The following is a 288,358-nucleotide window of genomic DNA, read 5'->3' as shown; positions in this document are numbered from 1 at the left end:
GGTTCACATGCTCAGGAGCTCCTGGATTCAATTGTGCTCCTACTAGGGCAGGCTAAGCCTCTTCAGTTTTTCGTGGTAATTGTGACAAATGGGAATCCAGGGGCTCTGCTCTTTTCATCTGAAAGTCAAGCTTTCTGTGTGGGTGGTTGATAAATGAAAGTCCTGAGAATGTTGCCTTCTGCTCTTCTGTGCCTTTTATTTTTATTTTTTTTTACCTGTAAAGGTAAACCTATTTCAACATAGCTTTCTGATGACATTCTGAAGCTTTTTCCTGAACAATCAGCAGGTGTTAAAATGTATAAGTTGTAAGAAAACAGTATTTTAGTTGTAAGAATATGAACATGAAAATATTTCTATGGGTGCCCAAAAGAAAGAAAAACCAATTTAGCCACCACTGGGGCTGGGAAGGCAGAAGTGTTAAATGTCTTTTCTGCTAACCTTCACCCTTCTGTGCTTGTAGTTAAATATTGTTAGTGACAAAAAGATGAGAAGTAGAGCTATGATAGACATAACGTTGAAAGAGCGAGTCATTAGCAATCCCCTTCCAAAACTGGAGGGAAAGTATGTTTAAGAAAACTGTAAAAAGGAGGTTTTGTGGTTTTAGGTTTGTGTGGGTGTTTTGTTTTAATATGTAATTTTGATACGTAATTTTAAAAAAATTTTTAGTAAGGTTTTTGTGTATGATGACACCTAAGTAAGGGAAATATGGGTAAGTATCTGTTGAGCAATACAGGTATGGATTCTGCTGCCTCAGAAATGGGAAGGGCAGATAAGTGCATGAGAAGATGCAATAGTATGATTTTTATGAAACACTGTAGAACTGGTAGGGCAGAACTCATTTGATATTGTTTTTTACACATTTTTCCCAGGATATGAGTAAAAATATAGGCTCTTTACCTACCACTTCTGCCTAATCAGGGTATAGCTGGAGGGCTTGCTGACTATCCAATCGATTGTTTTTGCTCATGCTGGTGCTCATTAGAACATAGTTTGGAAATGCTGCTGATGCAAGAGAAGAGAATAAAAGCCAGCTCACACTCTCATGGCTCTGTGGACTCAGCACTGTTCTGTGTATTCATACTGTCTTTGATGCAGCTGCAGATAGCCCTCAGCAACATAATAGCCATATAGCTAAAATGAATATTAGCCACAGGGACTTGTCCCTGTTGTACTCATACATCAAATGCTCCATATTAAATAAAATCATATTAATGATGAAATTGTGGTGGCTAAACATGGGCATCTGACAAAGGTTATACCTTAATGCTTATGGAGATCAGTATCAAGTGGAAATTAAAATGCTGATATGAAATCACTGTTTAAAAGGGCAGGTGGTTTGGCTCTGTACTTTTTCAGGGAAGAATGTGATCTGTCCTTCAATAAACCTAGCTGTGTACCACCTGGTGCCTTGCTTTTCTGTGCTGGCAGCAGTGATAACATATCTCCCAGGCTTTTGACACATGAAAGGTCCAAAGACATCCAAGATGTGCTTTCTTGGAAGAATCAATAGAACACAATATTTAGAATTATACATCCTCCTCACTTTTTTCCCCTTACAGTTGAACTCAATGATCTGGGAAATCTTTTCCAATCCAAATGTCAGAATGATTCTATGTTTCTAAGTTGGTTTAGTTTTGTTTTTGTTTTGACTTGTTTGTTTGTTTGTTTTTGTTTGGGGGTTATTGGTTGGTTGATTTTGTTTTGTTGTTGGAAAAGTGGAAATGGCAGAAAAGGAGAAGGTAGCTCTAGGACTTTTGACTTTCAAGACTGCTTAGCTGAAGCCTTTCCCATGTGGGGAAAGAATGTACAGACTGAATTCTGAATTTCTATGGTAGAATGGAGATGACAGATTTCTCTGCCAGAGTAACTCACAAGGTGTCTAGTCCAACCTGTAGCATGCAGTGGTCAGCCATAAGGGCCCAACTGTCTGCTCAGAACTTTATTCCAGCTGTTCTTGAAAACTATTAAGAACAAAAATCTCACAATTTCACGATCTCTCTGGGCAACCTCTTCCACTGTTCACTATCCTCACAGTGCAGAAGTTTATATAGCCAGCTCGAGTATCCTTTATTTCAACTGATGATTGCATTTCATCCTCCCAGTATGCAGCATTGTGAAGAGCCCAGCTCTGTTCTATTTGATAAGCTCTTTATAGATATTGCACAGTGTTGTAGTGCATCTAAAAATCTTGGTACCTCCCAAGGGTAAAACTCACCTCTAGTTTGTGTAATGTTAGTTCCTACCTGAGAACCCTCTTTCCCTTCCCCCTTCCCATTGGCTGTGACCTTCCTGCATCCCCTAATCACCCCTGCCCCCTGGTATAAGAGATATGCCCCTGAGCATTTCGGTCTCTCTCTTGCCCCGGATGGAACACAGACAATAAACCCGGGATTATTCCAGCAAGTTTGAGCCTCCTGTGTCTAGATACTTTGAGTTCGTGTTGTATCCACTCCAGGACCCCCTCCGCCGCCTGTGCCTTGAGACCAGCAGGCTCGCACCACGGGGGGTGGGACAGAGGGGTCCCACCGAGGAGAAGGATAGCAACAGAGTGGCGCCCAACGTGGGGCTGCACAAGCCCACGTAAAGGCTTATCGGAGCCAGGGTGAGCCGTTCTTTGGAGACTTTGGATGCGGTTTAAAACAGCAAAAAAAGTTTCTGAAAAGGAGTCGAAAATCCTCCAGCACCAGAGGACCGATTCCAGGGCAACAAGTATCCTTCCACACTGCCAGAAAACGACAGAAAAAGGTAAGATTGAACTCCGACACCGGGCTGGGAGGGGTGGAGAGTGAAACAGACCCCGGGGGTCTGTGTTCAGTGTAACTCCTTCCCAGCGGCAGCAGCCCCGAGCGTGTGGGGCTCCCCCAGCCGTGGGCAGAGACGGGGTGGGGGGAGGGAGAGGGATTCTCCCCGCTGCCTGTATTGTGTGAGTTCAATTGTAAATCCTTTTGGTGCGACTTTGTTTTCTGTGGTAGGGAAAATAGACAGATTGTGTGCAGAGCTGCTTTGACCTCCAAAATGGGAGCCCGGCTATGCACACAAGAAAGGAGTCATAGACAAAAAATACAGACATTTTTAAGAACCACAAATGTAAAAATTTCAAAACATAAGATAAAACAGTTTGTATCATATTTGACTCAGCAAAGTGAACAGATCGAATTGTTGAAATTAGATTCAGTAACTGCCTGGGATAAAATTGGAAATTTATTAACCTTAAAAATAGAAGGAGGAGACAAATTGGCCCTAAAATTCCTCCCGGTTTTTCTTTTAATTCGAAAAGAATTAGTTAACAGAGAAATAAAAACGGAAGACAAACAAGCACCACAGTATCCATCTAACTTCCCTAACTTTTCCCCCAAAACCTCTATTCCCCCAATAGAAAAGATACCCGAGACAAACAATACAAGTTCTAGTCCGGTGTGTCTCTCTCAGTCACCCAGTCCTGCCTCACAAGCCGTCAAGGCTCCCTCCCTATACCCTGTCAGTGTTACAGAAAATGTATCTTCCTCTCCCCACATGGCAGAGAGCCAAAATGGCACTTGCCACGTGTTACCTGGCCACATGGTGAATCCCCCTGTGTATTCCCTTTCTCCTACCCATGATCCCGCCCAGCCCTGCTTGGCCCCACCCTATGACCCTGCCCCCCGAGGCTATAACCCTATCCCCTATCCCTCCGGCCCCTGTCCCGTGGGGAGGAGGGGCGGGGAGAGAGGGAGTTACACCCAGTGCTCCTGCAGAGGGGCAGGGGGAGGGGTGTCCCGGCCCTGTCCCCCGATGGGGGAGTGCCTGTCTGCCGAGCCTGGAGAGGTGGAGCACGGATACTCTCCCAGCTCCTGCGGGGGTGGGGCTGGGTCCCTCCACAAGCCCGATGAGGGAATGGGAACCCCGGGACGCGGCGGGGGCGGATCTGGACCCCCGGAACCCGGCGTGAGGGGAGTTGGACCCCCGGAGCCCGGCGGGGGCGGGGGCGGAGCCCCGGGGCCTGGTGTGCGGGGGGGCGGCCCCCCGCCCGGCTCCTGCGGGGGAGGAGCTGTGTCTCTCCACAGGTGTGGGGAAGGAACAGGCACCCCGGAGCCCGGCAGGGGCGAGCAAAGAAGCCCAGGGAATGGCAGCCCTGGAGAAAATGAAGTTATAGTAACAGCAGCCCCTGTTGTATACAATCACAACAGAGGAGCAATGAGATTACAACATCAGCCTTTCAATTACCAAGTAATCAAAGATATTTGTAAAATTAAAAATGATTTTGGTCGTGACAGTGAAGTCTTAAGGGGAATAATAAGAACTACATTGAAATCACTGGATTTAATTCCTGCAGATATTAAAAATTTATTTCGGTGTTTGCTAACTCCCTCTGAATATGATCTTTGGGAAAGTTTATGGAAAAGATCGTTAACAAAACTCCTAGCTGAACTCAAACAAAGTAATCAAAATGCACATGATACAGAGAACAATGAAATCACTTTAGACCATTTATGTGGGGAGGGAAATTGGATTAACCCTGCCGATCAAGTGAGAATATTAACAAAGTTTGTTGCAGATAAAGTCTGTGATGTAGCTGAAAACATTTTTTACCAATTACCAACAGCTGATATTCAAGTCAATTATGTTAATATTAACCAGTTTCCATGTGAGAGTTTCTTACAGTTTGTAGATCGTCTGAGACTACAGATACAGAGACAAGTTAAAGAACCAGTGGCCCAGATGGAACTGCTTAAAGAAATAGCCCAAAGAAATGCCAACGAGGCTTGTCGTCAAGTAATTCTGAGTCTACCTATTAACCCTCCACCCACCATAGCAGATATGATTGAAGCGTGTGCCCAGAAAGCAGACTTGTACAGTGTACACGACAAGAAACCGGGCAACCCAGAGACAGTGGCAGCAGTGACAACAGGAATGAACAAGCCACAGATGCCACCAGGACAGCTACAGCACATCATCTGTTTCCAGTGCAAGAAGCCAGGACATTTTGCAAGGAACTGTCCTCAAACCCAGCAACAAGGGAAACAGCAGAAAAAGGACTCTGTTTTAATGGGAAAAGGGGAGGAAAGGGAGCGGGGTGGGAGACTGCAGAAATATAATTGTGAGGAATGTTTGCCTAATAAGGTCTGGCAACCACAAAAGCGATTCAGACTTGTAACTTCTAAAGCTTTTTGTTTCAGATCTGACCGCTGGGCTGTTGGTGAAGTAGGTTTGCAGGAAAATTCACAAGACCTGGCTGGACTGGATAATAGGTATTTTGTTATTGGAGACACAGCACACACACCAATAGAGATTGAGGTGGCTCCCATGACAATTATGGGAGAGCTAACACATCTCATTCTCTTAGCTAGGTGCCCTCAACCACCTTTCTATATAGACAAAGGGCAGGTGATAGCCCAGGTGATCCCTGTTCCAACAGAAGTCCCAGCAGATGACAAAGCACCAGGAGTCTACTGGGCAGAAGTTCTGGGTGAAGATAAGCCCATTATGGGGTGTAATCTAACACATAAATCAGAACATCTCCATGTAGAAGGGTTAATTGATACTGGGGCAGATGTGACCATCATACCGGAGAAGGTGTGGCCCTCACATTGGGAATTACAACCGGTGGCAGGAAAAATACAGGGTGTTGGAGGAATGAAACTGGCAAAAATTGCTAAAGATATCGTCCAGATCGAAGGTACGGACGGTAGAATAGCTAGTGTCCGACCTTTTGTAATTGACTACAAGTGTCCCTTGTGGGGGAGAGATACCATGTCGCAGTGGGGGGTAAAATTAACAATTCCTGAGACACCTCAGGATTTTTGATAGAGGCCACTGTAGAGCGTCCGGTCCAAAAGTTATCTTGGCTAGATAATGATCCAATTTGGGTGAACCAGTGGCCTCTCAGCAAACAAAAACTTGGGGCGCTAGAAAAATTAGTGGAAGAAGAATTGGCTAAAGGACACATAGTAGAAACAACCAGCCCTTGGAATTCCCCGGTGTTTGTAATAAAAAAGCCAGGGAAAGATAAATGGCGTCTCCTTCAAGATTTAAGAGAAATAAACAAAAAAATACAAGATATGGGATCTCTCCAACCAGGAATGCCATCTCCCACCATGCTGCCACAGAATTGGCCACTAGCAGTAATTGATATTAAAGATTGTTTTTTTCAAATTCCCCTGCACCCAGAGGATGCACCAAGGTTTGCCTTTTCCATTCCTACAATTAACTGGGAAGCTCCAATGAAACGGTACCACTGGACAGTGTTACCTCAGGGGATGAAAGCCAGCCCCTTCATCTGCCAGTGGTATGTGGGGTCATTGCTGTCCTCAGTGCGTGCTGAAAAGAGAGAAGCTATCATTTTGCATTACATGGATGATATCTTAATTTCATGTCCCAATAACAACATACTGAAAGACACCCTTGACCTAGTGGTTAAAGTTTTAACCTCTGCTGGATTTCAGTTGCAGGAAGACAAAGTTCAAAGGATGCCACCTTGGAAATACCTGGGCCTGGAAATTACTGCACGGACTGTTGTTCCACAAAAATTGGAAATTATTGGTAATCCTAAAACTCTAGCAGATCTCCATTCTCTATGTGGGTCACTAAACTGGGTCAGACCATGGCTAGGTCTCACAAATGAGGACCTGAGTCCCCTACTCAATTTATTGAAAGGGGAGAGAGAGTTACTGTCTCCCAGGGAGCTGACTCCAGAAGCAAAAACTGTAATTGAAAAGGCACAAAAGGCCTTGACAGAAAGACAGGCACACCGCTTCAAACCTGAGCTGCCTTTCAAATTTATTGTCCTGGGGAAGTTACCACACCTACATGGGTTAATATTCCAATGGGCTGAGGGGCAGAGAGATGCACTCTTAATCATAGAGTGGGTCTTCCTCTCTCATCAAAGGCCCAAAACTATCACCAAGCCACAAGAGCTGATGGCTCAGCTGATTCAAAAGGCCAGAGTAAGGCTGCGAGAACTAGCAGGTTGTGACTTCATGTGTATTCACCTCCCAGTCAGGCTCTCTGGAGAAAGCAAACACTCCCCTGAGAGACTGACCAAAGAGATGTTTGAGCATCTGCTGCAGAGCAATGCTAACCTCCAGTTAGCTCTGGACAGCTATAGTGGGCAGATTTCAGTTCAAGCACCATCACACAAATTGTTTCATGAGGAATTCCACCTCATTCCTCGTGAGAAAAGGAGCCGAAGGCCACTCAAGGCGCTCACAGTGTTCACTGATGCATCTGGGACATCCCACAAGTCGGTGATGACTTGGAGAAATCCACAGACTCAGCTTTGGGAAGCTGATGTTGAGTTTGAAGAGGGGTCACCCCAGATAGCTGAACTAGCTGCGGTCGTGAGAGCCTTTGAGAAATTTTCAGAACCAATTAATTTAGTTACTGATTCAGCCTACGTAGCAGGAGTGGTGTCCAGAGCGGAACAAGCAGTTCTCAGAGACATTGAGAACGAACATCTCTTTAGATTGCTTTCAAAACTGATCTACTTGGTCTCGAATAGAGAACAACCTTTCTATGTGATGCATATAAGGGCGCACACACCGTTGCCAGGTGAAATTTCTGAGGGAAACCGGAGGGCTGATTCCCTTGCTGCCCCAGCGGAGAAGGTATGTCTCCCTGATGTGTTTCAGCAGGCAAAAATAAGTCACCAGCAATACCATCAAAATGTGCCAGGACTGATTCGTCAGTTCCAGCTGACACAGGATCAGGCTAAAGCCATCGTGGCTACCTGTCCCAATTGTCAGCTCCAGGCAGTGCCATCATTAGGCCTGGGGGTTAATCCCCGAGGCCTTAAGAGCTGTGAGGTGTGGCAAACAGATATCACTCACATCCCCAGTTTTGGCCGCCTTAAGTATGTACATGTGAGTATTGATACATACTCAGGAGCGGTGTATGCCTCTGCTCACGCAGGAGAAAAGTCTGTGCATGCTAAACAACATTTAGTACAGGCCTTTTCTGTATTGGGAATCCCTAAAGAAATTAAAACAGACAATGGCCCAGCGTATAAATCCAAGGAGTTCCTGGAATTTGTCCAGCAGTGGGGAGTGGAACATAAAACTGGCATCCCCCACTCCCCCACAGGTCAGGCTGTAATCGAGCGTACCCACCAGACGCTCAAACAAGTTCTAGCCAGGCAAGGCAGTGAAGCAGTGTGGATGTCTCCACAACAGAAACTCTGTAAAGCTCTGTTTACCATTAATTTCCTAAACTGCTCATTTGAAATGAATCCTCCTGTAACTCGGCATTTTAACAATGGTAGTCAGTTTAAATTGTCACAGCATCCACCAGTGTTAATCAGGGACCCTGAAACTTGGGAAACCAAGGGTCCCTATGAGCTTGTCACCTGGGGGCGTGGTTACGCGTGTGTATCCACCCCCACAGGCCCCCGATGGATTCCTCAGAAATTTGTTAAACCTTTTGTTCCAAAGAATCCAGCACCAGCAAGAAAAAAGGAGAAGCAAGTGGCTGTTGCTTCCAAGAGAAGACGCCGCTGAAGAGAGCAAGAAGAAACCTCTAGCTTCTGACCTGCATACTTTGGCTGTGAATATGTTTTAAAAAAAAAAAAATTCTGTTCCTTTTTTTCTTTTTGTAGAAATAACCTACCTTTTACTCAAATCCATGTTTTTCATTTTTATATAACAGGAAAGGGTGAGGTGTTGTAGTGCATCTAAAAATCTTGGTACCTCCCAAGGGTAAAACTCACCTCTAGTTTGTGTAATGTTAGTTCCTACCTGAGAACCCTCTTTCCCTTCCCCCTTCCCATTGGCTGTGACCTTCCTGCATCCCCTAATCACCCCTGCCCCCTGGTATAAGAGATATGCCCCTGAGCATTTCGGTCTCTCTCTTGCCCCGGATGGAACACAGACAATAAACCCGGGATTATTCCAGCAAGTTTGAGCCTCCTGTGTCTAGATACTTTGAGTTCGTGTTGTATCCACTCCAGGACCCCCTCCGCCGCCTGTGCCTTGAGACCAGCAGGCTCGCACCACGGGGGGTGGGACAGAGGGGTCCCACCGAGGAGAAGGATAGCAACAGAGGCACAGCACTTTTTCTATTAGTGTTTTTTCTTTCCATTTTATCTCCTATATTTGTCCTTGAGTGTCAGGAAATTATTAATACATCCATTTTCACAGGTAGACAACAAATCTCAGCCAAGTAAACTCGTTAACGTATTTCTATATCCGATTGATCTGTTAAGTAAGGTCTAAGTCATCTCCAGATTTAGACCCATAAGTTTAGGTTGCCACATTGTGCATGCTTTCACTCAAAGTGTGGAAGCCCTGATTATACTCACCGGAGCTGATGTCAAAGCTGCCATCACAGTGAAAAGGTCATTTGTCTCACACCTTGTTCTGTTTAGCTGTCTTGGTCTTGGCATTTTACTGGCTATAGTGGCCCTAGCCACTTGTACTGCAGAGACCTGAATTCCACAAGGAGAAAATGGCTAAAATTGATGCAGAAGTCAGCAGCAGAACATCATCTGAACTTGCATCTCAAGTGCATGCTGCATGTCCTACATGCTGGAAGAGATGTTCTGTTTCCGAGGAGCTGTGTGACTTTGTTCTGTGAATATCAGAGAACAGAGAGGCACAGAGGAGCAGCTTAGAGAATGGTGAGCATGTTTCTTTTTGTACAGAGCTTTGTTTGGCAGTTCTGCAACACATTCTCTGTGGTTTCCACTTCAGTGGCATTGGGACTAAACACTGTGATTTATTATCTCAAGTAATTGAGATAACTTTGAATAAGTTTGAATAACTTTGACAGCCTCTTTTTGGACTGGGATGTGGAAATGACAGTGAATTCAATATTGAGTAAAATTAATGCCTTTAACAGAGGTGAGTTCAATGCACATGAAAGTAGAGTGACAGTTGTAATAATTTAACACTTCTAAGGAAAGTATAGTTGCTCTGATCATGAAAATCCTTAGAAATTCTAATTCCTTTTGTGGTTACTATGATGAGAGCACACTATTAAATACATGAAATGGAAAAAGTACCGACAGAGGTGCCAAATATCCTTTCTGTTCAGAGGATTTTGCTTTGTGGCATTTATCTGTGCATTGATGTCTCCCATTCTCTAGCTCCTCAGACTCTATCACATTGCATTCCCCAAGACCCATCAGACACTGATGGTTTGGATAATATTCCAAGGAGCCTCTGTCTTTCAGGATGAGGATTTTTTGTTTAACCAGGCCAGGAAAATGACAAATAATCAACTGGAAATGAACACAGATGGCACTGGGCTTTGCTAGTGGTCAGTGTGATGATTGCTGTTTGGAAAACCTCTGGTCTTGGAATTTAAATGGTTCTAAATTACTTTGAAAAGAAAGCTATAAGGAGTCAGTAAGTCTTCTATAAATGTGGGGAGAGAAGAAAAACTTTTGTTTTACATATTTAGTGTCCCAGAAAGATAATGATAGCAGAAATATGAAAAATGAGAGTACTTAAAACTGTAACATTTTAATAATCAAACCTATTAATTCTATCATTTCTTCATTACTTCTAAAAGACCCATGCCTCCCATTTTGGTTTTATTTCCACTTCTTGTTCTTTATGACAAATATTCTGGAATGAAAAAGTCAAAAATATTGAAATCTTAATATGCATAAAGCTAGATGTCTGCACTGTGCTTTGTGCTGCAGTAGTTTCATCTGTGTACAGTTCTGGTTGTTCAGCAATCTACTAGATTGAAATCCAGTGGGCAAGAAAAGGATGGCTGATCCTTTCTGATTAATCTATATTCCAGAAGGAAAGCAAATCCAACTTTTCTAGTTTATTCCAGACTGGTGTTCTAGTCTACAGATGCACCATTTATTCTTGCATGATTATTAGGAGGGAAATAATCTCTTCAAGCATGATTCTCTAAGAAGACAAAACTTACTAAGTTTATACTGGTTCTATTCATTGTGGACATGAAATTCTGAACCTGTCTTCCAGCAGGAAAAGACCTACATTTATGGGGTGTACTTGTTAGTCATTCAACCTGTCCAACAACAGGAAGAGTGTATTAGGGGGAGATCTTGCATTTTATTCCACGTCAGAAAATTGTATCTCTCTTTTATTCTTTTTAAACTTGGAGGGCAATGGTTTTCCTACCCTTTCCTAGAAAGCATGTAAGCTCTTCTAAAGCGTAACAAGCCCCTGGATTTCTCTGTGGCTGAGGCAAAGACAGAGCTGGAGGGCTAGTGGCCAGCCTCATGGATAATAAATGAGAAATGGACAAGGAACTGGGAAAACATCTTGAAACCTTGACTTTTCTCTTTTCTCCCCCTTTTCATTAGTTCTAGTCCATGTTGATGAATCACACTCTTGGGCCTGTGTGGAAGCCCAGAGGCACTCTGCTCAGAGAGAAAGGAATCCTTGCAGGGTTTCCCATTAACATTGATAGGAGAGCAATTGTAAGGCCTTCCCACAGGGAAAGGGCTCCATTAACCCCTGCATCTGGGAAGGGCATAGACTCACACATAATTTATTGTCTGCCTAAGAGTTAAAACAACAGTGTAGCCTGAGTATGGAGTTTTTCTCAGAGCTTCTAGCTCTGAAACATAAAGCAGTGAATCCCCGAAGTTCTTCCATTGTTCCACTGCTACCTCTCAGGATCGATTGTTACCATGGGCATGTGCAGCTGAGGAAGATGTGCTACTGAATTTCATTTTTGAGCAGCTTCTGTGCCACAAAGATTTATATTAGGCTGTGACATTTATAGCTCCCTTTTTCAAAGGCTGAAGCTTGTTCTAGAATATTTTCCAAGTTTTTCCTCCTTTTTAAACTATAAGAAACCCAGTATTTTCTATTTACTAATTTTATCAATTCAGTTTTTGAAAAACAGAAACAGAAATAAAGGTAACTATCTTCTGCACTCTTTTCTTTAAACAAACTAATAACATATGTAGTTTAACTAGCCCAGGCATCAGGTACCTGAAACAGAATGGTTTTAGTGATGTTAGGTAAAATCAGGAAATAAGCTTATTGATGAAAACTATGAGTAATGAGCTATTCTGCTCTATATGTATATTGATGCACAGGGAGTGGCCATTTTGTGGGTACCTCCTTTGGGATTAAAATAATGGTTAGAGCATCTGACATTCTGGAAGGGGAGCATGTGTTTCTTATGATTTGTATTTAATGCAGATCTAGAAATAGATTGGAGGAGTTTTAACTGTAAAATTTTAATGCTACCTTTATATCTAATCCTGATTTCTTATGTATGTGTTTGAAAGCTAAAGGTTTACAGCTCACAGTCCTTCTAAAGTCCTTTATTGTTCTCTTCTCCTCACTCCTATTTTACATGAGGAAATTTTCCTTATCAAATTATACAGATTATCTAGGTGAAAATTGCTGCAGTAGATAAATGTATTTTAAATTCATATATTTGTGCTTGAAATTCTGTTTTCATTAATTTTGAAGGTGTAAGGATTTTAAGGAGGTTAGGAGGGAAGTGTTTTCTTGCAAAAATAAAGCAAAAGCCACGTTGTTGGGGGTTATATCTACCTAAAATTCTAAATTCTAAATGCTAAAATTCTTTCCTCAGTCAGGATACTCAGTATGCATTTATATAACATGATCCTTCAGAATTATTTTGTGTTTACTTCAGAATTTTTTCAGAGAGAAAAGAGCACCAACATGCTTTCTTTTTTAATCAAAAATTCTGACAACTTTGTAATTTTTCATTTGTCTTTGGGATACTTTGTCTATTTGTCCAAGTAATTCACCTTATATACACAGGCCAAAGATTAATTTATTGACTTGGGGATTTTACAGAAAATATCTTCTTGGATTTTAATCCTACTTGACCAGACAAGGAATATGTTCTTATTTGTAGTGCCAGGTGGAATGCAGTAGCTAAGCCCCTCCCTTGCCATTTGATTACATTTAAATTCACTATTCCTGCTTTAATTTCTTTTTTTTCCAAATGACTTGAAGGTTCCATACAAAAAAAACCCCAAAACAAAAAAAAAAAACCAACAGTTTAAATTTTGTGTTTATTATCTGCTAATATGAAAAACACTCAATTATCAATTTGTCTTATATTTCTTAGGCCAGTAATGTTATAATTTTTGTCAAGAGGGGTGAGCAGTCCTTAGGAGGAGAAAATCTCAGAGTCCAGAGGCTTATTTGCAGTGTCTGGTAGGCACACAAGCATGCAGGCTCAGTCCTGCTCTTGTGTAAGCAGCAGTGAATTTTGGTCTTGGAAAATTCACTGGAGAAACAGATCCTCTGTGGGAAACCAGGTCTCTCTGAGAAGAAATGAATACAAACAGCATTGCATGATAAGCCAAACCACATGTCTGCAATATCCCACACACCACTGACCCCTTCAGCAAAGCCTTGACAAGCCAGTTTTCCAAGGGTAACTGGTAAATGTTTTTCTTAACCATGTTCAATGATCTTTCTTCCTGGACCCTGCATATTTTTTTCCCTACCAGGTGTATTAACGGGGCTTTGGCCCTACTGAGATTTTTATGTGGACCAAAGATCGTCCAAAATCTAAGCTTCCATACAAATATGCCCCTAATGTATAATAAATCTGTATACAGGCACAGTATACAGGCCTTTTTATGCATGTTTTTCATTAGCCCAGTAAAGCTTTTGCAGTATCAAGGGAGAACTCATTCATTTCATCTAAAACTCAAATGTCTTGTCAAAACCAGCTGCCTGAGCCTGGACTCCCTACAGTCCATGGGGGGATAAAGGTACCTTCGAGAGGTGTTATGCCCTGTGCCTCACACACCCACCTTAAGAGGAAATGAATGACTCCCTCAAGGCACCAATTTCTTTCTGTTGATGCTACAGGAAGCTTAACTTCCACATCTAATCTTAAACACCCACACTGATCCCTGAAACATTTTCCTTCACTTTCATTAGCATCATAAGTAGTAATGCTGCTGCAGAAAAAAATATGGAGAATAGAGACATGAGAAAAGGGCATGGGGGGAAAAAAACAACATGACAATTTTTCTACAGACAATAAACAAAATAGTGAAATGAAACAGAGGGTACAAATAGCAGTTTCCCTAAAAAGCATTAATTTTTTCTGCTGAATGAGGTGGCAAGGCACAGAATAAATAGCAATATTTAGTCATTATTTTAGGGCAGTTTCTATCCTTCACTTCTTCTCATGTCTTCCATTGATATCTTTAAGGATATATCGTGGTTTGGTCTGAAGACTGAAGAGCTCCACATTCTTAAGAATCTTTCCTCTTTGGTAACTTGGATGGCTCATTTCTATCTTCGCTAGAATGATCTTCTGTCTCCCTGCTATCATCTCCAAAGATTACATGTGATTCCCCAGTTTCTGTTTCTGATCTTCTCTTATTTTTGCAACCGTGCCTACAGAAAGTAATAAAAGCCACCTGACACTGATTGAAGCGACCCGTTTCTCTTTACTCTCATAGTCCATCCTTGCTCATAGTTTCTGAGAAGTTAAATTTAATTATTCTGCTAGAAAGCAAGCCTCTGGAGTGCTCTGAGAGCTCTGTGAGGCATCAGGGTACATCAGCTTCATACAACAGTTTACAATTAATCATCCAGTGTGATGCACCTGGGGAACTGACATAGTCTCACTCAAAATAGGCCTTCACAGAGCCAGGCTACCCTGTTCATGTCACAGAGGGGAGAGCATGTGCTTTACCAACTGTTGTGTATCTCTGATGGAGGACAGGAAAAGTGAAAAGAAATTTCTCCCCTTAATTACCCCGTGTATTTCTAAACCCCAGCAGAGCTGAGGGGGACTTGACATTTAGAACCCAGATTCTCATTACTTTGGAAAATTATACTTGAACTGAAAAACTACACTTGAGCATGTTGTCCTGAGTCAGTGATGTTCTAAGGAGGAAAAAGCTTTTGTTCACAGGCTGTGTCAGTACTTCAGCCATCTCCTGTGGTGTGTGGTGGAGCTGTACCCACACATCCCACCACACTCATCAGCACTGCTGCCTGCCTTGGTGGAACCAGTGTTCTTCCTCCTACCTGCCTGAGACACTGATTTTTGCAGTTCTCCACACTTCAATAAAACACTGTGCTGTCTCAAGGAAAGGTTTAATTACAGGTTTGGGTTGTTTTGCTTTTTTTAATCTTTATATTTTTAGGATCATTAATACACTTTAGTACCTGAAGTCTTTGTTCTTTAGAACTACTGGGCAGGCAGTGGAAGACTGCAGAAACAGTTTCTCTGCCTTCCTCATCTATGCAGAAAAGAATGAAATGTCATCTTTTCCAGTGTGCCAGAGTGGGTTCCAGTAGGTAACCTCTCCTCACCTGGCTTTGCAAGCTGGCTTTCTGGATCTACTGAGTCTCATAAGATGCTATTCATAGATCTTGAGTTGGTGACTGTTACGCTACCAGTGATAAGAGCTGCTCTTCCCTCTGGCTATGAATCCAGGAGGGTTCATGGAAACCACAACTTACATCCAGAATGTGAGCAAAAGATGTCATTTATTGATCCAAAAGAAGCAATTAATTTGTATGGCAATTGTAATGCCATACCAATTAAGTGTATTGCATTTTATGCCATTTCTGATGCTAAGAGCCCCAAAGTGATGATATTTTATAGAATTTATTTTCTCCCATAAACATCTCTACATTTGGATATTTTTTCTGCAGACTTTCCCCTGCACCTTTTTAAATATTAACCTTAATTCAGAAGCTCAGAACAACAATTACTAATCTAAAGGTAACCCATTTTTTCGTTTTTTACAGTAGTTCTGACTCTAGATAATGTTGATGTGTATGTGAAGAAGACAGAATAAACTCAGGCTCGCTGGTATTTTAATACTGTGACCATCCTGAAGGACACCTCATTGCAGTCTATGACTTCTTTGTGAGAGGAAGAGGAAGGACAGGCACAGATCTCTTCTCTGTGGTGCCAGTGACAGGACCCAAGGGAATGGCCTGAAGTTGTGTCAGTGGAGGTTTAGGTTCTTCAGCCAGAGGGTGTTTGGGCACTGGAAGAGGCTCCTCAGAGAAGTGGTCACAGCACCAAGCCTGACAGAGCTCAAGAAGTGTTTGAACAATGCTTTTGGGCACACGGTGTGACTCTTGGGGTTGTTCTGTGTAGGGACAGGAGCTGGATTTGATGGTGCTTGAGTTTCCCTTCCAACTCAGAATATTCTACGGTTCTGTGACCGTGGAATTGCTTTGGCTGTGTTTTAGTATTTTGTAATACGTAAGACTTTAAAATTTAAACCTTCATGCTCAAGAAAATTATCTCTAGGTTAAAAATGGATTACAATTAAGATTCCTTGAAATTGCATGTTATGCTGAGATAACCCAGACCTCAAGTGTGGTTTGTGAACCAATTGTCAGTGACCTGACAGAAGTGTTATCTCACATGAACACAATCCTTGGGGTGTGCTGTTGCAATAGTTACCTGACAACTAGAAAAAAAATGTTGTGCACAGAACTACCTGCAGCTAGTCTTTTAAATAGCATAAATTAATTTTCTATTAAAATTAGTTTAACTGAAACTTTTAAATTTTGCTTAGGGGAAAACATGTATATGTATTAGACCAGATTCTTGAAAGTAGACTATGGAGGCTACTTTAGAGCAAGCTGCAGGCCCCATGGCCTGTCAGCCCTGCCTGAGAAGCTAGCCTGGGAAATTCATGGGAGGATTCAAAACAATCCTCAAAGACACAAAACAGCCTGCAGGTGCTGTTTGTCTGTCCCCGTGTTTTCCTTGCAGGAGAAGGTCAGGGGGTGGTAAACCCCACTGACCAATGATGGTAATGTAGCACTTTACTAACCAATAAGAGTTTCCTTTCTGTACTCTCGATGAACCAGTCTATATAACATAACTGTAGCAATAAACTAGAGATTCTCTCCTGTTCTGACTCCCTCGAGAGTCCGTGTCATTCGTCCTGCCGTTCCCAATTAGAACGACAGTAGACAGTTACTAGAAGGACAAGGAAAATCTGGCTCTCAGTCCATGTTTTTCTGTGGAAATGCAAAATATGTAAGTTATGTTCTGTTCATATTTGCATTATTACATATACACCCAAGGAATGAGCTTTAGTAATTCCAATTTTGCTTATCAACTTCTTAGATAAAACATTTAATCATAAAGTTGAGAAGAGAGTAACCTTTAATCACCATTAAAGAAGTGGGAGCTTTAGAAAAGGGACACCAATGGTGTAGGGACACTGATCACCTGCAGGGCTATTCACCTTTGGTTCACTCTTTCCTGTCAAGGTCTCCTTGGGAATAACCAAGAGTAGTTCCTGCATACTTGAAATGAACTTGTATCTCAGGCCATCGCCTTTTTTTCAGCTGTGACCTGGCAGCTTCAGAAGACAGTCAAAAGTGTGGCTGGCTGCAGAAATATGAAGGCTAGCTAGAGGAACTGGTATTCCCATCACAGAGGGAAGCTTCACCTGTGTGTGGCTGACTTGCCCCATTAAACTCCCTCTCTGAACAGCTAGAGAGCTCCAGTTCTCACCTTGCACCAGCAGCCTTGCCACATCAGCTCTGCACTGGGATTTATATTGTCTGAGATGCTGTGCTGATAGTCATGGATGTAAAAAAACCTCCAACAACCACACATTTTTGCCCATGGCTGGTGGTATTGACAGGTAAATGCTGTTTCCTCTTGTCTATATCTGCAAAACCATAATGTCAGCCTGTCCCACAGCTGTACTCATCAGAACCCTGCAAGCCTGTCAGTGTCATCCCTGATTTCCCAGGGCAAGGAGGCTTTGCACGGTTTATGTGTGAGGGGCAGCCGGTGTCTTTAGCCAACCCATGCAGTTGAAGGCAGCTCTCACACATACAGAACCCTCTCACAGGTCTTGCTTAAATCTTTGGCTGGGTAGAGGAGAGAAAGTGTATGTGCCCTGACTGTGAGAAAGGCTGCCATCAGCCCTCTGGTGAAATTGCTTCAGTGATGAGCCAGAGACACTCTTTGATATGTCTGTGTGTATTATGCAAGTCACACTCTGAGCTAGTTAAGACAGAGGAAGAACTTTGCTTGGTATTTTATGAATCATACTACTTAAATGTATTAAATGCTATCAAACACTTTCCATCATCAAAGAAGCACAACATTATTTTTTGATCTTCAGAAATAACAGATCCAAGGGTAAGTAAAACAAATGTATTTTCTTAATGCTGAGCCAAGTGAAGCACGCTTTAAAGGCTTTAGAGCTGCAAGTAATAGTTGTACAAAATACAAAAAGTTTTGTTCTGTTATCTGGCAATATGGGTATATCACATAAACTCAGATGAGGTCAGTGAAATTGAGACACAGTTAAAGAATATAAGACATATCAGAGAATCACTTACACTGGGAAAAAATCCTTAATATCATCACTGTCATGCTGCAGGTTCTCCAGTCCTCAGAGTTACATTTGATGCCTTTGCCTCAAAGGAGGAAAAGTCCAAGTTTGAAGAATAAAGTTATCTGAACTATAAAAGTACTTTTTAACCTGTGCCCTTTCTGCTGTACTGAAATGAGGTAGCATTTGTGTAATTCTAAAATCATTGCATTTTGATGTATGGGTGAAATGAGCTGAAACATGGAAGTACATTTTCTTCTGTAGTACTCTGGAAAATAAGCTATTGCAGTCAGTTATTTTCTGGAGGAAAAAAAATCTTATTATGTTGAGTTACTGACTTGAGGCTGAATTAGTCTGCTTGGCAGAATTAATCAAACATTGATTCTTGGACTAACTTTCACTTTACTGTGTGAATATGTGATAGCAGAGAGAATAGTCTTTACTGATGAAGTATGCACATTGGCTTCCTCTCTCTGTCTTTGCCTTTGCAAAGCTTGGAAAAGCTTTGAACTGAAGCCACAAGAGAGCTAGAAGGAATTAAGAAGCAAGCCCTGTGATCAGAGGCAGCAGATAGAAGTCATGTGCAGTCCAGACATTTTTCATGTAAGTATTAAGACTGGGAAAAAATCCTGTGGCTTATATTCTTTTGTGATGTGGAAGCCTTTCGTGGAACTCTGCATGGTTATCAGCCATAGCTTTTCCTCTTTACAGGAGGGAGGATAATTCTTCCTGAGAATCACAAATCGTTGAGGTGGGATTGTTGGAATGGCACTCTGAGGTCTGGCCACTGCTCTTGGATTAAAACTGGGCTTCTGTCCTTCCTCAGTATATTCTGGAACTGGAAGATGTTAAAACTGAGCAGGGTTCTGTTAGGTAACTTCTAAGAGTAGCTTAAAAGAGACAAACTTGCTTTAATGAGATGTAAGACTAGCTGAAATATTCCCAAGTGTTTGTTATATAGTTTATGAAAGTTTGTTTTAGAAGAAATACTTTCCTCCCTCAGTGAAGACAATATTTTCAGAACTCTTAAAAAATTAACTAATAATAAAAGTTGTCATGACCGGACATTGTCCAAGGAGAGGTGAAATGCAAAAATTAATAATTGGACAAAAAGCAAAGATTAAATTTCTTCTCATTAAAATAAAAAAGAAAAAAAAATCAGGAGTTGTTAGTTGTAAGATTAAAAAGATGTCTCTTCACCTGTCAAAGATTATTGTCTTTTCAGGTACATAGACCCAAATCAAGGGTTTGCTGAAGTTCCTTCATTGTAAGAAAGATATTAATAAAGTGCCTAGTACTCTCTTTCAGTGCCTGTGTTTCTGTAATGCTAATAATTGTAGGAATGTTCTTCCATTAGGGCATGAGGGACTTAAATCCATAAATAACTTGAGTGAATAGAATTGACTTCTTATCCCTCAAGTGACCAAATTGATTTTTTTCACAATGCACAGAGAGAAAAGGTGCCATTAATATTGCAGGGCAATACGTCTGAACGGTTCTCCTGTGATTTCTTCAAGAAAAGGCAGCCCCTCTCTGAAGCTAGTGAATGTCTGCTGTACACTTCACTTTACAGCCTTTATGTGCTAAGGTTAGTGGTAAGGGCAAAAGCAACAATCAGTACACTTAGTAGGTTATATAAAATGCATTTATTTTTGTAACAAAGTCAGAGCCTCACACTGCCAACATTTTAATGAAATACCACAGTTTCTTTAACAAATAAACCCAGTGATCTGTTCTGTAATATGAAACTAGAAACAGATGAAATGAAGAATGTGGTGGAATATCTTCAGCAAAAAAAGTGTGTTTTCATATATTTTCAGATATATAAAACTGTGTGGGTTATTCATCCATTTCTCTGCCTGTACACAAGCATGATGGAAGAGTGGACCCCAGGGAACTGGGTTTTGTGTCCCTTGCTCTGTTCCATAGACACAGGCTGGCGGTAACCTTGAGATGTAGCTTTTGGAGGACAGTTTCAAGATCAATTTTTCCAATTCAGCTTCCCTAACTGGAGCCTTAGCTGATATTACCTGACGGTCAGGGTTTGTTATACAGGGTCTTGCCAGCCGCTGCTTTGTTATGAAAGGTGCTTTAAATGAAAGCCGAGTACTGTATTTCGTTCTGAAGCCGTCTGTGTGGAAGGACAGGTAATTAATTAATTCTGCATGCAAATTAAAAGGGAGAACTGGAATCTGTTGGAGAAGAAAACAGCCCTGCTCTGGCTGCTGCCCGGGCAGCACAGGGAGCTCCTGCTCCCAGCACCAGGGACACCTGGTCCCCCTGCAGCCTGCAAGCCTCCCATCACCGGGGCTGGGCAGGACCAGCTCCTCCTCAGCGCTCATCAGCCTTCCCACGCCGCACAGCAGCCTCTGCTCTGAGATCAACCCTTCTGTTTCCATGAAGACAAAGTCCCGGCATCTAATAAGCAGCTGTGAATGGATGTAACACAACAACACTGACTCACCTTCATTTGCAGGCTGCCTCTCGCTAGTTTGTTTTCGTTGCTTATTTGAACTGCTGTCATTTCCTCTCCACAAGCCGGCAAAATCCACACCCCCCTGCTCCTGGTAATGAAGTGCACAGCTAGACTAGCTGACAAGGGATTTTTTAAATGGAAGGCATTTGTGCTCTGGAATGGACTTGCACAGAGGGTGGCACGGAGACCCAGCTATGAGTTCACTACTATTAAATAACTGAAATGCCCTATGAAATGTCAGTGGAGATCTTCAAGTAATTATACCCACTAAACCCCCCCAGTTCAGATGTTACTTTCCACCAGGGACTACAGGCCAGATTCTGTATCCACGGTAACTCCACAAAGCACGTTAGAGACTGTTTTATGCTCCAGCAAGAGATAGTAGAATTGATACTATTAATTTCCTTGTATGGTAGTAGCCCACCAAAAACCTGAAAAATACTTGTCAAAATTATTTATATGGTAAACTGAGGTAAGATGAATAAAGATTTATTTTACGGGCCAAAACCTCTTAAGGAGCATTCACCAATGACTTAGATTTCTCATACTGGACAGAGGCATCACTGCTGCAGCAGATTTGTTGGATTTTGTCTATCATGTTCTTTGCTGAAACTGAAATCACTGCAGTTAGACATTTAAAAATCTGGGCCATGACCTTTTTTAACTTACTGTCACAAGGAAGATGCAAAAGCATCTTCAGCCTTCACCTTTAGAGCATGTTCATAGTGGCAGCACACAGTGTAGATCCATTACATTTTATTTATGTACAGCACAATCCTTAAATTCCTGACCTCTCATTATAGCCAACACAGTAAATAAAAGATATATATATAACCAGATGAGACATATGGAGGAAGAATGAGAAGAATAGCCAATATAAACCCATACAAAAATGATGCAATCTTCATAAAACCTGCATACCTGTTTAATAGCACTCTACACAATGGAAGACCTTACCAAGACCCTAGAGAACAGGGTATTTTCACAGTTTTGCTAAGGTGGTTCATATTCACAAATAATTTTTTCAGTGGAAGGCTGAGTCACGCAGGACTCAGTGTCCATGATGACAGACAGGGAAGCTGAAACTTCACAAGAGGATGACGATGTTTGGTGACTGAAATTAATCCATGGCTCTTCTACTGAGAGTGTAAAACTGCTCTTAGCTACATGCAAAATATACATCCTTTTATCCCACTGAGGTTTATGGAGATCAATTTCTTAATTCCCTTTCTGGTGGCCTTTCAATGTCCTTAAATCTATCTCTAGAGCTCTAATGCTCTGTAGTTGTACCAGTGAGATTGTTGTATTTTCTAATAAAGAACATTAAATATGTAACATTTAATATATAATAACATTTTAATGAAACAGAAATCAGTAAACTGGAAGTAAAAGGAAAAAAAAAAGTCTACTGTAACATTTTTTATTTAAAGGGTCTACAGGCACAGTTGGCATTGTTTTCATGGCACTGTATTGCCACAGCCCACAAAGCTGCAAGTGCACATTTTCAGGACACACTTTTAACCTGACACTAGTTAAAAGCTTCTCCCAATATTGTGTTGCAATGTTGTTTTTTTTTTTAAATAAAAGAAAGAAAAGAAAAAAATTCTTACTATGTTTTTTACTTTACAGTTCCACAGAGCTGTTGTGATTACATACCTGCTAGTGATATGAAGGGTTTTGTGGATACTGCTAATGTAAGGGATCAGCTCAGAGTTTACCTGTAAGGTGTCTAGGAATATGTTCATCCTGGAGTGTTGCTGTATCAGCCCTAGTGACGTATCACACCCCTTGGCTCTGGAGCCTGCTATGCTCACTCTCAGTTACATTTCTGCAGCAGCACTGGAGGCTTGTGTCCCTCCTTCAGCTGCCAGCTGGGTGTTCACAGGGCTCTGGTGTCTCAGTGGAAGGTGCTCGAGTTTCTATCAGTTTGACATTTATGTTTTACATTAACAATTACAAATTTGGTTCAAGGTTCTCTTTTTACATGAGGTATCAATAACATTCATTGACAGAATTATATTGTCCCCCTCTAAAAGATTATAGCTCTTTTGGAGTAATATCAGGTGTCTGGGTAAATGCCTTTTGTTGATATTAACACCACTTTAGGTTCTTTTTTTCACATACTTTTCCTGTTGCAGAGAACCTGCAAGATCATGCAGAAGACTACTCAATTTCCAAAATGCTCTTTTGTCCTATAGAAAATCAAATGAGAAGATGAGAACTCAAACACATTTCTTGCTTTCTCTCCAGATTCACCTGCTGTCAGAATCAGTGCACCTGACACAATCACAGCACACTCATCCATGGCAAAAACTTTGGATGATCTTCACATAGTGGGACAGGACAGTAGCTGATCTCCAGTGATGTTTACACTGAAGAGCCTGTAAGGCCTGGCAAAGGGATTTAACCTGCTGTGACACCTATATTCAAATCCTAGTTACAGTGACAGAATAAAAACATTTAACATGTTTTTTATTTAACGTAGGCTCATGAACCAGTGCTTTCCTCTTCTATCTTTTGACAATAATTTTAATCAGGGTAACATTTGATCCTATGAAGCTGATTGTCTGCAGTCCTAGAAATGAGTACTTAATTCTTTCTGTTCTGTCTTTCAGCATATATGTGCTTTACATTAGAAGAATGATGAGAGCTGGTTATTTTAGCCCATGAGGCCACTTGCTTCCAATTGCTTTCTCATCTTTGAATTAGATAATTGCAAACCCTAATCCTTGATACCACTAATCACCTACTTGAAGTATTGATCTGAAGCCCTCAAATCTCCTAGGGTTGAGAAATGACCACATAATGACATGATTCTTGCAGAGAAACAACTGGAAAACATGACATACTGACAGCTTTGTATGGGAAATGGCATCATCAGTGGCCTTACCTGCCTCCCAGCTGTGCCTGGATTATAGAAAACATCCTCTGAACCCCCAATATATACCATTCTCCAATGGCTGCTGGCCCTGGCTTTTGGATCATATCCCATTTAACAATTAGCAACACTGCCTTTTCTCCTTCACAGCTTTCAGAAATTACACATGAGCAATCAGAACAAAACCCTTGATGTTTTCTCGTTCCTGTTATGTTTTCAGAAGAGTTTCATTAATGGGTTGGAATCGCAATCTGCTTTTCTCTATCATATATGCATTCATGTAAATAAATCAGGGGGAAAGAGGAGTTCAACACAGGGACTAGGTCCCACAGATAGCCAATTAAACCTTTCTGGGTTAGGTTTCATTCTGGAAAAGAAAATCAATCAGTCACAGGTTTTCACAGCTGAACCACAAGCATATTTTCATAAAACATATGTGTATACTCTGGGCTTTACAACCTAATTGTCATCTTTGGCATAAAAGATTCACATGTTGTACTGAAGTCTGCATTTTTAAAGGCATTTGGGGGGGGGGGAACAAAACAAAACAAAAAAGCAAACAATTAAACAATTCAGCAGAGGCTGCAGAATCAGAAATGTTATCAAGAACAAATTAGCACCAAAATTCTTCTGCATTGTGCCATGCATTATTGAAGAGTAATAAATGCTTTGGAATGTCTCACTGCTTAATTATCTATTTTGAAAATGAATTATTAGTGAAACAGAAATTTTTAGCTTGGAGACCATTTGTTGTGAAGACCTCTATGTTAAGTCACCCAAGAGAGTGCTTTTGCATGTAGTTCAGATGTAAGTACCTGCCTTTCCAATTATCTTATAATTTGTTTCTGCTGTGTAGTCACCCTAGGTGCAGGCATTACCACAGGGTAGAGACAGTAAAAGGGAGTGAGAAAGCACCAGCAAAAGGAGAAAAACACAATACAGAAAAGAAAAATAATGGGGCAAGCAAATCCTTAGTTTCTGTATTAGAACATTACCCCATGATTCCAAGTCACTATCTGTAGGAAGCAGTAATGCCATGTCAACAGCCTCACCACATCCTGCCAGAGGCTCACAGGCCAAGGTGTAAATAATTTCCTGCTGGAAATGATTCCCCATTTTGCCTTTGGGGAAAGAATTGAGCAAATGGTATCAAAGGATCCCACCCAAGCCACTCTAGGGAGGTATTATAGCAGCTTTCTGGTGTCTAAAGAAGACAATGGTAAGACTGGAGAGGGACTTTTCAGGAGGGCATGTATTGATTGAGCAAGGGGAAAAGGCTTTGAGGTGATGGCCTTCAGAGAAATGGCTTTAGATTAGATATTAGGAAGATATTCTTTACTGTGAGGGTGGTGAATCACTGGAACTAGAGATGTTGTGTACTCCCCATCCCTTAAAGTGTTCAAGGTCAGGCTGGATTGGGACCCTGAGTAACTCAGGGTTTAGTGGAAGATACCCTAACCATGGCAAAGTTCCATGTTGGAGCTAGATGGTCCCCTCCAATCCAAACTACTCTGTGATTCTATAGTACTATGATTCTATCCTGTTGTGGAAAAATCAAGTTAGATGACTGGACCATGTAAGAAAAGAAAACAGACAAAATAGGAGAAAACAGATTTTAAGATGTTGGTGTAAAACAAAAAAAGAAACAAGAAAACCCTGTTTTCAAGTTAATCACTTCAATTATGTTGAAAATATAAAGTCTTCCCAACACAATAATCTCTGTATGTGAGTATCTGCATTAAGGGAATTGTGTAGCCTGTAACTTCTGTCTGCAGAGAAGTAGGTGTGCACAGACAAGAAGTTGTAATGATAGAGCTACTGATCCTCTAACAATTGTGAAGGGAAACATCTAAACCTTATCTTGGATTCTGCAACGTGAGGCTCTAGCCTTTCTGCTCTCGTGATGTCTAGAGGTAGCCAGTGTTGTAAACCTGCATCCTCTTCCTCTCCTGTGAGATGCCTTTAACAAGAGATATTTGTTATGGCTTATAGCTTGTCTTCCTATATTTTTCAAGTACATACAGGAAAAAAGAGAAAAGACCAAAAAAAAAAAAAAAAAAAAAAGGAAAGGGTTCTCATTCTGACTTACACAAATATATCTAATTATATTCTGTGCCATTAGCATTAAACAAATTGCTGCTTCTGCTGGGAGTTGAGAGCCCGCAAGTTTCAGGGCTGTAGCTGTGCCTACTCCATCAGACAGGGGAAATTTGTGTAGAAAACAGCAGCTGCCTTTGATGAGGTTCATAACATGTTTATTGGTAACACAGCCCCTTATGAGGTGTGTCTTGTTATGTATCTTAATATAGGAAAATACTTTAGCCACCTTCACCACGAGCTGAAGGAACTCACAAGGGCTTCTGAGGTCATCACATTAGTGATGTGCCCCTTTGCTTCAGACTGGTATCCATGTTATTCATTAAATCTACAACTTCTTGAGCACTTGGGTCTTAGTACTGAATTAATGTGGATAAGAAGAGAAAAATTTAATTTATGCCAAAATTTTATCAACTAACTGAGGTGTTTTGCTCCTGGTCAGCATTATTTAACATTATGTTCCAAAGCCTGTGATACCAGTTTGTCTTTTCAAAGCCCTTAGGACTTGAATGTCAGTAGAAATACTAAAATCTCTCCAGTTATTTTAAAAAGACAAAGATTTCGTATAATCTTAACACTGCAGAAATAAGAACATTTCAGATTTTGGCAGTATACTCATCTATTTATTTATATGTCTAGGAGTTTCCTTGTTCCAGTCCTATCATGAAAAATCAAATCTGCTTAAGCTTTTAGACAACTTCTCATGTTTTATAAGAAGGACAATGGAAAATTGAAAACATCAGTACGTTGTTACATTGACCAAATGCCTGACATTGACAGGGATCCTGGTTTTTTTTTCCTCACAGGATCATTCTTGGGTACATTTTCAGGTTAGCCCTTAGGCTTTGCTCCCAGGGAATGGAGGAGGTGTGACTGACTCCAAGCATCCCCACACGAGCTTTCACCTACTGACCCTCATCTGGAGACACAGGCCAAAAACTGATACCACAGGGAAAATTTTTTGCTCATACCAAACCCTGGAAGAACTGTGGAAATGCACAGTACCAGGCCATTTGGCAGCATTGTTGCTAAGCAGGTCCTCTCCTGTAGTTTGCAAATCCCTGAATCCCTCCTCAGCTCATAGAGGGGAGCAGATACAGCAGCATCGACCAAAAGACTGACAGCTGTGATTCATGCTGAAGTGTTTCCTGCTGGGGCAGATTGTAAGCACTGAAAAAATGCAGGTGGCCTCTTCAGACAAAAAAAGGCTCTTTTTTCCGGTTTTTTCCCTCTTCCCCTCCCACTTCTGATATGTCCTTCCTGTAGTGGGCACAGTTAGTCTTATCTCTCCTTGTTCATTAAGCTTGTTGGAGATTTAGCTCTAATTTGAGATGAAAATTCCTATTATAAGGGTGAGTACCCCAAAGAGGTTATATTACCTACACTGCTGTTTGTAGAGAGTAGAAACATTGTGAAAGTAAGAAATTCTGTCTTTCTGGAAGGGTACTGTGCAGAATGCAGAGCCAGGATCACACAAAGGGAAGTTGGGCAGAGGGGTCTGGTATCATCCTTCTGAAAACCTGTGTTTGTAAGTAGGATTTAAGTCACCTCTACCAGGGATTTTCAATCCCTTCCTCACCAGTTGCAGGTGACTGCTCATCTCTGCATTTATTGGACTAGAAAGTGAGATAATGATACCTGACCTTGTTTCAGGGCTAGGAAATAGCATCTTCATAAAAAGTTCTGTGAAGTACTTTTCAATAAATAATAAGCGCTAAGGGAAAATAAATTCTGAAGTTACCAATCAGCTTGATCTTAGACAAATACATTTTCCTTGAGTAGAAAGGAAAAAAAAAAATCATTGTCTCTAACTTACAGAGACTGAATGGGATCCCAGAGGCTATACAAGGTGAAGGTTAACCTTCCTGTGCAGTAATAACACACCACAACTTCGCATAAATGAGTAACTTCCTACACTCATTACATGTGAGAGCAAGGTGTTTTACATCAGGTCTGACCATTTTCATAGGCTGTTGCATTTCAGGCAGTCATCCATGCATGAAGACAATTCGTTTGACTAAAGTACAGCTTTTAGAAAAATGAATAAGGCTAAGATTGAAAAGCCCAAGAGGTAGAGGATCTTGCTCCTCTCTTGGTTATCCATTTTAATGGGAAATTGTCCTTATATTTAAGCATGTGCGTATAATTTCTCATTGTAATGTGTATAGTTTCAGCTCCCAAATATGTTTATATACTCTTCTAAATTTGCCTTTCTTTACTAAATATAAAATTTCTTGTATATAAATTGTAGTTTGGTAACTGTCCTTAAAATGACAGAATACTTCCTTTTGATGATTAAGGAAAATTATTATAACATTGCATCAAAACTTTAAATATTGCAGAGTGAAAAAAATAATTCTTAGTAACAGTGAAACATGAGCTCTCTCAAAGTATACCAAACAAATAATACAACATTTTCCTTTGATGAAGATATAAGTTATCTTAAAACAGGAACAAGGGGCTTCCTGGCTGGTTAAACATCTTCAGTGTAGTCATCTATACCTGAATTTGACAGCTTTGGTTACCCTTGGGGAAGCAGGGAAAGTCACAGGACATGTATCAAGTAGTCCAGTTCCTTCAGGACAAATTAATTACCTAGATGACAAGTTCAGACATAGAGGGACACATTTTCACATGTGTATGTTTAGCCCCACCACCACTATCCTGGTCTCTTTATCCTCCACAATATGCACAGCTTGAACCACATCATTCCCTTTCCCTTCCTCCAAATATTCACCAAAGCAATCTTGCACACAATTTGTCCCTACATGATAATAGTTGTGGCTCACAAAGATTTTCGTCTTGTTGACCTCTGTGCTCTTGAATGTATTACTAATGTGCATTCAGTGACTTGGCAGGAGCAGAGAAAGCTGCTTTCCTAAGCTGCAGGCCTGCTTTGGGTCCTAGGAAGTGAATTGCCTTAGCACTGTACAAATTCCTTTCTGTTTTAGCTGTCAGTGCAAACACTTTGGATTTGGCCCAGGGGATTCACATCACAAAGATCATCTTCAGCTTTTTTGCATGATAGCTTACCTGCAATACTTGTCAGAAGAGATAATTTTTTATGGTATATGGCCTGAGTATCTTTCATCTCTCAACATAAGAAAGTAGATCGTAACAACTATGCTTCAAATATGGTGCTTCATGTCCTTTTAGGGACTTGCAAAGAATTCTGAATTTCTGAATTCTGCAGTTTCAGAAAGTAATCTTGCAAGAGCTCCTGTGGTTGTTGAATTTGTAAAGGTTCTGTTCTGTGAAAGAAAGAAGTGTTTCACTTCCCTAAGATTTTCTTGCCTGCAAAGGCACTAACCTTGAAAATCAGTGGAATTTGATCAGTATCAGCTGCCCTCCCAGTCCCCAGGGCCACCTCACCTTATCAGTACTGAAAAACCTGTTCTCTCTGCCAAACCCAGGAGCACCTGCTAATTGTGGTTATTCCTGCAGGTACCAGAGTCCATGCAAATGACATCTGCCTTCCTTTGAGATGGTGGCTGAAGCTTGATTTTCTCACCATGATTTTCACTAGCTTGAGGCACACAGCAGAAGCTGGCACATTGACCTTTAATGCAGACTGGGGAGAAAGCCATGACTCATGCACACCTAGTTCATCCTCTTGCACCTGACAAGGACAAAGTTCTTAATGCCTATCTTCTTTGCTGCAGCATTGTACATATGTATGTCTGGGCATCCATCACTTCACCACTTCTTGTCCCTACAGACATTTTCTTTTTTTGTCTGAAAATATGTTTTGCTGTACATGATTTACACTTCTCAGACATCTCCTGGAAGTTTCCTCTCTGACAGAGTAATTGCCGTGTTCTTTCTTGAAAAAGTATTGATCACAAGTTAGTTCACTCTAAAGTTGTTGTGACATTTTGATGATCAGTAAGTGTTATATCAGCTTCATTCAAATTTCTGAAAATGCCAAGGACTGGCTCACAGTGGCAAATCCAGGCAGCTCTCAGAATACTATCCCTTCAATATACATCCTGGAGGGACAGGTGTGAGGCACTGGTTCTCCTGAAGCTGGTGAAATACCTATGTTTCCTTTCCTTCTCTGGAAAAGTTTCCAGTGGCTTGCCATTCTTTAGGCCTTTATATTTACAATGAGAGTTGCCTGTTTATAATGAAATACTCCTTGTTTCTCTCCTATATTCTCATCAGCATCTAAATAAACAAAAATGAAAAATAAACAGCAAAAACAAACAGAATGAAAAATTTTCACAACATGGTAGCATTCCTCCTAACAGAAAAACCAGCACTAGAAGAGTGACTCCCTCGATTAACATAAGAGAGAAGGTCCTCTAAGATTTCACCAGATATCCATTCTCCTCTGGTCCAGGAATGGTATATTATTTTATTTACCATCTCCTGAGAACAAGACCAGAATTAGGACAATCTTTACATATCCCATGTCTATAAAATAAATAGTAGCACTTCAGCCACACTGTATTTGTTTTAGGAAATAAAAAGGTTTTCATTGCTGGCACCACAACGAAAATACACTTAGCAAATTTTTTTTACATGCTAATGAAGGAACCATTCTATTTAGCAGTTCTAAACTTAGTAGTGGTTATAAATCTTCTGACTAGCCTTCCAAAGTGTCAGGGAATGAGTGTTTCATTTGGTCTTCTGTCTGTGGAATAGCAGTATTTGTGATCTTCCAGTGGTGTGTAAGCCTATGTATCATTTCTTAATGAGAGAATATGAGGGAGTCATGCTGTGATCAAAATCATTCATGTCTTCTACTCTGCATGTCAAGAAATTAATAATCTCTGATGACTTTCCTCTTCAGCCATTGCACCACAACTGAGCCTTAGTTTGTGTCCCTCTGAAGCCTCTCAGGGAGTCCTTTCATTGCCATTTTCTTTTCCTGAGGAATTGCCAAGATTTTCTGAAGTGCCCCCACAAGCACAAAACAGAATGAGCTCACTGAGCATCTGCTTTACTCAAGTGATTCTCCTCCTAAGAGAGAGGCAAACCTTAGTGCTTGCAGCTGCTCAGCACCAGGACTTCCCATCCTTCCCACCTCTACTGGATTCAGCCTCTGCCAACCGGCAAATTTAATTTAATTTAATACTTTTTATTAATTAATCTCCAAAAGAGAGGTTTTACTTTTAGCTGAGATTATTGGTCCCATGAGTTTATGCTGACACAAATTTAGGAGGGTTGATTTGTGTTAGGTTGGAAGAAATAAGGATGGAGAGATGGGAAAAAGGTATTGTTAGGTTCACCCTCCCCTGCCAAGACTACTGATGGGTGAAACCAGCTGCTCTGTAGTTAGCTACCTATTTCCATTTACTCTTTCTGGTTTTCTATCCTTGTACTTTTGTTGCAAAGTTTTTGCCCCATGTGTTTATAAGATGATCAAAGTTAGTCGGAGTTGCACAGCTCCAAACAATAAATGAAGCTTTATTGCCCCGAAGAAATACTTTGATTTCAAAGCAGTTTCTATTGACTTCAGCTCAATGAAAAAAATCCAATAAAACAACTTCTGCAGCAGAAAAATTTTGCTTTACAAAGACCTCTCAAATTCTTACAAAGGCAATTATGAAAAATAATAAACAAATCACTGGGTTAAATTTAGAAAATTACCTGGTGATTAAGGATAAATTGCCCAAAGATTAAGCAAATTAAGTATAGTCTGTTCAAGATCTGTCTTTGAAAGTTATTTTGATCAAATCCACAAACAAAATGAGTGTGTTCTTCTGGATTTTGAAAAACATAACTTTTCAAATAATATATGTTTATGTTCTGTCCTCTATCTTGTTTACATGTACATTATATATATATATATATGTGTGTGTGTGTGTGTATATGTGTATATGTACATATGTGTGCATGTGTATAATAGGATTCTGGTTTTATTAATTATGACTAAGGTCAATAAAATTCAGATTATGTTTTCAGAGTAATTTAATTTCACTTATTTGGTAATTATTTAATTTCACTTGTTTGCATTGGGGTAGGGTAAACAAGTTCTAACAAGAAATTTATGAATATTCTTTCTATTCAGGAATTCTCTGTGAACAAATCCTAATTCTTCTCAGTGTAATTGCCATTCATAATTATTTCCTCAATAATTCACACAATTTGCAGCCTAATTTGTTCTTAAGCAGGTTCACTGAGCCCATTTGAATTCTGAGCTGAGGTGGTTAGAATGGTTTCTATCCTTGATGGCAGAGGCAATTGAGACAAACTTTTCCTTCAGCATAAGCACTCTTCTAAATTGGGATGGATTATTGTGTGTGATTTAGTACTGTTCAGTGATGGAAGCTAATTGACTTCAACTCTCTTGATCAATTATCTGGTGCAACCCAAAACATTTGATGACTAAGTTCTTGAATTCAATAGTCAGTCTGAAACAAACTGTGCTGTTAATCATCCTGACTGTAAGTATGCTGAAAGATTGCAAAAAAAAAAACAACAATGTTTTGAAAATCAAAGGAATCTTTTGAAAGGTTGTTTTAATCTGCTCTTGATAACATTGGAGGAGGGACAGGGAGAGAGACCTTCCTCTGTAGATTTCAGTCACAAGAATTTAAGTGACCAAAAGTGCTTGAATTGGACAGAAGGAAAGAAAAATTTTAATTAATTTCTACTTGAGATGACAACTTAGGTACATTTTTTCAGAAAACAGGAGTTTGGGACTATTTTGTATTAGTTTTCTCCATTTGGATTTCCTTTTTGTTAATGCTTCCAATTTGCCAAGCTCCAAGTTCTTACTAATAGCCTTATTGCAAATCTTAGTTTGTTGGCACGTAAGATGATAAATAAACTGCTTTAACTCTGACGTTGTTCAGCCGAGATTTCACCAAGTTAGAACTGGTGTAACATGGAGGAACAAGTCCCAGTGGAGAGATGGAACTCCTTCTCACCTTGGGGGCACTGGTACCAACATCTGAACACAAAGACACATTAGGATCACTGAACACCAACAGCTGCTGCAGAAGAGTGCTAAATGATGGATGATGGTTGTGACGACTTCCTCTCCACTCCCAAAATGCAGGGTAATTCTTCAGGTTTTGCAGTCTAACACATGAGACAAAAATTCTGGCAAGTGGTTGCTCACTTGTTGTGCTGTTTTGAGCAATTTAGGAGCCAAACTGGCATTTCAGAGGCTGAGACCTCTTTTAAATTGCAGGAGCCCTCTTCTTGGAGAACCTTCACTGAAACACAAGGAGAAAAGCAGCATCTGCACTGCTGATAAGGGAGAGCACCAAAACCATCAGTGTTTGTAAATACATACATACATACATATATATATATATATATATATATATATATATATAGGGTTTATTTTAGAACAATTTAGTTGCAATGGAAAGAAGGTATTTCTCCATTTTGGTTATTGCTATCTATGTGGCAATATGAAGGCATAAAAAAACATCACTCACTTAAGAACATGTATAAGGGAAAAGAAAGGAAGAAAGAAAAGAAGGATAAGAGTAGGGAAACATATCATCACACATGGATCTGTGACAAGACTTGATTGCTGCCGTTTAGATGTCCTATGGTCATGGTCTTGATGCATCAAGAGTGGGGGAAAGGGTCATGTCCCTGTTTATTTCAGTTTCATGTCCCAGTTTACATAATTTTTTCAATAAACATTTTAAAACCACCTCACATTTGCAGTAAATGTGCTAAATTTGACATTTTTATTCATCAATAGCTGCCTGAGTGCTTTTGTGGTCAAAGTCCCACATTGAGAGGGCAGATCTGATGGAATATAAGTCCACAACTACCAATTATTTTCTCATTCTGGTTCTTTGATTATTATTTTTAATCTTGTCAACAGTATAAAGCCTTGCTCAGTGGATACTTGCTGTGAGAATGAACACAGAGAAAAGACCTAGACAATCATATTTTAAAACTGAAGAGACAACTAGGGCTAGGACCACAGGCAGAGAAGAGCACATGTAGTAGATATCTATAGCATTTAATTCTCATTTTAGTAAAAGCTTATGTCTGGAAGTTTCAGAGGAAGTTGACAGATTCCAGCTGAGGTCTTTACCAAGTGGAGGTGGATCTTAAACACCTATCTCTCACCTGACATTGAAAACATGTTCTCTGAGGTTGGATTCAGAGATCCCACTCTTGGCTGTCTGGTAGCAGCTGTACATGGCTCTGGGATCATACTGGATACATGGAGTTTCTGTTATTTTCTTTAACCATCTTTCTGCAAAATGTATGCTCCCAATCAATGCTGCACCGCCCCACCCCAATGCTATTAGGACTTCTGTTTCTGGGTGATCCAATTAAACAAAGTCCTGCTCCAAAGAGCTAATCAGACAGCGTAAAAAGGAATCTGTTCAACAATGTCAGACACTCCAAGTGAGCCTTTTTGTAGATTTCTGTTTACACTTCTGACAGCAGCATCTTTAATAGATACAGCCTCTCACGATCTCATTCAAAGAACATTTCCAGGAAAAGCAGAGATGAGCTAATGTCATGGGGTTACTTTACCTTTAAGAAAGTTAAAGTTGCTGGGGACTCCTGGGAGTCTTTTCTCTTGACCAATTATCGGTCATTGCTGAGAATTGACAGCAGTTTTAGCCATTGAAAAGTAGAATCAACTTGTGAACCCCACCTTAAAGTGTACAACCAGAAGTTTGTGGTGCTCTTTGTTTTCTGGCTGTGAAAGGTGAGCAGAACTTCGGCTTCTCGCTCTGCCCAGCCACGTGTGGCCGGGCGGGGGTTGGGCCGAACCCGCCGCGTCTCCCGTCTCCCGGCCGGGAGATGGGGCTTGCGGGGGGTTGCCCCGGGCCAGGTCGGGCTGGGCCGGGCCCGGCCCGATCTCTGGCTCGGCTGCAGGTTTTGCTGTAACTACATTCACTAGAAAACTGTCGAGTGAAGAAAGAGAGGGGCTCTGAGCCTGCTGCAAGCAGAGACGGAGACCACGCTCTCCAGAGCAGCTATGAGGAACTTTCCATCGCAGACGGCTCCAGCTCCTGTTCAGCAGAGATCACCGAACCATCTACAAAAGCTTGGGCAAGATTTTAACTCTTTCTTATTCAGATAAGACTTGCGGATTAATCTTTTTATCCAGAAAGAGAAGAAGAGAGTGATCAACATGAAAAGAGACTTTATAAACTACTAGTGGCAAGAAAGAGACTTCAAGAAAGGTAGAGAATTAAGAAGATGCTTTAATTAAGCTGAAATATCTTTCTGTTAAAACTATGGAGATAGACAATAAAGCTCTGAAAAGAACTCCTTTAATTCATGATAGAGTATGGGGAGGAATAGAGTGTTCAAAGTGTAAATTTGAGTAAAAAGCAGAGTAATTGTGGTATAGTGAAGTGCTGGGAAATTTGAAGCCTTGAGAGGCAATGAGAAAACTGTTTTCTAGTGAAGCGCACAGAAACAGATGAAGAATACTTTTTTGCCTTTGACTAACTTATCCTTAAAAATGCTATCCCCAAACTAATGACCCATAACACATTTCAGAGTGATGTGAAATAGGAGGAGTGAGCTTTGATAACAGCAGCTCTGAGCAGCTGATATCAAAGAAACAGAAGACTATAACAAAATAGCTTTCTTGTGAGAAACTCCATAAATTAACAGAAAAAACCTTCTGTTTTTCTACAGAAACTGAGGAAAAGACTATAGAAAAAATTGAGACTGTTTAAACCATCAAAATTCTGAAGTTTTTGTCTCTGTTGTCATGTGAACAAAAGAATGGTGAGCAGTGAGAAATGAAAAGGTTTTTCTAAAAGTTTATTCTGGTGTTCTTATTCTTGTAGTTTGTCAATAAACTTTCTTTATTCTTTTTAAGTGTTATGCCTGATTTGCTCTTGTTTTAGTCCATATCTCACAGCAAAAAAATAAGTAATCCTTTTTTCCCCTTTTTGTTAATTACTGGTTCAAAACCACGACAGCTAAACATATACAATGTCAGGGAAACACCTCTCCACCTCTACTGAGTCTCCTCCTCAGCTCTGCTCTCATGAGACCCCATATGGAGAGTTGCATCCAGCTCTAGAGACCTCAGCATAGGAAAGACATGGACACGTTGGAAGGGATCCAGAGGAGTGACACAAAAATGCGCATCTATGAAGCCAGGTTCAGAGAGCTGGGTGTGTTCAGCCTGGAGAACAGACAGCTCTGGGGTGAGTTTTTTGCAGCCTTCCAGTATCAATCTGAAGAGGCTGTGAGAAAGATGGGGATGGATATTTTAGTAGGGCCTGATGTAACATGACAAGGGGTAAAGGTTTTAAACTAAAAATTATTAGATTTAGACTAGATGTAAGTAATAAATTTTGCACAAGAAAGGTGGTAGAACACTTGAACAAGTTGCACACAAAGTTGGCGATAGCTCCATCCCTAGAAACAATGAGGGCCAGGATGGATGGAGGTCTGAGAAACCTGACCTAGATGAAGGTGTCATTGCAGGGGGTTTGGAATTATATGACCTTTAAAGGTCCCTTATAACCCAAACTGTTTTATGATTTTACAACTGGCTCTGGCTACACAAACCTCAGCCGTGGTTGTCACCTTTCTTGTGGATTCAAGGGAAGGAACCAAACCAGAGACCAAATCAGGAGAGGTGGTCACATGCTTAGTGTGGTTAATAACATATGTCTATTCTATAAGGTATTTAAGTACCTAATACTGCTGAAACACTGAAAACATTTTTAAGGGTTCACAGGACTCTGCCTTGGGCATTGCATTGCTTGCAGGTGTGCAGCTGTGCTATGGCAATTTGGTGGATTATGGTCACAAAGCATTAAGGGATCCTCAAGCCAAGGCAAATGTGAGTAGGCTCCTGGGACCCTGGCATCCCATCAATGCCCACTTGAAGTGCATCAGCATTTTATACAGACTATCAGATGGTCAGTGCCTGGTAGAAGAACCTTGAACCCTTTCTGTTTTGGGATGAATTTCAACTTGCCATCTCCAGACTGTCTCACAGATTTCACTCTCTCTTCTGGCTATTTGCTTTCTTCTCCTCCTCTCTGCTGTTAAGACACAATGAAATTCATGTTTTCCAACACTGTATTGAACCAGTGGGAAAATTTTCATTAAACCCAGAGCTGAAAGCTGTATTGTAAGCACCAAGGTGATGAAAAGTCAGGTTTTCAAGTCCAGGAGATTTATAAGGTTTTAAGAGTCTTTCACTGACTTTGTGCTCCTGGAGAAAAGCTTTTAAAATCAACCAGAGAGATATAATTTCTGTCTATATTTATGCACATATACATGTGTGGTTTTGAGTTCTAACCAAGTCATCTCCAGTTATTCTCAGGAATGCTGGGTATAATCCAGCTTGGCTTTCTTTTTCAGCACTTCCAATCAAACAGAATACAGAATAGCTGTGGCCTTAAGCTATTGTCTATTAGAACACTTGCCAAACTAGTACAGGACTTGAGCAAAATCTGCATCTGATGGATTTCTCGCTGTGCTCTGGAGTGTTTCTGTATCTCTTCTTCCCCTCTTTTTAAGAGTTACAGACTCAGTCCTTCTTCTCTAATTGCTAAAAATTCACCTCCCTTCTCCCTACTTCTCTTGGTTCTATGAGCTATGAATTAGCAAAGAGGAAATACAGTCATAAATATTAGAGCTGACAAAAGCCAGGGGATTCTTGCTTTTCAGAAGCAATTTTTTTTTCTAATAAAAGATATTTTGGATAATTCTTAATTGCTTCTGAAAAATAGATTTCTGTTGATACTGAATGCTTTGATAAAGACAAAATTATTTGCTGAGTGCACTGCTGGTCTGGTTCATTTGCCATATTGCAATGTTGTTCTTCTGAAACTCTGCTTTCTAATTGTCTGTATTAATAATCCTCTGAACATTCTGATATACAGCTCTAAGTACTTCTTAGAGAAAGAGTCACTCACTGGGAAATGTTTTTTTCTTTTTTCTTTGGCATCCTGGGGACACTAAACCTCAAATGTATGAATACTTGCTACCAAAAAGCAAAAGACCTCATGCTTGCAAAAGAAAATATGTCACTCAAGATCTTTGTTTTATCCTTTACTTTGTCCATGAAGTGAACATCTGGGCATTTTTCTGAGTTACACTCAGCTGTCTGTGGGAGGCCTAAAAAGACAATATAAACTACCTCGCTCCAAACAGATTCTTTCAGTTTTTGAACAGATTCTTTCTTGGTTTCTCATTCACTTTCATTTCAGAAAAAAAAAAATGTAACATTTTTGAACTGAAAACTTAGTATCCCATTTCTGTATTCCATAAAAGCTGAATATCTTATGTGAAATGACAGAAAGAACCAGGGCACTAAATTATTCAGAGGCTTGCTGAGAAGATACGGGACTTACCATAATGAAGGTTAAATCCCTGTCCAGGTTGGTATTTGCTGAAAATTGCTTCTATCTGTGTCAGCAGCTGAGGTGAGATGTGCTGGTATTCTCAGCACAGTGCCTTTGTCTCCAGTTCTCTATCATATATGTCTGCTCTGTGCAACGTACACAGAGTTTTGTGGTACCTGCTGCAGTCTGAAATGAAATTGTTTGCACATCAGCAAGTGTTGGGCATGGGGATGGGTTCTTCCCAGGGCTTGCTGGCATAGCAAGACTCTTCCCAGCACTTGAGCTGCCTTCAGAGGAGGAGGCTGCTCAGCACAGAGGTATTTCAGTGTGGCTGGCAGAACAGAGGTGAGTGCTCCGCTGGAGTTTGCAGAGGGAGTTTGCACATGTGCCCAGAGGTGATCCCAGCAGTAAAAGCTGTTTGAATAGCTCCCCACATTGTGCCTGTTCTCCATGCACTGGGTGTCTTTCCCATGAAGGTGGTAAAACATTTTTTAAAATACCATAAAGAGTTAAAAAGCAAAAATAAAAATTCTTGACAAACAAAGAAATTGTACCTTCCATTTTTTCGTTTTACTTTTCTGGAGAAGTGTGGATAAAAATGACTTAGACTGCTTTCTGGGAATGCAGTTCAGTGATCTCCTGGAGGAAAGAGACTGCAAATTGAGGGGTTGTAAGGAATGTGGTGTCTTCTCCATAGGAACACTATTCCCTCACCTCACCAAAACTGAACCTTTAAAAAGAAGTAGTGAACCTCAGTGTAATATTTGCTCCACAATTTCTGCATGTAATTCCATTGTATTCTGACCCTGTTGACATAATTTCAGTTATCATAATCTCATTTAATTTTGTTATGGATATCTAAGAATTTCTTGTACAGCAGAGTTCTGCACTGGCATTTACTACAGGATGTCTTTTTTGTGTCATAGAAAGGGGAGTCTGGAAGTCTGGACTCTGGCTCACAAAGCTTCTTGGTTTCAAAAGGGAGGAAAATGGCTAGTGTCATTTGCTACCTCTTCCAGTTTGTGAATTTAACTAGGGAGAGCTTTTATTTGTTTCAGGTAGGCCCATGAATAGGAAAGTAGAACAATCCCTGAGTGCAGAGTGTTGTGGAAACTGTGGCCAGTGGGTGGACCTGACATGATGGCTCCTTTGTGGCAGTTCCAGGTTTCACAATTTTTGTCTACATTACCAAGTGGGAGACAGCCAGAGAGGAAACATACAGTCTTGAGGCCAAGGAGCATCAGCTGGCTCTTGCCTATATGGCTTAGGGCTCACCACAGTGCAGAGCAGAGCAGAATATCTACAAGCTATAAGTCTTTGGCTCTAAGCATTTCCTAGGTTTTATGCAATGTCTCCTGGCTTTAATACCTGACTACACTCTTTTTCACACTTTTTTTCAGTTCATTGTACTTTATATTGATGTTGTAGGTCACCAGAATACTGTTTCTATAACCTGAAACTGAGGACGTGTTGCATATCTTTGCACAGCCAAACAAGAGTTCTTGAGAGTCTATAGGCAGCTGGGATGGATCAGAGGATGGTGTGGGGCACAAGGAGCCCAACCTGCTGGAGTCTCATCCATAACGTTTTTGGGCTCTTTCTGGAGTAAAGATTACTGGTATTTTGCCCAGGAGAAAACTGGGTGAAGTGATCTAAAGCCCAGCAGGAAATGAGCTATTACTTAAGGACTGTGGCAATATTAAACTATTACTTAAGCACTTAAACAAGTTGTGCTGTTCAAGCTTTGCTCCTGGTTTGTTCTCATTAGCAGTGTTAATGTAATTATTGTATCTAGCTTTTCAGGCCTCCTATGGGCTCCTGGTGATCCACAGAGTTTATGGAATTATATGTCCCTCATCCTGCAAGGAAATAACTACCATCACACAGGGAACCACAGCAGGAGCTTTCCTTTAGCCCTCTTCCTTCTGTGAGATTTACGTCAGGAGGTGCAAGACCCAGTGACCATGCAGCAGCCTTTTGGTTCCCGAGTGTCTTTTTTTCTTTCTTGGTATTTAAGAATGTGATATGTGATGTCTCACAACACAACAGCGACTTCCACCTCTAGTGACAACCCTCCAGTGCTCCAGCCCATGATGGGGAGGATCAGCCTCCATACATTTGATGAAAAAAGGAAGTCAGGATTTGTTTCAGTTCTGCCCTATTTGCCTTTAGGAGAACTGAAGCCTAAAGCCTAAAGCAGATTGTTAAACCCACTCTGAGAGATCAAAATCAGCAGCAGTCCTGAAAATAAGGCCATGTTAATGCAGTAACCAAACACTTCTAGGCTTGCTGTGTTTGAAAAATCAAGCTGTAGAGCTGAACTTCCTTCTGCATTCCATTTTGCAGAAATACTTTTTAATACTGAATTGCACTTCAGAATCCCAATGAAACGTGCCTGAGAATGTTGTGTCCACTAATGGCTTCTTACACATTTACAGGGAAAGGCCTTTGGGCTTCCCAGAACCACTTTTCAGGTGCCTGCATCTTACAATCCACAAATTCTTCTATAAATGCAACTTTCTTGAACTACAGATGCTCTGAGATTACAGGTATTTTTCTTCTGTGAGAGAAGAGATGTGACTTCTCCATCATGGCAGACTCCTACCTTCAGTAAGCACTGCACAGCCAAAAGCATTTAAAAGCACCTCAGATGCTTTTGTTACTTTTCTTTTATCACCTTAATCCAATTAATGAACATAAATTTATTTTCTTATTTAACCGTCACAGTTTATTTTAAAATTAAATACAACGAAGGGGAGAAAAGAGGGACATGTAACCAAAATTTCAAGTCTGCATGATGGTTGTCAGTCTTCCAGTAAATGCTTCCATTATGAGTAAAGGTAGCAGAATTGGGATGAAATTTGGAGGCATTTTAATCAAATTACTCCCTGCAGGCACAAACTTTGAAAGAAAAAAAAATCCAGTCTATTTATCACAGCTCTTGCCACAGTTTCTGACCAAGCTTTTGTTTTTAGTTACCTATTAATATACCAGCATTCACCTTCTATTGGGTTCCCAGAGTGAGGTTCAAGTAGTTGCTGCAGCACATACTTTTAAAAAGGGTTTTTTTCTTAGCACCTCTCAAGGGAGAGAAAGTTCACTTTAAGGAAACAAACTGTGAGATGAGAAAGTTGGTTTTAACCTTATACCAAATAAATATTTGGTATTTTGCATTGAGACCACTGCAGCAATAGTAATTGTAGTTTAGTGGTAGAACTGGAAACTGGGAACTTGGAGACCTCAACTCTTCAGGATGAAAGCCAGTGTAGTACAAGTATTGATTCTGGGTTCATCTCCCCTCTGCAGGAATTCAACAAGGATGCAATATAAAATAATTGCAATATAAAATAATTCTAAACAACAGATTTAATGTGGAACAGAATTCTGATGAAAATACATCTTCTTTAATTGTTGCTGATGTTTATGATAAGAGCACTTCTAACAGAATTTAATAAAGGAAAGACAAAACGAGTTGTGAGTAAATATCTTGAAGAGCTTCTTTGAAGTCATATTTGTTGAGGTAAATCGTTACACTTACTTTTGTTTAAATTTATTTTAAGTCTGAACTTCAGAAGTTTTATTTTTCATCAATTTACTGCATTGGGTTTTTTAAAGAAGGATTATTTTATAAGTGTCTTGACTCAAACTGTAACAGCCAATAGACAGTCTACATTTCACAGGTAGCAAAAGACCAGGTCTAGTAAACTCCTCTAGAGTAAGTGTTACAATCCAGTCATTAAAATTATTAGAGGTGCTTCCGCCCAAATTAAGGTAGAAATGAGACCATATGCTGAAGTCAATAATATGGATTTTATTTACCAGTAAATGTGAGGGAGGGAGAGAAAAAGAAATAGAAAAAGAGTGAGGGAAAGTGACAGAGAGACAGATTTAGTAGAAAATATCATCATATGATCCTCTTCTTCTCATCTTCTTGGTGGTGAGGGTCCCCCATAGCATAGAATCCAATGGATTAATGTATGTTTGGGCCAGGTGGGAATGCCCAGGTGCCTCCCCAGGGAGACGGCAAGTTTGACTCAGTCTCTAGCAGCAGACTCTGGATCGATTGCACCACTTGGATCCTGTGCAGTCCTGTGGTGCAAGGCCTCAGGAATCAGTCTGGGGGGCACTTCAGGGGTCCTTTATGGATTACAACACCCCCTCAGCTGCCCCTCACGTGAATATCCTGTGGATGTGGCCCTCCCTGGGTGAGAGGTTTTACAGCTGAGCCAGTTTGTGTAAGGGAGGATGGCTGTTCACTCCCTCTGACCAGAGGTTACACCACAGCCCCAAAACTCTCCTTCCCCCTTGGTCTGGGGGGATGTGTACAAACCTGGACTCAGCAGATGGGTCTGTGGGCTATGGCCTTGCCCACCCCAAACCCATCCAGAATGGATTTTCAGGACAGCTGCTGGATTTGCCTTTCTTGTGGATGCATTGTTCTCCCTAAGCCCGGTTTACTTCTTCCTAGGCCTGGGATAATGGGAAGGGTGTCTCCTTTATTTTATCTCAAGTTCCCTCAGGCAGCTTAACTCAGTCCAAAGTTCCAGCCAGGAGGCATCTTCAGGGAGGGGTGGTTTCAATTTCTTTATACAATTTTGCCATAATGGGCAAAAGTCCTTCACAACAATGTTTAAACCACTAATGAGAACATTTGAGTCTCCCACAGTAGGCTGGGAAAACAAGGACTGGGTCTGTTATTCCATCAATTCTTAGCTGGGATACAAGCCAGCATTAATATAGGTGCTACTGGAATAAGGAAGAATTTTGTGTATCCTGTGTGCAATCTTAATATATTGGGTGCAATTCTACTACGGTAAATATAATGCTATTAGAAAATGCTATACTTATACATGAAAGTGCTATCTGATTGCTGACAATGTAAATTAATTTTGTTAGTAGTAATTTGCTGAGTATCAGTTGGAAAACAACTCGGGTTTCTAAAGTAAAGTACCTATTGTAACCTTACCAGGTCAGTAGTGAACATCTCACTGAATATTTCAAGTTTGAAAAGGTTTGAGTGCTCCTGAAGGTAGGAGAAACAGTAGGAGCTCAGATGTTTGCAATGCAGACTGCCTGTTCAGGGGTCTAACTTCTAACATCAATTTTTAAAGCTCATTGGCTTATACAATGAATGCTCTGCAAAGTTTCCTCTCTTATAGGGAAGTCGCAGAGGGTGAATGTGAAAATATTACTATATTGGAAGAACAACTTAAATCTCTGGGTTTGTCTTCAGGAGAAGGGAGAGGGAGTAGAATAGTCTCCTTTCACATCACTGTGGCATAAATCTGCCTAACCCTCAGCTTTGCTAACAGCTGCAGAAGTAAGGAGAAGCTGCAGGTATCTCACGTGTAGTTGCAAGGGAATTTCAACTGGACCTGGTCTTGTAAACTTAACATTTGCCCAAGCAGTCCATTTAACTCTGTAGCTGCTCTCTCACAGGGCTGTGTACCAGATCAGAGACTGGTGCCACAGCTGGGATTTCTTCTACCACATGGAAGCTTCTCCCTGATATCTGTCAGTCAGTATCTAAATTATTGAAAATATCATTGAGGATCATTTTGGGGAGGACTGTTTATTTATAGTTGCAGATGTTCTTGCAGTCCACATAGATGAGATCTTGGCTTATCTTCTGTTTCAATGAATTCCACATGTTAATTATACTGTGTGCTAAAGTTAGAAATACAAAAAATTATGTTGTATTTTCTTGAAAAAGTTCTTCAAAGGCCTTTACTCAGCTCTTCAGACATACTCTGAGAAATGCATTCCAACGGGAAATGTCATGTATTTTGAACTGTTGGAAGTGAAAAAACCCCAAAAAACAAACCGCAAAACAGAAATGACAAAAAAACCGAACAAAATACACAACCCAAACAAACCCACTGCAACAAAAATATAGCTCCCATTGCATATGGGTTTGAATCCAAGCTGCAAAGCTGAATTGTGCACACTCTCTGAGACAGGCTGGAATCCAAATGCTAATCCTGGTTCGGCTTCTGGATGAGCTGCACCAAGTCAGACGTACAACTCTGTGCTTGTCAAGGAAAGGCTGCTGAAGCCAGATGGGAGTGATGAACCTCCTGAGCAGAGGGTTTGTGTCCTGAGGCACACAGGACGTCTCAGCCCAGAATCTAGCTCTGTTCCAGAATTTCTGGGTCCTTGGAACCAAGTCTGCAAGTGTTCAGTCTTTTTGACAACCAGTCTTGGAAGTTCTTAATATTGTGATTCATTCTACAAAATTCAGCTTATGGAGCATCAATATCACTGCTTTTATTTCTGGTGTTCAGGATTTCACATAGTGAAGCCAGGGATTTTGCTACTGAAATTTCTTGTCATTTTCTTCAGGTAATTTTAGCAAATAAAGGGATTTGATAAACTTGTACAGAGAAATATTAAGAAACAGATTTATATTTTTTTTTCTCCTACTCTTATGGTTCTTTTTTCCCCCACACAGTTTTACATTGCTGAATCTTTCATTATCACAACTCTAGGTCTAGTAAAAATTCCTAAAACCAGAAGTGAAAAAACAAAATAAAAAAACCTTCACTCTTCAGATAAAGAAAAGGAAATCTTTTAAAATCTGGTTCTACGGAAGGCCTCACTCTTCCTATATGTGAAATCAGTTATTCAAATACCTTGCTGACAATCGATATAATTATTTCTAATTATTCTTGATTAGAGTCCTGGAATTATGTGATTACATCTAAATATATGCATCATAAATGTAAGAAGTACAGCCTAAAGAAGGAAGAAATTTAATTTTATTTTACAATTTATTCATTTTTACTAGCTAAAAGGACTCAGAAAGTTTAATTTTTGTGATGCTAAACAGAGGCTCACTGAACTCATCTTTATTACATTTCTTTTTGGTAGATTAAGTAGTAGAACTTCTTCAGTTATGGAGGCAAAATTCCCAGTGTTTTTTTTAATATTTAGGAAGGCTAAAAAACACCTTAGAGTTATGTGATTGACATGTAAGTAATGTGTGTGTGTGTATGTATTCTTTCAACAAAATCAAGTCTGTAGTGCTATAATAAGTAGGTTATTCCTAGGAGACTACAACCATTGGGAAAGCAGCAGTTAATTCAAAGTTAACTTGTTCATTCCTTTCATGATAGAAATTTAAACTTTGTGTTTCCTTCTACTGTAAATTTAACTGTATTCTTGAGATTGTTTAGCATTTTACAATTATGGTGGTGCTTTGAAGGTTTTAATATGTATCAGATAAGCATCTGAATTTGATTTTTTTTCTTTTTTACTTATTTATTAAAAGCTGTGGCACAGGTACTGGGTCCTATTCTGCTGTAGTGGAGTGTGGTGTAGGCTAGGATTAATTGCTAAAATCAAATAATTTTGCATTCATCAATTACAAAATTGATTGTAAAATCTTTGGTTAAGACCATTTTTATTAAAACTGTGCATTCATTTAATAATAAGGGTGTTGTGTCTAAAATTGTATCATCTTATGTGAGAAAATGCTAGAGCTAAACCAAATAGATCCTGTCCACCAACAGCTTGCACTATTGGATAAATTTCCACAGCAGCAAGCAGGAACTCACTACCAATTCAAGTCAAGATTGGAAGTATCTCGCAACAAATTACTGTTGCAGAAATATTCTACTGGCTAGATAAGCTTTAGTGAATACTTAAATGACAAATGTATTTCTGTTTATTAATTTCTTTTGAGTTAATGAGGAAATTACTCTGTGTGTTTACAAACCTGTAATTGCACTTTAATTTATATCCACTTTCATTGTATACATGTCAGGCTGCACAAATGAAGCCCTTCAGGAAAGAGGTGAAATTAGGTGAGACCTACTGAAACTCCTCTTGCATTTTCTTTTCTCCAGAAGCCTTTCCAATGTATACAACTGGCCCATCACAGGAGCTCATCTGTCTAAACAGAATCCATTAAGCCAAACCATAACACTTTTTTGGAGGTGGATACCAGCACTAGATGTGCTCTGGTGCTAGAGGTTCAGAAATTGAACAGCAAAGATTTCAACATGCTAGAAAACAGTGGCGTGGCCTCTGGTGGCAAAGGAAAGTTCTTGATAGATTTTAAGGCTCAGAGTAATGAAACCTCAGCTGAAAAGGACCCTCTGCAAAGAGGCTTCTCACTAACTTATGCTAACCAAGAAGACACAGCATCTGTTTCTGAAATCTCTGTTCCTCTTAAAGTTACTGAAGAACCTCAGGCACAGATTTTAAAACCTGATTTGGAGATACCACACCAGGCTCTCCTATGAGCCATTGAATAGATTGTTGATAACACCTGGCCATCTAACACCTACTTCCTCAGTGGAGGAAGCCTGAAGGTTGGCTTTTCCTTTTGTTAGGATCTGCAAGGCTGAGCCTTTCTGCTACAAGGGGGACAGTCTGGTTGCTGCCATGACAAAGGCATCACCTAAGATCCATGTCCTTCTTCTGTGTCTCTGAAATGGCTTGTCCCTCACGTCTGCCAGGACAGATTGCAGGGACTGCAGTTGTACCTGGACACTCTCAGCAGAGCTGTAAACAAAACCTTGTTCTCATCCTCTTCCTTGACAGTTGCACCCTGCACTCATGAAGGGCATGAAGGTACTCAAAGGTACAGAAAGACTTGTGCACACCCTTCCCACACACATTTCCAAGTTGTGAGCCAGCTCTAGAGATTCAACCACCCTGCCACATAACCTGCAAAGAGGCCCTGTCTGTATCTATCTATCCAGACAAGCTAGGGCTGTCTGTGACCTTGCTCTTGATACATTAAACAAGCACTTCCATCACAGTCATTCTGCTTCCAATTCAATTCACTGCTTCAGCATAAATTTTTCAGGACTAATTACATCTAATCATGTGTGACTTAGACACGTGAGCAAACTAAAAGTTCAACAGCAAGGCGTGAGATGAATGAGAATTTGTTTGGCAAGGTGTCATGGCTTTACTCTGGCAGGCAGCTAAATATCACACAGCCACTTACTGCCATCTCCAGTGGGATGGGGGATGAATTAGAAGGGTTAAGAGTGTGAAATATCTTACTTCAGGATAAAGATGGGATAATAGGTAAAAACCAAACAAACCAGCAAATCAAGCAACCAGCCATAGCACACAAACCCACCCCCCCCCTTCATTCTCCACCCAAGGAAACACCAACAACGCACCAAAAAAATAGAAGGGAGAAAACAAAACTAAACTAATACAAGCAAGAGATGGAAAAAAAAAATTCCGGTTCCTCACCACCAACCAACTGCTGCTCAGCTAGATCCCAAGAAATAGAGAAATAACAGCTCTAAACAACCTCCCCCATGCTTTCTTTCGCTGCTGAGCATGACACCATATGTTTTGGAATATCTTTTTGGCCAGTTGGGGTCATCTGTTCCAGCTGTTCCTCCTGTCAACCTCTTGTGCACCCCCCAGTCCACCCTCTGGCAGGACAGTGGGGGAAGCAGAAAAGACCTTTCCACTGTGTAAGCACTGCTCAGCAAAACCTAAAGCATCAGTATGTCTCTTTTAATCACAAATTCAGAACATAGTATATGGGAATAAAAACAACTCTATCCCAGCTAAAACCAGTATACAAGGACAAAAACACTTGAGCTATGACCTAAGAAAAAATAGAATGTAACCAATCCCAAAGAGACTGAGTAAAGCACAGAATGTTTCCATGAAAGAAGTAGAACATGCAGCACATAGTTTTAATAAAAAAAGCTAGATGTGAGAGGGGAGATTATCTTTGTTTTCAGCCAAGGAAAGGACAAGATGCAAGGATGCAGGATGAAACTGCTTCATTTCATGAGGGAGAGCAGGAAGATAAGATGCCCTTTGAGGAAGAAGATTTTGATAGACTCAGGCAACTGGTAGTAAGATCTTGTGGGAGGCAGTTAAACTGAAAATGGAGTAGATGGCTGTTTTTTTGAGGAAATACTCTTAAAAACAAAACTGCCAACTGTCTCAGAGAGTTGGAAGTATGCAAAGTTTAGAAAGAGGTGAGCGTGTCTAGTTACTGAGCTTTCATTGATCCAATATCAAGGGGCACATAGGCAAGAGAGGAAAGATTGCTGAGTGCAACTGTAAAACAGGGAAAACAGGAAAAGAAGGGCATGATATGAGATGCCTCTATCTCTGGTCATAGAATTTCTTGTTAACTTCTGTAGGAACACCAGTAATGAGGAGACAAACAGAAAATGTGTAATCCCTTATAAGTAGAGGTGGAAAACTATTAAAATACTAATGCCCTTTGCTTGCAACTGTTAAATGATTTTATTTGCTCCCTTTAGTAAAAAGGTTAACTGCAATCAACTGACTAATCATTTCATACCCATGACAAAGGGACAAGATGCACCTCAGGGTGTATCGCAGCTGAAGCAAGGGAAGAGCTCTGTGAAGCCATGAAATAAATGAGCTCCTGCGGGGCTGGGAAAGGCAGGAACACTGCTGAGCCTGTGTGAGATGTCAGGGAAGAGCCAGGCAAATCCCAGCCTTTAGGTCTCAGAAAGATCCGGCAACAAAAAAAGCTTTCTGGAAGCAGTTAGAAGCAAGCCAGACGCATCAGCTGTCATGGGTTTACTGAGATTACTTGGGAAAAAATGTTCCAAGACCGTTTGGTAGAAGACAGGTTGAGCTACAATTACCTCTGAATATGAGAGGTATTTAAATAAACCAATATATAAACCAATTGCATGGTTTTGAAAAGTAAAGCAGACAAATATCAGCCCTCAGCAGGTAAATAGCATACCAACAAGGAAAGGAGTTGTCTGCTTTCAGCTATGGGATGGTCAGTTCTGGATTTCTGTGACCAATCTTTGGTGGTGGAAAGACCAAATAAAATTATTGGAGAAGTGGGAAAGATAGGGCTTATGAGGATCAAATGAAATGCGGTTGTTTATTCTGCCTAGAGGTGGTGTAGGTATGAGACTGAAGAGAGGTGACTGCCAAAAGGAAAAGAAGCTGATCTCTGCTGTGTGTGATCTGGTGAGAAGTCATGGACTTGCACTGTTCCTAGGAAGCTGAGAGCTGCCAGGACCATTACAAGCTGGGAAGTTCTTGTCCACTGCCCTGTCCATCTTTCAGCTCCGTGTCCTCCAATTCTCTGTGAGAGCTGCAGCCCAAGAGACCTGGCAGCCAAACAGCCCAGTGGAAGCAATGTGGGTGGGTTTGGGTGGGCTGGATGAGATAAAACAGCATTTCGCCTTCAGTGCTCCCTGATGGCATTGCAAACACCTGAGGATGGGCTGTGTTTAATAACTTCAGTGACAAGCTGAAAAGTCTTGCAGGGTTTTTTGGTACAGCTGCTTGGAAGCATTAGGAAACACCAATGTCATTGAGGAAATGCAACACAAGCAACCAGCCCTGCATCTCGAACCAAGGTCCCTGTGCCCCACAGCTCCTCTGCCTGGAAGAGGGGCTTGGAGCTGAGATGCTACTGAACTCCCCAGAGCTTTGCAACCTTTTTTTCCAGTTGCAGCAGTGACTCTGAGCAGCTTCCAAATAAAAAAATCACACTTGCATAAATCTCTCTAAAGACCTTGCCACTGCTTTTCTCATTTGTCATGAATATGGTGCTGATGCTGAGACAGGAGATGGGAAAAGCAAATGGACGTTTGCAATTTGTCAGAAATATCTATGCAGCTGAATCCACTGCTACACAAGGGTCCCCATGGAAATAGGCCCTTGTTGTGATGTGCTAGTGCCAAATTTTAGCTCTGATTATTGAATTTCAGCCTTGTCAAATCATCTCAGCCAGTGAAGCCACATATTTAGCAGACAGCAAGATCAGTTCCCTGCATGAAAGGCTGGATCTCTGCGCTGCAGATGGATGGAGCAGCCACAGAATGAGGCCTCTTCTGCAGCAGTGACATCAGTGCACAGAAACTGACATCCAGCTGTCATTCAAGTGGCTAAAGCCTCTGAAATGTTAAGATAAATAAAGTGGGAAAGGTTTTTTTGGGCCAGCCAAAGGTAGCTCTGAGGAGTTGTGGCTCAATGAAAGTCTGCAGCAGCAGCCATACAGGATGGATCCAGCTCAGAAGATGGGTATGAAATAAATCTAAATTGAAAAGATAGCTCAGGTCCTTGTAAAAGGCCAAGTTTACCATCCTGGCTGCAGTGTGGCTGATTTCCATAAATCCCATGTGCATTTTAGAGGAGTCATTGTTTGCTATACTGTCCCTACTTTAGCAAGCTCTGACAGGATTTTACTTACATAAAATGCACTTTCAGCACAGGTATGCTGTGAAGATAAGACCAGAATGCAGAGCAGGGTAATTGCAAATCAGGCATCATCTTTCCATGTGCCTTTGACACACAGCAGTACCTTTCCATTTCAGTATGCAAAGTTTGCTTTGGACAAACTGCTGAGCTGAATAAAACACATATGCCACCCTCAAAGCTGAGAAGAAACATTGGCAATTTTACAAGTGCTTAAACTAAGCCTAGAGGACTCTTGCTTTCAGAGACAGGGACTAACATCTTTAATAGGTCCTTTCCATCTCTGGCTTTTCTGAAGCTGTGAGTCTTTGAAGACTGTGACTGACAGGCTCATTAACACTGAACAGCCTCAAATGCACACTGAATAACTCAGAGAGCTAATTAGAGCAACGCTGGGATAGAGAGAGCATGACAATAAAATATTTCTGACGTTAATTAGTGGAAGGAAAAATGAGAGGCTGAACTTCCCAAAAGAAATGTGAATTGAGAATGAGTAATCTTGAAGGATGCCAAGTACTCAGGGCAGCTTCAAGGCACACTCCCAGGGAGCCATTGCAGCAGGGCACCAAATGGGGATGTTGGGGTCTGCACATGGCAAAGGGATGTCTCCCAAAAAGACATCTGGTGAAAGAATGGGAGAATAGCTTGTGGAAAAGACCTGCCTGAAAGAAGGAGTGATTCCTTTCTGCCTGTCTCCAACATGATACGCAGGCTTTAACTCATGCAGGCTTATGAGAAATGCAGAACAATGGGGAAGCATGTGAATTTAGCCCCAAAATAAGCAAAACTTGCGCTAGGAGTAAGGAACTACTGGAAAATAAAAAAGAGCAGCTGTGGGGCCGAAGTGGTATTGACATGTTGCTGCACATCTAAACTGTTTCCCACATTGTTTAAAATGCACTAATGTTTTTTTTTCCTGTCTCTGTCATTGTCTTTCTCTAATTGCTTCCAGCTGGATATCTGCAGGACACACGTTTTCCCAGGTGTGCTCCTACAGATACACACACTCATCTTCCCTTTTGCCAGTCTTGATAGCAGTGGCTCTGGTCCCTGCAAGGTTCAGGGTCAAGTGTAACCCCCCAGGGGAAAAGCATCAGTGTCTGCTTCCACCCCAGCCCTAATCCAGCCCAGATTGTCTGTGCTGATCCTACTGCTCTGCACAGACACAGAAACAACGATTTCAAGTAGGAAAAAACTACCCAAAAGTACTAGCATCAATTTGGGAGAAAGCATTATGGGGTGATTGCCACTGCAAGGGTGTCCAAGAATCTCAGTGTGGTGGGAGCACAAACCCAACACCCCAGAGCGTGGAGATTCTCCAAAGAGAAATGCAAACATACCTGCATATGTCTTTCTATAAAAGGAAAAAAAATATAAATAATAAAAAAATAATATAATAATATATATCATAAAAATATAAAAGAGAAGGAAAGGTGCTAGTAAGATTCAGAGACTAATCTTATGGATGGAAGCAGATGTTCAGTAGCAGATGCAATTGCCATAGAAAGGCAGTACAATTCCACCTCCCACACTTAACACAAATGGAAAATTACGTGTTTTCCCAGCTACTGCTTTCTTCCTCATATCCACTATCTCATTTGACCTCAGCATGACGTGCTTTCATCCATTGGGCTTACATTTAAGAACTTTTCTTCTTTATGTAGAATTAATGTATGCATTTTAACTTATGGTGGTATTAATATCTTCTTTGTGGTGTCCTTGTATTTACTCAAAGGACAAAGAGTTGAATATCACTCTTCTTTAGTATGTAAAACATTCAGTTTTTTTAAAACTGAAAACAAAAACTAAATTGCTATTCCCCATACAATTGACTGCAGCATTTGTCATAATTTTTTTATGATTATTTCTGATGAAATAGCTTGGAAGAAGCCAGATAGAATGATTTGGATAGGGATTAGAACAGTATAAATAACAGAAAAATCATCCCAAAAGGTCACCGGTGTATTGTGTTGTTTTTTTCTAAAAGGCTTTTATCACCATCACATCCAAGCAGTGTTTTTATATTTAATGACCACGGAAAAAGAGTTTTCTCCTTCAAGGTGTAGTATCTGTGTTGCATAAGACTTTCTGAAAGCACAGGAGATGGTCAGCCAGACGTCAAGGTTATATCAGGAAACCCTGTCCAAAGAAATATGGTCTGTATAAAGCTTAAAAGCTGGGGATGTGACAGCCTTCTGGTGAGGGTGAATTTCAGCAGGAAAAAAAAACCTTGTCACCTCCCAGCATCTGCAACGTAGTTCGTCCTGGCTGGGGCAGCCAGACCCCTCTTGGCAGCTCCAGGCACTGCCATGGAACCTGACAGCTCTTCCTTTCAGGGATATAAGGAGTGACTAAAACTTTGCAATTTTTCTTCTGAAAACCAGGAAAAGTCAAGAGCTCAGATGGTAGCAAAAGCCTGACTCGGGGAAACAGAGCAAGAGATTATAGTATAATACTATAGTATAGAGTATATATATAATATAGAGCATTTTCATTTCTTTTTCTGCATTACTCACCTGTTTTGCTTGCAAAGAAATGGGCTCTTGCTTTTACTCAGAATTAGGAGTGTGAAAATTTTATCACACTCCCTCCTGGGGTAGTCACTGCTTTGAAATAATAATTAAGAGATTGTTGATTTTAACAGCGGGCAGAGGATAAAATTCAGGAAAGAATCGTCTGCAAGTGTAATTAGTGCCTATGAAATACCCTTTTTCTTCTTTGTTTTCACAGCTCCTCTGTGGGCAGTGCATGTGGATGAAGAGCTGCATTAGTGTAGGTGCATGCTTGGACCAGGAAAGAGCATGAGAACCCTAGCAGCCACTAAAAGACTCCTAGGGAAAATCATGCCAGGAAACAAAAATAATTGCACAGCCTCCAATGCCGAGTGCTGCAGGAACCAAGCAGTTTTGTTTCTCTTAGCGCTGGAAAACAGCACCTGCAGGTCAGCACCTCTGGCAAATGGCAGACCAGTCTGGTGTTCAACTGAGGAGGAACCAAAAGGGAAAAGTGATAAAAATCACTTGTTTAGAGAGAACTTAGTGAAAGAATACACTGCGGGATTTTCAAGCACAAACATCTCCTGACTCCTGCCCGAGCCCAGAAGAAGGGACACTTTCAAGAAGACAAACATTCTCAAGGATGGCAGGCACACCAATTACTCATTTCTCAGGTGCAAGGAGGGCAGCAGCCTCACCACAGTGCACCGCACAAAGACTCATTCCTGAGCCTCTTCATAAAGAATCAGTGCCTTCCCCCAGCAAAATATCGGCAGTACTGAGCATCCCAATTATTTATCTGCCTTGGCTTCTTCAGCTCCTACTATTCCTTTTCTCAAGGAATGGTTCATACTTTCCTTATTTTCCTTTTAGTAAGTTTCCTATCTGTTTTTTTTTAACTACACTGCTATTTTTAAACATGTAAGGAGCCGTAAATACTTGCTCTATTGCAAAATCATGGGAAAAACCTCTTACCTTCAAATAATCCTAGAAGCAAATATTAAAATGTGAAATGCAGAAACACAAACACAGGTTACCATGTCTCCCTCCAAATATGGAAACATGGTGTAAAAGAGGGAGACTAAAAGCTTTGATGTGGGAATTTTGATTTATGGAAAACAAACTAACTAACTAAAAACAAACAAACAAAAAAGGCAACAGCCTAAGTGCTTAAATACATAAACTATTGACTCAAATTATTTGGGGTAACCAACATTTTTTCTGAAAGTGTCTACAAATCATGACTTTCTTTATGTCATAGAAGACTGCTTCTCTGTTTCTGGAAACCAAGAGAGCAGGACAGTAAAACAAAGGAAGCTATTTCAAGGGATTTGACAACTGAACTGGAGAAATTTTGTTATAAATGTGTTTCCAGAGACTTTCTGCTAGTAAGAGGCAAAATGCTTTCAGGGTAAAATACACATAAAAAAATTCTGAGAGAATGTATTGGAAAACTATAGTCCTTCTACACCTTTTGAAGTAACTTAAAAATACTTATATGAGTCCTGTTCAAGCTTATAAATTCTGCTAGAGCATGAAATGAATACTCAGAAAAGAAGATAAATCCCCTGTTCATGTTACTTAAAAACATCAATGCATATATATGAAATATTGATTTAACGTTATCATAATCTAATGTTGTAATAACCTAGGTCAATATCTACTGACTTCACCAGGTTTTCAGGGTAGTTTCCATAGTCTCTCTAAAATGTGACAAAATTCTGAACCTCTTGTGTTCCACTGAGACCTTTCCACGTAAGAAACACTCTAGATAGGTGAATATTTAAGATTTTCTTTTTTTTTTTTTTTTCCCTGTTGTTCTTCCCAGTTATGGTAAGGACATTGGAGTTCATTCATACTAGGAAGGAAGCTCTAAGGCTTTTTGGCTGTACAAATTCAGCTGTCAGCAGCTCCATATTGACTAACTCTTAATGGCTTTCTAGCTATGTATGTGCTGGAGCAAAATTCTGGTTTTCAGCATATGCCAGCTATATCTAGATAAGGATAAGAAAAGTAGCAAATAGTTACACAACCCTAAAAAAAAGAAAGAAAGCTATAAGGCATATGTATAAAATGGGATTTCTCTCAGCCACCTCGAGTTGTCAAAGGGTATCAGCAGACTTCTTTCTCATTTAACTTCGTTTCTAAGAGGTTGCTTCTAGTCAGAGAAAACTGTCTGGACTTTCTCAAGTTAGAGGAGATACTCAAGTGCCTCCAAAACCTGATTTGTCTGTTTAGCCAAGGGTGGGAAGACCTGAAGAGCCATTCTCCAGCAGTACCACTGAGGCAGCCCCATGGTCTTTGGATGACTAAAGGTAAGAGAGATCCTCACTCACAGTACTGCACCAGCTTCTTTCTGTCCATATCTGCCCTGTTCTTCTCTGAAATGGATAATTTAATCTGCAGGTGCAAAAGGACATTTATTGTGGAAAGAAACAGGAGCATCTTGACCTTCTACTGCAAATAAATGCTGGTAGGTGAATGGCAACTGTTCCTACATTCTGTAATTCTCTCCATCCATTTTTACATTTGCTAATTAGATAATTGGCAGCTGATTAAGTGCATTTATTGTACCATTCTCTTCCCACACAGCATCCTTTGTCATTAAGACCTGTGGGATTCCTACAAAAATAAATATGATCTCTATTCATAGTCAGGGACTTTTACGGGTATTTTATCTAAGAAAAAAGCCTGTGAAACAGGTAGCAAAAAAACATGTTAGGATTTTAACTAAGTCCCAGACCACCTGTCTGCCTCAGACAGGACTGAGATTATGGAAACTGGTTATCACTTTTGTTTTGCAAGGCTTCTAGTTTTGGCCACTAACTTTGAATTTACCACAAAACCCCAGGAGGTAAAAGTAGCACTCTTGATCACTGACATTTGAAACAATACTTTCATAAAGCAAACCTTAGGGAGCAGCTTGTCATCCCTTCCCAATCTGCAACTTTCTTGATCTAGCAGGGCAATATATCTGTCATATTTTAAAGGTATTGTATCTGGGAAAATGCCAAAGAATCTCTCCAGGCACTTATTATTTTACAACATAGATGATGTAACTTCAATATGTATTTCTCTGCTGTCATGTATGCCACAGTGCATTTGGGGAACCTCATTTCTCTGATTAAACATAGACTTATTTATATTTTGGCATTTCTACAATAAAAAAAATATTTGGGTCCCAGTGAGCTCACAAGTGTATAATGCACCACCCCAGCTCCCAAATGACTACATTGTTCAGGCTAAGCACATCCTGTCCTAACAGTTATGATTTTATCACCCTCTCACCTGATTAGCAGAGACAACTCAAGCAAAGGGAACTGAATTCTTCTCTGTTAAAAACGCCTTTCTCCTATTTCTGTTATGCAGTGTATTCCCAACCCACCCAGTGTCAGGGGTCTGGGTCCTTTCTTCACACACTTTTACAGCTACCAACCTAGGGACAGGAGGCCAGAGCTGACTCTCTGCCCTTCCAACCTAAATGATTCTAAGCATGGGCCAAATTTCATTTTTCAGTCACCTCATACAGCACATGTACAGACTGGACAGTACACGGGGTAAGTTACCTAACCATGAACCTCCTCTCAGCACCATTTGTATTCATCCTAGGCTCTGGTGGGGAAAGCAGCTAGCAGCTGACTATGTAATTTCTGGGTTTGCATGTTCTGCTGTGGCTGAACATGAAGCTGTGGCTGATGAAGCACAGCAGAACTGTACCTATGCAAGGTACAGTCAGTACAATGGTCTTTGAAAGCTTGTCAGCAACTGACTTAAAGACATCAAGTCAAGGCAGGCGTGGGAGAGATCTGCAGCAGTGAAATTAAATGTTTCAAGTGCCATAAACAAATGGTATATAAATAGGAACAATTCTATTGGAAAAAGTGAGGACGTGAGCACTGCAAGCATAATTCCCTTTAGGTAATGTATGGAGATTTAATGTTGATGTTGAATATTAATGAATAATAATTGATTTGACTTAGTTATTCAAGAGATAAACCCACTCATTTTTCAGCTACGGGAGTTGGTAAACCAGCTAATGTGATTATCACCTTGGAGAGCTCCTGTCTACCAAACTGCATAACAGGGATTGCAGCCTAATCCTAGAACGTAGCAAGAGGACTCCTGCTGCAAGCCAGCCTACATCACATACCTAACATAATCTTGCTGCCACGGACACTGAACACCTGGGCAAAATATATTAGCTAGAACAAAATGCTTTGATAACTAATTGGCTTAATTTAGTTCTGTGTTAATGTAAAATGCCACCCAACACACCAAGAGCCAAGCTACAGGAAGACAGAGGAAGGATGTGTGCTGGCTCTTCATTTTCTAATGTGGACAAAAGACACCAGCACTCAGAACTGGGCACAGTTAGGAAAAACAAGCCCTAGAAACATATTTGGTCTTCCAAAACCACTAAACAAAAGAGCAGGTGGTAGCTGGCTCAGGGATGTCTTTTGTGACTCTCTTGGTATCCAAAGAGCACAAATAAAGAACAGGGACATGGAAGTGGCATGGAAGCTCAAATGAAGAGAATAGACAAACAGTGAATAATAGTAATGAGCAGTAAATGTAGCTCAGGTCTCTACAAATCTCTGCACAAACATTGGGAAAATGAAAGAAAGGAAGAGAATTTTCTTGAGTTACATAAACTAGGATGAATGCAAAAGTCACAAAACCAGGACAAGGCAAGTAAGGAGAACCTTGCTTATGTCCACATGTAGGTAAATCTGAGCATGCAGTGTGAATACTCTGTCAGGTTAATTGAAACAGGACAGAGCAAGAGAGCTTCTTGCAAATAGAAGGCTTTTATTTAAATTTGGATGGGAAAAAAATTAAAATAATGGAATGTATGCACTAATTAATCCTACAGGCAGGAAAGTAGTGCTCTTTTTTGCATTTCATCAAACAACAGAGCACAGTCTGCTCTGCCAGTTGGCTTAAGAGGACTTCAAATCACCTGCAACCAAGCTTAGTTATGGTTAAAGAAAATCCCTTATATGAGAAAGCACACTCATAATTATTTGGATAAATTTAAGCAGAATTTAATTTAGGCAAATGCACAGACTGTCAAAACACTTATAATCCAAACCAAAGTTTTAGAATTAATTTTAGGATCATCTGCACCTCATGGTTAACCACTGGAACTGACAGAGCTAACTTGGGTGATAATAAGCTTGGGTGATATAAGCTCATATATATATATGAGATATATAATTATCTCATATTATACAACATAATATGCCACCTGTGATACCTTACTTGCTGAGGTGTAAGAAAAGTCTGGACAGAGAAAATCTTGCCTTCTGCAGGCAGGCTTGCTTTTTCCCAGAAATCTAAGCCAGTGTTGTAAGTGTTGCTTGAAGTAGACTCATTTTTCTATACAAAATTTGTTGCCCTCACATTTTTCATGTGGTAAAATAGGTCCAGGAGAGTTGATCTGTTGAAGTGAAATTGAACCAGAGAACACATTTAAAGGAAAACTGAAAGCAGTTAATCCATGAAATAGAACATGTTTTATATCTTTTTCTGTCCTCAATCATCACAGCAAGTAGAAAGGCTGATCTGCACCACCAGGTTTTTGTTGAAAAGATTTCTTATAATGAATGTGAAGGACTGAAAATGCGCAAGTCCCTGAAGCCTTCTGAGACTCAGAGCCCGTGACTGTGACAAATAGCACTTCCATCAAAGTGATAAGAGGGTGAAGAAACAAAAATTCTCCATCACCTGGGGGGAGGAAACCACCTGCTAAAGAGACATACATGGAGGTTTTTATATAAAAAAGTGTTTGTTTGCATTCTGTGCAGAATAATTTGAAATAGGAGATCAGCTCTTCACTAGTGCTCTGCATTGCAAACATAATTTCTGTAATAGAAAGGCTGAGTCCCCATTTTCTATTTTAGGCAAATGGCACTTTTTTTTTTTTTTTTTTTAGAAATGAGGGAGTCAAAAGTAATAGTAACATTTAAAGAAATGGAGAAGCATTTTTGTAATGTGAGACTGGAACAGATTTCTCAAAGAAGTTGTGGATGCAACATCTTTGGAAATGTTCCAGGCCAGGTTGAATGGGGCTTTGAGTAACCTGGTCTAGTGGAAGGTGTCCCTGCCTGCATCAGGGGAGCTGGAATTAGGTGGTCTTCACATTCCCTTCCAATCCAATCCATTCTGTGAATCGGTGACTGAAACCATGGGATGTTTAATGCCAAATGGAACCACCAGCAAACACCTGATCAGGATATCCTCTTCATACAGCACTACCTGCAATTAGTTATTTGAGAACAGGATTTTTGATATTGGAAAGGTGGATGCAAGTTTCACTAGCAGGACTAGATACTGGGATATGCATCTGTAAAACTGGCTAAATTAGCTCTAGAAGATATAGAGAATTGCAACACAAAAATGTGCTTGGTGTTAGAGAGAAAAAGAAAACTATGGTATTAACAAATAAATAACACAATCAAGAGGGGACTCTAATTATCTAGAATTTACTCTTCAGCCCTGCAGTGTTTTACTAAAGGGAAAGTAGCTTAATAGCTATTATTTTAGAAGATATAGGTCTTCTTTGTTATAACATCCTTACTCCAGAATCCATTTTCACGCTCTATTATGAGTTAGTGTGGGGTGAACTATAATTATGCCTTTTTCAGTTTCTGAAGCGCAGCCGTTATCCAAAGAGAACCCCACTGTGAGAAGTTGACACAGTATATAAATAAGTAAGCTTTTGACATAATATATGACATATGAACCTACTAGCCTTAAAACTTATAGTATTATTTGATTACAATGAGTTAAATAGGCAATGCACAAAGGAGAAATAAAAAAACTCAAGATTATATTTCATGTGATGTTGATTTAGAAACATGTCTCTAATATTTGCACAAAAAATTAACTGTAGACTTCTTCACACACCATAATACTCTGCACACCAAAACACTGAAGCTGCACCACCACTTGGACTAGTGAAAGTATGTATTTCTGCACTATGGAATTAGGGCAAGAATGTGTTCTCCAGATATATGACTGAACTTCACAATTTGAAATCCTTAGGTGCTAGAGTAAATTTAAAAAGAACGATAAATTCAAATAATGATATGCACAGTTTACTGTGGTTATACCAACAGAAGGACCAGGAGAATGGCAGAAGTTTTTGTTTTTAGTGAATGAAAACTGTGAGACATTGCATTTAGTCCTAAAAATAATGACATTCCACTTCTAGTATGTATTTACTTGTATTCCTGCAATTTAATCCCAGGTAAGATTCTACATAAGCCATGGTGCAAAACCACAGCTATACTTCATTGATTCTTGTCTTTCATGCAAAGCATTACACTACTGAAACTAATTAATAGTTTAACTTTGTGATCTCAGTTCTTTGCATGCAGAGGTCCAGCAGACACAAGAGGCAGCTTTCTGTGAAGCCGTGGGAGGCAGAGTTGGCACAAGGGCCTTTGGAAGTTTGATAAAATCTGAGGTGTTAGGAACAAAAAAAAAGAGGACAAAAAGGTAGGTGAGATTTGTAAGACTGTGAAGAAATATCTGATGAAAACAAATAAACAAAACTGACAGTTTAAGAAGAAAATTAATTCATAACAATGTGTAAATTTTCTCTCCTGTTGGTAATATAGGGACCATTTTGTAGCTACTGAAAACCATTAAATGATAATGGCATCAATTTTCTGAATTATCAAACCCTTTTTGTTGCTGATCTGGAAATTCTTTGAGACAATTCCTACCTATATATATATAGTTATAATCCTACTAGAAGTCTACCCCATTATTTGACAGGGATATATAGTCCTGTTCCAGCCAAAATATGGTCCTTTAATACTTACATTGGGAGTTAAAGCAGCAATGTTTCTTACATTACAAGAAGGCAAATTTTACAGATTACATGCCTGATTTCATATGGAAGTAGAGCTGACACAATCTCCTCTGTCTCATCTGTGTATAATTTCCTGCCTCTTTACATCTTTTCAATGTTGGCCAATTTCAGTGAAAAAAATTTCAAATTTACTAAAGTTTCTAAATCCCACTAATGTAATGCAAAGAATGTGATGTGGGGAAGGGAACAGGGAACAGATTTGAATTAGTTAGTGGATGGAGGGAAAGCCTGCTCACTGACCCCACTCACATTATCAAACACTGGAGAATCCACAGGGCAAGAAACCGCAGAGGTGAAGGCAACTGTTAATGTTTTCTCATTCAAATCTGAACTAAAGCTTCAGGAAAGAGGCAGCCACTGGGCCAGTATCTGTCCTGTTGGGGCACAAAAACGCTGATACTTTAGACCCCAGACTGGCAAATGGCTAATATGGTGTTCTCTCATGTTTTGCATAAGCTACACCTTTGTAACAAATGCACGCTGTCATTTTGCATTTACCCGTGCTGAGTCTAGTCTTTTTATCATCAGTTATAATGACCTGAAAAATTAAAGAATCCGAGACATGCTGTTGATAAGGATTAGAAGAGGGAACAAAAAGTGTCTGAAGATAAAATAATCTGAGATTGCTGTGCTCAAGAGAAGGGAGAACATTATAAAAAGGTTCTGCTTAGAAGAGAGCTTCAGATTCGAAGATTTGTCAGAGCATCTACAACAAGCAAGTGGAAAACTTGTCTGCTGTTCTGAAATGGGGCTGCAGGGAATTCAGAGAACAAAGTTTGCTGAAGGTCTGGAGAAAATCTTACACTAGTTGAAATTTTGGGCACAATTTCTTCTGTCACCATTAAGATGTACAAGATGCATTATGAAATTGTTCTGGATTTCAGCAAATGTAATGTCCCTTTTCCATATTCAGTTGAATGAAAACATGAGCACAGGGTGCATCTTGAGAATAAAAAGCAACAAAAAAACTCTGATAGTCAGCAGAAAATATGAAAGAATACAATTTTTTACACATTAATAAAGGTAAACATGAATCTGTTTCACATAATTAAATATTAAAAATACTTTAGCACTTCACAAATCTTCACTTGCTTTATGTATGCATGTACATACAAATGGAACCATGCAAAAAATTCTCAGTATGCAACCTCTTTTTCTGGTTTCAAATAGTTAATTTCTGGATTGGAAAAAAAAACAAAAACAAACAACAAAACAAAACCACCACAATATATTAGTACAGGCTGGAATGGTATATTCACATATGCATATATATTCATAATTCTCTGTATAATGCTCTTTAAGCACTACACATGTACAAACATGGATGTACCTGTGATGTATGTACACTGGAACCCAGGTATGCAAGCATTCATAAATAAGAATGGATTTTTTGTTGGTTTTTTTTGGTGGGGTTTTTGTTGGTGTTTTTGGGGGGGGGTGGTTTGGGTTTTTTTTTTTTGTGAAGAGGAAACATACTAGTGGTCCAAATACAACGTGTAAACCAGCAGAAAAAAGATGAAACAGCTTCCAATCTTCTGAAGGTCTGGTTAATATCTGACACATTTTTTGACACCTTTGCAGGGCTGAGTTATCACACACCTTTGACATACAATCTGCTGCTATCTCGGTTTTATTTCTGGAGGGTGCTGATGGGGGTTACCTGCAAGAGGTGGGGAACGTGTGGTGCCCGCAAAAAGGTGATGAGACCATTAAGACTCTGGAAGAAATCGATACTGGATTAGCTGGCATCAGCATCCTTGCAGGTTGGGCATATACACACCTCTTCCCCTTTGCTAATTCCTTTCTCAGATCTGTGTTTATCAGATTTTTCAGACTCTTTTTGACTCTGACTTGAAGTTTTTCTTAACTACATCCAGGGAACAGCATAAACCATCCTATCCCAAGAACGCTACCACTAACAGATTTGTTTTCAGCCTGAGAGAACACAAGAAAACCCACAAAACAGAGGGGGAAAAATCGGCCCCTGCACAAAACTATGGCTTTTGCCACAGTTGTTCAAATGGAGCTGGAAACAGAAAACAAAGGGTCTTTCACCTCAGTGGTACCCTGTTGTACCACACAAAAACCTCAGCCTGATTCCCAGGGCTGAATGCTGAAAGGGAAAAAGCTGAAGTGTGGATCAGTCAGTGCGCTATATAGCAGCAAGTATAGGAGCTAATGTGTATCTCAGTGTGTTAATTAGCAGAACATTGGTTGCGAGCCCTGGGAAATGACAGAAGAAACAGTTTCTCTTTGAATTTAAAAATATTGTAAGCTTGTGCCTGAGGATTATTTAACAACAGATTTCTTCTATCAGATAAGTAATAATTAAACACTTTTAAAAGCAAGAAAAATTCAAAATTTTAAGCATTAATATCTGATTTAACTGGGTAACTCTAAAGCTCCATACATACCCTCAAATGAAAATACTTTGGTTTTCACAGAAGAAAAAAAGAATACCACTGGGAAGAAAGGGAAAGGTTCACTTTGGAATAGAATGATCACCCTCTAAAAAGATTTAAAATTCAGTTCACCTATATCAGGGCCCAAACAGCTGGAAGAAACATTTTCATATTTGTCCTCAATAGATTTGAGTTTGACTTTTAACTGCCTACAACCTGAGGTTGCCAGCAATTCTAACTGACTCCCAAATGTGAAGCACAATGTCAAATGCCTGAGAGATGCCCTCTGGTTTCTCTGGCATTTCCTCGTGTCTCGACACCACTCCAAGAACAATTTACCCAGGATGGCAACCCTCTGGCAGTGCTCCATCTGCACCAGGGGTGAAAGATACTCCTCATCCTCATGGCCAGCATACATTTTTTCCTGGATACCAAACATACCTGTACAGCTGATCTAATGGGGAAAGATTGGTTCCTTCATGAAAATCAATGCCTGAAAAACTCCGCAGAAAAAAAATGTATGATTTCCACTCATGGTTTAACTGCATTCTACATAGGAACCTCAGACTCCTAAATCATGTCAAACTCACCTCTTCCTGCCAATACATCCTGAAAGGATATATGGAAAACTCCATAAACACTTGGCACCTTTCCCACTTTTTCTCTTCTCCTGAAACAACTCCACCAATGGGGTATCCTGCTGTATCAATGCTTTGTGTTTCCTTCCCCAGTACAACATAGACCAAATTGCACAGGGAAAACCCTAAAAATGAATGTAAAGAGCTACCTTCATCTTTAACTACTCAAATATTCATAGTGGTGGTGTTGCTCTTCAGCCTCTTTCCAACTCGTCCCCTTCTCCCTTCCCCTTGCTCTAATATATCTCAGGCTTACAAATTCTTGGGATAAAGAAGTAATAGATTAAGGAACAAATAGTTCTACCCAAAGAAGCAAAAGCTCTCAGGAATGGATATCCATTATTTCTTTCATACCATCAACAAATAAGTGTGCCTAGTGTTTCATGAAGTTGCTTTAAAAGTGTTTGCTACATGACTTTTACGAAAAAATTAAACATCCATTACACTAACAGCTGTTAGTACTTTCATATCCTGTTTTCAAAATACTTTGTAGGCATTGTATTATATTAATTATATGGTGCACATTGAACTCCTTGCAACAAACAGATAAAACTGTTGTTTTCTTTCAGCTAGAATAGGGATAGTATGAAGACAAGCATCCACAAAGCAGTGACTTCAAGGAAGGTAACAGAGATGCTCAGAGAGCTGGAGCACCTCTTCTGTGAATTCAAGCTGAGAGAGTTGGGGATGTCCAGCCTGGAGAAGAGAATGCTCCAGGAAGACCTTATAACACCTTCACCAAACCTGAAGGGAGCTTTCAAGAAAGTTGCAGAGGGACTTTTTACAAGGACGTGTAGTGATAAGACAAAAAGAAATGTCTTTAAATGGGAAGAGGTTGGGTTTAGATTAGAAAATTAGGAAAAAACTCTTTACTCTGACAGTTGTGAGATACTGGAACAAGTTTCCTGGAGAAGCTGTAGATGCCCCATTCCTGGAAGAGTTCCAGGCCAGGTTGGATGGGACTTTGAGCAACCTGGTCTAGTGGAAGGTGTCCTCTACCCATGGCAGGGGCTTTGGAACAGGGTGATTTTTAAGGTCTCTTCCAATCCAAACCATTCTGTGACTATGGTTCTAAGACTTTCATATCATCTTTTTTATTTTTATTGTATATTCTGAATAAAATCTCCCAAAAGCCAACCTCAACCATAGCCTTTTTCACTCACCTGTTTCTCTCAAAGGTAGAATTAATGTGTGTGAGTCATCTGGACTTGGACATTTCTGCTCCTTAGAAAGTGCAGATCCATAAGGAATTTGGGGTTCACTCCCACACCCTTAGATTCCACTGCCATCCTCCCAGTCCCTCCTCCTGCATGCCATCATGGTGTTCACTGGGAAGAGGGGCTGCAAATCCCAGCTGGTGCTGCCACTCCTGCGTGTAGCAGATACCTGAGTCTTACACGGAGCGCTTTGATCTACCAAGCTATTAAATTATATTTGCCTGTACTTATGTATGCAAAACACTGGGAGCAATTTAGCTTGAAGAATATATTAATGCTAATTAGACTTCATATTATAAGAGATTAAATTCTGTCACCAGTTCATGTTTAACCACTCTGCTGTTCCCATTGTCATTGCTGCTGACTCTTCTGTTATTGACATTTTTGAGGATCAAAAGTGACAATAACTCTGGCCCAAAAACCCTGAAGAAGACAAAAAAATCCAGTTTGCTTTTGAATGAAATTTTTCACTGAAATGTGGGAGCTGGACCACTTGAGTAAAATTGAGTCTCTTCCCTTTGATTTGCTTTGAATGGGTGGGGATTTATCCATTTAACTCCCTTAAAATTCACGGTTGAGTGACTGCCATATAACCAGCAATTTTACCATCAGCTACCATTCTGCTTATCTTTTAAGTAAAATAACCCTAAGTGACCCTACAATCAGGCTTTTTGTCTCCAAACCTGGAAATACTCACAAAAGCCTACAGCTAACATAAGCTTTATTACTTTTTTGCATCCTACGTCCCTTTCTGCCTACAGAATGATACCTGTAGATTAAAAATGCTATTAATTACTATTCTCTGCATAGTTTTCAGAGACTAATCTAACTAAGGGAGACAAAATGTAGCTTGGAGAGGAACAGTATTCAATATTATAGTAAAAGTATCTATTAATAGAAGAGTATCATATGAGACTGCTTTGACAGCTCTTTCAATTTCAGACCTAGCCTCGTTGTCCTGACACATACAGAGTACTACAGCATTAAGTTACCCCATCTTGTTCCTCCTTGCAAGTTTTGATCACTAAGACCGTAGCTATAATTTTAGTTACTGCAGTGATGAGTTTGGAAATAGTCCATGGTCCTTAAAGCTGGTATCAGGGCATTTCCCTCCTCTGACTTGCATCCAGTAATTTAATTTTTCTACTTAGGTGTTTGGGCTGTGCTTTTGTTTTCAGAAAAGCTAATGAAATTAAGTGACCTCTTAGAAATGCTTCAGTGTCTTTCAGGATAAGATTAAATGAATGAAAGGATATTCTTAACATATAAAATAGGACAGCTATGAGGGAAAAACAAAGAGCTGAGGCATATTCACACAAGACTGTTGACATCCTATAGAAGCAAACACATGTGGACTCCAGGTTGGTGACTGTCTTAGACGAAGATGGGAGTTTTAAGTACTATAATTATTTCCCAAATTCAGAACAGTGATCGACTACAGAAACTCATATATCCTGGTCAGGTTTAAGGGATAAATTCTGGCCTTATAATCCTACCAAGGATTGCCATAGTGCACAAAAAAAATTTAAAAAAATCAGAGAATGGAAGCAGTTTTAATGCCTCTTGAGACTTCTGGCAATGTGTCTCTGCTATACCTGTATCTCTGCAGCCCACAGAAAGGTTAGAAATAGAGGAAAATAACACACTTCCATAAGGAAGTGATAGAATTAATTTGAAATGTGTCTTTCACTAGCACAGCTAATTTTTTTTTATTACCTGGACCTTATCTTCCTTGTCCTGATTTCAGACCTCTGTCCCTTCACCAAGCACAAAGATGCTATTTCAGAGATACATCAGCATACAGAATTAGTGAGCACATTATTAAAGTAATGAAAAAATATCGTCCTCTATCAGTTTATAATTTAGTACACTTCAATGAATAGGAAGCCGGGAGGCATAATGTCACAACTTGCATGATAGAATACACGAACAATAGTTTGGTAAGAATTTATTTTGGTGAAAAGAGTGATGTCTTTGTTTTAATTCAAGTGATAACTTTGACTTTTTATGTCTCTGGTACTTGAATAAAGAATATGTCAAAGCACTAAAACAAGATCATAGGCTCCAAGTCTCCACGGAGTTATTGCTAAGCCTACTGAAAGTACACTGGTACAGTTTAAAGCTATAATACACTTTCAGTACTGTTCCCTTTGTGAGGTGATTTGACATGAAAAGAGCTGTGCTAATCCATTCAGTTTGGCATGGGTGACATTTTGAAACAATCAGTCATCTTTCAGAGACTAGGAAATAACTAGAAAGGGGTAAAACTGAAGACTTTGGTCATTACTGCCCTGGGCCTTAATGGAAATAAATTACCCTGGGAGAAAGGCTTGAATATATGCCTCACATTGAATACTGGTGAATTTTTAAAACTAATTCTGATACTTTGCTATTTACTCGGTGGAAAAAAGGTAATAATCAAACTCCTATATGTAACTTATTTTCTGGGAATTTATTACTGCTGCGCAGCAATAACTCATTTATCACTGTTAACTATTTTGTACATATTAAAAACAATTACTTCAGCTTAAGGGCAACAGAAATAGTAAATCAAATCCTTTTTTCATTTGTGATATTATTTGCTGAGGACTTTGTACCCATTACACTACACTTTGTCCAAAACTTAAAAGGTTGACTAAATAGCACTCTTTGGTGTTTTCATGCTTCCAAATGTCAAGTACTTCATAGTTCATGTGACCATAACCTGGGATGAGTTTACCTTTTTCTGACAATCAGGACTACAGACCAAGAAACCCAGCAATTTACTAAAATGCATGCGTCTATCTATGTGTAAATTATGAGAAAGCAACAACAGGTCATATCTGAAAAAGCTAGTGGAATTTTTAATTTCATTACATGAAAAATCAGATTTTAAGCAGTGATGGATTTGTTGTAATGGCAGAGGGTGAAAAACTGGCACCAGCTGATCTCTTTTAATTAATTTTGAAAGACAACTTGGAACAGAAATTATAAATAAACCAAGTCAAAAATTCGTTTTCCATAGCTCTTCTGCTAACAATCAGAAATAGCTGCCAAACAGAATACTTTCATGGATTTCAATATTAGAAACCTGGCTCAAGATAGCTGTCTTCCATACTGAGCAATGGGAATAAATCAATCAGTTTGTGGCACACTTCTCCTTGTAGGGCCTTTTTCTGCCAGTCATGTGAATCACTGCTGCCCATGGAAGTGCACATGTGTAAAATTGTACGAGAAGTGAATCATCCCCAGCATGCAGCTATTAGCCCGCCATCCTGAAACTGCTAAACCATCTTTCTCAGTCATCCCTTGAACCTTCGCAACAGTCCTGCTTTTAGCCTTGCCCCACTTGATTGGGTAATAACAAATCATTAGGAAATAAAATCTTTTTATGGCATCTTTCATTGAAAGAGCTCTCACATAGCCTACCACAGAAGAGAGGACGTTGGGAAATGCCATGAAGAAGGCACTCATCAGACACACCAAGTCAGGTCCTGTTCTTCACATGCTGCCTGTCTCTCCCACCGCAGAGCTGGCTCTCCATACACCTTGAGTGGTTTTTGAATAGAAAAGGTAGGTTTTTCAAGATAGCAAAAACGGAAAATCAGGAAAAGGAAAAAATAATAATATTAGAATTAATCAGACTCACAAAATATAGGACATTGTATTCATGACACAACCTGCATATGTCTAAGAGTTGCACTATCCTCTCTGTGCTGGCTAGTCTTGTTTGTAGTTGGCATGAGTCTTGGCTGGAGATCACAACGCAAAAATCTAACATGACCTTGTTGGTCTGCCTTTCACAAACTAACCCATCCCTCCAAATGGCTGGGTCAGGCATCTTCCCTTACTGCTCTGGTTTACACTTTAGCAGAGCTTTGAGCTTCCAAGCCTCAAAGGTGCAGCACAGGAAAACCTTGTCTGTTAAGCTTCCTGTGATCTAAAACACAGTCAAAAAGGAAAAGCAAAAAAGAATTGCATTTTGATAGGTACACATTAAATCGGCTGAGAAATTGTAACAACTCCAGTCTTGAGTTTTCTGTTTAAAACTTGAGAGACTATAAAAGAGAAAACCTAAGGAGGCAGGAATAAAAGAATTGTGTAAGTGGCCTGAAGCACAACGGCATAACATAGGATATATTAAATGCTTGCTTTAGGGTAAGAGCATAGAAAACTGCAAAGCTCCACTTTCAACAAAGAGATAAGCACGTCCAGAGAAGATTTATTTGCCTCTCTATCAGTGTTATGTTTTAGCACCCTTGCCTGCAGTCAAGAGATTCCAAAGGCAAAGGATCTGATGTCAGTGCCAAAAGAGGACTCTCCTTATATATTTCTAAGCTCAAGAACATGTTTAGTACTCTCCAGAATCAGATCCAGCTTATTGAAACACTCTCAATTCAAAGGCCTATGAAAATTGCATTTGCCATTAACATGGCTGAGTTTTGAGACTAAAAAGAGCTGAAGTCCCTTTTGTGTATCTTTGGCATTTCTGTCCACAGATAACCTGTGATTATTTGCCTTTGATATTATAAGACTCTAAACCAGCAGGGAATCCACTTCTTTTTTCACTAGAGCTTCAAATGTGAATAGATCACAGAAAGAGGAAGGAACAGCTGCTATTTCTTCACTCTTGGTTGGTGAGAGAACTTGCATTTTATTATAGGGTTGGGATGAAAAGCTGATCTCAAAGTATATGCTCCTGGATTGGTACGTGCAGATGGACTCGGGAGCTGATACGTTATCAAAATTATTCTATCTCAGTGCTGATGGTACCGCATTTTATGCTACCAATCTGAATAATTACCTAAGGATATCACACAGTTCATAGATTTTCTCCGACTTTGATGAAAGAGAGAGACTACAGAAAAAGGCAATGTTACCTCAGGGACAAAAAGAAGCAGCAGACATTGACCTTCGAGATGTAAAAATTATCAAAAAAACTCCCATTTGTCAGAATTATAATGAACTTTTTTTCCTTACACTGCTTTTTCTTTTTTTTAATCTCAGCTCAGAATTTCTTACTGTATCAAAAAATAAAAAAAAAGATGCCTTCTAAAGAGAGAGAGGATTCATTTGGGAATATTTCATCTGACATAAATATATGGGCTGCAGTAGCTGTGTTTCATCCCCTGGGTAAAAAGCAGCCCCACATGAGATCCATCTTGTGCTTTGGGTTTGTTTTCCCTTCTTGCTGTGGGCTCTTCAGCTGGCTCTGTAGGCTTCAAACAGGAGGCCCTTGAAGAAATTTGTTTCTACTGTTGCTGCTTCTGCTATTTTGTGGAGATGAGATTGTTCTTTCAGTGGAATCATTTATCTTTGTGATGGAGGTCCTGATTTTCAATTATACTTGGGCCACTTTGGAGCACTCCAGCAGTGTAATAGGTCTTAGAATCATCTCAGATCACATTTGTACCCCCTTTAAAGCACTTCTGCTCTGACAGAATGGTATTAGATTATTGTTGAGTACATGGGCATCAGATCTGTAATGGTTTGATTAACTGAGATGTTATGTAACTATATTTTGAAAATTACTTGAACATTAAGATGTCACAGGTAAGGATACCAGGGTAGTTGTGCCTTGGATATACCCAGTATTCATAAGTGGATCGTCTGATACAGCTGCAATAGCAGACAATAGAGTGTGCCTGTGAACAGACTAAATACAAAGTTATGCCTCAAATAGCATAACAGTGAAAACAGTGGTTGTACTGACTGATGCAGTGATGTGCTTTTGGAAGAGATTGTGGGTTGCACTGAAGGCAAAGGTACAGAACAACAGTAGAATTTGGAAATCCTGGCTTGGCACTTAAAGCTTTTCTGGCTCCACAGTGAGACCTATGTGAACAGAAAACCCTTTCCAGATGGCAGTCACTGCTCCCCCCCACCAACTTAAGTAATAAAATAAAGTGTATATTTACATTTTTATTTAAAAAAATAAAAAAAGGGTGGGAGTTGGCTGGTTGGATTTTTTTTTTAAGTATGTTGTATATACACATACTTAACTGTATGTGTATATTTGGAGATGAGTGCCCAAGATTCCAATACAGATAGTGGAGAACTGGGGCTCAATGGCTCAGTGCCATTTGAGATGCCCCTAGGCATCCTGCCTGCATCCTAGTTACCAAGTAAGAAATCTGAATGCTTCCTACAGGCCCTGTTCATATCTACCAGCACTCCACAATGTCTCAGATACCCCATGACATCTGAAATGTCATGGATGGTATCTGTGGGCAAGATGCCCTGGTTTAACAGGTTTAATCTGATGTTAACAATGCTTAAGTAAACCAGAATCAATTTCATTGAAACAGGGTAATTAGACCTTATGAACTTAGGGCAAGAAACATCTTGGTCCTTCTCACAGAGAGACAGACCATCAGAAAAACCACACATACACACACACACACACCACCTTATAACTGCTCTGCCTAGGAAAACTTTAAGTGGAGCTTGTGTCTTTGTGACACATATATAATAAGAAGTAATTAGTCACAAGACACAAATCCCCAAGAAGACAAACTTTTGCAGTTGCAATACTCACAGAACTATTTATTCCTCATAAGTTTCATCATAAAGGCAATGAATTTCATTGCCTTTAAAAATCAAGTGCAACTTTCTCATCTGGCTCAGTACAGGATTTGCTGCTGGCTGTTAATGAACCCTGATTCCCAGAAGAAGCAGCAGCCCCTGGACATGAGAAGACACCACCATTTGACCCTGGGCATTACCCATGTACTTAATGTACCTCACTGCAGATATGTCCTAAACAAAGAGCCAACTTATAAAAATTAAAAAGCTTCTATGCTGACTACTAACAGACAGAGCTGATCCAGGCCAAGGTTTTATATCACGGATAAGCAGTGTATGAGGCACTTGTCCTCTTATTAGAATATGAATCTATTAATATGATGCAAGTGACATTTAGGGAAATGAATAGCCCATTATTCCATAGGGGTCTCATTAAAGATAGCCTCTCCTGAGGTTGCTCGATGGCAAAGTTTGTAAGTGGATTAGTAGGAAGCATGGAGAGAATGAATGAACTTCAGTGACTGCTCCTTATAATGACTTCAGGTAATTAAAAAGACCAGAGCTATCTGGAGAATTCTACATCTAATAGTGGTCTAACAGTATTTTAAAAACATCTAACGATGGAGTTAATTGAGCTTTAGAATTCATTTAGCTGGTCCTTGCATTAACAAGTAGCTTTTATGTGATGGAGGAATTAGAGGTTAAATATTGTCTCAATAAGACTTCAAAGATGTTTCCTATTTTCTGTGTTGGCCATTATTAAATAGTAAAGTTTATGCAAATTACAGTGCCAAAGCCTTTTCAGTATCGGAAAAGTTACCCTGAAAACTCATTAACTTTCAGCCACCATGTCCACAATAAAGTACAACACAAAATGGGTGCTGAAGGCAGTGCTACAAGCTGAGTGCCAATCCAGGCACTAGGAGCACATAGTCACGTTCAGGATGGCATTACCATTTGCTGCCTTCTCCTGGGAGCTTGGTGAAGAATGAGGGGAGGCACAGTATTCACTGGTTGTCCAAAGAGCAGAAGGTTTTATTTTTAACCTGGGTCTCAGTAGAACTGCATTTTCTATGTGTAAATGTTTAAAGTGGAGAGGTCAGCTGAACAGATGAGGATCTGATTTTCTTGGGTGGGATTTAGTTCATTTAACTGCTATGTTCCTATATCTTGGGAGTGTAATGAAGCAGACCTTTCTGAGGAAGTTCCTAAGTTCCTTAGATAGTCAAAATAAGAAAGAGAAATGGCTTTAAGGACACCTGAGAAGGTCATGTACACCTAACTCCTGAACTCAAGCTTGTAAGAACTCCCTCTGGAAGTTTTTACAGTCACTGTTTGCTTATACCACCATGTAATGACTATGAGCAGGTACAGGAAATCATATCAAGGACCATCAAATCAGTAATAATAACAATAACATGTAATTTTCCATATTTTTCTGTATTCTAAGAAAAGCTATTAAAAGCTATCCACTACAGCCATGCTGTCTTATAGACAGCCTAGTAAGCAGCAGGAAAGACACTGAACTCTGGAGGTCAAATCACACTAAGCATCAGTCAAGCTACATCTCCTTGATGTGCTCTTTCCAGAGCCTCAGGGGCAACCAGACCCATCCAAGTCCCTCAACCTGTTGCTCTGACTCCAAGGAAAAGTCAGTACTTATCTGACTGCAACTGCATATAAAAAAAAAAAATAATAATAATAAAGTGGCTCCATTTGTTACCTTTTTTTTTAAATTATTATTCTCACCATCTCAAGATTCCATGCATTTTTTTTTTCTGCTTTACCATCATTTTTCTTTCAAACCTTGTCTGAAAATATCTGTCTTCCCACTTCTCTGTTTAATACTCCTGGTATGCTTTACCATTGCAAAACATTTTGAAATGCATTTTGCATGAAAGACACTGTCCTGAGGAAGGGCCAACTCACACTGTGCTGTTTGCATAGAGAGCATGAAGGAGGAAGAGCAATAAAAGAGCAACTTAATTACTTTGGAGCTGCGGTGCTTCCTGCTGCCACGGCCTCTGCATGAGGTCCTGACGCAGCCACCAGTGCTGGTGAGAGGGGCCTGATCTTGTTGACAGCTCTGGTGCAGCTTTACCCAAGGTCACTAAGCAGATCACAGCAAATTAACAAGTCACAAAGAGTGGCAGGACATCAGTGATTAACCCTGATGTAGCGCAGGCTAAAAAACTTACAGAAACAGCAGTGACCTCCAAAAAGCACAAAAGCCTTTCTGCCCTGTTCCTCTTTCTGCCCTGCTCTGTCTCTTCTGCTGAACAAATCATAACCTCTTCTAGCAGCGTTGTTCACCTCCCCTTGAGAGGTGCTTTACCCAGGAAAAGAATGAAAAATCAGAGCACAGCTGCAAAAAATAATTCTCACTTCTTGCCTAAGTACTTGTATCTCTTGTACCTGAACAAGCTAGGATGATATGACCTAGCCTACATTGCACATGTTGAGATTGTGAGACGCAGTGGATAGATCTGGATCTGACTTCTCAGTTTCTTCCAGAGCCAAGGATTACCAGTGACTATGCCTGATGCTGTGGGGTAAGCACATTCATCAGTAGGAAGCATTTAGGAATTTTCTCATTCTTCAGTAGATTAAGCTTTGAGCAAAAATCCACAAAAGTAATACAAGTCCAAGCGATCATAGTTTGTTTCCTTTAGAAAACACTGTTTTTTTCTGGCCAGTCCTAGCAATAACATGCCTGGCTTAGCAGCCACTTCAGCTCTGTTGCATTTGCCTTTCCTTCTGTTCTTCTCCCTGCTTGACCTTAGGAAAATTCTTGCTGTCTGTCCCAGGTTGCAATTCCACTGCTGGAATAATTGAGCTATAACAGAAACCTTTCCACTGACTTCTTTTTTTTTTTTTCAAGATTCAAACATTTTTCTTTACCACTTTTGGCTCTCATATTTCCTTAGAATTTTGTACCTGGGAACTTATCTATATGCAAAACCAATGTTGAGAACTTCAATGCACCATCTGTCTCTGTTTATATCCGGTGACAACCCAGACACAGGGCTTGTACCAGAAAGTCTCTGCCTCTAGTCTGAGTATACAAATAAGAAAGGATATAGCAAATTCTCCGTATTTTTTCAAAATGGTTCCAGCAGGATTTTTCACCTCTAATCTAACCATTGCCAGTACTGTAGTAAGTGTCTACAACATTTCTTTCCCCACAGCTTCAACAGGCTTTGTGTGCTGTTTCCACAGAAGTTAATGTAATCAGCAAGTCCACTGTCAAATGTGCCCTTTTCTGCAGTAACTACAAGTTGAAGTGAGCCAGTGGTCTGCTTCCAGGTTAGGAATATCATAGTACTAGCTGATACTCTATTCTTTTTTTGTTCATATGCCATGCATGTGACTTTCCATTCTGAAAAGCCAAACATAAAAACTCCAAAAATAAAAACCAAAAAACACCCAAAACCCACAAAAATATTGATTTCCTTTTTCACAGGTGAAGTATGGAGCATTTTTGCCACTTGAAAGCCAAACCCACCTCTTGTATGCCTCTGCACTCACTGGTTATTATCAAGGAGAAATATGGCTCATCCTTGGGAATGATTATTCCTTTAAGCTTTGTCTTTTTCCTTCTTATTCATATGTCTTGTTCTTCCAAGACTGACTGCTTCATGACATTCCAAGTTCCTCTTCTACTGAAACTGTGTAGACTGTACCAAACAAAGCACGTCTCACAGAAGTGCCTCCGCAGCACTTTATGGACTGCACAGCTCCCTAAGAGCAATTTAAAATGAAGAACAACCTTTTCCAACATCCTTTCAGAACTGCACATGGACATTAGCCAGACACAAGACTGAGCTGCAGAGGGTGCATTAAACTCCCCATCTGCTCTTCACAGTGCTCATCGCTGGTGTCTAACTCACAGTAAAGTCATTTGGCCAAAAAATGCCATAGTGGATGAGACAAGTGTACCAGAAGCCAGATGAACCTTTCCTTCCTCAGTGTCCATGAGAGGAAATGTGTCTAACCCAGCCAACATATTCTCAATATTTCATTCCAGAGCATGTGATATCTGTAGGTAAGTCATTCGCCAAATGAACTATGAACTTTCTTCTCATTTACACTACCTTATTATCTCAGTTGATCTTAGCACAATTATTAATTCACTTCAGTGTACATGATGTCAGAGTATCCCCGAGGGTCTCAGCAGACAGACTAAAACTTGGCAGAGTTTTCGGAAATCATCTGCAAGTTTCCACTCTATAGGAAGCCTCTTTTCTAACCCACTCCTTCGCTAGGTCCCCATTATGGTGCCCGATCTGACCGCTCTGCACACTCTCTGAAGGAGCCCGCATTTCCCACCGGCAGCTCTGCCCGGTGGGATACGAACTTGATATGGGATTGTTTTTTTTAAGGTACCTGCCCCGACTCGTTTCAGGGGTGTATGCTGCGCGACAGCCGTGGGACGGTAAGAGCCAGGTGTCGATGAGGGTTTGTACGATGCCCGTGACCTCCATCCCCTCCCGCCGGTGAGGGGGGGCTGGCCCCACTTGCAGGTGAGGGCAGCGCCTCTCCCGGGCTCTCACCGAGGGTGCGTTCGGCCGGCCCCAGGCCCTGGCCCAGCACAGGCCGGCCCGTCGGGGGCTCTGGGGCCGCCCCGCCCGCCGCGGCCCCGCAGCCCTGCCCGGGAGCGGCGGGGACGGGCGAGGGGCGGGCCGGGGGCGGCGCTGCCTCCGCGGCCGTGCGGGACGGCGGCGGGGCCGGGGCTGGAGCCGCGCCGGGGAGCGGGGCACCAAGAGCGGAGCTGCCCCAGCGGGGCGGCTGCGGGGAGGGAGGTGCCGGGCTGCCGGTTGTGCCTGAACCGGAGTATCCCGAGCCGCAGCATCCCGAGCCGGAGCATCCCGAGCCGGAGCATCCCGAGCCGGAGCATCCCGGCGGCGTCGGCCGTCTGCTTTTCGAGGGAGGTCGACGCTGCGGCTGTGGGGTGTTTTCTTCCGCCCCTGCCCCTCGGCCGGTGCGCGTTGTTGGTGCTCTCGGTGCGAGGCAGCCGAGCTGGCCGGTGGCCGAGCGCTGCTGCTCGCCCGTTCCCGGCGCCGGGGCCGCTCGCTCCCGCTGTCCGGCGCCGAGCCGTGCCGCGCCGCCTGAGGCGGGTCCCGCCGCGTCCCCGGAGGGTTTGGGAAGCTGCTGAGCGGCCTGGAACAGCTCCCGCCGTGCCTCGCCCGTGGTGCTGCTCCGAGGGAGCATCCTCAGCGGTTTGCCCGTCCTGTGCTGTAACCAAGGGCATTTGATTTTCACAAGCCTTTAAGCGAGGTATGTGTTTTGTGGCCTGTGCTTGATCTTTCACAAACGTCTTTTGGAAAGAACCTGTATTGAGTCTAACTCGCTTCGCGGGTTGGCAGAGTGCTTGAATTGAACGAACGCTCCTTGGGTTCGGAGAAATTGCTTTCGGCGGAAGCAAAAAGGGGAAAGCTCTGGGAGAGCGTGGGGACAGCGCGGGGCTGCACAGCTTCTGGAAGGAGGGATGTGGAGAGAAGGGAGGCACGGGCTGGTTTCTTTTGCTGAAAGATGCTGCAGCCCAGGGCTATGATAGCGCAGACCATTGGGTCTGTGCAAGCAAATTCTTGGCTCAGCGGGCATGAGCACAGCCTGCCACCCGTGTGCTCTTTCACATTGTTTGCAGAAAGATGACGGGGAGAGGATTGCTCCCTCTGCAAATAAATTGTAACGTGCCTGTCCAATGTAGTGTGAGAAGAGCTGAGCTCAGACAGCACAGCCTGGAAAAAAAACAGAGGATGGGTGCACAAAAATGTGCCATTTGCAAGCGCTTAAAAGCTGCAGGCTGTTTCAACATCATCTTGGTAGATGTAATAAAGTTTGAAACAGAAATCAAGTGAAGCAAACTCTTCCTACCCTTGCAGATAGAGGGAAATTGTGAAAATTGTGGTAAAGGGCTGAGAATTTGCCATGTCGATTAACATTTATTAAGCAAAGACAATTAGGAATGCATACTAGCTATTATTAAATTAATTCTTAACTACTTATAGCAGAATAGGAGAAAGATGAATAGGAAAAATATGTAAAATCTGGACCATATAACATGCATACTGTGCTGGGAGTTTTATTATGATAAGGGATCCAGCTGGAGTGTCATGTCCGTTTCCTTGTAATTTTACTTTTTACAGTCATTTTGAACCCACTCTTAACTTTCCTGTGTCTGAGCAGACCGAAACAAAAGGCAACCTGAAACCACCAGCTGCCTTCTCTCTGCTATTACGGCTCGAAGGGCTCACTCCCCTTAGGGATGGTTTCTGGTTGTCATGTTTCCCCAGCTTTCCTGTGCTCTGGCACACAGGCCGACCTGCCTGCAGGCTGCTACTTGCTATATCCAGTATGTGTGCTTTGCTGTCAACAGGATACGTGCTGCAGGACCTGGAACTGCTGGGAAAGGGGTGTTGGGCCACTCAGCATCCAGGTCTAATCTAGTACTATCACCATGTATTTATGTGAATATATTTGGCTTAGGAAGTTACTGCCGTGGGCATTTTTTAACCTTTTCAGCTGTAAAAGGCTGAACTGGGATAACTCACCTCTGCCAAGTGTCTTTGTTCATAATTGGGTCTTACTGGTGCAGTGCAAATTTTAAGTTGTATTCTGTAAATTCTTCATCAGAGGCAGGAAGCAACGGATGCAAGATTCCTCCTTGCACCTCATCTACACAGAAGCAAAAGAGGAATTATCTCAATGACAGAGTACATTCAGAAGATGCTGAAAAATCTGATGTTTCAGATACGTCTGAGACTTGGAATCTAAATATTAAAAAGTCAGTATGTTTTCACCTCTACCTCCTGCACTCTTTTGCAAGCAGTCCTCCCGCTGTGTCTTCATGACTGCGGTTGCCTCCTCTTCCTGGCTTGCACAGAGGAAATCCTGTTACAACATAGTCGATCCATGGCGCTGCTACAAAACCCATCTCTTAGCCTGCCACTTCATCTGCATCTCCCCTCTTTGTCAGTCCTTCTGCTGCTCCCTCTTTCCTCCTGCATTGGACGCGTCAGTCTGAGGCTTTGCTTTCAAGTGTCCTTGACAGTCACCCTGTACATGATGTACCAAGTCTCCTCTTTTCCCAAGATGTACCCCTGGGTTTTGATCAGACTTTGCTCTCAGCATCTTTCTCCCTCACACCATCATCTTTGCATTCCTCCAAGCTTGACCTTGTGCTTACTTGTAGCTTCATACAGGCACTTTGTCCATCACTTATTTTATTTCCTTGAAATGTCCCAGCACATTTGCTTTGGTTTAATGCCTTCAGCAGCCGTCTGGTGAGATGCTAAGACAATCCCTCACCCGTGCTGTCACCACCCCTGCCACTGGAATTACTCTGCATTGGAGCACAACAGTGTCCCCTAAAGCTAGGACATCTGAGAGGCAGGTGTTGAACAGATCACTCTATCTAGCACCAGCAGAAACTCTCCTTCCATAGCCTACATTATCCTCACTTGTTCTTTTTTGGCATTTCATGTGCAACCCTGCCCCCTTATGCTTGCAGAGCACAGCGTGGCTCGCTGCAGCTCCCTTTGCAATCGTGTTGTCTCTTTGCCTAAGTTGTTGCAGGCTGTTTGGCAAACAGGGACAATATGTGAGTATTAGGCACACAGATATGCCATGGTTTCTTTGTCAGGGGAGGGCATGCATGCAGCCCGTGTCAGTAAAATAAGGAATGGTGTGAGGGATAGGGATCTTCTGTAACAGCAGTGGGGGGAAACAGAGAATCAAAGGAGAAGGGTGACTTCCTACTTTTCTTGGTAAAACATGCCGAGGTACCCGAGTCAAGAGGAAGAGTTACAGTGAGCAGAGTTACTGCGATAACACATATGTGCCTAAAACTCCCTTGACATTTAAGTGTACAGGATGTAGTTGATACTGAATCTGCATTTTTTGGGAGAGAAAAAAATAATCTGAAAATGATGCATGAACAGGAATTTCTGTTAAACCAAGTGTAAAAAATTGTGTTCTGGCTTTATATTGTGACAAGGTTCTCAGGAAGGTTAAAATGAAATCTGCTTGACATTTTCGGGTGCGATATGAATTTATAAAATCTGTGATTTATAAAAATGTGTGATTTATACCTGGGGATTTTATAAAATATATTGAAATCAGTATATCAGCTGAATTTTGCAATAGGAAAGTGTTTTCTTATTGTTCAGGATTCTACTTCCTGGGTCATGGCTTCATTAGTAAAGACCAATAGCCATTGACTAGCAAAGTTACTTATTGCTCAGCAGAGCTCTTTGCTGTAGTCTGCCCAGAATTCTCCCAAGACAGGAGTGGACGTGCCCGCATGGAGTGTGGGAGATGCGGGCTCTCAGGTACGCTGGTGCGTGCAGCCACGTCATCGGCATCGGGCAGGAGGATGTGCTGCAGCTCTGGGAGAGACAGTAGAGACCTTAAATCCATTCTGTTCCAGATTTAGCCACGCTTTGTCCTAAAGGGACGAAGATGAAGGGGATATGTGTGATATTTTTGAGGGGTTTTTCCCTCCTCTACCTGAAGCTGAATCTGAGGGTCTAAGCACTGCAAGTTTTTGGTTTCACGTATGAGTGTGATGCAAAATGAAAGCAAGCTCTGATAGCAAGAACTACTTGTCCTGGAATTTGGTGTTTTATCTAGTAGGTTTTGGTCTGAGTAAACAAGATGCAGGAGCTGAAGCACTGCCCTATGAGAAATGTGGTGGCTTTAGGAAGGGCGAACACAGTGCAAAATCACTTCACTGCTCTGGCCACTTGGCCTCAGTTGTGGAGCCCAGTGCTGCTCTGCCTGTGTCAAATAAAAAAAGCTGGTTATTGGGAGCTCGTGTGATGAGTCAGGTGTGAAGTAGCACAGCTTAATTAACTTTTGTTTGTTCAGAGATTAATTACATCACTGCTCTGCCACACACACGTGTGCTGGATGGAATCTCCTGAGAGGCTTATCAGTTGGTGGGATGCTCCACACAGCCTTTGGAAAGAAGGGGTAGCAGGAATGGGATGATTCAACCATGAAAGAAAGCAAGGCAGAAGCAGTTGAAATACTTTCAAATACTTGTTCCACTGAGGAAAATGGGTTTTAATGGAATTTTCATTTCTCATTAAGCAGCCATTCCACACTACACTAAATTTTCTGTTCAATCAAAACTCCCAAATCAGGTGTTGCAGTAAGTCAAACAAGAAGCCATTACACAAAACACAGAAGTTAAGGATTCCTGATGACTGCTGGTTTCTCCTCTTCCCTGGCTAACTTGTCCTGGACCTCCTTTCCAGCTGGGCACCTGGGTTCTGTCACTTTGACAGTAACACCTTAGTGGCTGTTTTTGACTGTAGAAGTCAGTTACCAAGATTTAAAGCTGTTATGGGCAACCAAATGGCTTCATGTCTTCTCTGCCTGATCACCTACTGTCATCAAACTTTAGGAGCTCAGATCTCTTTGAGGTTTCTGCCTGGGTTGAATTTGGCTGAGAGTGGCAACAAAAGTTATTCAGAGTGTCAATAAGGGGAATAAATTTGGGATGGACACCAAGAAATCAAATACAACCCATCACTGTGGTCAGCAAAGAGTGGGCTGTTGAGTTTGGGGTGGGTTTTTTCAGCAACCTATATTTTTTCACAGGAAATTTTCCAAACAAAAAAAAAAAAGGGAAAAAAAGATTTTAACAAACCAGCACAGGAAGGAGACTGATTTCCTTGGTGACTGTGTCCTTTGGGTAAGATTCAGATTGATGGTCTCATTGGAGGTTAGACCAGGAGGGTTCCATTTCTCTATCTAAGGTCTCAGAGGCACAGCAGTGAGACTCCTTACCCCTCTCCAGGTCCTGAGACACACAGGGAACAGATAGATTCCTACTCCTCGCATATCTTACTGGCACAGTGAATGAATACACTATTTGGGCCCAGTCCTTCTGTAGGCTACTGCTGCAGCTGAAACAGTAAAAATAGCTGTGAGGGACATTAGAGTGGTGCAGGAGGATGAAGGGTTATGGGATACAATTGTCTATGGCAAGGGGTCTTCTGAAGATAAGCTTGTTGATGTTCTGTTCCAAGTATTTCTCTGTTCTTCAAAGATAATTAAAAGCTCTGCCCTCCCTGCCTCACTGTGAGGCGTTTGCCATTTGAATATGAATGCCTGCATGTAGGAAGCCTGGAGGTTGTCTTGTGTTTTTCACTTCATGTTTAATCAGCCCAAGACTTGGTAGGCTCTGGTCCCCTTGCCTTGCTGGAGATTGTGGCACTGTCATATTGAATGAAGGGCTAGACTGGCAAAGTGCTCTGTGTATCTGGGGGGAGATGGACTAACAAAGCAAGAAAAATAGAGCAAAATAATTTGTATTTGCCTTGGTTGAAGATAAAGTCCTGTTGCAGAGATCTAGGCCACTTTCCCCCAGTAAAGAAATAAAGGGAAGGAAAAGGGTGTCTGCTACAAGCAGACAAAACTGAGGGGCATAGGGTAGAGCTCTTGGCTGTGTGAGGCATTTGCCAGAGCAAACATATACAGGGGCTGCTGTACCCCCTCTCCATCCTGTACCACACCTCTCTCAGCCTCAGAAGCAGTTCTGGACAAGGTGACCAGGGTGAATGCCCTCACATCCAGAGCATATGCTGGGTCCATCTCTGGGGCAGCCGACTTTGGGGTTCACCTACAGCCTCCTACCTCTCCTTCACAAAGAGTTGTTCAAGAAGCTGTCTGACTCCCTTTGGGTGGAACATTAGTATAGTCAATGTTATCAAAACATTTGGATTTCAACAATACTGTCTTCTAACAGATGCACTAGATAATTTTCTTTATTGAACTTGGAGAGGCTTCAACCAGAAGTGATTCAGTGACTGAAGGGATGAAAGCAATACAACAATGCATCAGCATCCGTCCCCAGAGATCTGCTTCTCTAATGCAGTCAAACCAAATGTGCTGAAGGGGCAGAGCTCTAAGGTGTACAATGATTGCGAAAGTGTCTTTTCGCTCCCAGAGGTGAAAATCTGTCTAAGAGTGGCCCCTCTCCTGCTTTAATCTGTATCATCTGGGACTGTTTCTTCATACACAAGAAATTTACTTTATTAAAACACAATTCAGGGGCTATGTTTTAATTTTAGGTATTGAATGCATGTAGCACACAAAATTCTTCTAGCTATTCTTGTGCATATAACATACTCAGCTTGGATATTTCAGGTATGTGAAAATTTAAACTGCAGATAGTCGGAAATAAAGAGAATGAATAAATAATAGTATGTAATCCAAAAGACCTGATTCCTGGCAGGAGTCCTTAGGGTATAATGTGAAATGAATTGGAGAGCAGATATTGTGCTCTAGTGCTTAAAAAGGTGCCAGGCGACAGATGTCTGTCTTGGTCCTGGAGCACATGGCAGAAGAAGAGAAAGCTGTTATCAAAGTCTGTCTGTAAAGCAGAGTTCAGGATCGTGGTTTTGATACTGTACATGCCTTGCTGTAACTGGGCAGCAGAAGGATGTTGTTAGCAGGAATAAAACACAAGCCAGGATTCCAGTTGCTTTGGGGGTTTTTTGTCTGAAATTTCTGCCGGTAAGAGCAGTCAAAATTCAGCACTTGTCCTTCCTTTATTTTATTATTATTATTGTAGTTATTACTAAACTCTTCCACTTTTATTTGCTTTTTTATAGGGGCTTTTCTCAGCATGCAGTTGCTTTAGATTTGGGAGTGATCACCAGCCACATCCTCCGCATTGGACATTCAGCTTCTATTTCCATACCTTCTTCCTGCTTGTAAGTGTTTTATTCTTTCTCCTTGCTCATTTTTCTTTTATTTTTAAAGACCAGATTTAACTCATGGGTTCTGGGACTGATCCCAGGTCATGATGTCTTTGATTTACATTGATATAAATGACTCTATAATCCGCAGATCCATGGGAAATGTAAATTAGAGAATCATTGGAGACTATCTGAATTAATCTAAGTATCCTAATGGCTCAGAGGGTTTCCTTTTTCCAGCCCCACACAAACCCCCAAACAAAATATAACTTGATTTTAATCTGCAACCACACCATCTGGGTATTTGTCATCTTGGATTTTCAAAGACATACATTTATATAATATTAAATCATAATAAAAAATGAAATTAGATCATAAATTAAAAGGAAAACTTTGCTTGTGGCAGGAAATAGTTTTTTTTTCTCTCCTGACTCCTTTATCGAGTCAGTTGGCAATTGATCCTGTTTCCCAGGCAGAGTGGAAAAGGGATTCTCTGCTCCTGGAAGGTCTATCTGTAATGGGAAATAGAAGCATGCTACTTACTTGTGGTTTTTTAATTGCCAAAGGCATGTATCTAAGAAGAAGTATTAAGGATCATATTCTTGGTAAACCCCAAGCTAGAAGTCATTTTTTTTGCCTTTCCTACCTACATTTTCAATGAAATAAAATGTTGCTCACATATTTTTTTTCTGCCTAGAGCTACTGTCTTATTTAGTTGCATGATATTAAACTGCTACAATTTTCCAGTCTAGAGCATTTTGCCTTTCAAGGCTGAAGCATTCCTGGTACATAAAACTCATTCAGTCCTTTAGCATGAGCACGTAATCATATTTTTATTGGCATTAAATATTTTGTGTTACATGTTTGCTGGAAGGGCAATATTGGTAATATAGGAAGGAAATAAGTGTAGAAAACAAAGGTGGTGAGGGGGAAGATGAAAGAATTAAACCAGGAACTCCCTGGCCTTCATACATATATCAATCTAGTGAAAACTTGCTGCCAGCTTTTGGAACCAATCAGTATGATAGCAGAACTTGGGAAGGGGGCAACACATCTTCAGGGATGAGATGAGTATGTCTTATCTTAGAACTGGCATCACCATATTGGCATCACCTGGGAAGCTGCACAATCTCCCTCCTGCTCTTCCCACCCTGTTACAGCATATTGAGGTTTGGCTAGACGAGGGGCCTTTCAGTTGTAACTATGCTAAAGGCAAATTAAGATCTCATCTGTTAGGAGATGTTTACAATAAAGGTTTTCTAGGATACCTTCTACCTGTAAAGAAACAGTTCATAGGAGATTGTGACAAAAGTGTTAGTTTATGTAATATACAAACACTGATTTTCTTTGATGTCAGTTTGTCTCTCTGCTTAAACATTTTGAAGACACTGAAACAGCCAAGGTATTTTCAGCTTGTAGTCACAAATATACAGGAAGAACCAAGAAAACAAAGTGGTGGTGGAATAGGAGTGGTTGTCTTCGCCTGTGAAAGGTGTTTATACCAAGGACATGAATGAAGAAACAATGCACAGCTGAGAGAATATACCAAAATAGTGGCTCTGGTTGAAAAGCCAGGATGTACAAATGACACTGTGTATCTAGGAGAGCATTTCCTTTAGTGCCAACGCTCATGTTTGAGGACCACAGTAGCAGAATAAAGTTTTGCCATTTTCTATATCTAAAACCAGCTGAATGTGGAGGCAGAGCCTGTGCCTTCTTAGACTAGCAAATTGTTTTACAGAAATGTGTGAACCTTTTAGGCAGATTGCCCAGCAGAGCAGCAAGGCTGTGTAACAATGGAGGAATAGCTGCAGGAAGACTCATCCATAGTCAGAAAGGCAGAGTATGATCTGGGGCTTCCAGCAGTGAGGCTGGACTGGAGGACTCAGGGAGCCTCCTCAGGCCCTGTCCTGGCATTGCAGAGGTGCTTCTGACAAAGTAATCCAGATCCCACTACACCACAAAATCTGAGTCCCCCAGCAGACAGGTGCTGGTTCTGCTGTCCCAGGAGTTTCCAAGAGTGGTTAATTGGAATGCTGGCTCCTGTCAGACAGAGTTCTCCATCTGCAGTCATTCAGGAACAATACTTGCAATCCATTCTTTGCTTTAAACTAACTCAGCTTTCCAAAAACAGATGAGGGAAAGGCAGGGACCACTACAGAATGTGAAAGCTTTACCTCCATTGTTCATTTCCTGGGTCAGTTTACAGCTCTCAGAAAGACAACAGATTTATTGCAGTTTATCAGCTTTGCCATTATACTTGGAAGTCAGTGGCAAAATTCCCAATCATTTTCTGGGACTAGATTTGGGCTAAATGTTATGATATTGTATTTAGTATTCAGAAATTAAAATAAATAAATAAATAAATAAAATTACCTCTCAAGAAGGTGAAGCGGCCATCTGATTCTCTGGGGGTTATTTCTTCAGGAGGATCAGGGTAAGAGAGACAAGCAGTTCATGACACTTACCTTCTTCTCCCAGCAGAAGCAGGAACCTGAGCTGAAGTGGTTGCTGTGGTGCTCTGAATAAAACTACTCATGGCTTCATTTGGAATCAGAGTTAAGAGTGTCTCTGATCTATACTGCAAAATACTCGTTAAAAATAGCCTGGGTGATATCGTAAGACCTGTAAGAGATCTGATTTAGCAAAACATTCACATCTCTGCTTAACTGAGGTCCTGAATAGTCCTATTTAATACCATAAATTTTCCACTAACTTAAAAAAAATTCCCAAAATTGCCAAAGTTATTCCTCATACCAGAGTCAAGTGCTAGTAGTAAAAGTAGAATGTAGCAGATTTCAAATCTGTGAAAAATTTAAAGGCTTTCAACTTCTGCCATGTTAAAGAATTCATGTGAATTAATTCCTTAAGTTATTATAGAGCAATTCAATTAATAATGGATCTGATTTTCATTATGACAAGTAATTAAGAATAAACATCTTCTATATCAAAGCCTATCTTTTAAAAAGGATAAATTAGCTATAACACATTTAACTATTTCCAGAACATGAAATGAACGCATATTGTTCCATTAGTTAATTTTATATCACTAAATTAAGGACAGTTCAAAAGGAGTATAATCTCATAAGGTTCTCTCTTTGTTCAGTCTGTTGTGACTTATTTCACAAGTTACAACAAATATGGTTTCCTGTGGGGCTAAATACTATTAGGGTTACAAAATGGTTTTAGTCTAGTATATCTTATGCATTACTATGAGTTATATACCACAACGGTAGGAATATTTTTATCTGATATTTGCAGATGCAGTTTTGTACTCCTGCATATCTTGCAGGCTATTGGGATGCTTGATTAACACCACTAAAAGCTCCACTGTAAAACAGCAGACACACTAAATAAACAATAAAACAACATCTGGAATGTAACCTTTGGTCCAAAGCCCTTAGATAGTCCTCACATGCTTGCTGGGCTGGCAGGGCTGCCCATTGCTTGGGATTTTGCTTGTAGGTGTCAGAAGCTGCATCACTCCACTGAAACACGTCTGCCATTGAGATCTCCATGGCAGAATTACAATGAGGCACATTTTGACATTTGAAACCATTCAAAACACTACATAAATACACAGTAAGAAAGCAAGTCTGGCAGATTTTCTAATTCTGGGTACCTCTGGCAAGACACTGTGGAGTAAGTAGCTAATGGATTCATCATCGACATGATGTTGAGTGGCTTTGCTCATCTAGGTTGAGGAGCTGAATTTTTGAGAGTGGGTTTCATTACTTGATTAGATTTTTCATCACAAGATAAATTCCAATGGATTCCAATACTTCTGTCCCATATAAAGTATGTTTTTGTTTGTGCTGTTCTGCAATTAAACAAGCCATGGTTGGGAAGAGACAATTTTAATCTATTAGGATTCAGTAGGATTTCTCCTAATCCCTGCATTTTGGAAAATTGAGATATAAAGATAATTGCCAGCTAATTCTTTAAGAATTGCATCTTTGAGCTAAGAAATGTAACTCTTAAGACCTAAATTATATCAGGTGCACATTATCTGCTAGTAAATTAACCTTACTTTTTTTTTTTTTCCCCCCCTTGTAGTTCTGAAGAATAAAATCTTAAATTGTCCTGGGCTCAAGCAGTAAAGGATAAATTCATTCACTGGCTGACTTGTCATCTCACCATTCTGATGGAAAAATGCTCCCTTAAAATAAACCCTTTTTATGCCACTAAACTGCCTTTGAATACAAGATCTGTTGCAATTTTTAAAACACAAACCCAATAATGTCAGAACCTGACCCTTCATCTGGATTTGTGGGAAACATGGAAAATGGGACTTTCCTGGAGCTGTATCCCACATCCCTTTCAACTTCAGTGGATTCATCTCCTGGCCGTTTATCCAACGTCTATATCTATGTTTCTATATTCCTTAGTCTCTTAGCTTTCCTCCTTTTGCTACTCATCATTGCACTTCAGAGGCTGAAAAACATAATTTCTTCCAGTTCCTCCTACCCTGAATACAATAGTGATGCTGGAAGCTCGTTCACTAATTTAGAGGTTTGTAGTATTTCTTCCCAGCGCTCTGCTCTCTCAAACCTTTCTTCATGAAAATAAATGAAAGGAAACACACAGCGAATGGAAGAGCTTTGTCTAGCTTCTTGGAGAAGTAGTGCATGTAACATTTGCCTTAGAAGACTATTATCAAGAGGTGTTTTTAAAAGTTTCCTTGTTTTTTTCCCTTTTAACTAATTTTCATTTTGGACAATGGATAATGATACCTGATCTTCATTTCTTGCCTGTAATAGTGATGCTGTCTCTTTCTCACACATAGACGGTGTTCATTGAGAGTATTCCTGCCATATTGTAATACAGTTCTAACTGGATGTGTCATTTCTCTGCTCTAATTGTGACCCCTTCCCTGGTCTTGTGTCAGCAATATGCTGACTATTTTTCTTTTCCTTTTTTAATTATATAAGGACTTCTGGATGAAATCCCTATTGCTAAAGTACAAAAAAATCTGCTTAAATTATAAATATTGGGACAATTTAAAGTTGTTGATTATTTCCTTTCTTACTTTTTAAGTTTCACATATTTTTCAGTATTTATTGATGTTTATAAAACACAACTAATTCTTGAAGAATGTTGTTTTTGTTTATTTGTACTCCCGTCTTGTTCTGTATGAAGTCTGTATTTCAGTTTTTGGGTGTCTTTGGTTAACTTAGTAAAGTGACTACAATAACGATGCTCATGGTTGAAGGTGTGGAGGTATTTTTGCAGTTGCATCTCATTATCTCATTTGCCTAATGACATGTTCCTCCAGGGGGCAGCTTTTGCTGCTGAATCATAAATACCACACAACTCCTTCTCATTGTTCGCTGATACTGCAGCTTATTCTCACTGGATACCAGGACTACCCAGTGGTTTCTTGTAACAGACCTGCATTCAACAAATACAGGTAGCAAGTGAAGAGCTCCTAAACTGTCCTTTAGGCACATGATGTTTGTACTCAGGTGGGCAGGACCAGCAGGGACAGAAATTGCTTATACTGATGAGGGCATCCTGGGCCAGTCTTTGTCCTGTGGCTTCAGAAATGCACAGTGGGTGGAGTGGGACACACAGGGATCTGCACAAGGGCCAGGAGACCTGTGCTCTGACCTGCAGGAAGTGCAAGGTGTACCTGCAGAGGGTAGGAGGGGATGGGCAGGAAAAATGGCAGCAGCTCTGCCACCTTTCCCCACCAGCATAAGGAAAGGCCAGTGAGAGGGGAAGAGAAATGGATTCACAATCTCACTCCTCTTTGCTATGCCATTTTCTGGGTTATCATTTCCCCTGCTCAAAATGTAACATGTCACTCAATTTCTGCAGTAAAATAATAAGCAGCTTTGTGAACTGGGTCCTGTGGTCAGCTGGGCTTTAAACCAAGCCAAACATTCAAATTAGTGAAGTACCAAGTGTGACCCAATAGAACTGCAACCCCAGACTGGTGCAATTCCTTGTTGTCCTTACTGCACTGTGTGAGCACAGCTCCATCCTGCCACCCAAGCCCATGCAAATTTTGCTCTCATGGCTGGATCCAAGCCACTGGAGAGACCTAAGAAATGGCATTGTCACTGCCATTTTTGTTACTGACGTAACACAGACGTAACTCTGGGAGATGGGATGATCTCAGCAGCAACAGCTGCCCACCCCCACATGGCACCACTGCCCAGCAGGCCAAGGGGTTAGGGAACACTTCCCAAACACATTTATACCTCTTGCCAAGCTGTCCATGCATTCATAAACAAGACAGACTCTGCCATTAACTACACAGGCTTTAAAATACAAATTTGGAAAATTGGAAAGTCTGGTGTAAATATCATCATTAGAAATGCAGCTGCTGTTGCCAAATAATACAGATGATGATGGAGTTGGTATTCTCAATTTTTAAAAGTGGACATGTGGTATGGTAAGTGGGAATGACTTATGGTGGTCATTAGTTCCTTACAGAGGCCAAAGAACTTGCTGACTAATAATGAATGTAAGTCTGCAGGTTCCCTGAGCCAAATTCATTTGATGAACATATTTACAGCTTGGAATATTTTATTCATCTAGACAAAAGTTTCTTGCATGTCACTTTTCACTGTGTTTGACAATTGGCCTTGAAAAAAGAGGGAGCTGTTTAAAAGGGATCAGGAAACATCATTTCCCTTCTGAAAGCTCTTTGAAATCCTAAACCTGTAACAGAATGTATTCAATGTATGTTGACTGGTAGAAATAAATGAGCTGTAAATCAAGACAGAGCAACTGTTTGACTATCTTCCCTCACTGACAAAGTTGTAAATTTGTTGCTTCCTTTGCTGCAAATGGAGGAATTTAATCAAAAGCGGAGATGAGATCACAGGTTGAGATGAGTGTTTGTTCTCAGCAATGTGTTTATACTTGCAGATATAGAGACATTTAATATTAAAATTCAAACAGTTGAAACCCCATCGACTGTGTTCAGTCACCTGTTCTCAAACTTCATCAGAACAGAAAGTATTTATCTGACTGCAGAAAATAGCAAAGATAACTGAAAGGACACATTTGATTTTGCTTTGTAGTTTACCAGATGCTATTAATTTTTTTCTACTCTGCAGTGACATACGGGATTGTATAGTCATCACGATTTCAGCTGAGTTGCATCTGTTCTCTACAGGACAGATTTGAATAGAAACAAGTAGGTTCCAACAAAATAGCATCAGGAGAAGCCACAGGCGAAAAGCACAATGGCATTTTTGAGGATTGCTAAGTACCAGTTCTTCAAGGGGAAAAAAAATAAAAGAGGAAGAAAAGAAGTCCACCTGAGAATGTGAGCCTGAGTTAACCTGAGAACACTGGAACAGGCTTCCTAGAGAGGTAGTGGATACCCCAAGCCTGTCGGTGTTTAAAAGGCACTTAAACAGTGCCCTTTCCAATATGCTTTAGCTTTTGGTCAGCCCCTGAATGGTCAGACAGTTGGACTAGATGATCACTGCAAGTACCTTCCAGCTGCAAATATTCTACTATTCTATTCCAGCTAGAGCTGCAGGGGTATTTTTTGCAGTGTCCAGTTCTGGGCTCCCCAGTAGAAGAGAGAGAGATGTGAAGATACCACACCAAGCCCAGCTCAGGGCTGCTAAAATGATTAAGGGATTGGAGCATCTCTCACATGAGACAGTTTAGCTGGGACTGTTTAGCTGATAGAAGGCTCTGAAGCATCTCATCAATGTATATAAATAACTTCTAGGAAGGAAGAAGAAGAGGGAGACAGGGCCTTCCCAGTGGTGCCCACAGCAAGACAAGAAGCTGAAACACATGAAATTCCACAAGAAAATGTATTATTGAGAGGGTAGTCAAACACTGGCATAGGCTGTCCAGAGAGGCTGTGGTGCTTCCATGTGTTGACCTGCCTGCATCTGACCCTGCTTTGGGCAAAAGCATCAGATAATCCTCAGGCAGCCTGCTTCGTGTCAGTGCAAAAACTCAAGAGGCTTTGGCTCGCTGCCTCCTCCTGATGTGTTTTCTCATCCCTGGAGCTGAGTATGCAATACCTTTACCAGGAGGTAATTAGTTCACTAATTTGTTGCTGAAGAGCTGCTTGGCTCCCACTCCTCCCTGCAGCCACGTACTTTTTCCAGCTTTTCCACTGCCTTTTTGTGGAATGGGTTCACATTTCACAGTCAGCTTTTTTCCTGAGCCGTTTTCGGTTGTTACTGAGCCCCCTAACTCAAATGCCGCCATTAGCTTTGTTAAGATATGATTCCAAGACTGCATGGCATCAGGTAGCTGCAAAGTATACCTGGAAATATATAGAAAAAAAAATATGAATAAAACATGGATGAGGAAAGAATTGGAGGAGTTTCTGGAACACATAGAAAAATTATTTTGCTTTAGTTCAACAAATATGGTCCATTTAAGCATATTTAATTAGGGTACCTGCTGAAATCTGTGGCAGCCTCTCTATCTAAGACTCTCTTGCACTGTTGGTCACCTTAGCACTACTAATGGGTTAGTCAAGTTAACCTGCCCTGCAAATTACCACATCATTCCCATCCTGAAACAACCTCATGCTTTTCACTTAGCAACTCTTCAGCTCTGTGGAGAGTTTATTTCCCTGAAATTATTTTCTGTGTTCAACCCTTGTCTGCCAGCTCACCTGAAAATGTTTGTCTCTGTAAGCTTAAGTGTTGTCTGGAATTCCAACAAAAGTCTTTTAACGTGGGAGCACGGGTCCTCTCCTGTGCAGCTTGTTGGCCTTCCCCCCCACAGTCTAACCCCACGGTGCTTTGGCAAGGCTGAATCCACAAGGAAAATCCTGTTCCACTGGACTTGAGCTTTCTTCCTTCAATGTTTTTTACTTTTTTTTCGGTGAGAGCCTAGCAAAGACGTCTGCGTGGGAAGATTATTGACAAGGTCCATGTGCCTCCCATTCTTCTTGCCAGGCCTGTTTTCGCTGCATCTGCTGCAGCTGTCCAAGGAGACCGTATGAGTCTCAGCCCGGCTCAGTGACCTTTCCGCCTCCGCAGGCTCCCAGAGACAAGGGCCCCACTCTGTGGCTACAGCGGAGGATTACATGCCCCGAATGCAAGGCGCAAAAGTAGCCTGCAGGAGCCCTTTTTCCTTCTCTCCGAGAAAAGTGGGCTTGCTCTTGCCTGGAGCATTCCTCAAGGTGCTTTGCACTCGGCGATGCCGCGCAGTTTGATGCGCCAGCGGGACCCGCCTGCGGCCGCAGCCCTCTGCTCGCCCCGCAGCTCCACAGTGCTCCTGGCTCGCTCACACCGCCCGAATGGGCAGCCCCAGCTGTCCAAGCTCACTTTCCTGATGCCAGATGAAGGTGTTTTCCCGGCTCCTCCCAGCACTGTGCTTCGGAGATAAAAGTAGCATCAACCTCCTGTGTATCCACCCGCAAGGGCAGGAGAGGCCCTTTGGGGAAATCCCGATAATCACCGTGCAGGTGACAGCGAGGTGCGGTGAGCTGTTCTTCACTTCTGTTTTCTTCGGTTTTGATCAATGGGAGCTGATCACCCATTCTAAGTCTGAAAACAGCTGGTGTCTCGCAGGCTATCAATGTGTTCCAAAGTATAGAATCTCCAGGTGCCTTCTGAAAATTGGATTGGCTCCTTTGCAGAAGGAAGTTTCACTTCACCTTCTGTCCTATACAGACAGCAGCATTTGTTCAATCTGTCTGCATTTGGCTGCATTTGTTCCAGCACCAAAAGATGCAGTTTTAATGCAATAAACGTCCTTGAACAGCTTCAGTTGAAAAATCAGGACCAGAAAAGCAAACTTTTTAAAAGCAAAATCTAATGTATAGCTTTTTACAAACAAACTTAGAATTTTTCCTTTGTAAATTTATATTTTTTGCCAAAAGACCGATTTCTAAAGAGAAAAGCTATATGATTGAATTGTTTAAAATGGAGCATTTTATGCCAGCTGTGATGACATAATTATTTTTGCCCACTGATTTTTCTAGCTAAGACATTCTACTATGTAAGGGGACAAAAAATTATTCAATTATTTCTCTCCTCAATAAACAAGTGTAGGTGTCTGTCAGGGTACTTTTGCCACATATTTTTACTTATGAAGCTGCACTTCTAACACTGAATGCTGATCTTATCATGTAGACCTGGTCTCAGCATACAGTTACAGCTCACTTTTTTGTTTGTTTGGTATAGAGTATTATTGGTTAAGTATAAGATGGAGACTAAGCTTCTAGTAAATGAATTGTGCCTTCCTTCAGCACAGGGATCAGTTTGTCAATTGTTTTAGAATATTAGCCACAACCCATTTAATTCAATCATTCATTCATTCAAATAATTTGCAAGGCTTTTTCTTGAGCTTGGGCTCAGCAGTTGCTGAGCAAAATTAGTGTAAAGGACACATTTATGATGGAGATTGCCTATGCAGTTCATTCAGGGCAAATCCTGCTTCAGCTGCCTGGATGCTACTACGGAGCTGGGAACTGTATTGCGGGGGATTTCTGCCCAGGTACCCTTCCTTTTTCTAAACAGCTTCATCAGGATGCAGAAGGTGAAACTTCTTAAACTAGGACAAGCTAAAACACCTGCCAGGAAAAAGGAATGATGACACAAAAGCACCCTGGCAAGAACAGAATCATGGCAGGGAGCAAAAGGAGATGCAGCCTGAAAAACATACAAATGGATGTGTCTGGGGCAGGAGTAACTGCAGAAAGGACTAGGCTGGCTGGAGAGGCAAGGAGCAGCAGTGACAGAAGAGCATCTTCTCATGAGAGGTGTGATGAATTAGGCACAAATTGGCAATATTGCAGCAGAAAGTTAAATAAAGCTACCATCCCTCACAAAACACTTGGTCCTTTTTTCTGCTGTCCTCAGTGCCACTCTCAGGGACAACACAGGGACAGTTACTGGGCAGGGGGAAAATGAGGTTCATATCTGGGCAAGGAACTTCACTGGCCCACACATGGGAAGTTCCACCCTAGCCCCAGTCACACGCTCCCCTCCTGCTGCAGCTCTGTTCCTGAATCCCTCGCCTCTGGCAAAACATTTCCTGCCCAGGGCCTATGAGAGTCCCACTTTTTCCCAAATTCTAGTGCTTTTTTTGCTCTTTTTTTGCATCTTAAGGGTCCAAAGGATTGCCAAATAAATTGCACTTCATCTGGGATACTACACAAGGCTCTCCCAGGCTGTCATGGTGCCTCTCTGCACAGCCTGGGTTGCTGGGCAGGAGCTGGACAGGTACCTCCTCAGCTGAGATGGTGTCTCCTGTCCTGCCATGTGCCCCAGCTCTCCTGCTGCATAGCACACTTCAGCACATGTGGAACAAACTGCTCTTCAAAACTGTTCTTTACATGCCTAGAGAGGGCTTTTCAATGAGAAATGCCTCTATCCTCACAGTAATTTTGCATGGAATTGTAACATTGCTGGAAAACCCATAGGAGTGTGCCTAATTTCCACAGTAAGAAGTCTGAAGAATGAGTAACGCATTTCTTTAGTTGTTTCTTTAAAACAGAAGTTGCTTCATGGATTTCAGTTTCCATTCATCCTTTGAGGTTGGTTTTATTCAGGAGTTAACTCCTGAGTGAACATGTCACTGTATCTCTGCAGGGATAACTTTCCTTCATTAACACTTCTATATTTGAGAACCTCGCAAATACACTATTTCAGATAATGGTCCTATGTTGTGTTATATTCCTGAAGAAATGTCTAAATTTGCCATTTCAGCCATCACTATGAAAACCAGTGCTTGTGGGGGAAAAGAGTAACCCTGATATCTGCTCCTAACGGTGAGTTAAAGGCAGTTAGATCTTCCAGACAATTTTGTTAGACCCAGGTGGTCCAGACTTCATGGTATTTGTTGTAAGATACTGTCAGTCCTGCTGATGTCAAGTGAGGGGCAAGTCTGTGCTTCACACTGGGTAAAGTTAGATCCTGTGGTCCCATCCTGCCTCAGAAAGGGTATCAAGTACAGATTCCTTCCCATATTGCCACTGTCCCTCATCATCTGCTCTTGCATGGGCTGGTGGCCCAGGGAGGATCTGGAAGGACCACGCCTAGATAAATGTGTGCATTGAAAAGGGACCCTGCAGCCTCATGCTACACCAAAAAAAACTTCCAGAAAAAAAAAAAATCTTTATAAAAGTTTTAGAAATTTATTACAAAACATTGCAATTCATTCTGAAAGTAAAGATTGTACTGACAGATTTATAATTGCTTAGATCTACTGAGAATTCAGAACAAGGCATGTTGTTTGACCAAAGGCACTTTCTAGTGTCTAACTCATCGGTATTCATTCAGTGGAAACAGAGCTTGCTGTGATGAAAAACATATCAGATATTGTAACTTGAACTTTGGCAAGATCAAAAGCAATTAGTTGGGTACGAGAATCAGAGTGCTTTCAGCTGAAGTGGAAGAGAAGGAAGCAAAAAAAAAAAAAAACCACATGATTTTGCATTACAGAAAATTATAATTTTAATGCTGGATTATAATGCTGTAATCAAAGGGTTGTTGCAGCGGGAAAAAGAAGGTGGAAAAATCACAAAGACAGACAGACTGACCTTTACTCAGCTTGGGTGCTCCTATCCTTTGTTGTCTGGGTTTGTTCAGTGGTTATCAAACAGGCAGAACTCTGCTGTTGCTCCCTCCTGCGCCCTAGTCCATCTGAACAGCTGTCCTCTTAGAGTAATTCTGCCGGCATGATCTTCTGGGATGGTCTTTGGTTTTCTTCCCCAAAGACTGATCTCAGCAGAGGGAAAAGTGAAGAACAAAAACCAAGAAAATTTTAATGAGAATAGCACTGGATATATAAATAAATAGATACACAAATAAATAACCAGAGAATAAACAAAAGGAGTTGAAAATTGCATAGACAGAACAGAACTGAATTTGCACCTCTTCTGTCTGTCTATCTTAAAAGAAAAGCTTGCAGAAAAACAAGAGGAAAAAAAATAGCTATGCTTTGAGGCAAACCACCCACCAATTGCTTCCTATTTACAACTAGAAACCCGCCATGCAAAATAGATAAATGGAAGGGTAATTAGGAAAATGGATATGATTAAATGTTTGGGGAGCATGGTATCCTCTCTGCCCATGTGTGTTCAGCTGCTGCAGGAAATGTGCCAGAGAGGACGGAGAAACAGAGCCATCTCTGCAGACAAGGAATAATGGGCAGGTGGGCTCTGCCTTCGGTAGCACTGGGATCCATGAGCTCTGAGGAGGATTTGAGCAAGCAGGATCTGCTCCTCATCTGTTTCCACATACAGCCCCTCCAGCCAGCCTCAGGGACTGTCCTGGCATCCTCACTTGTACAGAACCTGTGGGTACCATCCACAGTCTTCCCCCTCCCCAGCAGCCAGGAGCTGTAGGAGCTGCTGGGAGACTGTGTGACTCCGGTGAACATCTGCGCAGTCACCAGCTGTAAATGCCTTAGGACAGCTTCGTGGTCACCTGAAGTAGCTATCTAACCTTTCTCTTGTCTGGCAGGATAAAATAAGAGGTTTGTACCACTCGCTTATATCTGAAGGTGCTGACTTGTGTTAGACTGGAAATGTCTGCTGCTGTGAGGACTGTGGCAGAGAGAATAAAGAAACAGAAGAGAATGAGAGTAAGTCAGAGTACAGAAACGAGGGACTGACTTTGCCATACATCATCCTCAAGAATCACAGGATTTATAGTGAAGCAACCCAGCTGTTCCCCCAGTCCTTCTACTACTCCATTAAATCTAAAGATAAGTTAAAATTTCTATGATTAAAACAATGCAGTTGCTTAGAAAGCAGGGTAGGAGGCATGGTTTTCAGCAGAAAAAAAAGATTAGATACCTGTCCTGTTTCTGAAGCAAATAATGTGTGGCAGTGCTCCTACTGGAATTAGCCTCCAAGCAGCCAAATCTGCAGCAGAGTCCTATGCAGATATTTCCTGTCTTCTCTGTTCACTGGAAAACACAGGTCACAATTTACTGTTATGAGCTTGATGCATTTCTGTCAAAATTATTTGAATTAAATAAACACCATTATTAGTTGAAATGTTTTCTTACATTTTGGAAAAAAGCACTGTTCTCACTCTGTTTTGCACTATATTTAAAGGTGACTTTAAAATTAAGTATTCAAAGTATGTAAAATTAAATGGAACGATCTTGCTTAACCTTTTTAAACAATCCTGTTTGAAGAGTAGATTTTAATTTTTTTTAAAAAACAGAATATTTTTTGTGAAGAAAATTTACTTCAAATAGGCCTGTGATTAATTTTTTCAATTATTTAATCAATCAAGAAAAAAAAAGTAATTTATTTATAAAACTGTAATCTAATTTTCCTTTATGACTAGATCCTAATGCGTGTTTGCACACAGACCTCCTGTTGACCTCCTTGGAAGTTACATATCTAAAGGGAATGCAGAACCAGACTCAGCAGACAAAATTAGTGATTTTCTAATTGCTCTAATTGGTGTTTAATTTTTCCGCTGTTTAGAGACCAAGTTACTCAGTTTTAATGGGAAAAAGAAATATATGCTGGAATGAGAATGTAATCAGATAAGAAAAATAGCTAACTTTATATTAGAGCTCCAGAAACAGAGCAATTGGTAAATGTGAATGTTTTCATTTGAGTTACAAATACCACCGATTGTCATTTCCATTGCCACTTCTCCTAATTTGTATTCAGAAAACCACGTCCCTGAAAATGTGTAAAACATCTGCTTTGAGAAACTGTCAACAGCTGAACCGTGTGCACTGCCATAGAGACCTTTGGAGAGGTACAGAGAAAGAGTAGGACATTTCCATTATGGACAGGGATTTGTGAGTTGTCCACAGGATGGATCTAATCACATTATCCATTAATTCAGCTTACATGGGGGGAAAGAAGAGACTCATAAACATCAGCAATGACGTAAAGCATGTTGGGTTTTATTCAGAAGAAATGTGACACTGACTTCAGCTGCCTCCCCTTGTATTGAGGTACTGCAGGAACGCCCCATTTTCCTTTTTTCTTTGGGGTTTCCTAGTTTCTATGTTTTTTCCTGAAATTACTGCCTGTCCTAGGTACTTTATGCTAAGCAATCTGAAACTCTCAGGTGCAGTAATAAGGTGTGACTTGGCTTCCCACTGATTTACTGAGCCTAGAAAACTTCTGCAATAAAAACTGCAGTGGAACAGTTGGGCAATTTGACAGTGGTAATACATGGCCTATTCCCTCTCACACTACCTTTATCAATACCCTTTACTAAGCACTGCTGACTTTCTCAGCATGCAACACAGGCCTTCTGCTGATAATCAGAAACATCTGCTTTAGATCAAAGGGGTAGGGAAAAATATTCCTTGCAAGCAGACTCTGCTCATCTTGGTCGTCTGTAGAAAATTTCAAGTGGAGCTGGCACATAACAAAAACCATGCTTGACAAGGGGTATTTTTAGCTACATACCTCTCATCTGGATATCAATATACAGAAGCTCATTTGGGGTTTGAATTTCTACCAGTAATGATTCTCCAAGCACCTCCTGAGTCCTGGTAAATTCAGTGAGCCTACCTGATGAGCATGCAATGGGAAAAGTCTCTAAAGTTAAATTGGAAAATGCTGTAACTACCATTTTGGGCAGTATGTTTGACAGGTTAAATAAAGATCAATTAGTTACAACTTTCAGAGGTGGTGCTGCCACAATTCTGAACCCTTTTATGAAAATGCCCTTACCAGTACTACATACTCTGTCACCATTCATTTGGACTATTTAATTTCTTCAGTTCGCTATTAATTTGTATTAAAGATAAATAGATAGAAGGATAGACAGACAGATAGATAGACAGACATCCCAGGGAGGGTGCTGCAAATAAAGCTCCTCATTGCTGAGTATACACATTGAAGGAATTGCTAAGTGAACTTCTAGAAACCTAGGCTTTATGGGATGGGATCACCTCTGAAAGAATTCTTTCCTTCTCTTTCTTGCTTGTGCTATCCTAAAATATGCATTCTGAATACATTATTTTATAAGTTATTTCAGATAAATTTTATTTTCTTTTCATACCTCCTCTGCCCCCCCGCCCCGATCTGAATAATTATACCTCTTCACCACTGCATCCTGGTTTTCTGGAAATGCCCAAAGATTTTTGGGTTTACGAGGTTGAATTACAGAATTTCAAGTAACAAGTTATCTTTATAATTTAGGGATCAATTTGCTGCCCTGCAAAATCCAGTAGTAAAGTCTGGATTAAAAACATTAAAGAAACACTTTCAGTGCAGGTTTTTGGATTTGCCAAGGCTATGATTTCACAAAGCTATAGACCTAAACAAGTTTCCCAGTGATAATTTTCAGTACATACGGATGAAGCAGAAATTTGTCTGACATCCTGCAAACATTTGTTGACATTGTGAAATGAGTCTATTTTACTTTCACTCTCACATACATATCTATTTTTGTGTGTTTGTGTGTATGCCACCAAACTCCTCAATCCTCCCAGTAACTTCTGTCATTCTTCTCTGAATTCTCCAATCTCTTCTAGGAAGATGCTCAGCATCCCACTCAGTGTTGTTGCTCCTGCCACCCCAGAGGCATGAACAGTATTTGCAGGATTCCCGCTTTGCAAAGGGATGCTTCTGCATAAACAGACACAAATTGTCTGTATCTTATAGTAACTTCACATTTAATAATTTCTTAGCTCCAAATCACCTATGTGAGTCTGCAATCAATCAGCACCATTGAAAACCTGGGCAGAGAAATGTTGTGCATGGTATAGTTAGAAAACTAGACCCTGGTCCAGTCCAATAATCCCAAACCATCTTTTTTTTGAAGATTCTTTCATCAGTGCTTTGCCTCCACTCTATTCATCTTGTTCCAGTTCAGTTCACCCTCAGGATTTCTTTTAATACTCTGTTTACACCTTCATTCAGATCATTAAACAAGCCTGCATGTAATACCAGTCTCAGCAGTAAGCCACCGAGCTCCAACCCAACACATTAATGTTTATCATTGCCCTTTGTTTACAATTCAGGGAGTTTTTATCTCAGTTAAAGTAACTACCAAGACAATTATCTGAGTAATATTTCATAAATTACTCTAGTGCATTACTGAAATGTAATTATATTGTGTAAAGTGTCAGAGCTATCAGCAGAATTAGGCATGTTACATTCAAAGAAGACATGCTGTGTTACATCCCCTTCTTTTCTTCTCCCCAGTTTTGCTTGTTTGAGGCAGAGCCAGGGCCTGGGAGCAAGCAGGTTCCTTGGGCAGCATGTGTATGGAGCCATGAGATACTGTGGAGCAGACACAGCTGGGTGTGTTACAGACTGCTGCACTGGACAGAAAATGTCTAGAGCACTGTCCTCAGTGGCTCCTGCTTTCCTTTCACAGATATCTGGGGTTTTCTTTCCTCAGAATTCCCTCCATTGCATAAAGTTAGATGGGAGCTTATCCTCATCCAAATGTAACTGCCAGGATTGTTCCTCTCTTCCTGAGAAACCAAACTACATCTGAATTTCTCTTCTTGTTCACACACAATTTAGAGCTTGAGTTGCCTTGCTGAGAAGTTTCCTGCACCCCGAGGTCGTCACCACCAACTAACAGGCAGTCTCTTCATTGTTCTTCATCCACTTCTTCCTGGTCCAACCCTTAAACCACTGTTGGAAGTCTCCTGCAAACTGTTCCTCTTCTGCTGTGTCTCAGCAGACAGTCTTTGTCTGGGAAGCACATCCAAGTCTGGGAGTGTCATTGAAGCTGCTTGGGATTGATGGCTTCTCCCAGACACCATCTCAGCTGGCTCAGGCTCTGCAGGAACCAGCAATGTGGCTGCTCCCAATTAAACCTTACATTTGCTGCATAAATACCACAGTCCCCATATGACCTGAACCGACTGTCTTTTTCATGTTTATATTTTCCGGGAGTCCATGTCTGGTTTGGCAATTAACATGGTCTTTTATTAGATCTCTTTTACTTCCTAAATGCTCCTATTTTCCTTTCTCATTATGACATAACCTTTTTATAGTCAGATAAAACTCTTCTTGTGCAAAATTTAGTCCCTTCACCAATTTCTGGATGTTTTCCTTTGTGACAGCCTTTTTTCAGGCAGGAAGTGGCCTTCATTAAAATAGTTGTATTTTTCATTTGTACTTCGACCATTTCCAACTACATTTCTACTGTTTTTGTCTACTTATACCATTTTCCTTAAAAGTCTTAGACAAATCTTTCTTTTTATTCTATTCTATTGTTGTAGATTTCTTTAATCTCAGTTCTTTTGTTTAGCTCATTAGTCTCAACCTGAAGATGGGAGGGATGGGGAAGAAGCAAAACAGAAAACATTCCTGAGATCTCAACCTAATCACAAAATTAAACACTTGATAAAAGCATGAGCACCTTCTGGTATGAGTTGCTTAACCATGCTAAGAGAAAACATCACTCCTGGCCACTGAAAGCACTTGGCTTCCCAGCTAGTGGCATGCAACCTCTGAGCACACAGCTCTGCTTTCATTCAGAGAGACTACTTGCTGAAATTGCTATTAAGCAGCTGGAAAAAATGTGAAAATCACAGGCTTTGTTTTCTGCAGAATCGAGAATTCAACTAATCTTCCAAGGTGTTAGAATTATTTGCTACTCTAAATTCTGTCTTACCTAAGTCATCAGTGCAATAAATACTTCAAGGTATTTTCTCATATCAGAGGCATTTGTCTTATCACAAGGTGTCATGCCCTGTGAGGTGACCAGAGCATAGCAGTATCGTGTTCTACTTTCCTTTGTTTTAAACACAAAGATTTTGACAGAAGACTACCTAAAAAAGTGATTGTCTTTCTAAACAGAAACTTAATAGAGCATCAGATACCACATTTCAAGCCTGACTGCATTATTCAAGGAGGAAAAAATGCTTTAGTTTTATTTAAACCACTCAAGGTGTTGCTTGTCTCAGTTATCAGCTACAGTATCTTCTGCAAGGACTTGCAAAGCTACCTCTTAGAGTAATAGATATTTTTTAATTGAAGAAAATTCTATGAGAGAGTAATAAAAGGAAAATATTCTTGAAAGGATTTTTGGAATATTTTGCAATCCAGCCTGGGTCTCAATGTGGATCTGAGGCATAAATATATTTGTAAAAAGGGAAAAGTAATGGGGGAAGGTCACTGAACTTACAGAAGTGTTGGGCTTACTGCATAGACTGAAAGCCTTTGCCAAAGCTTTAGCTTTGCACCGTTTCCCTGGTCATCCATTTCAGAAAGCAACAGTTTCTCACAGTGTTGAGTGTCCTTCCTGCTGCAACCAGACTGCGTAGCCACCACACAGTGCCTGCTGAGTCCTTGTGTTAGGCTGTGGAAACCACTGACTTTTGGGTGTCACGCTTAGACCTCACTGTGACGTGTACCAGACCAGGATACCTTTGCAATGTGTTCCAGTGGAGATATCTTCACCTCACTTTTTGTTCACCAGCACTAGTCCTGAAATAGAATTTCAGACTTGCTTTATTATACATGCAGCCTCAAATTAAATTGCAACAGTGCATAGGGCAATCCTGAAGTATGTCCAAAATAAACAAAATGAGAGCAGAAAAAAAAAACCTCCCACAGCTATTTTTCTTCTTTGCAGATAACTGATCAGATCTTTCAAGTGGGATGTTAAATGCCTTTTCCAAGGTCATATTAGAGGTATATAGCAAAGTTTGGATTGGACCTCATTATCTTGAATCCAGCACTGCACTGAGAAGGCTCTCCTTCTTTGAATGTTCTTTGAGCATAGATGTTCTTTGTGTGTCTAAGCCTCTGTCTAGAGGCCCTCTAACTGCTCTCCCCACAGCAAACAAAAGCTACATATACTCAGTTCTAAGTAGCCATCTCTGTTACACATCACCTGATAAAATGTGGAAAAACTTTACCTTATCAAGCTGTGCAACCGTGCATCTAAATTACTTTCAAGTATTTCCATTTTCATTTTCTCAGGGTGGGGTACTTTTTCTTTGGTTGGCTTTGGGGGTTGGCTCTGTTGGGTTTTTTGGCTACTTAAGTTAAGGGAGAATAATCATCTCCTACTGAAGATAAGACATATTGGCAGTCAAGGGAGTTCAGAGGGACTAGCTCAGGTTGCCACTGCAGAGGTTTACCCAGGGGCAGGTGACTTCCACAAACCTCTGCTCTAAAGGCCTTGCTTGCAAAATGATCACAGAGTAGATGTAGTGTATTAGCTTCGCTTCTCCCTTCTGTGCACAAATTTAGCCCTACCCAACAGAGATCAAAGATTTTTTTTTTTATTTTGTGCAGCAGCTGTAAACATTACAGAAAAAATATGAGGGTTTTTTTTAAACACTCTACTCTGTTTAAATACTCTTTTTTTTTTTATTTACTCACAGTGCAGCTTCTTCATCAGTGTGTGATGAAGCAAGTTCCATTCACTTTATACAAAGTTAGCCACTAGATAGTTAAAAAGCTTCTTCAGCAAACAAGAAATGAAAAGAGTTTTCTAGTATTATCATCCACTGTCCAAATAGTGAAGCAGGGGAAAATTGTGCAGCTCTCATAATTTAAGCCAAATAAGTATTAAAGCAATGTATTGATTTATTAATGACATATAACTCATCTGCAGTACATTCAGGATCAATACCAATAATACCATTATTGGTATAAATAAACCAGAGATAAACCATATCTCCTATAGGCTAAGAAAGGTCCCTCCACAAGCCCCTTATATGCATCTTGAGTGTGGGTTCCCACTTGTACCTCATCCAGTCATGCCACCTGTTGAGCACTGGCTCCAAGAGGAATTCCATAAGGATTGTGAGCTATTTGATGTAAGTGGTGGTAGCAATGCTGAGAGGGAAGATTCTGGCAGTGTCAAACCAGGTTTGACTACTGCTGGTTACCCTTCAAGATGTCTCCCCTAACCCCAAACCAATTTTTAGCTTCTTTTATACTTCTTTTTAGGCTGACTCCTCCTTTGTTTCAAAGCTCTCTTCGAAGTTCCCTGGAATGTTTAATCCATTGATGGTGTCTCTTCCTCTTTAACACCATCGGGTTGGGGCTTATGGTTGTCTTCATCTTTAACATGATCAGTTAACAAGGAGAAATGTCCTCCAGCCAATTTGTGTATTCAGCACATATACACACTTCACACTGTTGTGCTACCAGGTGTTGTTATTAAAGCCATTTGTTAAGTGTAAGCTGTGAAAGCACCTACACAGTTAGTTTGAAAAGTTCTGTGAATATTAATATCTTCTCTGGTAATTTTTTATTGTTTCATGTAGTTTAGTTTAGTATCTTGGGGAATACTTGAAACTCTGCACTCACTTGCACATTTGTTTCTCATTTAAGTAAAATTAATGAATTAAAGGTTGGTTTTGTAATTTCTTCTAATTATACAAAGAGAAACACCTGTGGCCAAGCCCACCACATCGAGCTGCTGAACTGTTGGTAAAACATAAGGCACAGATGCCTATTACCATCCATCAGCTTGGCTGCATCCTAGTGGACTGCACAAAGAGTGGGAAGCTGAGGGATCCTTTGCTTCCACACTTGCCCTTGTTTTCGATGTAGAATGGCACATCAAGCACAGAGCCAGTGTAGGCTGTCAGAAATCTACTGAAATCCCTTCAGCAACTTGAACAGTCATTTACAGCAGTGGAAGGTTATGTTCCAGCTTCAGGGAAACATCAGCTGCACCTGGCCTTTATAAACCTCTTTGTGCTTCCTATCAAAAACCTGTGACTCCAGAACTACCCCATGTCACGGGATTGTTATACTCTGCTACCTCATGATCCTCTGCCCTCCTAAGCTTGGCTTTCAGCTCCTTTTTATCACTACATGAACTAAGAGAAGGATGTTTTCCTTTTTGCTGGCTGGCTTTCTGAACCATGCCAGTTGTGCAGATTTTGTCTCCTGGTCCTGTCTGTTGGCCACATGGTCAATGCTGGGAAACCAGCACAGACTGCTCAAGCCTCCTGAAGTTCATTTGCAGTACTTCATCATGGGACAGGTCTGAACCCAAGGAGAGTGCACAGGCAATATTATGAATATTTTCCTAGGGACTTACAAATTATAGCTGTGGCACAGTAACCAGGCTGTTGCAGGTAGGAAGGGCAGAAGTCTGAATGAAAAACAGCCCAAGAGGGAGAAAAAAAAAAGAAACTGAGATAAAACAATTACCTATTGTCTGCAAAATGGGAATGTCCAAGCTCTAAAACAAGTCAAACAATGGTGTAACCATTGGTGTGACCAAAATCTTGCTCTCCAAGGTTATTATTCGTCAGCTTCCTAAAGAAATATAAAGAGTGACTTGTCAGCAACTGGTTGGAGGAAGACCAGAGAGACACAGACAAATTATATGATGACTTGCTTGGGTAAGTCTTGAGGAACCTAAATTTTAAAATAAAATTACTGAGTTGGGAAGGAAGGAAAAGGATAAAGGCTCTACTTGTTTCAATCTTGTTCTCTCATATTTCTATGAATAAATAAACCACAGTAGCCTGGGAAGAAGTTGTGTTGGATTATCTTCATACCAAAACTGGAGGGCAACAAATTGGTGTGATGCCAGTTTAGAAAACTCCTCTGGAGGAGATTTGAGGAACTCTAGGTCAGTAATCCTGATGCTTCTACTAGGCAAATTGAACAAAAGTATAATGAAGATTAGAATTAGTGGACACTTGAATAAAAAGGATCTAATTGAGCAGAATAATCAAGATTTTTATGAGGAGAAATACTGCCTTATGAACAAGGTCTTTGAGTGATTGAACAAAAATATGGATGGAGATGATCAAGGTCATTCTAACTACTTGGATCCAAAAGACTTTTGACTAAGCCCTTTGCCAAAGATCATTTAGGGAACTAAGCAACCATAGAGCAAGGAGGACAGTACTTTTATGGATAAGTAAATGGCAAAGAGATAGAAAAAGAAACAGGAGCATTTGTTTGCTTTTCAGATTGGAGGGAACTGTGGGGGATCATTTTGGTTTTTGACATAAAAAGGGAAAGAGCTGGAAGAGGAGGTGGGAAATAGGTTGGTGTGATTTCTATTTCTATGGTGTGATATGAAACTAAGTTACTTAGGGTTGTAAGGATGAAGTCAACAATGAACAAAGATGGACATCCTACAGTGTTATGTTAGGTGAATTAATAAAGAAATGAAGCAACATGGTTAAGAAAGTAGCCTCACTGAAACAAGGCTCTTGCACAATAAAATGTTACACTGGACAATTAGAGATTTATTTTACAGTGTTATTTGAAAATGGAAGTAATTTAAAATGGCATTCTGGGGTTTCATATTTGTTATAGCTTAATTACTTTCAGATCAAGCACATTGCCTCTATCAGACAGATATGTGCTCTGATAGCCCTGGAAATTCTGCCTGCCTTCTAAAATTCAGACTGGATTATCTTCTCATTATGTCTGCTTTGATGCCTATAGAAAATCAAGCTGTGAATTCACTCAAGATTCATCAGTTCTAAGATCCTCCAGCTGTGCTTTTCTAAAATTTGTGCACAATTCCATGACCCGAGGTTTGGTGATCACTGTGATGAGAATGCCCTTGGGGGATTCAATACATTCAGTTTTATTGATATTATGTAAACAAGGTGCTTGCAGAACTGAAACACATAAAAGAGTATTTCTGTCACAAAATAGGCAGATCTGACAGTATGCTCAAAAGAATCATCTGTGTGTAAGAAGATGGCATTTTTACCTATCTACTTTCCAGAGTATGACTACACAATAATTATTTTTGACAATACATCAGACTAATGCACTCTGACATATTCTGTAAAATTAATGAAGCCATAGCAATGGCAGGTAGAGCAGTAGCATTTGCTGTTAAATCCTCAGTGATTAGTTAATTATAGAATTAAGATTAATAATTAAGAACTATAGAATTATAGAATTAAAGAATTTTTCCATTCTCCTGCTAGTACAGATAAACTCTCAAAGGCTTTGGGAAAAATTATTTGGGACCTAATGAATCATAAATTTAAAAAATAGAATAAAGCTAACTACTAGAGTCCCTTTGTAATACAAGATGGAATTCTTTTATAGAAAGAGACAAATTATTCTATTTAAAGAATCAATATGTGTACGCCTGCTAAACTAATTTGTTTACTGTGAACGGTTTCTTTAAATGCCAGTTGTATTCTGATGATAGTCATAAAGGATGCACAGTCATTTTAGCTCCTTCACAGAGCTCAAGAACATTTATTCTAGCTGGTTTTTAACCCAAGAATGAGCTGTCTGCTGAGAAAGTACATGCTCACATTAGTAATTTTAAATGTGAGGATAAACCAAATTGCATATTCCTTTTTGTTGGATGCCTTCAAGTCAAGACATAATGTTCATTTCATCTTCCTGAATCAATAAATTTCTTTCTAAATGCAGGAGCACCTAAATTTTTGCCTTTTAAGTCCCTGGGGATTTTCTTAAGGGACAATTATTTCTGAAACTACAGGAAGGTAAATCCTGTATCGTCTCACCGAGAACCAAAACTGACATCTATCCAGTGTTGGACAGTTGAAACACTAAGTGGATGGCTCAGCAGCTTGGCAGACTGCAGGTTCATACTCTGTCAGTCTACTTTCCTAAGCTTTTTAACCCTATGCTAGTTCACACAAAAAGACATAAAACCCACATACAATGTTGACAAACCATCAGTGTACTAGTAGAACCACTTTGAATTTGGTATTTGACCCTAATAGAAAATAAGTCATCCTAACACCTTCAGCATAGGCTGGTGAGCCAGAAATTCTTTATTTCTCTTGCAGTGTTGCTGTTCTCTACATCCCTGCACAATTCTGCAGCTTTGTGTGATTAGGCCAATTTGATGTGTGACTTGACAAAGGTTCATTTAGAGCAGAGGACTAGAAAGGAACTTGTCCGCTCTTGTGCAGGGTTTTCTGCATAGTATTCACTGCTCTTTCACAATAGGTTGATGCTTTTCAGAGAAAGATGAAACCAAGTTGAAGAATATCTCTGTCCTTATGCACACAATTATTGAGAATTAAACCAATTTGTCCTGTTGAAATGCAGTTTTTGCTCATTACAGAGATTATATCCATTTCAGGTTTTAAATTAATTTTCTCACTGATTTAAAAATGTTAAATGGTCTGAGATATCCGTGGTGTGAATGTGCCTAGAATGAAAACAAGGTTAGATTCTTTCAGAGTAGGTTTACATCCAGTTCACAAGATGTAAGGTGGTTTAGTCATCAAAATTGAAAATAAGTGTCAAGGAGAGCTTCATTTCTCACTGACTTCTAAGCAAATGTGGCATATATCCCTTGTTGTAGTTTAGGGCATTGCGCTGCGGAAGAATTCGGGATTGTAACGGGAAGCTGTTAGACCCCCTCTCTGTTAGGATAGTAAAACCTGCAATTAGCCAATAGCACTTAGGTGTGACGTATGTAGATGGGAGTAACACAATGACCCTAGGTTATAAATTGTCAAATTCCCCTGCAATAAATGCCATTGCTTCGCCATCCATCATATTGATGTCTTGTGGGTAGATTGGCCAGGGTGGCCCTGGAGAGAGGCCACGGGCTGGCTCCTGGAATAAGGGTGTTAGCCTTGCTTGGAAAACCCACAATCCCTTCTTGGGTAAACAGATGAATAAACACTTGAATGTGATGATCAGTTGCTGGCAATTTTTACAAATGTTAAATGAGATTGTTTGGTTTCAAAGTGACAGCCATCAGAGGATACAAATGCTAAAACCTCATAGCATGGTCTCCCATCATGGAGCTATCACTCTGAGGAAAAAAAAAACCCAAACCCAAGAGACAAAAATATCTACTTCAAATCCAGACAGAGCTACACTACGTTGTGGTCACTGCAGTAATTGTGGTTTATTCCCAAAAACACTATAGACTGTATCCTTTTGTATAGACAAAAAGGATAACAAGGAAGTTATTGCCTCCTGCTATTATTCTTCAATTGAGGAAATTAAGGATTAATCCTAGACCACCAAAGCTGATTAATCATTAATTCAGTGGAAGTGTGGGACTAATTATCTCCTAGGATTGGAGCCAAAGTGGTTTGCTAAAGGTCATCAGGAAGTCTTTGACCAGTCTGTGCAGAAAAGAAACTTGGAATATGACAAATATGCATTCAAAAATACAAGCAAACACCATCTCTGATTTCTGTTTACAGCATTTAGGCATCCTGAGGAGACCATTTCAGTGTTAACCTCTCTGATACTTTGAATGCAGCAACACAAACAACTGACAGGCAGCACAAGCTGTGACTTTGCAACTGTAATGACTGTTCTTTAAATTGTGGTTAAGTGTCAAGTGGTCCTGTAACTTGGTGAGTACAGGCTAAGCTACCCACTTTGCTGTGGTTTGAAAACATTCTGACAGGCTCTCACAGCAAAATAGCAGCCTTGGTATAAACTTGCTCTGCGGTAACTTGCTCAAGCAGCCAGTCATTCCTTCTGCTAACTTCCAGGGATTAGGAGAAAATATGCCCCATGGGTGAAAAGCTTACACCTCTTTTTATTTTATCCCATATTTTTGTGATAAAGCATAGAAAAATATTTTTATAGGGGTCTTTTTGCTTGTCTAGTTTTGAATACAAAATATGTTTAGTGCAATTCTCTGACAGGAGTTCTGTCATTGCTAAGCTGATTAGAAATTCAGGAGCAGCACAGCTGAGCTCTAGTGTAAGCTATCAGTAAAAATCACCACTGGGAATTACTGTGTACTTCTGAAGAACAAAATCCATTTTAAATCAAAATGAGAGATGCGGGACACTCAAGCTTGGAAGGTGACTGGGTAGTGTTATCAGTTAAATGGATTTTATAAAATAGCAATTTTTCAAAGCTTTACTCATTCACATGATATAACACCAGGCCCTCAGGGATTCTGCATCTCATCAGGAGCAAAACAAGGCAGCAAAGAGAGAGCTGGGCCATAAATTGTTCCTGATGGCTCGGTTTCTTGAAAGCCTGCAGCAGTGTAACCACTGAACTAACTTTCCAGAGTACTTGATCACACAGCTGGCATGTCCTAAAAAAGGGTTCCAATAAAATGCCTCAGATATGCATTATCAAGCAGCACAGAAAACTGCTGCACATGCAGAACCCTTGGCATGAATCAAAGCTTTGACAGTTGCATTCAGATAATGAGGAACTTCATGAAATTTCTTCTCTCTCCTCACTGTTGCCTGACATCATTGTCACGATTCGGGTCTGGATGCGGGCCAGCTTTGTACTGCGTGTGGCCTGCCAGGGAACACACCAGCAGCTCTGTTACAGGAACAGCCCTGATGGCTCCATTCCTTGAATAGCACTGGGTGACCCTTTGACAGCACGTGGTGGTGTGGCAATGGCAGACAAGCAGAAAGCTGAGTGCTAACTGTCTGCATACATATATTTGTTGTAGAACAGCAAATCCAATAACTGCTGCTTTCTCCTGATCTTCATTTGCCTCTGAAATGAAGTGCTGTTGTTACCTTGCTGCTATTTAATCCTTACCATGATCTTGGCCATCTCCCTGGGCCATTATTTTGTCCCTTTAATAAGAAAGTGTGGTCTTATGTAAGCAGCTAGGTTATCAGGCATTAATGATACAACAAAATCTTTTTTCAGCTACTTCCTTCCTAATTTGGAAGAATTAGCTATGTTTGCAAGAGGGAATGAAAGACTCCTAATAAAACCATTATTTTCTTTGTTCAAATAGCTAGTACACACAGCAAGACAGGAGGTCTAGGGCTGAGGCAATTCCATCTCCACACAGACCACTAAATCCCTTGAAATTCTCCATGGCATCACTTTTAAAAATATATCGGATCATGTGCTTTCTTGTTTTTGAATCTACAGGTGAATGACTTTGCAACTTATCATAGAGTCATAGAATGGTTTGGGTTGGAAGAGGCCTTTAAGATTATCCAACCACCCTGCCTTTGGAAGGGACACCTTCCACTAGATCAGGTTGCTTCAAGTCCAATCTGGCCTTGATCACTTCCAGGAATGGGGCATCACAGCATCCATTCCACTGGAGCAACTTGTTCCAGTGCCTCACCCCCATCATAGGACAGATTTTCTTTCTTATGTCTAATCTAAATCTCTCTTCTTCTATTTTTAAAGTCCTTCTGTCTTGTCCTGTCACAAGAGTTGTCCCAAAACTCCAACTCCAGCAGCAGCCTCTTCTACAGTTCCCTACATCTGTTATCCCACCAATTCCACAGTGCCCTGCACTTGATCATGTTTGGCTTCCCACTGTGTGCTCTCCTCTGGGGACAGAGGCCTCGTTTTTTATGTGAATCCCTAGACAGCGAAAGCTGCCGTACCAGGATTCGGCACTGACTTACAAAGATCACTTGATGTGGCAGACAAGGTATGCTGTGCGGTGTGGGGAACTGAGAGTTTGGGTTCCTGTTCACAGGGTAACTTCTGGTTTTACCCAAGGACTCTGTAAGCTGATGATCACTTCAGAGGAAGGAACCCAGGTCTTTTCCTTATAAACTTCTCTGCTGGGAGACTTCAGGTGTCTTTGAGGATTCATCTCTTGAAGTCACTGTGCTTGCCTTCCTGGCTCCTTAGAGGCTTCACCTGGAGGGAGGTGCAGTGGGTACCCTGACCCTCTCACATGTACAGCACTAAGGCCAACACACCGTTGGAAGGAAGGGTAGATTTGGACTTGCCTCCTCTGAGATCAAGGAGGGTGTGCAATCTACTTTTCACACTTTCTGGATGATTTAGACTCAGAGAAGAGGTGAGTTCTGCTCTGTGAAGTACTTGAAGCTCAAGTTGATGGAGGCACTTAATGTGGACCCCTATATCTAATGGTGGAGAAGGACTGGAGTTCAACCAATCTTTCTCCATACACTAACTCCTGTGTTTTGTAGATTGCTCTTTGGAAATGACCCAGAAGATGCCTGTGCTTTATGCAGAAAACAGAATGAAGTGCTGGATGCTCTCCAACATTTGCATTCCACCACATCATTCTAACAGTGGTGTTAGCAATTCCTGCATTGCTTCATGTACTCCATGTCTCAAGTCTTCAAACTGTCTGCCTCGGCTCCTAATTTATATGCCCTGACTCCTTTGCTAAGGCTAGAGGCCTACTTCTTATTGTAATACCTATCTGAGAGGCATATCAGCAGATTCTTTGGATCTTTCTCAAATTAACTTAAACCCAGAAGTCTCATCAGCTTTAGTCACAGCACTAATCAACTTCACTCCAAATTCCCTGTAGTTAGATTCCTAATTTCCAGTAATCTAAATATAAGATTTACTTAGCACATAACTGCTACTGGGACCTGTATCACAGGGTCCTTCAAAATCCCTGTTCCCCAGCTTTTGAATGCATTACCAATACTATGAACCCATGGTGAGAGTCTTACTTTCTCACCCTCAGTCATTTCTGGGGTTGGTGTCAGCTGCATCTGTGAGAGAATTATGAGTCAATCATGAGTCATGACAAACCAAATGCTGTGCACAATTAATTGCCAACTTACAGTTTTAGAGATGCTGATTCTGTTAGGGTTGTAGTGTCTTATGAGTAATTACAATTCCTGGGATATATATCATGTTTTCTGAATTTACACAGTCAGATCACATCATCACAAAATCCCAGAATTGTCAAGATTGGAAAAGACAATCAAGATCATCTGAGTCCAACAGTCAACCTAACACCACCATAACAGACCTTAAACCAGATCCTCAAGTGCTTCATCCAGCTGTATTTGCAATACTTCCAGAGACAGTGACTCTCTTTCAGTGGGAAAAAAATTTCTAATATCTAACATGAACCTCCTCTGGTACAACTTAAGGCCATTTTCTCTCATCTTTTCATCCTGCCTTGATGGTAGTCTTACCAGCACAGGCCATTCAAAAATACGTACCTATCTACATTCTCATGCAGGAAAATCAGGTGCTACAAGCCAAAGAGCAATCTGCAGTTTACAGTACACACTTGTAATTCCAATACCAGCAGTTGAACACAGAATAGTTTGTATGTTCTGCTCTTTCTTACAAATGGCTCTTAGAGATTTGAGGCTCACCTCATGCTTTAGACACTGCTGATATTTACTGTAGCTGATAATAACAGGTCAATGATATAGGACAGTGTTTATATAGAAATGCTCTTTTGGATGCCAGTATTATTTTCCATGTAGTTCTATAGAAACACAGATTGGCTTGTGTTGGAAGGGACTTTACACATCACCTAGTTCCACCCCTGTCCCCATGGGCAGGGATGCCACTCACTAGGTCAGGTTGCTCAAGGCCTGATCCAGCCTGATCTTGAACACTTCCAGGGTTGGGCCATCCACAACTCACTCTCTGAGCAACCTGTTCCAGTGCCTCACTATCTTCACAGTAAAGAATTTCTTCCTAACATCTAGTGTAATGTCTCCTCTTTTAATTTAAAAATGTTCCCCCTTGTTCTATCAATCTGCTTGCGTAAAAAATCTTATTTCTCTTCTTTATAAGCTCCCACTAGGTACTGGAAGGCTGTGATAGGGTCTCCCCACAGCCTTCTTCAGGCTAAACAGGCACAACTCTCTCAGCCTACAATGTTTTAAGTTTTTCAGGTGAGAAGCCACCGAACATAAATTAAAATCTTTTGCCTACTGTGAACACAGTTGAACCTGACTTTACTCAAGGCCCTCAGGTCTTAAGGTACTCCACGTGGAATGTGACATTTGGGGAGGGGGGAGTGTCCCACCTCAAATTTTGCTTATGTCTTTGTTTTGAAGCTCTCTGTAGACTTTTTTTGTGTCACTCGGTGCCATGGTCTAGTTGTGGTGTTAGGGCATGGGTCGATGATCTTGGAGGTCTCTTCCAACCTAGTCATTCTGTTGTTGAATTCTGTTGAATTCCTGTAAGAATGATAACCTCTTCTTCAGACTGTTTTAGTGGAAGAAAATCTTCTCATACTGCAGTTAACAAACACAATAGACTTCAAGACCAAAAGACAAGAGAGGTCCTATTTTCCTCTTCTAAAATATTTTTATATTAAATATTGCATCAAAAACTACAAACCCCATCAGGTCCTATCATCGCTCTTATATTCCAAAACACTTCACATACTGATTAATAGATAGAGATCAAATGTGTTTCTTTTGGCAAGAACAGCAATCTACAAAAAGGGATGGCCAAGTATTAAAATTCCATAACAATGCATCCAGCATCTGCTACAGATATGATGCCATGCATTGCTTATTGCATATAGAAATAGGCACGGCCTACTGCTTCAGTACTTTGTTGGTGTTTGGTTCTTGAAGGTGTTTGAATCAGAAATCTGTTAAAACAGTATCCTAGGGTCTTTTATCTGATTCTATGAATTATAAGAAAAGACAGTCAGGTACTGCTATTTCCATTTTTCTCTTGTTTTTCCACTGAATTTTTCCAAATCAGTTCTCCATGGGAAGATCAAGTCCAAGACTTATGTGGAGTTATGCCAAAAGAGAATTTGGCCCCAGGTTTCTTTTTGTGTATGATGAATTGACAGTCTTGTACCTGTAGCCAAAGGAAGCAGATGGAAGAAATTATAGTGACAATTTCGTTCTAGTTGTATGCTTCAAAAAACTGCAAAATATTGCAAGGAAGTTTTTCCCTCATATGATTTTATATATCTGATGGAGGTATTAGGAAGCCAGAAGCGCCCATTTTAGCACAATTTCCCAGCACCACTTTCATAACAGCCTGGGCATTAGCTGTTTTGTTGTTCCTATTCCTCTCCAATTTCTGAAAAAAAAAAAAGAAAAAGAAAAAAGTAAAAAGTCTAGGAACTGACATTATGTTAAATTTTTTTAAACTACAGTGAGCTCCACTGATTACTCTGATTGTGGCTAATGCAGGACCCCTGGGATTCAATCAAGTCTCCTGCTGGGGATCTGGAGTTGTGGACGCAAGCCTAGTTTACAGACACAAGTCTGGAGCGTATTCCTTGCTGATCCAGCTGTAAATGGATATGGAATCATGGCCAGACAGGCTGCAAACTGCTGTCTACAATAACTACAATGTTAGTAGTTGTACTACTACTCCTCTCCAAACCAACACAGCAGCCTTTTCAAGATACTTGTCTCATAAACCTCATATTCACTGGGATATTTAGCTATTAGTCTGAATGAAATCTAAAAATGCTACTATGAAAGAGTCATCTTAAGAAGAAACTGTATTATGATCAGGAAAAATATTTTCCTCATGTTATTTAAGAATATGAAATTGGCCAGAAAAGTCAGAAGGGTCCAGCCAGCCCAGGATGCAGCCTTCCAAAGGTGTTACTGTACTGTTTGTCACAGGTAACACTTGATATGTGGCACATTTGGCCACATGTAGCCATGTTCCTCTTGGCAATAACTGTCTTTTTCCCAGAGGTATGGATCATAAGTCATTGCCAATATCCAATAACTGGTTATAGGACTGGTGCTTCTGGAAATTACAGAATCTGGGTACAAGGGCAGTGGTAGGCAAGGCACGAGGAAACCCCAGCACCTCCCTTCTTTATTCCCTTTTCTCCCATTCACTGACAAAAGCACCATCCAGAGGAGTGCAGCAACATTTTAGTCAATCCTGTGCACATGACAGCAGCCAAACTTCAAAGGTGCCAGGAGCAGATGGTAATATTCCCTAGTTACGGGATGTTTGGTGAAACACTTTATGGAGCAGATTGTGGCACTGAATTCAGTAAGGCTAGTTTTCTCTTGAGAGGAAAAAAAAGGAAGGAAAGGAAGAAAACAACAACAATCCCCAGGAGAACAGCATTTAGCATACTTGATGAAGGCCATAAGAACAGTACTCTCACAGTAGTGCTTCCTCCAAATGTTCTCATGGCAATCATCCAGCAAATAATCAGCTGAGGACTTCCTGAGCCAGAGATATTGTCACTATGTATATTAGAACTGCATTATGCAATTGTTTAATACAGTTGTGGTGTACACAATGGATATTTTAAACATATGTTGTACACTGTTATGTACAGTACCACTGCACATAACACAGTAGGCTCGCGTTTTACTTTGGCTGAAGTTCTCTTTCATGAAATTGTCCAGTCACTCTTTGAATTATGTAAACTTAGAGCAATCACAACTTTCTGCAGGGAACTTTTCACAGTTTTCAACTTTGATTGAGTATTGTATGAAAATTCACCTCTTTTGTTTGCTTTTATATAGTCATCTGCCTTTTTAATTTGAAGGTTGCTTTTGTAGTGGATGAAACAGTTTATAATAAAAAATGGTAATTGTCTTTTCTAGCAATTTGTTTTCACAGACCTTTCTACTCTCAGTAATCTCTCAGCCAGTCTGTTCAACTTGTCTATTTATTATATAGCAGTTCCATACCTTTGATTGTCCTTATCCCTTATCTCTGTACCTCTTCCAATTTTGTCATCACCCTTGAGATACAACCAGAACTGTACTGAGCACCTCCAAGAGGCACACTGTGCATGTTATTTTCTGTTTTGTTTGACATTGCTGTGTTAATCATTTTTAATACACTAGCTGCTTTTCACTTGCAAACAGAAAAAATAATAGAAAAATATTAGAAAAATAATAAGAAAATAGCCCAGATTATTCCTGAGCAGCAATGCACAGATGCAAGAGCAGCAAAGATGCTAGAGGTGCAAAGAAGTCATACATATGCTCATAACTCATGCTTCTTGCTGATCCCTGAGGAACTGTCTTAAATGAGAGGTTTTATTAGAAATCAAGTTTTGATTAACCTCATGATTTCCTTGACAGCATTTATGGTTCTCTGGAAGGGCTATGACATTTCCAATGGACCAGCATTTGAGCAGTATTTCAAGACTCACTGGACCAGAAGGAGGTTCAGATTAAGACTCTACAGTTCTCAGAGAGGACAGTGTCCTAAGGAGCTTTAATTACCTGGCTTGTGAGGCTGTTGTCCCCTGACACTGTTAGCTACCATCCCAGGAGGTGCCTCCAGCAATTCCAAGGTTTGTTTTTAGGAGGAAATGCTTCCACATTTTATAATTACAATGATTGAGATGGATTTAATTTTGATTCAGGAAAAGGTTTTGAATACTAAAGTAATTATTTTAGTTCAGTGTTTTCCATAAAGATTTGGTTGGAGTCAACACAAACACAAGGCACTATTTGGAAAACTGCACTGTGAGGAGGCTTCTTCTCAGAATATTCATGTCTTTGACAAGTAATTAGGGTTTGAAATTTGAGTCATGATAGGCAGAATTTTAATCAGGAAAACAAGAAAATGAATATGGAAAGAACATAGACAGGTTAGCATCAACTGAATGATAGCAAAACCAGAAGTGCTATCAGAGATCTAGAGATACTTTTCCGGCACACATAAGAAAACTGGGAAAAGACACATTTGAAAAAATGTGTCCTTTGAGAATGACCAAAAAAGGAAAAAGATGCTTAAGGAGAGAGGACTAATTAAAAACTAGGTATGGGTGATCCACAACATTTTTAGTACCAGGTTCAGCTTGATTTACTGAAGCCATTCAGAGATGCTGATGCTGAAGGGACGCTTCCAGTTTTGGGCCTTCTCTATGGAACAGATCTGTTGTGGAGAAAATGGGGGAAAAAAGTAAAAGTTTTAAAAGTACATTCACTTGTTCACATGTCATTCTCCATTTAGATTTGCCAAATTAACCTACCACAGCTCCACCAGAATCATGTGACATTCACACTGTCAGGCATCCCTTTCTCAGGAAATTTGGAACATTTTAATTTCCTGGAGAATCCCATGAAGTTGTCTGTAGACAAATCTAAATCCCTTATCTTCGAATCAAGAAAATAAGTTAATTTCAAATCAAGACTAGAGTTTATTATTTCAGTAATAGCTCTCTAGACTTTGCAAAGAAAGGAAACAAATCCTACTGGATGAAATTATCCTTGGTGGAGTTTCTGGTCATATAGGCGCCGTGAATGGTCCTCCTTCCTTACTGCACTGCGGTTTACTTCCTGACACCACAATCTCTGAGAGAAGCAAACTCTACTCGCCAGGAGAGAAATGGTCCCTTCTTATTATCACATTTTGATTTATCTAATTGATTCTTTGATTATTGTGTTTTGAGAGTGCTGAGAAAGGTTGATTTCTTAGGCTTTTTTTTCATTCAGGCATTTAACAAAGAGGTTTTCACCTGTATGTCTTTGGCTTTAACTTATTTAGCCTGTTTAACAGGCTTTTAGCTTATTTAGATAATTTTAGCTTATGTCATTTTCTTGTGATGATTCTTGGCAAAGTCAGTTGATGATTCTGGGACTTTTGGTAGGTGCAGCACGGCAAATGGCAGAGACAGTCTCTGTGTCACAGGAATTTCTGGGTAAGCAACAGACAGAACATTATCCAGTAGGTAAAACATACCTCACCCACATGAGAATAGGAACCTAACACATTTTCTTTTCAAGAAATTTTTCTTGACAGACGATACCTCATCCCTCTCCTCTCCTCTTTCTCTCTTCTCTGTGAAGTACAGGTGTCTTTTCTGCAAATAACCTCAAACATTCACAGCTAGAGCTGCAAAAACAGTTTTTCTCAAGCTAGAAGCTTTTAATCTTTAATTTTGGAACCTATTAATTTCTTTAAGAGTCATCAGTATGGACTGTTATCAGATAGTGGGACTAGAAAATAATTAGCTTTCATACAGAGCCTTTAGTGGGAAAACCCAGGCCAAAAATATTCAGAATTAGAATTTTGTCCAATTTCTTTCCCCTGGGCCAGAGGTCACAGAATGGCTTTGAAAAGTAGAAATGACACTCTGCATGGTACAGAGAATTGTGTCAATGTACATTGCACTTCCTGATTCCTGCCAGCTATAAACCCCTCAGCCAAGCCTTTCTGCTGGGAAGCCTGTCTACTGGCATACACACAGAACGAGCAAGATGAAATGCTATCTTAGGAGAAAATGGAACTCAAAGGATAAAAAGCTTTAGAAAGTAACCTCTGCTGTGAGACTTCTTTGTCCTTTCATGGCAAGGGCTGCCAGAACTAGCAGCATCATGGGGTTGCCTGGATCTTAGGAAAGAGAGACAGAAATTTTGCCTGTTTCTTCTATTTTTCCCACATAATCTACAAAACATATCCCTCATCCTGATCGTGTTGGTGTGGTCTCAGCTTGCTGGAAAGTCAATACAGCAGCAACTTCTCTGTAAGAAAATGTTCCTCTTTACAAAATCATTCAGGTTGGACTGTTTCAGATATAGAATTGGTCATATACAAAGCTACCAGGTCTTTCTTTGCTGGGCCTCTTTTGAAATGTGAAGTAGCACCATTGTCTGACATGAGCTATGCTTTGCTCCGTCTAGTTCATACAAGAGCAGATACAAATTCTCAAATTGCTGTCCAATGCGAAGAAATTTAAAAACCTTGTGGAAAGCCCCAGTAGTTGCACAGAAGAGCATTACTGCTACAAAACCATGGAGCCTGTCTCCACAGCTAAGGAAATACCCAGCTGTCAATATCACATTTCTTCTTCTCTCAATGCTCTAGAGACAAACAGCACAGGTAGCGGTGCTGACCATTGTCCTGATAAAGGGAATTCCTGTGAGTGAGTATAGGGAACAACTACAGAGGAAATATAAGGGAAGAGGTGGAAAAGAAGACAAGTTTCTCCTTTGCTACAGTGAGGAAAACACGACTTTACAAAAGAGAGGAGTGTTTCTTTCCAAGAATAAAGTGAAAGGAAAAGAAATCTCTGCAGAATACCTTCCCACTAAATTTGGTTTGACCGCTACATTTAAATAGCAGTTTTGCAACGTGTTCTAGCTAACATGACTGAGCTAATATGGTCTTTTGATATTAATAAGCTGAGTACTATCAAAAGTAAAATTTATGGTACCTATAGTTGACTGAAGGAGGTTTACAGAGTTTACCATGAGAAATGGGTATTAGATCATCTGATTTGAATCTCCAGTATTTCACAGGCTATTTCACACAGCGCCCCTTTTATTGTGCTATCTTGCATTTGGCTAAACACATTTTCCATCAATTTATCTAGGCTTGAATCCAGAAAACAGAAAGCTGGAGAATCTATCACTGTTTTATCAGCTTCACCCTTAAAAATTTGTGCCTAATGTCTCATTTGAATCTGTATGACTTTAGTTTCCAGAAAATGGTGGAGGATTTTTGGTTGTTTGGTTTTTGTTGTTTTGTTTTGTTTTTTTTCTCCTGAGGTTTTCTCCATTTAATTCAACTTTATTTAATTCACTTACTACTATTTTTTCTTCAAAAACCTACTTATATTGATGTTGTATCATGTGCCAGGTTGGTTTTTTTTGTTCTTGTTGTTGTTTTGTATTTTTTTTCGTGTGTGTGAACTTATATATCACTCTGAAGTCATTCCTGCCATTACATCTCTGCAGTAAAGGGTGTGAAGGGGATGGGGGGGAGGGGGGTGGGGGGGGGAGTTGGGTTTTGTTTGATTTTTTTTTTTGTATATATTAAATTTCTATAAATTAGTTTTAAAACAGAAAAGCTCATGTGACTTTTTTAGTCTTATTTCATAATGAAGTTTCACCAGTGTTGTAAATGAAAATGAATTTGTCTCCCTAAGTGTATTGAAAGTCATATTTTTACCTGAACATCACAGTAAGTGTTTAGTGAAATTCTTGCATATTGTGACCTTCAAATAATTTTCAGAACAGTGTTCTTGCAATAAAAGTTCACCATTCTGTAAGCTTGGTCTGAATTTCATGTTCTTAATTTTTACTGTGGCAAAGTAAATGTTTTGAGGTTGGCAGCAGCATAGGCACAGCCTCATTGTAATTTGCCATACCGTGTATCTTCATACAGTCTTGAAATTTCTTTGTATTTACTTTCACATAATTAATTCAAATGTTGAAAATATTAGGATTACTACTATTCTACGTAAAATCCTGCTACTGATGTTCATACTCAGTTTTGACCCTGTGTGGAAAATTCATGACTGTCATGAATTCAAATCACTTTCCACACTATTTTCTTACTGTTCCTTTACTGTTTATATACAATACTGATATTAATCCAAATGCACTGATATAATGTCAAATTACTTAACAAAGCCTTAACATCTTACATTTTGTACTTTTCTCAAACAAACATACACTATCTTAAAAATACAATTAAAAAACAAAACCCAAACCAGACTCAACTTTAAAAGTTGTATTTCCAAGGAAAAAGAAACTTCATGGGCACTTATTCTGTATTTGATATCCAACTCTTTTACAGTTATAATTCATGTCTAGTCTTCACTTCTGAAGATTTATATATGTGTGACTTACATCAGGATGCCCAGTATATATTGCTTTGAGCCATCGTCCCTGTCTCTGGAATACGGCTGCAGCATTGGTATTCTTCCTGCCTCTTGGAACAGCTATGGTAATCCAATATTTAGTAGAAGGGAATTTCAGCCAGTTCCTCAGATCTCTGGGTACAAATTATACAGGACTGTTGACTTGACAAAATTTTTCTTTTGCAGATGTTCAATATCCCCCTGAGTTGCTAGAGAACTGGAAAACACTTTTAATTTCTTCTTATTCTAGAAAAATCATGGTATATTTTCAATGAATTAAGAGAAATATTTATTAAGCCTCTGGTTTTTTTCCATCAAAATAACTTTATCATCTTCATTTAACAGCAGGCCTAGGAAGAATACATTTTCTAAAAATCTTCAGCTTCTCATATTTCCTATGTGATGCTAACATTTTTCTACATTTCATGATCACATATGCCTCCTTACCTATTTTTCATTACATATAATTTAATATTCCCAAGGCCTGCCCTGGCTTCATTACTGGGCCAAGATTGGCTCTAAGCCAAAGCTGTTCCTTCTGATAGACTGGAACTGTCTTTTTTAACCATCTGATAAAATCTTCCTTTAAATCAATTATTTTCTATTTTTTTTCTAAACTATTTTGCTCACATTTTTTTCCTGTTTCAAAGTTAACTCCTATACACATGATGTCTATCCTTATGTGTAGCATATATTTTCATAATTACTGTTTAGGGTAATTTTTTTTCCGCAGTTACTGCAATTAGTCTTGATTACTGGCTCCCTTATTTTATACTCTGTGATTAATTCTTCTTTATCATATTCTGGCACTTAGTATCCCTCATGTAAGTAAATTACTATCTCTAATTTTTAGAAGGTGTTAAAACGTCTTAGCAGTGGCAGTCTAAACCCTCCCTTGGTATCCTATGCTTTTAATGTAATAGGATGATGTATTTGTTATAAACTGATGAAAGATCAAAAGTTGTGTGATTTGCCTGACTGGGACATGCCTGAAAGACCATTACTTTACGTACAATCACTTTATTATGTGGGAGTCAAGAAGCCGATAAGACCAACAAGGCTAGACATGGGTTAAAGAGCAATTCTTGTGGATTACATTAATACACAAAGTCATGCTGGTTGTCTTGCCTGTCAGCAAGCTACCAAGAAATTAAGGATACTATATACAAGCTCAAGGCTGATGCTTGACTTGACGGTGGAAATAGGCCAAATTCAGTTGCAATTGGTCATATAATTGCAAACATCTGGTCAGGGGGAAACATCCAAGGTCATGGGGAAACTAGGACTAAACACAGTGAAATAAGTTATTAGCTTTTGGGAATCCCACTGCAGTCAGGAATGGTGACCTGTTTTTGCTTTAGTGCTTCTTTTTCTTTTATTTCCATGAGAAAGATGGATCTTCCAGACATTGCCTGAGTAAGTTAAAGCATTGTGACTTTCTTGGGTGTATGGCTTGAGTTGTGGAAAAAACCGTCAACAATTAAAGAGCTTGTAGACCCAAATTCAGCTTTGAGTGGTTTTTGTGCAACTGTGTGGAAATTGGCAAGGCTGACTTTGTTCTTACTGATTTGAATGTGGCTGTTAAAAGGCTTTAAATCAGAGCTGCATTTTGCAATTAGCCATTCCTCACACTAGTGCTTATTTAAAAGAGAAAAAGGGCAGACTGTAACATCTAGATTCTCTGTATTTAAAAATCTTTTGTGATACAGGCAGTTTCAGGGGAGCACAATGATTCAAACTTCCAACTTGTGTTTGTTATATAAAACACAGCATTGGCATTTTTCATCACCACTATTCAAGTCCAAAATCTGGATCTGTGTACTCCTTACACTGCAGAATATCAATTAGTTTTATCCTCAGAGCACTGGTCCAAAACTACCGGTCCTCATCATTTCAGTAGAAAAAAAAAGAGGACTCTTGATCAAGTGACAGTGCCAAAAAGAAGCAAAGAGGAATAAATTTACCGTTTTCAGATTGTGACATGTTTCTAAACATGAATTATAATTCTTTATTGAGAAAAAGCAGTTGAGCAAGAATTACCTGGTCCTTAGTCAACTTTTAAAAATTACTTGGAATAAGACTCTTCACTAAAGCTGTTGTGTGAAGAATAATTTATAATAAGAAAATAATACCATGGCAACCATTTTCTTTATTACAAAGAATCATCCAACAGTTGCAATATAAAGAGGAACATTTAGAAGTGGCGAGAATTTTTTATGTAAATAATTCTGATGAAAAGAGGATAAATCATAATTATCCTAATGTCAATATATGGGGAACTAAATAAAATGTTTTAATGGTTTGAATATTCAAATTGCATTATATGCCTCCTACTTTGCTTTCAATAATTTAAATGCCCAGCTCTATATAGGATGCACAAGTCTATGAAATTGAGAGCGGTGGACAGAAATGTCTAGATTGCACATTTTTCCCTTCCAAACACCATTCACACTATAACAGATTGTGTGGCACAGACCACTATGACACTCTTCACAAAGCACAAAAAATGATGTTGAATGCTAACAATTCAATAAGCCTACAAGTTGCCATCTATTTAGAACACAAAACAAACTTTACAATTACACATACAAAGTCCTCATGCAGGACTTGTTCTTACTTCTCTCAATATTTAATATGCCAGAACCCTCAGCACTTTTCCCACGTTTCCCATACAGTTATCCATGAACCTCTCTGCTTTCTAAGGTAGACTTGCAGACTCAACATTTTCTCCTCTAGGACATTACTTGTGGCCCTTGGGAGGTCAGGAATTTTTCTATGGTTACTCCATACCATTAATAATGTTTATTATCTATTTTCAGCTCATAAAAAACATTACACAGAATTCTATCACTGCAGCCCCAACACTTCAATTTTCCTGTACTGAACAGAATTACAGAAAATCTGCAGCAGTTGGGGTGGCATAGCTCAAAGGAGAAAATTGTTCTCTGCTTCTTTAAGGAGATTGTCTCCTCTGAGCTCTATAACACAGTAACTCCTTTACAAAGCTCCATGAACATCTGACTCTTCTTTGAAAAATTCTGTATCTGAAGTTGACCATCTCCAATGTATAAAGGGACATAATCTTCACTAATATTCCTGTACCAGAATGTGCAACCAGTAGCATTTCTCAGCATAACTATTAAGTCTGCAGTCACCAAACTAACTTCTATTTTCCTGTACGCCAATAAGTAGTTCTAAAACAATAACCAGGATCTGGACAAGGTCTGAGTGTCTCCTGAATAATACAAGCCACTCATCCCAACCGGGAGAAGTTCAGCCTGTGGATTACAACATTTATCCTTCTGACAGGAATACATAAAAAATTATGTAGAAACAGATGTGCCTCAGCCAAATGGTGACACCAGGGACTTAAGGGTTCACAAAAACATTCAATAAAAATACATGGAAGAGGTCTTTTGCCTAGAAATTTTGATACTTAAGTACAAGTGTGTGACACGCCTACAGAAATACACGCATCATGTAGCTGAAGTTCCAGAGTGCTAAAATGACTGTAGATCAATACGAATGCTTGAGGTGGTGTTGCATGACAGGACCAAGAAACTCAACGTTTGAGAAAAATGTTTCATGTGAAGTAGCTGTCCTAGGGGATCTGATAAGTAACCAAGGAACTGTCCCTAGATCTCTGAAACAGAAAAAAGGCAATTGTAATTAGAAGCTATAAGCTAATGACTAAGCTGTGTGCTAATGACCCATTAATGAATCCCTTTTGAGCTCCCTGAAAGCTGGTTTCAGGCTCCTGTACTTGGAACCAGTTTGATGTAGTTGGAAGTCTGGGTCCTGACTCCTCCAAAATTAAACTGTTTAAACATCCAGCTTTAATAGAATGGCTTTGGAAACAGATGGGTCCCCAAGGGAGTTCCAACAGGCTGTTGCTCCTGGATGCTTCAGAGCCAGCATTCAGGTCCAAATTAGACATGTTCTTGTTTGCCAAGATGAAAGGCAGAATAGCTTTATGCACACAGTACAAAGACAGCACACTTGTCTAGAAAATGTTATTCCTGTACCTAAATAAAATCTTGTAATGTCAGTCTGAGAAAAGAGAGAATAAATAACTTCTTAGGCACAGACACATGATTTACTGAGGATCAAGCCATGCCTCTGTCCTGTACCGTGATAACTCCTTCCCCGCTATCCTGCAAAAATTAATTCCTTCCAGTCTCTGATAGTCTGAATCTGATCATAATAAAGTCTCTACTTACAAACTAACTTCTTTGTATCTGCCTGTACTTGCCAAGGATTTCAAAGAGAACAGGAATAAGTTATTGAGCAGAATATAACAAAAGATTTGACATGCCATGAATTGGACTCTTTTTCTCCCTGACTTTCTATAAAGGAAGAGTGGGCTAGGAAAGCATATAAATGAGGACCCAACAAATCTTATTTATTGAGAGTTCTTACTATGCAAATTCATAAACCAGGGCATCTTGACTTTCCTGTGTCAGGAACACTCTATGCCTCCGCCCCTTGCTTTGTGGGTGCCCTCTACATCACTGCATTACAAAGAAGACAGCGATTGTGATTTTCTTGCTCTTTAAAGAATGGTGGTTTAAACAGAGAAAATCAAATAACACCACACACACACACACAAACTTGATATTGAAAAACAAAACAGAAAAGCCTAAAAAGGTAAAAGAAGGGATAAAGTTGCTATTTCACAGCTTTAACAAAATGCTAGAAAAGTATGCAAAAATAGCTCTAGATCAAGAAAGAAAATCCTGTGAGTAGGTTAGAGGCACCCTTTACACTAAGGGGATTCTCAAGTGTGAAATACATATTTCAGAAAAACTAGATACTTTTCACTTATATGTGAGAAATGTGTGGCATTAAGCTAAAAATAGAAAATATAAATTTTGCTGTCTAGATAACTATGCCAGAAGTAAATCTTCCAACTTTTGCTTGAAATGACATGCAAAGCATACTCATGAGAACTATACAGAAGATACTTCACTGCTTGATTAAAGTGCTAAAAGATTACTCAGAACATAACCTGTGAATAAGTTGGTGAGTGACCCCAAGGTGTGATTCCCTTAGATCATGAAAAAGAGTTGCTGGTGAGAAGCTCAACAGGACCTGGCAGTGTTTGCACACAGCCCAGAAAGTCAATCATATCCTGGGCTGCACCAAAAGGGGCTTGGCCATCAAGTCAAGGGAGGGAATTCTGCCCCTCTATGCCACTCTTGTGGGACCCCACCTAAAGTGCTGTCTCCAGCTCTGGGCTTCCCAACATAAAGGCGGAGAGATACTGGCACAGGTTGGCCAAAGAACTTGTGGATGCCCCATCCCTGGAAGTGTTCAAGCCCAAGACTGGATGGGGTTTTGAGCAACCTGGTCTAGAGAAAGATGTCTCTATCCATGGCAGGAAGTTTGAAGTAGATGATTTGTAAGGTCCCTTCCAACACAAACTGTTCTGTGATTCTATGAACATGGCACGAAGGCCAGAACACATGATCAATATTAGCAGTTGTTGTAAGATAGGAAGGAAAAGATGCTGATGTTCAGACACAGGTATGAGTTGCTTGTATTTGGCAGCCACAGCTGCTGGCAATGGACAGAGCAGCTAATCTGACATACTTCCCTGCCAGGAAAGGATTGATTCCCTTATCTAGAGCTTTGCTTCCATCTAGTTTTAACTTTCTTAATAAGCAAGGCTCTCCCTACTTCTACTGAAAGAGAATGTTCCATAGTCTAAAACTGACCTCACTGCTTTTCTTTTTACATTTTTGCAAATTTATCTAATTTTTTATATTTACTGCTTCATTAAGGATAATGATTATACCTACTTTTTCTACAGTAAGCAATTTTCTCTTACTTGTAGTTTCTTGACTATAAGGAGAGAAATATTACTTTAAAGTAGGCCTGAATTTAATGATTTAGATTGAGAGGGAATCAACCTGTAAAATGGTAATAATTAGAATTAGCAATGCTGACCCTGCCAAAGTGCTCACTGTTCCATACCACAAAGGCATATATAACAACTCACATTGACTAGGAGACAGCTCATGACACGTCCAAGGATCTTGGCTCTGCAAGGGGGGAAAACATCCAGAATGACACTGATCCTACACAGAGGCTAAACGCAATAAACATGATCCATTCATTGTGAATGGAAATCACCTACATTAACAAGATGGGCTGCTGTTAAGGTTTCTGCAGTTCAGAAATTTTAAAGAACATCAAAGAAACACTGTTTTGAAGTTTAGTAGTGTTCCAGTAAGTAAAGCTGTGGAGAGAACAGGGGCTAAAAATTGTCCAGTGTGAGGTCCGAGGTACAGTCTGACACCTCTCATGCACACTTTTATTCATGTCTATTTTTGACTGGTTTTACTGTACTGTGATTGTTAATTTTATTAAAAAACCTGATTTATGTATGTCTAATTTTGTGTAAACATATGGAATATTTTCTTTCAGCATACTTATTTAATTTATCTGTTGTCATGGGTCAAAGATAATCATGTTAAATGAGAGGGACCTGGGGAAACAAACCTATTTCTAATGGCCATTTTTGTCACACGTATACTAAAACCAGAATACATATCATAATGGAAACCAAACTTCCATTTAGTTATTTTTTTTATTTCTTTATTTTTTATTTCCATGATTGCAAAAATAAATTTGTCTGTAATTCATAAAGCTAAATGAGTTTCTGATTACACTCATTTTGTATACTTGATCAGTGCAAAGAGAGATGTTTATAAGATTTGATGAAATTGGCATAAAATTTTTGTACTCTTATCTGAAAAGCAAGCTTTAGCAGACTGATTACAGTAGCTTAAACTCCCTGCTACTTGTGGTAAGACTTCAGCACTCATTGGCACCTGAGCATTTGTATCATTGAGCACATTGATCACTGAGCTTCACCTTCCTTTAAGGGCAGATTCGTTTTCAGACTGCTGAGTTTTTCAATCTTTCCATGACTGGAACATTGTGCAATTTGGCTTGAACATCAAGAGCAAGCAGGAAGAATAAATGGGGAGTTGGCTAAGCAGTACAAAGTACAACAAAGCAGAAATGTCTCTCTTGACTAAACACTTGCATTTGGATTCCCTCATCAAATGATGTGTTTCTAAAGAGACGTATTTTAAAAATGATTAGTTTTCAGCTTCCTCCAGCAATCTTCATTCATTCCTGTTTATCTTTCGAGTACCACTCATTTCTGTTTTAAATGCTCTCCTTGACACAAGCTGTTAATTTTATGACAAATAACCAATAGCAATAAGGTTTCAAGATACTTTGCATTTAGATTAAGTTTGTAGGGATATCACAACACTGGATGTATTAATTTCAGAGTCTCATGTCTCACAGAAGTTCTTAGTAAGGCCTGTGCTCTTACAGCACATGATAAAGGCAAATGCTCTTCTGTGTAGATGATATATTTACACAGAATAGACAGAGAGACACACAGATAGATATTAACTCAACAAAATTCATTCATCTCTTATGGAAGAGTGTTAAAGTAACAATTTGAAAATATTACTTCAGCTATAATCATTAGTACTATCTTGGTTTGTAAGCAGGACAAATCAGCTTCTTCAACAATTTTTACCTTTCTGAATCTTAACCTGCATCTGTTTTTTAAAACATTGTTCCCAAGACAAGGAAGAACTGGATGTTAAGAACTAGCACAGAAATCTAGAACATTAAAATTAACTATTTCACCAACACAAATGAAGAGACAGCAGAAAATCAGAGAATGTATTTAAATATTTATTTAGAGATGTCAGCCTAAGGGCAAATGAATTTATTACATTTCAGTAAATGAACTTATTACATTTCAGTAATTGTATTTGTTCTCTCCTTTTAATTGCACCTGGGAATACAAAACATGATGCGACTGCACCTGGCTGAATAGCAATGATGGACAGATTGCTGATAAAATTTTCCAAACGTGACCTTCCTTTTCCAACAGCCTGATTTACAGAAGTGCAGCCCAAGGAAACAACTACACTTTTGATTTCTTTTCCATCAGAGTGTCTTTTCTGAGCAAACCAGGCAGAAAAGAAGAAAACACCAATGGCAGTTTTTTAAGAAGGAATAGCTGTCACTAATTTACTACCCGTGTATGTTTCTATGCCCTCAAGCAAGAAGATTACAAGGTTCTGGGGTAGGAAAAAAAAAAAAGGATAATGCTTCACATTCCAGTACAGTAATAGACTTAATAAATAGCAAATTAATTTGTTAATTAATTAACCCTTTCAATATCTTTGATAATGTACTGTTACTTTTCTGTGTTGTTTTATTGCTCTTTGTTCTTCAGAAGAGGAAAATGAGAACCATGCAGTTGAGGTATGCTTCCAGATATAGTCTCCAATGAAATCCCCATGTGTTACAAGAGTGTCTAAGGTAGAATTCGACTTGTTCTACAAGAGAGGGAGTTTCCAGCAGAGCATTTGGTTAGCAACCTTAACTCCATGAACAATTTTCTCATGTAGCCTTTAACTGCTTTGGTCTGCTGGTCAGACTGACCCATGCCAAACCCTGCTGTCTCAGTGGGGCTTCACAGAAGTGGATGAAGGGCCCAAACAACTCTTCTTCCTGGAATTTAAAGGTAATCAGATTCCTGCTTCTTTTAATTAGTTATCTGTGTATGCATGCAGGGAATGTGGGTAGAGAAAAATGTGATTTATTTTGATTCATTATTACTTTGGACTTTTATCTTAATGTCAGGAGAACTTAGAATTTTAGGAAGACATCCTTCCAAGATGCATTTAAAGCAAAACAAATAAACTAAAATTATTTCAATGGACATTTAAGGTGAAAAAAACCCCAAACATTTTGTCATGACATCAAAATAGTTAAGAAGCAGGAGGAAAACAAGGCTATGTGTAATTCTTGTATGTTTGACTACTGACACAGATCAAGGCTGAGTCCTAAAGAAAACTTCTGGCAAGTTGTCCCAGCATGGCTGTAACAGAGATGAAGGACACTGAAGCAGATGTGGGGCAAGTAAGTCTTCACAGACAAAAATAGTCTGTAATTCCAACTCCAGTTTAAACCATCTCACCCATGACTGTTTGGTCAAGGACAATGAGGACATTTACTCAGTTCACTGCAATTTTTCTAGGACTATACGTATCATTAACTATTTTGACAAATGAGAGAGAAGTGTATTATGACAAGATCGAGGGTGAAACAGAATAGCTACAACTGCAAACAGCATAATCATTTATCTTAGTGACAGGAAAAAGGAGCTGCAGTAATTGCCAGGGAATAAATGGAGTCAGCAGTGTTCTTTAATAAGGGGTGAACTGCTGTGTGCAATGAGAAAGGCAAGAACCCATGGAAAGTAAGGAGGTGAGACAAATAAAGGGGGCCAACAGCAGGTGATCAAGGAGATGGAAGTCAGTGGGACTTCTCTGCAGCCATGAAGTAACCCAAGGAGAGAACTGATACCCGAAGGAAGAAAGGGCAAGGAGCAGTGGTCTGACAGCACATGGGCTGTCACTAGAGGCAACAAAAAGGCTAAGTGGGTGAAACCAAACTGCATCCCTGTATGTGCACTCTCAAGTGACAGTGGATGAAGAGCAAGGATACAAGTACAGCCTAGAGACAGCACTTGGGAAGATCAGTGGCAGGAAAGCTTGGGTCTAGATGGCCATCACATAACCACAGTAGGCTGAGCAGGCTGATGGGGTGTAGAATCCCAGAAGATAATGCGTATGTCTCAAACAATAGCTGGCTAGCCACAGAGCCAACCAAGGATTGTTTGCACTAACAGACATGGATTGCTGCTGTTAACACTCTGTGAGAATGAACAAAATGTGGCTGGAGACGGGGGCCGTGTGGAGGGAGGGTAGCACTTTTCCAGGACAAACAGCCTTGTTGTAGTTCCTGGAGATGAGCACAACACAGTATTACACAAGCACAGGAATGAGGGCCAGATGTGGGCATGGACTGTGGGAGGAGATCAAGACCATCCAAGTCCCTCAAAGTCCTCTGAGCTATTTCCCAAAAGATCTGAAAGAACAGCTTGCACGTGATAATTAATTTGCACAGAAAGAGAGAAACTTGTCTACGAAAAGGTACCCCCCTCCAAGCCTGGGCAGCACCTCTTTTTTCTCTTCTCTTTACCCTCCTTTTTTAATTTTCTTTTTTCTTTTCCTCTCTCTGACCCCTCACCCCCTCTTTAATTCATCTTTTCTCTCTTTCCTTTCACCCTGCCCCTTTATCCAAAACCCACCACCGTGGGCTTACACAGTAGGTCAGGGACTACCGAACCAATTCCCACGCCAAGCGTGCAACACTAGTAAAACTTTCTGACTGCTTGCAGGCTCCCCTCTGACTCCCATCGCTCCTTTGGACGACGAGCATCTATCGCCCACATTGGTGGCACTAGCAGGGCCACAGCGGCTTCCCGCTATCGGTGCTGGTAGAGCCGACCCCCGCAGTCCCTCACAGCGCTCCCGGGGGCGGGGCCGCCATTACCGGGGCCCCTCCCCCGAGCGCGGCGGGGGCGCCTGCGCGGTGCGCGCGGGCGGAGGTGCGGGAGCGACGCGCTCAGGGACCGGCCGGGCCGGGTACCGCCGCTCTGCGGGGCAGCCCCGCCGCCGCTCCCGCCTCCTCCGCTTCTTCTTCCTCCTCCTCGTCGCCGCCGCCGCCGCGGCAGTTGACGCTGCTTGTGATGCAGCCCGGCGGCGGCGAGGAGGCGGCGGCCGGAGCGGCGGGGGTGGTGCTGCAGCCGAGCGCCGACACGCAGCTGCCGCCCTCCGCCAGCGGCGGCCTCATGGTGTTCTACGAGCTGGGGCCCGCCGGCGAGGTGGAGGTGGCGGAGGAGGAGGCCGAGGCGGCGGGCGGCGAGAGCACGGCCAGCCTGGAGGAGCTGGAGGAGGAGGAGGTGGCGGCGGCGGGGGCTGCGAGCGGCGAAGCGGCGGCGGGCGGCGAGTGCAAGAGCTGCACGTACGAGGGCTGCAGCGAGACCACCACGCAGGTGGTGAAGCAGCGCAAGCCCTGGATGTGCAAGCGGCACCGCAACAAGATCTATAAGGACAAATACAAGCGCAAGAAGAGCGACCAGGCCCTGGGGGCCGGCGGGGCGGCGGCCGCGGGGGGCGGCCCGCGGGCCGAGGTGAGGCGGGGGGCGGCGGGGCTTCGGCCGGGCCGCCCTCGGGTGCCGCGTGGTCCCTGGGAGTAGGGGCTTCCCTGGGAGTAGGAGCTTCCCTGGGAGTAGGAGCTTCCCTGGGAGTAGGGGCTTCCCTGGAAAGCCGGGTTCTGTCAGACGGCCAGGTCAAAACGAAGAAGCGTAGGGCCGTCCCATAGCTCGTGCTTCTTCCTGTTTGCCAGAGCAAACTCCGTTTGTTTACAGCTCTGACATAAATTGTAGAAGCTTACAGCTATACCAGAAGATTCCAGGAAAATAAATTTTTCCTGCGGTAGGAAAGTATCGATCTAAGAGAGATGTCAGACTTGTTTCTCAGCTGGTGCTCAGGTGTGGGGTTTTAAAGTCACAAAGGCCGTTGGGTATCAGGTGCATAAAAATCAGTTGTTCTTCAGGATGCTTTTTTGTTATTTTATAGTAAATGCCACCCAAATATTTCGACTACTGCTGGTTTATACTTAACTTGAATAAGCTTATATGTGTTGTTTGGATGGGGAAATACTGTCAAGTGGTAAAACTGATGGTAACGCTCAACTTTTTAAATACTTTTTCCTACAGTTTGTGACTCAGCTAGGGCCACACACTTGTCTGATAGTCGCTTGTACAGAGATAGTGTTTCAGATATTGTATTTAGATGAGACAAAAAGGGAAATAGTTTTGCTCTTGAAGGTGCCGGGTGATTTGTGCTCAGAGGGGCAGATTTAAAATAGTGATTGCCAGAAGAAAAAAAAAATCTTACCTAGCTAGAAGCAAACCTTTTATGTCATCACTGCTGTGTCTGGGTTTGTGTGATTGGGAACTGATCTAACTGCAAAAATCTTTTCCTGTACCTGTTTTTCTTAATGTAAATATAGTAGTAATCACAGTGGGTGTCACACGAAGGAATCTTCTTTTGTATGTCTGTAAAAGCCATGAGGCAGGTGCATTAAAAAAAGGAAGTGTACGTGATGCTGCTAGGGCATATCTTCTCATCTTCCCTTTCAGTTCAAAGGACTTGCTGAGGTTTTCCTGGTGTATTCTGTAACCATAAGTGATATGTGTTCCATAAAGTATTTTGTATTTTTGATGAACCCTTGTAAGCTCTGAGCCTCTGTTACATTCTGGTAGTTTCTTCAGGTCTGCTGTGTGGTGTGAATACTCACCTTGTTTTTGAATCTTGTTGGTGACAACCTAATTTGCCAGGTAGTGTTTACATTAGAACATTTCCTCTTGTGTTTGTGATATTCACTTTGAAGGCCTGCCTCTAAGTTTTTTCCTTCTCACATTGAAAAGGCACAGCATGCTTGTTTCCAAGGAAAAAGTTACACACTTTTAATATCCTTGCTGTTTTGTGAGCCTTATCTAATTTTAGTAGCTACTTCTCTTTTCAATGAGGTAAGAGACGCTGCACACATTATTCAAGAGGAGAATGAATTCTAGATTTATGTATCAGCATGATTTCTCCTCTCTTCCTTCCCTGATAGTTCATCTTGCTCGATTCATGATGTGTATACACAAATACTTTTCTAGTTCAGAAAAGTATGGCAGAAGGGTAAAAATTCTGCATTTCATGTAGTGATGGGTTAAAACTTTTGGTTCTGTAGCATGGAATAGTGATTAGTGCATGTTAGAAGAGGGTGGGTTTTCTTTTCCCAGTTTGTGTGAGTGCAGGTTGCTTTGAATGTAAGGAAATTAGGGCCTGAAGGTGCAGAAGAAAGGAGAGTATTTAGTGCTAAACTTACTTTTTTTTTTTGCAGTGGTATTTATTAAGGCCATTTTCAGTAGAAGCTCCTAATAGAAGTTTATTTTTTCACTTCTGTGGGCAGGATAGAAGTGGAAGATACTGGCATAGTTTGTTGTTCCTGCTTTTGAGCCCTTTCAGGTAAATGGAAGTGTCAGTAAGTTTTGAATGTAGTACACATAGGATTCAACATCTGTTGAAATTTTCCAAAGCTTTCATAGTTTCCTTACAGCAGATTGTAGAACCACGTTTTATTAGTGTGTCTAATTCAGATGACTGGTGATTGTACAGGGAACAGAATAAACTTTGGTATCACAAGGATTATTGTCATTCCTGCCCAATTACAAATGGTAACTTACTCATTTTCATAAGCTGGAAGCTGACCTGTTGTGACTTCATTTTGAAGAAATGCAATCAAATAAATTCAAGCCATTAATTAGCCCTAGTAACCTGTTTAATTTTGCAGTGTAGAAGACTAACTCAGCTGCATTTGCTTCACTCTTGCTGGTGAAATAGTGAAAGGAGATAGAAAGGAGATGCCAGGTCTTGAATAGATAGATTCCCATTTGTGTGCTGTTACTTTCCTCTGCAGATTAAGGAGGCAAATGTTCTTTACTTTCGGGATTTTTCTGAGTATCATTGTATCAGAGTTTATAGTCTGACCTCCCTTTTTTTTGTTTGTTTGTTTTCTGTCATGTGCAGGATAGTGTTGAAGGTTCAGTGTCTGTAACAAAGCAGAGATCAGGATCCATTGGAGATCGCCCAGCAAGACCTACTCTTTTAGAACAAGTATTGAATAAAAAGAGGCTGGTAAGTCTTGTTTTGGAGAGGTTTTGAACTCAAATAAAGGTAGTGTAACAACGTTTACCTGTCACCACTGTGAAAAAAGGATCAGTTTAATAAGCATGCACTGCATGTGCATATTTTCAAATTGGAAACATGCTTCAGAGGTGTGTGCTTCAGCCTCTCTGTGAAGAATACTAAGATGACTGAATGTAGTGATCTGAAGTTTTGATAATAACAGATGTGGTTTCTTTAGAGTAAATAGTGCCTACAGTATAACTGAGATGGATTTAGCTTGTTAAACCGAAGCCTTAGATAGAAGAATGAATGGACTTAGAGTGATGTAAGCTTTACTATGGTGTGTTTTAGAAGTTGTAGATGTATCATATCAAACTTAAAGTTGTGTATATGTGTGTTTATAAAGCAAACTCTGAGCAAACAGTGATGTATAATATTTGTAGACTGTATGAATGGCATGTCTCGTAACTTTTTTAAACACTGGTTTATCCTTTAACAAATTAAGCCCAGTGCAGGGAAACCATTCAGTACCTACAGTTTGTTCAGCTTTTTCATTACAACTTTCTTTGTTGCATGTTTTTGCAGTCCCTATTCTTCAAAAGCTATTGGGACTCTTTGTCTTCTCTCTGTTACCTGTGCAACACAATTTAATAATCCTCATTACACTGCTGTAGTGCTTGTTCAGAAGTTCAAAAAGCCTTAAAAGAAGCATCATGTCATTCTTAAGTATACAACTACCTAGATGCATTTCTTGATAATTTTTTCTCAATGACAGCACTTTCTAGCGATTGTGTCTACGACTCAGAGGACTATTCATAGCTTTTCAGTTTTTATGAGGAAAACAAGTAATGAACTATGGAGTAGTTTTCATATTATCTCTTGTTTGTCATGCCCCACTTAATGGCTTTCTGTTTCCTTTCCTGGCTGTTTCTATCAATGTGGCTTTTAATTAAATTTGAAAGGTATCTTATGAATGAAACATTATTTTTTATAGAAGTACGGCAACCAGAAGCTCTTTTAATAGATGTTCAGAGCTTATGCACTAATTATGTCAAAGTTCTTTAAGAACTCCAGGTTCCTTTCAGTATTCCTGAAATTCAGATTCTCCTTGATCTGGTTCTCACTTCTTTCTCCTCTGACTTGCAGTTGCAGTACCTCTTTGGTTGTATCACTGAAGTTACTATGGATAATAAGCAAGCATCTAGGGAATTCATTCAGCTGAAAAATAACCCTTTTCATGTATGAATTTTTGGAAGGATCAATTCTCAACCTGATTGGCCATTTGACCTTACTTGTGCTGCCACAGTGCAGGAATGAGAGTGAACAACCAGAATTGGATTACAGACTGCAACTCATTCCCTGTGGATGGAGTGCTATTTTGAAATGTTGAGAAATTCTGGACAGTCAGTGAAAATTTTAGAATATCTTGGGTTGGCGGGGACCAACAAGGATCATTGAGTCCAACTTCTTACTCCTCACAGGACTGCCTAAAACTAAAATATGTCCTATGGGCATAGTCCTGATGATTGAACCCTGACAGGCGCATGAACTTTGCTGCAGGATTGTAATATTTTGTTCATGTATTAAACTGTTTTTGAGCTATCTGCAGTGAGAAATGTAGAAATCAGCTCAGTTGAAGCACAGCTGTAGAACTGAAGCACAATTGAAAGATATTTTGGTTCTAGTATGTCAGTGGATTACTCCTGTTTGTTATAAGATTTTTGTGATATTAAGCAACAGCAGGTAATGTGCAAATTCATGTAACGGAAAAATATGGTAGCTATTTAACACATGTGAGTTTTATAAAGTAAATTTCACTTTCTCTCTCTTTCAGTCCCTACTCAGAAGCCCAGAAGTAGTGCAGTTTCTACAGAAACAACAGCGATTGTTAAGTCAACAAGCTTTGGAACAAAGGCAGCAACAGTTTCAAGGAGCACCTGGGTAATGAGGAAAGATCAGTGATCTGCAGATGAGTTTGGTGCTGAAGGAGGGACAGGATCTGTATTTTGTATAAATACAAAGAATCTCAATGTTTAAACATGACTGGAGGTTGCTGTTGTTATGTATTTGTTTCTTGTTTGCACTTTTGAGTTTTTGAGCTGCTTGGGTGTCTGCAAACTTGTGAGTAAGTCATAGAATGACCTGGGTTTTGTCATGGAAACTTCCCAGTCTGACCATTCACGAGGCTCTCTGACAGTCACTCTCCCCGTGCCAGAGACTTTAACTTCTGGGACCAAAGCTCCGTCACTGCGGGTAGCTCCAGTGATCTGACAGGTGCTCCACTTGACTCCTTGCACAGCTGGCTCACAGTCAGACCAGATCTCCTTTCTGGTTTGACCCCAAGTCTCAGCCACTTTGTTCCATAAAGCAGTTTATTAACAGTGTAAAATACAGAAGTAGCCTGGGCTGGTGTCTCCTAGGAGGGATCTCAAAGAGACTCCTGGGCTTTTATACCATCCCAGTGTAAGGCAAGCCGCATTCTTCCTCCTGAGTCTTCCTTGCTGAATCTTCCCACGCCACCTCCTGCCATGTCCCTGTGTCCATTCACCTGGCTAGCCACTCATGTTCAAGCCTTTTGTTATGCAGAGTTGGCAGTTCACTGCCTCCTGTGTTGATCCCACCCACAGCTCAATTTGCACCTCAACCTGTATCTCTTAACTGTAGCTTACAAATCAGCTACCTGCACCAGATGTATTCCTCTGTAGTTGGAAAGGACCTTAAAAGATCAAGTTCCAACTCCCCTGCTTTGAGCAGGTCACCATGAGCACAATCAGGTCACCATGAAGCTGCCTCTTTTCCAGATTGAACAATGCAAATTCTCTCAGCTATTCCTCATAGGTGTGGTCTTCCCTCTAATCAACTTGTGACCCAACTCTGGATTTGCTGTAAAAAATGCCCTTCCTATGTCCTTCCTATGTTGTGGGTTCCAGAGCTGGATGCAGTCCACTAGACAGGGTTTCACCAGAGCAAAGGTAGGGGCTATGATGGGCTGACTTTGGCTGGACACACAGATTTATAAATTTTCATTACCTGCTCTCCCCTGTCCTTTCACAGATCAGTATTATTTTCCCATCTCAAGAGCATCCTTCACCTCTCCAGATGTCTAAAATCAGGCCATGACTTGGGCTGGATTCCATCAAGATGGGTGCTCAAGACAGGAAAAACAGCACAATTATGTGGCACTAGTGTTGGCCCTGTGCCTCCCACTCTCCTTATTCCTCAGAAAATTAATGCTTTATCAGTTCATGTCATTTTTGCTGTTTTACTTTTGCAACATACTACTTACACCACAAATTATTTTCCCCCCAAGGGTAAATCTCCTTGGAGCACACACCAGGTCTCCCCATCCTTCTGCATTACCCACAAAGTACACTCAGGTATTTGAACAAAGACAATCATATAAATGGGTTTGCTTTTTCCTATAGGGAGAGAAATACACCCTGATTTTCCCAGCAACTTCCCATGTATAGTATGGGGACCTTATCTCCTCCTGGCATTGTATAGGGGTTTTGTCTGGGCAGGACCAGGGAGGTTTGCAGATCCCCTGGTGTTAATGAGCCAAGTGGCTTCTGTTAAATATACACCCCAATCCTTCCATACCCCATTACCTAACACTTATAACATAGTCTTCAGCAGTCCATTATACTGCACAATCTTTCCAGAGGCTTACGGGTGATAACGGCATGTATGTCAACTCAATACCATGTTTCTTTTACCAAGAGTTTATTGGGTTGTTTTGAAAAAGAGTACTGTTGTCTGATTTGATTCTCTCCGGGATACCATGTTGCCACAATATGTGTCTCTCAAGACCTGAGATTGTGTCTTGAGCAGAGGCAGGGGTTTACAGGGTATGTTGCAAGCCAGCTGTTGCCTCTACCATGGTGAGTATGTAACACTAGCCTCGGTGTGTTCATGGCAGTGGTCTAATTTGCAAGGCCTCACCATACTGGAAACTCAGCTGCTGCCCTCTATTCAAGGAAAGTTTGCTTCACTGGCTTGGTTGATTGCAACACTGCTTCTCATTCAAGAATGATCTGTGCAATGGCCTCCATAGTCAGGTCCACCCATCAATGATGCACTCATCTGTCTGTTACAGCTGATGTTTCATGGCCTCATCAGGTTATAAGTAGCTCACCCTTCCAGTCCAAGTGTACCTAAATTAATTCAGTTTTGGCAGCCTGTTCATTTGGGATCCTGCTCATTGTTTTGACATTCTTCAGTGGTGTGGATTTTGGGCATGATGTACCTTTCCAGCCATGTTTTTGACCTGTGCACTGATGTCCTGCCCCAGTGCAGGTGCAGTCCAGCCCAGATGGGTTTATCCCTGCGTTGCCAATTGATCTTCCATTTTTGCAGCCACCTCCATAGGGCATGAGCTACCATCCAGGAGTCAGGATAGATACAGGTCCCTTTTCTCATTCAGCAGTCTCTGAGGCTAGTTTGGATGGCTTTCATCTCTGCAAACTGGCTTGACTTGCCTTCTTCAGCAGCCTCAATGACTTGTATGATGCTGCCATGCAGCAGGATCCATCACTAAATAGGGCATAACCTCTTTCTGGTAACTCGTTATGTGGGGGTGCTTCTTGTGCACGTCTTCTCTGGCAGTGTTCCAAAACCTTTGCCTTCTGGCCAGTCCATGATTTTTTCCGGAATTCCCAATTGAGCTCATGTAATCAATGCTACCCTTTACTTCATGTAGCACTGGCTGCATGATATGTTAAAGGGATGTTTCCTTTGAAATCTGGAGAAGTATTTTCCAGTTATTTTTAAACCTTCATTTTAATATTTAATTTGTTAATAAAAAATTGTTTATGGTAGCAGTGTTTAGCTGTACACCCTTTTCCTACCAAAGGTATAATTAACATTTTTCTATATAAACATTTACAGTTAAACAAGTCAGTCTTGGTGACAATCATTGATGGAAGTCAGTTACTTTCTTTGGACATTGTGAAACAAAGTTCTGGAGTTGAGCCAGTCCAGCAATTGCTCAGGGATATGAGAAATTTATATCCTGTAGAATCCTGCACTAAAGGCAAAGACAACATGCCATCAAGAAGTCAATCCAGCAGTTCAGAAAAGCACAAGTAGGTGATCTGTTCATTACCTGCAAGCTGAGTAGGTTTGAAATGTTTCATTGTGCATAGCATGTAAAAGAATTTGCATTGAAAAGTTCCTAAAGTCATAAATGGCAAAAAGCTTTAAAAAGTATTTGGTGGAAAGTATGAAACTGGGAGTTGGACCTTGTTACATGGAGTTAGTAATAACTTCTTATATGTGAAATATAACTAAATTACAGATCAGAATACCACTGAATTTTAATTTTAATAGTCACTAATTTTAGTGATTAAATTTTAAAGCTTTTAACTCGTAATTATAATTCAAAATCTAGTCTTTTCTCAAAGACAACAGATCTTTTTGTTAAGACAACAGATCTCTAATCAGCTGTAGTGCTAGACTTCACAGATTTTCAGCCAATTAAAATGAACTTGTAATTGATTGGGTTAAGAATCCAAACACTATATAATATAAAGTGTTAAATCACATGTTTTATTTATAAAAATAGTTTTGTATTAAGCCACATTTCTGAATAGAGGTTATCCAAATGGGTTAGGTGCTTATTATCAAGTGCTACTTTTATATTGCAGCAGTTTGATCCACTAAATAATGCCTCTTCAGCGGTATTTGTTAATCTTACGGATTTTTACAAGCTGTGCTTTTTGTATATACAAAACTTGTTCTGTAGGGATTTATTGTATTTAGCATTGTGCAAATTGTTCTTTAAAAAAGAACTTGAAAAACTTTGTGTAAACAGTTCTGGACTGATAAGTGAGTAAAATCTTTGGTTTTTCTTTAAAAAAAAAAAGTCTGTTTTTTGTTTTGTTTTGTTAAATTTGTATGGGTTTTTCTTCCTGTGCTAAAACAGCCAGTTCTGACAAGATGGCATTTTGTGTTTCAAGATCTGGTTATTTTAGGATTAAGCAAAATCAGATTACTTTTCAGTGTGTAAGAATATATGTGAAAACATAATTGGCAAAAATTGTAGAATAATGTATTTGATTTTGTTTTAAATGATCAGCTTATAAAAGGTGAACAGCTCATTTGGGTGGACAGATCTGATTAAACTTTTAAAAAACCCAAACCATCAGGGCAGAAAATTGGCACAGGGAGTGTTTGTTAAGACAGTGCTGACCAAGTTGTTTATGACAAAACAAATGGAAGTTGCTGAAGCTGTGCATAGAGATGTTCAGTAGAGTACAGCTCGCCTATCCTGTATTTTTGGTAGTCTGTGATAGCAGCACCATCAGGCTGGTGCAGACACTGGGAAATGTGCTGGGAGCAGCACTCTCCTGTTTGGGCAGAAGATTGGATGGGATTCCCAAGCCAACACTGCCTGCATAGCTCTGAGGCCCATTATGTGTTGTCTACTCCCTTTTGTTATTGCAGAACAAAATCTGAATTTTAGGGAGATGAAAATGTGACACTTCTGTAAGAGTACATTCTTACTAGATCTCTCCTTGTCCTTCAGCAATTCAAGAACTGCACAGCTGCAAGACTTTTTCCTCTAATGTCAGTCTGGTCCAGAGGGAAGGCTTCTGTCACAGGGCAGCATCACTGTTCATTGACTGTCTGTCAGATCAGAGCTGTCCCCATCAAAAGAAAATGGAACCATTCTCTTGAATCATCAAATCTACCATAGGACAGTGAGGGATTCATATACTGTACATGGAGATTTTATGCTGAATTAATTTTCAATACATGTTCTTGTGTCAATCATCCCATTACTCACTTAGTGCAATTACTGATTCCTCTTGCCTAAGATTGAGTTGTATGAATAAAGGCTTTCTAAATGCTGCAGTTCCCAAAGTCACTTGTGGTCATACTGGGACACAGTACATATTGGTACAGCCAATCTCTTTAAAAGAGAAGAATGAGAGACAACAAGGGAAGGAGCTCTTAAAACAGAAATATCTTTATTAACAGTAAAACACAAAGACGTGAATAATCCCTTTTACAATAGAATAATTCCAGCCAAAGAAAGTGGAGTGCATAAAAAAGTGTATTGTTCAGACTAAATGTGTTGTCTTCAGAATGCCTCAAATAAAATGCAGCAGAATGAATGCTTGTGAAAGTGTCCCCTTGGTTAGCAGTCATTCCATCCTTCTTGGTATAACACAGCTTGGAATAGATTACTCTGGGGCTGGTTGGAGGACTCTGAGCTGCCTGGATCTCTTGTGCTCCGGAAGCTATGTCTACGATTTTTCATTCTTCAGAGGCAAGAGCCCAAGTATTGTTCTTTATACAGCAACCTACACTAGTTTACAGAATGTCACAAACCATGAGTAATACTTGTGGATAGTGCAGATGTTTTGCTTTGCTTCTGATGGAAAACAGAGGGCAAAATTATTCATAAGACATAAGCAACTCTTGTTAATCTGTGGATGACTCACAGTGCTTTTCTTAGCAGACTGATAAGTCATAGTTAACACAACCCCATAGTTAACACACCTTGCTCAAATCCATCATTTTAGCCCCTTACATAGAGCTTTGCAACTTCATGGCTTCCTTGATCCACACAAAAAGGCCTGTTTCTTCATTTTCGTGTCTCACTCCTCAACCCCATTTATATCACTGAGGTGATATGAAATGAAGTTTTGAATTGCTAACACTGATTTACCTGCAGAAAGCAGGCTGTGGTACATTTAACTTGTACTTTATTATAAATAATTAAAAACTCCAATTGCTTGAGTAAGTGAAGAAAATTTATCTGAACGCACATTATCTCTGCTCATCTTTATGTTTGCTCCCTTGCTCTTGTTTGCAAAGCTTCTCATGGACATAACTGTGAATTAATAAGACAACACACACTTTAGCATCAAATAAACCACTTTGAAATATGATGTGCTCGCTCACTACTGTGAAAGTGCAAGGGGTCAGGTTTTACCAAGTTTTTTCTAGCTTTTCTTTGCTGATGAGGTCTGTATTTAAAATTATTAACTGGTTGGCTATTTCACCCTATGCTATTCATATGCAATATTATTTGAATACTAACACAGAATATAAAATAGCAGCATCCATGGATAATAAAAACACTATGACTGAAGATCTAAAATGTGTTCACAATTAGCTGCAAATGTTCACATTGACTCTAATGGAAGAGTAGCTGACTCTGGAGGACATAGTGGTTATGTCTACCTTGCATAAGAGACATGGCCTGAAAATTAGATTTGTTATCTGTACGGGCACCAAGTTTGCAATCACAGCCCGGGTACAAGTGGAGGTGTCCTCTTGCTAGGATTGTTATGTGCCCCACCTCCCTGGCAGAGAAGTGCGGCATCAGTATGGCAATGTAACATAAGGCACACCTGGGCAAGGTGACTGGAAAGCCCTGGGGTGAACATGTATCAGGATTCTGGCTGTTCCTGGCTGTTCTGGAGCTTCCTATGGGTAGATGACGGGTACAAACCAAAGGCTGTGTTCTGTGCTGGTCTCCAACATGCAGAAGTGTCTGTTGGCACTAGAGACACAAAGTGATTTCTCTCAGCTGAACAAAGACTAAATGCCCACTCAGGCTTCCTATGTCTTGCAGAAAGGTAATCCTGGAGCTGCCATGAGGAACAAGCCCTGTTTCAGTAGCTGCAATGAGGCCTCCAGGCTGAGAAGTGTTTTATTCACAGATCTGAAGTCTCAGAATCTTTCTCCCAGCTGCAAGATTGGACCAACTCTGTCAAGCTCTTTTTTCATGGTAATTTGACCTATTAGTTGCTCTTAGGGAAGCACATTTGTTCATCCTTATGTCCTGTTAAAAATGTGATTTCATAGTCAGGACTCCTCATGAAGATTCCTGCTGTTTTCCTTTGGGCACTGCAATTTCCCACCTTATCTTGAAATTAGTTGGTTTGTTGCAATTCCCAGGTTAGATGTTCTCTTTATATATAGTCCACATCTTTCAGCTGTGCAGTTTCTGTTCAGACTGCATCTTTCTTTGAGGAGCACATATGGGATGTGTTTATAGTGTCCTTGAAGAGTGTCCCAAAGCTGAGCTCCTCATTAGTCTTGCAGCGAGGCAGAGGGTAATCTTCCAAGCATGGTTCCCAAACGCAACTTACTCTCTGGAGCACATGGGACACCATTTGCCCCACTGTAACAAATGGCTTAATCAGGAAGCTGGTGCACTCTCCTATGCCAGGTGTACAGGAAAAACCCAAGCAAGGACTGTGGTATTTTAAGCTGCTCCTGAAACAGGCCTTGACGATTAGTCCAGATGTGAATGTAAAAAGCTCTAGTGAACTGAGTGGCTGCCCAAGCATAAGCTGCCTTGATACCTCCAGTGATGACCACTGGGCTTATCTGATTGTATGCTCCCTCCTCCTCCTCAGTCTCCTCCATCATTGGCTACTGGAACACCCATGAACTGTAAATGCTCTATAAAAATTTTCTCATCTCCTTCAGTGGGGTCTCCATTCTCTTAGAAGGGCTTGGGTTCAGATGTTGAACAGCCTGTTCTCCAGGTTTCTCCAGAGCAAGGAAGTCTTGCTTCTGGCATGGCAGGCATCTGGGACATCATCATCATCATCAAATAGTTTGGGTTGAAAGTGACCTTTAAAGATCATCAAGTCCCAGCCTCCTGCCATGGGTAGGGACACCCTCCTGTAGAGCAGGTTACTCAAAGCCCCATCCAACGTGGCCTTGAACACTTCTGGGGATGGGGCATCCACAACTTCTCTGGGACAGCTTTTCCTGTGCCAGTGTCTCCTCACCCTCACAATGAAGATTTTTCTGCCTAATATCTTAGCTAAAACTACCCTCTTTCAGTTAAAGCCATTACCCACTTGTCCTACAACTACACGGCCTTCTCATTATATAAATCTACATTTTGGGCAGCACTTGTCAACTTTGAAAAATGGTATTTAATTACTCTACCTTATGACTCATTGATCTTTATTTGTTGTGTTTGATTTTGGTTGTACTGTTAGGTTATGGGGAGCCAGGGGAAGAGGTGAATAGTACAGAGGATATAATGTTTCTTTCCTTTGTTGAGCACCATGTAGTGCTAAAGTATTCCTAAAAGCTATAGTTGCACCAGAGCAGTCTTGATCCAAGAAAATTAGTCTTATACTTGATACCCTTCTAAAGTTCCTAAATTGATCAGGCTTTTTTATTAATTGTTTCCATGCAGTCAAGAAGCAGTCTCTGCCTGAGCTGCCTCTGTAAATCCAGCTGTTTGTGCAACTCCTTAGTCACTGGTGAGATTTATTTGTAGAGCTGATAGACAAAGATAGGTGTTGTAAGCCAGGAAGATTAGATAAGGTTACAGTCACAAATTCCTTGTTTTCTGCATTTTAAGAGGGGTGTGGTGAAGATGATGTTTACAGCAAGAGATGTTTGGAGTGCCGATTTTATGCTGAGGGAACACTAATACAAAATAGCTAAGGAGAAGAAACATGTTTCATCCTGAAACTGCTGCTAATAGAGAGCTCCTTCCTGTGGCAACCAGTTATCACTGAATCTCCACAGAGACCCAGAGGATAATGTGTATTGGACGGGATCTCACCATGGCATCAAGTCTGACACCCTGCTCCAGACAGGGACTCCTTGGAGAAGGCTGCTCAGGGCGGTGAGTCTTGACACAGTACCTGCTGTAGACATGGAAGGGATTTCCTCAACTCCAGCTGATGCTGCTTTGGGCCACAGTTCCCCTTTATGTTTCTGATACATTATCCTTCAGACCAAGCTCAGTGAAGCATTCTGATGAGGAGTAGACATTGGTGGAATAGCTGCTGATGGGAAGGGAAAGCACGTGCTGCACCTTGCAATGCTACAGCCACTGCTGTACCTGGGCAGCTTTTCCAAGGTAAGGGGATGGGACTGAGCCACCCAAGCAGCAGTGCCATGGAATGGCTCCAGGCAGTCAGGGTGCAAGATTCGCTTCTGTCACCTCTGGATGCAAGCAGCAAATTAATACTGGTCTGCTGAAGAACTAGCAGCAACTAAAGTTATCTTCTCTCAACTATTTAATAGGAAAACAAGTGGTCTATGTACCATGCTGAGTTTGCTTTATGCCTCTGCCTCAATAGACACCCATCGCTGCCTGCTGATGCATGGTACTCCTCCACAGAAACTTAAGAGGCTATGAACTGTTGATGACTCAAAAAAAAATTTTAAAAATCTGCCTTCAACTAAGTTGTCTTGCTGTAAGTGGTTTTAAGTCTCTCAGGAAGACTATCTCTTGAGTATTAATGAGTAGTACATTTATAAAGACCTTAAACTGACTACAGGTTTAAAGGTTCATGAAGACCTTTCAGCAGAAATTATCTCCTTCCAAAGTGGAGAAGATATTAGAGATACAAAGTTATATTGCTGTAAATTCTAAGAAACCTGAATTTTTACCAGTTTCAATTCACATATTCTAGAGAAGCCTGTAAAAGAAACTTAGTTCAAAAAGAAAGGGAAATAAATGGTTTATTAGCCTTACTTTTTATCTCTGCATCTGGACAGGGGCCATCTTATTTACTTTGTCTCATCCACTGTTGCCACTCCTCCCACGTACTGTGGGCTTTGGGGAGGAGCTGTCAGCTTCTGCGTGTTTGCACAGCACAGTGGGCTAAGCCCCCATTAACCACCAAAACAGGAAACAACTGACACAGTGGTATCAGCCTTCCCAAAGGCTAAAAACTGAGATGGCTGTTGCCAGAATTGGCCAGATTTGATCCAGTTTTCAACAAATAGTTAAATTTGCTGAAATTCATCTCATCCTAATACAGGTGTTTTAAATGGGTCAGAAGAATCATGCTCCAGAAATGCCTCTCTTTTACTAGTAAGGCAGTATCGAGGTGACTGCCTTAAATGAGATGCATGTATGGACTGAATGTGAAGCCAAATCCTATTTGTAAAATGATTACTTATAATGGTAGGTATAAAGGAAAGGAAAAACTGCTCTGAATTTACCAATTTCCATTTAAACCAAACAAACACTTACTGAACAAACATCATTATTAGGCTGGGAAAGTCAGCACACCTTCATGAGGGTCCCCGTCATCTCTTTGGATACATCCACTGTAGCAGTCTGTATTTAAACTAGTGACCCGAGTTCCCCTTATACTCAGTGGGAAGACACAAGCATATTCAGACTGCAGTGTATTTCACCTGCTTGAAATACTTTGTGATGAAACAAATAATGCCCCAGAAGAAGCTGCTTCTCTTCACTGGCCATCCAATTTTACTCTGCAGCATCAATAGAAAACCAAGTTTTGGAGCTGCCCAAGAGCAGATGCACCTCAGAACATTTATTTTTGCTCTCTGTGAGGAAAATGACAATGCTGGGAATGTCTAAAAGGAATTCTTAGCCTTCTCTCTGTATTAAAAGGGAAGGAGGTTTCAGCCTAAAAGGCAAGGAAGAATCTAGGATAAGGGACAGAGCTAGATCCTGGACAATAGAGATGATTTCCTCTGTCCTTAGCTGCTAAAAAAAAAAAAAAAAAAAGAGCAAAATCAAAAAGTGCTTATCCTGGAGCAAAGGTGCAACTGGAGAAGCAATAAACATGCTAAAAAATGTTTCCAGTATCTGATCACTTATGACAGAGGGAGCTGAGGAAAATGCATTTTTCCAAACTGATGTCTTTAAAGTCTGCTAAATAGTAAATGGCACATTTATTATTATTATTATTATTATTATTATTATTATTATTATTATTATATTTCATTGCTGAAAGAGAATGTAAAGTTTTTCCTATCTCACAGTGACATTGCTGACGTCAAATGGTGACATAATAGGGTTCTTCACACTTAAAAATGTCCTATATAACTTGCTATTACTGCTCAAACTTAGCAATAATTTATCCTTCTGTTCCCTGCTAATGCTGCAGGCAGCTGAAGATGCATTCAAATGAAGTAACACTGTTAGTTTACTCACTGTCTTTCCAGTGAATGTTATTTCCTTCCGTGTGATACAGCTGAAGATTTCAGGTGTCCCCTTCTAATTATGCAGCAAAACGTGTAGCACCAGATATTGTGTGCGAAATATATATTCTGAAAAACACTTTTTTTTCCCAGTAATACTTCTACTGTGTTCTATGGAGGAATGATATTGGAGAGGTTACCACTCTTTTCGATTCTTAAATAAAAACAATTTTCAGTGGACTGTTACGCCTGGAAAGAAATAATACTCGACTCTTCCAGCAAAAGGAAAGCCCATCAAAATGTAGTTTCACCTGTCTTCCCAGGAAAGGTTTCCAAGCGAACAGCATTTTTCAAGGATGGGATTAGGGTATGGGCAATAGGTTTCCCTGCTTACAGAAGGAACACAGATGAGATTTTGCACATAGATTCACTCTTCATTTGTTTGTGGCTTACACTGCCTCACCATCCTCTGCAGGCAAGGCGAAAGCTCAGCAAATGAAGAAGCCTGTATGTAAGATGAGAAACCATCCATGGGGATGTATGGAGTGACTGCCAGGGAAGCCCTCAGTCAGATCCAGGCAATGCAGTCAGATCCTGAGGTCTGGCCCAGTACAGGGAATTGGCATGGCTGACTCTCATCTCCTTCTCATTGCATCCTTTGAGTGTGGGGCTTTCTGTTCCCAAGCTGAATGATAAAGTAATTATTTGCTGCTTCAATGCACACTTGATTTCCCTTTTCTGAATCACATTTCAAGTCCCTTTTAGGTATACCCTTGATATCAGCACAGCAGTCTAAATACAGTCAGTCCTAACTTTAAAACAAACTACATCAAGACCGTAGAATGGATAGGATTCAGTTTACATGCTGGACACATATGCAAGTATGTATGTACTTTGCAAAAAAGCACTGGACTTTAATTAGTTTTTTTTAACTCACGGGCATATATTTAAATTATTACTTTTTTTTTTAGGAGCCTGTTGCTTTTCAGTGCAGCAGTACCGTACCCTACTGTGGTACATCAGACTGCTTGGATTGTCCAGAATGCTCTGAGATGAAGTTCCTGTGCTGAACATGGCCCAAGGGCTCCCTCCTACCAAATCACGGGAGAGACTGGTGTGCCTCAGCTCTTCAGAGGATTTGTCATCCCATCGTGCTTTGCAGAAGGGAGACAGACTGGAATTGCAGTTTAGTCCTTCAGTTCACTAGATGAAAGTCATCTCTATGCATAATCCTATGCACCACCTTAGATCCTCTTCTGGACTCAAAATCAGGATGTAAGATGAATATAAATGGCACAGAGATCTGACTTTGGTTGCCTGCAGAGGGGTGAATTTCACCTACAAGGAACAGCTACAGCCAGGTTTCTGAACCCATGTGAAAGTGCTGGGAATTTGCACCGTTGACTGACTTGGCTGGGGAATGAAGATGCTCACAGGAAATGTTTGACACTTTTGCAGGAATTTGGCTTATTTTGTAGTAGAGAACAGATATGCTATACCCGAATTCCTAAACTTACTGTACTGGCATCAGAGTAACTAGAAACCACAAAATAAGAAAAAAAAAAAAAAGAAAAAAAAAAGAGAGAGAGTAGACTATGTATAGATATATTTACATCTACATACATCTACATATAGAAGCTTCTGTTCATGGGAGTTCTATAAGCCACTGCCTGCAATAGCAAGGGAATTCTAGAGATGATTTTTAAGAGACTGAGGAGATGGGGTTGTGAGGTGAGCCCATCTGTGTCAGCACCTTATCCAGCCATTGCAATGGTCCATGCAGGTGGATCTCAATCCAGCAAGGTGTGCTTGTAACATCTTGGCGATGATACTCTGCTCCCCAGCCCTATAAAGGACCAAAAGGTGAGGTGGTTTTTAAAAAAAAAACACCCAAAACATTAAATCACAACTCCAGTGCTCATAGTCTAATACAGCTACAGATAGTCCACCACCCAAGTACCCAAGATTTAATGCTTTATCCTAGGGATAATTTTCTCTAGAAACTTTGCTCCTTTTTAAGGTCATTATTATCATCATAATTACCAGGGACTCAATGCTATTAAATTAAAAATCTCAGTCACACTTCCAGGTGCTGAGAACAACTGGCATGGAAGGGCCTGTTTCCAAGTGTGGCTGCCTGCAAACAGCCCATGGGGAATGGTCCCTGTTGTTTGCACCCCAGGGACATGCCCAGGAAAGTCTGGCAGACTGCTGTCTGGCACCAACAAAAAGCAGGCCAGCCTCTTTCATTAACAGGAACTAGGAATGTTCCTGGGCACTGCTTCATGAATTGGTAGAGTTTTATCCTATAGACCTGAGAATTTCTAAGCATTTATCTAAATCTCTGGAAACTTGCAGCAGTTCCTGTGTACCATACTTAGCCTATGTATAAATATTTTTACAGGTTTTCTATCCTTGAACATGTGCTCTTTCCCAACAAGAGTTCCTGGCTGTCTGCTGTGGGAAGTCCTGCAGTAATTTCTCCAGCTCTCTTGGGAAAGATAAGGGATATGAAACATTTGAGAGAAAATGGGGATGGGGTGCTGGCAGGGAGAAAAGAAAACCTGAAGTACACATACTTCAAGGAGAAGGTTTAAGCTTGGAAAAGGCTTTTCTCCTAGAGGGTGGTTGGAACAGGCATCCCAGGAAAGTGGTCACAGCACCAAGCCTGACAATTCAAGAAGCACTCAGACAATGCTCATGTGTGTGACTCTTGGGGATGGTGCTGTGCAGGGCCAGGACCAGGACTTGATGATCCTGATGAATCCCTTCCAACTCCACACTTTCTATGGTTCAAACAGGCACAGTGTCTAAGCAGTGCTAATCAGGCAGCCTGACGTCACAGCAGCACAAGGCATGCAAGTCACAGCCCAAAGTCTTGCAGCTCACCAGCTGTCTCACTGGCAGAACTGAACTCAGATTTCCATAGGGCAATGTGCAAAACATGGTCCCACTACAGGATGAAAATCTTCATTTGTGGGATGCTGATCAGACACTGAGTCATACCTGTCATTATGACAGGCAGGCAGGTCGGTATGTCATGAAAAAAGGACATGGAGGTATATTAAGACTGATGGCTGCCAAAGTCACCAAAATTTTAGAGTGCTGAGCAGCTCAGACAACTGAGGCTGCCAGAGCAGCCACTTCTTTAGATGATAGCTGGAAAACTGAGATCAATACTAAAACAAGATATCACCATAAGTGGTCTGGATAAAGCCCATGCTAACTAATGAAGAGAAGAGGAAAGAAAGCAGAAGAGTAAGATATGGACCCACCAAAGCCCAAAGAGTACTTCCAAACAGGTAGCATTTTTCTGAACTGCAGAGCATTTATCAGACTAGAAAAAGCCTGCGTTCACAGAACCTCAGACTGATGTTCTCTAAATGTTTGCAGAAAACATGTGTTTGCCAGCACAGTCAGACTTCTGAGGTGATGAAGTCACAAGTACTCAACTGCAGTGAAGATATACAGCCAAGAGAGCAAGTGCCAGAGAAGCTGGCACACCTTGCAGACAGGCAGGACAGAAAATCCAGAGGAACAGCAATTACAGGATTCAAACCCAATGTGCCAGATTTGGGGGAGCCTGGCAGGCGGCTGGCCATCTCCCTCTGCTGGCAGCTCCCAAACACATCCAGTGATGCTGTCTCTGGCTGGAGCACCCCAGGGGAAATGCCAGGAGGTCAAGGACCCTGATGTTCCTTGTATATCACTCCTGGGTTGCAGGTAGCCTTCTTCACCCCAGGACTGAGAGGAGCCCAGAGCTGGAGTTCTCTTAACGAGGGAATAAACTGAGTACAACTTTCAAAGCTGTAATGGTATTTTCCACAGATGGTATGAAAAGGATACCAGTACCCCCATGGGTCCTGCTGCTCCTGCCAACACTTCCCACCTCCTGTGAGCAACAGCCTAGGCTTCGTGCCCCAGAGTGCTGAGCTTTCACGTCTTCTGTGTGTTCCACTTAGCCCCAAGACCCAAGGAAATGAGGGAGGGATTGTTCCAGCTTCAGACCTCAGCTTGGAGGTCTCTTCCCTTTGTGCTCCAGCTACCTCAGCTGTGGAGAGGTGGCAAGAGTCATCCCGCTTTGGTTATCAGCAGGGCTTAGTGCTGATAGTACACCCATATTTTGAGCTCGTCTCAGCTGCTCTATGGGCACACAAAGGACATCAGAGGGGACAAGACCTTCACCTCTCTTTGTACCATACCCTGCATCCAGAAGATGGCACAGTCCTGGCAAGTTTCTCATGTCTTGGTCCCTACCCATCCCTGCCTCCCAGCTGGTAGCTCAGGCACTGGTGGGATCCAGCCCTTTGGGCTGTAGGTGACCAGCAGTAACTGGACACAAGTCAGTGGAGAAGCCACTGCACTGCCCTGCACACTCTTGGACTGTGGCTCTGACAGATAACAGGCCTCTCTGGGCACTGCATCCCCAACACCCAGAGTCACTCCTGACCCCAGACTGAACAGAGGAGGGCTCACTTCTTGGGAGGGAAATATTTTGGGAAGACTGAAAACAGGAAAGCATATTTGCAGACCAGGAAGAAAGAGCCTAGATGAGATTTCCATAGCAATTTTCCAGACGTCATGGGAATGAGTTCAAAATATCTCCTTGCACTGGTCTTCTGGTGCCTGAGGCACAATAATAGCTGCTATTATTTCAACAAAGCAAGGTGATAATATGGCAGCAGCATTATATAGTGCATCAACACCACCATTTCTGCTGCCACGTTGGGCATGGAGGCAGATAACACATCAAAGAGCCTGCCCCTGAATCACTGAGATAATGAAAACATTGCGTAACTGGCTACACTGCCTTTACAAACAGCATGCCCATTCATGCCTTCCATTAAAGAAAATGCTGTTTGTTGGGTTTCTTGCCTTTCTTTTTTTGCCCTAATGCTTGTATGTGAACAAGATATCAGTTCCCTCCCAAGAACAAAGCAACAGCATGGTCATGGGCATGGAGATTTTGGCTTGGACTCTTGGGAGAGATTACAGGGCACTCTTAATACTCTTGAAGACTTAAGAAGATGGGTCCCCAAGGATGGCTAGAAAAAGTTAGACCAGAAAGATATGTAGGACTCAGCTCATTTGCTCTGTAGAACTTAAGGAAATGGGACTCGAGCCTCAAGCACTTTTTGATATCTTAGATATGAATTCAATTATCTCAGTTCAGTCATTTGTATAGAAACAGATCTGCAAGACAAAGGCAAAGACACACTCAAGCCATTTTTATGGTACCTAGCAGGACCATGGGCTTCTAATGGTGCAACTGCTCTAGTCTGCAGGCTGAACATTGCTGCCAGCTCTCCCCAGCAGCACTATAGCAAGTTGGTCTAGCATCATCTGGAAACTACCTTGAAACACCTGCCATTCTTTAGGGGTTAGATGCTACAACAGGCATGTAAATAACTCCTAATTACTAAAAGGAGTTGAGAGGTCTCATTCTGGTGGGAAGACCATTTAGAAATTTGAGAAAGTCCCACAGAGACTGATAGATTTCCCACAGAGCAGTCAGACTGTGAAATTCAGATAGGAAGGACATTAGAACAGTAATGGCTTTGGTGGCCTCCTGTCTCTTCCAAATAACAGGGGGAAGGTCAAATTTTCTTTTGGATTTTCTGTTCTGCTTGCAAGAAGCCCTTCTGGTTGTGTGGCTGGCCGGAGTGAATGTCATCAGAAAGTAAGACAATATTTGTCAGGGATCAGGCAGATGGCAAACAACAATTCTCTGCAAGCTCAGTCAGGGATGAAAAAGGACGCAGTGTTTCTTGATTGAGAAAATATATACCAGTCTATGGTACTGGTGAGACTGTAAATTAGCCTAAATACATAAGGACATTCTTTTCAGATCAATGGTTCTATCAAGCTCAATTGCAAACCAGTAACAGGAGAGATCACAACTGCCTAAGATATGTGCTACTACATTTACATGTTGCTAAGCCCTTCTGAGTTGAGCTTTCTGAACAATCAGTGGGGGAACACTACCATGCATTCTCTATTTTCCACAGAGAGCCTATGGAATATCTAAAATTTGTAACCTAAGAGATTTTCATGTTGACCACAAAAGCCATTGATTTTGAGCCCCTGTAAGTTTAAGGCAATACTGGAAAACAGGCAGTATGAATTGCTGTTAGAAAGTTGGGTATCTACAGCCTCCCTTGGAATGGATTTGATGGGATCTAGTTTTACACCAAAACTAGCAAGGATGCAAGAGAAAGCAATGGATCCTTACTTTAACAAAGCTCATTCGAATAGTACACATCTTGGTCAGCTCATACACCACTTCGAAACCGTGATTGACTGACTGGGCAAGCAGCTGGGCGAAAAGCTGGTTGTTGAAGATCTTGAGGCTGCAGCCACTGGGGATCTTGCAGACTGTGGCTGGGTGGAAACCATGCTGGTAGTTACAGTTGCGGCTTTGCACAAAAATACTGCTGTCACTGACACATTCGGCATAAACCTCCCCACCAACATAGTAAAGATGAACACCTTGAAAAACAAAATATAACATGAATTATTTCTCCATTGTTCACAACACACTTTATGCCAGTAATAAATTATTTTACTGGTTTGGGCATACAAACCCAGGATCCTTCCAGGATCTCTGTTTCTCAGTGCAGGTTGCTTTACTTTTACCCAACAGCATAGTACTTTATGACAAAATACACATACATAAACATCAAGCACATGTCAACCATATCCTAAACATCAAAACTATCCAAGAACTGAAAAATCACTATTGCATTACAGAGCTAAATGTATTTTCACTGTTAAGCAAATGCACACTGGCCCACTTCACTGCATGCTGTTGTTTTACTACAGGATCCTACTGTTATACATTTAAAACACAGCATGGTGTGTACTTAAAATAGCTTTTCTGTATTTTGCTTTATCTGCCACATCAGAACCATGTATTTGCATTTACATGATGTGACTTACTCATCAGATCCTGTTCCAAGTAACCTTTATCAAGAAAATTACTGATTTTCCTCTGAACTTTTCAGTGCCCTAATGACTTACTAACTGAGTTTTTGACCGTGACTTGCGGAAATTAAGGTGGAAACACTTCTATCCTTGCAAAGGATCTATTCTGATCCACCAAGGATATCTGCTTGCATGAAAATATACCTGAATTGGTGGGAGAATTTATCTTAGCCTAATTCAGCAACCTTGAAGGTGGGGATCACCACTGTAACACAATAAGTGTGTAGATGCCTTCTGCAGCTGATAGATGGAGAGAGGCACTATGACCAGATGATTCACTCCATCTGCTAGAGAGTGCAGGCTCAGAGCCAGCTTAAAGCCACGGAAGTCTGTGCAGGTGCTGAGAAGGCTCTCCCATTCCCTGCCCCTGCTGGCACACCTGCTTTCATGCTGGCAGCAACAGCTGAGGATTGGGCTGCTGTCCAGGCTGAGGAACTGAGCAGCTAATATATTTAAAAACAAACAACCCAAAATTTATTTTCAGCAAGATCTTGTGAGATCTTCATTAGTGCAAGTGTGGCAATGGGGACCCTGACTGCTTGAATGTGAGCGTGAAACCACAACCTGAAGGGGGCCAAGTCATCCTGTGAAAATGCCCAGTCACCCTTCCCATGGCTAGATCAGGGGAATATGAACCCTTCCCATGGCCAAGAGAGGTTGAAGAACTCAGTTGTTTGTTCTTGTAGAAACTGCCACTAAATAAAAATAAAATCCTCTTCTCTAATGCTAGGTATGCCCTTCAAACGCACACAAATGTTCACAGAGCCTCAGTAGATTGCCTGCAAAGCTACTGGTAACTGTGCTTTAATAATGCAGCTGTAATAAGTTTTATTCCTGGTGTCTTTCATACAAACAAAGACTGGTTACATAGTCCCAGTGTGGTCATCATTCTGCAGTCATAACAACAAGCGGCAGCAGCACATCCTTAGGACAAAACCAGCATCTAAACAGAAGTGGGAATGGCAAGGGCAAAAGCAGGTTGAATGGGAAAATAATCTGGGAAAAATATACTCTCCCACAGTCTTCCAGAGTGATTCAAATGGGAACCTTGAAGTCTGTCTTCAAGCCATCACTTGACTTCTGAGCACCCACAAGATCTGAAATGAGCTGCGAGTGGCAGGGATGTGGCTCAGAGCGCACTCTGGTACTGCACTGGGAACAGCAGAGACAGGAAAGCACCAGCTCCAACTGCACCAGGCACTGTGGGGTGCTGCACACTGCAACTGTTACCTCCTGACCTTCCTTTCCATGGATATGGATAAAAGGGAAGGACAGAAAGTACCTTGATGGAGTCCATATAGCTTTCTGAAATAATCAGATGAAGTGAGAACAGAGAGTAGGGAGAGAAGAATAAGGACATAAATGTGCACCACATTTCAAATCTTCAGGTGTAGCTACTGATTTAGGGTCACCACAGGGGGTGGTAAGGTGAAAAATTTTAAAGGCTGCGTTTTCAGAGAATATTAAGGAACCCATTTTCTGGAAAAAAAAAATGGTTTTGAAGGCATTGAAAGACAAACATTGTGCTACAATAACAAAAACATCAATGTCACTTCTGAAAGCAGAGGTTACAAATTGTTTTTTACTTGTGAACTTTTTAAAAGCAATAAATACAACACTAATCAGTGTGTATTCCTATTATTCTAGTATTCATTCACCAGAGAAATGCATCCTAAAGGAAACCAAGCAGCTAAATACATGTTTGTAGAAGACCAAATCAAAGGTCCATATGTTTTAGTGGTATTTCATTGCTCCCTGCAGAAACTGAAAATTCAGCAGTCTCCAAGCATCCACATCTTTTTGACATTGATCAAAAGTTCCTTTTTTTGTCCTTGAAGTCTGACTGCTGAACCAGGTCCAATTGCTCATAGATGTTGCATTGTGTTCCGGATTGTTTTTAGCTTTGATGTGGCATTTCCAGGAAACAGTTTAACGCTGATACACTAGATGACAATTCAATCACATATCCTTATCCTACTGAGCTAATCTTGTTTACTCACTCTTTTTTTCTCCCATGTTAACATGTGACAATTGTATCCATTTCAGCAGCTTTCATCTGTCCACCATCCCTTTGAACTATATGCTTCTGGAGCTGCTCTGTGCTCTTCTGCAGGCCTGCACTAGTGCCACTTGTACTCCACTTGTATATGTTTTTTTAGGATTTGCATAAACAGGGAAGAACAGTAAAATTAAGGATCTCTGATAAATTAAGCTCCTCTCTGGGCAACCTGCTCCCTTCCCTTGGGCACATTCCTAGTGTAGGACTTTGAATAACTTTTAATGAATTAAGACAGATCTTCACACTTAAATGGATGAAAACCATTAGCATTTACCTAACTTTATTTCTGTTCTGTCTCTTCGTCTTTTTGGGCAGAAAGTCAGAGGCTGTAACATCGCCAAATGACAGCTGGGATCTTTTGTCATTCTTCTTTTAGGGACAAGCTCATCTTTGATCTACATCCCCCTCTGACAGCTTACACTGGTAGGATGTAAAGCTTTATTTTCTAAGTAAGTTAGAACTAGATGTACAACACGTTTGCACGCCGCACAATGAACCGCTATGGCACACACTTGTAGCATCTGCAACATAGGGGTTTTCCATTTGGGGGGAGGGGGATGAAGTGCAAGAGCTGAGCACAACACTGACTGCTCCAGCCCTCAGGTTCACTGCTGTTTGCAAAAACTGTATCACATTCGTCTCAGAGCTTCTTATTCAGTCATTCAACACTAGACTATCAAGAGCCAATTAAAATATTGCCCTAGGCCTGGGAAATGAAGTGAGGTTGACAAGATAATAGGAGTGGAACAATTAGAGTTAATTAGCCCAGTGGGAAATGCATTCCCAGGCAGCTACTGGTGAGAGGCTTGGGTTGGCAAGATAATGAGTCTAGACTGGATCTACCAGAACAGGCAAAGCTTCATCTGCATGGAGAAGTGGCTGGCACAGGGCTTCTGACTCACCACCACAAACAACAGTAAGTTCTGGGAGAATATCAGACCCTGCAGAGCCCTGGGGAGCTGGAATGGAGTGTCCAGGTGTGGTCTCCTCGTCCTTGGCAGCAGCAGCAGCAGCATGTCACATTGCATGCTGAGGGTGTATGGCCACCAGAGGTGGAGCATGCACCAGCAACCACTGGCGTGAGAATACAAACCTTCCTTTTACTAGTGAAAAGCTGACAAAATAGGGACTGGCAGGGGGGCAGGGGGGAAAAGCTACAAACACAATTCTACCAGAGTTCTTCAGCTAAGTAACTCAACTACTAAGTGTTTCATCCATCTCCCTTTGTTATTTGGTGGGAGGAGAAGCAGCCCTGAGGCACCAGCAATTATCCTTTTAGTGGCATTTCAATGGCAATATTCCCAGTTGCCAGAAGCTCTAATAAATAAAATGAAAATACATACTGCTAAATTAGAACACACAACTATAAACAACATTTTTCTCTTTGCTGGCCAAGTAAATAGCCTTTGTAAGGAGTTACTCTGCTGATTGCTATCCAGTCAGAAAAGAATGCTCTGCTTTTCTTCTATTTCAGAAGTAATGTCAGAGGTTTGATTTTAAAGCAAGCACATCTGACGAATAAGCAAGGCTTGTTAATGCAATGCATGGATCTTCTGAGCTCTGAATATTATTCCTGAGGAGAGGGGATTTCCTCTTACCTTTTCCTATGTGTCTCCTGGTGTTTTCTATAGTAGAATTGCGGTTTACATTTGAGAGGAGACCCAGGCAGAACCTGTTTTTGTTATTTGAAGGATCTGTAAATCCATCTATAAGGATACTTCGAGAGGAGGCCTGGAATGTCTCCCCTACCCGGTTGTTGAGTTCGTAGTAGGCAACTGAGCACCAGTGTTGGGGTTCCTCATAACAAACAGGCCGAAAGTCTGTAGGAAATAAAGTTAAGCAGATGCTCAGGTTTCAGCAATATTTTTTAAGCAATCTTTCTCTGTTTTCTTTCATTCCCTCCCACTCTACACCCCTGATCTCTTCATCTAAACAGTCACTTATGTCATGCTTTATCCCAACAGCAGCTTCCATTGCTTCTTGATTTTATGACTGAAGTCCCAAACATGCAAAGGGTTGGTGCACCAGCTTAACTCTAAGCCTCTGAGGAGCCCCACTTCTTAGAAGTGGAAACTCCACTGTATTAAATCAACCACACTGACATTCCTCACTGAACTGTGGCCCAAAGTATACACCGAAAATAGTAAGGGATACATCTGCTCTGCACACCAGCAGGAGATAGGGATGACAGATGGGCTCAAAGCAAGTCAAAACTGAGCCAAGTTTTTGGTATTAGGCCTTCAGCCTAATACCAAACTCTGTAGTCCAGAAGCAATAAATCACTCCAATTTTTGCACGCTTTCAGGCTTTCTGCTTCCATGTGAGACTGTAAGCAGAAATGTTAGCAAGGTCACTTCTTTTGCATCCATCCCTGCCCAGTTTTCCAAGTCAGAGACAGAGAAAGGCTCAAAAATGTAACAGAATCTCTGAGCCTCATTTGTCATTTGAATTAGTAGGAAACTTTATCCTGCCTGCTCACCACAGGCATGTGAGCCCGCCTGCCCCCAGAGCACCTCTGTGCATAACCTCTAATAAACTTCCAACTAATATTCACTAGGATAGTGATCAGGCAGATGGTAGGCTGTGATAAAGAGATTAAACTAGCTTGACAATTTATTTTAAAGTATTGGTGTCTGATAACTTGTTATTATCCAGCCATTCTGTGTCCCCATCAGTAATTAGCACTATTCCCTCACATTCCTTCTTCTCCAGTTCCATGCTACACAAACACTTGTCGCTGTTTCAGAAGGCTGGCAATATTTTTTTAACGTGTGTATGTAAGCAGTGTTCAGTCCTCATTCTAGAAATGACATTTCTTTAGGAACACAATAAGATGGACTAAAAGAACAATGGTGATTTTTCCTTTGCAGTAGCAGAAAGGCAAAGCAAAAGCCAGCAGAGGAAATCCATTTCCCCTTCAAACTCTGAAGCAATGGCCTCTGAATGGTGGGGTCATCAGGACTAGAAAATACTAGCTCAAAGGTAGGAGAGGCCATGCTGGAGAGGTCATCAAGTTGCTTTGAGGGGTGCAAGCAGGACCCCAGACCTTTCTTTGACCATTAATGCCTCTCTCACTACAGAATTCTAAGATGACAGACTTCAGTCTTCTGTCAAAATATCTTTGTAGTCCACTAGAACATGTCCTTTTCTTTTCTAGCCAGCCAGTAATGTAACAATAATACAAAGATGGCAAAAAAAAGCTCCCTACCATAAGGCTTCAAAGTACTTGAAACCTAGAGCTGAAGGTGATAAAGAAATGAGTTCTGATATTGATATTGCTTTTGTGTGTTAAATTGCTCCACCATCCTTGATTTGATATGTTTATCTTTACAACGTAGATAACAGTGTTAGCTTTCATTAACAGCTTTTTAACTGTAATAGTCCATGGATGCAAATAAGGTCTAAACTCTGTAACTTTGCACATAATCCTAGAAATATTGCATCAACCTCTCCTGCTAGCTAATGGATGGGTCTAGCACACAGCCTTACTGCAAAACTGCCTGCAACTTGTTATTAAAGATCACTAAATCTTCTTGTGCAAATAACAATTATTTTTTTAACAGTTTTTATTTAAAGAATAGTACAAATGGTTATTTACTTTCAGCTTCTCCATCGGCAGATTTACCTCCATTGGGCAAAGACAGCACGAGCTGACTTTCAGCTATTGCATCCATCGACCGTCCACTGTGGATTCCTGGAGGTTCTCTTGCATGGTAGGGCGGAGGTGGAGTTTCCACTACAGAAAGAACGAAAAAAGGAAGGAAAAAGAAAGGAAGAAAGACACCTAAGTCAGTATGTTGGTAAATTCCTCCTGGTTTTTTCTTGGTGAATATTTTACTGCTTCAGCATTGTTTGCCTTGAGAAGACCGGAAAAAGCACAGATCTGAATCTGACCTGCCTTCAGCCTTTAGATTAAGACCATTGCATGTTCTGCAAAGATGGGAAGGAAAAGCTGTCATGTTGGACATGTAGTGCTTCAAAGAGAGAGGGATTGTCACAACAGTGCCTCAGGCCTAGACCTGTGTAAAATCAAGTTCTCTGTCAATACCAGTTGGTCCCCTAAGAAGGTAATGCAGTTACATCTGTTATTTCCAGAATCCTCTCTTTAATGTAAAACTTGAGGAGGATGATTTAAAAGCAGAAGTTGACTTTATCTGATCCTCTGGGAGACAGCTCTCTTTGTCCATAATCTGTAAAAAAAGCCTATAGAAAGCTATAGAAATAAGACTTGGCAAAACCTCCTCCGGATTTGTTCTTTTCTCCTCTGTCCTACAGAGGTCAAAGGTCTGTCCCTCTCCTGGTTTGTTCAGTCTCCTATCAAAGAGCAATAGATGTCACCAAAACATTGGGAGCAAAAGTATCAAGTCACAACTGCTCATCTCCTGATTTGTTTCATTTAAAGCAACATGAGCTAGAAAACAGAAGGTGACTCTATAGTGCGGATTGTCCAGAAAGGCTGGAGGCTTTAGAAAGCCAAATTAAAAAGGACTTCATTTTCATATTATAAAATGTCAACATTCAGTGAATGAGCACTAAAAGTGTGTCTCATTTGAACAGAAACTCAATGGCCTTATATGCAGATTATAGCTATATACAAGCTTGCAGGACCAAGGGACTCTTTAAGAAGGGTATAACTTGGTTCCAGACTGAAACTCCCTCTTGTGTTTGGGGTCTTTGGCTGGCCCTCAAAACAGAGCAACTTGACCCAGCATGAATAACTGTGAAGTGTTTCATGAGACAACCACCGAATCTTCCAAGTAAGCCATGTTATTCTAGCCTATTTAAGGACCGTTCAGGACCTAGGAATTTCATACACTATATGATATTTCTAACACTTAGATGACATAACCCTCCAACAAGAAACAGTAAAACAAAATCAAGAAATAGTGGAAGAGAAAATAAGTTACAGAAAGGAATATAATCACAGAATCATGTAGTTGCATGGATATTTTTAATGTCTACTCCTAAACTAGTCACATTTAGGTCTCCTTATGCCCACTGAACAAAAACAGGAACCTGCAGACACAGTGTATTGGACAAATACAAGAAGATGCAATGAATCTTATTCTAGGAGTGTCTGTTTTTCTCTACTGATTACAGGGAGAGTATAGATAATTTCATGAGATGCTAAAACCTGCGTTGTTGCCACAGGTCACAGCAATCCCTCTCAAGGTTCTTGATGTAACTCCAGTTTGCTTTAGATAGCCTTCCATCCCTGATTGTTACACAGGCAAATTATGCTTATCAGTATGCTGTGTGCAGTGATATACTGAAGCTCAGGTTGAGCCACTTCCATTATTAAGTAGCTTTGCAAGGTCCCAGGTTCAGTTAAATGCACAAGTCAGAGTCATTACACAGCTGGAATGGGCCTGATTTACCTGTCAGGACGAGCTCCACAGAATCCAGCTTAGTTACACAGAGGTGAAAGAAAAATAATGGAGAAGACAAACAAGTCTTACTACTTGATGAAATGTTTCAGTGTTGCTAAATATGATTTAATCAGAAACACAGATCTAGAGAAGAAATGAATGAAGGCACATTCAATGAATGAACAGGGAAGGAAAAACATCACACTGTGTTGAAATTATTCAGCTTAGAAGGAAGTTCAAATGCTACAAACACCTTGTAAAATAAACATCTTTCTTGCACTTAAAATGAAATAGATGTATCATTAAGGACCCAAATTTAAATGCTTCATAGCTGAGACACTAAAATCTTAAATTACAAGATTCTGACCTGAATTCATCTTTGAGAAAAAAACTGACATAACTGAAACTATTTTAAAGTGCTGAAGTGAATCTGAACCATGTTTTGATATTAAAATTAGCTCTTAGCTGTGTTTCATTAACAGAAAAAGCACAATTAATTTTTCAGGTAATTAGAGCTGTACTAAGTCAGGAGTTCACAACACAAACAATATGAGTGACATAAGCCTGCTAATCTCAGAACTGTGGAACTTGTTCCAAAGTCATAGGAACTTGCCTGGTGACTTCTCCAAGTGCTGGGCCAGATTGTTAAACACCTTAACTTTCTGAAATTTATACTGTCATTGGGATTGCCATAAACTTAAAAAAGTTTTTGCACAGCAATTTCCCCATTTTATCCTGTCTCTTGATGGAATTTCTAAAGGTTCCTACCCTGACCATCCTAGGTCCCTAACTTAGGTCTTGCAAGTTCTCTTTTCCATGAATTGTACCAGAAGCTTGGATGGGCAGCTTTGGACAGAAGGCAGCCTGGCATACCTGCTTCTTTCCTCAGTTTTTCTCCCACAGTAATCATGACATCTCACCCAGGCACTTCTAGGAGCAGGATGACTACAGTTCTCAATCTCTTGAGCATCTGTCAGAAGGACTGAGAGACAATATCCAAGAGACAGTCACAAGAAATCACAGTCCAAGTCCATTCTGTCCAACAGTTCAACCTGCAGCTACAGTCTGGGGGGAGCACAGAATTGTCACCTGACCCCAGGCCCTGGCAAGACCCTCAAATGCCTCAGTCAGGGTGGGTCAAAACTCATTCTTACCCGTGAGCTGATAGGGACTTCCTGGTCCAGAAGAGCTTTCTGGTGAGTTGGGGTAGCTGATGCTGTTAGGTGACTGGGAGAACATGTGGCTGGGGGATGATGGAAAAGGGGTGCATGGAGGATGCTGGAAGGAATCCGGATAAGTGGCATTGTGTGGCATCAGTGGCTCGCTGTGCAGAGAAGTGTTTCGAAACTTGGCAAGGAGGCTGAGGTGAGGGTTAAACTCACTGTGTCTTGGAACGAGTACAGGAGGTAGGACTGAAAACAAAAACAACAGAAAAAATGGTTGAAGCTGTATTCCTGAAAGAATAATTTGTTGTAAGCTAAAAAGAGGCATATTCCATGCTGCTCAAATATAGCTGTCTGCATACAAGTCGTTAAAGAGTAACAAACCTGTCCAAACCCAAGAATCAAAAGCTGAATTCTTGGACATTTTTCTCCAGATCTGCAGCCACTTACAGCAGTTCCACATATAAAATAAGGAATCTTGACTTGAGCAAGGTACCATAAAATTCACAGGTATGGCATGTAGAAATTCAGGCGGTATATCTCTCCCTTTCAAAATTACTTATTCCTTCCTTCTTCAAAAACTGAACATGTCAGGAGTTTTCTAAATACTATCAGTAGGATGTGACAAATGCACAGCCAAGTTTAATAACAATTAATAGTGCTCTGCAATACACTGCATATTTTGCTACCAGCATGTTATGCAGATGGGCAAAAGGAAGCACAGACCTGAAGCCAGACACCAGATCTAAAATGTTGTCAGTTACTTGAAAATGCTGCCAGACAGACAGTGAGGTCTTTAAAAGGAAATGTAAATGGCAATTCAAACATTGCAGCAATATCAATTTATCTCTTGCAATATAGTTAGAAAAGATTTAGCATAAGAAGACATATGTCAGTGGTTGGTATTTAAGACATTAAAAATGCAGGTCAGAAAACTGAAATCCAAATTAACCCATTTAAAACTTAGTCTAGTAGAAGATACTGCCTATCCACGAACTCTCTTCACTTTCATCTCACACTGTCAGCGTTGTTAAAGCATTGCCCCTTTGAGAAACCCAAAGTTGATCCAAGTTACTTGGGATTTGGACATATGAGAAGCAAGAGTAGAATTAAGACTCAAAACACTTTAAAAATCCTGACTAGTGAGATACCTATGAAGATGCAGTCCCTAGGCTGGAACACAAGGAGGCTTGCAGAATAATTCTGAATATGAGAGTTCAACCTGAGGCTTTAACTGTGTCTTCCATAGTCCTTGGTAGGGAGAGCAGCAACTACAATGGGTGATTCCTGTACTCCAAGATTTCTCTATTAGTTATACTTAATACATTATACCTAATTATCTTAGTTAAGGCTTTCAACCCAGGTAGGGGGAATGAATTCCCAGTTGGTATCATGCAGATCTAAAAGCTACCAAAGAAGATAATTATGGAGGCAATTGAGTTACTGTCCCCAGCATCGAGGACAATTCAGCAGGCTTGTATTGACTGACCTAGTATCCAGAGTTCCTCCAGCCTAAAACCCAGCAGCACATCATTTTCCAGTGTGTCCTTACTAGTTTATGGAACCAAATAGCAATGTGCACTCTTGGTTTTAAATGTTGATGGGAATATACAGTCAACATGTTTTAACATATTGCTTGGGCCAAAAAGCTCTGTCTAGGTAAGGCAAATTCTTTTTACGTAGGTTAGCTAACAACTTTTAATTACAGCAAACTCTCATTTATCTTAATGTTACTCTAAATGAAAGACCGGAATAATTGCTATTGAATAAAACAAATAATGTATAGATAGTGCAAAACATGTGCATGAGGAGAGTCTGCAGGAACTCTTCTTGGAATGCACATCAGTTGCTCAGAGAGCCGGGGCATTTACAGTGCCCGGTACCAACAATGGGTTTACAGCTTCTTGCTCAATGTGCACCATACTGCAGTAGAGGCAGGGTTAAACAATGTGCCTGCCACTGGAATATACCACTGGGAATCTGGTAGTCACCCATGACCTGAAGAACTGAGCCCTAAAACTATGCAAAATATTGGACTGATTGGGAGTTCACTGCAGAAGTTAGCTTCTCACCTGCCTAGAAACACAGGCACTGGGAAACTTCTTAAGACACTACACTTACTTGCTTCTCTGGCCCTATGCGTTGCTAATTAGCCTCTGGCCAGGATGAGGATCGATGCTCTGGGGACTGCTTTCTTTCCTTCTGCCTCTCATATGCCCCTATTTGTGGCACGAAGAGACAACTGCCACTTTCTTAAGTAGAGAAAGGTACTTCTGCATCTTCACTGTTCTTCTTTTAGCTTTAAACATCCAGGTAGGACTCATACAGGCAATACAAGTATTCACATCTGACATGCACTGCCCAGTCCCCTGTGGATCTCTTCACAGCCAGTGGAGAGGAATAATTTTACTGCAATATATTGGGACAAGACCAGTACCATCACTGTGGATGTGGTTTTGGTGAGCTGTATTCCTTCCATCCCATGCTCCAGTGAACAGCTCCAGGCTGTGAGCTGTTGCTTCTACTGGAGTTCTCCTTTGCTGCTTCTGGAGTTTTCCTCAAAAGCTCCATGAAACTGGTATGATGCTTGTCAGGTCTGCTGCTGATCAGCCAGCTCTGACCGGCAGCCTTTGAAAATGAGGAGCTGGTGATCCCTTTGCACCCAGCAACATTGTGCAGTGTTGAGAGGCTGACACTTCACTATGGGTACCACAGCTAAGAGAGCTGCTTCCTTCAGCCCTGTGAGAACTTAACTCCTTCTCTAAATGAAAGCTGAGAATCTGGATGTGTGACCAGAGCTTGCCAGGGAAAGCCTTTGATTTGCCTTGAGTGAGTCAGCAGGAGGAATTTTCAAGCCTTGAACTCCTTCCCAGGTCTGACCATGGCAGTCTTAATTTCTGCTCTGCTGAACAGTTTTTGCCACCTCACTCACTCACTCTTTCCACTGACTGTTCTGTGACTGCCTAGAGGGCTAAAGCCTCTGTGATAGGGAGGCATTCAGAGATTTTCTGTTTGTGGCTAAGAGTATCCCCAAGGGCCTCCTTGCTCTTTTCGTAACATATCACTCTCCAGGGCTCAGCCACTCTGAAGGAAGTGTGACCAGAGGCATAAAACTGAGTAACTGAGTGTGTTGGGACCTGTCAGTCCTCATAAATTACCTGCATTTTCTCCACTCATTGGGGTCCTTTTCTCCTACCTGCTATTTTCCACCAAGAGCCAGAGGTCGATCCTTCCTCCTACGCATGCTGAAGTGTTGATGGGCTGTTCAACTGAAGACAAATATGGTCATGTCCTAAGTCCTGCCACTGCCTTTCATGACTTTCTCCCATTCCCTTTAGCTTCAACAGCTCTTGATGGGAACCTGGCTGTGCCCAGAGCCTGTGTTTTCAGATGCTAGCAAGCAAACTTATCTACCTGATTTTAATTTCAGGTACAACATCCACACTGCAATTTTTCACACATTAATCCATCTCTGCATAGTTTACTACTTTTAGAAACCACTCTCAGGTGAAATCTGTCTACTCCCTGTGCCCATGACTACTCCCAAACAGATGGCCAACAGTGAGGCCATCAGATTGTCTTCCACCTGGGGAGGCTATCACATCTTAGTCCCGCTTTGGCTTTATGAAAGCAGTCAAAGTCAAAAGTTCTCTTGTCTACAGCAATGGTGCACCCTCAAATTTGTAATACTTACATATGAATGACTTCATATAAAAACAATAGGGTATGTGTTTAGGCAGCTTCTGTGAGCAACAAACCAGATTTCTGAGAAGCTCTTTGAAGGCAACAATGAAGGGTGAAGCAGAGCATAACCAATATACCTACCTCCTTCAGATTAGGTAGCCTAAATCCTCTCTCCAGTGGGATGTTGCACACATAGAGGAAATACTTTCTGCTTTTTTTCTAAGTGGCACCTGCTATTCAGCAGACCTGCGAAGAAATCTGCCAGGAATACCCGTAGCAGCAATAAAAGCCATGTGTAATCTGTGCAGTATCAGTAGCAGAGCCTAAAATGGGACTGGGAAGCCTGCGGACGCTGCAGAGGTAATGAAATCCCCGAATCTCTGACCAGATTTCAAAGTTGTACTCTAGTAACAGAGGTCTAGGAATTTGCAAGGCTGTCAAAAAAAAGGGTGAGGCCCTTCCATCTTTGACACAAGTCATTCATTCTGGATTAAAGTTAATGGATCTGGTCATAGAGCGGTTGACTAGGCAAGAAAGACTGCAGTGATAGAAAATGATCCCCGAAAGGATGGCCATTTGTATGAAAATGATACTGGTATGTGGATAATAAAAAAATACAGTGTTGTCTTATTCAATGGGTGGATTCTCTAGCTCGAGAAGATGAGACTCAGAGAATCTCATATAAGCCTAAGATCACCAACAGCCAAGATGCAGATTTCCTGCTGTTAAAAGAGGACTGTTGTTTTAAAAAACCAGCACCTAAATCAACCACTCCCAGCCTTTTCTGTGGTGATCTCACTGCTACCACTTTCTCATGAAGCTGATTTGTTCTCTTGCCGTGCCAACACCTCCTTGCAGCACTGCCTTCTAACTGGGGCTGCACTGCACCACTTGCAGAGGTGCAAGTTCTCTTTCCTGCTGCTGCCCCAGAACACCTGAGTGGGTTGTACTCTTTGTGATACTGTACAAATATATATCTGTGAGCTTCAGCCTCTGAGTTGTCCCTGTAAGCAGAATTGTAGGGGTGAATACAACAGCCTGAGAACAATTCCTGGGTCCTGTGGAGAAGTGGCACAGCACAGCTTGTATCCTCACAGCTGCACTCACTTTCACCTCCAAAACAAGGTGGCCAAGTTCGAAGTGCCCAAACTCCCTCCTGTGGGCTAACCCCTGCACTGAGAGCTGCTAGTCCACACGAGTCCACATGGGTCAAAGCTGTTCCTGGGATCATGTTACCAATTCAGCAGTACCCAGACCTGCACCTTGTCCCCTTCTACTTTACTAGCAGAGATACTGCCAGTCTGCTGCACAGACAAACAATAGAGACATGTTCACAGCTGAAAGCTTCTGAGTTTCAGGATCAGAACAACAAGCTTTGGCAGCCATTTAGCAGCTGCTGGACTATTCCATTAGCAGTGTTTGATAGCTGGCACTGAACAGATGAGAAATCCAGTGTTGAAATCAGCACCGTTCAGTGCTGTCAGCTACTGCACTGAGGAGACTCCATTAACTGCACTGAAGTTACACCAGAAGAAATGAGAAGACACTAAGGACTGCAGTCTGCAAATAAAGAAGTGCAATAAACAAAAAATGGGATATTTTATGAGCATCTGTTCTTAAATTATTGAAGAGTTTACTTTAGCAGGGCGTGAGATCAGCTCTTTTCACTGAAAACTGTTGACAACAAGCACCACTCAGTGTAGCTGTAAACCAGAAAAGTTTTGACAGTGTTTGCAGCAGATCAGATATGACTTCACAGTGACAGCTCTGCTGCACTGGAAGTACTAACAGAAGAGGAAGCAGGCCCTGGTGTTTAACAAATGTTAACAAATGTCTTTCCCTTATTTCATCTGTGTGAAAAGAAACATCCCACAGTTCACTTGTCTGATCCTAATATCACCTCAAAGTAAAGTTCATGCCAGACAAGGAGCAATTTCAGAATAAAAAGTATACACTTACCAACTGTATCCATTAGTAAATTAAATTTTGGTGATTTTTGGCAGCAAGGGAGAGCTAGGTTAGACATTAGAAATAATTTTGAACTGTAAGGATAGCAAAGCAATAGATTCACTTGCCTGGGGAGGTTGTAGAGCCTTTATCACATGGGATTTTTAGAGCTCATTAGGAAAAGATTTGTCAGGAATGTACCTGGTAATTTGGTTTCATCTGGGAGTCTGGGCAGAGGAAAACAGGATGACTGCTCAAGACCTTTGCCAGCCCTGCTTTCCAAGATACCTACAGAAGTCAACACTGAACACTACAATTTTTTAACAGCTCTTTTACTGACATAAAGCCCAATTAAATGACCTTTCAGTGAGGTCGTAAGTTTTTGTGCAGTCCAAAGAGGATTATCAGTGGAAAACTCCAAAATTTTATGGGAACCTGTTGGATTTATGTCACATAAACTCTCCATTTATGTAAGTAAATCCCACTTAAGGCAGGCCACCAGGTATTTTAGGAAAAATCAACTGACCTAGTTTTCTATTCACTGCAAAATAAGCCATCTTACCACATGCAACTCTTATCTTTAAAGAGGGAGCTAGTGTTTCCTGAGGGTTAGAGTCAACTGCTGGTTTTCAATGAGACATAAATATCACCACGGTGGTGAGGCCAGGCTGGTGCCCAGACTTCATGCAAATGACCATCCGTTCAGACAGGGAGGATTCAGCACCCAGGTCCGTGGAGAAGAAGCTGCTTTCAGCACCTTGGACAAGATCCGGGTGCCCTCAGGGGCCCGATGGGCTGCAGACCCCAACGGGAGAGGGGCTCCTTACACCCTCCCCAGTCCTGGCTGCCAGAGCTGTGATTGCACCAGGCAGGGTAAGACCCAAGATCCTTCCATCAGATGCAGCCTGCCTTTTCACATTTCAGAGCACAGCTGTAGGATGCACCAAGACTAAACCTGCTGGAGCAAGAGCTAACACAGAGCTGCGAATCATTTGCAGATGACATAATTACCTGGGGTTTCCACCCGCCGGTAATGGTAGGGGTTGATGCACACTTCTTTCTGTTTCGAGCCAAAAGGGAACTCACAACATTCCAGTGGTTTCAGCTCATGGTGAGACTGTAAATCAGGCCAGCGCCACACTCTGCAATATATGACGTGGGGAAGCCCCTTGCGGTGAGACACCTGCAGCCGCCCGTCCAAGGAACGTGGGATCGTGACGCATTTGCTGGGCTGACCCGGGCAGCTCAGAGCCCTCTCCAGTTCTTCCATGGCTCCTTTTTTCTTCTTTAACTTCTTCACCAAGGAATCAACAGCTTTTTCTGCCCACTTTTCTTCTTCATCTCCTTGTTTCCAGCCCAGCAGCCTTTTCACTGCGGGGCTGGTGAAGGAGAACAAGGAACTGATAGGGGTGCTGGAGTGCATAAGAAGCAGAGATTACGCACGAGTGCCAACAGAAGCACAAACTGCTCTCCTGCCTTGCAAGGCCTGCACAGAGTTTCCACAGTATTGTGATGGACACCTCCTTCAAGGACAGGTTCTTTCACACGTACGTTTTTGTAGTCTTAGGTACTGGTTACAAGTAGCCCAACAGGGTGGGTCTCAGAACTTTCCAAACATCAAGAAACTGCTGATGAAGCCTGGAACAGCAACACAATACATGGTTAGGCTTCACACACTATTTCCATTGTTCCTTCAATAAAATATTTTGAAAGAGAAATTACTCAAAATGTGTAGTTAATTTTCAGCGGTTTTCTGTTTGGTTTTTGATGTTTATTTTGGGCCCAAGCCTCTCCTCCCTGCTATCCACCCCACTCATTTTAGAATTGGACCACGGAAATTGTTAACTATCCAGTCACTTCAACTTGTGTTTAGAGTTTAATGCACCAGACAAATGGTTGCAGGACTAAGATTATTTTTAGTACAAAAGAAAATTTACCCTCTTTTTTATATGCTGGTAGCTGTAGGTTCAGTTCAATCATCTTCTATGAAAAAAAATCTCTAATATCAAATTTTATGGAAGCAATGAGTAGAATACTGTTGTGACTTCAACTCCCTCTCTGCCACTCCAATCTCACTGTACTGTCAAGAGTCATGAAATATTAACTGCAAAACTAATTTAAACTACTCCTACATTTAATTTAAGATTTTTGAAAGATTTACTAGTATTCTCTAAACTTATTTATATTTTCTTCCATGGAAGAGAAAAAGTTTTCATGCCTACACAGTCTGTTTCTCTCTGTTCAACAATTCACAGCTTTCTGGATCCAAATCACAGACTTTTGGACACAGTTTGTGCTGCATGGATCTTGAGTTATTTTTGCTAGGAGTTGCTACATCTGACAAAGTCCAACAGAAAGAGTTTAGTTCTTGAGGGCTTTGCCTTTTTTTTTTTTTCTTCATATAGCTGGAGCCACTCTAATTTTAGCTGAAAATTACATATTTCCACTGACTGGAACTCTGAGGAAAAATGTCCTTGTACGTCAAGCTATTTACTGCTTTAAATATATTTCATGGACCCCCTGTGCACAGCAAGTCCAAAGGTCTGAACTACACAGAGGGCACTTAAAGCAGGAGATGGGGGCAGCTTCCAAATGGATGCTTCTAGAAAAGCAGCTCCATGACTGTCCAATTCCACCCTTGTGGACCTTTTGGCCCCCACCAATAAAGGCCTGCTCACAGTTCTCAGCACTACTTAGACACAGCCACTGGGGAGACAAATGTTGCCCAGCACAGGGAGTGGCAGAGCTTCACAAACCATATTTGTGTGCAATTTCCTTAAATGTACAGATCTTGTAAGAGTTCAAAGGGCATCTGGGGATGTCATGTGCAGGCACAGGTACAGCACAGTCAGACAGGAGGCCAGTCCCAAAGACTGGTTCAGTGGCATACTCAGATACCCTTGGCGCCACGCAGCTCTGGAGCACGCTGCAGTGTGAGCACACATGGCCCAGGGCAGCACAGCCTCTTGGACAGGCTGTGATGTTTACTGAGGACCAAGGGCTGCCTAGAGCTGTTTTTCTCCCAGCTCTTCTGTTTTGTTCTCATGCCCATCCCTATGCCCCACTGCATTACCCTTTGAAATACCCTGAGAAATGCAGATACATGGAAGCATAAGAAGTTTTTCTCTTCCTCCTCAACAGCAGAATTGGTGGGGGAAGGGGCTCAAAGTTCCAAAGCCTTCCACTGCACTAGGAGGATGGAAGCACTTTGCCCCACAGAGGAGAAATCATGAAAGCAACTCTGGCAGCAGCAGCTACTCTTCCCCAAGACTTTCATATGCCAAGCACCATGAAAATATGCACAGAGGAACCGGAAGGCAGAACAGGCACACCTTGCTTCAGGCACCCACCAGAGCACTGAGCTCTGGTTTATGCAATTCCTACATTATCAATCCATGTGTGTCCATTTGTCCTTGACTGTCAAGAGAGAAACCTGGCAGAAACCCCCTCGCTTGTGCCATTCATCAGTCAAAGATTGATTCCAGGGAACTGTGGAAACCTGTCCTACCATATGAAAAGAAACTTCAGATTCCAGATTTTTTTCTCTGACCTGGAGTATGCAACTGGATTGTTACTAATGCCTCTAGACAAAACCAAAGTCTACTCCAAACCCTTAGAGGGAACATGTGAGAATGAAGTAAAATCAGTGTGATTTATCACAGGGAAAAAAGCCCTCAATCTGTTTGTAAAACAAAATGTGGATAAAATTTAGTCAGGCAGGCTCCAGCCCATGCAGGAGCAGGCTCAGCCTAAAGAGCCCGGTACCAGCCCTGTTGGAGTCTGAAATACAGACTGTGTGCCCTTGTTTTTAATGTTTAGTTCTGAGATCCAAGAAAACACTGAATTTCATATAATATGAAATTCATGAGCATGTTTTCATGGTGATACATGAAAACAAATGCTAAAGTTAGATAAGAAAGTGTAGGTGTGTAGATTAGAAAGTTTCTTAAATCACTGGGTGAAAAAGTAGTTTAGAGAACAGGAGACAATATGGAGGATTTAGGGTGTTGTTCCTTGTCCCTTCTTCTTTCTTCTTCATGTTCTTCTCCTAAAGATTTTTGGGTAATAGTTAGTGATTGGATAGAAAATGCCGCAGTGCATCACAGAGGTGATGGGTCATTGGGTCATTAAGAAAAATAATATACGTGTCTATTGTTAATTGGATAAAAATAAGTATAAAGATAAAAGAACTGCGTAGTTCGGAGCCATTTTGTGTATCAGACACGAAGTGTGCCACAAGGCCTTGTTTGTACCATCAGAAGAAAAAAATGTACCAAATTGCAAAGATTAACCTTGTAACCAGCCTAGAGAGACCTGTTAAGTTTTGTAAGGATCCTTCAATAAACACAAGAAACAAGATTCTAACGAGCTCCAGAGTTTACTTCAAATCATAAAGACTGAGATAAGTGGAACTCCCCACAAGGGAGGATCCCAGAAGAATTCAGCCCAGAGAAGGCTGGGAAACTATAGAAAAGCTGTATCTACAGAGAATTCAGCCCAGAGAAGGCTGGGAAACTATAGAAAAGCTGTATCTACAGAGAATTCAGCCCAGAGAAGGCTGGGAGACTAGAGAAAAGTTGTATCCACAGAGAATTGAGCCCAAAGGAGGCAAAGAAAAGAGAGAGAGAGGTAACACAGCCCCATGCAGACATCCTGTGCAGTGGAGGTGTCTGTTCCTCGCTGCCCTGCTGAAAACCTGTGGAGGATCCACCATCACACTGCTGCCATTGCCAGCGGCACCAAACCCCATCCTTACAGGAGAAAACAAAACAATGCTGGGATCACTGTGGATCAACCCTGAAAGCAGTAACAGGAAGCAAGGAAAGCCTGGGATGAAAGCCCACTGGACCAGTAGCAGTGTAGGAGTCTCTGCTCTATGCTGAGAGGGAAAATGGCTCACACTTCTTATCTGAGGGGGGCTCCTGGGCATTGGCATGTGTAAACAACTGCTCCTGATAAGTTAATGCAACATTACAATCATCAGATGTGAAAACATACAAGTTCACATAAAAGTATTGTCCCGAGATTTTCTTTTCCATTTTGACCAAGGTTTTAAATAAACACATTAATCTCGTTCAGTCAAATTAAATAACTCAACAGTGACATCAGTATGAGTCTGAGCACTATTGTTGCTAGTGGGAGAGTTGCCAAGACTATGTGTATAAAAGCAAAAGCCGTGCTTTGCAGACCATGTGATGTAGTCTCAGATAAGTACATTGCACAATTTCCTACCGTGCTCCCCCCAGTTTCTTCTATAATCTTTTTCCCCCAAATTCAACTGACATATAAAATATAAATGGTATTAAATAAACTAAACAGCTTTCAAATAATATTATCAGAACATCCTAGTTTAATGTTATTAAATTACATAATACTGTACACTATTCCCCAGACTAAGCCCCGTGTTGCTACGCTTAGATTCTCCATAGCAAAATAGCGTGGCAGCCGCTCTGCTCCAGGGCTGCAATGACAGAGATGTCAATTCACAATTTAGTTTTAACAGTCTTTCAGGACAGCAGTTAAGCTTAAGCCGTATGCCTTTGGTAACAGGCAACTTGCCTACCCAACTGGAATGTTTCAAACCTACACTAGATGTATTTTCTGCGCTGATGATCCGTTGTTTTTCTTGATGCTCAATGCAGTTTAGAGTGGCAGCAGGGAGGGAAGTGTTACAATTTTGATCCACATTCCCAGCACATGTCCATTATACAATGATGGAAGTTCTGGTCTAGTCAGGTTTATCTCCCTCAGTGACAATATGACGTGCTATCGTGAGGATGAGTCAGGCATCGCTCAAGATACATTCCTAACACAATTTCCTCCTCTGGGACTACAAGGAAGGCTTTGTCTATCTGTCAGCTAAGTGACTAGTCAACACTAAACACGGTCAGTCTTCCGTGCTGAAATCTTAATTCCATCAGCGAGTTTAGCCTAAGATCTGAAGCTTGATTTAGGGAAGAGGTAGAAGAGTTATGGGACATGAGCATGGACTCACCCTTTTGTTTCTGTGGCCTGCAGGAGAAAGTGGGACTGGAAACATGCCAGCCCAGTTCACTGGCTCCATTCTCCCTAAACATAGGGTTGTCTACTATTGTTGTGGCACAACAACGGTGGGAAACATTCCCAGGCACAGGAACTTTACTACCTGTAGCATGTTGTTACCACAGCATCTGGAATGGCTTTGGTCTGTGCCAGCAGGACTCCTGCAAACCACTCTTGTGTGTAGTTCAAGAGTTAGGAGGGAACAGGGGTCACTCCTAATAATAAGTCAGCACAGAGGTTTGGAGGGTGAGACAACCATTGCACAGAAGTAAGCCTTAAGGCCAAGAACAGTACAAGGCATGTTTAATTTATTAGTATAGAAGCAGTTTTTCAGTAGAATTTACTTGGCCACATAAACATGTCCAAATTTTTCACACCTGACCTGCTCATCCTCAAGTCCCTAAATAAGTATTTGAGAAAAATATTTGTGTATATGTCATGGAGCATTCCACCTAAAGGTAAATACCCAGAAAAAAAATAAAATAGTAAAATCAGGCACTGCATACAGCTAATGCTGTGCGAGATGAGGCACCTCAATGACTGACTGAATGACTACAAGGCTTAAAAAGTCAGAAAAATTAACACCAAGTGGAAGGGACTACGATATTTTCTCCTTCTCATACGCCCATTTGTCACCTTCCAGTGTAGAAACAGCCCATAGGTCCTCAGGTCAACAGGAGATATGTGTTGCTCCAAAAGCTCCACTTCTACTGTGGTACTAAAGAGCCTGACACATTGGGAGCAGAGGAAAGACCACCACAATTGTGGGCTTATGATTTCCTAACAGTAGCCAGATCCTGATGAAGTCAGTAAGAGGGATTCGAGAGCCCATGGGAATTAAACATTCCCTCCTCTATGTGTCACGCCAACATTCTGACATCTCTTCTATGGAAAGATTTTGTGAAGTTTAGATTTTACCTAATGTAAAAAAGATCCATTGTGTCAGGGAAGACTCACATCACACCTCAGCAGAATGCCTGTGCAGTCCAACATGCTGATGAAGGTTCCTCTAATTCAGTTGTCAAAGAATCACAGAATCATAGAATATCCTGGGTTGGAAGAGACCCACTAGGGTCATCAAAGCCAATTCTTGGCCCTGCACAGGCCACACCAAGAGTCACACCATGTGCCTCAGAGCGTTGTCCAAACACATCTTGAACTCTTATCATGCTTGGTGCTGTGACCACTTCCCTGGGGAGCCTCTTCCAGTGCCCAGCCACCCCCTGGGTGAAGAAACTTTTCCTAATACCTGACCTAAACCTCCTCTGACACAGCTTCATACCATTCCCTCAGGCTGGGGGAATTTCACTCCCATAGGCACAGCAGGGAAATTGTACCAGTCCTTGTTAAATTTCACTCTAAGCTTTCTGCAGAAGTCAAAAGGAAAACTTCCATGGATGTTAATGAAAACAGACTTAAGACACCACTGTAAAAGCAAAGTGTCCAACCTCCCTCAAAAGCATATCTGTGTATGGGTATGCAAGCACGGATGTGGGCAGATGTGTATGTGCTTCTGGTCTCCGCATAAAGCTTCCAGGTGCTGCCTCCACTCCAGCACTTGCCTGGGCAAACTGCATGGCGAGAGACATGGCTATCTGTCTTGAGAATGCCTGACATCATCAGTCTCGGTGTCACTGCAACAGCTAAGTAAAGCCACAGAGAGAGATTTCTCAGAGGGTCGTCTAGACATAAGCTGTGCAGTTCTTGGAGATGTATGCGGCAGTGAGACAATTATAGCTGGAAGTCTGACACTCTGCAACTAAATCACAACAGAACTGGAAGGGAGAAAGTCATTTCAGTCAATCAGTGTGAGGAGGAATGCAGTGAACATGCTCTTGGTTGGTTATTTTTACCTAGCACTGACTCAGTTACTTCTACCTACTATGCAAGAGAGAAGCATGCGAGTTTTCTTGAATTAACTGATTCTTGGTATGTTTTCAAATGTGCCCAGCTGGCAGCAGCCCACACACACCCAGGGCTGGCAAAGAACCTCCTGAGTCAAATCATCACTGCCACTCGCTATGGGGATCTTCCACGCATCAGCAGGGAAAAGGGTTTTAAAACAAACAAAACCCAACAAAAGTGTGTACAAATATGTGGGTCTCAACGGAGTGGTGAACCTCACCAACCTTGCCTTGGGCCTCATGCACCAACCCTTTTTGGTTTTTTTGCCCACACAACAACTTGGAGCTGGGCAGCAGAGGTTTCACATGTACATTCACTCCAGGAGAGCAGCGTGAAAGCACATGCCTGAGCAGCACAGCTCAGTAATCACTGCTCAGCAACAGTGGCCACATGTTATTTTTGAAGCATGTAAATCACTTGTTCTACTCATGGCACCCTCAACATCTGTTGGGATCCCCCAGGGCTTCTTGTTCTCCTTGGGACCCACCAGACAAGGGTGCTGTTATGAATCTATCTGAAACCAATGTCTTTCACACACACGAGAAAATACAGTGAGTGAATTATTCATTGAAATGTTACCAACTTCTTCCAGAACCACAGAACTGAACACCCTGGGTTTTAATTTAACAGGATGCAAAAAAGGTGTTGTTTGGTTTTTTCTTTATTAAGAAATTAAATTTTTTCCCAGTTTGACCCTGGACTGCTCCAACTAAAAAGAGATGGAATGATAGGAGGTAGAGTGTTTGAGGCTCAGATTTATCTGTGTTTTGCACAGCCCTGGCAACATCTTGTTTATTCCTATAAGCTTAAGTGAATCACGCAAGCTTTTAAAATTCACTTTCTTGAGTCGTTTTCAAGTGTGTTGAGAAAACCCTTTCGCAGTGAACTTTATGTGCAGGCATCAATATCACAAAGCAAATCTCACAGCACCTCATGCTTCTCCAGCCAGTTGTTTACCCTGTGGAGCCTTCACCTGAACTCACTGCCTCCCAAACACAGTAAGAACAAAGTTTTATGCTAGTGACTAAAAATTTGTGACATCCACATAATTTTTCTGAGCTCATAAAACTACTACAAGTATTACTACATCTACTCAGCATCTTTTAGCTTCTCTTGACAGGAATAACACATTCTTAATTGATATTAAAAAGGAAAGATTCAAGTATATAAGCTGCACACCTTGACACAGCTACGTGCACTTCCACAGACCAAACACTTGCAGAAGTGTTTCAGAAGCAGAAATTCTGTTGCAAAAGAAAATTAAGTACCCAGGTCATGTTTGGTATGCCCATGATGCCTGACTAGGAAGGTATGTACCAATTCCTGCTGTGGGACTGCTCTGGATGAGAACATTGGCAGATGCTTCAACAAAGCTTTGTTAGTGTGACGTAAGATGGGGAGAACAGAGGTTCATGGGCATAGTAACAGTACACCTATGTGCAAAGGCTGTTGCAGACAGGATAGGGGCAATCCAGCTCTCATGTAAGTTTCTCATGAAAAATCAGGGAATAGGATAGCTATATGTTGGGATAGTTGCTGCTGGAAGTCTGTGATTGCATTTTACACAGCTTGCTTTAAGAATAACTGTGCTGGACTTGGGGAGGAAGAAGGGACTGAAAATCCCTTGAGATGAGTCTTATGATCCAACATCCCCTACCACAACCAAGCAAAAGGGCCCCTCTCTTCAGGAGCAGCACTGGGCTAGCCTAGCTACACTGGCTCTGACCCCTGGGCTACTTGCATCCAGCTGCTGGGAATGGCAACAAAAACCAGAGAGCTGGATGTTCCCACCAATTCCTGCCTTTGAAAATCTCCCACAATATCTGAAGGCATCCTACAAAATTATCATTACCAAAGTCTGTGTAAAAAAATTAAACTGGACTAATTTATCACTATGATCTCTCCCTGACTGCACTTCCTTCCTTGGTATTAATTTTTAAAGGAAACGAGTGACTGTGATGTTTATAAGGAGTGAACTGCACAGTGTTCCTTGTCTGGGCCACACCGAAGTTTGTAAGTTGCAATCCCACAGGGACACATCCTCTCCTCTGCCTCACACCCTGCTCCCTGCAGGCAGGAAGACCCATTCACCCAGTCCCTGCCTTACCCCTTCCTGAGGCTGCCTTGTTCAGACTCAGACTGGCACCTCCGAGGAAGGGCCCCTCTCTCAGCTGCTTTCCTCCAGCAGAGCTGAAGGCTAAGGAGCATTCAAGCCACAGAGAACCTCTGGGGATGTATCTGTGGGAGGCATTGGGGTGATGAGGAGGTGCATCAACCTGCCCTAGGAAGCCAAAATGTCTTCTCATGGCTCTGGTTATCCCCATTTTATAGCCAGTCAGTCCTGCATTCCTCACATACCCACCATTCCCAGAGAAACTGTAGCAAAGCCCATTGGTGTTTCTAAAAATGGAATGGTTAAAAATACGCAAAAAATAGAATTCCTGCTTTTAAATAAAAGCTAACTTGTCTCTAATACAAAGCATGCAGCCAAGTGCCTCCAGAACAAACACTTCACAAAGGAAGAAGGGGACTTGAAAAGAATTTCAGCTTCAACACTGATCTAAAGTTTATTGCCACACTAATCAGGTTCTGTAATCCTTGTTATCAATCACTGGTATTCTTGGAGTCATTCCCAAATACTTATTTTAGGAAAAGGATTTGCTTAGATTTAGATGTTAAGAATGTTGTGAATAAGGATACATCTAAAGAACAATTACTTCACCAAGGATGTGGCCCTCTAGTGTGATGGGAACCTATTCTGGAAGTTTAGTGTCTTGTTGGAAGAGAATATGCTTTTGAAAACCTGGCTGTGCCTTTACAGTGCACACAGGGACAAAGGATAAAGCAAATGTTCTCCTCATATCATATGGTAGCGCATCCCACCTCAGGGAGGACTGTCAGAAGCATTACTCAATTCTGGTGTTAACACAGCAGACATCTCTTGCAGATGATGTGGCATCTCACAGCTTGGGAAATGAAATACGGATCAATCGATCATATGGATCATAGATGAAATACTCAAAAGGAAGAACTTCCCCTCTGACTGGCAGCAGGACTGGGGAGGAAGCCATAGTGCTACTGGCCACCTCTCCTTCTCTCCAGGTAAAACAGCCTGCATAAGTGGGACAGATTTCACACACAAAATACTTCTGTATACATCACACTATCAGCTGTCCACGGAATTGCACTAGCATTTCATTGTATTCAAACCATATCACATTCAAATCTGTTTTTCCTAAAAGGCTTCCATTGTGCATCACTGTGGGAAATTGCTAATGCAATAAGATTGACATATAGGTTCTCCTGCATCAACATCCACAGCAATCTGTGCTAATTGAGCCCTCAGTGGCTTGTGAAACCCTGAAGAGGGGAGGAAAGGTGGAGCATCCACAGGGCCCACATCTGCAGGAAATAACTGTGTGGAGAAGAGGTAAGCACTAGGATTGGTGTGCTTTATCTATGTAAAGATCTGATTCAGTGTCAGGTCAAGGGACCAGGATATTTTCTAGGAAAAATATCTAGATATTCTTGGACTGTCTGTGGAAGTTATTTCCCAACAACAGGGCTAAGAACAAAAGGAGCAAGAACTTGCCTATCTAGTTCCCTCCTATGGAGGAAAGAAGGAGATAGCTGGCCATTCCCAGTGACTTCAGCTGAAGATGTGGGTGCTCAGATTCTCTGTAAACCAGAACACCTACTTATGAGATTAATCAGGCTTCACATGCCTACATTTGAGCCTGGGAGTAGAAAACGAAGGCTGGATTCTCTTTAGCATGTAAGATGACATGTCATGTTCACTACCAGCTCCAGAAAACACTGAGCAGAACGCACAAATCAGGCCCCGAGCCCTTAAAATAAATATTTCAGTGTTCTTCAAATCCATCCCAGGATTCCAAGGAATACCCCATCTCTTCATGGCTGTTTCTGCCCTTCCTCTCCCCTCCTCTAACACTCAGCTCTGGCCCATGCAGCTCCTACAGCCCAAGGCTTCCAAGGAGGCCACCACAAAGAAGCTTGAGGTGGTCCTGCAGGGCCACGCCGCAGGACAGGCATGGGAGCCACAGGCTGCAGCCTTCCATGGGAATGGATCCTACTTTCTCTACTCTAGATGTCTCTGTGAAGGCCTCATGCCCTGTGTGAAGTAATTCAGGATCCGCTGATGAAAGAGAGATAAATCAGCTACCTCATACACGCTGCAGGGTGAGAAACTGCACGTTGGCAGCTGGGCCAGAGTAATTTGACAGAGACAAGTAGGTTTGGATAGGCAAGACCAGCAAGCAACCATAAGAGAGTTTTGAAAAGCCACATGAACTGCTTGCGCCTCAGGTCAGTTTTGTGCCTATTGGGCAGCGTGTGGGATTGTTTCCTGCCACAGCCTGGGGGTAAACAGCTTTACCTCAGGTGCCTCTATTTCTGCATCTGTGCCACAGGTACCCTGACAGGGATGGCTTTGTAAAGCATGATCAGCTCTTCTGATGAGGAATGCCACAATGAAATGCTTAAAAGAAAAAAAAAAAAAGAAGTTTGGGTGGTTTTTTTTCTGTTGTTGGGGTTTTTTTTCTCTGTTTGTTTGTGGGGGTTTATTGTTTTGGGTTTTTTTGTTAAGGGAAGGCACAGCAAGAAAACACACATAAAGAAAGATTAAGTATTGTTGAAATGTATTGACCTCAGCTGCAGGGTTATTCACATTATAAAGGATTCTTCATTAGGTGGAGCTTTGCTGCTTGCAGACACGGCTTTCTGGCACGGGCACCTCCATCACCAGCTTTTGCCTGCTGTTCTGCACAGCACGGCTGCGTGACCCAGCACACCACCAGGCCGAGCAAACACAGAACCACCGTTATCAAGAAGTGGCCAATCTGGCTCCCATTGTAGCCAGGTAATGAGGGTGAAAGGAAGCCTGAAGCAGAACAAACTCTAATGACCCATGGGTCTGTTAATTTTCTTTCCTCCTCATTTCTCTCTTTTAATGGACAGCGAGTTTGAGGCCAACAGCTGTGGGGAACTCGGGATGTGGGGAATATTTTCAAAACCTATACAAAGGCCAGGCATATAGAGAGACTCCAGGATGAGAGACGTTTCAGCAAGAAAAGCAAAAGATGCAGGATTTTGGCAGGGGTGATGGTGACTGGGAGCAGAATGTAGGTGGGAGAAGAAAGCTTGTTGGGAAATGGGAGGTTGCAGTATCAAGCTGGAAGGTTGCCACAATGTGGACTAATGCTTTGGCAGCTGCAAACAAAAGGAAGGAGGAATGTAAGAGGTAACACAAAGAAAAACTGTCAAGAGATATCTGGAACTATCAGGACCTGTGAGGAAACAGAAGAGGCAAAGATGATGCTAAGTTTGGCAGAGGGAGGATGGTGATACTACTGACAGGGAGAAAAGAGTGGGAAGGAAACAAGTTCTGGATAGAAAGATGCGGGAAAGATAAGGCTTTGCTTCTCCCAATCTGAAGCATACCTCGATCTTAATGCTGTTTCAGAAAGACAGAGATCAATTATCAGATTTTCTTCTTCTGTTTTTTCTTGTTTTTTTTTTTTTTTTTAAGTTAGGGTAGCTGCATAAATTGGGAAGTCTCCTTCACTCCATGTCCACCTCCACCATGTCCTTGCTCTGCCCTTGTCCAGAGGAACTGAACCTCAGAGAGAACTGCTCAAACTTACATCTGTCTAAGGTGCAGAAACCTACACATGGGCCCATAGAACAATCTGCCTGATGTTTCACCTGCTTTAATTAAAATGCAAACATGTATTAGTCAGGATCTCTGTCTGGGCTCTGATCCTGCAGTCTATTAAATCCACTCATCTTCAAAAGCACAGCCAGATTTTTAGCTGCTATAATAAATAATACACAGGGCCCAGATCTCTTTAAGTCACCCTACCACCCGTAAATTCCAACAGTATTAACCATTCAAACAGAATTGGAGACAAAATATAAGATGGGAAATAATTTTGCATATTTTTGAAAAAATAATTTTGTTGCACTGCATTCAAAGTCTAGTGCTTCCTTACTACTGTTCTCAAAGACAGTAATAGTACCACAATGATTATCTCAAATCGTTTTGTTATTAATACCCCTTACTGTTCACATGCAGTAACACTAATAATTCTTTATACCTGCCTGTATCAGGAAACCAGGCAGTTTCAGAACAGAGCAACCTTTACTACATATATTTTTGCCGTGTTGTTTTCAGTTAAAATATTTATGATGCATTGTTTGTGGGGTTTTTTTCCTTCCCCAACCCTGTAATTATTATTTGTAAAGGGTATATATTGCAGAGAAAATGGAATCTCTCTATGCAATCGCTGTATTTTTTGCAGCAAATTATAGAGCATATATATATATATATATATATATATATAAATATATATATTTCTGTCTCCTCTTATTCTTTTAAGTTTCTTTGAAACAGGGTGCCTAGTACTGCTGATGCTGGAATTACTCTTAGTATCAGCACGGGTGATAAACTCTAGCTAGTGTTTTGGTTAGAGGTCACTTGTAATTAGTAGTCATTGTCCTTTGAATTTAACAATGGAAAAATAAAACTTTATAGCGATAGATTAGCCTGGCCATCAAAATTACAGCACTTTAGCACTCAGGAGAGAGGACTGCATGATACACTATCTCTCTGTCTGATAACAGCAGATAGCTAAGAATTCAAATGCGAGATGCAGAAAGCCTGTAAAAGAATAAAAGGAGAGAAAGGGTGATTAACTGCTCAGATGTTATGTGATACATTATATTGACACTTCTACACTCCTCTTTTAGTGTGCTGGGCTTCATCTTGTACCCACTGAAGCAAAAATGGGGCACTACTGCCGGTTTCCGTGAGAGTAGCTTTCAAACCTGAGATGCTACCGAGTTCTTCCACACCACATCCCCACCTTCTGCAGATACTTGGCACGTGTGTGCATGACTCTCAGTGAAATACTAATTCTCAACTTCTTCACAAAGTTATGTAGTTGACAGCTTTGTGCATATTCATTTCAGTTGCTGCAGGTAAATAAAAGCTATCTCCACCTCGTATCAGTTTACAAATACTGACACGGATTCTACGCATCCATCGGGAAATCTCCCAGTTTGCATGCATCCTAAGGATATGATAAGGATTTTTCAGAGAACACCTTGACCCTTATTCCAGGCATCTTTGCAGAATTACTGTTTATCAGCTTATGTGCGAGTTAATAAAGTGAAGAAGAAAATGCTTCTAATTCCATCACAAAGGACAGACGGGAATGGGAACTACTGCCAAACCCAGTAAATACAAGATATCCTTCTTGATACAACTGACTTTAAAGGTATTTTTGGGCATGTTTATTTTAGCTACTAACTCAAATTAACTCAATATTTAAAAAACCAAGAAACAAACCACAAATATCCCCAGCCTCTGCTTTACAATCTAACAGGAAGCGAAGATGAACCAGCCAGACACTGGTACTCATCAAATCTGAAAGAAGGGAGTTGTCTGGCTGGATTAAAACGGATGAGGTTTGTTTGAGTGATGACATTTGTCCTACCGTTGCTGAGGAGAAGAATTTTCCAGCACTTTCTTCATCTTATGCTCCTGAAGATGGGAAGATTAGTCCTACCACACAAACACTTGCACATATATAGAGAGGCACATTTCCACGCATCAGAGATGCTGAAGAGTACTGAAACATGCATTATCTGCAGTGTCCTTCCCAAACCACTGCAAACTTGAATACATTCCCAAGCCGTGCACATCATTTCCCACTTCTGCCAAGGGAGAGCTCCTTCACTAAAGACTTGACCATTCTGGGCTGAAATATTTCTTTCATTAATTTATAAGATGCAAGTAATTAACAGCGGGCGTGCACGTCTGTGCGTGCGCACGCGTCCATGCGCGTGTCAATTATTTTTATCCCCACTAATGCCTCTTTTAAAGCAGACCTGGCTAGCATCAAGTAAATTTAGCCATAAAATCAAAGCAGGAAAACACAGAGTTACCAAACACTATCCGAATTGTTACCAATGAGCCGAACTCCGAATTCCCCCCTCTTACGAGCTGCCTGGGCTCGGAGATAAAATTACAGTGATTTATAATTTGCCATATCGAGGGCTATTGTTTTTGGAAATGTTGGTTACTCGCTAACATGTAACGTTCTAACTTCGGAGCCAAATGACAAGAAGCCAATCAGAGTCACCGTTTGTAGCTGGAATAAAAACCTCGAATCCCAGCAATTCTGCTCCTGTTTGCCCGGAGCGTATCCAGAAGCGGGATTTCTTGAACAGAAAATAACCTCTGAAAGGAAAAGTATTTCCAAACGTGTCATGTGTGCCGCTGTTGTTTCTCTTTTTTTTTTTTTTCCCTCCCCTCTCCTACTTAAACGAGAAAGAAAGAAATCCTGACAGCGGGAAGACTTGTCAGCGTTTAGCCATGCATAAAAATGTTTTTCCCCGCGCTCCTCCTTTCGCTCGCCGTCCTGGCGTCGGTCTGTCTCATCTCTCTGCTCTGCGGCCCCAGCCCCCGCCCGCACACCGCCCCAGCACAGCAGCGGGGCCGGGGCCGCCAGCCGGGGGGACACCGGCCCGGGGCGCCGCCGGGGCTGCCCCGCCGGGCGCACGGGGGGATGCCGCTCCCGCCGCCGCCCCGGCACCCGCCACCGCTCGGGGGAGGATGCGGGACAGCCCCGGCGCGAAGTTTGGGCGCCGACAGCGGCGGCACCGTCCCCTCCGCTTCCCCCTTCCGCCCTTCCCGGGACGCTGCCGGGAGCCCCGGCTCTTACCTGCCGCGGGCGCGGGCTGGGGTCTCGGCGCGCCGCGGGCGGGAGCGGGGCTGCAGCTGTGCGGCGGCGGCGGGGCCAGGGCGCAGCGGCAGCAGCAGCAGCCCCGGCCGGCGTCAGTCAGGCGGGAGCCGCCAGGCTGTATTAGTGCGCCGGGCTGGAGCGCGGCCAGCAGCGCCGCGGCCGCTGGCCCGCCCCTCGCCCCCCCGCCCCCGGCCGCGCCGCCCCCGCCGCGCTCACACACACACACACACACACACGCACACAGACACACCATCGTACCATCGCCTGTCCGCACACTCGCACCGCTCACACGCACGCACATCCACGCCGATACAGATACACACACACGCTCAAGCACACTCGGACACTGTCGCGCTCACGAACACGCGCCCACGGCGAGTTACACACACTCACACTCACACACGCTCACACACACAGAGTCACGCTCATACACCGTGCGCCTCCCGCACCCGCAGCCACCGCACGCCGCCCCTCGCCGGGCTCACCCCTCGCACACGCCGAGTTCTGCCCCTCCGGCACACGGGCTCCCCGTGACAGAGCTCACCCCCGAGCACAGGTTCTGCCCCTCCGGCACACGGGCTCCCCGTGACAGAGCTCACCCCCGAGCACAGGTTCTGCCCCTCCGGCACACGGGCTCCCCGTGAGAGAGCTCACCCCCGAGCACAGGTTCTGCCCCTCCGGCACACGGGCTCCCCGTGAGAGAGCTCACCCCCGAGCACACGTTCTGCCCCTCCGGCACACGGGCTCCCCGTGAGAGAGCTCACCCCCGAGCACAGACACACACCACCCACCCCCGCGGAACCCGCCCTTCACGCCCCCCGCCGCCGCTCGCCCCCAGCCCCGCGCCCCGCGGGAGCGCAGCCGCCTCGGGCGCCGCCGTTCCGTCGGCCCTGGATGCCCGCCGGGGATGTGCCCCGATCCCTGCCCTGCCCGGGGCCGGCCAGGCTTTTGTGTGTGACCGCCGGGCCGTCGCGGGACAGGTCCTTCGCCCAGTGCCCCCGCAGCCGGCCCTTCCCCCGGGTCCTTCTCGCCAGCCTCCGAGCCCCCGAGGATGGACACAGTTGCCAAGCGGGGTGTGGGCCAACTTCAACCCCGTCCTGCGCTGCTGCGAGTGCTGCTGAGCCCGGTTTTGGGCACAGGGACAAACGCCGTCTGCGGGCAAAGGCTTGGAATCGAAGTCGTCCCTCTGGGACGGCTGGACAGTACAGCTGCAAGGGGTTTGGGGATCAGACTGCGCCTTCCGACGCCGGGCTGTGCGGGGATCCCATCATTTCTCGGTCTGGTCAGAGGACGACAGCAAACTGCAGCTGGCACTGATGAGCAGATGCATTTCCTGCTCCTGAGATTACCTATTAAACCCTCGTATTCCCTAGAAGTAAGCGTCCCCTAGCTATGTAGCGTATTGCATTAGCTGTAATAAGGAAGGGCTGAAAGAAGGGAAGTCAAGTGGCTTCAAGGACACGAGACATAAAAGCTACTCATGAAATTGGGGCTCCAGGCAGTGCTAGGAGCAGGCACTTGCCTGAACCTGACCCTGGCTGCATTGAGGGGCTCCAGTTAAATTGCACTGTGCCTCTTGAGGTCAATCAATAAATATGATTAAAGATACCATCCTGCTGACATTTTCACCAAAATTTTTTACATTGTAAAACATGACAGCAAAGCTAATGTTGTTTGAGTAGACATCAAAAAGCCACAATGCAATTACAGCTCCGCAGCTCAGTTTTATCGAAGCATGCGTGCGTGAGGGCTGTGGTGCAATAAGGAGATACAATGTAATGCCCCAAAATATCTCTGTTTCCTGCTTTGGACTAAAACGTCCTCAACTACGGGTGACTTCCCCACTGCTTGTTGGGCTTCTCCTACAGGAGACTTCCCAATGAAGTGGCAGAAGAGACGCTGTTAATTAAAAATCACTGTACATATTAATAAATTACCAGTCACACTTTCTAACTCGGCGTGCTTTCAGATTTTATGTCTGCGATGCTGTTTATTTTTATCTGGAGACACCACACAGCAAATGTATACGCGGACAGTTGTGGGGGGCAGGGGGCACGGGTCGGCAGAGGTGTGGTGTGCTGCTTACTGAGGCACAAGCAAATTCCGATGTGTCTCACAGCATCTCTTTCAGGTGTTGAAACCTCTGGTTTCTCATGCCCCTGCTCACAGTTTCTGCTACCAAAAAAGGGGTGGCAGGACAAGGTGAGTCTTTACTCCTGCCACTCTGGTAGCCTGCTGTGCTATCTCCAGTCAGTCTTCCTTGGTGGGGTACATTAAAATAGCAGTACTGCTACTGGAGCGATCCCAACCAGCAGGGTGGGGGGGGATAGTAGCAGAGCTGCTGCCTACACTGAGCAATCACTTCCTAAAACTTTGCTTTGATTGAAGCTTCCAGTTAAATAGGCATAAATTGTTTGTGAAATGACTTAATTGCATTCCTGTTTGTGTGGTGGTGGTTTTAACTGTGACATATTGAAAAAAGGTATAGCTAACAGAAGTCACATGGGTATGTATATATACACATTACTAGAGTTTGATACATTATAGATTATATAACAGGCAACAATTTTTTTTTACACCCAGTTGCATTTCAGATCACGTGGCATGCAAACATGCAAACACATACATGTTTTTTTACAAGAGCTGAATATATGCTGGTGTTGCCTGTGATCTGTTAAACCTTTGGAACAATGGATCTCCTCAGGTGCAGTGCTCATATAGCCTGCCTGTCCTTTCCACTCTCTCCACACACACTATCAGAGCCCAGATCCATGAGCCCAAATTTTCTTCTGCATGGCTTTCAAAGCCATAAGGCTTTGCTTCTCCTGCCAGGGCGACTCACCACTTGTCACTCCTCTGCACTGCCTGGGCTCTGCTAATTCCATTTCCCATTTGCCATTATCTCTCTCTCAGTGCCTCATTTCCCATCCTGCCCTTTGAAAAAGCCCTCCCTTAGCCTGCACACGATGTAACTTTCCTTCTCAAATCCCCTCCTGTAAAACCAACCTTCTTTACTCATAATGCAAAACCTCATTGGAGTATTCTTATTTTGGTCTGTATTTTGTCTTTTTGTACCAGCTAACTTTGTAAAGAAAGTCATCAGTATAAGATTATTTAGAAAATAGTAAAGACTGGATGTTGCTGTAAAAGGGATGGAAGGGTTCTAATGTCTTTTAGCGCTGATACTGTGTAAAACATAGAATAACATGAATTTTCCACTTGGAGAGAGCTGCAGGTTCCTGAGAACTGTAAATATACTGACTCTGTATGTAGTGCTCCAGGGCTCCAGTGAAGTACTGGCACTGTCCACCACCGAACAAGGAGCAGCTGTTACAACAGCACTGTCGTGTGCCGTGTGATGGAGATCCCTCAAACAGCTCCAAGTGTGCTGCTGCGGGCACTAGAAGACTCCTAGCCACAGTGTCTTGGATTTACTGCGAGTTACATTTTCCTCAAGGGCTTTCTCCAGGCAAAGACACAGAGGCACTTGCCTCTGGCAGCAGATTTTTGGGAACAGCAGCATAGTTGTGGTTCTGTTGCCCGCTTTGCCTGTGCCAGAGCCTTGGAAAGTGAGAGCTGTTCCTGTATTGCAGGGTGGAGTCAGACATGCAGGGCAGCATTGCCAAGAAGAAGCTGACTATTCAAGCAGCAGCAGTCCCATCTCATTCTCTCCTTGGGTACCCAAACTCCAAGCCCAAACCCTGCCAGTCAGCCTAGCTCCACACGTTTTACTCCGCTTCCCAGGATAGGGCTGGACCAGCCCCAACTCCTTACCCTCGGGTTTGACTGATATTTCTTGTGCTGTCTGGAAGCTTGGAGCTTACCCTGTTTCTTATTCACAGGCGATTTGGATATCTCAGTATCCTAACTAAGGTCCCAACGGTTTGGACACATCTGTATCAGGTTTAAAAATAAACACTTGAACCGTCCGGGAGTCTCTTTCACACATCTTTTCCTGCACAAGCAGGATGAAACATTTGCTTTTACAAACACGTTTTGTGCGACTCACACCAATTTCCTACATGTTCATGGTTTAAGATCCTAATTCTCAGAAGAAAAACAGGTGGAAAAAACAGCTGCAATCTTGTGCAATGTGTTGGTGAACGCAGCATTGCAGAGACTGTGCTGGGCAGATGGCTGGTCTGTTCTGTCACAGAAAAGGCATTACAATTGCTCATCTCATTGCTCTTTGCTTCAGACTCTGCAAGTGAAGCTATAAATCCACAGAGGCAGAAGAAGGAGGTAGGCAAGCGGGTTTGGAGGTGCATGCCTAAAGGGAGAGAAGGAAAAAAGGGAATCAGCAGCAGAGTGGATGGAGTAACAAGGACCACCTGAGAAGATTGAAAAACAATAGCTCAGAGATACTAGGACACACGGAAGGGGAGCAGGCTGAGTGACTTCATGTACTGCCACTAGGATGGGGATTCTGTCCCTTTTGGGTCAGATGACTAGTAAGATCTGAAATTTGTCATGTAGCTTCATGGCATGTTTAATCCAGGGTTGAAAGAGGTGTCAAGAAGTGAATGAGCATACTGTGGTATGGACAAATGGACTTATTCTTGGTACTTTCAAATACCAAATGAAAAAGACTCTGCAAAATATTTGGACTGGCCAGGTTACTATAGTTTTTATAAATGGAAAGGATAATTTCCTATCCAGTACCATAACAAGGCTTTTGTTAGTGTGCGTATGTAAGTACTGCCTAAATTAACTGCACAAGAATGAAATCATATTTGTGATTTAAGATTTTGTGGGCAATTTCTGCTCTGAGCTAAACCTCCATAAATTCTAAGGAATTCCAGGGAAATTTGTCTTCATCTTATTATAACAAAGCTCCACAGGGTCCCTTGATTTTTTTTCCTTTTCTTTGATCCACATACAATGGCTTTAATTCTCCTGAGCTTTGAGTGTACTGAGATCCATCTACCTGTCTTGTTATTTGTGCTGAAGTTGTTCTCTGCTGCAGAGTATAGGACTTGAGATGCTCAGAACAATATGATTGTTGAGATGTCTTCGTATTCCAAGAGATGTGGGTTGACCCCAGACTAGCTGAGATTAGTTGGAAGAACAGGATCTTCCAGTTGACAGTCTTACTTTCTCCTCAAAACTATGAGACCATGAGGAGGAAGAGGACAGAGACAATCTACTTACATTTCTTGCTCCTTTAGCATAGCAACATTGATGAATGTTTGCCTTAGAAGGCAAACTCTGAAAGGATTCTGTTTCCACCCTTTTTAGCCATCACTGTCTGAAACCTGTGATAAATCACCTCCCTGATGTTTGCTTGACCTGGATGAAATATTTATGTGCCTCTGGCTCAGCTGGCATTGATTCAAGAACCGCTGTAATCCCCTGCCTTCACTTCACCTTCTGAACTTCACACCTAATGTTGAGAACAATCAGATGAACTCTCAGCCATTTTATTTAAGTCCATTCTTTATCTTACTAACCTGAGCAGTTTTCTTGTTGCTGAGGACTTGCTTGGATGAAAAGAAAGAGTATGGATGAAAAGAAACAATACGCAAAGATTCACTGGCAGTAAGAACGAACCACTGTCCCTCGACTTCACATATATACAGAGGTCCCAGGACTTCCCTGAACTGTGGCATCAGAGCCAACAGCTATGGTTGAGCTAGAGTAAATCTTCTGGAAAAAGAGATTTTGAAATCATTAGTGATGGAAAATCCGTTACAAGTCTTGCTAAGTTGTTCCATGGTCAGGCTTATCCTTGGCTGTAAAGAAAAATGGCTTTCTCTGCTCTGAATTTTTCTAGCTTCAGCTTCTAGCAGTTTGATCTTGTGTCTTTACACATGGGACTAAAATTATTTCATTATTTCTGCATGTCTGCTCCTTTACAGCCTGTGATTATGCTACCTTTTCCTTTATACACTTGGCAATGGCCCTTAAATATCAGGTGATAAAATAATCTTAAGAGTTGCTGGGCTCCCCTTTGAGTCCTTTCTAAATTTTCAACATTTTTTGAATGGTGGGCATTGAGAACCCAGGCTTCTCCAGCTCTACTAGACATCAGGAGGCATACACAGTTAACCTTCTGCCTCTATTTCAACCTATGGAGATCACACCAGTATTTAGTACTGTTGGCTCTTGCTGAGACAAAGCCCAAGATTAATTTAGGTTCTAGGTGAGACTCCCCATCCTCTCATACCTTGATGTGCAAACATCCTTCAGTCCAGCATGTCACCTTACAGACAGGAACAGTGTGCAGAAATGTGCTGTTTTCTTGAGCCAGGCTTACAAGCAAGTACTGGAATAACTTCCCTGTTGCTGAGGGAGAAACTCTGCCTCTGAAGAACAGATTAGGCAAAAAACTGTCAGAGCAGCTGGTTCTTTCTTGGAAATGGGGAGGGATGGAATGACTTTGAGGTCCTCACCTGCCCCACTGACTGTTTAATTACATATTCTCTTCAATATTTTTTCTTTTCCTTTTTCTACAATGCCATAATTTATGTCATTGGCAAAGTTTTCAGTAACAATTTCATAGATTGTTCTGTGTCATTATTAAAAACATAGTTAAATACTGTTAGGTCAAGAAATTATCTCCTCGAGCCCTCATTAAAAGTCCATCAAGCTGATAAAATTTTCACCATTTATGATGAAATTTTCAGACCTAGGAACTAGTCAGTTTTTAATCAATTTTAAGTAATACAAATTCAATACAGCTTACATTAATTTCCTAATTAAAATGTCAGGTAGCGTGAAGCCAAATATCTCTGAAAAGTCTGTAATATCAAACTCATTTCCTTTACCAGCTAATCTTTTAGTTCAGTTTTAATTTCACCAGATATATTTATTGAGTACATATGTTGTCCTCCTGTTGTCCTCCCTTAATCCTTTAGTGACCATGACCTGTTTTAACTGTTTTATTGTTTTACCTGGAACTGTTTTTAACTTTGAAAGACCGCTAATCACCTCACATATTCCATATATCTCAAAATGCTAACATAATATTAGATGTCTTCTGCTTTAATGTTCCTAAACTTTCAGAATCTGTTGAAGTAGCATGTGTTGGTCATAGAGCTCATTAGTGCTCACATTTAAAATCCTTGAGAAGAAAGTGTTAGATGCTGAAATTTTAAGATCAGGGAATCTAGTAAGCAGAACTTTTCACAAAAAGCTCTTGACTTGATTTCAGAATGTCTTAAGTCAGGCTTTTCTTTTTAACATCCTCTTCAGTTATTGTTAAACTAGAAAATATGTTATTACTTTGCAGTATAAGTAATTTAACTTCTTTTTCTAGATAGTTTTTTTAATCTTTAGTTTATTATCCTAGTTCTATAATTTCTACCTAGTACTGAGCAAACAATCATTTGAATTACTTTAATTTCTGGAATACTTAACTCCTTTCTTACTGTTACTTTTGCTATCCATGGATTTTTCCTCCTCTTTTTTCCCATTATGTGTTTTTTTTTTTGTTTTGTTTTGTTTTTTTTTCCCCTAAAATCTCTATTACTTTTTCGTCCTGTGTGTTTTATAGAACATATTTGCATCATACTCATTCAGGGTCTGTCTGTTCTCTGTTAACTAGAATAGCCTCCGTTCTCAGTTGGATTGTGGTTTTGAAAGCATCTCCTAGAATGTTTTAAGCAGTTACTAATTATTATTCCCTTTCTATTTATTTTCTTTCTTTTCAGCTGATTTAGCTTCAAACTGCTTTCAGCTTTATAAGACTGAATTTCTGTGGTTTGTTGTTTGGATTTTTTTGTTTGTTTTTTTTTTTTTGGTTTTTTTTTGGTTTTTTTTTGTTTTTTTTTGTTTTTGGGGGGTTGATTTTTTTTTTTTTTTAATTTCCAAGAACATGTATAGATGTCTGAACTATCTCCTGATCACACATCACAAATGCAATTAAGTCATGATACATTGCAATTAAGCAATCTCTGTATTTTAGTGAAAGGCTTCTCTACTAGTCAAGACAGTCCAAAACATATTCCTTCCATGTTAGATACTAAATTTTTGAGGTCATGGAACCCATCCTTAGCGAACAGAACTTCTCAGAAGAAACTATTTACTTGACAGAGTATCATAATTCCTGACCCTTTCTGAAAGCAGATTCAAAGTGAGTCTGCAGAGAGATAATTTTTCTTTTGGCCACCTTGTCAGTGAATAAGAGGTATGAAGAAGATTTTGGAACTATTGAGTGGGGTCATCATGATGTGTTAATTTCAGTTCTGATGTGCCTCCTTCTGTTTGAAACTCAGCTTCAACAGTTCCATTGCTCTCTCCAAGCTTTCCCCTCTCTTGGAGGTCTTTTCCAATCTTATTGGAAACTTTGTTTTATCTTAATCTGTCACAGTCCAGCAGTTATCCCTTAATTGCCCTTGTGTGTTCTGTTTACTTAGAAGGTATAGTTGCATTTTCACATGCTTATATGGTTTCTTCTCTTCCCTTCTTGCTCTAGGAAGGGAAAAGAATGGACACAACAACAACAGCCCAGTCATTCCCCCCTCCCCACCCTTTCTTTTTTATGGACTTTAAAGTCATTAACAAATTTCTCAAAATGGAGACTGCAAACATGTGCTTCACTTTTGGAAAAAGCCCATCTTAGAAGGTCATTTGAAAATGTATCACTAAATGGTGTCCTCAGCCTTCCCTTTCCAGATGAAAACAGGTAAAGATGTTAAAAATTAATGTTGATGGCAAAAATCTCCTAAATAATATTTTATTTTATTTTAAAACACTCCCACGGTTTAAAGAAAGTACATGTGCCTGCCACGAGAGGAAAAAAGACATCTTTATAAGCTAGACTATCAAAATATAAAAAGAGAAAAAAATCCTCAGTGATATTTAACAGACAAGAACATTGTACTGATAAACACATCTTATTTGTTCAGTGTTGGCATTAAAGCAGGATGCAGTGAGTAGAAGGGAAAATGACATCTGTATTAGAAAACTCAAAGTATTTTAATTAAAAACTTGATTTATATGGATCAGATTTATCTGCATTTTTATTATCTAGCAGAAGGAAAAAGAACCTCACAAACTTATAGTTATTCAAGCAATAGGGGTTAAGCAGTGCATCATTTTACACTGTGTTTGCTTTAAAACAAGTTGGGTACTGACTGAGTATTTTGCTTAGAAGTCTCAAGAAGGAGACCACTGCACTCCAATCCACTCCTTGCAAATACATTGTTGTCTTGGAGATCATGAAGTTATTGCCACTCCATAGGACAGGTAGGAACAATCTGCTTGGAGGTCTGTGCCTTTCAAAGGGAGATGCATTTGGTAATTTATGTCCTGATTTAAAGTTGACTGCAGTTCATAGGAACTACCACCACAATTTTCATAAAGTTATAGATCAAGAAGTTATTAAATAAGGATTGCAAGTCTAAGCATGTGATAAATTCACTCCCCTGGGAAACACCTGGCACCAAATACCAGGCCTCACATTTAATCAAGTTATCAGAAATGCTGAGATACATAAAGATCTGTTTTACTCGGCATCTGTTCAGTGAATATTAGACATCTGAAATGTACAAATCCTAAATAATGTTTTTATACTTACAAACATTTTTAACCCACTCAATGCCTAGGATGAAATACTTTGAGATAGTTCATTAGTCTTACATTTTCTAGTCTTACCATAAAAAATCCCAAACAAACCAAAAGAGAAATAAGGGGAGAAGAAGCTATTTCTTATGGAGGAAAGCAGATCAACATTTAAAGATTTGCCACTAAAGCATACCTGTAGGTATATCACTGTATGAACTTCAGACAGAAAAGTATTTATTCCTTAAGTCATATACCAGCTGCTTATTGTCTGGTCTTACCACGTTTGAATTACAGAGATGATGTATAGTACATGATGCATATACTGTTGTCATTTCATGATGTCTCTTCATCTCTTTCCATGCTCCAGACCATATTCCAGAAAAAATTCATAATTCCTTTCACAGAAACATCTGTTCAACTGTAAATGTAAATGTAAAATGGACCCTTTTTTTGTTGTTGTTTTGTGGCTTCCATCACAAGACTTAAGGGCACCATATTTTATAATCTAACACATTTAGATTCAGTGAAACTCTGTGTTACTGCACACTAATGTAATAATGAGAAATGTAATTAAAGTCACTGCTATAATAACGTCTTATCGGAATGCACAATGAAGATAAACTTGCTTGTTCCAGAGACTGAGGGCTTATTGCATAGAAAGCAGTTTGTTCTTTGATCTACAACCAGTATCTCTGTTAACTAGAGGGGTGAGGAAGGGCTCAGTATATATTGCCACATTTTCCTTTGGCTGCCAAAGGGAGGATAATTAAAATAAAGGGGGATTTAGGATCAAAGAAATGGAAAAAGTTACGCTGCCTAGTCAACAGGCTGAGGGAAAAAGTTTTTAAAAAGATCTTCATTAGTAAATATTTAGAAGGCACAGATGCTGAATAAACACCTCATTTAGCTACAGAGTTCAGCAGAACAATTACTGTATGAAAAAAAATCAAAATACTCAAAAGAAAAATAAAACTAGGTTGGTGGCTAGTATGTAAACTGTGTGTAGAAATACCACAACTATGCACAAGGTATCAGGCTTTCTTCATAAAGAATGAGAAATTACTCTGACTCACATCTCCATATTGTGTACACAAACGAGACTGGATGGCAACTGAAAGCCTCAGAGAAAGCTCAGAAGTCAATCCCTGGGAACTGGGTGAGATAGTTACAGCAAACTGGCCCTTGGCACTGTGTATCTCAAACTGGGATGCCTCACTAGCTCCAGTCTCTTGCAGAGGAGGCACTAACAAGCACAAGGAAAGAGAGAAGAAAAGGAGTGATTACTTTATTCTGCACAAGGCTTGCGAAAGCTGGAGCACAACATTAACTGTTTATTCCAAATGCTTAAACACTCAGTGCAAGGGTCCATGTTTGCAGAGGCCAAGTGGAAATGACTCAGCAGGCTCAAAAGAAAAGGAGCAGGCTGTCCTGTTGTAATTCACATAATTAAAATATTCTGCCTAAATGCATTACATCTCCCCACACACATCAAAGGCTTGTGTTTCCTCAAACTCTCCATTTACATTTAGGGAAGCCAGAGTTCTTAAACTCTTACGAGCGAGAAAATATGATGTGGTCTGGGCATCTCTGCCTTGGTGTGCATAACAAATCACAACACTGTGTAAAACACCAGGTCCCAGGCAAAGATGTCTGATTTTCAATACATACTGCAGCACCACCACTGCTCTGTTACCCTTCGCTGTATTAAGGGCCGTGTGTCTAATTCAGTTTGTAGATCAGCCTGTATCGACAGGAGCCTGCACGTGCTGCCCACTACCAGTGCTGGAAAACTAGGTTGCAGGTCTTAAGGATTCAGCAAGAATTTATATCCTAGCTGGCATATTTTTAAAGGTTTTTTGGCTTACTTGCTTTTTGAAGGTTGTGTGGGGAAATCTTGGGAAACAGAGGTCTGCCTAGAGGAATGGCACTTGTAATATGAATGGGCAAAGGCCTGCTGTGCCACTGTTGGCATTTGGATAGGGCTGCCCTTCTTCTCTGTGGCTTTAGATAACATTGATGAAGGCTTCAGCAGCATATGTGAGGTATTTGCTCTCTGACCTGGCAGCCTCCAGGTGATGGAAAATGCAGGCAGAGAGGCAGCAGTTTAGGGAAATAAGGACTCAGCTATCCCCATGTGGAAAGAGCAGCAGCTATGGGCTTTGGGTCAGTATTAAAAGTGACAGTCACTGCAGAGATGTCCTGAAGGCGAGGAGGAGCCAGCAGTAATGTTCATGTGGGCTGCTTGCATTGGGCCTGACTGGACTGTGGGTGCAGCCTTGTGGGGCTTTGCTGGGAAGAGACATTGACAGGGAAGATGAGGTGAAGGCGCTTAGTGCTTGTTGTACCCTCTTGTATTATGCCCTGGGGACAAGTGATGTAAATTGAATGATCAAAAGTTTTAGATGAAAAGGTGGTTAAATAAATTTTCCCTTTATAGCCCAGCTGGGCCTACAGGTGGGATGGTTTTAGCTCAAGGATGATAATGTGAAGAGAGTGAGGGTAGGGGCCAGGGTGTGGTGGTGTTACACCCCAGTCTCTGGATGTCAGGTCAGATCTTTTCTTTGGCTTAGGGGGCTGTGCTCTGGCTGGGTATGTGATGGACAGTATCAGGACTCTTCTGGTGGGGCAGCCACTCCAAAAGCTGGAGCCTGTCACTTGGCCCACATTCTTGGCTGAAGCAACATCTCCCTTCAGGTTTCTTTATTGCAATTTGGTATTTCCAGTGGGTTGGTGCTGTTTACTGGAGTATTGTACTGTGTATCTTGTGAAGACAAGACTTAGGACTGACCATTATAAACAACAACCACATAGTTCAGGGGATGAAGAAATGAGCATATTTTAGAAAAATTTTCTTGTTCAGTGTTTTCCCATGATACTCCCAATCTAGTTTTCTCTAGCAGCAGTAACCAATCATTCTGTGGCATTTAGTCTTATGCTACAAAACGTCAGTTTCCCAATTAATTTTCCCTCTAAGTGATGAGTTGGGGAACAGATCTCATTTCCACAGCATAGGTGTATAATCCCTTTTCTCACAGCTTTGATGAATTAGAGCAGTTTCATACCTTAGCCCCTCAGCTGAAAGCTGTTGGGCATAAGAGGAGGTGCTTGCTACTTGTAGGAGAGATGATGAGACCATCATCCGAGGAAGATAAGAAGTAGGGGCTGTGTCACCACAGCAACATAATGACTACAACAAAATGGAGGAGACAGGTTTTGGATCCTGCTTAGCTTAAAGGAATTTAATATGTGGTACCTCCTTTCTGAAACAGTCACTGAGCTATGGAAAGGTCCAGCATGAGGCCACTGAAATTTATTGGGCCACTGTTCAGCAAGGAGTGCAGGACTCCTGAGGACACAGACAGAGTGGAGAGGTACACACCCTCCCTTTTAACAGAAAAATGTGTTTGAGAATGGGAAGTCTTGGTTCTTGTCCATGTGCTGGAAACTGCTTCTCAACACTTGCCTGACAAGCAATTGAATAAAATGCCTCTGCAGCACTGGAAACAAGACAGAAGACTCCTTTCCCAAGGGGATATTTAAACTTTTCATTGGAAAAGATTTAAACTTGTCATTCGACATATTTTGTCAGCAATGATTATATTACTCAGTGGCTATTAATCATGGGCCTTACAGTGGCATTCATATTTCAAGTCATTAGCCTTTTATTTTCTGGCAAAAATGTAGTAGATCTGTAAGAGTGACTGTTCCCTGCTGTTGAGAAAGCCATGGCATCATAAAACTTGAGAAGCCTTGCACTAATGCAATCAATCTACTAAATGACAGCTATATTTGAAATACAGTGTGCACGTATAATGCCTCACAAACAGAATACTGGTAGCGCTGCCGTGTTGTGGCTCCTCACTAGCATTTTGGTGAGTTTCTTGTGTGAAACTACTTGTATGCCGCAAACCCTCCTTCTTCTTGAAGGTCTGTTCCCTCAGACTTGGTGGCGCTTATCAAACACCAAATTGTGTGTTGGCCACATAGCATTTGACATCAGGTTTGCATCCTAGCAAAATGACAACCACATCTTTTTTTGTTCATTTTAATTACATTATCGCTCAGATATGAAATGTTTGCCACTGACTTTACATCAAGTGAACGTTTCCTGTAAGTTTTTTTGCTGTGTTAAGCAAAGACCTGTGAAACCTACCACAATTTATTTTGAAGTTCTTTACGGTGATACTCACTACAAAGACAACAGCCATCTTAGCAGCATTGCATACTTTCATTTGAGAAATGAAAGAGGCATACTTTGCCTCTTTGAGAATGAAGAATTAATCTCTACAGGACACAGTCTCCTATTTACTATGCTACTACCCCTGAATGAATAGAAATGCAGATTAAATTGGGGGAAGAATGTTGACAAGACTGCAGCAGCAACATGGAAAGAACAAACCTTTTGTAGAGCTACGAATTTCCTAAGAAACTTTTAAGGTCCTTGTAAATAATTATCTAGCCACAGCTGAGAACATCAGTCTGCATTCCTGCTGAATTTTCCTAACTCTTAAATATCTGACTGAGTGCAGCAGTGGCTTTATGAATGACCATTCTGCAATTTTTTTTCCCCAAACATCAAACATCTTGCTTGATGGAAAAATAAAAGCTCTTGCACATTGCTCGAACTTGTGCAGTGATATTATCCATTAGATTTGCACTTAGCAGCAAAGACAATATTCTCCCCAAAGTAATCACAGTGCATAATAGAGCTTCTTTAAAGTGGGGAGTGTAATTGCCTGCTGTTGACTGCACACCTACAGAACTATAAGCCTAATGCTTCCATTGATAGAGGACATCTCAGGAGGACAGGAGCTAAAACCCCAGGATTTTTAGTGCAGCCTGCAGGCAGAGTAATTTGGGTTCCAGGTAATTGACAAAATGACTTCATATTCCCTGTGAATGTTTGCTGTTCACAGCGAGGAGCTTCTATTCCAACATATTAAAATCTTCTGTCCTACCACTGGAAAATTCAGTAGAGGTTTTTTGAGGGTAATTAAATTATCATGCCCATCTTTGAGATTAGGGCTAGACTGATTCACTGTATAATCTTGAGCAAATGAGGAGTAGCCAGGAATAGAAAGAATGCTTCATTATTTTACAACCCAGAGAAATCATTACATGTGGAATTAGATTCCTGTAACCACACAGGCCTGTTCAAGGCACTCCTGAAATTCCTTTGTGATAGGCAAGGGTGCACACAGCAAGATCACTCTTCCCTTACAGATTTCTCCAAAACCTTTCTTTCTCCAAAAACTTTTCATGGAGGCAGAGCATCCATGGTTTCAGGGAATGGAGTGGGCCTTACACTGAATTTTCCTTCCTTCAGTCTTCTTAGTTTAGATAAAACCCCATTCTCTTACCTCTGAATGTTCAGGGGTACCTGAGCAGTGACCCTGCATTTGGGACTTTATCATGATCCTCTTCTACTTTCTGGAAAAGGCAATGTCCAGGATATGAAGTTAGCTCTTCCCTGGTTCTCATGAGGCTTAGGAAGGCACTGGCAAGTATGTGAAAGATAAACATCACACGTGTAGACCGAATGGTGAGTATACAGTATACTCTGCAGTATTTCTGTAGGAGCTGAGAAATCCCAGCATTCCTTATTCTTTGTTTAATACTTAAAGATGAATGGCTCTATTAAGTTGTCTAGCTCTATTTATCCATTTTGGTAAACAGATTTTTCAGTAAATAATTCATTTGATAACTGAATGGAAAAGGTCCAGATTTCTTCTGCCATGGGATTACTATATGCAGAATGTGGGTGCAAGAATTTCAGAGGTGTCATGGAAATTGAGGCAATACATGAAAACATGAGTAGTGCATGCAAAAGTTGCTTAAATCTAATATATTCTTGTGCAGTCAACCATTCTTTTTTCTAGCTTTCTAGCAAATACTACAATGTGCTTGCTATCTCCTTTATGAGAATAATTTTTGCATTTATCCTTTTTGTAGTCCCCTTGCAGTACTCCTGCAGAAAATGGGGTATTTTTCATTCTGTTCCTGTTGTTATGAAGCATTTTATTGAGAAAATAAATTGTCAAGAATGGTAAAATTTGACATAACATCAGAAAACATTTTTGTGAGACCAGAATTCTACTGTATGATTGAAAACCAGTAAAGGTTGTTCTAACCTCATGTGTGTTTCATCTTCCATTATCACAAAACCTTCTACCAGGCCACAACCTAGCCAGGCTTGTACAACAACCAAAGGGAGAGCTGACACAGTTGATTACCACTTCCAAAACATATGACTTGGCTTAAAAACTGGAAGATGACCATAGATATGGTCCTGGTTTTTTGGCAGCAAGATATGGAAGTTATCAGTTCTGTTGTAGAGACCTTAAATGGCAGACCTAGTCAGCCAAAAAGAAATTCCTTGTGGTTTTGACCTTTTTCCTAGTTTGACAGCAGATGATTGAGAGTATGCAGTGGGCAGTTTATGACAGCCGGTGCAACTAAGGCTGTAGTGTGGCTACAGTGTGAAGCCTGTTCTTGACATAATTAGCTAAACATACTCTACAAAGATAGGAAGATAAGAATTAGTCCCACATGTGGAAGGCTGCTTTCCAGAGACAAGGCAAAGTGCATTTGCCAAAACTGTTTTCAGAACTCCATGATTCTTCAAGATCCTGTGGTTCAAGTACCTCTTGTGATCTCCAGTCCAAAAGCTGACACTCAATATTTCCCTTTGTTTTGTAATGGGATCTTTATACAGCTCCAGAACAGATGAAACACCAAAACATGGCAAAAACCAGATGGGAATGCCAGAGTTCATGTCACCTCATTCTTCAAGAATATTACACAGAATGTGCCAGCAACAAAGGCTTGGATTCAGTCTAGATATTGAAGTTTATTCTGCTAAATCAACAAATTGATGAAAATCCAATGGAGGAAAGTGGTCTTGATAGTAGAGCATGAAGAACCAAGCATGAAGAACTTATGCACCTGAGAGGGGAGTCAAGGTCATGTAGGTAAGAAGGATCACCTGTCGCTAAGCCATTTTGGAAGGATTTTTTTTGTTTGTTTGCAGATGATTCTTGAAGACTGAAGAGTGTTCTGATACTTGGAAGACTAAGCCTGGCATGTGGGACTGGAAAAGTTTTGTTTGTTCCTTTTTTACACCAGGGAAATATCTAATTATGCAGCCAGGGCAGTTGAACAGATCCATGAACGAAAAGTTAAGTAGATTAGAAAACATCGAGAGAAATGGAAACTAGTTAGCCCTTTCTTTTCTGATGGATCTCTTAAATGAAATCATATTCTAGCACACCCCTCTCAGCTATGATCTCACAGCTATTACTAACGCTTGGTCATATGAAAATATAATTTCTTTCCCAGTAAGAAACAAAGGTTTGTCTGTAGCTTCTCCCCTGAGCCTTGACGACCCCTTGGGCTTGTGTGCTCAAGACTCCCTTATGTGCTGTTGGATAACGCAATAGGCACGGCTTGGTAGCAGCCCATTCTTAACCTCTGGATCTCTATCCCAAAGAGGTAGATAACTTATGGTCCAGCTGGCAGGGAGCAGCCTCCAGCAGTGCTGGAACACTACTTAAATTCGTGCCCCTTGAGCTACTACAGACATGCCACTGCATCCCTAAGAAACATACACGGATCATAAATAAGGTTAGATGTTATTTTAAGTAATAAACACTAAGATACAGAAATTTCATTGCAGCCTTCTGTCTTTGTCTGTCTCTTCATTTCAACTATTTTTAGTTTGCAGTCAGCATTATGACTGTGAACTCAAGGAACACTTGGACAATAGGTACATAAATAATTATGGATAGGTCTCCAGAGCCTTAAACATTAGCAGAGAATTCAAGTTAAATACTGGCTGGTACTATTCCATGGCTTGAAATACAAGCTGTACTTATACATATTGCTATAATTTTATTTCCCATGGTGAAAATGTAACCTGGATATTGGTGGTGGTCGAAGGGTCTGCACAGAAGCTTTGAGAATTGCAAATTGATGTATTACTGAACAGAATTCTGTGGAACGAGCTGGTGCCATCTTCTATGTTTGTCTGCTTATACTTCACAGCAGTGAACTCTGAGTACTTTACATGGACTAAAATGGATTAAACCTCTATGATTACTCATTTAAGAGTAATCATCCTGCCTTGTGATAATGCTGCAGTGTTGCTGAAACCTGTTAGAGATATTAGCTGCTAGAGCTGTCACAGAAAACATACTGCACATCTACAGACATGCCTGAAAGTAAAAAGAAAGATTTTTGCTGTTTTTCCAATTGATATTTAAAATGTGAGTTAAAAAATAGCTTTTAAGGATAAAAGCTAAATGAGTATCAAGAGATACTGCATGGTTATTGCTTTGGGTTGTGATAAAAATAGTAACAGTACACAAAATTTGTGTAAACTACTGAACATTTTCTAGTAACTTGATTTTTTTTTTTTTGCATGTGATTTTCAAAGAGGACTTTTAAATATTGCTGCCTTCTGACAAAATCTCTTGTGAAGTATTAGTGAAGTGGTGCAGAAAAGTCAGGTTTTTATACAGAGATATAATTTTTTTTTTTTTTTAAAAATGAAATCTATTTTTATAAAAGCACTGCCTATGCAGACACTGATGCTGGTAAGAATGTTGCAGATTTAGCATACAGATCTTGTCTGTTTTTATTCTCTTTTCACAGTCTGTGAGAATGCTTTGTTTTGAATCAAATAAAAAAAAGCTGGGTCAGGACAGTGAGTAATATAGAAGACTTTCACCTCCTGCAGGTCACCACTGCAAATGCAAGGCTAGGAAGAAATAGTAAAAGTTAAGACCCCACTGAAATACAAATAAATGTATGTCTGCAACTCTACAAAGAGAAGCATGAGGACAAGTTAGGCAGAACATGGGTTTGAATGACAGCCTTGGTGATCAGGGAGGTTCTTTGTTTATATCAGAGCCACTTAGTTCTCTACACAATCTCTGCAATTAAGCAGGCCTGCATCAAATGTGAATCAATCAGCTTTTTTCCTACGAGGAATGACTGAAACATTCTCCTCAAACCTCCCATTTCATGTTGTATTACTTTGTAAAATCAAGTGGGATCTCTGGAATATGTCAGGAGCCAGAGCCAGATCTTGTTGGAGCTCAGTAATTCAAGGTCTCATTTTGAGAGGGCAACAATACCTCAGCTCTTGTATATGCTTAAAAAAAGAGGAATTTTAATTTACTTTTCCTGCCCTTGGAAAGTGTACTAACCTCCAGGTGAGAAGTCAGTCTACAAACTTGTGTTCACAACTAGAAAAGGGGAAGCTCTCCTTTTGCTGCTGCACCCTCTGCCTGCTGGACCATGCAGGGAGTCATTTTAGATGACTGAAATGGTAGAAAACTATCACTATCTCAGAAGAAAGGAAAAAAAAAGAAAGTAAAGAATGTAGAAGATGGCATCCTGCCATTTTAGTGAGCTGAACTGGCCGAAGGGAGACTCTAAGCAGCCCCAGAACAGGTGTAGAGAGGCAGTAGGAATACTCCTCTTTATGGCTCTGCGCAATTAAACAAGTATATCTGCTTCTGAAATGGAACCCAGAAGAAACTTTCCCTGATTCTGCGACTGCTGTGCAAAAGATTATGTCTGCTGGGCCTGAAGGAACACACAGGAGAGCAGAGCAAACATCTAAAGCCAAGTGTGAGTTTAAAACATGCTTTTTTAGAGCATGTGTGTGATGAGTCCTGATCTCCTGTTACTGCCTGTGTGTCTTATATTTCATAATCTGCAAATAACTGCACAGGAGCTGAGTATCCTACCCAGAAGACTTCTGACTGCTACGTGAGTGACAGAAGGCAAAGACAACCACCTTTCTCAGCTGAAGTAAACCTTCCATTTCACTCTGGCTTTCAATCTCATCCCCAAATCATTTTCCTTTTCTATTTCTCCCCATTCTCCTTCCATCCCAGTTGAGTCATTCTTTTATTCCGGTTCAGCTTTTATCCCCACTGCAAGGGAATGCATCAGGCTACATCTATAGAAGTAACCATTGTAGGTCCCTTCCAACTCAGAATGTTCTCTGATTCTGTGAATCCACACTATAGCAGGTGTCCTGAGGAGCTGATATTTTATTCTAGTAATGACAATGAGGAGTTGTGATTGATTCTGCAGAAATGACAGACATGGATCTGGACAAGGTAAGAGAATAAAGCCTATGAAGTCAGACTGAATGTATTTTTTGAGAATTTATTCCAGCACTTTATAGAAAACTGAGGTAACCCTAACAGAAGCAAAACTTAAGTCAGTATTACAGAAGGAGTAAGAAAAATCACCAGTGAATTCACATGTGAAAGTACAACCATACACCGTTCATTCTTTAAAGCTCTTCAAATTTGTACATATTACAGAAAGACAGTTTGGCTTAGTTTGTTGGCAATTCACAGCTACTTTGAAAGCACAAATGAAACTGTTACTGTACTGTAATGCAGTGTGACATTAGTATGAAAGAGTCAAGACCCCTCCCTCTGTCTCTGATCTCATTTGAAGCATGACAACATCAGACTGGCATTACTAATGCACAGGTCCCCAGTGTACACTGGGTCTCACTTTTGCATGCTCTAAGCTTTCCATACCCTTTTCACTACAGATCTGTAACTGTCAAGGACTCCTAGCCTTGAGCATACAGTAGTATGTATGAGCAAAACACATTTATGAAAGACATCTTAAAATTAAATGTGCTTTCTCTTGGACCTTCTAGAGTTTGGAAAAAATCTGCAGTTTGATCTCAGGAAAACTATTTCAGCTTCAGACAAAAACATTTGGAATGTCAAGGGACTTCTGGAAGTCCTGAGAATGACTTTATGAACATTACTGTTATAACTCAATAAAATCCATTAATATTTCCCGTAACAGTGAATCTAAACATGCATCAATGTAAACCATGAATGATAATTCCAAGTTGCAATACGGCCTGAATTTCCATATATAACAGAAACGGCTGTGGTCATTCACAACAGGACATTGCACAATGTAGAAGAGTGCCTCTTTTTAATATGCATAAGGAGATTCCAGATGTATGATGAGACAAAGGCAGATATATTTATTTGAATGAATTTATAAGACATGTTAAAGCTACTGTTAAATAAAATAAAAACCTGATTACCACATAAGAAAATTTTTGGAAATGCTTTTTTCAAAATGTAGAAATTCTCTGCTGACAATCTTATACAACACATGCTGCAAAAACGAAACATACAAGAGGAGCAATGAAGAATTACCTCAGCTTTCACCACCACTTCACTTGATTGAAACTGTTCTTGTGTTCCATTAAGCATAATAATATATTTGGAAAATGTAAATAACCTAATTACATTTTTTTGCTTCAAGCTTCCAGGCACCAGTCATATATCGCAGTCGTATAAAAAGAAGATCCCTGCCCATCTGCAGCCAGCTCCAAAAGGGAACTAACTTAGAACCTGTGATTAATGAAGAAGAAAATCAGAACGACATTGTTAGAAAAAAACCAACCACTGGCAAGATGCACATTTAAGCAGTCATGAACCTCTGCATTGTCAGGACGCTCAGCCCCACAACCTAGATCTTAATATTAATAAAAAGTTTATATTTTGAAAGCAATTGTTTTACAGTAATTACATTATGCCATAGGTGGGACACTCTAGTTTGCAAGCGTCACAGTAATCCCATGTATGTGACAAGATGTGCAGTTCTCTCTGTGACAAGGCTTTGTTCAAGTAAATAGGAACCTAAACACCAATAATTAAGCAAATGATTTATCTAGCAGCTTTCGAGAAGACCACCACCAGCTTGTCTTACAACTATAATTTGAAGATGCCAATCTTCAGACATGGCAAGGAAACCACACTACAAATCAAGCCTTCTACCATCTCTGCTAATATTTGTGTTAGGTGCAATGTACACATGGATCTGCACTGAAAGGAAACATTTCTAGTAAAGTTGGCTCACGACAGTCTCTACTTAACACCTTCCATCATTATTACAGTTTATTATAATTTCTGAGGTTCAGGAGTTGTGCTGAGGAGATTAAAAAAAAAGATAAAAAACATGAAAAGAGCAAAAAAATAGAGGAACTGCATTTGATGTGGGGGTGGGGAGAAGTGAGCCAAAGAAAGCAGCACCTCTTGAGCTGGCTCACCGAAGAAATATGCATGGAGCTATACTTCCCAGTAACTCAGTGGCAGAGACCTCCCTACAGGTCTGAAACAACATCACATCTTGAGATGGTGCTCTAAAGGAAGCCTTAATAGCTGAGAATTTTGGAAGGCAAGATGCAGTGAAATGGAGTTGAATCGGTAAGTGATCATGGTCAGACTCCCCTCACAGTGTTTTAAAATTGCACTAATTTATTAACACATTACAGCAAGAGGACATGCCAAAGCAGTGTTTTGTCCTAGCAGTGTAATTCCTTACTTTTTCATCCAGAGTTTCTCTGCCATGCTACCCTTTTGCCTACTCTTTCTGTACCAAGCCATGGCAGTAGGCTAGCAAGGACATGAAGTTCAAAATTTGTACAGAAAGAAGGCTGTGTGCTATCAAAAACGGCTAAATAGGGCAATAACCTTGGTTCTGTTGTTCTGGATTGACATGTCAGGAATCTTATAAGAACATGAACTATCTCCCTACCTTCTATTTCAGTCCAGTTGACAGCAACTTCTGCTATAGGTATTTTCAAGCGCTGGGCTATGTAAAGAAGTTCCACATCAAACGCCCTGAAAAAGAACAGGAAATACCAAAAATAATCATACTCCCAGAAGAAAGACAGTGGAAATGTTAATTAAATGACTATTCAGTTAAGCAGTTGATGGCAGTGCTCTATGGGTGGGAAACTGACATGGATGGAAAATTAACACATGGATGGGAAATTAATTTTTCTGACTAAACATCTCAGAACACAGCCAAAATATGGACAACAATAACAATACTTCACTGTGTCCTGTTTTTGAAGGTACAGATCACTCTGTGTTCAGCTCACTTTTTATTCTTTTTATGCTTTTTATTCTGTCACAGTCACAACTTAAATTTTTGAAGACCATGAAGACCAAGCAGTCAAATGTACAGTGTCATTCCACATCTCCAGTAGTTTCATCAAAGAGGACATCTACCTGCTGTGGCTTTATGCTGATCTGATGGGTGCTCCTTTTACTTTCTCAGTCAAGAAACTCAAGGTGGCAGCATAGAAGTGAGAAATTATTTATATTACCATGCATAACAGAATCCAATCAACAGTTTAGTGACCACTTAATGCCCAACACAAAAATCCTCCTGAGACTTGTCTTTTTGTTGGCTCAATTTTTTGCAGGTTGTACGGCAAAGTGAATTGGGGCAGCGATCCTGCTCTGTGAGGTGCTCCTTCCTGCTCACTTTGTACAGAATACACCTGAATCCTCTCAGTTCTCTGCACAGAGAATTGTCTGTGTGTTTCATTCCTGTAAATGCATTCTCAAGTGGGCCTTCTGGCTCTGAAACACTGGACTTTTGATATTCAACTAGTTTGGCAGCTTTTAATGCTCATTTAGAAATCAGCATATGAAACTGCCAGTAGCTACTATAGACAGACTTAAACACAAATCACAGTTATGAAGGCTCTGGTGATTTGCCTTAAATTCTCATTGCTAAGTCCAAGAGTTTTGTTTTGAAATGAAAGGAAATCTTTTGCCACTGGGGTAAATGTATGCAGTTCAAAAAAAAAATAAAATTATTCATTCATGCTTAAAGGGTTGGTTGAATTCATGTCTTTGGTAATTCCATTCAACACTAGATAAAAGATGGATAGAAAGGAACAGACAGGCTGATCAAGAGCAGGCAGAAGACACATTTTAGCAGGTTGCTTGCCAAGTTCAGATGTTATTTCCTTCTACTTCAAGCCACCTTCCCCTTTCAAGCAGTGCATTTCTGTAAAACTATTAATAAATGCAACAACAAGAGCAGTCCACTTTGAAAAGTGCTTGTAGGCATGACACACACAGGTAGGCTCCCAGTGAAGTACAGACCACAGCAGGCTGTCTTGCTGGTGAAATCACAGGCACACACGCACAGACCTGAACTCGCGCTCTCCGTGTACATGACAGGAGAGTCGGGACAGCATTCAAACAAGCGAAGGCAGCACAGACAGATGTTATCTACAGAGACTACAGCTATTCTGTATAGGGAGTTCAGAGCTACTCTGCAAATCTGACTTTGATTAGGACACAGGCATTCTCATTGTGACAATGAAAAAGTTACAAGAATAAATTATTTTTTTACCTCAGTGAACAAGATCTGCTCCAAGCAGCCTTGTCATTTCACCGCCTTCTTTACATGAGGGTTGAATATTATTTTATTAATCACTCCATGGTCTCTTCTACTGAAGAGGTATTATTTATTTTTTTGCTGACATTTTACATTTGTAAGCCAAAAACCCAGTGTATTCACCTTTGAATGTTTATGAATCATGTGTATTAAGACTAAATCTAATTTTGTAATACTTACTACTTAAATGACTAAAAATCTTAAGAGACACAGAATAATTGTCTGATGAATTAGACTGTATGAGCTGCTCTAAAAATATTACATAAACTATTAGCCTAGTGAACTAATACTCATTTGCAGTAATTCCTGTGGACAACTGATTACTGGAATGTCAGCACATACATTACTGAACAGCAGCATTAAATAGTTCTGTGAACTACTGGGCTCAAAGTAAGAGATTAAAAGCACAGGAATTAATCAGGTTGAACACTAATATTGTTACATGTGGTTGCCATTTGGATAACAGTGAACATATCCTGAAATTAAAAAATCAAAACTATTCAAAGCTGAAAGGAGAATGACTTCAGTAGAATACCACCAGGTTATTGTTTTTCATCCTTTTTCCCCAACATCTTTCCATATACCAGAATGGTTGGTCAGGGAATACAGACTGCAGTGTGCTCAATACACTGACAGCAGTACAGCCATACTACAGACCACCAGATTCAGAAAGTACAGGAGACCCATACAGAAGCTCCCACAGCAAGGATTAAATTTGGATTAAGGGTGTGTTAGATGGAGCCTACCCTAGAGGAGATCAAAGCCACACCAGTGGATGAGCTGTTAAATGCAATTCATGTGATTTGCCACAAAACCAATTGTGAGCAGTTAACCTGACAGAACCAAGGCAAAGTATTCACACCATGTACTTCATTCTGCTGCCTCTTGGGAGGGGGACACACAGCTCAAAATACCCAAATTTGGATCCAGCCTGAAAGAATTCAGGTCCCAATCTAAGTACCTAGAGTTAGCTAGCCAGAAATCTATGGTGCGAACAATTTCCCCATCTATTTCTAATAGTGGCTCCATGATGTGCTAATTACCACAAACATGTAATGAAAAGTAAAGAAAAAATTCTCCAACTGGTTGTATTTCGGTTATGTTAATTTAAGACAATGCTGGCTAAAATTCATTTGAAAACCAAGTTGATAGGTGTTTAATTGAATTCAATCTTTTTAAACTGAATCCTTAAAATGCTTGAGCATCCTTAAAAAATATTCTCTATTTTAAAATTGCAGTAGGACTCCTTCTTTTTCTAGTCCAATATTATTTGTTCCAAAAAACAAAATCAGGCCTTTAGTTATAATGTTTTAACTGGAATTTACAAGTTTTGTACATCCAAGATATGTTTTTTCCAGTAAACTCTTTAAGGCAAAGAAAATGGCCAATGGTCAAAGAGGTCTAACAGTGAAACAGGATGCCAAGTGGGCTAGACTGCCAGAACTGCCCTAGCTGAACTTGGGCTTTTGAAAGTCCAAGTCAGCCAAGAGCAGGACTTGTTACAAGACAAAACAGACACAGTTAAACAGTAAAAATATTTTTGTGTTGACTAGACACTCATAAACAATTCTACTTGCCATGCACAAAACCAGGAAAAAAACAATTCATTTCAATGCTTGTGTTGGTCTACAATGGCACAAAAGTGGGGAAAAAAAATCCCTGTAACAACAGGAATGCTTATTTTTCTGTAATTTTTATATAGCAACTCCTATTTAGAGATTAGTGACAAACTGGAGAAACAGGCATAATTTTTTTATATTGATTTTTCCCAGTTTTATATGTGAAACAGCATGCCTCGTTCAGTGCACAAGGTGATTTTTATAGATAAAAGCAACAGCAACAATTTGATCTCTTCATTGGTCTACTGGCTTGTACAATGCCATCATAAATTGTCACTTGACAAAAATATGTCAATCAAACCAGGACTAGAACTACATTTTGAATTTCCCCTCCTTTTATCATAAAGGTAGGACTGTAATTGCTGTGTCTAGTTTTCCTAAGGACAGACTTTTTCTGGCTGGAAGAAACTTAATCTTTTTTTTTGTTGTCAGAAGAAATCAATGATCAAATTTAGGATAGGAAAACTCGGCCAGCAAGTCCATTTAATTTTCCAGTATTTCTCCCGTGCATCAAAATTTAACACAAACAGTTACATTTTTCAGGCCAAGACTGTAGATGCAGAATTAGACCTTCTTTTGTAGCCTGAAGTGAGTAATTCCAGCCGTCTCTGTTATGTTTTTATAATATCTCTTTTAATTTTCTTTTAAGTTTTAAATTAAAAATCTGCTCCATCCATTTCTGAAAAACAGATTAGCTGTATAATCAAATTCAGAATCTAAAACACAAAGCATATGCTCTCTGTTTGAAAGGTTGCTTTCATTTCAAACTAATGTCAAAACTTTGCTATTTAGAAAGTAAAATTCAAGAATGTTTCATTTATATCCATATATACACAGCCAAAGGATAGTTAAACAAAAAAGACAATGAGAACATTCACCAAAAAAAGCCAGTTTAGGATGCAAGCATTATTTCTTAGTATTGAATATATAAACAGTTTGTAGAACCTATTAATTTTCAAATGCCTTCTAAAATTTAGGGTTAGATTAAAAAAATATTCTAGGAAATATCTTGGTCTCTCTTTAAAAAGTGTTATGTGATCCTTATTGCCATGATGATAAAACTGTATTTTTGCTTGTATGCTTCAGTTTCAAGATTTCCCAAATATAAGCATCTATAAATCAAATTCAGCACAGCAAGAAGAAAAGGTCTGTTTCTAGTATTTTTAATATTAAGGAGGTGATATTCCTATCAATGTCCACTGGAACGGGAAAAAGCATGGTGAAAGCATAAAGAAGTGAGGGTCTAAGCAGGTGGGAATTATTACATAGCTGATTTCATAGAAATTTTACATTAGCTTAATGAGTAAACATATTATGCATCAATTATAATCTGCTTTTTACAAGCATTCACCTAGCACTGTAGGACCCTCACCAATCCAAGCCTGACTAAGCTTGGGCACACAGGACAGATGATTTGGTTGGTGGAGAAGCCTGGTGTCCATTCCCTTTAGCAGCTCCCCACGTGCACCTGTGCAGCAGCTGGGGAGCCCCCGGCAGTCTCAAGGACCAGGGTGCTGCACTCAGATGGCTTTTATCCCGTTCAATCCAGCACTCTCCTCCCTATTCCCAGAACATCTGAGCACTGACCACACAGAACTGAACACTTCAAGTACCTAATAGATCTGCACTCCACTTGTAGGATTTTAAGATTCAAAGAGAATCAAATAATTTCCTTGGATGTCAAGTAGCCCTAATGCGGTGACACAGAAGCGGAAATAAATCCAGATTTCAGAGCCTCTTATCCAGTACGAAGACAGTGGTTTCCCTGCTAGCCCTTGCTGATGGTTTCAGTATGAACAAGTTGCTTTGTAACCCAGCTGGGGACTCCACATTGTTCCAGATCAGCAGAAGTACCATATCAACTACTACTTCTTACCCTTCTGTCTCCATACTCATGATATGTACAGAACCTCTATGGCACCATATTTAACCAGTTTGTATTTTCCTTTTTACAGATGTTATGCAATGGAAAGATATCAGGGGCCAGATTTGCTTAAAATCATTCCAGCATTGAGCTGTTTCAGATTCTTACACAATTATATACAATGAAATTTAATGCCATGGGATGAATGATGTCCCTATATAATTTCCAATTGCAATTATCCCAGCTGTTTGTACAGCACTGACATTTCACTTAGGACTATCATTTCCCTGAATGTATGCACTCTCCCCACATACTTATACCACCCCATCTCCCGGTTTATTTCCAGATCTTATGAATATTAACTGGGAAAGGGACAATACTTGATTTGTGCACTGACATGCTATCTTCCAGGTACACATGCTAAATGACTAGCTGTGGAGCAGAAAAGTACCTTTTGAGACCTTACTATACAGTTTTTTTCTTCAGCAGTGGCAATAATCTGAGTTTCTCTCCTCTAAGAGGGTCTAATTTTCCACAAACCTTGCCAAAGCTTTTGATCTTGAAATTTCTACTGTTCTGTCAGATTTGGTTTAAATTAGCCAACAAATATAAAAAAGAAGGTGGGTAAACACAGAGACTGTTGTTTGACAGATGAGCATAAAACCAGACAATACATTGGCAGTTTGAGCAGAATTAAACCCAATTTTAAAACACCCAAAAAACCTATAGCTGTTTTAGGCAAATTTGTGACTTGGAATTATCTGAAGAAGAGCTTCTTTCTTGGAAGAATTTGAGTTGTTCTTTTCTTGACACACAAAACAAGCATTCTTCATCACTTCACCAGTACATTTCAGATAAATAAGAAAACACACAGGGGATTAGTTTATGGATTACTGTAGATAAAAGAACAAGAATAGCAGGCTCATTTTCTGGTGGCACATACAAGGCACAATGAACTAAGACATAAAGATCTGGTATGTTCCATACCAATGATATAATTATATATAATACTATAAAATGTTAGCAATATCCCTTTTTCATTGCTTCTGTTCCTGAATAATGGGGTACAACACAATTGTTTTTACTCTTTCATTCCTTCGGTACTGGATAATTGAAGTGGCAGAAGGAAGCTTGTTTTTATCTAGAAAACACTTTATATAACCTGTAAGTCCAATTAGAAAAAAATCCTTCAGTTTAAAAAATAATAAAATTTAAGATTGCATTTTTACAGCTGAAACTGATTGTCCTCATTTATTTCTTTCAGTTTTCTTCTTGAAGTGCTTAATTTATAAAGTGAAGTTATATAAGGCAATTTTGAGATATGCACTCCTGGGCCTTTCATATGAGTGTAACCACGTATTTAGAAAATCCCTGTATGTGAAATTTCTAGAGCTTTACAGATCAAGACTGGGTTTGGAGGTAGCAGCACAAACCATACTTGTGGCTCAGCTATAGTCTCCTTCAGGGCAATAAGCAAATCACTCGGGTGGGAATTTTCTGACTGTTGACTGCTCAGTTATAGATTCAGTTCAATAGCCCTACATTCCACACGAGATGCATGTGCCCAAACATGAACTTTGCAACTGCAGTCTGGAGGGGCAGTATTAGCTTTCAAAGCTCAGCCTAAAACTGTGCACATTTGAATTGACTAGGACTGTAGGATTGCACACGTTTGTGTATGGGAACACTGTTCAGCAGTTCTGCTCCCTGTCAAGCAAGCGGAAGCCCATGAGAGATTTTCTTGAATGCAGACAATAGTTTGAAGAGGTTTGATTATACCTAATTAAACTATCCTTTGCAGCAAAAATTGTGGCATAGAAAATTTACAGAAATTATGGTATTTGTGTGAAAACAGTGCTTCAGTCGTAGTAGTCATGGCTGTATCACTCACATATGGGAACTGTTCTAGCTAAATTACAACTAAAGGAGCTCTGAAGTAGTTAAAATACTACACATAATTTTCTATTGTCTTAAATTAATGATATCTGTCAGTGGTCCTCACATAAAATAATTCATCAAGAAAATAAGTAAAGAATAAGATTTACTTTCACTTCAGAGTCTCCAGCAATTACAAACGTCTTATCAGATATTGATTTTACATAAAATCTTCGGTTAAGCAGTACTGAATAGTAATGTGTAAAAAATAACACTGATAAGAGTTTTGAATATTATTAGTAACTCTTAACTTTCCTTATCATAACAACACCTTCTCTCCATTTCTTACTCTGCTGTAAAAGGAGAGATGACTCTCAGGAATTGGGAGTGAATTACAGCACCATGAAAAATTGTTTGTTTGAAATTTCTTCTGGAAGTAAGGAAAGAAGTTATTGGGATTTTCAGTTTGAGGCCTTTTTCCTTTTTTTCCTCTCCTCTTCCCTAATCAATTACCATTTCCTCTGACAGTGCAAAACCAAAATATCCTACATAGGATTATGTACATCTTTTGAGAAAAGAGAATAAAATTTAATAAATAATAAAATTAAATAGCCAACTATTTTCCTAAAATGTATCTTAATAGGAACATAGAATTTCTAGCAATTACCAGGATATTTTAACATAACAAGCAATCAAAGCTGCCATGCAGGCAATACTATAATTGGTTAAACTGAGCAGCTGGGGTTTATACACAGATATCACAAGCTTCATCACAGCTGCAATACTAAAACTGCTTTTTCAAACCCATGTTCCATGATAAAGAAACACCACCATCAAAAAAAAAAAAAAAAAAGAAAAATTTACCAGCGTTCTATGTGAAGGTTGGAGAAAGTCTGCAAGGCAGCTTCTCTGGTTAGCAGTTTAAATCCGCACTGTGTGTCCCGGATCTCTTTGACACAGAGAAACCACACCAGGAAGTGGAACCCATACATGAGGAGAGTTCGAAAGTAAGAGCGCTGTGGATAAAAGGTAAGAAATTAGGTGTTTTTATTTGAGTGATGAGTGAAGTGCTTGAAAAGAGCTGTCTTACAGGACAGTAACTATGTTTTCTGATACTTTTCAAAGTTTGTAAACTGGTTGTATTTTGCTCTGGAATGAAAACAGAACTTACCAATTGTTACAGTCAAACAAATTTTGGCTGAAAGGGAAAGATTTTGATCTAGGGAAAGACTAGCCAGTCATGTGTATAGTCTAGGATACGAGAAATCCAAGCTCCTTTTTCTCTTCTCTCCAGTTCAGAGCAGTTTTTCACTCTGGATTATGCCCTATTAAGTAAAGCAGGAACCTGCACCTGGATTTCAAATAGTTAGTGCAACAGCCATAGTATCTTCCACATGATTCTTGGGAAGTATACAATGGACCAAGTGAAAACCAGGTCTAAAGTAAAGACTGCTGTGCAAGATATTTCATTTTATATTTTCAGCAATGTTTCAGTCATCTGTTTTGTTCTTTGGCTTTCACAGATGTATTTTATGTTCCTGAAAAATGTACACAGCCTACTTTTTGGTTACACTTGTATTCTTGATACAATAATCATACAGATAGGTTTGCACATGGACACCAGAAGCTGGAGTCTGGATTTGCAGAGGTTCCTCTTAGTCTTTTATTCAAGACAGTTCCTAAAGAACTAGCACTGTGATCCAAACATTGCTTCTGAACTCACTGCTGTTCTCAAGCTAAATTTAAGTGATTGTATCTATGACTGCAAGCCATATATCATGTAAAATCTTTAGGAGCCAACGATTCAGCTGCTAAGTAGTTCTGGCTGATAAGAGATGCCTTTAAATCCAACAATTTAGAATGTCACTTGAAAAATAGGGAAAATTCTTGGTATATTATGCATTAGCCTTTGGCTTAAGGAAAACCAAATTTATAGCTTGTGCCTTTTGAAAAGTGCTCCTGCCCCAGGTTAATGGTGGATCTGGTGTGGCTTCTTTTTAGCTCTGTGACCAAGAACACTAGGCTCCCACCAGAGCCAGAAGGGAAGCGCTGGGAGGCTCCATGATTGTCAGAGAGTGAAACTGTGCAATTACTTCACAAAGAGGAGTTCCTGGGTTATACTTATCACTCCTAGGACTATTTATGCAAGTCATAGTATAGATTCATTAAAGGACATTAACAATTCTGCAGGCAGAGCGGAATTCTTCATGTATTGAGACTGAACACAAGGGTGAAATTCTGGTCTTAATAAATTCAATACAGCTGTTTATCACAGCTTCATTCTACTGTTTTAGGTGCCAGTAAGTCCAAAGAGAAATCCCAACATCTAGAAGATTTCTCTGGAACTTTTTTATACCTATTGCACTATACAACAGTCTTGTTCCACTATAGTAAAGGTAGTCTTTCTATTCCAGTCTAGGGACAACTTGGTGATGAAATGAAATGGGCTACACATTTCAAGCAAACCAGTACTACCTTACCAGTTTGTGATTCCTCTATTAAAAATTCAGAAATATGGGAGAAGCAGGAAGCAAAGGATGGACATGTCCTAAAAATTGTACTTTTGTATTAAAATATTAAAGTCCTGTTCCAGTTCCTCTCCCTAATGTAACAAGACCTTCAAGAAATATGAATGCACTGAAAAAAGTCTGTCAACATTCAGTATTTGACCACGCAATGAAACGTTTTTTCTGGGTTCCACTTTATCAGCTACATAATCTCCCTGCAGTAGTTCCTAGTTTCTGATAATGATTAAGGTTTTTTCTTAATTTTTTTTCTTTTTTTGTGAGGATGCTAATAGGTATGCAGCAATATTTGCAAGAACTCAACCACTCCAATACTATCTCATAAACCAGAAGAAAGAAGTTCTACCAGAAAGATCTACCAGTGGCTGAACATTACCAGTGTAACTTCTTTTGACTTCTGTAATTATTTTAGTAGTTGTGTATATATTTTAGAATAATTTCAAGTACTAAACATCAGTATAAACAAAGCTTACTCTTGAGAACATTCACCATGATGAGAACATCCAATGACACTAAAAAATGAGCCCAGCAATGTGTCTGTTGCAATACAAGTTCCATGCCTGTGCTTTGTCAATTGTCTGCCAAGACATCAGAAAATCAGATGCAAGATAAGGCCATGTGTCTGTGCATCGCTGTTTATTACACAAGAGTCACACATAGAACAGCACTACATGTGTGTTCAAAACACAAAATATTTTACTATGAGTAATACAGAAGACTTAAACCACTTTCCCATGAATAGAGGTACTCTTCAAACAACTGGCTGCTAATTATCCCTAACTCATTTTAAACAGGTTTCAAGATCTGCAGGCCAAGTTCTTGCGCTGGAAGGAAATTAATAATAATGAACTTGTCAGCTGCTTTCCGTTCCAGCCCCAGTACTGGTTACTAGCTACCAATTCTGCCAGGGTTTAGAAGCTGTGCTTGTGAAATATTATCAACTATAAAACTTAAATCCATAAACTGGAACACTAACTGAAATGACTTCAAAGTACCTGAAATCTAGGACACATCCTTTGTATGTGATGGATGACATACTCCATGTATGACAAGCTTTTCCTTATTTTTAGCTTCCATTCTTTTAGAAATATTCATTATCTAATTGTAAAACCTGTAGAGCCGTAACAAATAATGGAAATATTTGGTTATTAGTACACAGCAGGAAATGGAAACAAACCTTTGCTATTGAGTCCTTCTCCAAATGAGCTCTAGAACCACAGGAAATAGCCATCCCATTCTGTACAGGAATATAAATTAAAGAGTTATTACTTAAATGAATATTATTTGAATCAGTGGAATCTTGTGTTCAGAACCATAAAATAAAAAAACTTCAAAGCAGTACACTTTTCTGCTTCCTGTAGCTGCACTTCTTCTACTGTTAGGTTTTAAGCCTAAATCAGTCTCCTACAATTAAGAGAAAATCTGAAGTTTATTACGATTTGCATATGGTGCATGCAAATTGCCTCAATTTATTCAGGTCTGGTTTAGCTTTACATTGTTTACTTTATGCATACAGCAAATGTGTTTAGCAGCAAAGATAAGTATGCAGTATTCCTAGGAACTGAATGTTATAATGTACATTTCCCTTAAATATTGTTCAATGGAAGCAAAAGCAGAATAAAGCATTTGTTGCATTGGTGTATCTCCAAATGAATAAAATGCCATGGGGTCAGCCAAAAACATAACCTCAAATTAAATCAACATGATCAAAACAAAAGGTTTAACACTATTCTCACACTACTACTTCTCACATAAAATCTCTCAAATCTACTCTATTTGGGACCAACGCTGGAGAATCAGCAGCTGCTGCCACCCTGGTAGGGAAGAGTGTTGTGGTCACATGCTGCACGTTGTGTCCTCTGCTTGTGGCTCTTGTACTTGCAGACCGAGACCCCTTCCACAGGTACATCCCCTGCAGTTCTGTCTGGAAGGCTGCACTTCTCTTCTGGCACTCTGGGAAACCAGCTACAAGTACCTCACTCTGCTTTTTAGCAGAAAATAAACCTCAGTTCTTTCAAGTCAAGCTCCCAAAAGAGAATGACTGTGCAGGGAGGTGTTCTTGTTCCACAGGTTCTTGGATTTTTGTTTACAGTAAAAGTTCTTCCAAATACTATCATTAAACTAAGAACCCTGAGAAAAGAAAACCTGTATAAAAGAGGGTGAAATAAAGATGCACCCTTAAAGGTATAAAGGATGACATCAGATAAAATGAGAGAACAGAACATTTAACATAGGAAACTAACTAGGCATCACATGTACTTATACAACAAACAATTTGAAGGAAGGATAAACTGTAATGCCCTGAAGTAGGCACAATGGATGCAAAGAAGGTAAGAACTCAGTGAAAGCTCCTTCTGATAGCCCATTCTTGAGGCTTCTAGCCTTACTCTTAGGTCTTCAGATTTACAACACATACTCAACTGGATCTCAAAAAATTTGAAGAGAACTACAAAATTCTATCTTGTGTATTAACATATGCATGTGGATTGAAGCAAAAGCATGAGAATTTATACTCACAGGCCATGGCCGGAGATTCTTTAGACCTTCTTCTACTTTTTCAATATCTGCAAATTTTGTAGCTCCATCTGCATCAGCCATAAGAATATTTTTTCCCCGAGAACTAAAGACACCCTGCAATGAAAATAGTCAATAAAAAAATCAACACCTTTGAAATCAATTATTTGTCATAAGCTAGGTGCAAGACACTCCAAAAACTTTGTAGTAACAAGACAGTGATATCCCAGATTACACATAACAGGTGAGTCTTAATATTCTGCTACTAAGAGTAATTTACTTATTTATACAGAAATAACAACTAGAGACTTCACACTCTGAGTGTCCACAGTGACAGACAATGCATAAACACGAAAGGCTAATAATCCTTCTCAAGAAAACCTAAATCTAAAAGTCAACAAGTTGCTACAGTCACCTCTAGAGGGGAGCATGAGGAAGCAGTGATTAGCAGTTGCCACTGCACTTTTCTTTGTCATGTGAGCTATGGAAAGGAGGATGCAGTGTGAGTTTTTCCTAACACTGTTTCAAGAAAATTCAAGAGTTATTTCTCAAAACTAATTTAAGGTTAAGTCTCAAGTCACAGTATCACTACAAAACATTTGTGATGCACAGGTTTCATAGCTTATTTTGCCACATGCTTGGTTAGAAGAAAATTGTAATTTTTGAAGGGGTCCAGACAGGAAAACAATTAGCAGTGGGTGTGACAAAAGTACTGTTGCAACCAAGCATGTGTGAATATGGAAAAGCCTGTTAAGGCAGAAGCTGTACACTCATCCACTCTACACGATGCATTGCAAAAGTATATCACACAGAAAATTGTTCTCCTTCTCTTGGAATAACTTCAAAATTGTATCTCTTACAACAGTTCCATACGCTCTAATATAATGTTCTCTCCATTTCCTATAGTTATATATATATATATATATACATAATTTTTATTTTTCATAAAAAATAAATTGACAGACTAAAGATAGAGCTGAAAATACAGATAAAGACATATCACTGACAATCCATAGACGATAACACCCTTTCAGAAAAGCAGGGTGTCATTCATCATAGGAATACGACGTTCCTCCTAAATGTGTAACAGCTATTTCCTTTTTAGAACATGTTCATTTTATGATAGTATCTATGTGAAAGCATGAATTGTGCTGTTTTGACTATGGAGTGTGGGTGATAGCACTGGGCTTCAGTAAACATAAACTTTGCTGGATAAGTTCTTGTTTCTCAGCCATGTTAAAAACCACAGCCATGACCTGGAGAGCAAAGTTTGTCAGTTTGGATCTATGGATCTATTTTGTCTACAAAAGCTTAACTTTAATTTGTAACAGTTTTGGGTTGTTTGTTTTTTTTGTTTTGTTTTGTTTTTTTTGTCTTTCATAAATGCAAGCCTATTTCTAAGTAGAACTAACATGAATATAGAATTCAAGCAATTTTTTCCACTATGAATTCTCATATTAAAAAAATGTCTTTCTTACTGATCTTTCTGGAAAGACAGCACTGCTACCAAGATTTAAAATAAACTTATTTTGAAAAAAATTTTTGCTTTAATTTATAGAATCTGCACTCAGTTTTGTCATATTTTGTGAATGCATTAAATTCAAAATGTCAATCAGCACAGATCTATCTTCTGCACATTTCGGCACAGGTAGCTCAAACAGAAAAGGAGACGAAAGTATTAATTACCGTCCTGACTGCTCCCCCTTTCCCTCGATTTTTTTCCAAAGATATCACTCGCACTTTGTCACTTCCATATTTTTTGCAGTACTCCTTTGCAACCTGACAGATACACAAAAAAACCAGCATAAAACAAATCCATGAACCAAGGGAGAAGTGTACATTTGCTCACCCCTCAAAAGAAAATAAATAAATAGCACAGAGCTATAACCACTTCAGTCAGCACAAATACATTGCCAGTGTTTGCTGGAGTCTGTTTGGGAAAATAAAAAACAGTTCACAGTCAAAACACGAAGACTGAAAAAACTACATAATGTTCAATAAGAACAGGATACTTCCCTAAGCAAAGTCAACCCCCTTCCTCCCACCTCCAAAAAACTCAATCCTAATTTAATTTATATCATACTATTACAGACCTTTTCTATTAACACCTATAGTTAATAAAATAAATACAATTTTCTATGACAGCCACCTATTTCTCACTTGTCTTGTTGCTATTTGTGGTTTTTGAAGAAAAGTTCATATTGATCTAAAATCCCATTCACACTGCAAAGATCTGAACATTTTGGTACATGTTGTGGAAAGAGACGGCTTGAGTTTTCTCCTAATTTTTTCTAAAGGCTGTCTTGAGTCCTTTTACGTCCAGAGGCCTGCAGCCATTGTATGCTCAGTTGAAAGAGATGGTAGAAAGAATGCACAGCAGTCAAAAACATATAGCAGAAATCCTTAAAGTGATATGCATTTTAGTGTCTACCTCAAACATCTTCCAAGCATTAGGAAAAAAACTCCACAAGCTGGCTAGCCTTCCTTGCCAGTGACATACATCAAAATGGAAACAGAACTATTTTGAAAATACTACTACTGACACGTGGATTTTTAAATTAACAACCCACGAAGGGTGTGGGAAAGAACTGTGTCGGCTGTTCTGTCAATCAAGTATGAATTAGATATTTTAAAAGACTTTTTTGCTTCCTCAAATTCATATTCACATCATCACTATGCACATGTGGAGTACTCAAGGTGAAATTTATTGAAATTAGGATTAGAGTTCTTAGAATCTAAGCTACAGGAAAATGGCTGTCAGAGCTGCCAATGAAGAAATCTAGAATTTGAAAAAGAATTTTGTATGTATTCATGTGCATATGTGCCATCCACGATGCATTTAGGACAATGAGAGAAAGCATTCAGAAATGTGAACTTCAGCTGTCAACTGTTTCAAGTACCAAAACATAAATGCAAAACACTGTTTTATTCCACAAATATATAAAAATCCAAACAAAATTCCATGCCTCTGATTGCTTGGGAAGACATTTCTTTTTCTTACCTTTGCAGTTTGATCTTTACTACCATCATTAACCACTACCACTTCATAAGTGAATGAAGGATCTTGTTTCTTGAAAATAAAAGCAGAAATAATGTATTTCATCCAATTTCTTAAATAGGCAGTAGGTCTTTCAAACATCATTATTCTTTTCTCCCTAGCAGTCGTTCATAGTTGCCAACAGACACTAATATGATGCAGCAAATTTGTTAAGACAGCATAATCAAAGAATTTTGCCATATTTGATGCAGGCATCATTACATTGGCTTGTCATGCTACCAGAACTGAAAAATCAATTTAATTGTAGAAGATGGAAGCTAAGAAAAACGTCATTTTTAAGAAAATCCAAACAAAACAAAATCCACAAACTTTCACAATGAGCTTCTTACCCAATGAACAAATCCTAATGAAGAACAGATGCTTATGAAACTTGTTGGAACAAACCAGGACTTAGTTTAGAAAGTGAAATGCATGGTTAATCCTTAGCTCTGGCTTGGACAGATTTCATGCATATGAAGATTTTTTTTCATCCTATAGTAGGATATTAAATTTTTACTTAATTTAAGTAAATTTCTGGCACTCAAGTATTTTCTGGCACTTAAGTATTTTCTGGCACTCAATCTAAAAGTAACTGATAAGAGACAGAAGCATTATTTCTAAGTGGCCCTATACTACTGTTTTAATGTACACTAACATAACAAAATGACTGGATCACCGACTTGTTATACATAATACACAGAAAAATAATTTTGAATGCAAAAAGAAAATACCTGTCTTTTTTCTAGATAATCCAAAGCTTCATCCATCATAAGTGGTACTAGAGAAAAGGTGGAGGAGGTCAGGTTAGTAGATTATAACACCAAAAGCACCTGCACAAACAAACTGAAAACAGCCACAAAGCAAGGCTGAGCAAATCAACTCTCTCATACAACACTTCCTTCAGTAAACAAGCTCAGCAGCTGCAACTCTAAGTGCTGTCCTTTCTGAATGCAGAAAGAACACTGAAGAAAATCACACAACAAAAAGACAGGATAAAACCATTTTTTCTGCGGAATCAACTTTTCATTTTTAAGTATGTAATTCTCTACACAACATTAAAGAAAAAAAAAAACCATTCTTTATGACTGACCTTGTAAACCAGCACTGACTTTATCTACTAAGGCAAGCTGTCAGTTTGTGTACTGCCACATCAGCTTTAGAGCTTGATTATTTCTATCACAACTAAAAGTCTTCACCCAGTATCAGGTACTCCTATCTACGGCCAAGTCAAACACAAACTTGTGAGATCATCCCTTTTTCTGCTTGTCTGAAGCTGCTGTTGGTGTTTAAAGAGTGGGAAGCCCTCAAATTTTAGAAGTATTTTACTATTTCTTGCTTTGCAGCATTTGCAAGGGCAATGAACAGCCATTCCTCTGGGGTTCATTAAAATTAAGATGATTCTTACAAGTGCCCCATGGTATTTTTAGCAGTAGAAATCAAGTTACACAATGCCTTAATTTTGAAATTCAATGTACTTGGACTGTTTTCTGGAAACTGTGTCCAAAATACAAGATACATAATCTGGCCCATCAGAATCTAATGCTAACCCAACCTCTGCATTATTACAGTAACAACTGATAGATCTCCTTCTTTTCCTCAAAACAAGAAAAATCTTACACCGGTTTTCCTCATTGTATGAAGGCACAACGACAGAGAGTTCTCTCGTAGGAGGATCATGTATATTTGGTGCAGATCCCCTCCTGCATTGAGCATCTTCGTGTGGCATTGTTTTGGCAGTTACATGAGCGATTACACAAATCTGGGATGAAAAAGAATTGAAAACACGTTGTCAAACATTCTATTAGAAGTTCACCTAGCTGTTAAACTTGCTACCAGGGGCAACCAAGTATATTCCAGTAATGAGGTGGGTCAGTGTTGTGGAATTTCACACAGGACCGAAACCCACTCGTGCCATTTGGTTACTCCCACTCTGACCACTATCATTGGCTTGCTGCTGTTTTTAACTGCAAAGCATGCAGGTGCCTCCAAAGTCGTGGTCCAAGCCCCTTCCCCAAGTAACCCTGAGCACACAAGCAGGTGCCACCTCTGATCCCCCACCAAGCCACTGAAATCAATGGCAAGACTCATGACCAGCCCAGCCGTATGTGCTTGTAAAACTGAGGCTCTGACTGCTTTATGCATGGCTGAAGAAAAGCGGTAGAAGTTGGTTTCTGGAGCACTTTTACTTGGTGATGCCACACACAGAATCACTTAGGTTGAAAAAGACCTCTGAGATCACCGATGTCCCAACAAACACCACCGTATCAATCCGACCACTGCACCGAGTGCCACGTCCAGTCTTTCCTCGAACACCTCCAGGCACGGGGCCTCCGCCACCTGCCTGGGCAGGATGCGTACGTGGCACTGCGGACAGGCAGCAGAATTTTGCTTTCCAGGGGGTCGAATTTAATATAGTGGGACATTTCGGATACACAGAAAAACAGTGACTTCCCAAGTGGTTAACACGAAGGCGTTACCAGGACATTTCCCAAGGCGTCCTGTAAGGCTGAAATTCTCCGTCTCGGTCCCCTTTGCCAGGCACGGCACCCCACGCCTTGCCGAAACACGTTCCCCACACAACCCCCCGCACAAGCGCAGCCCTGCCGGCTTCTGCCGCCCAGCTCGGGCCGGCCCTGCCGCCTGCGGGGCGCGGAGGGACCGCAGGATCCCCGGGCAGGGCCGGGACCCCGGGCGGCGCCCCTGCCCCGCACCGGGGGGGCGGGCACAGAGCGGCCTCCCGCACCGCCCCCGCCTCAGAGCCCCCCGGGCCCGCCGTGCGCGGCTCTCACCAGGACGAGGAGGAAGGCGGCGAGGGCCGCCAGCGCCAGCGCGGCTGCGGGCAGGGACAGGGGCAGGGACGGGAGCGGCGGCAGCGCCATCGCCCGCGGCTGCCGCGGGGCCCCGGCGCGCCGCGACAGCGACGCGGAAGCGGCCGCGCCGCCCGCCGGGTGCCGCTGGGAGCCGCCGGCGCCCCCCGGCGGTCAGAGCCCGGCAGCGCCGCCGCCGCCACTGCCGCGACTGCCGCCCCCACCGCCGCCGGTCCGCCCGCGGAGGCCGCCGGGAGGGCGGGCCGCTAGGGGGCGCCACATCCGGGGAGGAGACGGCACCGCCATGGCGGCGGCGTTCAAGTAAGTGCTGGGCCCGGCGGCCGCGGTCCCGCCGGTGCCGGCTCCCGCCCGCGCTCCCACCGGTCCCGCCCGCGCTCCCACCGGTCTGGCCCCACCGCCCCTGCCCGCGCTCCCACCGCCCCTGCCCGCTCGGGGACCCTTGCGGGCTTTGTCCGGTTACCGCGGCGGCGGCGCGCGCGGAGAGCGGGCTCGGCGCGTCTCCTCGGGATGGGGTTGGGGCTGCGGAGGCTGTGGAGCCCCGACGTGTGCGGGAAAGGCTGAGCGAGCGGGGTTTGGCCAGCCAAGAAAAGGCCCCGCAAAAAGCGCATCTCAGTGAGGCCCGGAGCTACCTGGTAGCAGAGTAGCAGAGTATTGCGGGTCGGATCCTTGGAGATCAGCGAGCCCAGCTCCTGGCCCTGTGCAGGACACCCCCGGGAGTGACACCATGTGCCTGAGAGCGTTATCCAAACACTGCTTGGGCTCCCGCGGTTTTGGTGCTGTGACCTCTGCCCTGGCGAAGTTCCAGTTCCAAGTGCCCAATCACCCTCTAGGTGATAAATCTTTTCCTTCTCTCCAGCCTAAACCCTCCCCTTACACAGCTTGTAGCATTATAAGGAAGTTAAAACTGTCGGGAATTCAATGACTTCCCATTTATAACTACTCGTTTTAGAATAGCAAAATGGTTTGGGTCAGAGGGGATCTTCCCAGGTCACCCAGTTCCAATCCCTTTGCCGTGGGCAGGGACACCTTTTGCTAGCCCGGGTTGCTCAGAGCCCCGTCCAGCCTGTCCTTTAACAATTCCAGGCATGGGGCATCCGCAGGCTCTCTGGGCAGTCCCAGCACCCTTGGTTCTACTGTGTCTATGGCTTAAAAGCGACAAACAAGCTTTAGCAAGTGCTGTTTCATGAACTGGAAGACAGCAGACCTTGTATTGGGTTTATAATCCAGTCGTACAGGACCAACACATGTGGAGCCAACAGGAGCCAGTTCATGCTGGCCATTAGATGTTACAGATGCCTCTGTATGTTAGTTTGCATTTGGAAAACTTGCCTATTCCATTTATCTTTTTTCCACCCCTGCCCCAGAAGTACTGTTTTAACAAATCTGTGAATGCTTTGTTTAAATACTGGTAACATTTTTATAAAAGTGTTGGTTTTTTTTTTTTAATTTTAATGATCCCTGATTAAAATACTAATGTACAAATACTGTTACTAGTGTACAATTAATAATAAGCATTAATTATTTCTCATCTGAAGCCCTGCATGAAGCATATTTTGTAATTTTATATTTCTCAAAGACTCTAAGAAAAATGGAATAATTTAAAATTTTTATACAATTTCCTGCATCTGAATGCAGTCCTTGAACTAACAGATATTTCACACATTCTAGCAAAATTTTCCTTTTTGCATTCCTTGAAAGGCATTCTACACCCTTCTGTCACTAAACGCTTCTTTTGATTTAAAGCTGATAGGATTATTGAAGCTAGCAGTTTTTGTTAAGTGTATACACAGACAGGTTCCTTGTATGGAAGAAGCATTTTGGAACTGAATTTAGGAAAACATGGGGTTTTTTTTAGATGAATTTAGAATTTCCTCTTTGTTCTGTAGCCGTATTGCTAAGCAGCTTTGTCAGGCATCTTGACTCACAGATTAATTATTATTGTGGGTTTGTGCTTGCTGATCTTTGTTTTCTTTTGCTGTGTCTTGCCTACTTGGGAGCTTGCATTTGAACTTCTCTTTCTATTTGTTCTAGAACTGTGGAACCTTTGGAATATTACAGGAGGTTTTTGGTGAGTGAAACATGAGATGCCTGTACAAATTCCTCGTAATTTTTACTTGCTTGCTTTTGCTCTTCTAACTGGTCTGTATGTAAATCTGAAACTATGGAAATGGAAAATGAAAAAAAAAACCAAAAAATTTCTGAGCAGTTGAAAAACATTTGTGCTCTTCAGAACATGTTTTTTCTTTCCATCTGTGGTGTTGATGCTGTTCATCTTGATGGGTAAATGCTTCTGTTGGTCTTGAAAGGAGTTCAGGTTAAATTTGATCACGATGGTGATGTAGGTTTTTGTCTAGTACAAAATGATGTCAAACAAGGCTTTTAGATGCTACAAAAATTAATAGTAGAGATTATTGCTGCTAACCATGTAGACTATAACTGTGGAGGAAAAACACTGACTTCTGTTACCTTAAATGAGTTCATCTATTACTGAAGTTTTATTGACTTAGAAATGGGCCCAGTATTACTGCAGTTTTGGTTCTCATAATTGAACCAAAAGTGTTTGCTTTTAAAAAGCTTGAAACTGTGGTAACAATTCAGATCTAAAATGATGGAATATTGTTTCAGTTTCTAACAGAAGGGTTATGTGTTGTACAGGTTCTGACTGATGGTAATTGAATGTTGGGTTTTCTTTGGGTGCAGGGCTTTTCTTTTATTTCTTTAGTTCACTTATTTTAAGAGCTCCACTAAACAATGCAGACAAGTAGAAACTCTGATTTTAAGTTACCAGTGCACGTTCATTCTTGGATGATATTCTGAATCTAGCCTCCTTTTGTACCTACCCATGAGACAATCAGTTGTTATATTGTCTAAATAAATTTAAATTTGTATTAAAAATCAAGGGTTTTCTTTTTTAACCACAAACTGTGTATCAGTTGATGAAAAGCCAGCTAGAGTGTGACTGAGTTTTCCCTAGCATTTTTGAGAATATTATTTTTTATGAACTTCTGTAGCAAAAAATGTTACTTGATAAAGTATGTTTTCTAATTTGAAGTTTGTAATTTTTCTTTAGAAAGAGAACTGTAGGCCTGATGGAAGAGAGTTGGGTGAATTTCGGACAACCACTGTCAACATAGGCAAGTGCTTACGTGGAATAATAATAATGGGGGAAGTATTATTAATATCGGGTTATAGTGCTGACCTTAATGACTTGCTAATGGGTTTTCTTGGTTCTTCCATTTGGAAACCAGGAAGAGGAAGGATTTTTCTTTACAGTTCCAACAAGCATGAATGAGAATGCATGGTACAATAATATCCTTGAGCATTGTTTTCAGTGCTGTTCCTGGGCTAATGTGCACAGTGTAATTAGTCAGTTCTGCTCCTGTATGTGCAGATGACACCGAACTGGGAGTGGCTGATGTGCCAGAAGTTTGTGCTGCCATCCAGAGGGGCCTCAGTAGGCTGGAGAACTTCAACTATTCTGTGTGATTGACTGTTTAATACAGAGATTCTGTCCCAGTCTGGATTTGAGACTTTGCTTATCCTATGTTTAGTATAAAATAATGGAAAGCAAACACTTTGTGAAGGTTAGATGTTATTTAATGCTCTTTGAAGGGAAAATAGGTTTTATTGAACAGTACTTTTTCTCTTCAGGTTCAATTACAACTGCAGATGGTTCTGCCCTGGTGAAGTTAGGAAATACCACAGTGATTTGTGGAGTAAAAGCGGTATGGTTGGTTTTTATCTTTGTTTATCTGCTAGCTGACTTTGTGCATTTGGGTTTAGAATTAATTGCCCTTGGAGTTACAGTTATGTGCCAGTCAGAAGCAATTACAGTCTTTCACCTGAGTTACCACCAGGCCTGAAAGTTAATATATAATGTGATTGTATAATCCTACCTGTATAGTCTGAGGGCATGTATTTTTGTGATGCCCATCATGTATGGGGAAAGATGTGTACAAAACTAAAGTCCCTGTGATTTCTAGATAAAAGCTCTCTAATTGAAAAGTTCCTGAACATCGATCAGTAAGTGCACTGGGGATGAGCTGGCTGGACTCTTGAATGCCTTGTAGCCTCAACTCTCCTGCTGGCCTGCCATGACCTGCAGGACAAGTGACTGCTCATCCCTTTACTGAGTTCTTTCATAGGAAATTTACAGAGAAGGACTGATTAAAAACGGCTTTTTAAAATCTCATTGTAATGATAACTTGGGAAAAAACAACAATTTGTATATAGAACAGCTGTAAAATATTTTGTTCAAAATTCTGGTCTTCGTTTTCTCCTTTCTATTTCTCCAGGAACTTGCTGCACCTGCAGTGGATTCTGCTAATAAGGGATATATTGGTAAATGTTTTAGTATGGATCTTACTCAGGTTTTGTATTGCTTCAGCTAAAAGGTTGTGAAAATTGTGTTGTGAAGATTTCTTAAAAAAATTCATTTGGATCAAATTTTATTACATTCCTTCAAATTAATTTCAAAATTGACATCTAGGCATCTAGAATTCCCTTTGCTCTGCTTGTGAGTTTCCCATATACAGCTGCCTCTTTATTGCTGATTCTAGGCTGGGCATGGAAGGAAACCTGCAGCAGTGTGTATCTTAAGAGGGAGAAGGTAGTCTATAATAAAGTGGCATGCAAGGTTGTGCAAAGGCATGTTAGCTGTTGTTTCAAAGTCCCAGTAGGCAAAAAATGTAACTCTTAAAAACAGTGAAATAAAAACTGTTTATTTCTCAGAGATCTGGAAGTCCCAGTGGTACCTCCTCACTCCTGTTTGGAGTTTCTTTGGAAATAAAGTAGTTCTGTGGAACTGAGAGCTTAGATGAAATCCCCCTTTTCTAAGGCATCTCCCAAGTATCTTGTTTTCAGTGAGCTTGACTATGCTTAGGTTTTTTTCATGAATATTTATTCATGTTTTTACTTCAAGTCTAAAGCCTCAGGTTTTAATGGTTGATGAAAAGCAGACAGCATACCAGTAAAGTCAGGCAGTGGCATGGAAATGCTGCTGTTTCTTGATCTGCTGTAAAGTGCTTAACACTTAAAGAAGAATTTGCGTGGGTCATGATAGCCAGACAAGGATTATAAACAGAGAGTGGTAGCGAGGAGTACATGCTTTTCCATGGAATATATTGTTTCTGGGTACAAGGAGTACTACAAGTTCTTTGATACAAACTCTTGCACAACTTCATTTTTGAGGGGAGAATTAAGAAGGCTTGACTGAAAAATTCTCGGTCTTGCCTTTCATTAGAAGTATATAAAATGGTATTAAGAGCATCTGTTATTTATTTTTTTATTTTTGATTACCCATTGCCTGCTTTCTTTGGTTTATGACTAATGATTCTTCCTACCTAGTTCCAAATGTAGAGCTGCCATCCCTCTGTGCAGAGAGGTTTCGCTCTGGACCACCTGGTGAAGAGGCTCAAGCAGCGAGCCAGTTCATTGCAGATGTGATTGAAAAGTAAGAACCATCTTAGTGCTGTTAAAATACAAGCAACTGCAAGACAGTTTTCTATTTCCTTGCTTACTCTCATTTTATTTTAGTTCACAGATGATAGTGAAAGAAAACCTGTGTATTGCCAATGGCAAGGTAAGTTGTATCTCAGAATGAAGAGGAAGATAATAACAAGATCACAGTAGCTGTACATGAGTACAAATACAAAAGGTATTTAAGGTTAATAGGGGGTTTTAGTGTTGTTTTTGCTTTTAAGTCTTCGTAGCTTAGTTTACATTCTAAGTGCAAAAATCAAATGATAGAAATAAGCATCTGTATTTAGTGTGGCAAGAATTTTCTTATATATTGCACGTCAGTTGCTTAGCTGATGTAATAACTCACGTGTGCAAACCTTTTTTGATAGCTTGCTTGGGTGTTATACTGTGATATCATATGTCTGGACTATGATGGAAACCTTCTGGATGCCAGTGTCTTTGCTTTGTTGGCAGCATTAAAAAATGGTAAGTCTTCCTTAGAGAGTTAGAGACGTTCTGATTAGTGTTGCTTGGAGAAATGCATTAGTTTTGAATCCAGATAAGTAGGTAACTGATTCATGGGATTGTTTGTTTCCTGTCATTTGAATGCATTTACAAGGTGGAAATGATGCTGGGATGCCATAGGTGTGTAACACCCGAAAAATAGGGTCTTTTTGTATGCTTATTATTGCTTTCTTGAAAGACTAATGTGTTCTTTGGTGTCAGGTACCTGAGTCTTTCAGCAGTGGCCATGAACGAGTTTAACATCTGTATCAGGGTATTACTTGGATTATGTATTTTGGATAATGTAGGCAGGATGAGCTGTTCGAAGCTTTGCTTACACAAATACTTTGTCACAACAGAATATTCCTTTCCTAGCTTAATGCATTATGTATTTCCTAGCTTAATGCATTATAGTTTGTGAAAAAATGTGTGGACTGTGTTTGCAAGTGTGTGGCTTATAGATGCATGAAGGCAGCAGTTTAAAGGGAAGCTTTATGGCAAGGCCTCCCTTTCTAACTGTGAATAGCCAGCCTTGGAATTCCCCTAGCTACTTTGCTCTTGTCCTCCTTGTCACCAGCAATGTATGGGTTGTCACAGCAAGAGTTAGATGAAGGTCAGGTTGCACTGTTTCTACAGATATATAAAATTCGTGATATGAGGCTATATTCCTAATTCCTCTATGTCCAGTAGACTTGGCGAAAAAATACTTTCGGTTAAATATGACTCTAAAGTATTTTAATTGTGTGGCATTTTGGAAGTAGAAAATGTTTCTGTGTGAGGAGAAAAGCTTCTGTACCTTGAGTACAAAGATCAAATACTTCCTTGAAATGGTAGTTCTAAGTTAAATGCTTTCCACAAATTGAAGAATTTTTTTGTAGAGAGTACCATTAACGTAGGTAAAACTTTATCCTGATTGATTTTCAGTGGGTTAAAAGAACAGCTTAAATATTTCAGTAGTTGTCAACATCTTTAGGCCTGCTAAACCCAGCCAATGTTTAATATTAGACCACTGTCACTTTTTCATCTCTTCAGTGCAATTGCCATTGGTTACGATAAATGAAGAAACTGGTTTATCAGAAGTTAATTTAAAACAGAAGAATCCTTTGATTATCAGAAAGCATCCAGTTGCCACATCATTTGCTGTATTTGATGAGTAAGTTCTAAAAGGTTTTGTACTTTATGGAAACAACAGTGTCTGTAAAACAAATGAAAGACAGAGAATGCCACCAGTGATGTTTCTGCACTTCTGCCTTGGACCAGTGTGGAGCCTCAGGCAATGCTCCTCCACCCATCTTAAATCCACAGCCTCTCTCATTGAAGGGGCCTCTATTTCTGTGATATAATGAGTGCACACAGCAAAGTGCAGTCTGTACTCCACAGCTTTTTCCTGTGACTTACAGCAGAAACAGTTCCCAGCCTAAAAGATAAGCTCAGAAGTACAGGGATGGGTACTGGTTTAGGTTTTGAAGTATCTTTAAGATGAAAACCAGTGCAATTAATGTTTTAGAAGCCTGTGTAAATAAGTGATAGAAAATATGGGTTTTTGAACAGCTTATTCCAAGGATGTAGTCAAAAAAGGAAGTAAGAAGTAACAGCCCAGTTAGAATAGAACCCCTGGATAACTGAAAACATAATTACCCAAGGTGAAGTGTAACCAGCATGCTTAAGTCATTGTTTGTGTAGGAAAACAATCTGATTATGAGAATTCAAAGTAATCACATCTAATAACTTGACTCCTCATCTGAGACTGTTTACTGGCTCTTCATTAGGTTGAGAATTTTAAGGATGTGTTCTGCTGCTATTTTAAAGAAATGCAGTAGTTCCTGGTGACATCCCTTTAGAAAGTAGAAAGTGACAGGATAGTGCTCACTGTGCTATTCAAGATTTAGGTCTGTTTGGAGGGGTTGGGGGGTTATGGCACATAAATGTGTATTCACAGAAATGATTAGTAGGGCCTTTCATCCAAATAACAAATGGGGTGGGGAGAGAATAATCTCAAATGTTGACCAAGTGATTACCAAAATGCTTCAGAACAGGACATTATTGGTACTTTAGAGTGCCTCTGCTTAACTGCTTTAATACCATTTCTGCCGGGTCTGAAGTTTGCTGTACACTGAACATTTGGGTAACATACTAGGCAGACAGCTGTCAGTAGGGTATTACACACAAATCACACATACTTACACATGGACCAGAAAACTGCCTGGGGAAGAAGGCTTTGCATGAGTGTCTGTTGGGCTTTGTTTCCTTCCCTGAAACCAACTATTCCATCAAACAAACAAGTTACTTGTTTTTAGCTCCTAAAACTAAGTGTTGAGGGAGTGTGTGCCTGTGTTGTGAGGTTTGCATTTTTTTTTTTTTTTTTTAAATTCTGGTTTATTAATTTTTCTAGAGCTGTTGATACAGCCCTTTCAATGAAATGCTTTACATACTCTGGCTTCCAGAGACATTTTTCTTCTGCATAAAAGGCCTCCTTGAATAAATAGAAGTGGTAGGTTGCTGGTTAGTGTGGCCATGGCTGAGGAGCACTGGTGCAGGGCTGCTCCTGTGGCAGTGACCTGTACAACAGCCGTGCATTGAACTGCTCATGTGATGTATGACAGCCAGATTAAGCTGCTTCAAGAAACCCACTAAATCTGTTTTTGAACTGTTCTCAATCTGAGTAGAGTTCACTGAAAACAAATTGAGAACTGTTTTGGTGAACTTATAATTGGAAATGAGTTTTGCTTTAAAGTGTTTGGTAGAAATTAGTGCAGCCTCCACCTAAAACCTGTCAGTCTTTGGTGTAACTACAGAATAATGACTGATATATTTCATACTGCATGCTGCAAATGGCAATTTAGTGGTATTTTCCTGCAATACATCACTGTCACAAATTTATGAAATGGCTTTTATGCCTGTTTTCCACAGTCATAAACACATGATTATGTGGAATCTCCCACATTTTTGTTTTTTTTTCTTTCTTTTTAAATTGGTGCATTTTACAGATAAGCTTGAGTACTAAATCCATCTGCAAGTATTTTGTAAGAGTACAGTAAAAATTGTATTTTGCAATAACATGAATGGAGCAATGTAAACCAATGTATCTGCATGCATTTCTTTCACAAGCACGTTACTCATTGTTGATCCAACTGCTGAAGAAGAAGATTTAGCAACTGGAACAGTAACCGTTGTAACTGATGAAGAAGGCAGACTGTGTTCTGTCCATAAACCAGGTACTTGTAAATTTACTACAAAGAAACCTATGGAGATGATGATGTTAGGTCAAGAAAAGATTATGTACCTGCTTTGCTTTGTGAGGTGCAGGTGCTTTATGGTAACAGAGTGTCTGCTTGAATAGTCATTAAATTAGCTGCTCTTGAAAGGAGTTTTATGATGGTGGCATGACTAAAGTTCAAAAAGCAATCACAGCAGAGGACAAATTCTGGGCTCGTCTCCTGTTACAGCTCTTGTTTGTTTCCATTATCTTTGCCTGAAGCTAGGGCTGGGAAATGTGTATGCCCCCCAGGTGAAAGGTGCTGGTAGTGACAATTACTGTATTAATGCTTGCATTTGGGAATCACAGTTAGATACATGTAACCAAAGTATAAATAGAAAATCAAATTGTTCCCTTCAATGTTTAGGTGGAAGTCCTCTTACAGGAGCCAAGCTTCAGGACTGTATCACCAGAGCAATTACAAGACACAAAGAAGTAAAGAAGCTGATAGACAAAGTAATAAAAAGTATAACACCCAAGTGAACAAAAAGAGAGCTCTTTTCAAAAATGGATTTGTAAAAATTGTATTTGTTACAGTGTTCACAAACCTTTTATACTAAATAAACAAATATCAATACTACATTTACAAAGTTCATTTTTTTCTAAAATGTTTTTCACCCTTATTCTATGTACAATATTGTTGAGTGGTAAAAAATACAAGATAAAACATTCTGTTAAAAAATTAAGTGACTTGAGGAAACCAGATCCTAGAGTTTTGTAGATGAAATTTCTAAGTTCTGTAAGGTTGGCTTCCAAAATCAGTTCATTTATTTTAGTGTAATGTCAAAAGTTCCTTTTCCCACCATTAATATAAAACACTAATTTAATTTTAAGCCTTTTCCTTAATAATCTGAAAAAAAACCAAACCCTTCAATTTTTTTTGGGGGGGAGGCAAGTCTCATGATTTTGGAGGGGCTGGTGTGCCTCTCTTCCTTTTACTTTTTGAGTGGCTGCCTGAATGCTGTTGATGATGCAGGTGAGCTGCTTGTGCTGCTGCCGCTGCCATAGCCATTTGATGCTGCAAGAATCGCAACTGCTGCCATGGAGGAGAAGGGAGAAAAAGCTTGTCAGTGTTGACTATAAAGCTTTCACATCAGGAAGAATGAAGGGGTGGGGAGAGAGAAAAAATGAGGAAGCACCGGGTTAACAAAAGGAACACACGATGTACTGGAGTAATAGGTACAGTCAAGCAGCACCAGTGGCACAGAAGCCTGCTGAGGGCACAAGCTAACATTTTACATGTGAATGTGCACAGCTTTGTTTCTTTGCCTTTTCCCTTCATTGCAGTAACTGCAGTAACTCAGCAACTTCACTGAGTGTTTGGGTTACACAGTACCTATTTTAATTTGGTATCTTCTCAGTGTATGCATCATATGAATTTTCTGTATGTATTACGAAGAGGAGACTGTGTGCTAAAAAAATGCTAAAATATTTTCATTAAGCATCTGAATGGTAAAGGAATGCTTTGCAAAACTCTTGCTACCATGTACTGACTGTAGCAGTGCTACATTTGAACTTCCAGGTGCTTACATCCATGCCATTTTGAAATCTTGACACCTGGTATATATAGTATTTAGGTATGTGCCACAAGCACCCCTTGAATGTTTGCAAATCAGGAAGGTGGAGGGCTTAAACGAATAAAAATAAATTCAGTGCTCCAAGCTGAGAGAACCACAGATTTCAGGTCTTGCATGATGGTTTGCCAGATACATGTTGGTTGTGTTGTTTTGGTTTTTTTTCCCTTCAATTTGCAAGACCTTCACTGCATTAGTTAAAAAGAGAGCCCAAAAGGGCAAATTTTTGATTTTGGAGCCAAGAATTGTATTTTTAATTTAATTTTTTTTTAAACACAGTCAGAGTGAAGTTGCTGGATTACTTGTATCTGTTGCTGCTGCAAGGCTTGTTGTTGCTGCTGTTGCAAGGCAGAAGAGAGCTGGAGTCTCTGCTGAGGAAGGCTTTGCCCAGGTCTGTTCACGGCAGAGCCAAGCTGAGACAACACTGAGAAAGGAGAAGGGGAAAGCAGGCAGGTCAAAGAGGTCAGGTTGAGTTGGTCAGGGGAGGAAGACATAGGAATACAATGTAACAGGAAAGGGGGATCAATAGAATTAGTTTCAGAGTCAAATTGAGACCAGTGCAGAATAAAGTATACATGATATACATACTCTGTTAGAACATAATTAGATCATGAAGTGCATGTGGAGATACAAAGGTTTCTCACACTGGATGTTAAGCACACAGTTAAAGAAACATTCTTTAATGAAGTCTGGCATGATGTTCCCTTCATTTTCTTTTTAAGTGTAACTTGTTTTTTTTGTGATACAATCAATTGATGGCACTTAACTGCCCAACAAAGCAGAGAAGTGCATGCTTTAGGAGTCGAGTATTTCTCAGAGAATTCATGTCCTGATAATAAACAGTAAATCATTCCAATCTAACATAAGACTTCCTTAAGACCAAACTTCATTTCAGTGTGAATTTACCAACATAAACACTTAGCTACAAAAGGAAGCTCAGCAAGCACATACCTGTGGCTTGAGGTTGCATAAAATTCCCTACTCCAGTCAGGTTAATTACAGCAGCTTGTTGGGCAGATAATGCCTGATCTTGATTGGATGGACCTTGGTCAGACCCCTAGCAAAAATGAAAAGCTTGATCCTTATTACCAAACTTCCGTTATCAGTGAATAAGCAAATAAAGCCAGTGTGAAGGCAAACTTCTTAAGTGCCATTTAAAAACATTTAATGCTCATCCAGTGCGTGTAGATGCAGGCTATGGTGTAGTCACTAACAGATACCGAATATCCCAGAACAGCTTTGTTTTGGCAGAAATGGTATTGTTCCTGTTACCCAGCACAAGTCCCACACTGTAGTTGTCTGTTTTCTGCAGTCTACCAGAGACTGCACTTTATAGTTGTAATCATATGACAATTTCCTGTCCCATTCCCAGCCCCAAAGTCTTCAGGGGACCCTGAGATATCCATGTGCAAAGGTCCTAATCAAAGTGTGCAAAGCCTGATACATTTCCATGTTCATATTGTACGACACACTCCTTAATTCATAAAAATACAGACCCCACTTTTAAAATTGTATTTTCAGAACAGAGTAGTTTTCACAGTAATCACTTTAATGGAATTAGTAGAGTCTGACTTAGTGTCTCCTGAAGTTAGAGGGTGGTGAATGATGATCTCTTCTATAACTTAAATTATGCACTGATTTATAACACAGGGAAATAAAGCATTATATGCACAATTTGAGAAAACTGCATGGATTATCAATCATTAAAAAGCTGGTGCTGTTCAGGAGTTGTAATGCTTCTTTAGCATTACATTATAATGGCACTAAGATCTAGGAAAAGCAGACCAAAAGATTGTACATCACCTCCATGACGGCTAAGAATCATAGAACCACCATGTGGGGAAAATCCCCAAGTATGCGAGAGAATGCCTATTTACATTATATTGGTAGCACAGAAAATGACTGTTGTTTTTGTACCTATGTTTTTTCACTAAGCACTATGAGCACATACATTCCTATCCTTATGAAAGCTAAGGAATCTAGTGTTCATAACAGCTCATTTTAGCCAACGACCCCCTCCTCTATAATGCAAGGTATGAGAGAAGTTCCTTTGGGCAATTTAACCAATGTAGAGATGGATTTTCTCCAGAAGAACTTTCTGCCACAAGAAGGACTTTGCCTACATCAGCCTTTTTGTAAATGCCCTTGATGTTAAATATCTAGAAAATAAAACCCAACAGTACAAGGTCCCATGATTTTTTTTTTAGTAGTACAACTACTAACTGACATTCAGAGATTTAGATGCTGTGTACAAATTGGAAAGTTTCCTATAAAACCATTAAACTGTCCCACCATCCAGAACAAGGCCTATAGCACAGGAGGCTATATACCATAAAAAATTTGAAAGAGGCATCTTATTTATGAAGAGTTTACAATATCACAGGTGAAATTATAACAAACTTGAGTATCCCGTAGAGAGTATTTGGTGAAGGCTTGCATGTCTGGGAAGATGAGCACAAAAGCAGAGCAGCTGTTTTTCTCAAACTGCTGCATCAATGTTGGTTAGGATTTTTAAGTATTAACCTGCTACCTCTACCTTAGGATGTTTAAGGTGCAACTAACCACTCAGAATTTGTCATTTTGAGGATGGATCGGTCTCTATCAAGACTTTGGACTTTGTCAGTGATTAAAGCTTTTAACATTAATTACAGGCAGCAGTACAGCAAATGTCTTATGATTACAGCTTTAAAAACAAATGATATTTCCTTTGGTGCAAGGAAAATTCTGCTGAACTAGAGCAGTGAGGGTTGTAAGCCAACTCACAGCAGTGTCAGTAACAAGTTTCGGTTACTCTAATAACTCTGCATTTTTTCCCTGTTCATCTGATATATCTGTTAGTTATAAAAAACAGCACTAAGCTGATTTTACACCATTCACACAGTGGGGCTGGCTGTCTTCATGACAGTTAGACAATGCTCAGCCACTTGTTTTGTTACAGCCTTTCTATACAGGATATAAATAAGTAAGTATAACCCAACTCCCGCCATAGCAACAGAGCCGCTGCAGTCTGCTGTTTGAGAAAGTTTAGGAGGAAAACTTTCCTCTCCCTCTGCTTCAGATTTATTGGGTAATGGCTCATTTACTTGTGGAGATGGGGAGAATAGGAGAAGCTGTTTCATCCACGCACCCCAGTCTGAGGGCTGTTATCACACACCTGTTCTCCCTGTTGCTGAGGACTACAGGTTGTAGGCTGCTGAGATTGTTGCTGTGGAGAAAACTGTGACAGCTGCTGCTGGGGTGGGTTAAAAATAAGTGAACCACGTGGAAGCTGTTGAAGATTAAAAACAAAAGGCATAATTCAATCAAACTGCTGAGTTTTCTACTGTTCTAGGATGAGCATGGTATTGATCGTGATATACTTCATAGAGGCTTGATTTTTGTTTTGTAATGGCTTTAAAATTAGTTTACAATTGATGCTGTTTGTGAAAAAGGCTCATGCTTTGAAAACAAACTTGCATGAACTTATAGAAAGATATTTCCATAGGAAAATACATTTTAATTATTTTAATTAAAATGGCAGATACTGTACTGATATTGGAAAGATGAATGTCAGTCTTCAACAGCATTGTATATAAATTTCCACTTTCAGAATATTCCACTGAATTTTAACAGATAGTGAAATGGCCTTGATTCCTCTCCCTTGCCTCAGCTTTAATTGCATGTATTTCAGCTGAATTATTCTTGGTTTATATGAGTGGCAGAGCGAGTTTGAAAGGATATCCTTCAACAAGGAATCACTGAAATATTTAATTCTATAGAAGAGCTCCACTCAGGCATAACTGCCTCCTGTGCCTGCTCTTTTCCATGTTTCTGGAGTATACAGGAGTGGGAAGAGGAAGTAGCAAAGCTGGTAGTAATTTTTTGAAGCGTGGTGCAACCTATGTGGAACACTGAGGCTGCAATTCTGCACCTGCATCTGGCAGCTGACTTCAAGGTCTGGGAACTCCATCCAGTTCCACAAACAATCCCTGTTCTGCTTTTAAATGCAACTCTGACATAATAAACATCTGCACATGTTTGTATTTGTATGCTTAGTGTAAAGAAAGCATTTACAGACCTTCTAAAATCCCTGTCTTACATGAACTTCCACATCCATTATCAAAAATTCTTTAAACCTATTACTGCACCTACCTGTGTGTGCTGAGCTTGGCTTTTAGGCATTCTACATGTAACCTCTGAGTGATTCTACTACACTGTTTTGTACAGTATAATTGTAACTTTAGTATAAAGAATGATCTGCAATGAAACCTTAGGCAAATCCTGAAAGATTGTATTTTTTTTAATCTTTTGAATCCAAATGTCAGCATCTTTATATTGTTACTGAGAATTATCTCCTTTTTTGTGAGCTAGAAATATAACTTCCACCTGGTATCTCTATGGAAGTAGTCTGTTCTCTTACTCTGAGCCTTTTAAATATGCAATTAAGATTTCTAGTAAATGGTCTGGCCAACTGGCTCCAAAGATCTGTGTGGGGCAGTGCAGTAAGCAGCACAAAGTAGGTCTCTACAGAAAGATAAGAAATTATCATTATTATTGTGTTCCAAGTATATCAATTACCTGTAGAAGATTTAAGGGCCGAAGATTTGATGTATTTTTCAAACCAAATGGGCTGCCTGTTAAAGAAAACATCTTTTTATTAGTAGTGTGTCTTTAATCAGTTGTATTTGTGTTTTGCAGTATACCTTTCCGTTGGGACTATTTCTAAACATCTGGAAGTTGGAAAACTGGCAAGCGTAAATTGTGTGTGAACTTAATATTAAGTGTATAATAACACAAGTATAATACAAGTGTAATAGTGGCAAGTGCAAATTAAGTGTAAACTTAATACAACGCTGCATTTTCCATAATACAGTTTATAGTTATTCAGACTCCAAGTGCACAAGAACTGACTAAGTGGAAAGCAATCTTGTATCACTACATAACACTGTGACCTGTAACCTGTTCATGCATTTACATAAAGGTGATTGTGGAGAACACCACAGCAGTTAGTTTTCAGTGATCCTTCTTCTGCCTTTATAAAGTTTTACTGTTTGTACAGTAAATCCAAAAAAGTCCAAGGGCTCAATTAAGTAAAACAGTCTTATCAATCTTTAACAGAAAACAGTCCCACCCCAAATCTGAGCAATGCTCCAGTAAGACAGCAGCTATCAAACAGAAGCCCTGGAGGTCTGGCACAGACCTAGCTCAGCTCACTACTCGCATCTGTTCTGTGGGTGACAGCACAGCATGTACAAATCTGTGACAACACAGAGGTTGACAGTGCTTGAAAGGACAGAAGTAGACTAAAAGTGATCCTCGTGAATTGAAGAAATGGTCCAAAGCTCAGTAACACTGAATTAAAAAAAGACAAATGACTAAGTACGAAATTTTAACTATCTTTGTGTCTATACAGCAAGAAAGGACATGACAAGTTACAGTAGGTCACAAACATATCCAAATCATCCATATCACAAACTACAGAGCACACAAAAGAAAAGAACCTCTTCACACAGTTTACATTTATAAAATTCACTGTCACAAGATGCTGTAGAGATTCCAAAATTACACATGGTTTCAAAAACCAATTAGATAAATCCACAGACTAGAAATCTATCACAGGATATTAAGCACAAAGATCCATGTGGATATTCTTCAGCTGAGAAAGTCTCAAAGCTGTAGATTGCCAGAAGAGGTACAGTTGTAGACAAGGGATGTTTCATTTCACAGTTTTGCCTCATCTCAAATGCTCTCCTCAGTATCCTCTAATGGCAACTGTCAGAGACAGAATATAGACTGGATGGATTTTTGGCCTAAACCAGTAAAGCCATTCTTATCTTAAGGTAATGCTGTTGCAAAAAATACAGATAAAAAATAAGCAGACCTCACTTGGGGAAATGTTAACAGGAATGTTGTGAAAGAGATGAGATGCATTTATTCTGCTGTGCTCCACAGTGGTAAATCAGCCAAGCTCAGGCTTGTGTCCCGTTTTGGTTATCACATTTTAAGAAGGATGTAAGCAAATTGGACAGTCTAGAAAAGAGTGACAGGATTATGAAAGGTTTGAAAAATACGACCTATCAGAAAGAGAAGACAAATGCGGGACATGACAGCATGTTTGATACTTAGAAGGTAAAGAGAAAGAGTGAACAACTATTTTTCACGTCTGAAAGGTACAGGAGAAAAAAAAAATTGCAATTCAGGAGATGCACTGTAATTAGAAGGAAACATTTTGCATGGATAATGAACCATTCCAAACAGCTACTGAGGAAGACTGGAATCTTCTTTAGTGAAGGTATTTAAAGACAGTTTAGATAAACATTGCTACAGTATGGCTTAGACAGGTTTGACTCTTAGCGTAAGGGATGGATACCTTGAAGTCTACTGTTTTCATTCTATAACCATATGTTAAGACTTTTTTTCTTTATATGTTCAGAAAAAAATAAATGGATCATTTAAATTGTGCTTTTAAGATTTATATTGTTGCATTTGAAGGCAATAGGGGACTACTTAATTGTTGTACAAGAGTAAAGTAGTACCAGGGCCAGAATAAAATGCCCCACACATTTAAAAAGTGAGGCCTCTTTCTAAGTTCAATCATGCCTTTTTTCTGGCAGTCATCATTATCAAAACTGCATTTGAATTTGGAGTTTCTCTCAAAGTTCTTACTGAGCACACCAAACAACCCAGGTTTTGACTGTGTATTCCCAGCCTAGCTCACCAAAAAACAGCTTCAAATAATCTCCAATACAGCCTACACCTTGAATACAAAAACATGTACGTTGTTCATGATCTCCAGCCATTAAATACACAACCTCTTCACACAATGGCCACTTCAGTCCATTTTTCTCACAAAATGTTTTCACACTGTCCCTGTCTGGAGGGTGGCTTTTCCACTCAGTCACACTGACCTGCTTGAGAGGCAGATTGCATTGCAGCGGGCAGCGCACTTGGTACCAGACCTCCTGGGGGTAAAATGCCACTCAGATTTATACCTGCAGGGGCTATGGCACCAGTGTTGCACCCCAACATAGGGTTTGAACCACTCATCAGTGACTGTGCTCCACTGTAGAAGAGGAAAGACAACACATCAAACCCAAGTGGCACAAGTAAATCTGAATAACTAAATTGTTGCCCTCTGTCTCATGGCAAATAAATCAGTTGCTTGCTGTAAACTATGGGACTGTGGATAAAGCATCAATGCAGCTTAAAAAATCATTTTGCCTAGAGTGTAACATCTATTTCATATTATGAGCACATACTGTTTTTTTTCTTCTTTGATATCAACTGATAAACCACAAGTGGTCCTTTCATTCTAGAAATACTAAAAGGTCAACAGTCTTCAAATGGGTTGTATTATTATAAAAGTAACAGGTTTAACTTTTCTTTTTACCCTATAAAAAAGAGCCCAATTTGTCAACAGTGACCAACTGCTGAACACTTCAGCTGGATAATTTGAATGTCTGATACCTGCACTGAAGCACACTGTGTCTTACACTGACCATCGTAATTGCGGAATTTTCCTCAGTCTAAAAAGCAGTTATACCATACAATGTTATGTTCATATTATACTATACAATCTATTCTTGACAGTACTTATTATTTTCTTTAAATCAGAAAATGAGTTTTAAGACTCAAAGAGTATTTCACCTCAATGCTTTTTAAAATTGATTGAAACAAATCTGTTCTCATTTTTCATTTATATTGATCTGCATATGATATTCTACCTTCTCTGTGATTAATAAAAAAAAATTTCCAGACTTGCAGAGCAAAACCTCAGAAATCACTTAAATTGAGATAAAGCCTTAAGGAATGAGCCTATATGACTCCAAAAAGATGAAAGCTTTCTTAACAGATCTTTTCAATAATCTAATAGTAGGTGACTTCTATTTGAGAAATAAAAATAGTTTCTAGTGGCTCTTCAGTTTGTAATTACAAAGTGAGTGATCTCTTTTGTATTGTAGATCCTGGAAAATATTTACCCTAATGGATGGTGGACAGTCCTGGACCACACCCCCTCCCACCAACCAACCAACCCCCGTGCCAAATTAAGAAACCATCTTAATGAAAGACTTACCACACAGAGCCCACTACATTGATGAAGTTAAGTCCTGCAGGGTTTGCCATGACCTGGGTGGAGGTTGTTCCTGTAGTAATGGACGTTACCATGGTGGAAAGAGGAATGGTCATTACAGGCAGTGCCTGGCTCAGAGACATTTGCTGCTGAGCAAATGGGGTTAACAAAGTGGGCTGAGGGGTGAAGCCTGAATCTTGGGGAGTAGGGGTGGCAGAAGGGGTAATAGGAGTAGAGCTCTGAGCATCAGGAGGGTGTGGGGTCGATGAAGGGGTGTTGGTTGGAGTAGGAGTAGATGGTTTAGGAGTTCCAGACCCTGCTCATTGAGAAAAATAAAAAGTGCTAGTTTGTTATAAGAGGCCAGTCCTTTTTGTATAATAAGGTTAATGGAATCTTAGCACTGACAATTTCTTCCGTTTTTTAGACTGCAAGTGTTAATTTCTACATGACAAGTGTTGCAGCACACACTCATTGTTAAGGATGCAGTATAATCACAAAGAAAATCCATTCTCCATGCTTCATTCCTTGTGGCACACACCAATTTCTATTTTCTGTTAAGGCTTCCATAATCTATCATACATTAAGTCATAATTTTATTCAGGAATACTTAAAATAATATCTTAGTGACCATTTTAACCTAATTAATGCTTGTCCTAAACTGTTAAACAATCAGTATCCATGTACTGCCTGCACAATAGCTTGTGTCAAAAACATATCATGGAAAACAAGAGAGTCAGCAAGATCATGTACAATTTCAGTAATCAATGGGCTGGTCTAAATTTCATCAGATAGTCAAATTGCCATTTTCCAAGTATCAACCAAATAAAAAGCAACTATTAATATATTTAAGAACCAGAGGATAATACTGCATCTCTAAAAGCTACTGTGTAATTCCCTCTGTTTAAATGTAGCACATACAGCTGTATTTGGTGTGGATGCAGTAGGTGAAGTCTATCAATAAAAAAACAAAACAAAATCCCCAAAAAGCTTGAGCTGGTTTTTTTTTGGTTTCCTTTTTTTTTTTTTTTTTTTTTTTTTAACCTAGCTTTCATGTCCTGCAGAAAGAAGGGAAATAAATATGAATGGTGACCAGAGCCTTAAAGTAACAACTGTGTGCAGCAGATTTACACAATTCATATTACTAACATAAAACCAGACTCACTATTTTGGAAGAAAACTTTTCTAAGTTTTCTTTTTTATCTTGTGCAAAACAAGAAGGCAGAAAAGTTACACCTTTTGAGCTACCCAGATTTTAAATTATTTAATGCAAAAAGTGTATTATAATTTCATGCAGGATACTGGAATGTGCAGTATACAATTATTCATAAAAAAGCTGAGAAGCTGCAGCTATGAATTCCTCTTTGTACAGATCTGTTCACGAAATGGCTCAAGACGCATACATGTTTAAGAAAACGTTTATGATCTACAGCTATGATTACAATGATCCTGTCAGTGTTAACAAAAATGCTTTAACTAGGATGTCACTTCTGACTGAAATTTGCATTTTAACACCTGAGAATACGGTGCTATCATCAGCAGCATCACCACCACACTTGCAATCAGCAATGATTTGTAAAACAGTGTAGGAGTGTTTTTAAAAAATGATCTTATCGTTTATTGTATCATCACCTCGGGACTGATCAGATTATATACATACATAGATACACAACTGCACCAGTTCCTATAACATTTAAAAAACCAGATGCTTAAATTATGTAAAGGCAAATTGATCTAACATACTGTTTTTACACTGGAGGAAAAAAATCTACACTTTGGAATTTTATCTCATCACATCATCTACCAGCCTTTCATATATGAGGAGATCATGCTAATTGCACAAAATGTATTAAAACGTATACACAGAGGGTGCATACATATATATACAGAAAACGAACACAGTTACAATAAACATAAAATACATACAGTGAACAAGAGACCTGCCTAAAGCTGCACAACTTATACAATTTAGGGTACACTGTACACTTAAGTTTCATCATTCCACAGGTTAAGAAGTTTATCTCAGGAAGCATTTATGCAAAAGCCTAAGATTTAATGGAGAATTTAGGTCGTGACTCACTTTGTGAAGAGCTCGCAGGAGACAAGGCAGCTGGAGAGAGCATGCTAACTTGATTAAGATCCATAGATTGTTTCCGAGAAAGACCAGGAGGCTTAGAAGGAGGAGGTGGAGTTGGGGATTTTAGATGGCCACTTGACTGTTGAGAACTAAAAATATTACCTGAAAAAAAATCATTAAAACACATTATTATTCTGTATCATTAAAATACAATACTATCAAAATACATTACTATACATTATCTATATGTATTCTAAAATACATTACTATTTATGTTAACTTGAATATTAGGATACAATTTTGTGAAGAATATAATCAGAAATTTAAGAAAAAAAAAACCCACAAAAACCCATCCTCTTCTCACACATAAGATGCTGCTATTCTTTTATTAAATCTTTACTAAAGGGATATCCTGTCATTTTACAACAGGCAGAACATGTTCAAATGAGATGTTTTGAGTCAAAAAATAATTACCTGAAGAGCTACTTCCTGAACTTGAAGGTAATTTGATAGGAGGAGGTCGGTGTTTTACACCTTTCCCCAGTACTGAAGACTGAACAGAGCCTGATACACTTTCTGGCTGCTGGGAGGAAAGAGAAATTTACACAACCATAGCAATGATAAGAGCTTTCATACAATTGACAGAGAAGACAGTTCAATTGATTTGTATTAAGGCTTCTCAGAACTGCGCCAAAATTCCTTTTAGACATGCTTATGTATTTATTTAAAAAAAATAACCTATGATGAATTCTCTTTAGATAAAGTTTTTTACCAGCAAGAAGCAGCACAAAAGTACTACTACAAATTTAAACTGAAGAGAGAAATAAGTAAAATAAAGAGTTTCACTTTTCTCCATAATTCTGGATTTTTATGTAGTAATTTTTTCAAACAGAAAAGTGACAAACACACTTGAAATAATAAAACATTCAAGTTTTACTTGAAAAATTATGTAATTCCATTCATTTATTCTGTATATACCTGCCATTTTTAACCAGGACAGACTTAAAGAACATAATCAGAATTCTTCATCCTGGGAGCAGGATTTCAAATAAATTCAGGAAAATCCTGAATGAAATCAAGACACATTTCCCCACTGGCTTCAGTGGGGAAATGTGTGGTCACAAGTTCATATTCTTAGTGGGAAGATACAGGCTTTTTGTTTATTCTTATATCCTAATTATCAGGTTTTCTGAACATATATCTTCTTCACCTCCTTGAGTCTGTAGTTCTCAACACAACACACCCTAGATCTACAATTCCAATAGCTGACACTGTCAAAAGACTCAACAGTGAAACACATTCACAGTTACAGTCTATGTGTTTTTACCTTATAGAAGATATCCATAAATGTAAGTATAGTTTAAACAAACAAATGTACAGTTTGCAAACTGCTGAAAGTAGGAAATGAGGCTGGCAATATATGAATGGAATATTTCAATTAAATGTGCATGAGCTAAGAAATCAGAGCATTGTGCAGAATCACCCTTTTCAGTGAGCTTAACTTCCACTGATCCTCAGTAATAAGAGACAGTCCCTCTACAAGTTTCTAATTGCTTGCTTATAAAAAAGAATCTTATGAGGAAAATTCTGAGGACTGCCTTTCTGTTCTATTAAAATCTGCTTTTTTGATTTTTAAAATAAAGTCCAATGCCCCATTCCAACAGTGACTAGATCATTGAATACAGAAACCTGAGTAACTGTGGCCCAGGTTTTGGTGGGGGCTTGGACAGGCAGACAAGTTGACTTTGGCAAGTACCCTTCCACCCCATTTATCATATGATTTTAATGTATATACACACACATGCATGTACATGTTTGTACGTGTGCACACATACACAGAAACATTCGTATCCCTTTCTGCAACTGCTGGCCTTGGAATGCTGCTGGTCTGCCTGGCACCAGGAACTATATCCTTCAGAAAAATATTGCTGGAGTTTTTAAGTAGGTATTCAGGGGAAAGATGTCACAAAGGAAATACCCCAGGGGATACAAATCTCATTTACTAGCTGGAGCATAACATACAGCTCACAGCTGACATACTGACTCTGACCAAACAAAGCCAGAAGCAGCAAGTAAAACACAAGGCAGTGCCAACAGGCAGGAAATTTGGGAATGCAAGAATTTATACTGGAAATGCAGAAATGTGTGTGCATGTAAACATACACAATTTAAGGTTGTTAGGGTTTTTGTTTTGGAAGATTTTTTGGTAGTTTTTTTTGTACATTTGAGGGGTTTTTTGCCTTTGGCTTTTTGTTTCTTTTGTTTGTATTGTTTTTTTGTTTGGGTTTATTTTAAGTTTTCCTCTTCAAATTGAAGAGAAACAATTTGAGTTTCTAAAGGTAAAAGAAGTTCAGCTACTCCAACTGCTTCTGTGTTTACTGACCTGCAAAACAAGACACACAGCTGCATTTTACTATACTGTTCTATGAAAGGTTCACCGGAACAGGGGAAAATGCTAGAACAAAACTTTGGAGCTAACTACATAATACACAGCCAACCCCCACCCCTCAAAACAGCTAAAAGACAACATTGGAACACTGAAAACATAAATGCTTCCCACTAACTTTTCCAATATATCATTCGCATTGAATGACCATAATGCATTTAAAAATTCATACAGGATGACATTTTTAGGTTATTTTACTGTTAAATGTGGATAGCAAAAAAAATTCTAATAATTTAATAATTAAGCACAAATAAAAGAAATGTGTAGCTTGATAAACTTACTTCCATTTCCTTCCCTGGAGAAAGATGACTGACTGATCCACTTGAATTATGAAACATTTTCACAGTACATTTAGCTTCATTTTGTACTAACTCCTGGTACTGGTTCACCACCCTGAAACAAACAGTAAGGACATAAAAAGGTTAACAACTTTGAACTTCCAAAGTAGATACTTAGAGATAAACACATAACTGTATAGTTATAGTCATATATTTTAAATATTATGTAAGCATATCTCTATATAAAATAGAGATGCACATACATAAAACATATTTATGCCTCTTTGTGTCTTTCTACATTATATTCCTGGGCTCTTAGATTTATTCCATTTTAACTTTCAATCTCTTTTTTTTCTAATGCAAAATACAGTGTGAGAAACACTCTATTGGAGGAATATGCAAAACAATGGAACAGTTCCATTCCCAAAAGCAACTGCAGATCTTTGGGATGTCAGTCAACAGGGATCCCCTTTCCCCTTTTTTACAGAGGTCCAGAATCTTTTATAAAAAAAGGTCTTTTCTGGTTATACTGCCTGTGAAACAGTCAACCCTCCATCAGCTTGAGGTCTATGTCAGTGGAGGAGTCTAAATGCAAGGGCTGAACAATCACTCCTCTGTGAGCATTATGACAGACATTTGATAAAGCATCAGGCAAACCAGTTTACAATACTGTTCTATCAAACTGAGTCAAATACTACATCTCTACTAATCAAAGACAACCAAGTTGAGGGAATACTGTTTCACAAACATGAGAGGAATATACAGAATGACCTTGAAATATAAAGCTGAAGTGCTGTGGTCACTTACACTCTGGCAAACTGGACCTCAGTGAAAACATGCTGGAATACTTCCATTACCTCACACCAAAATGCGATGAAATACTCTTTATTTTGATACAGCCCTGCTTCTGTCATATTCTGTTACCTGACTAATACAGACACAAGAAAGGGCCTTGACACACAAGGCAGAGGAAAGGGGGAAGTGCACTTATTTTAGCAATTAGATTTCAGACTGACTTAAAAATCGCTGGAATCAGGGAAGTAAAATGCCATCTACTCTAAAAGGTGGTCCTGCACTCCTCTGCTGTTTCTTCTTCTTGTTGTCCCTGAAACCCTGTTGCTTATTCTGATGAAAGGACTTGTGACCACTGCAACCCAGTGACAAACATCAACAGGAAATCAATCCCAGTTAAAACTAAGCTCTTGTAATATTGTTGTTTTACTTTTCAGCCAGCCAATCTCCCCAGTTCAGCTTACAGAACAAGTAGCAAAAGTATCAGCACAAAGGAGGCAGGAAAGAATATAAGCAAAAAGTTTCTTGATCAAAATTACCTATTTAAAAAAATAACATTATTATTATTCTTATTATATTATTAACACTTTTGATCAAATCAGACTCATTTCCCAGCCAGGCACATAAGCGTGTGTGGGGATAAGAGCTATGGCATGTACATCAGCCAGAGGCACAAAACCACATCTGGCTCTGACAGAGGTTGCTTTTTAAAGGTTCTGTGCTTATATGCACATGCAATCTAACATGATGTATGCTGACAAACACTTAAAAACCACTTATTTTGCTGCCTCGGTTATTCCTGAATTACTACTCCTACTCAATCTACAACTAAAATATACTGAAAAACTGTTTTATGACTTGCTTCCCTGGGAAAGCTGAATCAAGACATGCACAATACACAAAACTAAGATGTATAAATCTTAAGCCCTAGATTACACTTCAAATGACAAGTTCAAATGAATCATTTCCATGACTGCTAACTTACCATACCAAATGTCAGGATGAAATTATTGCTAAGTGCTCTCAGAGTTTAGGTGTACTCATGTATTTGATGTCCTCTATTTTTCCTTGCTTGTTAAATACAGAAACGACACACTACTCTACTTCTTGTAATGATGACTAATTTCTCTTAATTTCCCTCCTTTGTTCTGCATCTGCTTCCATAACCATAACACTGGCAGTCATAACTGCCAAAAAGGAACAAGATTTATTATATGTCATCAAGCCAAATAGCTGTAAAACTGTATTAATTTACCTTTCAGCATCAGTCTTCGAACCAATAAGGAACCTAAAATGTAAAGTACATTTTCAGTCATGAATTGGACTAAAAGAACGTATTTTTATAATCACAAGGCTTTAAACAAATGGCAGTGCTGTGTTTTTTTCACACCTGCTCAAAATAGAAATGACAATGTATCCATTCTTTCTCTTTCTCCAGCTCCAAAAAAAAAAAAAAAATTATTTTACTGAACAACAAAAATGCTTACTTCACCTTTCATTTCATATGACAGTTTGCCAAGGACGAGTTATCCAAGCTTTGATGAACTTTAATTGTTAGTGTCTTAGCAATGATTTCCAAAACCTTCCAGGCATCTAATTAGTTCAATTCATTTAAGTTCATTTAATTCCCAGCTTATTACACAAATCTAAGCCAGCACTATTCCAGGAAGACCAGTACTAAGTATGTGTGTTGGTTTTGGCTGGGGTAGAGTTAATTTTCTCCACGGTAGCTGACACAGGGGTGTTTTGGATTTGTGCTAAAAAAAGTGTTGGTTATACACGGGTGTTTAGCTATTCCTAAGCAGTACCAACAAAGGTTTCTCACAAGCAAAAGGGCTGGGGGTGTACAAGAAGTGAAGTGACACTGCAAGGAGAGCTGACCCAAGAGACCAAAGGAAGGGTTATTCCATACCATCCAGCACCATGCTCAGCATATAAAGACAAAGCAACAAGGAAGAGAGGACTGGGGGAAGCATTTAGAGAGAAGGCATTTGTCTTTCCCAGTAACCATCAGGTGTGACGGGCCCCTGCCCTCCTGGAGACAGGCAAAAACACCTGCTTACTCATGGGAAGTGGTGAATGAATTCCTTGTTTCGCTTTGCTTGCATGTGTGGGTTTTCCTTGACCTACTGAACTGTCCTTATCCCAACCCACATGGTTCCTCACTTTTACCCTTGCTATTTTCTCCCCCATCCCTCCAGGGAGGCCGGAGGAGGGAGTGAGTGCTTGCCAGCTGGGGTTAAACAACAGTATGGAAAGAAAGAGTAAATAGCTCAAGTGTAGGGATAAAATATTCTTAACACTCAAGATGTTTTAAGACTTTCATAAAGAATAAGAGAATGATTACATACTAGAAGATAAAAATAACTTTAGCTAGCAGAACTAAAAGGTTTGCTCAGTCTCACTGCTCCTTGCCTTACTGAAATTTATAGGCTCTACTCTGCTGCACGGGTTCTTTTACACAAATAATCTGGTATATATAACAAAAAAAGCCAAGAACAGAGAATCTTTGTAGAACCACAGCCAAAACCAGCATATTCCAAACAATTCAAATTTATGAAGCTTCTTAGAGGCTCATGTTTTTCTTCATTTATTTAGTTCAACTGGATCTAAGAGAATAAAGTCACGTCTTACGCTTTCATAGCATCAGGCAAATTTTGAGAGCAATCAAAATTCCAAGTATCATCGAAAAAGAGTGCAACAACATCTCGTAGTGCCTCCACAACTTTCACGATTGGATTTGCTGGTGGTCTTATTTTCCCCCCAATGTATCTTTAATGTAAAAGAATGTACTAATTTAACATAATAGCACATTTGAAAAATGATGGTTGCTTGTACACAATTTGGTGGTTTTTTGGTTAAAACATCTTAAATCAGACTTCTAGCTCTAGAGTATTTTTGTGACTGAAAATGATAAGTAATGTTTGTTTTCCTCCACCTATTGATCACAGCATAATTTAAAAAAGAACATGTAACTTACTGTGATGGAGTTAAAAGGTTGTCGTTTTCCTCATCACCTTTGAGTGTCTGAATTTTACCGTAGTACAAGGGATTGCCAAGAGACTGAAAAATGGTCAGTTTTGTTTTTTGAAGCTGATTACCAACTTCACATTCAAACACATAATCATCCTTCATTTCCTAAAAAGACAGAATGACCTAGTAAGTCTTGAAAAAGTGTTAGGCAAAACAGCAAGTAAAGCAGACCAGCTCTATATACACCACCAAGTAAGAAACATTCTGTAAGTAACTCTAAAAGTAATCATTCTATAGGAAGGGGTGCATTATCTACAATGAAAGTGATTCCAGAAGTTACATTAACAGGATGAGAGGAAAAGTATTTATCATCCCTTAAAAATACAAAGATATTGCAAAGCCCAAACAATCATGTTAGACATGGAAATGTACACTGCGTAAACACATATAGAAACAGTTTTATATGAATTATAACAATGCAAAAAACATTGAGAGTAAAATGTTGGGGGTGAACATGAAGTTCTATGGGAAAGTATTACTTTTTTCTAACACGCAACTACAAAGATATCATTATATATGCTGTTAATAAAGATGTACCTTGCCTCTGAAATAATAAAAAAATAATCAATTATGTGATTTAATCACATAACTAATCAATGAATTAATTATTATTAAGGTAAATTAATAAATTATTATATTAAATCACTACTTCTGATCAAATCACATAGCTTGTGCCAAAAATCTTAAGGTTCAATTTAAACATTGCAAAAAGAGCTTTTTTGTAAGAGGCGTTTAATATTAATCTAATTCAAAATTTAACATTTTGATTTCAATAAAGCTCTTTTTCATCAGCCTTTGAGTGTCTGAGTAAAGAAGGCAATTTGTTGTGCAAAGTTCTGCTCCGTGTAAATTATGATCCTTTCTTTAGTACAAGCTGCTTATCCTTGTATTTCTGGAAAATCTGAGGAAATCAGACTGATCACATGCTTGCTTTACTGTATGAAATTACAAGTATCTCCGGTCCTCTTCCTATGTCTCTGTAGCACATGGAAGATTAATTAAATTGGGGGAGGGAAGATTACTCCACACTACATTGATTTTGTTGAAATAAGAGGCAGGTTAACTAGAGACAGTGAAGTTTGGCCAAAGGTCTGTATTACTCACGTGAGCTGGCCAGACAGTTGGTTGTGAGTCATCAGACTTGATAGACTTTTCCACTTTGGCATATTTTTCCACCTTAAAGAAAATAGAGAGATGAGAAAAGAAAGAATCCCTTATGTTTCTTCAGAGAAACTTAACTGAGGAACCTTCAGAACTTTACATTTATAGTGTTATACCTTATTTGCTATGTTCAACTTAACAGAATGAAACATGGTTTTAGACTACAGATTGAAATCATTGCCTGCAATATGGAATGGTTAAGTAATTTCACAGAAACAATAATTCCTAAAGCCTCTGATTAAGTCAGGTACAACACAATTCAAGTGAAAAGAGAGGCTTGTTTTGTAGAAAGTTACACTGTCTTTTCTTGCATAATTCGTGTTCTTGCCAGCCCTACAATGTCCAAAGCTACAGTCTTGTCTAGTCTACAGTCTTTAAAAAAATCTCAGTATCCTAGAGAAAACCTGGGGGTCCTGGTTGGTGGCAAGTCAAATGTGAGTCAGCAGTGCCCTGGCAGCCAGGAAGTCCAGGAGTGTCTGGGGGGCAGCGGGCACAGCATGGCCAGCCAGGCAAGGGAGGGGATTGTCCTGCTCTGCTCTGAGCTGGGGCAGCCTCACCTTGAGTGCTGGGAGCAGCTTTAGGTGCCACAGTATAAGAAGAATAGAAAGCCACTAGAGAGTGCTCAAAGGAGAGCCATGAGGATGGTGAAGGGCCTTGAGGGGAAGTCATATGAGGAATGGCTGAGGTCACTTGGTCTGTTCAGCCTGGAGAAGACTGAGGGGAATCTCACTGCAGTTACAACTTCCTCAGGAGGAGAAGGGGAGGAACTGATCTCTTTTCTGTGGTGACCTGTGACAGGGCCTGAGTGGCCTGAAGTTGTGTCATTGGAGGCTTAGGTTCGGTATCAGGAAAAGGTTCTTCACCCAGAGGGTGGTTGGGAGCTGTTCCAGCTCCCCAGGGAACTGGTCACAGCACCAAGCCTGACAGAGTGTAAGAAGCATTTGGATAAGACACACGATATGATTTTGGAGGTTGTCCTGTCCTGCAGGACTAGGAGTTGGACCTGATGATCCTTGTAGGTCCCTTGCAACTCAGGATATTCTATGAGTCCCTTTCGTACACTAATAGTATGTATTCTGGCAGTTCCAGAAACTAAGAATATGAACGTCCCTAAGAGAAAAATGCATGCAGAGTGAACAAAAGAACTCTCAACTAGAATTCTCTGTATAAAATGTAAAACTTTTCAAAATATTAATGTCCCATAGTATAACATATCAAAAGACAGGAATTTCTACCATGATGAAAAGTGACTAGTTTTCAGACAATCTACAAACCTCATTTGCTTTTCTGGTTTTCATACTATCAGACAACTTCAAATAGACATGTGCTGTTGAGCCCACAGAAAAACAATACTAACAATTGGTTTATACTGATTACTTCATCCAAACTATTCTGTTACAACTGCAATATATTACAGTGGTAATATAGACAAATATGGTACAGAAAAGTAATTGTAAATGTTAAAGTTACTCCCATTTTTTAAGGTCATTCTTTGATACTAGTTACTTCTTAGACACTTCTTCATATAATACAATTTCTAATAATTGCTCATTATACGTAACAATTGGTGGTCTTACATCTACTTCAGAAGGAGCAGTCAAGTAGCAAGGGTTCTGCTTCCACATATCTACGCACTGGAAGACGAAAAAGCAGGATTAATATATTAAATACTTTAATTCAATAGTTAGAAGTTTATTACATTACTTTTCAGAACACTTACATTTCCAGCTTTTGAAATTTTGAGGTCATACTGCTGGGCTGCTTTCCTCTCCTTCCTCTTCTGTAAGTAGTCAAGTAGTCTGAGCTGAGGTGGAGTTGAGTAGTGAGCTACTTCTTGCTGTCTGTTCAGAGAGGACCTCGAGTACCTTTTGAAGCACCTATGGCAAAATGACACTTAAGCTTGTAAAACCATCAGCATCAAATTTTCTACTGCCCTTGTACAAAAACATATGCAGGGAACTGCTACTTATATGAAGACTAACAGGTTTTTAAATACTAATTTAAAATTGCTTTTCTGGATTACACTGTATAACTCTAAATCATGATCTCATATTTGTAATATACACCAGTGTTCTGTTCATCTGTTTCAGCACTGAGAATGGGGATACTTTTTAAATGCATAATTTAAGTACATCATCAAAATGAGTAATTAAGAAGTTGCCAAGCCTAAAATATTTATGTATTATCATCATTTCAGTTCCATCAAATGATCTTTGTCCTACTTATGTAACTATAAAGTTAGGTAAGACAGTAACTATCCTCTAGTCTTTGTTTCATGACAAACTCATGGGTTTAGTAATGCTGTTCTGGACATTCATTTAATCCCTTGTCCTATTTTTCTAGTGGAATATTTGCTGACCACCAAGCTTTCATTTTAATGACAGCTTGATCAAATTCATTATTGATATTTTTTTAGAACCTACCACTGGTTTGGCACTAGCATAGTATTTCCATGCATATTTAGTTTTTACTATTTCAGTAATTGTGACAGACCATTAATACATTTCCTTTTTGCAGAGTGAATGCAATTCATGTGGTAGAATAAACATGCTGAACAAATGTTTCAAGCTTCTGTGGAAATAAAAAAGGGCCCAACTCTGCATAAAAGAGAAATAATTTCAACATTTTGTACATAGTGCATACCACATTATTTTAAATTTTTCCAAGATTCTTATACACTTATATTTCTGTTTAGCCTGAATGTAAAACATACAAGTAAGTCTTTTCATTTGCTCATTCAGGATTAAACTTATCCTTGACATAAGCTTTTAACAAATTGGAGACCAATATGCAACATATTGTTTATATATTTTGCATTACTGAACTGCCATCTGACTCTGATTACACAAAACATATGCAAAATAATCCCCAAATCCAAACTGCAATATAACTGATCATGTTAAGAAAATATAAATACATTTTCCTTTGACATACAAAAATAAGCATACTACAGTATCTACTGGTAACTGAAATATAATGCAATATTGAGCACTTAAAAACGCAATACAATTTCTTGACTGTTTCTCACACTTTCTCCTATTTAAGTAGGTATTACATATGAGGAGCTAAATTTTCACATAAAATATTAATTATATTTTTCTTCATGCTTCATACTGAAGCTTCATACTGAAAACTACCGTTTCATGGGGCGAGTGTTCATCTTCTGCTTGTTGTACAGGAGTCTGTTTGTAGTGCAGGTCACTGCTATTGAAGGATCAAGACACAAAGGCTCTGCTGTAGCCAAAATAAGTTGGCTCTCAAGTAGGAGTTTGTCCTCCTGTAATATACACAGCTATTAATAAATATAAAAATATGAAAACTTTACAGTAGTCAAGTTCCTATATACCCATGCATGTAGACATTATCTGAGGAAAAAAAAGAAAAATAAATTATTAAACAAATAAAAATTGTTAATAATTTTTCATTTTGTTGTGTATTTATGACATTACTTTAAAATTTTTAAATAACCTCTAACCCTACCTGTGTCCATTTGTGGTTGTCACTTGTTATAGAATGCACATCACAAATTAAAGTCTGAGGAAAAAAACATAATGGTAATTAGCTTTCAACTGAATAATAGTATTTCTTAATAAATATTCAGTAACAGTGCATATAGAGTTTAGGAATTACTGTAACACTGAGAAATTACTTAAGGCTTCTCTTTACCTGCATTGTAGGCCGCAAAAGAATGTGCTTGCTTTGGTATGTTGGAGATTTCATGTTACCAGACTGCCTATAGTCGCGTATTTCTGCTATGACACATCCACAATGGAAAATATTAACCTGGTTGAAAGAATAACAGCAGCTTCTGAATAAACAAAATCTTCCCCTGCCTCTACGAAGGAGTTTGTTATATAACACATAAAATTCAGTGAAACTAGGTATAAAAATCATGACAAAGTTTTTCAGACCGGCAGTATTTCCTATGTACACAGACATGTTTGTCCTAAACATACCTAAAACACAAGCTTCGAATGCAGTGTTCTCATATGCCAGCAATGCAGTTGTAAGAAATTCCCATGCCAAACATTCCATAATGACAAAGAACAAATGTAATTTTGCTAGAGCAGAGTCGAAGATGTTTCACAGCCTTAATCATAGCAATCTCCTTTCTTATCTCCTTCTCCTCAGTAGTATTTTTTTTTTCCTACATATCAATAAAATATTTATTTGGGGCACTAAATACAAGTGGCTTGTGCTTACAACCATTTATGTGAAGCATTCAAAAAAATCAAGGTCTAGCTGGGTACAATACATAAGTTATTTTTAAAAACAAAAATTTCAAACCTGAGATTTTTCCAAAAGATCAACCAAAATAGGTGGTAGTTCCTCTGCATCCAAATATTCAAGCAGCTCTCCTTCCTCATAAGGCAGACGAATGGTCTCAGAATCTGAATTTAAATAAAGTACATTACCTTTGTGTTTCAAGTTTAAACATTGAGAAATGTAAAACAAACTTGCCACAGGAAAAAGCAGATTTGGCAGAAACCTATCTACACATACCATTTTTTTGCATACTGTTAATTCTTACATACATTTCTGTTTTCAGAGCTTTAGTAAGATTAGAGTTTGCTCTTACTGTGCTAGCTTTTGTTCCCAGGTGACATAATGCATGCTCTTATTGCACATGACAGTAAAAATGTCATGAAAATGCACCAAACTGGAACACAAATGCCTCTAGACAGATCTAGACATTGGAAGCAGTGAAAGAAACAATCTGACAGAAGGAACCTGCAGTGAGAGAAGCTTGGATATGCAACTCCAGAAACTAAGGGGAAATAAGAGACTGGAAAGCCATCAAAAAGACTCCTATCTACAGATTTCATCTGTAAATAAACAGCTCAGAGCTTTATGTACATTTTTAGTTCAAGCTCAATTGGCTGTCCTCCCACCCCCCAACCAGAATTATATTGGAAGCAAAACAGTCAAATGTAAACAACAACACATTCTGAAAATTTATATCGTATTCTGAGCATTTTTAAAAATTCAAGGGAAAAGTATTACCTGAACCATTTTTTCCCCTGAGCATCAGTGAATAACCCTCATTTCCTGGATAGAGGTTTACCACCAGACATGACAAAGTCTCCTGCATAACCAGCTTCTCAAGTAAGTTCACATTTCGCCTCAGCTTCTGCTTTAAAAGTAAACATTGCTCATGAACATAATACTATGAAATAACTAGCAGAAATAATAACAATTGCTAGAACATGATTTAGATTAATGACAAATTATACATCTAAACAAGCCCAGTTAAATGTAATTGTACTGTGTTCAGCAGAGTAAACATACTATGTATTATCACAAGTATTACATTATGTATTATCCTTACAGATACAGATTTTTGTAAAAAATCCCACTCACTTAAATTAAAAACCCTCGAAGTCAACAGACAACAGTTATAAAAATAACCTTATGCTAAAATGTTGTAAATCTATAGTGCACTATTATTTGTATCATTTCTACAAACATCATCAATACACTACAACTTGTTTGATAACAACAAAATATTTAGTACTTTCAGATATTCCTAACAGAAGAAGGCATTTCTCTCCAGGATTAAAATAATGAATTAGAGCACTTGGAAGCTTTATTAATTGCATTTTCTTGTCTTTATTTGCTGAAATCTGATCCAGCAGCTGCAGACACTATGCCCTTATTTAAATGTAAAACTATCTTTTTGATGTATAACAGATTTTTATAATTACTTAGAGTGTTTCAGAGACCACATAAACATCCTAGATATTCAAGCATTTGAAAACCCCTTAGGACAATGAATTCTAAACCTCAGATAATTTTACAGCCCCTGGTTGGAGGCCATATTTAATCTCTGAATACCAGCTCTGGGTACAACCATTAATTGGGAGTTAATCCAAGTGCTCATTTGTCTTCTCATTCATTTTACTTCCTTGAAAGCAGCAATACAGAAGATTCCACACCTTTTTCTTCTTGTTCAATTTGACATTCAGAGTTTAGCAAAATAATTTGTGCCTTTTATACCTCATATTTAGAACTGGTAAGCCTGTTTGAGCCTCTTTGCTAATATTATGAAAATCTTTCACAGAACTTCTTAGTTTATCAGCAATTGGAGAAATAAACCTGAATTTACAACAAAATTAAAGGGTCTGAAAAATGATCCACGTTTTTCCCACGGCAGCCATGCAAAGCAATTGATTGTGAAACAGTGATAATGACAACAATGCACATGGCATTGACACTGGCCCTGAACTTGAACACAAATGCCCTTCGGTGACACATGATTAAAACAGAATGAACAGCTCACTCAAGCCAGTCTAAGCCTTATTATTCACATTATATAGTCTTATCTTTAGGTAACTACTACAATAATAGGGCTTTATACTGCATTTAACAAAGAAATTATGTGGAATTAAAAACAAATCATTTTCTCAATCTGCCTGTTTAGACAGAAATTAAAAGCTTCTCAGCAATTTCCACTTACCTTTATCTCAGGCTCTTTTTCACATTCTTCAATATATAAATCATAAAGTTTTTGAAATACAGATTTTCTGAAATAAAAAAGACTGAACATGTAACTAAAATTAAATCAAAGAAATTATATAAAAAACCTAAATACTGAAACTCTCAATACCTTCCACTGGATAAATATTTTCTTTTGGGAGGTCTCTGACGGGCACTTTCAATGATATACTAAAAGAGAAAAGTAAACAAAAACCCAGCATATATTACAAAGAAATTTAATTCTAGTTACCACGCAACTAGAGATCATTACTAGACAGTGTTCCATGTATACAGAAAGTAATTAACAGTTATGGTACATGACTGTTCCAAAAGTACACTAAATGCAATCTGGCTTATGTTACAGTCATCAACAAGAACATAGCTCAATTTAGCTGTCAAAGACAGCATTTCATGGCTATGGCATCAGTTCCACGCAAGGTCCTCATTCTACAGTCAAGTCTTGTAATTACCGTAGTAACTAACACTACAACACTACCGTACTTAGTTACCTATACTGAAATTTAGGTGGTTAAACAAAGGTACAACCAAGTTTATGCACACTAGCCTGACAACATTTACAAATCAAGTACTCTGCAGCATGGTAATTTCAGGAAGTTTTCCCCTTGCCTTCTGCATTTACATTATTTTTCTCTATAGAGCTGTGCATTATAAATACAATTAATGTACATTAAACATTCAAATTAAAAAAGAGTAAGAGCGATAGCATCTTCCAATAAATGTGATTTATATTCTAACAAGGTTTTTCCAAATCTCTATTGTTTAAAGTATTTCAATCAACAGCTTTGTTCAGAATTTATGTGAAGAGAGGTTCTTCCACAAGAACAAATATTTCCCATAAGAGGGTTCAAGGTAACTCTTACATCAGATGATAGCATCAAAAAACATGAATGTGAAGGCACCTGCCTCTTCATTCTCACTGGGCTATCCTTATAAAAACACAAATAGGATTTTACCGTATATTTCTGCCAGGTGTCTCTGTAGAGCCCTGCTTATTTCACAGCACACAGATTTGCTGGTTTAAAAGGGGAAAGCTCAAGTCTTGCACAGTCTATCACCCTCACACCTGATGATGCTCTCAGCACAATGTGTAGGAGACAAAAACGTGACAGCAATTTCAGTGAGAATTCTGCAAACTCAAGTGTTACATATATAGATGGTTACACACATACATATTTACATGTGATTTTCTACTGCTTTTCAGGAGAAATAAAAAATAGCTGTTGTATTTTTATAGCTCTGAGACCAACAAATTATGTGCAAACAAGTAATTTAGCTGCTTCTTACCTCAGCACGATCCAATGCCAGTTCTAAAGCTTGTTGCTACAAGAACGACAAAGAGTTTTTTAGAAATTACATGATTTTTTAACATCCTCATACATTAAAAACACCCTGACAACCCATTCATACTGCTATGAATTTATAATTAGAAGATGGGCTCAAAAATTCTTTGGCACATATTAAACTTAGTTAAAGTCTCATGTAATGGCATCACAAGGCTTGGCTAAATTATGAAACCTTGGAACAATGAAAGGCAAATAGAATGAAAAGTAGGAATGGAAATTACACCTAATAAAAGCAGTAACAAATACTAACCAAAACAATTAGAGATGACAACTAGAAAACCTGATCTCCTTTGTTAAGCTGATCACAAACTCAACAGAAAGTATAGGCCAAAATATCCCTGAAGAGATGTCCAGGAAGAAAACATTTCATCTTTTAGATACCAGTGCCCAAGTATTGGTACAGTTATTTGTCACAAAATGGAAACAAAGATCTTGTGCTCAGAAAATTACTTCTGCACATGATACGATTTAAGGAGTGTTCCCTATGATATACTGTTAGGTGGCTAAGAAACAAAACCAGCTTCCACTACAGACTTCCTCCAAGGCAGGGTAAAAGTCTGCCCAACCCTACGAAACACAGCAAAATCTGCAAAAGCGTCTCAATATCCCATAGCATGGTATACTCAATACCATTTATTTTAATGAATTTAGCTCCTTTGGAATGTCTTTTACTTCAGTACACCTGTAGTTGATATGCCTTCATTTCAAAAAGAGCCCACAGCTTCACAGATCAGAATTATGAGCTCTTGGACTAAAATTTGACAAGTATTTCAGACCAGAATAAACAAGCACCAGAGTAAAAAAAACCCAAGAAAGTCTTCCTTGGCTCCTAATGTTCCTTCTCTGACACTCCCTTAAGCTCTGACCTCCTTTGTGCAGGAATAATGTGCAGCTGCTAAATGAACCAAACAATGAAACTGATTTGGGGCAGCGAGGAAAAAGAGGACACTATTAAGAACCTAAGTGTTGTAGGAGAATGCCATGAGCTTGATTCATCTCCAGTTAAGTCCAGAGAAGCAATGCATTCACTTCAGTGGCAGCTGGATAAAGTCCTTAGGAATGCACTTGTCACAAGCTCTAATATTCATTGAAGCTCAGGAACCTTTGTAATAGGTAGCTCTTCCCAAATATGCATTTGTCCTATTCCCTCAGTTTAAACCATCCCTATCAGCTGCTTCTAAAGTCAAACACCTCTACTCGAGCCCCAAGGAACAGAAGACACGTGAGTCAAGTCCAATCCAAGGTAGCAACAGTTATTACATAGATAATATTTTATTAGAATAGAAAGTGAAGAAAACCATACTATACAAAAACAAAAGAACAAAGAAATATACAACAAAACCACTCATGTAACGTACCTAAAACAAAATTTCTTACCTGTTCATGAAAATCCCCCCACCTACTTATTGTGCTATTGCATGGTAGAACCTGCCACAATAGAACATTTTCATTTTCAAGTGTCTAGGTGTTTTTATGAAAATGTCAAATACTGATGCTTTCTATATAAGTGGATATATCTAGTAGATACACCTACAATACCTATGCCTAGGTATGATTTCAAATATTCAATTCAATGACTGTTTTAACATTAGGTAAAAATCCATGGCAATATTAGCATCTGTAAATACAAGACTACTATGTAGAAGCAGGATTTACATGCACCCAACTTCCTGACAGCACTCCTGACTGAAAACACACCACTAGCTTGATATGGCAATTCCTATGCTGCACTGGCCAGTAAGTGTTTAGAAGTATTCACAAACTACGAAGGAAGACACTCTTAAAAAAGGAAATGTAAGAATTCAGCAGTGACATACAAAACAACTTTTTTAAAAAGAAAATGATAAATATTAATAGCTAGAATGACAGCTAGGAGACTAGAGCAAAAAGATCTGAAAATTCTAAACTTAAGATCTAAATGCTAACTTACCATTGTAGTTGAAGCCATGTGGCCAAATGGCAAAAGAAGTACTTAAGGAGTTTTGTGTAGTAGGCAAAGAATCATATTTGATGGTCACACTTGGGGTACTGTAAACAAAAAATTCAAGGAGGAAAAAAAACACCACTGAGAAACTAAACGAGTATTTTATTTAAATACAACATTTGTTGATGGTTAGTTGTACTTAAATCTCATTTGCATAGCTTTCTTTCCTCCAATAGCAGGAACAAGTGCTCCATTCGCTGCTGCTGCGGAGGTTCTCACTCCAGTGACTACTACCACTTTTCATAATCATTTTACATTAGTTTCATTCAATAGTAAAGTAATGGCATGTAAATGTACTTACGTGCAAATGCACAAATGTACACTTTTCTCCATTTCAACAGTCTACCTATACTACCCCAAATGTCACATCCTCAGATGCACAAGAGGCTAAAACTTTTAATGAGAAGAGGAGCGTTTAGCATACCGCATCAGCTCTTTTGTTTTGCTTTCGAGAAGGTGTTATTCCATAGCCAACACCTCCACTAGCGGTGTCTTCTAGCATTGTTTAGTTTAAAAATGACTCACAGCAAGCTGTCAATCAAGAAATGAAAAAAAAAATTGCTGCCACCGCCTCCGCGGACCCGCCGGGGCGGAGAGCGAGCGGCGCCCGGCCAGGCCGGCCCAAGCCAAGGGCGCAGGCCGGGTCCCGGTCCCCGCCTCCCGCCCGGCCCGGCCCGACCTCGGCCCCGTCCCGCCGCCCCCTGCCCGGCTGTGGAGCCCCCCGTGCCCACCGAGCGCCGGTACCTGGCGGCCTCTCCCGCGGAGCCCCCGGCACAGCGGCCCCGCCGCGGCGCCCCGGCCGCTTCCGCCCCGGCGCTTCCGAGCCGCGCCCGGAAGGGGCGGGCAGGCCGCGGCGGAGAGCGGCTGGGCCGCGGAGGGCGGGGAGCGGCCGCCGGCGCCGCCGTGGAGACAGGAGAGAGGTGCCTGAGGGACACGGATGGGGGCCGAGGAATTCGGGGGTTTGGTGGTACTAAAGAGCCTGGGCTGCGCTGCACGTCTCAGCTTTAATGCCCTTGCGAAGATCAGGGTAGGCTTCTGTGTGTGTCAGGGATGCTGTGAGGATATTTGAAGGGGTTTGGAATGTCCATCTCCTGGCCCTGCACAGGACCGTCCCCAAGAGTCACACCATGCGCGTGAGAGCAGTGTCCAAATACTTCTTAAGCTCTGTCAAGCTGGGTGCTGTAATCACTTCCGTGGGGAGCCTATGGAGCATCCATTCTCAAGCTCTCCCAGGCACATCTACAGCAGACATTGTACATATGTCACTGGGCACAGCACTTTTGTGACCTGCAGTATGTTTTTTCCCGGTCCTCTCTAGAACTTCTGGCTGAGCCATAATTTGTTTCTTCACAGCAATGAGCAAACGTGATCCAGCAGCCTGTCCCATAGGAAAAACCACACCTAACACTATCCTTCGATGCCTTTGTTAACCTTGTGGTGCTGACACATCCTAGAAAGAGATGACTTGAAAACTTCAGAAAATGTAGACGCTGGGAGCTCCAGGTAACTCTGGACAGAGTGAAGTGCTTCTTGTAGGACTACCCAGGTACTCTGTCTTGGTGCTGACCCCGTTTTGGTTTCAGCGCTGTATTCTTAGTAGCCCTTCTGTGTCTCACAGCATAGCCAAAACGTTGGGAATCAATTACAAGTGTAGTTTATTGATTTTTTAGGAGTCCATGCTCTTCCTGAACAGCAGAGAAAAGATGACCAGAATCCTGTCCTGGAGCAGGAGGAGGTGGCAGTTCTTCCGTGACTCATCTAGGCACTAAATTGGTGCATGGTCCAACAGTTTGGCAGCTGCATTTGATCCAACGTTGAAGCTCCTTTGAGGGTGCAGTTGTGCCATCCTTTAACCTAAATTTTTCAAAATTTCTGTGCTATGTTCCTGGGAGTACCAGAGTTCTGTAGACATACTGATACACCTGTCCCAGTACAAAATTACAAAGCTGTTTTTAATTTTCCTGTGCTCTTTCAAAATTAAATGGCTTGCAGGCCTATGAATCTGAGTCAGATTTATATGCTGAGGCTGATGCAGTGATTCAAGAATGGTCCCTCTCATTTGAGTACAAACATTAAAAAGAAATGACAGCATGCTGTGAGTAGAAAGTGCTTCATTCAAGTGATTCAGACTGTGGCCATGTGGATGAAACAAACTTAGGGCAAACAGCTGTGAACTCCTGAATTCCAAAACAGTTATGACTTTCTGTGTGGGCAGTTATAAATCCCTGTGGTAACATTTCCTACCCTGGTTATGTACATCTGTGTTCAGGATTTAAATGCTTTGCAGACATGAAGAAACCCCACAGCTTCCATTTACTTTTCAAGTCAGATACACCTTGTCAGGTATAACCATCCATTCTTTTGTAGGCAGGTGATTGACTGCTATTTAAACTTGACTGTTTAAATAGAATTTTAGAGGACTTGCAAATGTAGCAGGGAACTTGAGGGAGATCTGTGTTCTTCAGGTGCAGACATTATGCCTGTCTTAGCCTCCTGCTGGTCAACCAAGTCACTCCCTTGGGACTTCTTGGATACATTGAAAATTTCCTCTGACTATGGGAGCATTAACACATAGAGACGCCTAGAATTATCTGTCTCCATCTCATACTGAGCCTTTCTGCAAGTTCGTACCTCAGTTTTGAGGTGCTTGGTAGAGAAACCTTAAAAACAGCCTTGATTTTCTGAATTTTCTGACTTACACTTTGTGACATAGGCATGTTTAATTCTGTTCCTTCTTTATTGCTCCCCACTTGTTTGAACTCGACAGTTCCTATTAGACACAGCAAAAAACGTTCAGTAAGAGATAAAGTGGGTAAAGGCTTGCTTCTATTTCTGTACACAGAAATGTGGCTGTCTTGAGAATGAATTCAGGAGCTAACAATCCTTTTCAGGATAGCAAATAAAACAAGGAAATTTAATAGAGATGGTAAGTCTGAAATATTATGAGCCACAGAGAGTAAGCCAGAGGCTGAGGTTACTAGGTCTGATTTTTGGATGCAGTTTTTTCTGTTTCCTTGAGAAAGGCAGGGAGATTGAAGTAAGAACTGAAGACATGAACAGTAGTCAGAGTAGATGGTCTGGAGGCAAGCAAGGCCACATTAGCTTGGGCCTGAGGAGGTTATGCAACCCAGGCTGTACTTTATATAGGAAGGCTGTTCTGGCTCATCCTTTTCTTACCATGGGTTTACATGGAAACCATTATGAGAATGCCAAATCATGCTTATAATAATTAATGTCTCATGATGCTAGGTCAGTCTGTTGTTTGCATTTGGATTTGTGATAGAGGTGTCATATTCTTTCCAAGAGCCAAGGAACCTGTGGTTGGAGGAGTTTGGCATTGAAGGCATTTAAAGGAGAATTTAGGACAATACAGATACAGCCAAAAAAATTTAAGTATGAGTCTATGATGCCAAACTTACCTAGCTTGCTAGCATATAAAGAGAGGCTTAACAATTAAGCCATTATATTTAGAGTGTTTTTGGGAAGAGAATTTTGTCCAGGACCAGTTGATCCAACAAGATCAGTCAAAGCAGTCAGCTGAACAGTGAGGTTGCCATAGCAAACCATAGTGGAACAATATAACAATAATTGTCTAATTAAGACAATGATGTCTGAATGCAAGAATCACAGTGTAAAAAGTTAAGGGCAGCCTCAGCATCCCTAGAATTTTTTTGTCAAATTATTTTTATTTGGCAAAATATAATATGTGTGCTTTGATTATGAACAAAATTAATATAGCTATTGAATTAATTAATCTGCAATAGAAATAGGACGTTTTATTTTCCTTAAAAGATGAAGAATCACATATTTTATTGAGTGACTTCTGTAATGAATAAGCAAAAAAATGTAGTATTTCTACATAATTAGTTTTTGGATAGACTGCTCTGACTGAGTAGTTCAGACTTCATAAGTAACAGATTTGTTGGCCTTCTCTTGCAGAACTCAGGATCTGGAAAATGTCTGCATATTTGCATTTTTAACTTTTACAGATGATGTGAAAGCGCAGCACATTTGTCACTCTTTGGAAGAGGTATCTTTCTTTATGTTAAATTATTATTATTATTATTATTATTATTATTATTATTATTATTACTATTAATATTACTATTATTACTACTACTACTACTACTACTACTACTGTTATTCCCATAGTGACACCCTTGTTATGTTCTGTCAGTCTAGTTTGGTCTGATTCCCAGCAAATCAGAACAACATTATATTCATTCACGTAGGTACATAATGTGATGAAGAGAATCAGCTGTATGAATGCTTTCATGAGACTTCTGTGCTGAAGACTGTAGGACATGGAGGAAGGAGCACAGCAGAGTATCTTGGCTATCCTGTTAAGACTGTCCTTGCATCCTTTACCCTGTGCCAGGAATTTGAAAGAGGCGGACCATATTCCCATCACTTTGTGTCTTTCTTTGACCTTCTAGATGAATTTAATGTTGTTTCTTGCATATTTTCTGCAGTCTTTATGTGGAAGCCTCCCATACTTAAATGGAAAATCATTTCAGTAATCTTTCCAGAGCTCTGAATTTAATTTTCATTGTGGAATAAAAATAACAGGAAACCTAAGATCCTCGGTCTTTGAGTAAATGGAATGTATCCTGCAAGTGTTAAATTTTTACTGAATGTAATAGAGGTTCATAAGCCTTTGCAACAATCAGGTCTTAATCTATTTTTTAGATTATAGAAAAATTGGAATGTATTTATCCCTAACCTGTCTTGTTTTTCTGAATTCAATCATAAACTGTATCTCTTGGTCTGAAGGTAAGTTAGCAAAAAAAAGATAAGTCAAGCAAACTTTGTGTATAACTAAGAGGTTAATAATGGGGTTTACCTAATACAGAGCTCCCAGTGGGAATGAGCAGTCATCTGCTGAGAATCAAAACACCTCATCAGTCAGATGGATGTTGGCATAAGTCAAACACAGTACTGCTGTTAGCCTGTGATTAATTTTCATCTGTTTAATAAAACAGCTATTCCTTGGCTGATTGCATGGCTTTGCTGGAACTTCTACATTTTCCAGGTTTAAAAGATATTGTTTATGAATCTGAGCTAGCATGTTATCCTGCCTGCAATATTGTTTCACTGAACCCACTAGAGGTCAGGGCTGTACTGCTAAGGTAAATGGTTAAAAATTAGCCAGGGACAACTCTCTTAAGAGATTGCTAGAAGTGAGAGTTTTGTGAGAGACTTCTAAATAATGGAAATTTAGAATATGTTACATAATTCAGTTAATATTAAATAATTGATTGTATTTACTACTGCTGAAGTAGGTCAGTTTTGCAGGTCCATGGTTATTACAGAATTATAGAGCAGTGACAAAAAAAATCTAATCTGTTTTTAAGTTTTGTATCTCTAAATTTCTATTAAATTGCTGTTGCAGTTTTAGCTCCAGCTTTGTGATTGCCTTTTGACACTGGTTATCTAAGTGTCTACTTAAAGAAGATCAGAGACAGGTATAAGGAATTTTTCTTAGTTCCATAGAACACGGGTTAATACAAGTCCTGTAACCTTCTCAGCAACATTTTAAGGGAAGGGGTTACAATACTAATTTTTGTTTGTTATCCAAAGCAGGGGCAAGGTCTTCGACATCACATTTCACACATAGTCTTGGGACTTCTGTACTTGCTGGTAATAGGAACTGTTTTAAACTTGTCATGAATAACTAAAATGCAGCCATGGTCAGTACTTTTTTCATATTTTATTCTGCTCTTTAGTAGTGTTCCTTTTGTAAAATCCATGTGTGCTAAAGCAGAGAGCCACAAGGCTCGTGGCAAACCTATAGGAAGGCTTAACACTCTGGCTACATCAGTGTAGTCAGAGCCGCGGGAAGGCAGATGAGGCAATTCATGTTGCTTCTGTGTAAAAAAGAAAGCATTATTTTTTCTCCTGTATTGACTATATGCCTTGTGACAAGGACAGGCAACCTGAAGAGATAAGAAATTAGTATTCATCCAGACTGGCAGCGATGCTCATTTCTTTGCCATTGTTTATTATGAGATCAACATCTAAAATTTCTGAGACACCTCTCTCAAGTGACCAAGCTTTAAACGCACAGCACTCATTTCTCATTTTGATGTTTACATGTATTATGGATGTGTGCCTGCAGGCGGGGGTGAGAACAGCAGCACCAGCTCCTGGGTGTGCCCATGGCATTGCAGAGGGATGTGCGCCTGCCTGTGGAGCAGGTGTGCTCCGAGCGAGGGCTGGGGGTGCTGCAGGGAAGGGCTGGGGCTGCAATAGAGGCACATACAGTGGGATTGTGCTCCTGGCTTGCTGGCATTCTACTAGCCCAGTAGCCATGTTGCCTGACCAGTAGTCAACAAATCCCAGATCAGGTTGACATGTGACATCTGCCATGTGTGGCTCTGGAGTAGTGAAGTGCAAAACCACAGATGGAAGGGACTGTAGGAGAGCCAGAAGATTCAACATTAAACTGAGAGCAAGATGTTTAAAAGGTCTGATAGTGTATATAATTTTTCAGAGGGTGGGACCTCCCTCCTTCCTTAAATTTTTGAAAAAGTCAATAATTTAAAATTTCACATATGCAGTTGTGGTTTTAGCCAGAATAACTAAAAATTCTTTCCATCAGAATTAGCTTAATTATTCTTTTGAAATCTCACACTTATGGAATTTGATTGAATTTGAGCAATGGAAGTTGTTATGTTTCTGAGCAGGTCTGATATCAGTATTTGCAAGAGAATGCAATGTGATGGGTTTGTGCATTTGTTAATACTCCCTAGCCCTTTTGGCTGTGTGCTGGGATTTGTTTTCCACTTGTCTTAGTGAACCAAAATTAGGAAAAGCAATGTGGACTCTTCTAAATTTTTCACTGTACTGTAAGATAGCGCAGAGCAAACTTACCTATCTCTGTCAGTAGGAAGGGTGATATATGTTGTGATTATTTGTTACTGTAAACTTTACTGAACTTTTATTGTAGCACACTGACAGTTCAGGATAATTTAATGTGTTCTTTTTGCCAAGCCTGGCTAAGCCACCCCATGTCGCAGTGTGAAGAAACTGTGGTGTTGAAGCCTCAGTTGTTTAAGCCTTTGACTCCCACATTTTACTTTTCTGTAACTACTTTTCATGATTCTGTCTTTCAGGACACTCAATTTAAGAAGAGTTTCTTGTTCAGTGCATCTCTGTCCTACTACTTATGTCAAAAATAATAATCAATTGCAATAATCCTTATTGCAATTGGCCTTGGCCAGGAACTGCAAGCCTCAATAGCAATTTTTGCATTGCTGAGTCCCAAGACAAGGCCTGGGTTGTGTGTTTTATGGATCCTTTGCTGACAATTTTGTCTCCAACCAAGAAGGCAAGCCTGAGAAGGCATGGAAGGCTGTCTGATACAGTTAAAATAATAAAAAATCAAAGCAGTTGGAGCTTCTGGAGTGTGAGCATCCAGAGGCAGCATGTTAAGACACAGAGGGTTCAGCAGCTGCCCATGTGAGAGCATCTGTGGGTCTGAAGTTACTCAGTGTATGTGTCCTATTGGACATGCAGAGAGGTGTGTGGGCCACTTCCAAGCTCCGGTAGATGGATCCCACGCTCAGGTCTCTGCCATCCAACAGGCATCTGGCCAAGGTCACTCTGTTTTGTAAGGTGGTGATTTTACCAGCCTACATGCACACCATGCTGCATCAGCTTGCCGAAGGGGCAGAGCAAGTGAGTGCTTTGGCATTTTTGTACTGGAAATACACAGTAATTATGTTAGCCAGAGCTACGTACCTATGGATATTTCACAAGTGCCAACATGATGATTGGGAAATCATATACACTGCACTGTTGAAATTGTTTTAAACAGCAGTGTTGTTAATCATAACAGTTCCCAGATTTCTCTGCAGCAGGATCATTGCACAGGAATTCCTTTGAAGGTAAAGCCATAGTAAGAAAATTAAGGCAACATAAGTCCTTGCTCTCAAAAGATAATCAAAGATTAGATCCACATTTATCAGTCCTTTTTCTGGGGCTTTTCCTCATTGTCTTCCATATTCTTTTTCCCTATCTAGTTTGAAGAACCTTTTCTTAATTATGAAAATGGCCCAATTTGAATGGAGCTAACAAAAAGAACTCCCATTTTCTCGATTCTTCCCTCATGCTGTCTTATGCTAGAAACATACATTTTTCTGAATATCCTAGAGCTTTGGGGAGGGGATTCCCTGGGACAGCAGGAACAGCATCTTTAAACACCCAAGAAAGGAATGGACTTAAATGCCATCATATAAATCTTTGCTAATCACCCAAATCATTGTACAATGGTGGAAAGAGTGACACTTCAATCTCCCTTATGGAGAGATTTGTACACTGCATGTGTTCTGAACATACCTGAAGAACTGAGCTCTTAAGGTCTCTCCAGGCCTGGTCCTGGAGGAACACTTTACCTGGTTTATTATGCATAAAATAGGTGCTGAGTTTTCAGAGCGATCAGCAGCACATTTATTCTGACAAGTCCCAGGCACAGCATTCTAGGTGTCAGGTGAGCTTTGGTATCAGAAACTTAGACAGCTGCAGAATTTCTCTACAGACTGGGCAGATACCAAATGGTGATTTTTCTGTGCTATACTTTCAGTTAACATGCCTGCAATGGCAGTTGGGGCTCCTCTGCTATGAGACATTTAAAGGAAGTCTGGGTTAAGCTATTTAATACTAGTTTTAACTGTAGTAAAATTGGTAACTGATAAATGCAATAGCTGAAAGCAGGGCCCTTCATTTTTTTTCCCTCAAGCCCAGAAAGAATGTCATTGTGTTGTAATTATCTTTGTGTGTCTCAAAATCCATATGCCTCTGTTTTAAGTCAATTTGAAATGGTCTTCAGTATAAATAATAGTATTTTTTATGAATAAGTAGTTCTGAAAAGAAGTCAGATTAAATATTGCTAAACTGACAGACCATGGAAAAAATCACATGGTAAGAAGGCCAAGTATCTTTATGATGTAACTTTGTCTTATATATCAGGTCATAATTTTGGTTGAGAATATATGTTTGTTTCCAGCTGTTGGCAGCCTCTGCTTTTCATCTTTATGACCTTCAAGTGTGTCTGTTAAGGAGAACATTGACTCAAAGCTGTTTTCTTCTAGTTGCTTTCCAGATAGAATCACTCTATCTGCTTTTTGTTTAGAGAATCCAGAAAGCTGTTGTATGAGAATTTGCTTGCTTTTTTTTTTTTGGCTTTTAATTTTATTTCTTTCATGTGTTATTACATGTTTACATGTGCTGTAAATGAAAAATCCAAAACTTCGATCTGATACTGAAATCTAAATCTTTAGGTTTTTCTTACATGAGCATGGCCAATTTATTCCATATGTTACTGAAAAGTTGGCTTGTAAATTCTGTTTATGTGTTAAAAATAAATGTCTTATCAAAACTAGCAGCTGCTCCTCATGATTTTAAGGACGTTTTATCTATGGATTTCATTTCAGTTTTGGAAGAAGGTGTAGGAAAGTAGGCCTACTGAAGGGACTAACCAGCCCAAAACCTGTGGCTTTCAAAAAAGCATAGTGCACTTTTCACTAATCCTAGTCCCTCCAAAATCGGAGATCTCTTTTGTTTTGTCTTTATTTTGTTTAGCTGAAAGTGTCAATACTATGCCCAGGACAAACTTCTGCCTCAGAAACAACATACTTTTTGACTTTGCAGGTTACACATGTTTGCATATTCCCAAGTCAATGGTACTTTTAGTTATTGTGTAAACTCTTGGTGTGTCAAGGCCTATTTTTGGTGCTACTGGCTTTTTGTATTAATAATACCACATTTGGTATGGGAAATAAAGTGTGTCATGGCTTCTGGTGTGTGTGAGGGCAAGGAAAGGACATGTCTTACTTTGGACTTGTCATTATACAGCTGTGGAAAAGTGGACTTGATACTTGAGGGCATCCTATTTGTTTCTATTTCTTTCTATACATTTGTAATCTCTAAAGAACTCCAGACAGGCTATGCTATTTCTGGTTTAAATTCCAATATATATACAGAGGTATCATTCAAGTATGTGTATCTTCAAGAACTTAAGATGGGAGTCGTGCCCAGACTGCAGTCACCTAAGCTTCTGCATCTCAAAAGAAGTTTCCACATTCATGTGAGGTGCCTCAGATGCCAATATAATAAAGAGATCAGTACAGGGAGCAGAATGGGATTCAATTGCATTAATTCAGCTCAACATTCTCAAAAGATTATTCAGCTGATCACCTGTAGGTGTCTCTTTTAGGATAAACTGGATAAGTTGATTATATAGGTGGGAAGAAGATTTTGTTTCCTATGCATGTGAATTTAATGCCCTTTTTGGTGGTGGGGGTACATTCCTGGAATTCAGCTGCTTCACATTTTTACCCTTGAGTCCTGTGACATAGCTGTCAGCTCTTCACAGGTGTTCTGGATTGTTCATGACACTGGAAATCTCTAAGGTCACTGAATTCCACCCTAGCTCTGGTGACATCAAAATTTTATCTTCAAAGTCTGACAGTGATTCAAGCGTTTGTCCTTTACTGTGCTGCTAATCATGTCTCTGTTAATCTACCTTAGATTTTTGTCTCATGCCCAAGTGTTGGACACTGGTCCTGCATTTAAATTTTAAACTTTATATCATATAAGTAATTTAAGTTTTAAGTTCACAGCATTAATCAGTATTAAACACAGTATTAATCACAGTATTAATCAGACAATTAAAACATACTGATAATTTTTTTAATTAAAATTTTGAATCAAAATTGAATATCTCTACATTGTCTTTACAAAAGACCTTCTGAATAGTAATAATGTAATTTTTCAAGTATTTCTGTATTTCAGTTATTTGGGAAGTAATTCTTAGTTGCAGTTTTGGGATCCTTCAGAATTAATGTAATTGGTGTAATTGTTATTTTCTTTCATTAAGAGTTTTAAAATAAATTTAATGATGTGGGTTATAAATACTAGATGTTCTTTCTCTTGACTTTATAACCTTGTCTTTTAAGCAGCTCAGACATTATTCTGATGTAGATGACAGCTCTCCAGTTCTGCAGATGCTATGAACAGGCTTAATTAAAAAACCTTACTCTTCTATTCTGAATGGCTAGACAAAAAAATCACATTTTGAAGTTGATCCAGCTGTAATCTGGAGAAGTTTCTGGCATTGCCTTTTGCTATTTCTGTCTGAAACTAATGCCTTCTACAATAACTACCTTGTATATCATTTCAGACAGCTACCTCTTTCAAATGCACCATTTACCCTACCATATATATGAAAAAATAGATAACATTTCTTGACAATAAATGAGTAAGAATTCATAGTAAGGAATAAATAGAAATGCATCAAATGGAGTTTTTCCAGGTATTAGAGTTGCCTTCCTGAACTTCAGAGACTTACAAAGAGTGGTCAGAGTATATGGGGCTGATGTTTGTGTTTCTCTATAAAGAAGAGACAACTTAAGGCTCAGATTTTATTGTAACATTTTGCTGAAGATTTAGTTCAGTACTGAACTACTACTCAAATAATTCCACAGTCTAAGATGTTGTAAGTGTAGTCAGGAAGATTCCTGACACAGCAGGAAGACTGAGGAAACACTACACTCGTGGTCACGAGAAGTTGAGGTTTATTCACTAGCTCTGAGAGTTTACATCTGTACGCCCCTCACCTTCCAGTGCTTTCCTGTCCTGCTGGGCCATAAGGCGCCCAGCAAGCTTCTCTATCACTCTCTCTCCATCAAAAGCATGGGGGAAGAAAATGTAATGAAAAGCTTGTAGGTGGGCTGAGAAGGGTCACTTTTCAACTGCCATCATGGGCAAAACAGACTTGGCAAAATTATTTAAATTTAATTTATTATTTGCCAGTAATGATAAATAAAAATTAATCTTAAACTGCCTTCCCCCAACCCCTCCCTTCTTCCTGGGCTCAGCTTCACCATGAACTTCATCTCCTTCTACCCTCATCAGCACAGGGGGATGGGAATGGGGCTTGTGATCAGTTCATCACATGTTCTCTGCCACTCCTAATTCCCTGGTCTCTTCCCATGTTCCAGTGTGGGATTCTAAAACATGGGCTACTTTCCTTAATGACCTTCTCCGATGCGAGTCCTTCCCATGGGCTGCAATTCTTCGCAAACTTGCTCCACCATGTGTTCCTTCCACAGGGTGGAAGAGTCCTTTATGAATGGACTACTTCCGTGTGGATGCCTCATGGGCTCCCAAATCATGCCAGAAAACTTGCATCAGTGTGGTCTCTTCTCCACAGACTGCAGCTCCTGCCAGGAGCCTGCACCTGTATGGGATGTCCATGAGCTGCAGCTTTGTTCGGGGCACACCCGTCTGCTCCAGCACAGGGCCTGCCACAGGCTGCAGGTGGGTATCTGATCCATTGTGATCCTTAGGGCTTCAGGGGAACAACCTGGCTCACCATGGTCTGCATCATGGGCTGTGGGGGAACCCTTGCTCCGGTACCTAGAGCACCTCCTCCCTCTGCTTCTCCAGAGTCCTTGGTGTCTGCAGACTTGTTTCCTTCGTGTTTTCTCACTCCTCTCTCCCAGATGCTCCTATGCAGCATTTTCCACACTTTCTTAAATATGTTACCGCAGAGATATTACCTGTGTCTCTGATGGGCTCAGCTTTGGCCAGTAGGGGATCTGAACCACCCATCATGAAGGGTGGAAGTGGCTTAGTCCAATGCGGGGGCAGCTTCTATTGTCTTCTCACAGAAGACAGAAGTCTGCTCTCCAGATATCAGCAAGCCATCATCACTTAGGCAGCAGGTTTCTCTTGTGTAACCAAAGCATTTTTTCACACAGATGCTTTTCCACAGATTTTTTTAAAGTGTTTTTATTTTTTGGTATATCACACTTTATTTCCAGCTTTCTTCATATTTTCATTAATTTGGTACCCTATTAGTTTTATCATTATTAATTATTACAATGAGACAAATTTTATCTAACATTAATACTTCTTTCACAGTTTGGGGTTTCTCAGCCAAATTTTTCCTTCTGTCTGTCTTGATCAATATCACACATTCTTCCTTACATACATTTTCAACCTAGCTCTGACATACCTAGTTCTGTGTGACAAACATTTTGTGCAGAGGGGGCTATTTTTATTAGCCAAAATATTCTATTTTTACAGCTCAGCAGTACTGAAATGAACTCACTAAAACACAAGGTAAAATAAATACAATTCCTGCAAAAAAATTATGTCACATAAAATACATAATTAAATTGACCAGTAAGCTTCACCTCTTAATTATATTGCTTCAGAGTTGTTCTAATTATCCAAAGAAAAAAAAAGCTGAAAATGTATCCAGCAAGACATAATTGTTTCATATTTCCTGTTACGATTTTAGAAAAAATCCCACTCTTCAATCAGTCCCACTTTGAGAAAAAGAGCAACCTCTGTAAACGTGGAGAAATTACCCAAGTGCTCAAATGGAAACCTCAAGATGGCATGGAAGGGTGTGAGAAGTTTCAGTAAAAAACAGATTATGTCATTCCCTCCTTATGTATCTGATTTGTCACTGATGGATTTTCCTTTTCTGCAGCCATCCCATGCCCCCAGCATGGTGCAAATAACACGTGGTTTGCATAGCAGATATAGTAGATATTCTTTGGACAGATTAATGTTAAAACCACATAGCTTGGAATATAGTCTGGCTAAAGTTTCCAGCTGGAGTCTCCTTGCAAACCCAGCAAGAGTTGAACTAAGTGGTTTAGGGTTTTTTTCACAACTACTCTTTCCTTGTTCCTTTTCCTCTTAGAATTAATTAGAGTAACATTTAACATTTGTTCTATATTCTTTATTTTTTCCCCCTCTTCTTGTAAGTTTATAGCCTCTTCATTGGAAAAAAATACAAAATGGCAAAAAAGAAAAGGAAGGAAAATATGTCCACATGGCGGGGGGAAGCTTCTGAACTTTACTTACTGATTTGTATTCAGTGATATAAAGAGGAAAAGGCATTTTCAGTCATTAATTTTTGCTCTTTCTGAGTACCTTTTGGTAGAGAGGTTGAGTAAGAGAACGACTATACAATGTCTCATTATATAAATAGAGAAAAAAGGGTATTTCAGTAATGGTGGTCTAGATACATACTCTGGCTCAGCATGTCTCTGGACAGGAAATGGTGTGAAATGAAGAAAATATTATTAAAAGAATATATCTCCACACTTCTATTTTTCTTCTCTTTTCCTTAAACCAAGTGTTGGAGGGCACTGTACAATCAAACTAACCTCTTTTTCTAGCTGGAAAGGCAGTTCTTACGTTCTTAAGTTCCAATATTTTCCTTATTTATTTGAGAATGTTACATGCTAACACCTCCACTTTTCAAATCCACATAGATTGCCATATGAATAAAGTGTTGTTGATCATTTTAGATCTTCTGTTTTGAGAGTCAGATGTTTCAGAGCCCATCATATGACATCTCTCTCCAGAAGACATGCACAGCAGTCAATAAAATCTGTCTCTGACTCAGATTCTGTCCATGTCCTACATATTTCCTGCTGAGTCACTGTATGACTCTCACTTACTTTTAGTGTTTTCATTTTTGAGTGGGAAATTATTTTGGCTGAAGGTCATACTTTTCTGTATTTCTATGTATTATTTACAACAGCGAAACTTGATGTGAAAAGCTGGGAAAAACAGGCATGGGGTGATCATAATAAAGTATTTTTTGAAGGGAACAGGTCATTCATTTAAAAATGAAAAATGTAAACTAGTCTTCTTTCCATTGACTAGCCACATCTTGTTATAGCAACTGGAAGCAAGCAACCAGGGAAGTCAACCTGCATATTTTCATTTAGACAGAGGGGATCTCCATGCTCACCACAGTGATTTGCAGAGAATAAAACGAGCTGTTAGTTCTGTACTTGCAATTCTACTGCTCCCGTATCACCAAGACTACCTGCAAGAAATCTGAAAACCTGAAGAGTGAAGCAGGTGTAGAGATGAAGAACTTTATATGAAAACTATGGATTATACTCAGAAAAAGAAAGTTTCTCTTGATGGTCTTCCTCTTTTTTCCACCTTCTTTGCAGCTGCACATCTAAAATAATCTGCTGCCATAACTCAGCTACATTAAATGGGGAAATGAAATCCATCTGGATAAAATTCTAAGAACAGTTTTAAACCTATAAGCAATTTATAGCAGTTATAAATTTATAAGAACATCTTAATGTTCACGTGGATTACTCAGCATATATTTGCATCTTTAGAATAATAGTTAGAGGCTAATAATAAAAATTAAATAGGTTTAAAACTGGGGCCAAATTTTCAGATGGTCTTCTGTGGCAAGAGAAATATTACGGGCTTACAGAACAACGCATCATTCCCTCTTCCTTTCCTTTCCAGGCTTTCCACTACATTACCTAGATTCTTTTATTAATTTTTTCAATTTTTCTTCATTCGAGTAAAAGTTTTAGCAAATGAAAAGGTTTTGTATACATAGTAAAGCATTTAAAAATTGTGGCTTAATATGTGGTAGTCTGTTACTGAAAATCCTCTTTCCTGCAGACTTCCTGCAGGCCTTTTCCTGTATGCACTACTTCAGGGTATCTGGGTAGCTCTGAACTGTCTCAGTCTCTCAGGTCCCAGCACTTTAAGTGCCTTAAATTATCATTACTACTTTGGCTTTGAGGCAGAAGAAAACAGAGGTAGGGAAGCCGTCTGCATGGAGGTGATATAGCAATGTTTGCTTTGTCACTAAGTATGCTGGAGACACCAAACTCCATAGTTGATTACAAAGGTTGAGAACACAACCAAATACTGTAATGAATTGGTGATTTGAGTACTCAGAAAGTTATTGCATGGCTTCTTCAGCTTTCTTCACTTATCTGAATGGAAATGTTTGTATTTCTGGCAGATGAGTGTTAACATTTCTGGCAGGATTGTTTTAAGCTCACTTTTTGCCTGCTCTTGGAACAAGAATGAACTGGATAGAAAGTTTTAAAAACTTGGAGATGCTTAGTTTTCCGTGTCCCCTGGATTAGACTGTGCATGTGTAACAGATTTGCACTTGTGCCTCTGGCACTTCTCAGGGACTTCTGGACATGGAACAGTCAGTGGGTGATTGCTTGGAGCAGTAGGATGGCAGGGTATTGCTGTGTAACACTTCAGGCAAAGTCTGAGAAGTAGCCTGAATAGCCACAGTCTGTTTCTCGTTTGAGTCATAGCTCTAGAGGTTCCAACATCAGCTATGTTGCTTTAATGCAGTCTGTGAATCTAGGCAGCTGTTTCTCGTGATTGTTTCCTAGTACTTCTTTTATAGTATTTTATTTTTTGTGCCACAGTGATTCAGTTATGGGAGAAGCATAACAAGATTCACTGGCACCATCATCTCTTTTCTGTGTTTACTAGAATGAAGTAATTGACATATGGGAGCATTTATGGGATTGTGTCAGACAAGCTAGACTGAAAGCAACAGACAGATGTCCAGTGAGTTAAATATGCAAATCTTGAATGTAAATGATGAATTAGATTAATGAACAGATGAAAAATGACCATATTATAAATGACTGGGGTCTGATCTCATTCCTTCTGGGAGAGTTTTTGTGTATCACATTATTATCACAAAGACAGCATGTTTCTGTTTTAGTGTTATTCTGGATAATTGGCACATTCTTTGCGATTATCATGCTATGTTTGAATATGTTTTTCTGTGCCTAAGTGGAACTTCTCAGTATGTAGTTTCTGATTATTTGTCCTTCACATTCACTTTTATCTGGACATAGCACTAGGTAGTAACAGGGGTCCTGATTCAAACTCTCAGAAAGTTTAAAATTCTAACAATTGATGTAAAGGTGTCTGATCAAAGTAACAAAAATAAAATTCTACCTTTCTTTTCTTGCATGTATTTTCATCGCTGGGAACTGTGTGCAGACACACAAGACTGTATTTTGAACCACTAGAGATTGTAGGGTTTGCTGGGACACAGCTGAACTGATCAGATTTAATATGAAATGCATTTAATTACAACAGAAGAGATTAATTTCTTTCTAGTAGACAGCCTAGTATGAGCTATTTTTTTAAACATTCTCTAAGCCAGTGGAGAAAAGTAGACTGAGGTCATGGCCAGAGGCCCACTCTAAGTGCCAGCATGCCTCTGGCTCCGTTCATCCCATTGCTCCTTCTGTGTCTCTTTTAGCAGCTGCTGGAATAAGCAAAATCAGGTTCCAGTGTACTGTCTGTTTCCCTGGAGGGATGCAGGAGCATGGGGAATGTGGAAACATTGCTTTTGGTGACAGTTCAGGTTTTTGTTGCATAAAAATGCCCATTTAACCACAGTTAACAATGCCTGTAGTGAACTGTACTGCTTGCAGTGGGAGCCCAGACAAAGAAGTTTCTTAGTTACTTAGGTAAACAGAGTTAAGGAAGATAAATCCTGGTCTAAGTCTACTAAACATTTACAGTCAACAAAAAGTGAAGTGTTTACTTGACAGGCTGTGTGAGGGTGTGGTGCGATAAGCCTTTTCTGTATTTCATTCTTAACAGCTGCTTTACAAAATGTGAAATAAGAAAACAAAGAAACGGTGAAACAAATTATAGATGAGCATGCACTTGTAAATATTGATGTAACTGCTTATTGTCACAGAAACGCAGAGTATTTGATTGGAAGTGATTTCTGGAAGTTGACTGGGACAATATCCCTGCCTAAGCATGGCCACCCAAAGCCAGTTGCTCAGGACTGTGTCCAGTTGGGTTCTGAGTATCTCCAAGGATGGGGACTTCACAAGGTCCCTGGACCAGCCATGCCAGTGCTTGGTCATCCTCACAAGAAAAGATGTTTCCTGATGTTCAGATGACACCTCTGTGTTATTGTCCATTTTCTGATGTCCTTTCACTGGGCACCTCTGAAGAGCCCATACATGGATATACATGGATATACATGGATAAGATCCACCTGAGCCTTCTTACCTGAACAGTCCCAGCTCTCTCAAGCTCTCTTCATAGGGGAGATGCTCCAATTCCTGCATCATCTTTGTGGCCATTTATTGCACTCTCTACAGTATGTCCATGTCTTTGTTGCATTCACAGGCCCAGAACAACTCTGCAGGGGCAGCCTCACCAGTGTCACAGGGGCAGGATCACCCCTCTTGACCTGCTGGCAGTGCTGTGCCGAATGCAGTCCAGGTAACCTTGGCTTCTTTGCAGCAAGGGTGCATTGCTGGCTCGTGTTCAACTTGGTGTTTAGCAGAACACCCAGGTCATTTTCTGTCAAGCTGCTTTTCACCTGGTATATGTGGGTGCTTTTCCCATATACTTCTGCCTAATGTTGTTCATCCCCATGTGTAGGACTTTGCACTTCATCTTGTTGAACAAAGAAATTACTAAAATGATTTAGAAAGGAAAAAAAATAATCTCTTAAACTGTTGTAACAACAGGGGCATTCCTTCTTGAGGTACAGGGCTTTCTTTACCCGGTCAGGTTTTCTCCGACTGGTCCTGTTTATTTTTTCTGTGGTGTTTTTGTTAAGTTTTTTGAGGAAAAAGGCAATAAAACATTGAGTTGAAGAATGTAGCTGAAGTATTCTGTGGTCAACACTGACATGTCACTCTGAAAATCTGGGTTCAGAATATTGCTTCCAACCACTGCGGGTCTGCAAGAAAACCACTTTCCCTCACATCCTCATCGGTATATTCTTCCTTAAGCATCAACTCATGTGTAAAAGCGGAGAAAATGAGGTTAATGCCTTCACTCTCCTTTCACCCCTCTCATGTGAGGGCAGCTGAACTTGCTATTTATCAGCTAATGAAGTGGCAATTGCAGTTCCATGATTTAACGTTAAGTTTGCTAGCTTTTATCTCGTTACATTGAACAGTCTTTACTGGAGCGGTTTGGAGAGTGATTTGTAATTGGTTTAGTACATTTTATTTCCTTCCACTGAAGACAAGGTAGACTTTTGGGATGGAAGTTTCATCAACAGCCCTGTTTTGTTGTGTCTCCATTCAGGAATCAGAGCACTTTAATCCTAAATTAGCTCTTCAGAGTAAGGGTTCTGACTCAGTACATTTTAGTGTGTCATTTGCCATGAGTCCCTCTATGTCGCCTGAGACTTCCAATCACTATGACAACACAAATCACAACAAACTGGTGAACATCTGAAAGAGATTTTGAAAAGGCAGTATGTAGCTGGGTAGCTTTTTAAGAGATTTCATTAACCTATTTTCAGAACAAGCAGAAGTATGTAGCTGGGTAGCTTTTTAAGAGATTTCATTAACCTATTTTCAGAACAAGCAGAAGTGCAGGGCTTGGGAGTGTCCCTGCTCTGTGAAGCTGAGTCATATATGAGTACTTTCACTGTCACTGAGGTGGGTTTATGCCCCAATGATGGGATGTCTTCCAAATGCTCAACTTCCACTTGTGAATGAGGTGGAATTGATGTGCTTTTGGATATGGCCCATTGTAGACAATGTCACCTGGTTTTGGCCATTCCTAAAAGACCCACTGGGAGGTGCTGATCTACCTTTGTGGGAAAAGTGTTGCAAAAGAGGCAGAGAATAGAGGTGCATATATGTGTGTTGAGCATTGGGGGCTACTTTCCAGGTGTAGGCATCAATCTGGGCAGGTGCTTTGATTTATGCACTTCCCTTTCCAGCTTCCTTTCATCGTGTGAACAAAGATTGTATACATGCTGTGATCTGTTTTTTTCTGACATTATACCAGTATGTGCTAGTGTTTGAAGTGTTTATTTTCTCAGCAGAGAAGAAAATATTAGTTTTGTATAAATTTAACAGACATTTGTAGCATGTAAGTAGTCTCAAATTCCGAGTATTTCCAGGTTAAATATGCTGTAACTAAGAAATACTTGTGGCTCACAGAGATAATACTTTGACTTTATTATGACAGACAAGTGAAGTATGCTGAAAAATATTTATTTGTGGGTACAGTGAGGTTTGAGGACTTCCTAGACATTTAAAAATTAATGTGAGTCATCTTTACTATGTATTTGTTTCCTTGCATGAGGAAATATAATCAATGCCTCCCATTTCAACTTTTTTTTTTTTTTTCAGCTAAAATAATTGCTTATTTGTGGTGGTAAGACGTCAGTCTGACTAAATGACTAATTCAGGCAATAAAGGTCCTATGGGGAAGGTGGGAGTGAACTACTTACATGAAAATTGGTCATTGTTTGTTAAATGTCAGAATCAATCCAAATTCCAATTCCTATGAACAGAAGCCCACATTTTCCAGTAAAACATGAAGCTCTGACTAAGATGTTTGATTCCTAATTGTGAAGTTATAGTCTCACTCCTTTGGTATTACAGAAACTTCTTTGGGGCCTACCCAGACAAGGGCAGTGAATCAAAAATCAGTTAACCTTTTGCTAAGGCATACTACCACTGCTTAAGACATTTAAAACACCATTAAGATACTCTATTAGAAAGCCTTAGAAAATATCCAGAGAGAATCTGCAATAGTAAAATTTTATATTCCTTTAAGATCCTTTACTAACTCATTTAGGTAAGTATTTAACAATATTTTATTGTGTAGAGCAAATGAAATAAGGGGAAACAGAGAACCTATTTTGTGCTAGAATCTGAGTGAGTCTTCAAGTGGTTGCCCACATTGCGCCTTCTTTGGAAATGAAGGCATGTATGTGAGTCTCAGTGAATGGGTTTAAGTATCTTGTCTAGAGGTCAAAGATAGTAAGAAGCAAAAGATTTGATGTCATGTCCCGTACTTCAGGCATAGGCATCACTATGAACTTTGATTCATGTGCTTCCTTTTCCAGTTTGCTTTCACTGTGTGAACAAAGGTAAATATGCTGTGATCTGCTTTTTCTATCAGTATGTGCTTCTGTTTAAAGGATTTATGTTTATTTTCTCAACAGAGAAGAAAATAATAGTTTTATATAAATTTAAGGGAATTTGTAGCAAATAATTTGTCTCTTTTATCTCTTCTATATTATATGTACTTCATGTAAAGTTTTAGCTTTATTATGAAGTACTTACTTCCCTATTTTTTTGCATATCTATGTGCATTCTATGTATGGGTGTCTGTGTGATGAATAGAGAGTATTACTTATATCACTAGGACAGCTACTTCCAGCTCTGCATACTCTATCTCATTTGCATGCAATGTTCCTTTTGAGAACTTTTTTCCTAGTTTATGTACTCTGAACTTAATGAGAGTTACAAGTTAAATTCTGTTAATGACCAGTTCTCCAACAGAAAATTTCCACCTCTTAATTTAGGAAATCTTTCCGTTATTTCAAATATCCAGGAGCTGTACATTCTCCACTAAGTCTAACCTGAAAAATATAGTCTGTAGCTTCTTAAATTGTACCTGGTTCAGAATTAAGGCAAGAATTCATGGAGGAAGATTTCAGTTTCCACAAGCATAAAGAATTTGTAAAGGGAGAAGCAGGGTAAAAAGCAGACAAGCAATAAAAGTCAAATAAAAATGCTAAAGATGTTTGCAAACTTGACATGTGTCTACAGTTATTGGCTTAGAATGATCATGAGTTGTGCCAGGGACAAATATAAAACAAGTTCATTGCTTGCATATGAATCTTTAAAGGCCATGTGTTAAGTTAAAGTGCTACTGATAACTTATCACATTTTATGTCTAGACATCCAAGCTAACGTGAATAGGAATACTTTAATGTGATTTTTCCCTCTGGTATTTTTCCCCCTACAACCATGCTCTTTTTCTTCTTCAGTGTTGCTAAGAATAACAATGGAAACTTTCTGTTGAAAAAGACAGGCACACAGATTTCCCCACCCCCTTACCTTTTCACAATGTAATGTGGAATATGGAGCTTTGGGCCTTGCAATGACATTTTTCAATTAGAATGTAGTCATTTCTTCCTTACATAGATTAGGTGATGCACTGCTTACATCTAGACTTATCCTTGAGGGGCTTAGAATATTTAGGTCTTGTTTTACATCTGCTGTAGTACACCTGAATTATAGATGGGTTACCAGATAAGAAAGACAATTCTCCCAGTCATACTATTCACTTAGAAAAAGTTTTTAATCAGGAGGAAGATTCTTGAATTCATGGTGATTTAGCTACTCTGGCAAGTGGTTGTCCATTAACTTTGTATAAAAACTCTTTTAAAGACTGTTTAATTTATTAAGGTTCCACTTCCCCAAAGATTAAAGACTGACAAGACTGGGAATTGTCTTAAAAACACTATGGAAACATATCTAATTTATATAGCCATCTGACAACCTTTATAAGGTTTGTTTTTTTATTTTTTATCCTTTGTTCTTCAGAAGATTATAAATAAAATAAAGTATCTGCCTAAATACCATTTACATGTCCATATAATATTTGCTTATATTTTACCACATCATCCATTTGGCTCACAGAATTGTTTCCATCTTATTGTCATTAAAATTAAGACAAGTTTTCCTAACAATGAGCAATGTATAGTTGCCCATACTTATCTGTCAGGTCACTTAGAAGCTTTCAACAGTACTGATGATGAGATGTCTTGCCTTAAGGAGGAGTAATATCCAGGTTAGCTTACTGAAACAATTCCTTCAGGACTGTATCTTCTGAGTAGTGAAAGAGGCTTGTATCTCCAACACAGTGTCTTTTTGACATTTTCAGGCCAGTCAGAGTGCAGGGTTTGCCGGGCTGCTCTGCAAGGATCATAGAGACTGTATTAAAGGGTAGAGACCCTTGGACAGGAGTCCTGTCACACAGTGCCCAAACAAGAGGAGCAGAGCAGGTCTAGGGGGTTATCAGGGCAGTGAATGACCCTCATTTCTAGACCAGGTTGTGGTGACAGACTTGGTCTGAAGTCACTCTGGGAAGGCAAGGCAGCAGGTGGGCACAGCAGAAGGCCAGGCATAGGCATCCCTGAATGCTGCTCTGACAAGGACTGTTGGCCAGATTTCTAGCCAAAAGGAGATCTCAGGCTGGGACAAGGTCCCCAGGAGGGCATCTCCTGGATCTTTCTCACCCAGCTCTTTCCCAGCAGCTGCACCCAAGGTTCAGCCACACTGTGCCAGAACTGGTCATAAGCTCTCAAAGCCAAAGTGTTGGCAGTGGGAAGAGTCTGCAGAACCTGTTGATGCACTCAGCAGGTTCAAGCTGAGGAGAAATAAGTCTAACTGGGGTAATTTGATAACGATCTGCAAAAGACTTTTAAAGAGAAGGTGAACAAAGGATGATTCTTAAAAACTTGGAACAATTTCAATCATGAGCTTTTTTTTTTTTTATTTTTCTTTTAAAGAGATAGTTGCTGATAAAGTGAAGATTAACAAAAGGAAATATCTTCTACATAATAATTTGCTATATCATGAAAAACTTGTGGCAGCAGAAGTCTAATTCAGAAGTAAGCAGAAATACTTAATCTTTGTGGAATATAGATGACAAGTAAATTTCATACTCAGGATGGTTCAGGGATACCCAAAACCATTGTCTGTCAGCAGTTTGGAAGATGTGCCAGGGAAAAAAAATATTTCCACATAAGGCATACTTATAACATAAAGTTATGCTGAGGTAGTTAATCATGCCTTCATAATATTTGCATTCACTATGATAATATAACATAGCTGGACATGAGTCCTTTAACTTTCAGGATGTCAGAAATAATGCAGTTTACTATTTCATATCTTTTTGGTTTTACAGACGCTAACATCAAACTTGTCCTTCAAACAAGCTATGGGCTCCTATGGTACTTGTAATTAGTTTCAAGAGCTCATCAAAATACTCAGTGTCTTAGACTATGGGTACCTAGAAGCTGTTGTAAATCTCTTGGTTGATGATTTTCATCTCTGCACAATGAAATACTAATGAAACTTTCCTGGCAAATTTGGAGGATTTGGAAAGAAGTCACTGGGGAACTAAGGATCGTTACAAATGGCAGCATATTTTTTTTCTTTCAATGTGTCTTTTTCCAAGAAAAAAAATATATGTGACTCTGTATTTTAATACAGTGTGGAAATTAACAACTCTTTCAGAAAACCCAAACCTCAAACCAAATAAAACCTGAATTGCAACAGAACAAAGTTGTCCTATTTCTGTCTCTTTTGCTCTCTTCTGCTCCTGGAGAAGTGGTAGGGAAAATACACAACATTACATAGTCTTCTGTTCCCTTTTCTGTCCAAATTAAAGTAGCTCAGATTGTATTGTAATAATTACAGAGGAGAATAAATATAAAACAGGATAAATGTCCCAGTTTATGCCCAAACTAGTCACATTCCACCATGTGCAATCAGTGAAAGAAACTAATAGCTTTTTTCCTTTCCTTCCATGCAAGAATATGCAGAGAAATTTGAAATCCCCTTTAGACCAAAAATGCAAATGGAGCATTTTGTTATGCCATTTAACTTTTATTTATGGTAGCTCATAAGCCGTCTTTGCATTCTTACTATGTTTTTCCTGAGAATAGATCTCAGGATTTTGTATTGGAAAACTTATGCAGAAACCCTCCATTTTACTCTTCCAGTCCTC

At 40.2% G+C, this 288,358-nt stretch overlaps 6 protein-coding genes and 1 long non-coding RNA gene across 27 annotated transcripts; 4 read left to right on the top strand and 3 right to left on the bottom strand.

Moving 5' to 3' along the window:
• The first annotated feature begins 76,459 nt into the window (after nt 1–76,459).
• Nucleotides 76,460–88,205, top strand: SERTM1 (serine rich and transmembrane domain containing 1). 2 transcript variants are annotated; one of them, XM_058853449.1, is made up of 3 exons: nt 76,460–76,565; nt 82,916–83,017; nt 87,059–88,205. In XM_058853449.1, exon 3 carries the CDS (start codon nt 87,242–87,244, stop codon nt 87,563–87,565), a length of 324 nt encoding a protein of 107 aa, XP_058709432.1. In that variant the 5' UTR covers nt 76,460–76,565; nt 82,916–83,017; nt 87,059–87,241; the 3' UTR covers nt 87,566–88,205. The 2 variants fall into 2 exon arrangements, with proteins under 2 accessions (XP_058709432.1, XP_058709440.1); XM_058853457.1 differs by lacking the exon at nt 76,460–76,565 and adding an exon at nt 77,985–78,075.
• A 41,770-nt stretch (nt 88,206–129,975) lies between these two features.
• Nucleotides 129,976–139,568, top strand: RFXAP (regulatory factor X associated protein). Its single transcript, XM_058835385.1, has 4 exons — nt 129,976–130,020; nt 131,411–132,139; nt 134,592–134,699; nt 136,525–139,568. The coding sequence occupies exons 1-4, from the start codon at nt 129,976–129,978 to the stop codon at nt 136,633–136,635; spliced, it is 993 nt and encodes a 330-aa protein (XP_058691368.1). The 3' UTR covers nt 136,636–139,568.
• Nucleotides 139,569–147,416: 7,848 nt separating this feature from the next.
• SMAD9 (SMAD family member 9) lies at nt 147,417–185,612 on the bottom strand. Of its 2 annotated transcripts, none has more exons than XM_058829470.1 (7): nt 185,488–185,612; nt 169,805–170,431; nt 163,154–163,411; nt 160,229–160,366; nt 158,229–158,450; nt 153,820–154,076; nt 147,417–149,433 (listed from the first exon to the last, which is right to left on the bottom strand). In XM_058829470.1, exons 2-7 carry the CDS (start codon nt 170,214–170,216, stop codon nt 149,290–149,292), a joined length of 1,431 nt encoding a protein of 476 aa, XP_058685453.1. In that variant the 5' UTR covers nt 170,217–170,431; nt 185,488–185,612; the 3' UTR covers nt 147,417–149,289. The 2 variants fall into 2 exon arrangements, with proteins under 2 accessions (XP_058685453.1, XP_058685454.1); XM_058829471.1 differs by having other exon boundaries at nt 160,256–160,366.
• Nucleotides 185,613–205,164: 19,552 nt separating this feature from the next.
• On the bottom strand, nt 205,165–225,666 carry ALG5 (ALG5 dolichyl-phosphate beta-glucosyltransferase). Of its 2 annotated transcripts, XM_058829905.1 has the most exons (10): nt 225,501–225,666; nt 224,329–224,470; nt 223,443–223,489; nt 222,676–222,744; nt 221,361–221,453; nt 219,678–219,791; nt 218,338–218,397; nt 215,500–215,651; nt 207,613–207,698; nt 205,165–206,426 (listed from the first exon to the last, which is right to left on the bottom strand). In XM_058829905.1, exons 1-10 carry the CDS (start codon nt 225,588–225,590, stop codon nt 206,314–206,316), a joined length of 966 nt encoding a protein of 321 aa, XP_058685888.1. In that variant the 5' UTR covers nt 225,591–225,666; the 3' UTR covers nt 205,165–206,313. The 2 variants fall into 2 exon arrangements, with proteins under 2 accessions (XP_058685888.1, XP_058685890.1); XM_058829907.1 differs by lacking the exon at nt 222,676–222,744.
• An 89-nt stretch (nt 225,667–225,755) lies between these two features.
• EXOSC8 (exosome component 8) lies at nt 225,756–244,380 on the top strand. 2 transcript variants are annotated; one of them, XM_058829909.1, is made up of 12 exons: nt 225,756–225,839; nt 227,571–227,607; nt 228,610–228,673; nt 229,191–229,264; nt 229,835–229,880; nt 230,886–230,991; nt 231,075–231,120; nt 231,389–231,485; nt 232,536–232,656; nt 234,612–234,718; nt 241,011–241,073; nt 244,274–244,380. In XM_058829909.1, the coding sequence occupies exons 1-12, from the start codon at nt 225,823–225,825 to the stop codon at nt 244,294–244,296; spliced, it is 801 nt and encodes a 266-aa protein (XP_058685892.1). In that variant the 5' UTR covers nt 225,756–225,822; the 3' UTR covers nt 244,297–244,380. The 2 variants fall into 2 exon arrangements, with proteins under 2 accessions (XP_058685892.1, XP_058685891.1); XM_058829908.1 differs by lacking the exons at nt 241,011–241,073; nt 244,274–244,380 and adding an exon at nt 235,127–235,341.
• On the bottom strand, nt 235,268–264,824 carry SUPT20H (SPT20 homolog, SAGA complex component). 16 transcript variants are annotated; one of them, XM_058829888.1, is made up of 24 exons: nt 264,737–264,824; nt 263,939–264,036; nt 261,950–261,985; nt 260,775–260,833; nt 260,625–260,691; nt 259,172–259,301; nt 258,455–258,558; nt 257,834–257,950; nt 257,648–257,701; nt 257,305–257,444; nt 255,888–256,044; nt 255,745–255,801; nt 254,111–254,182; nt 252,954–253,111; nt 251,229–251,261; nt 249,185–249,296; nt 246,932–247,040; nt 246,461–246,619; nt 244,387–244,699; nt 243,221–243,375; nt 240,891–240,946; nt 239,488–239,601; nt 237,285–237,390; nt 235,268–235,795 (listed from the first exon to the last, which is right to left on the bottom strand). In XM_058829888.1, exons 2-24 carry the CDS (start codon nt 263,954–263,956, stop codon nt 235,695–235,697), a joined length of 2,427 nt encoding a protein of 808 aa, XP_058685871.1. In that variant the 5' UTR covers nt 263,957–264,036; nt 264,737–264,824; the 3' UTR covers nt 235,268–235,694. The 16 variants fall into 16 exon arrangements, with proteins under 16 accessions (XP_058685871.1, XP_058685874.1, XP_058685881.1 ...); XM_058829891.1 differs by having other exon boundaries at nt 235,268–235,792; XM_058829898.1 differs by having other exon boundaries at nt 244,387–244,456.
• A 5-nt stretch (nt 264,825–264,829) lies between these two features.
• Nucleotides 264,830–287,797, top strand: LOC131574945 (uncharacterized). Of its 2 annotated transcripts, XR_009276628.1 has the most exons (4): nt 264,830–264,912; nt 265,346–265,495; nt 267,932–268,022; nt 287,534–287,797. It is a non-coding gene; the product is annotated as an uncharacterized LOC131574945 (long non-coding RNA). The 2 variants fall into 2 exon arrangements; XR_009276629.1 differs by lacking the exons at nt 267,932–268,022; nt 287,534–287,797 and adding an exon at nt 265,663–265,783.
• Nucleotides 287,798–288,358: the final 561 nt, after the last annotated feature.

This window comes from Poecile atricapillus, chromosome 1 (genome assembly GCF_030490865.1).
Source record: "Poecile atricapillus isolate bPoeAtr1 chromosome 1, bPoeAtr1.hap1, whole genome shotgun sequence".
Lineage (NCBI taxonomy): Eukaryota > Metazoa > Chordata > Aves > Passeriformes > Paridae > Poecile > Poecile atricapillus.
This window is presented reverse-complemented; position numbering and strand designations above follow the sequence as displayed.

Coding starts and splice junctions, on each gene's coding strand:
- SERTM1 (XM_058853449.1), top strand. CDS start 87,242: ATGTCAGAACCTGACCCTTCATCTGGATTTGTGGGAAACATGGAAAAT.
- RFXAP (XM_058835385.1), top strand. CDS start 129,976: ATGGCTGTAACAGAGATGAAGGACACTGAAGCAGATGTGGGGCAA. Junction 130,021..131,410: donor CTGAAGCAGATGTGGGGCAA/GTAAGTCTTCAC, acceptor TGGTGGCACTAG/CAGGGCCACAGCGGCTTCCC. Junction 134,700..136,524: donor TATTGAATAAAAAGAGGCTG/GTAAGTCTTGTT, acceptor TCTCTCTTTCAG/TCCCTACTCAGAAGCCCAGA.
- SMAD9 (XM_058829470.1), bottom strand. CDS start 170,216: ATGCACTCCAGCACCCCTATCAGTTCCTTGTTCTCCTTCACCAGCCCC. Junction 160,367..163,153: donor AAGTCCCTATCAGCTCACGG/GTAAGAATGAGT, acceptor TTCTTTCTGTAG/TGGAAACTCCACCTCCGCCC. Junction 149,434..153,819: donor TTCGAATGAGCTTTGTTAAA/GTAAGGATCCAT, acceptor GGTCCTTTATAG/GGCTGGGGAGCAGAGTATCA.
- ALG5 (XM_058829905.1), bottom strand. CDS start 225,590: ATGGCGCTGCCGCCGCTCCCGTCCCTGCCCCTGTCCCTGCCCGCAGCC. Junction 221,454..222,675: donor GTAAAGATCAAACTGCAAAG/GTAAGAAAAAGA, acceptor TGTATCTGTCAG/GTTGCAAAGGAGTACTGCAA. Junction 207,699..215,499: donor AACCTTCACATAGAACGCTG/GTAAATTTTTCT, acceptor GTTCTTTTTCAG/GGCGTTTGATGTGGAACTTC.
- EXOSC8 (XM_058829908.1), top strand. Junction 227,608..228,609: donor AATATTACAGGAGGTTTTTG/GTGAGTGAAACA, acceptor ATTTTTCTTTAG/AAAGAGAACTGTAGGCCTGA. Junction 228,674..229,190: donor GACAACCACTGTCAACATAG/GCAAGTGCTTAC, acceptor TTTTCTCTTCAG/GTTCAATTACAACTGCAGAT.
- SUPT20H (XM_058829888.1), bottom strand. Junction 257,702..257,833: donor TTTTGCGGCCTACAATGCAG/GTAAAGAGAAGC, acceptor TTTTTTCCTCAG/ACTTTAATTTGTGATGTGCA. Junction 251,262..252,953: donor AACCTTTTAACTCCATCACA/GTAAGTTACATG, acceptor TTTACATTTTAG/GTTCCTTATTGGTTCGAAGA.